Here is a 271,491-nt window from a genome sequence, read left to right on the forward strand (position 1 = left end):
CCGCCCTCACTGGTTCGCCACAGCGCATACTGTACCGCCCCGTTCGACTGCGCCTGCGTTTGACGAGTGGGGCGGCACGTGCCGCCATCTTGCTTTGCTATTGCGCCTGCGCCACTTCCCGCGCGCTCCTCTTCTGCGCATGCCCCAGAGGAGGGCTTCCCGTTCCCTCACTTTTTTTAAGGCGCATGCGCCAACTTCTGAGGTGCGAAGCAGCCTTCACCCCGCCACCTAGCGGCGGGGCACGCGACCGCAACGACGTGCGCGCGCATCACCAACCGCCCCCGCGCCCGTTCCAACCGCCGTTCCCGCCAAAACAGCCCCCCCAGTCCTTCCCCCCCAGTGACATCCAGGGGCCCCCCACAGGGCCCCCAGCCCCGCCCCCCGGGCCCTCCCCCCACTGGGGTCCCCCGCCCCCCCAGAGACCCAGGGGCCCCCCACCAGGGCCCCCAGCCCTGTCCCCCAGAGCCCCCCTCTTGGGCCCGTGCCCCAGGGCCGGCTCTAGCATTTTTGCCGCCCCAAGCTAAAAAACCAACCCTCTGCCGCTTCCTGCGGCAATTGGGCGGCAGAGGGAGTGACGGCCCCGCCGCCCAATTGCCGCCGAAGGGCCAGCCGTGCCGCCCCCTCTTCGTTGGCCTCCCCACGCCCCTGCTTGCTGGGCTGGTGCCTGGAGCCGGCCCTGCCTAGTCCCCCCCCCCCCCCCCCCGGGGCCCCCACTGGGGCTTCCAGCCCCTCCCCCCAGAGACCCAACAGCTCCCAGCCATGTCCCCCAGAGCCACCCCACTGGGGCATGCAGCCCCTCCTCCCTAGAGATCCAGGGCCCCCAGCCATGTCCCCCAGAGCCACCCCACTGGGGCATGCAGCCCCTCCTCCCTAGAGATCCAGGGCCCCCAGCCATGTCCCCCAGAGCCACCCCACTGGGGCATGCAGCCCCTCCCCCCAGAGACCCAGCAGCTCCCAGCCCTGCCCCCCAGAGCCAGCCCACTGGGGCATGCAGCCCCTCCTCCCTAGAGATCCAGGGCCCCCAGCCCTGCCCCCCAGGTCCCCCCCAGCGGGACCCAGGCCCGGTGCTGGATGCGTTTGCGACAGTGCTGGGAAGCCTGGCCTGTGTCCCCCGTCGCGCTCGGAGCAGTACGGAGACGTAAGTTGTCTGGAGCGATGCTCCGCAGACTGATTTCACACCTGGAGCTCCTGGATCCTTCGCTTTCTGCCCCCAATCAACTGCTGTAGAGGGTTGTAGGTTTATAACACACAGCCAGACTTCTGCCTCCCCCCAGAGGTGGCTGCACGCTAGCACTGTCCATCTACAAACAGCTGTTGTAGGGTGACCAGACAGCAAGTGTGAAAAATCGGGACGGGGTGGGGGGGTAATAGGAGCCTATATAAAAAAAAGTCCCCAAAATCGAGACAGTCCCTATAACATTGGGAAATCTGGTCACTCTAGTTGTACCTCACCCCAGAGGCCGCCGCACCTCAGCACTAGGCGACGGATCCCTGTATAAACCGCCTCCCCATCCCAGAGACAGTTGCATCTCAGCACGAATGAAGGGATCTCCATATAACCAGCTGCCCTGCCCCAGAGGCGGGTGCATCTCTCGTATCGATGTATAACCAGCCCTCTCTCCCCGCCCCACCCCACCCCCGGGTTGGTGCTTTATCTCAGCACAGGGCAAGGGGTCCTTATTTATAAAGCATCTCTGGGCTTGTTTTTCAATCCAAACCTGCCTTAGAAGTGTAAGAGATTCGTTGGGAAAACCACAATCAGCCCTGCAGTTTTCTTTGGAGGCGGAAAGACACCAAGGCGGACTGAACACTTCACACGTTTGCGGCGTTAGATCTTGCAGCCCCAAATTTGCAAGGGGGTGGAGTAGGCGTGGTGGAAACATGCGAACCCTGCTAATGAGCCTGTTTGAAGGGGATTCTTGCCAAAAGTGTGCCCGCTCCTTGTTTCACTCGCTTGCTGTCATTCTGGGCTCCAGTCCCATCTGGGATATTGCGTCCTGCTCTGGGCAAAAGCAATGGACACTTCTGGAGTCCAGAGAAGAAGAAGAAGAAGCAATGATTACAGTCAGTGACTGGTTGGTTAATTAATGCTCCCATTTATAGCCTTGGGCCCGGTGTGCAGATTAGCCTGACGCGAGTACCTCAGTTCCCAGAGCAGTGGAAAGATCAAGCCTACAATCAGTGTCAGCCAAAGGGGGGTGGTGCAGGGAAACTGAGGTGGGATGGAAGGGATCCCCCCAGTTTGTTCTGCCTGAGCCAGCCACCGTGGGTCCTCCAGTGCGCTGTCCTCACCCATTTACATGTGTATCTGTCTCCCCACCCCCACGCGTCTGATTGAAATTCATCGCCAGGCTGCCGCGGAGGAAGGAGCTAGTCCACCTCTCTCCAGGCAGTGTTCTTGGGAAAATGAGGCGTTCTGGGGAGTGAGGGAAGGCGTGTGATTGAAACACGCTGGGCTGGTGGCGTGTTGGAGGGACATCCCCGTGAAAGCGTGACTTCCCCGTGAACGGCACTCATGTCATAGCACAAGAGCTGCCCTGGGCTCCGCTCCCGTGCACGCCTGCAGCCCTTGCTCACGTGCAGCAGTGCTGTTAACCCCAGCTGCTTGGGCCGAGGTGAACTATCCTGCGCCTAAGACACACAGCGATCACGCTGTTAAAAGCGCACCTTCTTCTGCAGGGAAGACCAAACCTATATAACTGGACAGGCCTAACAGTCCCCAGAACTGGAGAGATGGATACTAGAATACTGTACTTGGTTCTGGTGTCCCTGTTTTAAATAGGATGTTAAAAACTCAGAGTGCGTGGTAGAAACAAGCCACCAAAAAGTTATTCAAGATCAGGAGGAAATGCCTTCGACCCAAGGAGCTCGACCTGTTTAGCTTATCAAAAAGAATGAGAAGTGACTGTGGTGTCTAGCAACTACACACCACACCACAGAAACACCAACCCAGGAACCAATCCCTGTAGCAAGCCTCGTTGCCTTCTCTGTCCCCATATCTACTCTGGCGACACCATCAGAGGACTCAACCACAACAGCCACACCATCAAGGGCTCATTCACCTGCATGTCTACTAATGTGATATGTGCCAGCAATGCCCCTCTGGCCAAACCGGACAGTCCCTACGTAAAAGAATAAATGGACACAAATCCGACATCAGGAATGGTAACATACAGAAGCCAGTAAGTGAACACTTCAATCTCCCTGGACATTCTATAACAGTTTTAAAACTAACTTCAGAAACAGACTTTGAAGAGAAACTGCAGAACTAAAATTCATTTGCAAATGTAACACCGTTAATTTGGGTTTGAATAGGGACTGGGAGTGGCTGGCTCATTACAAAAGCAGCTTTACCTCTCCTCTTCATGTGTCAGTATCTAATGCCTGCAGCTGTAACTTTCACTCTATGCATCCGAAGAAGTGAGGTTTTTACCCACGAAAGCTTATGCCCAAATAAATCTGTTAGTCTTTAAGGTGCCACTGGATTCCTTGTTGTGTTTGTGGATACAGACTAACAGGGCTACCCCCGATACTTGTGGTGGATACGGATTCGTCTCCCCATACAGTGATCAGATCCAGTACCTCCCGTACGGTCCATGCTGGAGCTCTTTTTCGATTCTGGGACTGCATGGTCACCTGTGCTGATCAGCGCTCCACGCTGGGCAAACAGAAAACGAAATTCAAAAGTTCGCGGGGCTTTTCCTGTCTACCTGGCCAGTGCATCCGAGTTCAGATTGCTGTCCAGAGCGGTCACAATGGTGCACTGTGGGATAGCTCCCGGAGGCCAATACCGTCGAATTGCATCCATGCTAACCCTAATTTGAACCGGCAATGTCGATTTCAGCGCTACTCCCCTCGTTGGGGAGGAGTACAGAAATCAATTTTAAGAGTCCTTTATGTCGACAAAAATGGCTTCGTTGTGTGAATGGGTGCAGGGTTAATTCAATTTAATGCTGCTAAATTCGACCTAAACTCGTAGTGTAGACCAGGCCTAAGTATCTTCATGGGGAGAAAATACCAGGTGCTAACAAGCTGTTCAGTCTAGTGGAGAAGGACAGAACAAGACCCAGTGGCTGGGAGTTCAAGCCAGACATGTTCCAGTGAGAGACGAGGCACCCGTTTTTAACAATGGACCAAACCCCCCAGGGGGGCAGCAGGGGAATCACCATCTCTGGATGGCTTCCCATCCAGACTGGAGCTTTTCTGGAAGATGCTTTAGTCCGGCAGGAGTGACTGAGCTGAATCCAGGGTGAAGTGGAGCCAGGGTAGGTGATCGGATAGAGGAACTAATGTTGGCTGAGACAGATTTGGGAAGGACACACACTCACTCACTCTCTCACTCTCTCACTCTCTCTCTCTCAAAGATGCTGATTCATGAATTCGACGGCTTTGGAACGAACCTCCTGTCTGGATTTTTAAATCGCCAGTGACGGGAAAACATTACAAACCCTAAACTTTATTTCCCCAATACTACTTTCTCCCTGTTACTCACACCTTCTTGTCAACTGTCTGTAATGGGCCACTCTCTTACCACTTCAAAAGTTATTTCTCCTCCCTTGGTATCCTGCTGTTAATTGATTTATCTCATTAGACGACCTCACACTTGGTAAAGCAACCCCCAGCCTTTCATGTATTTATACCTGCTCCTGTATCTTTTACTTCATACATCTGATGAATTGGGTTCTAGCCCACAAAAGCTTATGCCCAAATAAATTTGTTAGTCTCTAAGACAGGTTTCAGGGTAGCAGCCGCGTTAGTCTGTATCCTCAAAAAGAACAGGAGTACTTGTGGCACCTTAGAGACTAACAAATTTATTAGAGCATAAGCTTTCGTGGGCTATATATGCATATATGCATCCGAAGAAGTGGGTTGTAGCCCACGAAAGCTTATGCTCTAATAAATTTGTTAGTCTCTAAGGTGCCACAAGTACTCCTGTTCTTCTTTAGTCTCTAAGGTGCCACAAGGACTCCTCAGTATTTTTGCTGATACAGACTGTCACGGAGTATTGGGGAACTCAGGGCCCTGCACCCCCAGCTTCCTGCGATTCACTGCGACTCTCAGCCAGCCAGTAAAGCAGAAGGTTTATTTGGATGACAGGAATACAGTCCAAGACAGGTCTTGCAGGCACAGACAACAGGGACCCCCTCAGTTAGGTCCATCTTGGGGTCCCAGGGCATCCCAGCCCAGCCCCCCTTGGGAGGTCAGAGCCATCTCTGCCTCCCAGCCATCTCTCCAGCCTGCTTCCCACCCTCCCCTGTCAGCATTCACAGACCACAGTGAGAACAGGCCCAGTTCGTCACACAGACTAACACAGCGACCACTGAAACTGGGAAACCCTCTGCAGCTCCTGGGAAGTTGTTCCCGCGGGTCGTTCCTCGCCCTGGTAAAAACATGCATGTCTTTTCTGGTCTGAATTTGGTCCGCCTTGGCGCCCTCAGAAAGACGCTGGATCCCGAAATCAGAGCGGTTGTGTTTCCAGTGGGAGAGAAGGAAGTGCAGAGGGCTGAAGTATTCAAATGCTTGCCCTCAACCTGCGGCCCCTTTGCCAAAGTGCAGCACAAGCCAGGCTGCCTCTGGGGGCTTCTTTTCTCTCTCCCGCTTTCAGCGCTGATTACCATCAAAGCCAGCCCTCCATTCAGCTCAGCAGGGCTCTGGCTGGGGACATACCTTGTGCTGAGTAGGCATATATGGAAATGAGCGGGTTATTAGGAAGGGGTGGGGCTCGCATGGCTCTTTGTTTAGGTGGCCTGGGTGAAACGGGCAAAGCATTGCCTGGCTGGGTTGCTAAACGCCTTCAGATCCTACCCTGGGAGTCTAGTCAGATTTCAGCTCCAGACTGGAGCCTGCAGCGCACGTTTTACCCCAGCACATGGGACTGGGCTCAAAACTGGATGATTTCATGGGCCCCTCCGGCCTTAGGCGCTAGGAATCCCCCGGGGAAAGGAACACACACACTAATCAAAGCCATAGCCAGGCCTGGGGCCCAGGCAGGAGTCTACCTCTGCCTGGCTTCCAGGGGCCAGCGGGGTAAGCACGGTGACCAGATGTCCCGTTTTTAAAGGGACAGTCCTGTTTTGGGGGACTTTTTCTTATAGAGGAGCCTGTGTCACGTACTCACAGATCGTGCCCACTCTTGGCCCCGTGCGGTCCATGGGGGGTGCCCCTTTCAGTGCGACAGCCCTTCTCAGGGGTCCACTCTCTCTCGAGGTCAGGCCCCTCCACCTCCTGGAGCTGCACCTCTCTGAGCCTTAGCACGTCTGTCTCTGCCATGGGCCTCCTCAGGGAGTCCACTTGCTCTGGACCCCCCGGGGCCTCCACCCCCAAAGGGGTTGATGCCACCCTGTTCTCTAGCCCGGAGTGACTCTCAGCCAGCGTAAAACAGGAGGGTTTATTGAGAGTTGAACACAGCACTGGAAACTCTCAGGGCCTCAGGCCTGGCCTCCCTCACCACAGCACATCCCAGTCTCTCTGCATCCAGGTGGGCTCTGCCTGCTCCCCCTCTCCAGCCCCGAGCCCCCCTGCTTCCCAGCTGGGCATCTGAGATCCCCGGCCCCAGGCCCTGCCTCTGTCCATTGTCTTCTCTCCAGGGAAACAGGGTCGTAAACCGGGGCCTCCGCTCCTGCTTCTGTCCTCTGGCTGGAACCGGCTGGTTAGGTCACTGGGTCCTGACTCTGCAGCCCATTGTCCGCCCACTGACCAGAACCGGCTGCGTCTCCTCAGCTGGGCCTCCAAGTCACCAGGTTGCCGGTCGCTGGGGTATCCATCCTCCCGGCCAGCGGCTGGGTCCCCACGTCCTCTCTCCAGTCCTCTGCAAAACACACTCCCTCTCCCCTCACCTCGTTAAACCAGTAACACCCAGGGAAACTGAGTCCCACCCCTCCGCATGCAAACCATTGAACCTCCGCAGAGAACAAGAAAACCCCCCACTTTGTCACAGGTGTTACCCCTCACCCCCTGTCCCGTTTTTTCACAGTTGCTATCTGGTAACAGGAGCCGAAAACGAGACGATCACAAGTTAAAGTGACTCAGAGCTGCGCCAAGCAATGGTCGCATGAGCAGCCTGGCCAGTGCTCCAAGGGGCAGGCTCCCCCCCAACCTGTGCTCCTCCTTCCCCCGACATTCAGGGTGTGAAACTGCCCCCCCCATATCTCTCCCAGGAGACAGTGTAAGCCTTTCGAATACGCTGGTTCCTCTAATTTGCCTGCTTGGATCAGAGTTGAGCTAGCTAATGGTGCTAACTGTCACGGAGTATTGGGGAACTCAGGGCCCTGCACCCCCGGCTTCCTGCGATTCACCATGACTCTCAGCCAGCCAGTAAAGCAGAAGGTTTATTTGGATGACAGGAATACAGTCCAAGACAGGTCTTGCAGGCACAGACAACAGGGACCCCCTCAGTTAGGTCCATCTTGGGGTCCCCGGGCATCCCAGCCCAGCCCCCCTTGGGAGGTCAGAGCCATCTCTGCCCCCCAGCCCTCTCTCCCGCCTGCTTCCAGCACACTGCCTTCAGCGACCCCTCCCACAGCCTTTGTTCAGTTTCCCGGGCTAAGGAGTCACCTCACCTTCAACCCCTTCCTGGGTTCTCATGTTACACACTCAGGTATGCGCCCTCGGGCAGATCCCATCCTCCAATGCAGACTATCCCAGCACACTCCCCTGTCAGCATTCACAGACCACAGTGAGAATAGGCCCAGTTCGTCACACTAACCCAATTGTAAGTTTCAGCGCGAGGGTCCCGTCGAAACACTGAAAGGATCGTTGTTAGACTTCAGAGTCAACTGGCCACTGAGATGGCTGGGGTCTCTCTGGGCCGGTAGGAGGGGAAAGATGCTGTAAGCCACTTACACGCCACTTCTCATGTTCCCCTGTGGGGGACACAGAATTTCTGCCCACCTTGCAGAGTGCAGGCATGGCTGCGTCAGTCACACTGCGGGCAGCTCCCTCCTCTCAGACAGATGAGCTCAGGCTCTCTGCACATTCAGGCAGCATCACTTAGTCAGTTACGCTCAGGGCAGCCCCACATGTGTTGCTCAGGACTGGCTCGGGGTTCCGCCCTGGCCCAGCCCATCAGCCTCCCTGCCTTGAATGAAAGAAACGCCAGTCCACATCCAGAGAGGCTAGTTCGCTGCTTTCTCTTTTAATAGTGCACAGAATCACTTTACAAAAGAAATCCCCCTTCCCAAAAAATAAAGAATCCTAAATACAGAGGCAGTTCAACACTTGGGATCTTGGTTTTTTGGCAACACGTTTGTGTGTTTGTTTTTGGAGTGACCCTACTTTAAATCCATTGTCCTTGTCCTTTGTTCTACAGCCCCGGGAGCTCCCTCAGCAGAGACCATGCCCTGGCCCGGTGGCAAAGCGACTTGCCTTGACTGGCTGGAAAGAAAGGTAATTTGAGGAACAATCCTTCACTTGTCTCTGGATCCCAAAGCGCCGTAGGGACAGCCGTCCAGCCTCGCCATTGCTGCGATGCGGCGAGAGGGGAAACCAAGGCACCAAGAGATGAAGCGACCTGCTGGGGGTTGCACAGTGGAGCAGGGGTGGAGCTGGGATAGAACCAAGGAGTCCTGACTCCCCGTCTCCATTGCTGTAAGCACCAGACCATACTTCTCACCCCACCCCAGAGCTGGGGACAAAACCCAGGAATCCCAACTCCGAGCACCCCCTGATCTAACCACTAGTTATCACTTCCCTCCCAGAGTTAGGGATAGAACCTAGGAGTCCAGAGTATGACCCCCTCCCCCGCCCCGGCTCCCAAAATGCAAAAAGAAACTAAGAAGCCACCTCTCCACAAAGCTGCCAAAATAACCTCCAACTCGATTGGCTTTTGTTTGTGTAGCTGCCTGCATGTGGCGAGATAAGGAGTCCCTCCATCTTAATAGAGGATGTAACACTCCTGTGTGGGGCAGAGGGTTATGGTACCACAAATCCTCGCCTTGTCCTTTGGGATAGGAATGGAGTGAGGGCAGACTAGGGTGACCAGATGTCCTGCTTTTATAGGGACAGTCCCGATTTTTGGGGTCTTTTTCTTATATAGGCTCCTAGTACCCCCCCCACCTCCTGTCCCCATTTTCCACATTTGCTGTCTGGTCGCCCTAGGGCAGACATAAGGCCCCGAGGCAGAATTTTCGTTCTGTGGGAAATGTGGTCATTTTGAAATCCCTTTTCCTTCCAGATCAGAATGAAAAGCAAAGACTTTCTAACTTCCCTGCTAAGTGAAGCTTGAGGAAATCATTGCATTATGCTAAATGTTTGTTTCAATTTTGACTTTTGATTTTTTTCACATTATAATTTACGCCATAGAAGAATAAAACATCTCTAATTACAATTTAGATCATCGAAGATGAAACATTTCATTTCAACCTGACAGTTTCAGAGTTAGATAATTTCTAAGATAATCATGATGCTGGTATTTATGATATACACTGGACCCTCGCTAGAACGCGCGTCTATATAGCGTGAATTCGCATATAACGCAGTCGCGGCCATGGATCCCAAATTTAATTAATTGCAATTCATTTTAATGCAGTCCCCACTATAACGCGGTACCACACATGGATCCCAAATCCCGCGTTGTAGCCAGGGTCCCGTGTATTTGTAATCAGTCTAAAATTGAAAAAAGCCAGAATGTATCATAAATAATAGTATTTTAGAATGGAAATTGATAGTTCAATCTCAAATTGAAAAAAGTCTGATTGAAAACATGTTTGTTTAAGATTTGCTCATAAATTATATGTAGGATTGGGAGAATTTGTTAATAATTTTGACAGATAATATCTTTATTTTTAGGCATTTTTATATATTATTGGTTTAAATGTTCACAATTGCACAAAATTATGGATTTTTTTTTCAATTTTTATTGCTCTAAATTTTCACAGTTGCGAGAAATTATGGAGGGTCAGACAATAATTAATGACAGTAGAGGCTGAGATTCAAAAAGTTAAAGCTTTATAACTGTTAAAACGTAAATTGTCAACATCACGTGAAAATATACAAAGTAAATACCCTTCAACTCAAATAAGTTCTCAAGTCACATTTTTCTCACTTTGTCTATCTGTAAACGTTGACTATCATTGATGGAAATATTTTTTCCTTGGTTTGTTTGTGGCTGGTGAAATCCATATTGACCAACATTTACCAATAAATATCAAATCCTTATTTATAATACCTATTATAATCTAAAATTAAAAAAAATTGTGTTTGAAGTTTGGCCTTTTTGTTTAAATATTATAATTTATAGTATATCATAAATAGCATTATCATACTCTGTATGAGCTAAAAATTTGATTGAAACAAGTTTCTAATGATCTGATGGTTATATGTAAACACAAAAAGTCAAAATTGAAACAGTGTTCTTATTTTAGCTGAAGAATTTAAAAAAAATGTGGTTATATTTTTATTTATAATATATAATAATCATATCTGTCTAGTTACTAATATCATCTACATTTTTAAAAATCTGTCTAGCTAAAGTAGAAACATTGATTTTGAGTTTATTTTGACAGATGATGATCATGTATAATCTAAGCTGAAATAAAACAATTTGAAGTGAAAACTCCAAAGGTTGCGCTGAAAAGAAATGTCGGCCAACCAGACGCCTGCTTATGGGAAGTTGCCATTTGCACCAAACAGCATTTTTGGATGGAAAAAACAGTCCCTTGGGCAACCGCTGTGCAGGTCGGCCAGGAAGGGGCGTGGAGCAGCCCCGGAGCTAGATTTTTTTGGTGCCTACCTGCTATGCTAGGAAACAAGGTGAGTGCTCTGGTGTGTGGGGAGGTGGCTGTTTGTGTATTTCACATGTGTTAGCAGCTCAAACCCCAATCCCAAGACTCCGTCCCGGGCCCGGATGACTGCTAGCACATGTTCTGCGTTCGGAGCCACCCATGTGTTCAGAACACCGCCTCCTAGTGAAAACGCGGCCAGAGTGTGAAGCGCCTCATGGGCTGGGAGGATCAATGGGGCCAGCCTCCATGTCCTGCTGTCTGCGTGTGTCAAAGCGAAGCCGCGTGCACCTGTTGGCTACCGGGGCTAGCGAAGAGTGCTGCCCCGTGTGCCGAACGGGCGGAGAGCGGGAGATCTGGCCATGCGGGCCTTGCAACCAGAGCGTCATGGCTGAGGCCTGTCTGGGGGAAGCGGAGGCACAGAGGGGTGAGAGTGGCTTGCCTGAGGTCACACACTGCGTCAGGGACAAAGCTGGGCATAGAACCCAGGAGTCCTAGCTCCTAGCCCCCCTGCTCTAACCCACCAGACCCCATTGCCTTTCCAGAGCCGGAGAGAGAACCCAGGAGTCCTGGCTCCCAGCCCCCTTGCTCTAACCCAACAGACCCGCCTGCCCTCCCAGAGCCGGGGAGAGAACCCAGGAGTCCTGGCTCCCAGCCTCCCCTGCTCTAACTCACCAGCCCCCACTCCCCTCCCAGAGCCGGGGAGAGAACCCAGGAGTCCTGGTTCCCAGCCTCCCCTGCTGTAACCACCTCCCAGCCGTCCACTACAGAGCAGTGAATCCAGCTGCATTTAAAATAACCCTCTGCTTTCCATCTTCTCTGAAACCGCGTCTGGAAGAGAGACCAACCCCGTTCTAAACCGACGAACCCCGAATTGAATCCGGAACCTCTCCCCCCCCGCCCCTCCCAGGAGAATCGTTTGCCTTTGAAATAGATCAGGGCAGAAAGGAAGGGGCAGAGGCTGCTTTATGCTTTATTTCTCTATATAAATTACCCCCCCAAGCCCCGCCCCAGCATAAATATTTTGCAAAGCAGTTTCATCATCTCCTTACACTTGAGACAGCCTCCCATCCCCTGGTGAGTTAATTAAATACGTCAAGGGGGCGGGAGAACCAGGCATCCTGGCGGTTGGGGTCCGGAGAGCGCGCCAGCATCCCAAGTCGGTCCTGCCGTCTGTCTAAAAACACTAATGGGACTTGGCGGCTGAGGAGAAGGACTGTACCCACTGTGGGGCCAGAGGGGAGACATTGGGGAGTCAGTGGGGCAGCCGGGGGGGGGGTCAGTTTTGTTCTGTAACCCCCCCATCTGTCAAACCTGGCCACCCCAGTCTTGTCCCTCTTCCCTCCAGAAAGGCAGCGGTGTGGGTGCGCCTGGCACCGGTAACACCTTGTTGTGACCCCCACCCTAGATCCGGTCCAGGGGCAGCGGAAAGGGGGCGATGGTCCATCACCGCTGGGCATCCTCCCCCCTTTACCTCCGATCCAGGCCTCGCTCGCAGTCCGGCATCCCTGGCCCAGCCGACCGGCTCTTTCCAGCTGTGGGCGCCGTGGGATGGCCCCCACGGAAGACCGGAGGGGTCAAAGGCCAGCAATTCACCCCCTCCGCCCCACCCCGGCCGCAGGGGCCTGCTGTCCCCGGCTGGCCCAAGGCAGTACGGCCGTGGCCCCGGCGTCAGATGGCCGTGTCCCACAGCACCGTGTGCTGGCGCCGGCAGGGCGGCGTGCCCGCCTTGCGGGTGTCCGTGGTGCGGCGCCAGCTGGGGAGGATGGGCATGCTCTCCTGCTTGCAGAGGCTGCGCTCGGGCCGGTGCCGGGCCTTGATCTCCTTGCAGACGCAGCGCTTCCGCTCGATCACCTCCAGCAGCTTCCCGTCCCGCTCCTGGGCACCCGGCGCTACCCCAGGCAGGGGCAGCAGGCCCTGCCCGCCGGAGGGGAGAGTGAGAAGGGTCGCAGAGCGCGGCCTGAGCCCCTGCTCGCCCCCACGCACAGCGTCCCAGCCCGGGGATCCCCGCAGCTCCCCCAGTGACTCACAGCCCCTGCTCTCCAGCCCGGGGATCCCTACGGCTCCCCCAGTGACCCACAGCCCCTGCTCTCCTGGCCTGGGGATCCCTGACCCCCATACCTAACCCACAGCCCCTGGTCTCCCATCCCGGGGATCCCTGCAACTCCCCCAGTGTCCCACAGCCCCTGGTCTCCCAGCCCGGGGATCCCCGTGGCTCCCCCAGTGACCCACAGCCCCTGGTCTCCCAGCCCGGGGATCCCTGCAACTCCCCCAGTGTCCCACAGCCCCTGGTCTCCCAGCCCAGGGATCCCTGCAACTCCCCCAGTGTCCCACAGCCCCTGGTCTCCCAGCCCGGGGATCCCCATGGCTCCCCCAGTGACCCACAGCCCCTGCCAGCCCGGCCCTGCCCCCCCCCAGCTCTGCCGGTGCCCCTCACTCCCGACCCGCAGCCCCTGCCAGCCCGGCCCTGCCCCCCCCCCAGCTCTGCCAGTGCCCCTCACTCCCGACCCGCAGCCCCTGCCAGCCCAGGCCTGGCCTCCTCCCCCCAGCCTGTCTCCCTGGGTGCTGGACATCTTACCAGGCTGGCTGCGTCTTTGGGGTGGCTGCACGGCCTCTGTGTGTGAATCACGGTGTGTCGCACCCCAGAGGTGGAAGCCGACCGGCCCAGGCGGTAACCTCCGGTGAGGTCTGGAGAGTGGGAAGCCAGCTGTGAGATGGATCACCCTGCCACATGGCGCCCCCTGCCCTGCCCTGCCCCCCACGGCACAGGACCCCCCACTGATCCCCCTGCCCAGCCCCCCACCGCCCTTCAGCCCAGCATCCCGTGTCACCCCACTGGGATCAGCTCTGAGCCAGAGGTGAGTGCTGGCTCCCCCTCCCTTCCCCGCGGAGCTCACCTCCCCCAGTCCTTGCCAAATCCCCCACCCCGGGGCAGCCCCCTGTCCCGCTTCCCCCCAGCGCCCGGGGGTACCTCCGTTGCGGTGGCAGGCAGGGAAGGTCTGGCATGGCACAGGCAGCCCCGTTCGGCAGCCCGGCATCTTGGGCACCATTCCCTCGGGTCCCGGGGCCCGCACAGGGATCCCCGACAGCAAGGTCCCCGCCAGGGCTTTCTCCTCCCTGTCCGGCTTCAACTGCGCCTCGCCGCTGCCGCTCCAGACCCGGGCGCCCTCGGCGGGCTCTGCTGGAGCAAAGGACAGGGTCAGAGGGGAACACGTTCGAATCCTCCATCCCCTGAGCCAGCCAGCGCCTGCCCTGGGGCCGGGTGGGAGCCAGTGCCCCCTAGAGGGGACAGGCCCCTGCCCCATTCCTCCACCCCCCTAAGCCAGCCAGTGCCTGCCCTGGGGCTGGCTGGGAGCCAGCGCCCCCTAGAGAGGACAGCCCCCTGCCCCATTCCCAATACTCACTCTCTGGCTCCTTGCCTTTCCGGTTGGCGTAGAGACCCTTCCGCTGCAGCGCCCACCCCACGCCCAGCGTCTCCTCGTCGGCGCCAGCCACCACGTGGGAGCAGGCGATGCTGGCGAAGGCCCCGCGGTCCTGCAGCTGGAACTTCACCACGGGCGCTGCCGCCGCCTTGGCCCCGGCCCCTTTGACGCTCTCGTAGGCCGGCGGGCGCTTCATTCCCCCGCAGGGGGCCGGGTAAGTCCACAGCATGCCCAGGGGCGGCACGGGGCGCGGGGCCGGCTTGCCCACGGGCACGGTGGCCGGCCGGGCACACAGCATGCCGTGCAGCACCGAGATCTCCTTCTCCGTCTTCTGCTCGGCCGGCAGCCCCGAGTGGGTGGTGACTTTGACGGCTGAGTACACCATGGTGTAGGACACCGCCGGCTTGTCCTTGGCCGGCTGCGGCACGGGCAGCATGGAGGGCAGTGGCTTGGACGGGGGGCAGATCATGCTGTGGGAACTGGGCAGCTCCTTCTCCGCCTTCTGCTGCCCAGCCTGCTGCGGGGGTAGCGGGGTGGAGTGGCTGCGGGCGCGGCCGGAGGGCACCAGGGCTGGGTGCCCCGGTGGCTGGGGCACAGCGGGCGCCTCCTTGGCGTGGCAGGGCACGGGAAGCTTGGAGGCCTCCTGGGTGCCCGCTTTGTACCCTTTGTGCCCTGTGCCCTGGGGGAAGGCCAGCAGGGGCGGGCGGTGCTGGAGCAGGTTGGGGAAAGGTGGGGGGATGTCGCAGGGGGAGGCCTTGCCCTTGTCCAGCTTGGCCTGGCGCGGGCGGGGGGTGGCGGGCACACCGTTGGCCTCCTCAGGCAGCGGGTACTTCATCTCCTCATAGATCGCCTCACTCTCGTCGGAGTCCTCCTCCCCCGCCGGGGGCCCCCCAGCGCCCCGCAAAACGTCCCCCACCATCTCGATATAGACGGGCTCCTCGTCCTCGGGGTCCGAGCCCTTGGTGTGGCCGTGGGAGAAGGCCCGGCCGAACCGTGGCGGTGGCCCCCCGCCCGTGGGGGTCGCCAGGGGGCGGCTGGAGTAGGTCTCGTCGAAGGAGACCGAGAGCTGGGTGTTGGGGCTGCGCTTAGGTTTCTGGGGGGGCACCTTGCGCCCCAGCTCTCGGCTCTCGGAGCATGACTTCTGGGGGCCTGGGAGAGGGAGAAAGTAGAGCTGAGATGCGGCCACCTCTGGGGGGGGTGGCTGGTTAAGCGGGGACCCCTCGCCCGGCGCTGAGATGTAGCCACCTCTGGGGTGGGGCGGCTGGTTATCCAGGGACCCCTCACCTGGAGCTGAGATGCGCCCACCTCTGGGGCAGGGCGGCTGGTTACGTGGGGACCCCTCGCCCGGTGCTGAGATGCAGCCACCTCTGGGGTGAGGCACGGCGGCTCACCTGTTTAGGACTGGAAAGGAATGCCGGGTTTGACTGAGGTGGCGGGGGGGGGCGCGTTGAAGGAAGCTGGCCAATCGCTGGAGCTGAGGTTCGACCAGGGCATTGGGGCTGGCTCTGCCTGTCAGGGGAGGGCGCCCCCTACTGAGCGCCCCTCCCTGCTCCCTGCAGTACAGCACCCCCTAATGGCACACAGGAGAATGCCAAACACACACACACAGCTCCACCAGTCCTAAGGCCTCACCGGTTTTCTTGCTGCCGGCCGGCTCTGCCGCCTGCCCCTCGCTTGCCATGCTGAGCTTGGTGCTGGGGTGGCGCTTGGGCTTGGCCGGGGGCTTCTTGGTGCCGGCGGCCCCCTCGCCGTTCTCCACGCTGCCCACCGAGTGGCAGGAGAGGGAGCGGGGCGCCATGCCGCTGGCGCAGGGGTGGGGCGCATGCTCCTGCGAGGCCGGCATGGTCATGAAACCCATCCGGAAGTGGCGGCGGAAGGAGGCCACATCCCGGATCTTCCCCGCTCCCGGGTCCTTGGCTGAGCTGTGGGGACACAAAGAGCAGGAGGTGAGGGGGCACAGGATGCCTGGGTACTCGCGGCGGCTGCCAGGAATTGCCACAAGGTGGGCTAGGTGGGTAGAACCGCATCTGCAAGACCAGGGCAGGTGCCGCGTATACCAGTAGTTGCAACAGTGTGGCACGGCCAGACAGTAAACAGCGATTGCCACTACGGGTGGCTATGCAGAGGCGGTTTACAAGTTTGGGGGGCCCTGGGCCAGATCATGTGGGGGCCCCCCCTGCCCCTTCCACCGGCAATCCCGCTGCCTGCCGCCCCAGCACGCCTGCCGGGGAAATGCGGTCGGGGGGTGGGCTGGCGGGGCGTGCGATTGCCCATCTTTCCGGGGGCCCCGTGGCTGATCCACCTCTGTGTCTATGGCGTCCGGTGCTGCACCTTGCACCCAAGCAGCCTTCTTGGGCAAATCCCAGCATGCATTGCATCGATCCGACGCTGTCGCAACGGCTGTTCTATCCTGTATCCGAACCGCCTCGCTGCTGCGGCTGAATCTGGGCCACGTTACTGCATGACATTAAGCCACTGTGGGCCTCGTTCTGCCATGCACTGGAACCTCATTGTGACAGCGAGTGGTCTCCATCCGACCCCCAGCGCCTCGGGCGAGGGGTCCCTGTGTAACTGGCCGCCCCACCCCAGAGGTGGGCGCATCTCAGAGCCGGGCGAGGGGTCCTCGCGTAACCAGCCGCCCTGCCCCAGAGGTGGGCGCATCTCAGAGCTGGGCGAGGGGTCCCCGTGTCACCAGCCGCCCCGCCCCAGAGGTGGCCGCATCTCAGTATCAGGGGAGGGGTACCTGGATAACCAGCCCCCACTCCCCTCGCCCAGAGAACCCAGGAGTCCTGACCCCCGCGCACCCCTTTTTGGGCTCCTCGTCCTTGTGCTGTCGGCACTCCAGCTTGGCCTTGCGGTAGAGCAGGTTCATGTCGTGGCGCAGCGGCTGGCGGGTCTGGCTCAGCGCCCCGTAGGCCCGGCTGCCCCGCTCCTCGATGAACTGCAGGAAGGCAGAGATCAGCGCCTCCTGGGGGCTAGTGCTCATCTTCCCTCGGCCCAGGTCCGGGGGCGCGAGGGGAGCCCACCAGGGGGCGCTGCTGGGGGGCAGAGACAGAGAGTTAGAGAGGGAGGGCGCCACCGGGGCAGGAAAGGGGATGGGGCCCTTTCCCCGCTGGGAGGTAGTGGTGAGCGGGGGAACCAGGATGCCTGGGTTCTCTCCCCAACCAGACACAGACAAGCCAGACCCACCATTCTGATCCCCGCGGACTCCTGGGTTCTGTGCCCCTACACCCGCAGGCCAGAACCACCCTGGCCCCCTGGTTCTATGTCCCCTACACCCGCAGGCCACAACCCCCCGGACTCCTGGGTTCTATGCCCCCTACACCTGCAGGACAGAACCCCCCGGACTCCTGGGTTCTATGCCTCCTACACCCACAGGCCAGAATCCCCCCGGTCCCCTGGGTTCTATGCCCCCTACACCCGCAGGCCAGAACCCCCCTGGTCCCCTGGGTTCTATGCCCCCTACACCTGCAGGCCAGAATCCCCCGGACTCCTGGGTTCTATGCCCCCTACACCCGCAGGCCAGAACCCCCCGGACTCCTAGGTTCTATCCCCCCTACACCCGCAGGCCAGAACCCCCCGGACTCCTGGGTTCTATTCCCCCTACTCCTGCAGGCCAGAACCCCCCTGGCCTCCTGGGTTCTATGCCCCCTACACCCGCAGGCCAGAACCCCCCGGACTCCTGGGTTCTATCTCCCCTACACCCGCAGGCCAGAACCCCCCGGACGCCTGGGTTCTATCCCCCCTACACCCGCAGGCCAGAACCTCCCGGACTCCTGGGTTCTATCCCCCCCGCACCCGCAAGCCAACCCCCCCCGGACGCCTGGGTTCTATCCCCCCTACACCTGCAGGCCAGAACCCCCTGGCCTCCTGGGTTCTATGCCCCCTACACTCGCAGGCCAGAACCCCCTGGACTCCTGGGTTCTATCCCCCCTTCACCCGCAGGCCAGAACCCCCCGGACTCCTGGGTTCTATTCCCCCTACACCCGCAGGCCAGAACCCCCCGGACTCCTGGGTTCTATGCCCCCTACACCCGCAGGCCAGAACCCTCCTGGCCTCCTGGGTTCTGTGCCCCCCACACCTGCAGGCCAACCCCCCCTGGCCTCCTGGGTTCTATGCCCCCTACCACCCGCAGGCCAGAACCCCCCGGACTCCTAGGTTCTATCCCCCCTACACCCGCAGGCCAGAACCCCCCCGACTCCTGGGTTCTATGCCCCCTACACCCGCAGGCCAGAACCCCCCGGACTCCTGGGTTCTATCTCCCCTACACCCGCAGGCCAGAACCCCCCGGACTCCTGGGTTCTATCCCCCCTACACCCGCAGGCCAGAACTCCCCCCCCGGACTCCTGGGTTCTATGCCCCCTACACCCGCAGGCCAGAACCCTCCTGGCCTCCTGGGTTCTGTGCCCCCCACACCCGCAGGCCAACCCCCCCTGGACGCCTGGGTTCTATCCCCCCTACACCCGCAGGCCAGAACTCCCCGGCCTCCTGGGTTCTATGCCCCCTACACCCGCAGGCCAGAACCCCCCGGACTCCTGGGTTCTATGCCCCCTACACCGGCAGGCCAGAACCCCCCGGACTCCTGGGTTCTATCCCCCCTACACCCGCAGGCCAGAACCCTCCTGGCCTCCTGGGTTCTATCCCCCCCACACCCGCAGGCCAACCCCCCCTGGCCTCCTGGGTTCTATGCCCCCTACACCCGCAGGCCAGAACCCCCCGGACTCCTGGGTTCTATCTCCCCTACACCCGCAGGCCAGAACCCCCTGGACTCCTGGGTTCTATCCCCCCTTCACCCGCAGGCCAGAACCCCCCGGACTCCTGGGTTCTATTCCCCCTACTCCTGCAGGCCAGAACCCCCCTGGCCTCCTGGGTTCTATGCCCCCTACACCCGCAGGCCAGAACGCCCCGGACTCCTGGGTTCTATCTCCCCTACACCCGCAGGCCAGAACCCCCCGGACGCCTGGGTTCTATCCCCCCTACACCAGCAGGCCAGAACCTCCCGGACTCCTGGGTTCTATCCCCCCCGCACCCGCAAGCCAACCCCCCCCGGACGCCTGGGTTCTATCCCCCCTACACCTGCAGGCCAGAACCCCCTGGCCTCCTGGGTTCTATGCCCCCTACACTCGCAGGCCAGAACCCCCTGGACTCCTGGGTTCTATCCCCCCTTCACCCGCAGGCCAGAACCCCCCGGACTCCTGGGTTCTATTCCCCCTACTCCTGCAGGCCAGAACCCCCCTGGCCTCCTGGGTTCTATGCCCCCTACACCCGCAGGCCAGAACCCCCCGGACTCCTGGGTTCTATCTCCCCTACACCCGCAGGCCAGAACCCCCCGGACGCCTGGGTTCTATCCCCCCTACACCCGCAGGCCAGAACCTCCTGGACTCCTGGGTTCTATCCCCCCCGCACCCGCAAGCCAACCCCCCCCCGGACGCCTGGGTTCTATCCCCCCTACACCTGCAGGCCAGAACCCCCCGGACTCCTGGGTTCTATCTCCCCTACACCCGCAGGCCAGAACCCCCCGGACTCCTGGGTTCTATCCCCCCTACACCCGCAGGCCAGAACCCCCCGGATTCCTGGGTTCTATGCCCCCTACACCCGCAGGCCAGAACCCCCCCCCCGGACTCCTGGGTTCTATCCCCCCCTGCATCTGCAGGCCAGAACCCCCCGGACTCCTGGGTTCTATGCCCCCTATACCCGCAGGCCAGAACCCCCCTGGACTCCTGGGTTCTATCCCCCCTACACCCGCAGGCCAGAACCCCCCGGACTCCTGGGTTCTATGCCCCCTACACCCGCAGGCCAGAACCCTCCTGGCCTCCTGGGTTCTGTGCCCCCCACACCCGCAGGCCAACCCCCCCTGGCCTCCTGGGTTCTATGCCCCCTACACCCGCAGGCCAGAACCCCCCGGACTCCTGGGTTCTATCTCCGCTACACCCGCAGGCCAGAACCCCCCGGACTCCTGGGTTCTATCCCCCCTGCACCCGCAGGCCAGAACCCTCCTGGCCTCCTGGGTTCTGTGCCCCCCACACCCGCAGGCCAACCCCCCCTGGCCTCCTGGGTTCTATGCCCCCTACACCCGCAGGCCAGAACCCCCCGGACTCCTGGGTTCTATCTCCGCTACACCCGCAGGCCAGAACCCCCCGGACTCCTGGGTTCTATCCCCCCTGCACCCGCAGGCCAGAACCCCCCGGACTCCTGGGTTCTATTCCCCCTACTCCTGCAGGCCAGAACCCCCCTGGCCTCCTGGGTTCTATGCCCCCTACACCCGCAGGCCAGAACCCCCCGGACTCCTGGGTTCTATCTCCCCTACACCCGCAGGCCAGAATCCCCCGGACGCCTGGGTTCTATCCCCCCTACACCCGCAGGCCAGAACCTCCCGGACTCCTGGGTTCTATCCCCCCCGCACCCGCAAGCCAACCCCCCCCGGACGCCTGGGTTCTATCCCCCCTACACCTGCAGGCCAGAACCCCCCGGACTCCTGGGTTCTATCTCCCCTACACCCGCAGGCCAGAACCCCCCGGACTCCTGGGTTCTATCCCCCCTACACCCGCAGGCCAGAACCCCCCGGATTCCTGGGTTCTATGCCCCCTACACCCGCAGGCCAGAACCCCCCCCTGGACTCCTGGGTTCTATCCCCCCCTGCACCTGCAGGCCAGAACCCCCCGGACTCCTGGGTTCTATGCCCCCTACACCCGCAGGCCAGAACCCTCCTGGCCTCCTGGGTTCTGTGCCCCCCACACCCGCAGGCCAACCCCCCCTGGCCTCCTGGGTTCTATGCCCCCTACACCCGCAGGCCAGAACCCCCCGGACTCCTGGGTTCTATCTCCCCTACACCCGCAGGCCAGAACCCCCCGGACTCCTGGGTTCTATCTCCCCTACACCTGCAGGCCAGAACCCCCCTGGACTCCTGGGTTCTATCCCCCCTACACCCGCAGGCCAGAACCCCCCGGACTCCTGGGTTCTATCCCCCCCCCCACCCGCAGGCCAGAACCTCCCCACCCCGGACTCCTGGGTTCTATCCCCCCACACCCGCAGGCCAGAACCTCCCGGACTCCTGGGTTCTATCCCCCCTACACCCGCAGGCCAGAACCCCCCCCCCCCCGGACTCCTGGGTTCTATCCCCCCCTGCACCTGCAGGCCAGAACCCCCCGGACTCCTGGGTTCTATGCCCCCTATACCCGCAGGCCAGAACCCCCCTGGACTCCTGGGTTCTATCCCCCCTACACCCGCAGGCCAGAACCCTCCTGGCCTCCTGGGTTCTGTGCCCCCCACACCAGCAGGCCAACCCCCCCTGGCCTCCTGGGTTCTATGCCCCCTACACCCGCAGGCCAGAACCCCCCGGACTCCTGGGTTCTATCTCCCCTACACCCGCAGGCCAGAACCCCCTGGACTCCTGGGTTCTATCTCCCCTACACCTGCAGGCCAGAACCCCCCTGGACTCCTGGGTTCTATCCCCCCTACACCCGCAGGCCAGAACCCCCCGGACTCCTGGGTTCTATCCCCCCCCCCACCCACAGGCCAGAACCTCCCTGCCCCGGACTCCTGGGTTCTATCCCCCCACACCCGCAGGCCAGAACCCCCCGGCCTCCTGGGTTCTATCCCCCCTACACCCGCAGGCCAGGACCCCCCGGACTCCTGGGTTCTATCCCTCCCTACACCCGCAGGCCAGAACCCCCCTGGCTTCCTGGGTTCTATCCCCCCTACACCCGCAGGCCAGAACCCCCCCCCCGGCCTCCTGGGTTCTATGCCCCCCACACCCACAGGCCAACCCCCCCGGACTCCTGGGTTCTATACCGCTTACACCCACACGCCAGAGCTCCACCCCGGACTCCTGGGTTCTATCCCCCCCTACACCCGCAGGCCAGACCCCCCCGGCCCCCTGGGTTCTATCCCCCCCGACACCCGCAGGCCAGAACCCCCCGGACTCCTGGGTTCTATGCCCACCACACCCGCAGGCCAGAACCCCTGTCTGAACTGTCGGACTCCTGCTACCCCTGGCGGGGGGTGGTGGATTTGGGGTGATGTGGAGGGCGGAGGGGTTGGTGTGGGTTGGCAGAATGTGACAGGGAGCGGAGGGGGGAGACCCATGGCACCTGGGGCGAGCGTGGCTCCTGCGCGGCCCGGGGACGAGTTATCCGGGGGGGCAGGAGTGGGGGGTGGGGGACATGTCTGGCCGGTGCCGATGGGGGTCCCCCGGCGCTGCTCTGGGCTGAGCTCAGGGGGGTCTCCGGTCCATGCTCGGCGCTGGGTGCTGCCCCGGCAGATCAGGGATCCTCTATGGGCCTGGGGGAGAGAGGGGGGTCACAGGGGCCTGGGGTCCCATCCCCTGCCCCATGGCCCCCAACAATCACCCCATCCCCCTCAGTGACCCCCATCCCCTGCCCCACAGCCCCCAACAATCACCACGTGCCCCTCGGTGACCCCCAGTGCCCCATCCCCTGACCCACAGCCCCCAACAATTGCCCCATGTCCCTCAGTTACCCCCAGTGCCCCATCACCTGCCCCACAGCCCCCAACAATCACCCCCTGCACCTCAGCACCTGCCCCACAGCCCCCAACAATCGCCCCATGCCCCTCGGTGACCCCCATCCCCTGGCCCACAGCCCCCAACAATCACCCCGTGCCCATCGGTGACCCCCAGCACCTGCCCCATGGCGCCCAACAATCGCCCCGTGCCCCTCGGTGACCCCCAGTGCCCCATCTCCTGCCCCACAGCCCCCAACAATCAACCACAGCGCCCCATCCCCTGCCCCACAGCCCCCAACAATCGCCCCGTGCCCCTCAGTGACCCCCAGTGCCCCATCACCTGCCCCACAGCCCCCAACAATTGCCCCGTGCCTCTCAGTGACCCCATCCTCTGCCCCACAGCCCCCAACAATTGCCCCGTGTCCCTCAGTTACCCCCAGTGCCCTATCACCTGCCCCACAGCTCCCAACAATCCCCCCTGCACCCCAGCACCTGCCCCACAGCCCCCCAACAATCGCCCCATGCCCCTCGGTGACCCCCATCCTCTGCCTCACAGCCCCCAACAATCACCCCGTGACCCCCAGTGCCCCATCCCCTGCTCCACAGCCCCCAACAATCGCCCCATGCCCCTCGGTGACCCCCATCCCCTGCCCCACAGCCCCCAACAATCGCCCCATGCCCCTCAGTGACCCCCATCCCCTGCCCCACAGCCCCCAACAATCACCCTGTGCCCCTCGGTGACCCCCAGCATCCTATCCCCTGCCCCACAGCCCCCAACAATCACCCCGTGCCCATTGGTGACCCCCATCCCCTGCCCCACGGCCCCCAACAATCGCCCTGTGTCCCTCAGTGACCCCCAGTGCCCCATCCCCTGCTCCACAGCCCCCAACAATCGCCCTGTGCCCCTCGGTGACCCCATCCCCTGCCCCACAGCCCCCAACAATCACCCTGTGCCCCTCGGTGACCCCCATCCCCTGCTCCACAGCCCCCAACAATCACCGTGTGCCCCTCGGTGACCCCCAGCATCCCATCCCCTGCCCCACAGTCCCCAACAATCGCCCTGTGTCCCTCAGTGACCCCCAGCACTCCATCACGTGCCCCACAACCCCCAACAATCGCCCCGTGCTCCTCAGTGCCCCAAAGTGCCCCAGCACCTGCCCAACAGCCCCCAACAATCGCCCTGTGTCCCTCAGTGACCCCCATCCCCTGCCCCACAGCCCCCAACAATCACCCCGTACCCCTCGGTGACCCCCAGCGCCCCATCCCCTGCCCCACAGCCCCCCAAAATCACCCCGTGCCCCTCAGTGACCCCCAGCGCCCCATCCCCTGCCCCACAACCCTGCCCCCATCCCCGTGATCATGGCTGGAGCCCCTTGCTGGAGCCCAGTGCGCACCCCCAGCCCCACAGTTTCCCCTCCCTCCCAATCTCCCCCTCCCTATCTACCCCTTTGCAACCCCCCACATCCGCCACCCCACCCCTCCCAGGCCGCATCCATCCCAAACGTCCCCTTCCCCTCTCCTCCCAACCCCTCCCCGCATCCCTCCATCCCTCCATCCCTCCCCTTCCCAGCCCCATCCCTCCCAGCCCCCCACATCCTCCCATCCCTCCCCTCCCAACTCCTCCCCGCATCCCTCCATCCCTCCCCTTACCAGACCCAGCGCTCCCAGCCCCCCACATCCTCCCATCCCTCACCTCCCAACCCCTCCCCGCATCCCTCCATCCATCCTTCCCTCCATCCCTCCCCTTCCCAGCCCCCCAGGCCCCCCTTCCCAGCCCCAGCACTCCCAGCCCCCCACATCCTCCCATCCCTCCCCTCCAAACCCCTCCCCACATCCCTCCATCCATCCTTCCCTCCATCCCTGCCCTTCCCAGACCCCCAGGTCCCCCTTCCCAGCCCCAGCGCTCCCAGCCCCCCACATCCTCCCCTCCCAGCCCCCCACATCCTCCCATCCCTCCCCTCTGAACCCCTCCCCGCATCCCTCCATCCCTCCCCTTCCCAGCCACCCAGACTCCCCTTCCCAGCCCCAGCGCTCCCAGCCCCCCACATCCTTCCCTCCCAGCCCCCCACATCCTCCCATCCCTCCCCTCCCAGCCCTCCACATCCAGACCCCCAGACCCCCTTCCCCACCCCAGTCCTCCCAACTCCCCACATCCTCCCATCCCTCCCCTCCCAGCCCCCCACATCCATCCCTCCCCTCCCCCCCACATCCTCCCAGACCTCCCTTCCCAGACCTCCACATCCAGCCCCCCGACCTCCCTTTCCAGCCCAGCACTCCCAACCCCCCACATCCACCCTGCCCTCCCCTCCCAACCGCCCACATCCAGCCCCCCAGGCGCCCACATCCTCCCATCCCTCCCCTCCCAACCCCCCTCATTCAGCCCGCCAGCGCCCCGTTTCCATCGCTCCCGCCTCACCCCCCCGCAGGTCCCCCCGGCCCCGCCCGCCCCCCGGTACCTGCCCGGCCCGGCTCCCCCGGCTCCGCTAGCCCCATCCCGCTGCCGCTGACGCAGCGTCCAAGACACGCGGCGCCTCCCCCCGAGCCGAGCCGAGCAGCCGGGGATGGAGAAACGGGGGGGGGGGGGAGACAGCGGCGCCTCTCACCCCTCATATACAGCCCCCCCCCCCGCCGGTGCCCCTCACTCCCGATCTGCAACCCCCCCCCGCACCGTGTAGGTTCCTCTCACTCCTGTCCTGCAGCCCCCCCACACCCTGCCGGTGCCCCTCACTCCCGACCTGCAACACCCCCCCCCCGCACCGTGCAGGTTCCTCTCACTCCTGTCCTGCAGCCCCCCCACACCCTGCCGGTGCCCCTCACTCCCGATCTGCAACACCCCGCCCTGCCCTGCCGGTGCCCCTCACTCCTGACCCACCACCCCCTGCTAGCCCAGCCCTCGGCTCTCCCCACAGCTCTGCCGGTGCCCCTCAATCTTCCCCCCACCATGGGCTGCTGGCTGAACTGTATTCGAACCCCGCCCAGCGATCTCCTGAGCCTGTAAAGTGCCGGGGGGGGGGGGGCGGGGGGGAACATGTGTCCTTAGTGCCTGGAACATGGAAAGGGCATTTCCCGACCCATGGACTAAGCAGGGCTGGAGCCAGCATCTGAGACTGCTGTCAGAGCTCATACATCACCCAGCACCGGGCGCAGATGTGGCCACCTCTGGGGCGGGGCGGCTGGTTACCCGGGGACCCTCGCCCGGCGCTGAGATGCAGCCACCTCTGGGGCGGGGCGGCCGGTTACACAGGGACCTCTCACCCGGCGCGGAGATGCAGCCACCTTTGGGGCGGAGCGGCCAGTTACCCAGGGACCCCTCGCCCGGCGCGGAGATGCAGCCACCTTTGGGGCGGAGCGGCCGGTTACACGGGGACCCCTCGCCCGGCGCGGAGATGCAGCCACCTCTGAGGCGGGGCGGCCGGTTACACGGGGACCCCTTGCCCGGCGCGGAGATGCGCCCACCTCTGGGGAGGGCGGCTGGTTATATGAGGATCCCTCGCTCAGCACTGAGATGCAGCCACCTCTGGGGCGGGGCGGCCGGTTACCCAGGGACCCCTCGCCCGGCGCGGAGATGCAGCCACCTCTGGGGCGGGGCGGCCGGTTACCCAGGGACCCCTCGCCCGGCGCGGAGATGCAGCCACCTCTGGGGCGGGGCAGCCGGTTACCCGGGGACCCCTCGCCCGTGTTGCGGAGTGTGGGGGAGTCAGGGCCCTGCACCCCTCTTCCCGAGATTCACTGTGACTCTCAACCAGCCAGTAAAGCAGAAGGTTTATTTAAGGACAGGAACACCGTCTCAAGCAGAGCGTGTAGGTACGACCAGACCCCCTCAATTAGGTCCCTCTGGGAGGTTCAGGGAGCTTAGACCCCAGCTTGGGGTTCCCTGCGTTGCACCACCCAGCCCAAAACGAAACCAAACTCCCAACTCCTCCCGCTGCTCCTCTCCTTTGTTCCGTCTCCCGGGCAGAAGGTGTTAATTCTCCCCACCCCCGTTCCTGGCTCAGGTTACAGCTCAGGTAGCTTCCTTCAAGGGAAGTCCCCCCTCCTCACTGCAACCCCCCTGCAACATTCCCAGGTCAAATCTGCCCTGCTCCCTGCTCCGTCACAGCCGGCGCTGAGATGCGCCCACCTCTGGGGCGGGGCAGCCGGTTACCCAGGGACCCCTCACCCGGCGCGGAGATGCAGCCACCTCTGGGGCGGGGCAGCTGGTTATCTAGCTCAATGCCTGAGCAACCCATGCCAGTCTCCCTCCCTATCCCCAGATACCCCCGTTACCTCTGCTGGGCCCTGGGCTGCCTTGAGTGTCAGCCATGGGGCCACCCAGCTTATGTCCCCAGGAGGGAATTTCTGAAGAGGGTGAAGTGAGCAGCTCATAAGCCCCTCCCTTGTCGGGGCTGGCAGCCCGGGGGCATGGTGGGGAGCTGCCTCCAGTCTGTGCCCTCCCCCCATGAAGTGCAGGATGGGCCCCTCTGGTCTGTGTTTCCGACCCCCATGGAGGGCAGGATGGGCCCCTCCGGTCTGTGTCCCCCCCCCATGGAGGGCAGGATGGACCCCTCTGCTCTCTGCCTGCCCCGCCCCCTCTGCCCCCCGGTTCAGCCTGAGAATCTCCATTTTCCAACCCCCCCCCCCCCGAACCCTCCGTGTGGTGATTCCCGTGCCCGGCCGCAGGGGCTGAGCTGGGGTAGATCAGCCTGTCTCCCCAGGGCACCCCGAGTGACAGGCAGCTCCAGCCCCCACTGGCCTCCGGGGGGCGCCTGTCCGTGGTGCAGCATGGGGCTGGTTCGAGCCAATGGGGGTGGGTGGGGGTGAAAAGAAGAACAGGAGTACTTGTGGCACCTTAGAGACTAACACATTTATTAGAGCAGAAGCTTTCATGGGCTACAGCCTGGGCTGCCCCCTGGTGGCGTGTGTGTGTGTCTGTGTACTGACCCCCGCTGGTGCCCTCAGGTTACCCCCTCACAACCCAGCCTCTTTACCCCCCGGCTGACCATGGCAGCCAGAAAACCTAACCCCCTCCCCAAGAGATGGGTCAGGAGCATTGGGTCATTTGGCACCAAAGTAATCAAGCCATTGATGAAAGATCTCGCTTCTGGGTTGGTGAGCTGCAGCGGGGAAGGGGTTAATGGGACGTGAGTGGGGGCAGGGTGGCAAAGAAGGGGTTAACTGGGCGGGAGTGGAGGCGAGGAGGAGGGGAAGGGGTTAACGGGGTGGGGGCGTTGCGGCGGGGAAGGGGTTAACGGGGTGGGGGCGTTGCGGCGGGGAAGGGGTTAACGGGGCGGGAGTGGAGGCGAGGAGGAGGGGAAGGAGCTAATGTGGCAGGGCGTTGCGGCGGGGAAGGGGTTAACGGGGTGGGGGCGTTGCGGCGGGGAAGGGGTTAACGAGCATTCGGGCGGGGGGAGGAGCTGGCAGCTGGGCGCGAGGGGGCGGGGCGGCGCTGGGGGCGGGGCCGGGGCGGGGTTTGGGGGGAGCTGTCAGCTGGTCGAGGCGGGGGTTGGACTTCCTGGAGCGGGGACTTGTCAACAGGCGGTGGGTCTGGCCCGAGTCGAGTCGGGGCGGGCGCCCCCAGGGCAGAGAAGAGAGAACCCAGCCCCACCCGAGACGTACCCCCCCTTCCCCTGGATCTTGCCCCTTGGGGCACTTCCCCACCCTGCCCCCAACTTCAGGGAACTTTCCAGTCCTGTCCCCTCTGTGGTGGGCGGCCGGGATGCCCGGAGCCCCCCAGTACTGCCCCGTGACCTTTGACCTGCCCTGTGACCTTTGATCTGAAGGTGAGCTACAATCAGGGGGGCACCGTAGGCCTCCATTTGCCACGCCACCTGCGGGGATGTCGCCGCCCCCGCCTCTGTGTCTGGCCGGAGACCCCGGCATGGGCCCGGTGTGGCCCCGGCCCCGGTGAGCCGGTGCAGGGACCATGAGTGGCGCCCGGAAGAAAAGCAGCTTCCAGATCACCAGCATCACCAGCGAGTTCGAGCCGCCGGCGGCGCCGCCCGCCCTGGAGCCGCCCGAGGACACGGCCGCGCCGCGCAACGGGCCGCCCGGTGCTGCCTCCCGCTTCCGCCTGGTGAAGCTGGACCAGGGCCCGGGCGAGCCCTTCAAACGGGGCCGCTGGACCTGCCTGGAGTTCTACGACCATGACCCTGAGCACCAGGCTGTGGGGCGGATCCTGGGCGCCCCCCGGTACCCACAGTCCCTCGACTCCCGCCTAGAGCTGGCTGGGCTGCTGCCCAAGCCCCACGGCTACTTCAGCCCCCCGCCGCCGCTGCGTGGGCACGGCCACTCCCAGGGCACGGCCCATCCCAGCGAGCACTTGCCCCACTCGCTGGGGGGCGGGGAGAGGACGCCTGGGGGCAGAGCTCACAGCCATGGGGCTGCCGCGGAGCCGAGCCTGGGGGTCGAAGAGCTGCTGCTACCCCACAGCCTCGCCCAGCGCATCCGGAGGGAGATGGAGGAGAGGCACAAGGTAAGTGGGCCCGGACACCTGGGTTCCGTCGGGGACGGGAGCTCCATGGAGTAACCCCACTAGCCGGGGTTGGAGGTGACCACAGGGGGGATGGCGAGTGGCTGGGGAGGGAGGGGGTGACTGTGGTGGGGCAGCCGCTTGGGAGCCATCTCACCCCTCTTCCAAAGACCTGCTCGGGGTAGCGTTGGCCTGCGGAACTCCCTGCCACTGGATGCTGGCAGGGCTGAGGTTTATTGGGGGTGGGTGGGTGAGGACCACCCTCTCCTGTGCCATAATGTGGTGAGGTGCATTGTGGGAATTTCTGAGCCCTGACCCCCACCTCCCCAGCTGCTAACTCTCCCCCTCCGTGTCCCCATCTCACCCCATAGCCAGACAGTGCCCCACCCTGGAGGGGACAGGCCACATCTCTAACTCTGGCTCTTCTCCCCAGGTGCCACCCCGAGGCTCCCGCCCCTCATCCCCAGCTCCCCCGTTCTTCCGGGAAGGGAGCCCTGTCCGGAGGGGGTCAGACCCCTTTGGAGGCCTGGCCCGCTCCATGTTCGCTATGGGGGGCCACCAGGACAGCGATGATGAAAGGTGAGGCGGGATTTCCTGTCCGCTGCGCCTGGTGGAGGGTGGGACTTCCTGGTTTGCCGAGGAGTGGGTTTTGGGGCGGGGGGAGGGGGCTGCAGTGCTGAGGCCGACGGGGAGCAGGCCGGGGGGGCAGCCGTGCTCAGTGGAAGAGGAAGGAAGCCGAGGGGGGGAAGTTGCATTTGAACGGCTGGCAGCGGATGTGACTCAGTAGTGCCTCACGGATCCGGGGTGGGGGGAAATCGGGGAGGGATCCCGGCAGCAGAGGAGGGGGGCGCAAGGTGGGGGTAGGGAAGCAAATCAGGGAGACCCTACAACAACAAACCTCTTCACGGGTTACGCCTTCCTTTTGGTAAACCCTACAATAACGAGCGAGTGCTCCCAAAACCCCCTGACACCACCAAGGCGGTCTGTACAGTCCTGCAGCCTCTGAGAGACCCTACAATAACAGACTGCCCCCAGTGCTTCCGGCAGAACCCGGGAGTGAGGGGCACTGGCAGAGCTGTGGGGGGGCTGGGCTAGCAGGGGCTGCGGGTCGGGAGTGAGGGGCACCGGCAGGGCTGGGGGGGGGACAGGGCAGGGCTAGCAGGGGCTGCGGGTCGGGAGTGAGGGGCACCGGCAGAGCTGGGCTAGCAGGGGCTGCGGGTCGGGAGTGAGGGGCACCGGCAGAGCTGGGGGGGCAGGGCTGGGCTGGCAGGGGCTGCGGGTCGGGAGTGAGGGGCACTGGCAGAGCTGGGGGGGCAGGGCTGGGCTGGCAGGGGCTGCGGGTCGGGAGTGAGGGGCACTGGCAGAGCTGGGGGGGCAGGGCTGGGCTGGCAGGGGCTGCGGGTCGGGAGTGAGGGGCACCGGCAGAGCTGGGGGGGGCAGGGCTGGGCTGGCAGGGGCTGCGGGTCGGGAGTGAGGGGCACCGGCAGAGCTGGGGGGGGCAGGGCTGGGCTGGCAGGGGCTGCGGGTCGGGAGTGAGGGGCACCGGCAGAGCTGGGCTAGCAGGGGCTGCGGGTCGGGAGTGAGGGGCACCGGCAGAGCTGGGGGGGGGCAGGGCCGGTGGCAGAGGCTGTGGGTCGGGAGTGAGGGGCACTGGCAGAGCTGTGGGGGGCAGGGCTGGGCTGGCAGGGGCTGCGGGTCGGGAGTGAGGGGCACCGGCAGAGCTGGGGGGGGCAGGGCTGGGCTGGCAGGGGGCTGCGGGTCGGGAGTGACGGGCACCGGCAGAGCTGGGGGGGGGCAGGGCTGGGCTGGCAGGGGCTGCGGGTCGGGAGTGAGGGGCACTGGCAGAGCTGGGGGGGGCAGGGCTGGGCTGGCAGGGGCTGCGGGTCAGGGGTGAGGGGCACTGGCAGAGCTTGGGGGGGGCAGGGCTGGGCTGGCAGGGGCTACGGGTCAGGAGTGAAGGGCACCAGCGGAGCTGGGGGGGGGAGCTATATCACCACTCGCCACTAGGTGGCAACAGATCCTTAAACTATCTAACTGGAGGGAATTAAAGTCGTGGGGGGGGGGGAGGGCAGGACTCCTGGGTTCTCTCACTGGCTCTGGGAGGGAAGTGGGGGCTGGTGGTTAGAGCAGGGGGGTTGGGAGCCAGGACTCCTGGGTTCTCTCACTGGCTCTGGGAGGGGAGTGGGGGCTGGTGGTTAGAGCAGGGGGGGCTGGGAGCCAGGACTCCTGGGATCTCTCACTGGCTCTGGGAGGGGAGTGGGGGCTGGTGGTTAGAGCAGGGGGGCTTTCTCGACAGCTAGCTGGGCATGGTGCACATGCCCCATGTGGGCAGTCCCCCCACCTCCAGGAAAGGGGGGCGGTGCCTGGCCAATGGGAGTGAATGACCGGGGGCTGGGCACTGCTGGCTGGCAGAACAGCTGGGTGGTGGTGCCACAGCAGAGCTAGGCACCTCGGCGTCTGCCTCCCTTACAAGCCAGGGTCCCTTCGCCATAACCCCCAGGGGTTCTGCCCCCCCAGCCGGGATCCCGGTGGCTCAGGGAATCAGGCTCTGGAGGGTCCCAAGGGAGTCGGGCCCCGATGGCGCTGGAGCTGCCGGGCATCTCGGTCAAGTCCCGGGTGAGCTCCTTCGAGGCGCAGCGGGAGCCCCGCAGCTGCGGGTGCTGCTCCCTCCCGGACACCGGGGACCCCACCCGCTCCCGGCGCCGGGGCTGTGCCTCCCCGGCCCCCTCCCGGGGCACATCCCCCGCCCGGGCCAAGCCGGGGTCCCAGAGCCGGGGGCGGCCAGGCGCCGGGCGCCGAGACATTGACAAAACGCTGCTCTCCCTGCTGCTCATCTTCCACAGGTACCGGAGGGGCAGGGGCATGGCCGGGCTGCGCCTGTGGGGGGGCAGGATCCGAGGGGCTGTGTCTCAGGGGGGCAGCCAGGGGTTGATGGGTGGGGAGTGGGCTCAGGCTGTATGTGGGGGGTTGAGTTGGACAAGGTTCGGGGGCTCAGGGTGAGTTTTGGGGGGGCTCAGGATGACTCTGGCATGAGGTTTAGGGGCGCAGTGTCGGGGCATCCTGGCCCAGGTGTTGGGGTGACTTTGGGGTCCTTTAGGGCAGAGTTTGGGGAGCTCTGGGGGGGGGCAGGGCACCATTGAAGGCAAAAAACCCAATTTGGGGAGCTGGTTCCCCGTGATATAAAGTGCCGGGAGTGAGGGGCACCGGCGGGGCTGCAGGTCAGGAGGGAGGGACACTGGCAGGGCTGTGGGTCAGGAGGGAGGGGCACCGGCCAGGCGGGGGGGGGCTGTGGGTCAGGAGGGAGGGGCACCGGCCAGGCGGGGGGGCTGTGGGTCAGGCCCTGCCCAGGCGGGGGGGCTGTGGGTCAGGAGGGCGGGGCACCGGCCAGGCGGGGGGCCGTGGGTCCGGAGGGAGGGGCACCGGCCAGGCGGGGGGCTGTGGGTCCGGAGGGAGGGGCACCAAGCCCTGTAGTTCTTCTCTCAGTTCCCGTCTGTCTCTGCCCCCCCAGTGGCTCGGGCAGCAGCATGATTGCCATCGACAACAAGATCGAACAAGCCATGGTGAGTGATGGGGCAGGGGGGGCTGGGAGGGAGGTGGGGGGGCGGGTTAGAGCAGGGGGGGCTGGGAGCCAGGACTCCTGGGTTCTCTCCCTGGCTCTGGGAGGGGAGTGGGGTCTAGTGGTTAGAGCAGGGGGGGCTGGGAGCCAGGACTCCTGGGTTCTCTCCCTGGCTCTGGGAGGGGAGTGGGGGTTGGGGGGGTTAGAGCAGGGGGGGCTGGGAGCCCGGACTCCTGGGTTCTCTCCCTGGCTCTGGGAGGGGAGTGGGGGCTGGTGGGTTAGAGCAGGGGGGCTGGGAGCCAGGACTCCTGGGTTCTCCCCCGGCTCTGGGAGAGGAGTGGCTCTGGGCGCTGACCCCCGTCCCTGCCCCCCAGGACCTGGTGAAGAGCCACCTGATGTTCGCGGTGCGGGAGGAGGTGGAGGTGCTGCGGGAGCAGATCAAGGAGCTGGCCGAGCGCAACGCGGCCCTGGAGTGGGAGAACGGGCTCCTGCGCTCCCTGGCCAGCCCTGAGCAGCTGGCCCAGCTCCGCCGCCCCACGGCCTGACCACCACCGGGGCAACCACAAGCTATGATCCCGCACATGTGAAGGGAGCTGCAGGGGCCTCACCGGACTAGGGGTGGCTACTAACACAGCACGTGCCTTGGGGGACAGGATGGAGCCAGGACTCCTGGGTTCTCTCCCCGGCTCTGGGAGGGGAGTGGGGTTCGGTGGGTCAGAGCAGGGGGGGCTGGGAGCCAGGACTCCTGGGTTCTCTCCCCGGCTCTGGGAGGGGAGTGGGGTCCAGTGGGTCAGAGCAGGGGGCTGTGGGCACTAGGATTCCTGGCTCTGGGTGGGGGGCAGCTTCTCAGGGTGAGGGCTTTAATTCAGCAGGGGTGGGCATGGTTCTGCCCAAAGCAGAGGGACTGGAGTGGCCAGGGCAGGGGCAGCCCCCCAGGACTAGCTGGGGAGGCTGTTGGCCACGTGGGCGAAGGGGCCTGGGCTGTGTGTGTGGGGGGGCAGAGAGCCTCCGAGGCGCGGGGGGGGACGGGACGGTGGTGGCAATAGTAATAATTTGTAATAAAGAAACTTTTCTAGTATTTCAGGTTATTAAAATAGCAGCAGCAGCCGAGCCTGCGTCTGTGTGTGGGCGCTGGGGGGCGCTGCGCTGGGGGGCCGGGGGGGCCGGGCGGGGACCCAGCAGGGGGCTCTGGTGCCATCTGACATTCCAGCTCTGATCCCTTTGCTGGGAAAAGGTCCCCACCCAACCCATGGGGTGCGAAGACCCTAAATCCAAGTTCGGGTGGCCCCGTCCTGCCCGCTGCGTCCCCGACCATGTTAGCTGGAGAGAGAGAATCCAGCAGAGCCCCTGGGTCACGGCTCCACTCCACTTCCTGTCCTAAACTGCTGTGCAGGTAACTGGCCGCCCCTCCCCAGAGGTGGCTGCGTCTCAGCGCCGGGCGAGGGGTCCCCGGGGAACCGGCCGCCCCCCCCCAGAGGTGGCTGCGTCTCAGCGCCGGGCGAGGGGTCCCCGGGGAACCGGCCGCCCCTCCCCAGAGGTGGGCGCGTCTCAGCGCCGGGCGAGGGGTCCCTGGGGAACCGGCCGCCCCTCCCCAGAGGTGGGCGCGTCTCAGCGCCGGGCGAGGGGTCCCTGGGTACCAGCTGCGGCGGGACAGTTGGTGTTGCCGTTTGAAGCCGGGGGAACAAAGACGTTTGTTCTATTCCCGGTCCCCCCCTTCCTCCTCCCTCCCCCATGGACACCCTGTTCCAGCCGAGGCAGGACAATGGGGACTGACCATCAGCCGCCCCGGGGTGGGGGAGGCAGCGGATAAAGAACATCTTGTTCGTGGGGCTGGGGACCGGCCAGGGCATCAGCTGGACGCCCACGTGATGGTGGGGGGCAGGGGATGGACCCCCCTTTACTAAGCATCTTTGGGGCAACATGAAGCAGGGGGGTGGAGGAGGGACGTTGCAGAGGTTCCTCCTGCTGGAGGGCTCAGCCTGGACCCCGTGTCCTCCCCCATGCACATGGAAACGCTGACCCCACATCCCCTCTCTGGGGCGGGGAGCTGGGGGGCTGTGAGTCGGGAGGGAGAGAGGGGCACCGAGAGATTTGGAAAATGTAACAGGAAAAGGGTGACCAGCCAGTGCAGCCCGCCCCCGACTCCTGCTCTGACCCACCAGCCCCCGCTCCCTTCCCCTCCCCTCCCAGAGCCAGGGAGAGAACCCAGGCGTCCGGGCTCCCAGCCCCCACTCCCTGCCCAGAGCCAGGGAGAGAATCCAGGCGTCTTGGCTCCCAGTCCCCCCTGCTCTAACCCACTGGCCCCCACTCCTCTCCCAGCACCGGCTCTGCCGGTGCTCCTCATTCCCGACCCGCAGCCCCCTTGGGTTGCAGGGTTGCTGCCCCGCCTCACAATGGGGCCGGAGCGCTAGAACCCCTGGGCTCGGTGCCGCGGAGCCAGGCCGCCATGTGGATGCAGGGGGTGCTGGTGGTTCTGCTCTCCGGGCTGTCGGCACCGGGCCAGGCCCAGCCCCCGCGCTGCCGAGTGGGGGAGCAGCTGCCGGTGCCCGGCCCGGGCGCGGCGCCTGCCCCGCCGCCCCGGAGCCGTTGTCTCTGCGTCCCGCTGCACTGGGTGCGTCTGGCCGCGGCGGGGGCCGGCCTGGCTCTGGGCCTGCTTTGGGTCCAGTGCAGGAGGGTGAGTCCCTCCCTGCCCCCACCTGGGATCCGTCCCAGAATCCCCTGGGGCCATGCCCCCTGCCCTCACCCCGTCTCTCTCTCTCCGCCCAGGCCAGCGCCCCCCAGGACCTGGGACCCCCCGAGGCCGCCCTGCTGCGCGACGTCTCTGGCCTCTTGCGCTTCATCCGTGCCCAGCTGCGGCAGCTCGCCAGGACGGAGAGGGGAGGCGCCCCCCTGCTGCCCCCCAGGGGCCCCCCTGCCCCACGCCGCCTGCTAGCTGGCCTGGAGATTGGCCTCTGCTCGCAGTCCCAGGACCCTCAGCCCATGGCATTGTTGGAGGGAGTTTCGGGGGGTGTCACCCAACCCCCCCGTACCACGGCACATCTGTCTGTCCGGCCCCCAGGGGTGCGGGAATAAACACAGCTGGGAACCTTTGGAGGAGATGTCGTTCGCCTTGGTGTAGGGGGGGCTCCCCTCCCTGGCCCCCCTGCAACCCAGTCCCCTGATTCCCCTCCCCCAGCCAGCCCCCCAGTGCTCCCCTCGCTGGCCCTGCAGCAACCCAGCCCCCCAGCAGTCCCCTCCCCAGCCCCCCAGTCCTCCTGATTCCCCTCCCCCAGCTGGCCCCCCAGCTCCCCTGCCACCCCGATTCCCCTCCCCCAGCCAACCCCTAGCGCTCCCCTCCCTGCCCCACTGTAACCCTGCCCTCCCGATTCCCCTCCCCCAGCCAGCCCCCCCCAGCGCTCCCCTCCCCAGCCCCCCTGCAACCCAGCCCTCTCGATTCCCCAAACCCAGCCAGCCCCTCTTCAACCTAGCCCTCCTCCAGCTGGCCCCCCGGCCACCCAGCTCCCCAATTCCCCTCCCCCAGCCAACCCCTAGTGCTCCCCTGCCTGGCCCCCTTGCAACCCAGCCCCCCCCCGATTCCCCTCCCCCAGCCAGACCCCCAGATACCCTTCTCCTCCCCCAGCACTTCCCTACCACCCAGCGCCCCCCCCCGGCCCAGGTCAGAGGTCAAGGGTCAGGATGCAGAGAGGGTATGAAGGGGAGGTCAGAGGTCATGGGATTTCTGAGGGAAGGGGGGAACGAGGGAACTACATCTCCCACAATGCCAAGGGGGGAGGGAGCGGCGGGAACTACATTTCCCGCAATGCTCTGGGGGAGAGCGGGTTGGGGGGGCTGGGAGCCCGGACTCCTGGGTTCTCTCCCCAGCTCTGGAAGGGAGGGGTTGGGGGTTGGAGCAGGGGCTGGTTTCTGCCCGACCCCAGGGGGAGGTTGGGGTCCGCCGGGGGCAGGGCCGGGGCTCGAACCCCGCACTTGGTACAGCTCGCTCGGCCCCATTCACAATGGCCGCCATGCTGGGGCGAGAACGAGGCTGCAGCTGGCGTACACGGCCCCCCCCCCACGGGCGCCGCCATCTTGTTCTCAGAAGGAGGCCTCTGGTCGCCGCCATCTTGGAGTGAGAACGAGGCCGGCCGGAGGGGGGAGGGGCCGAGCCGAAGCCCCGCCCCCACCCCGGGGCAGCTGCCGCAACTGTCGGGCGGCTGCGCGCGGGAGCCGTTGCGAGGCCGGGCCACGCTGGCGCCCCCCGGTGATGACGCGGCCCCCGCGGCCGGGCCCCCCCCCGCCCCGCTCCGGCCCGGGGCCCCGCCCCCCTGCGCGCTGCCCGCCCTGGACCTGTCGCTCAGCCCCGCGCGCGCCGGGGGCGGGATCCTGCGGCGGCGGCGCGGGGCGCGGGGGCGCGCGGGGAACCGCCAGGTGGGGGGGGACTGTGCCCCGGGGGCTCACGGGAATGTCGGGGTCAGTGCCCCGGGGGCTCATGGGAGCGGGGGGAGCGCTGTGCCCCGGGGGCTCATGGGAATGTCGGGGTGGAGGGGGTCAGTGCCCCGGGGGCTCATGGGAATGTTGGGGGAGGGGAGGGGTGGGGTACACTGTGCCTCAGGGGCTCCTGGGAGCAGGGCGGGGGTCAGTGCCCCGGGGGCTCATGGGAATGTTGGGGGAGGGGTGGGGTACACTGTGCCTCAGGGGCTCCTGGGAGCAGGGGGAGGGGTGGGGGGCCCTGTGCCCCAGGGGCTCATGGGAGCAGGGGGAGGGGGGGGGCTATTTGTCCCAGGGGCTGAGGGGGAGGAGGTGTCTGTGCCCCAGGGGATTCTGGGATAGCACAGGCCCCCACCCCAGGCTCACCCTTGCTCTCCCCCAGGTCCGTTTCCTGCTGGGCTCTGCCCCGGACGAGGCGCCCCCCAGCCCGGAGCCCCCGGCCCCCCGGACCCCCCCCGACACCGGCGTGGTGGAGGCTGGGCGGGTGACAACGGGGTTCAGGGAGGCAGCGGGGGACCTGGCCACCCCTGAGTTGCACACCAGCCTGGCCCTGGGCGAGGAGGTTCGGGTGGCCACCCACCAGGGCTTCGACGCCCACCGGGCCGCCCAGGAGCTGCTGGTCACATCCTTCCTCGCCCGCTGCAGTGTGGAGGCCAAGGCGGCCGCAGGTGAGAGATGGGGCAACCCCCAGTCCCCCACTGTCTCCCCAGCACTGCCGGTGCCCCTCACTCCCAAACTACAGCCCCTGCCCCCCCCCCCCAGTTCTGCCGGAGCCCCTCTCTCCCAACCCGCAGCCCCTGCCAGCCCAGCCTTGCTCCCCCACAGCTCTGCCGGTGCCCCTCACTCCCGACCCGCAGCCCCTGCCAGCCCAGCCTTGCTCCCCCACAGCTCTGCCAGTGCCCCTCACTCCCGACCCGCAGCCCCTGCTAGCCCAGCCCTGCCCCCCCAAGCTCTGCCGGTGCCCCTCACTCCCAGCCTCTCTGTGCTCGCCCAGGTATGAACATCCCCCGGGAGCAGCAGCTGTACCAGGGGCTCGTGAGCCTGCAGGTGCCCGCAGAGGAGGTGCTGAGCTGCGCCCTGCAGGAGAAACTGTCACTCGTCCGATCGCAGCCTGAACCCCGCAGGGTGAGTAACCCTCAGTGTGGGGACTGGCTGGCTCAGGGGGGCAGGGAATGGGGCGGGGCCTGTTCCCTTTAGGGGGCACCAGCTCCCACCCAGCCCCAGGACTGGGACTGGCTGGCTTAGGGGGGCAGGGAATGGGGCAGGCGCCGGCTCCCACCCGGCCCCAGGACGGGGACTGGCTGGCTTAGGGGGGCAGGGAATGGGGCAGGCACCGGCTCCCACCCGGCCCCAGGACGGGGACTGGCTGGCTTAGGGGGGCAGGGAATGGGGCAGGCACCGGCTCCCACCCGGCCCCAGGGCGGGGACTGGCCAGTGGGGGGCTCGGGGCAGCTCTAGTTCTCACCAGTGGGGTGTCTCCCCCCCTTCCCAGGAGCCCGTCCCCGAAGGCCCGGACCTGCTGATGTTCTACGAGCCCCAGGAGCTGGTCGTGGAGACCCCGTACCTGGGCGTGGAGGGGCTGCCCCCCCTGCGGCTCCAGCCCCAGATCCGACCCCCAGCCTCCACCTTCCTCATGTTCCGCAAGCTCCAGCAGTGGGAGGCCTAGCAGGGCCGGGATGCAGCTGCCCCCAGAGAGAGAGACTGGTTCTGGGGGGGGGCAGGGTCCTCACCCCTCCCTGACCCGTGTGGTTCTCACCCTTTGTACCCCGCCCCCCAATAAACCCCCCTCTGGGCTCAGCTGCGGTGCCTGAACATTGGGGGCGCCCCACGTGGGCTGTGGCTCTCCCACTGGCAGGGGTGGTGGATTGTGTTTCCCAGCATTCCTCGGGGCGGGGGGAGACAGCCCATAATTCCTGGGCTCCAGGGAGCAGGGCTCTGCACGTGGTGGGGGGGAGGGGGAAAAGCGCCAATATGTCCCAGTCGCCCTTGCGCGACGGGACTCCATTTCCCAGGAGGCCCAGCGGCGGCCAAGCCCCTTTTCCCGTCGTGCCCCGCGGGCAGGGATGGCGGGCGCGAGCGGGCCGCGGCTGTCGGCGGCGGAATTCGAACGGGCGAAGCTGAGTTACCTGGACACCATCACCCAGGTAACGGGCCGGACCATGGGGCGCAGCGGGGGCTCCCCGGGGCCTGGCTTTGGTTCTCATCCCTCTCGGTTCTCCCAGGAGCTGCAGGAGGCGGCCGGGCTGATGGGGCAGCTGGACCGGAACCTGAGCGCCTGGGCCCGGCGGGCGGGACAGCCGGAGGCGCTCGCCCAGGTAACACCGCCGCCCCCCCCCGAGTGGTCTGTCCCGTGTGTTCCCCCCCCTCTCCCCAATGGTGCGTGCCACCTGCTGTTGTCCCCCAGTCCTAATGGTATAGCCCGTGTGTCCCTGCCACTGTTTTCTGCCCACTGACTCCGCACCATCCCCATGGCCTCGCCCACTTCCCCCCTCCCGGTTTGGTTTTAATGGTCTGGCCCACGTGTTTCCCCCACCCCCCGCTCAGCTGGCTGCTCCCCCCATTCTAATGGTCTGGTCTGTGTTCCTCCCCACCGTGGTCTGGTGCACATGCCCCCACTTCTCAACCACTGTCCCTCCACGTCTGGTCCGGGTGCCCCCCCTGCCCAGCCCCCACTGCGGTGTGGTCCATGCGCCCCCCTTTTCAGCCCACTGCACCCCCACATCTGGGCCATGGGCTCCCCCCACTCTCAGCCTGCTGTTCTCCCCGCAGGTGTGGCACCGCTTCCAGGCCCAGCTGGCTTCTGCATGTGCCACCCCAGGCTCCTACGGCCCGGCCCTGACCCACCGCTGGAGGGAGATGGGAGCCCCTGCTGCCCCCCCCCAATAAACGCTGCCTCCGGCCTTGCTCCGCAGCCTGTCTCGCTCCTTCTCGCCACCCCAGGCGCCACGCGGGGGCAATAATTGGTAGCTTTTATTTATATATAATAGAATCAACATCTGTAAAGATAGAACTCCACGTCACACGCAGGGGGGGGGCCCCACAACCCCCCCCCCCAGCTTCAGGAGGGAACCAGCCCAGGGATCCGCCCACCCTCGGAAAGCAGGGCAGCGCTGCCCCCCTTTGACAGCAGAAGGGAAACTAAGGCAGCTGCTGCCTTGGTTGCTCTCCCCCCTCTAACAACAGATGCAAAGGGCCCCTCCCCTCCCTGCTGCAGAGAGATGAGCTGTTTGAGGGGGGGAAGCTTGTACAGCTGCCCCCTTCCCCCCCGACAGCTGTACAAGCTCCGACTGGAGACAGTGGGGGTGCTGTGTATTCAGCACACGGCAGCTGTAGCACCCCCCCATGCAGATCTCCTCCAGGCTGCAGCGCGAAGCAGTGTCCAGCAGGGGGCAGCCCCTCTCACGCGGCGGATTCGCTGAGCGCAAACCCTGCGGGCCAGGCCGGGCCGGGCCGTCTGCCCATAGGCACCTGGGGCTGGGGGGGGCACCCGGCGGCCAGTCCTGCCTGCCCCCAGTCCGACGGGCTCAGCCCAACTGTCCTCCAATGCAAAGAAAAAAACGGGGGGGCTCCGGGCCCGAGCGTCGGCCGCTTCTCCCTCAGTGGGTGGCAGGGTGGCCTTTGTGAAGGAGATAGATGGGGCGCTGGAAGCCTGCAGGGGGACAGGGGCAGTGGGTTAGTACAGGCCCTGCTCCCCCCCTCCGGAGCCTCCCTCCCAAATCAGCTAACATGTTGACTCGTTACGTGGCCACGGAGCTGCTGATCGGGACTGTGAGCAACACCCCGAGAGACCTCCAGCTTTGCCCCCCTGCCCCCGAGGAGCTGGGGAATCGGTCTGCGTCCCGACTATGAAGCCTACTCGTTACTGGAGGCTCGTTAGGTTGGTCTGTGTCAGCAGGGTCAGCTGCTGGCAGGTGGAGGTTTAGGGACCCCCGGCGCATGGGGGGGTCTAGTAACCACTGAGGGCCCTGTCTGCCGTGAACTCAGCAAATTCTTTTTTGACCCTTCGTAACATCCGCTAGCAAGGAGTTCCACCGGTTAACTGTGCGGCAAAAGGCTGGCTTGGCACAAGCCAAATGTTTCAAGGGGAAGTGTCGATTTGGACAGTATTTGATGGAAACATTTGGAAACTAGCTGAAATCCGATGAAGCATTTGGTTTTGCCTTTGTGACTGATAAATATCAAATGTCCGTGTAATAATACAAATAGATAAGTTGCTCTATGGTAATTAGGCCTGACAGATTAGATGGGTCAGCAAATGTCTTTCACCATATCCACAAACCAACCAAGAAATCTTTCCACAGCGAACGGACATTTCCGGCTAAGCAAAGGAAGGGGAATCCTACCTGAGAGCACAGTGCAGTAAGACAGCCAGTGACTTGGGAATTAGCCTCATTACAAATGCACTAGCCAACGCACACTAAACGCAGACTGGATTTGTTGATTTAAGGACGCTGACGTTGTGTATTTCAACAGAGGGCCTTGACCAGTTGTTTCAACTGTTTATAAATCTTTAACTTTTTGACTCAACATCTACGGTCACTAAATCCTTCTCCCAAAATTTCACACACCCGTGAACAGGTAAAAAGAGATGAAAACCGAAAAGAATGCTTAAAAAGAAACCTCACTGTCCCCTGAAATCAAATTCTGCCAAGTCTGATATTACAAATATGAAAGGAACATGTTACTTCTTGTATTATCAAAACTAAATTAACACTGCAACACCACATTCAATAGTTTAGCTTTGATAACACAAAACACGCAACGTTTCTCAGTCTTTTGGAATTTTTTCCTTTACAGATTGGACTTTTTGACCCCAATTTGGGACAAAACCAAATTTTGCGGAGTTTCCGTACAGGTCAGAAAAGCTCAGTTCTCCCGACGGCAGTCGTCCGCCATCGGCTTATTTGGCCTGGCGGCAGTTTGCCAGCAGGCCGGCCTGACAGATGAGTTATCCGCCCAGCCGCCCAAGTGGGTCCCCCTCTCACCTCTGGAGCTGTTGTAGGGCCTGGCCACCAGCTCGCAGCTGGAGAAGCCCACCTCCGGGGAGGTCAGGTAGGAGGGGAACTGCTCCGGTTTCAGCTTGATGCGGTAGTAGTTTCTGTAGATGGTTTCCTGGGGAGGGGAGACAGGCATCAGGCTCCCAGCTCCCGCCACCAGGGGACTCCCCCCGCCCGCCCGCCGCTCACCGTCAGGTTCTTGCGCTTGCCATAGGAGGACCAGGGCTGGGGCTCCAGCAGCAGGAGGCCGCCGGGCCGCAGGTGGCGGAAGATGCGCTTGAAGAGCCGCTTCAGCCCGTCGTCCCCCCAGTTGAGGTGCACCCACTTGGTGAGGCTGAGGCACAGCACCATGTCGAACTCGGCGCCCTGCGTCTCCAGCAGCTCGTCCCGCTCCAGCACGTAGTTCCCCTGCGGGCACAGGGCAGAGTGACGGGCGGGGCCAGGGAGCCAGCCAGTCCCAGCAAGTGCTGGGAGACCCTGGGCTCCCAGCCCCCATCGCCCTCCCAGAGCCGGGGAGAGAACCCAGGAGTCCTGGCTCCCAGCCCCCGCTGCTCTAACCCCCCATCCCCCACTGCTCTCCCAGAGCCGGGGAGAGAACCTAGGTGTCCTGGCTCCCCCTGCTCTAACCCATGAGCCTCCACTCCCCTCCCAGAGCCGGGGGAGAACCCAGGAGTCCTGGCTCCCAGCACGCCCTGCTCTAACCCACCAGCCCCCACTCCCCTCCCAGAGCCGGGAAGAGAACCCAGGAGTCCTGGCTCCCAGCCTCCTCTGCTCCAATCACCAGCCCCCACTCCCCTCCCAGAGCCAGGGAGAGAACCCAGGAGTCCTGGCTCCTAGCCCTAAGGGGGATGTTTGATTTCCATGGCACCCCCCCAGATATCAGCCCCCCCCCTCCAGACAGATTGGGGGCCCTCCCACACAGCCTCCACCCCCAGATCAGGGCCCTCTGTAGCCTCCCAGACCCCTCCTGCCACTGCTCCAGGGCCCACACCACTCAGCTCCCCTCAGCTATCTGGAATTCCCCCAACGCCACACAGCCCCCAGAGCTCAATGGGCCCTCTCCGTCCCCTGTCTGTCCCCAAAAAGGTCAAGATCAGGACACCCCCCCCCTTTCATGCCCAACTCAGACACACCCTCCCCACAAAACCTTCTGATCCAAGAATGGGAGGGGAAACTGAGGCAGGGAGACCCACCTTGCCACACAGCAGGATCAGAGCCAGGGAAGGAACCCAGGCGTCCGAGTCCCAAACCCCAGACTAGTGGCCAGAATCTCCATTCTTAGAGGTTTCTAAGGCCTGGCTTGGGATTGGTCCTGCTTTGAGCAGGGGGCTGCACTAGATACCTCCTGACGTCCTTCCAACCCTGATATTGTATGACAGCTGGGATTGGACCTCGGTTCGGGGCAGTGGGGAGCAGAGGGGCTGCCAGCCTCCATGCTGGGGGCATCTACACGAATCTCCCCCCTCCCCCCCCAAGGAGTTCAGTCCGTGACCCATTTCTCTCTCTAGACGCTTGGCTGCATTAATCAACCATCTACTGGGTGATCCCAGTCACTTCCCCGCTGTGCCTCAGTTTCACCTCCCATCCTGTGGGGATTTAGATGGGCGGCTCCTCAGGGCAGACGCTGTCTGGTGGTGGGTCTGGGCAGTGGCTGGCACAAAAGAGGTCGGGGTCTGGGTGAGGGAGGGAGATCTGGTGGCACAAAGGGGGTCCCCGATCGTGGTCAGGGTGGTGTCTGGGAAGCCCTGATCTCAGTTGGGGGTTGGTGATTCCAGATATGGGACTCCCTAAAGATTTCTATTCTTACACCTCCAGCTGCTGGCGTCTCTAAGTCAGAGTCTGGACCCAGCACAGAAATTCACCCACCCGCAAGCTCCCTGCCTGAGCCTCAGGCGCTGGAAGGGGTCAGGCATCTTTACCACAAGCCTTCTGGGTGAGGTGACGCTATGGGTTCCAGCATGCCTTGCTGGCCGCACGGCCTGCTGGGACTCGTAGTCCCATGCCAGGCCAGTGTGGGAATGGATGCTCGGCTCTGGCTGATTTGCGAGCACCAGGCCGATAGACGGGAGGCTCAGGGCGATTGGAGGCTTTCTGCTCACTTTCCGTCCAGGCACCAGAAGAGAACCCAAGAGTCCTGACTCCCCTCCCTCCAGCTGTTAGCCAATGCGCCTGCCTTCAGAGAACCGTGGGCGGCCACCTCAACGTCCCTCAGCTATGCCAAGCGTCCCTCAGCCCCCAGCGCCGCCTCGCAGAGCTGCGGGGCGTCTTTATACTCCTGTTCCACGGGGGAGGCGTGCCCTGCTTTGGGATTTCCTAGGGAGCTCTGCCGGGGACAGGCTGCCCTGCCCTGCAGGACCATTTGCCAGCGTATAGATTATCCCCGAGATGAGAACCTGCTTCCCCGCCATACTGTCACGGGCTAGATCTAGGTGATCGCAGCTTCGCAGCTGTTACACGGCCCGGGAAACATTTCTCTGCATACCGGCCGCTGGATTTCTCTCGGCCCTGCGCATAGAATCCCCCCCCGACGCGTCTTGTTCTCCGCCCATTCGGCGGCAGATCTCAAAGCACATGGGCGGAGGCTTGGTAAGGATCATTAGGGGAATTCCAGTCCTCGGAGATAGGCTCCTTAACTCCTGTGAGCCTCACGCAAGGCTCAGCATTGGACAGTGGGGAAACTGAGGCACAGGGTCAAGAGGAGAGCGGAGAATAGGAACCATATAGAAGCCAGAAACGCCACCCCGGGAAACTGACCCAACCCAGCTACCCTCCCGGCCAGATCTCTGGCCGGCCCATTTCAGGTAAACCGAGGCAGACGTAAACCAAACTGGCCAAGGTCACAGGCACCCCCCCCCACCACCACCACACACAGTTCTGTTCTCTCCTGCTTCCGGTGGGGAATTCTGACTCTGTGAGGGGATGGACGGACAACCCGGCTGCCCCTCGCCCGAGGGGCTCTGCTGAAACAAGCCAGGAGTCCTCCAGGCAAGCCTCACGGAGCTATTTAACCGGTCCCTACCCAGTGGCACCATCTTGGTAGTTGCATTGGTCTCCTGAGCGCAGGGGAATCCTGGCCCCCCGCGTGCACCCCCGCCCCCCAGTAAGATGGAGTCTCTCACCCTGAATAGCCTGCGTTAGCAGCCCAAGAAGCTATTCCACCCACCCCCCTCACCCGAACACAGCCCCCCCAGGAAAGGCCTGCGTGACCTATCAGCCCATAAGCCACTGGCCGGCCTAGGAGATGAGGTATTTACCGCCCTCTCGTATGGGATGGGAGGGCTCCTCCTACCAACCACCAGTCCCTCCCACCCCTGGATTTTAGGCGGCGTGTCTCCAGGCTGTTGTGTGACCTCCCACTGAGAGCCGCTGAGTGGGCGGCTGCTACCCCCACCTGCAGCACCCCGAAAAGGTGGGGCCGCCCCCCCCCCCACATCCTAGGCCTCTTACCCGCACAAAGATCACGTTGTCGGGGAAGTCGGCGGCACCGGCCCCGTCCTGGGGCACCCGGGGGGCAGCAATGGGCCCCCTGCTGGCTGCCAGCGAGGCGGGGAAGCAGCCCCTCCGCCTTTTGGAGCCAGCTCCCTCCGGCGCCTCCTCATCGTCCTCCTGCCGCTGCTGGATCTCCTCGGACAGGTAGTGGCGGATGTTCTGGCGGGCCGAGTGGATCAGGGCCCCGTCTATGTCCAGCCCCACCACCCGGGCGGGTTTCCACTTCTTGGCCACGCTCAGGGTAAGGTGCCCCACGTTGCAGCCCAGGTCCAGCACCTCTTTGCCCTGGAACCACTCAGGTTTCATGACACGCAGCCGGGCGTCCTCGCAGTTAGGGTTCCGGTAGCCGTAGTATTTGCAGTAGTTGCCGTATTGGAACTTCCTCTGTTGACGCCTCCGCTTGGCCGTGGGCAACTGTTGGTGCCGCCCGGCCCCTTTGCCCTTTTCCGGGCTACTCTTGCCCGGCTGGCCCCCGCCTTTGCCCCCACCTGGGGTGGGGGGAGGCGGCGGCAGCTTGGCCCCCCCGGCCGCCTCCGATTTGCTGCAAGTCCGGCGCCTTTTGCGGTGGTGGCGGCTGCTGGAGGAGGAGGCGCAAGAGGGCGTGATGCAGCCCGCACCCTCGACGGCCAGGGGAAGCAGCGGGGAGACCACCTCGTCCCTGCAGTTGATGGCCGTGTTGAGTTCGTAGGGCTGTGGGGTGGGGCAGGCAGCGGGCTTACAGTCCCCGGCCCCGCCACCGCTGCCCCGCTGCTGCCCCCGGTGGCGGTGGCGCTTGCGGCCCGTCTTGAAGGGCGAGGCCAGCACCAGGGCCGCGTCGCCGTCCTGGGCGTTGAGGCTGAGCGGGTCCGTGATGTCCTTGGGGATGAGGATCTCCACCGGGTCCCGGCCCTTGGCCGGCAGCGGCGACGACTTGGGGGTCTCAGCATTGAGGGCCTGGTTCACCTCCTCGTCCAGGAGGCTGTTGAGGTTGAGGGGGTCGAAGATGTTGCCCCCCAGCAGGAACTCGGAGGGCAGCACCGGGTCGCACTCGGAGTTGACCCGGCGCCGGCGCTTGGAGGCCGGGTGCTTGAAGCCCACGTTGCAGCTGTTCCGCCGCTTGCCCCCGGCCGGCCGGTGGGTCTGGAAGCCATTGCGAGGCCGCTGCAGCTCGCCCACGCTGTCTTCCTCCTTGGGGCCGGCCCCCTGGTGCAGGGCGGCCTCCTGGTGCGGCCGCCCCGGGGGGCCGTTTCCGCCCCGGCGCTGGCCCAGCGGGGCGGCCTCCTCGTGCAGCTGCACGAGGGGGCCGCCTCCGCGCCTGCCGCCTTCCCCGCGCGGCGGCCCGCCCCCTTCCCGACGCTGATTGGCCAAGGCGGCCTCCTCGTGCAGCTCCGTCGAGGCGGCCTCCTCGTGCAGCTGCACCAGGGGGCCGCCCCCTCCCCCCCCCGTCGCGGGCGGGGGCTTGAGGGGCGGCGGCGGGGCCGGGACCAGGAACGTCTCCTTGTCAGCCGCCATCTCGATCATCTCCTGCATGGGGGCGGGCGGCCGCGCTCCGGATCCGGCCGCCTCCCTCCCCCCGCGCGCCGCTAACTCGCTCAACTGCCGCACCCGCCCCTCACGGGCTCCGCCTGCGCATGCGCCTCCGGCAGGCGGCGCAGCCGCACTCGCTTTCCTCCGCGGCCTTCGCCCCTCCGGGGGCCCCAACGCGCATGCGCTCCGCCCCTCCCCGCGACGACGCACCGTCCCCGCCTCTGGGTGGCGCATGCGCGGCCCAGCCGCCCGCGCGAGGCCCAAGAGGAGACAGCCGCAGTTCGCGTCTCCCAGCTCAGACGCGATGGCAATGCGGCCCCCCCGCCCGCGGTAGATATAGTCGGGGGGCGGGCACGCTGCGAGCCACGCCCCCTCCCGCGGCCGCGAGCCAATCAGAGCGCCGTGTTTTCCCTTCCCACGTGGAATGGCGGCCAATGCGCTCGACGGACGCCCCCTTCGCTAACGTTGCCCCTGCGCGTTACAAGCCCCGCCCCCGCCTCCCTTCCTCCCGCCCCGCCGCCGCGGCCTAAGCCAATCAGGGAGCACAAGGAAAACTCCGTGAGCCAATCGAAGCGCTCGACTCTCATCCGGCCTAGCTCCCATGGGCCGTGCGGCGGGGTCCTCCGAGCTCGGAGCTATCCACCCAAAGTGCCTGTTGGGGGATTCCCCCCCACCCTATTAAACAGTGTCTAGCCGGGCTTCGGTGGCAGGAACCGGGTTAAAAAACGTGGTGTGTGGAAACGGATTTGACACCCGACGCCGGTTCAGGCACTGACGTGGACACCTCTCCGTCCAGCTCAGTCCGCCGCCTGTTGGGGGAGGGGCTGGGGGGTCTGGGCTGCTTTCCCCCCCGGGGCCATCCCGCCTGGCGCCGGGTGGGTGTAAACCCCACGCCGCGCGCCGTGTGGACGGTGAATTCAGAGCCCGCTCGTTGTTTTTCACCTCAAATATCAAGCCCCCGCCCAGAGGCGGTGGACAAGGGTCACGTGCGCGGGAGGCGCAAGGCATCTTGGGAGTTGTAGTTTTTCCCCCGCCGTGGTGGCTCTGCGCCTGCGCAGAACGAATTTCCCCGCCAGGCTGTAAATATATGCGCCCCTCCTCCCTCTTTGTAGGGGTGGGAAAGAGGAGGTGGGGGCATCACCTGGCCTCCCCCAGGAGTGGGCAGGTGGGTAGCTCCCTCTCCCCCCGACCTTTCACCCCGATTGGAGAACGGTGACCTCTGACCCCTCAGAAGGTGGGGGTCACCTGCCCTGCCTTGGCCGAGTGAACTGCGACCTCTGACCCTGCCCCTTCACCCCAGGGAGGTCACCTGGCTTTTCACATGAAGGGAAGGAGCCTGATCTCTGACCCCTGCTCCCCCTCCAGCCTCTGACCTCTGACCTTTGCAATTTCCCCAACAGCCGCATCTCCCCATTCACAACCTTCCTTCCACCTCTGGCCCAGGGCGGGATGGGGGATTCCTGACCCATTCGACCTCTCACCTCTGACCCCAGGAGCGGTCCTGGTACCTCTCACACCCTGATCCCAGCCCTCCTAGTGAAGGGGGGCCGGCTGGAAGATGAACACATTATTGGAGGCACCTGCCTAGAGTGGCCACTCACACATCACGGTCCCACTTGCCCCAGCTGGTGTGACCCTGCTCCCGCCCGCATGACCTCAGACGCATGTTGCATGGAAGATCATGCCACTTGGGGCAGGACTTCTTAAAGACAGACACCCCCTCCATCCAATATCAGAGAAAAACAGATATGGTTTTGTCTGAGTACTGGATAGGGAACACACCCTAGAAAAGCAGGACTGTCCAGTTTAATACCAGACAAGGGGTCTGTCTGCTTACACCTGCCTGGTCTGAGACTACAGGTCCCAGGATGCATATAGTGAGAGACATCCCCTGTCCCAAAGGTTTTACAGTCTAAATAGATAAGACAGGCAAGGGGTGAGAGGGAAAACGGAGCAGGCAGAGGGAGGTTGCCTTAGGTTATATACAAATCTGTAACTCTCTAAGTAATACAATGCTAAGGGCAGCATGGGTAAGACTGAATACATGCTTTGCAATTCCTTGATGTAACTGCTGGGTGTATCACATTGAATTAATCAATAGCTGCACACATTAGAGTTTTGTGTATTAAATATCACATTTAACATCAGCTATAAAACTGCTGTAAGATCAAGCTGTGTTACAAAGGGTTTTACGGGCCAGATATCAGTGGGGCAATGTGTACACAATGGCTGAATCAGGGTCTCATAAAGCGTGGGGGGGGGGGGCAGTTATCCCGCTCCTGAGATAAGAGGAGTGAGAACAGCTGAGGGAAGCTGGCAGAGTAGCGGACCACAGGTGTGGCCAGCTCAATCAGGGCCCAGCTGGCCTTGATAAGAGGGCTGTGAGGGAGTGGCTGGGTTAGAGTCTCACTCCAGCCTTGAGGTGGGAAAGACCAAGCTGCCTGAGAGTACAGGGTACTGGAACAAGAGCAGTAGGAGCTGGGGAGCTCCAGCCTGCCATCTCCCCAGGCTGAGGCCTGTGGAGGTGCAGCTCAGGGGATAGACAAAGAGGTGGCAGATCCAACCCCCTTGTCAGTGATAAGTAGCCATGACAGACTGCAGTCTGCCCCAGTGAGCGGGGGTTAGATGATGACTGGCAGTAGCTACTGAGGCAACGGGGGGTTCGCATGGGAGGGGAGACCCAGAGTGTGAGGGTACTGCTGTGGGCAGAACCCCAAGGTAGAGGGCACTAGGGTCTGGGAGGGACATGGGGGGCCTGAGGCAGAAGAGACACCAGCCAGCAGGAGGCGCTCCGAGTGCTGGGATCGAGCTAATTCCTGGATGATCAGCAAGAGGTGCCACAGTGGTGAGTTAGCAACCATGGCTGAATGCGCTCGATGTTCTATAAAGCGTAACGTAATGAAAGGCTTATTTGGTTTTAAAATAAAATATATATTATTAGGGTTAAGTAAATTATTTCAGGGTAGGGATGGTTAAATTGCCCCATACTATACTGGTCAGACCATATAGGGACCCTCAAACATTCATATACACAGATCTATAATATATAAATCCATTGGACCTCACATATAGGGGGGAGGAGTCCCTTTTTCAGGCCCATAAGGTCTAAGGACCTATATAGATCCATGGGGGTGCATAATATAAATGTATATGCATGCCCATGAAGTCCATATTATAGATCCATCTGCAGGCTCCATATCTCAGCCCACATATAGCCATGAAGGGTCCATATAGGGAGCCAGCCGCTTCAGAGATCCACACACACAAAGACCCATAACATAAAGCTGTTTAAAATCCATAATCTATGGGCCTGCTCCATATCACAGACTAGCAGGGCTGGAAGGGATCTCAGGAGGTATCTAGTCCCACCCCCTGCTCAAAGCAGGACCAATCCCCAACTAAATCATCCCAGCCAGGGCTTTGTCAAGCCGGGCCTTAAACACCTCCAAGGAAGGAGATTCCACCACCTCCCTAGGGAACCCATTCCAGTGCTTCACCACCCTCCTAGTGAACATTTTATATATATATACACACACACACTGAGCCATAGGGTCCATAATCCTCCCATATACAGACCCACAGGGAGATATAACTTCCATAAAGTCCATAATCTAGAGCTCTAGTCCATATACAGATCTATAGGGTTATATGTAACAAATAATAATATAGCCCCCCTATAGGGTCCATAATCTATAGGGTCAGTGCACAGTGAAACCACGTGGTCATCAGTGTGGTTTAGTTCCCCTTGAGGCAATGCGCAGGCGCCATCCCACACCCCGCCTTTGCCAAGACGAGCGTGCGCAGTGAGTTCGACCAACGCGCGCGTCTTTTTCCCCGCCCCCTGCTGATGGCCGCGCATGCGCATGGAGCCGGCCTCAAAGCAAGCGTCGTCGCCGCGGAGATAGAGCGGCGGCCGGGCTGAGAGGTTGCGCATGCGCACTGGAGTCTCCCGCGCCCCGCGGGGCAGTTAGGAGCGCGTGAGGCTCGAGGGCGCTTTGAGGAGGTGCGCGCGCGGCGGCGGGGGGAGGGAGCGCGCCGCGGAGGGCGCTGAAGGAAAAAAGGCGCCAAAGCTGTCCCCACCCGTTGAAGCTAATAGGGAGATCCTAGCTTGGGTCAAACACGCCCCATTTAGGTACCCCTGGCTTCCCCACGCCTGGTTTACCTCATGAAAAGGCTCGGTCGCCCCTCCCCTTGCATGGCCTGCCTTCCTGGGTCAATATGGCACCAGGGATCTACGCCAACATAGCGTTGCCAGAGGGCCAATAAACCAAGAGAACCGTGTCTGTTTTACCTCACGAAAAGTTGGCTCGGTCGCCCTTGGGTTGGCAATACCTCCTGTGTCAATATGGCGCCAGGAACCTACACCAACATGGCATTGCTGGAAGGCCAATAAACCAAGAGAACCGTGTCTGTTTTACCTCACGAAAAGTTGGTCCAGTCGCCCCCGGCTTGGTGATGCCTCCTGTGTCACTATGGTGCTCCTGTACACAAAACGGGCCAATGTAATCTCACCGGAAGGCCAAAAAAAACCTTTATAACTATGTCTATTTTACCCCATAAAAGTGTCAAAAGGGGGCCCCTGTTTGGTGTTGCTTCCTGTACTAATATGGCGCCCGGATGCTCCTATACTAAAAAGTCCCAACGTGTAGACATTGGAGGGCCAAATGCCCATGTCTATTTTACCTCATGAAAGGTGTGGATATAGGGCCTGGTTGCCCCCCTTGCCTGTTGTATCAATATGGCATCCAGCCCCCGCACCAAAACCACACCAATATCATGTCGCACACCGAAGGGACCAAACCCCCAAATGACCACCTCTCTTCTCTCATGAAAGGTGTCGCCACGGGGCCATGGCATTGCCTCTTGCGTCAGTATGACGCCTTAGACTACCATGGCTGCACCAAAAATGTGCCTATTTGCCACCCCCATCCTGGCCAGAAAAGCACCAAGATGGTAATGCTGATGGGGCAAAAAGGCTAAAAAATCATGTCTCTTCTACCTCATAAAAGGTGCCAATGTGGACCTTGGTCGCCCTTGGTTGCCCAAAATACTCAAAACTCCCTAGTCGTCGTCTCATGGGAGATGCGTACTTAGGAGGCGAGAAAATGATGGTAGCTAGATAGATATGACACCCCTATTCTTATTAGGGTGTTCAGTGGAAATGGAGTTGAACATGGGTATGGTTTTCACCCTGTTTTGCACAACACAACAGCCACGGGATGCCCTGTTGATCCCACCTTTCCACACATCCGGGCCCAATTCTGTTTTTGCTCACACTGGTGTACATCTGGAGTCACTCCACTAGAATCAACCGAGGTATACTGATGTAAAGCAGAGGCCCAGTGTGAGAGGAGAATTGGGCCGAGCAGGCCGTATTAACGCCCATCCCAAACTGAGGATCTGGCCCACAGGGTTTGGCAAATGTTCCGTAAGAGGCATGTAAACATTTCATCCTCACAACATTCCTGTGTGCTAGAGATTGTTAAACATTTAACTCGCTCGCTATCAATCAGGGCAAACTTTGCGCCAATGTCAGTAGCCATGTCTGTCCACCCAAGTATATAAACACGTCTTTAATTCCCATTAACTTCACCAGGGTTTAAGGACATCTTAAGTGTTTTGCTGAATTAGGGCCTTAGATTATGAGCTCTTTGAAACAGATGCCATCTTTTTGTTACGTGTGTACAGCTATAACAATGAAAAGAACGCACAGTAATGTACTCCCATGTAAATCCGAAGTAATTCCAGTAAGTTGGCTACACCTCTTTGTATTTACACCGACATAAGTGTAATAACAGTAGCAATAATTTGTAGGGCAGAGGTCTTTGGACCAGGTGGACTCTGGATTCTAGCAACCAAAGGAACTCTTGAGCCTGCTTCTCATTTATACAAAGTTTCTAGAAGTATAAAGAGACCTTATAGTAGACCTGAGATTTGGGCCCATTGGCTTTAATTAACATATGATCATTAATTCACTTGGCAACTTTGTGCCACCAGAAAACTGGGAAATAGTTACATGATGGAAAAGAAAAGAAGGCATTTCTCACACAAAACCTGCTTCAATTTAGAAATCAATTCATTTCTTAGATTCATAGATATTAAGTCCAGAACAGATCATTTTTCATGTAAAGATCGCAAGCAATAGAGGAGGTAGTTAAATGGGTGTATGCTTGTCTGGATGCAACCTAAATCTATATGGCCCTTGTAAATCAATTTAAGATTCTGCACTCAAGGGACAGACAAACAGGTGTAACTTTTATGTGTCCACAAGATCAGAGTTTCAGCGTCAAGTGTGTGTGTGGGGGTGCTGCATTGTGTTTCTTTCTTGCTTTAATTTCAGCACTTGGGAAGATGATGAAGAAAACGTTTGCCCCTCCGGTGGCAAAACCCCATGTCCTTTCTTTGAGGGAAGGCCCTGAGCATCATGGGAAGAAGGAGGATGCGAGGGCAAAAGAGGCCATTACCTACCTGCTGAGCCAAGGGTCGAGCGACTCGATCAAAACAAAACTGAAAGAGGGCCATCCAGACACTGATGTGCAGCAGTGGAAGAAATCTAGGGTAGCAAAGGAAGAGGATACAGGCCACGTGAAAGATCCAGCAACACCCCGAGATGTAGAAAAGAGACCCAAAAGGAACTCAAGCAACGCGTCAGCTAAGGTGTTTTAACGTCAGAATCTAATAACATGAATAAAAATTTCCTTTCATTAGTTCCTATATAGTTGCATCTCTAAAAACTGGCATATAAAATCTCCCTACACACTTTGTGTGTTAAGTGTTAGATGGATATGCTTAGCTATTTACAAAAAAATACTATTTGCAATATATTTGAATCCCATCCTATCAACAAACCATTGCCCCTTGGGCCCAAGCACTAGCCTGTTTTGGGGGCTTCCTGGGGTTGTTTGCATTAGGATGAGAAATCAGTGCTATGAGACGGGTATGTTTGTTTTGTAATCTGCTGTTACCCCTTTTTGACCCAAGTGATTAGCCAAATTTCAGTATCTATTGGTTTGCTTCCTTTAGGAGGAGCACGTGATGCTGGAGTTGTTGTTTTTCTAATGATGCAATCCTGTTTATTTACAAAGAACGTACGAAGTCCTGTATCCACCTGTTTTCTCACAGTTTCAAGCCTCTTTTCAACCAGTACTCTGCCTCAAAAGCTCCCTCTCCCTCGGCTTTTACCCCGGGGTTGTGCTGATGGTGCTTTTTCTGCTTTCTCCTTGCCTTCGCTCACAATTCTCTGGTGTTCTCTCTCTTACACACACAGCTTCCCCCTGCTTAATCAATTAAGGTGGGCTATTATCAGCAGGAGAAAAAAAACTTTTGTAGTGATAATCAGGATGGCCCATTTCAAACAGTTGACAAGAAGGCATGAGTAACAGTAGGGGGGAAAATTAGCATGGGGAAATAGTTTTTACTTTGTGTAATGACCCATCCACTCCCAGTCTTTATTCAAGTCTAATATAATGGTGTCCAGTTTGCAAATTAATTCCAATTCTGCAGTTTCTCATTGGAGTCTGTTTTTGAAGTTTTTTTGTTAGAGAATTGCGACTTTTAGGTCTGTAATTGAGTGACCAGGGAGGTTGAAGTGTTCTTTGACTTGTTTTTGAATGTTATAATTCGGGGTTCCATTCCTGCTTTTGGGTGGTGAGTGAAGACGAGAGCAGTGGTTCTCAAGCAGGGGTACGTGTACCCCTAAGGGTACGCAGAGGTCCTCCAGGGGGTACATCAACTCATCTTGAGCTTTGCCTTGTTTTACAAGTCTCCTAACAGGAGGAGTGGGGGCCAAACAACCTAACTGTTTTGAACATGGAGCTTGATACCTTCAAGAATAGGATGATGCGATGGGGTTGCCTGTGACAGCAGGATGTTCCCCGCACTCCTGTGTTCCTATGTCCCTATAAAACTGTCCCTTCCAAGGCTTTAAACACCAACAATACTTCCAGCCCGAGCCTTGGTTTTTGTTCCCTTCTGTGCACTCTTTATTTTCATGTGCTATGAAAGACCGAGGCAGACAAAGGCAGAAGAAGATTGAGAAGTCGACGATCAAATATCGCTCATGGGCTCTTCAACCTAGCAGACAAAAGTCTAACAAGATCCAGTGGTTGGAAGTTGAAGCTAGGCAAATCCAGACTGGAAATACGGCACAGCATTTTAACGGGGAGGGAAAGTAACTGTTGGAGCCGTTGAGGTAGGGACATGGTGGATTCTCCATTGCCTGAAGAATCAGGACTTTCTGTGATGATGATTATTTATATTTCCAAAAGATATACTCTAGCTCAGTGGTCTCCAACCTTTTTACACCCAAGATCACTTTTTGAATTTAAGGACAACCCAGGATCAGCCCCGCCCTGCTCTCACCATTTCCCCTCCCCCCCCCCCCCCCAATCACTCGCTCTCCCCGACACTCACTCACTTTCACGGGGCAGGGGGTTGGGGTTCGGGAGGGGGTGCGGGCTCTGGGCTGGGGCCGAGGGGTTCGCAGTGTGGGAGGGGGTTCTGGGCTGAGCCTGGGGCAGGGGGTTGAGGTGCAGCCTCCCGCCAGGCGGCACTTACCACAGGCAGCTCCCAATCGGTGGCGCAACGAGGTTAAGGGATGGAGGGCACGTGGCTCTGTGCGCTGCCCCTCTCTGCAGGCATCGTCCCCAAAGCTCCCATTGGCCACAGTTTCCTGTTCCCGGCCAATGGGAGCTGCGGGGGCAGTGCTTGCAGGCAGGAGCAGCACGCTGAGACCCCTGCCCTCCCCCCACGGGGCCATGCTGGCCGCTTGCGGGTGCGGCGTGGGTCCGGGGCAGGTACCAGCAGCCCCGCTGCACTGCCAGAGATCGCGATCGACTGGAAAAGTCTCTAGGATTGACCAGTCAATCACGGTCGACCGGTTGGTGATCACTGCTCTAGCTCACTTCCTCTGGCCTGTATGATGCAAGAGGTCAGACTAGAGGAGAGGATCTCTACGAATCCGCGAATCATTTGCTAAAAAGATCATGACAAGAGGAGAGATGGGCTGCCAATAGCCAGCTCTTCTCTCCAGGTCAGGGAAATGTGGAGGGCCAGGGGACCCAATCATGCCTGGATAAGGAAGAGTCCTGGAGAGAGAAGGGTTCACAGGTGGATGTTGGCAGATGCCTGCAGATACTGACCCCTGAGTTGAGGAAGCCAGATGAGACACTGACGTGGAAGGAGGCCTGCGGAGAAGGCCAGGACAGGAAGGAGCAAGAAGACAGACCTCAGATGCACTCAGTGTGAGACTGGGGTGGAAGTGACGTTTGAGTTTGTTTTATGTGACTAAACCTGACCCAAGAAGTGGGGTTGTTGCTGGACACGAGCCCTTGTATTTTTATGTCTGATTCTGTAAGCGCGTCGTTTTAAAATGAGGCGTAACTTGGGGGTACGCAAGACAAATCAGACTCCCGAAAGGGGTACAGTAGTCTGGAAAGGTTGAGAGCCACTGATCTAGTGGTCCCCTTTTGGGGCCTTAAACTCTCTAACTCCGACGTGGCCATTTTCAGTTCGACAAGACTTTTATTGGCCCGAAAAGCATTTCCAAAGTGTGAAGAAAACCCAGACCCTATCAGGTGTCTGTCGTGGGCCAGGATGGGCTTACACATTGCATTTCGGGATTTGATCCCCTGCGCCCATTTGACATTCCCGTTCGTTCCTGAGCCTAGATTCTGCAGCCAAAAGAGACCTTTTGCCTAATGCAGGCCATAGAATTTCACCCGCTTCTGCTGTATTGGGCCCAATTGCTTGTGTTGGATTAAAGCATCTTCCAGAAAGGCTCCAGTCTGGATTGGAAGGCTTCCAGAAATGGAGTCTCCACCCCTGCACTTGGGAGTTTATCTGCACTGTTTAAAAAATATTGTGCCTCATTTCTCATTTGAATGTGTTTGACTTTCAATTCCAGCTGCTGCCTTTCTCCAGTAGATTAAAGAGCCCTTTAGTTTCTGGAATTTTCTCCCCGTTAAAGTACTGATACACCGTGATCAAGTCATCTCTTGACTCTTTGACAACTGTAACATACTGAGCGTTTTATGTCAGTGTGGGACCCTAGGCTCACAGTCGGGGTCCACCCTAAGACAAATAACCTACCTTGCAAGGGGTGTTCTGAGGATTAAAGCATGCAAAGTGCTTCCGGTAGGAAAAGTACTAAGTCGTCGCATTAAATATTAATAATGTTATTTCCCAGGATTTGGAGTGTCTCTCTGACAGCGCCATTAATAATAACGTCCCGGCTTGAGACTGAAAGCAAATAGTAGCAAAGGATGGTGTTATGTAGCCCTAAAAGCAATCTCAGAAGCCCCCACATCATGGAAACTTCTCAGAGGGCAGAGGTGTCCAGGAACTTAATCCTGAACAGAAGCCCCGTGTAGCAGCTCTAAATTTGCTACATTAAAAGAACCCTTATTGGACCTCTGTTAGAGTTAAGTCCAGCTGGTATGGGGGATGCCATTTGTCACTCACTCTGCCCTGCCTGTGCCTCTGTTCCTAGGAGATGTGTCACCTCACTGACTTGCAGTTCGAGGAAATTGTCCAGAGTGTGCTGCAGAAGTCCTTGCAAGAGTGCATGGGTAAGTCTTCAGGGCCTCTTGAGCAACTCCAAGACAGCTCATCACAGGAAACCTCAAATGAGAACATTTAAATTGGTGCCCCATGAAGTATTTATTTGGATGAGCCACACATTTTGTAGATATGAATTGTTTCCTGTCCCTTTTAACAGGCTAAAATATGTCCTCAACGTGCCTGAAAGCTAGAATTTTAGCTTCTTCAGCGGTTTAAAAACATCATGAGTCCTGATCGTGAGCTGGACTAAATTGACATCACTTCTTTGACGGCTCTAGGCTTTGTTATGCCAGCTGAGGATCTGGCCCGGGGCCCAGTTAAGACAATCTTATTCCCTTGGCATGTCAAAACAAAGGCCACCATGCCCGAATCACCATGCCATGGCTTTTGTCTCGGGCTGTCCACGTGCTGGGGGCATCTCGGCCTGCCAAAGCACATAAAGTTTCATGCAAATTAAGTGGACCCTCCCCTCACTTTATGTTGACTCTGAGGAATCATTTCCATCAGAAACAAGGCATCATGAAATTGAGGTTATAAAAAGTGAATTGTCCCCATCCCACAGCATGTTAAATTTCCTGCTTAAATATTTTGTGTGTGTGTTTTCAATTTTAGGTCCGCCTTGTGCCTTTAGAGGTATAAAGAAGTAAACACCCCTGTATTGCAGGCTAACTTTGAGTGACGCCAGTCCTGATCTGTGCTAGCAAAAATCGCTGGTTATCAGCAGCACATAACTTTCCTAGTTTAGACTTGGCCCGACTTTCTGCAGGAGAATCACTTGGTAGGAATTCACAGCTTGTGTTAGGCACAAGATCAGGCTGGATCATCATAATGCTCCCTTCTGGCCTTAAAGCAAATAAATCCTCTTAAAGACTCAAGCGGGTGCTTAACCTGGGGCCTGTGAAAACTTAACGGCAGCGTGGCCTAGTGCATAGAGCACCGTCTCAGGACTAGGAGACGTGGCCTGCTGGGTGACCGTGGGCAAATTGCTTCCCTGCGCTGTGCCTCATTTTCACCACCTGTAAAATGGGAATAATGATACTGACCTTCTTTGTAAAGCACTTTGAGCTCTCTTCTGATGAGCGCTATAGAAGAGCTAGATATTATTGATTTGTTTTATTATTTAACGGGGCGACGCAGTGAGTCACTTTGCAGGATTGCAGCCTGTCTAGCTGAAACGACAGCGTGCAGAAAATCTGTCGGACCCTGGAAATGCATTTCCCTCCGTAATCCAATTATTACCTCGATAGACATCCAGCCTTTCAATGTGTGACGTGTCATGAGATTATGACCATCTAGGCACAAATTGAAATGATAAAATGTGTGAACTCTAATCTCAATTTGCAGAAGAGTCCAAGAGGACATTTCACCAGGCAGAAGCTACCGCAGCGGCAGAACCACAAGGTTTAAAGAAGTGAGTGTATATCAGTTCCTGGGCAATCAATCCCCATTATCCTGCAGTATATTGGATTATACCTTGCGTTAAAATTGTAGGGCCAGTTACCCTGAGAAATACGTCCTTCAGCCAAAGGGCGAGTTCCCCGCCTTGCGTAAACCGGTGTAACTCCATTGAATCAGATCGCTACCATTGGGGGATCTGGCCCAAATTTCATAAGTCCCAGCATAAAGTCTATCTACGAGGTGTGTGAACCAAGGTTACACAATAGGCTCTTCTCCTCCTTCTAGCTAGTTGTTTCCAAATAGCGCTAGCTGGGCAAACATAGGGGTGGCATCCCTTATCTGTAGCCATGGAAACAGAGGGAAAAGAACCCATGAGAAAGAGTGCCAGTGGTGTGAACAGTCAGGGGAGCAGGGAAGAGAAGACCAGGCAGGGAGGGATGGAGAGACAGGGGGCCTGTTACCTAAAAGAGAGTCTGGGAAAACCACAGCAGCCAGGAACTTTAACAACTGAAGTTAAAACGGAAGGAATCCAAAAGCAAACAGTGGACTTTCTGTCCTGTGGCAGTTCTCTTCTGTTCTGTCCAGGGTCTTATCCCACCTTCATCACCCTCGTATAAAGATAAGGAAAACGGCTCTCCTTTGTAAAGCGTGCGGAGATCTACTGATGAAAAGCGCTGCATAAGAGCTAGGTGTGGTTATATTAGTAAGCGACGTGACTAACGCTGGTCTCGAGTGCTGTGTTCTCTCATCCTCTCCCCAGGGGCAGGATCCCACGTGTGCTGGAGGGTCTTGTTTTGGTAGGGTTGTGCAATACTTCCACCCACTGCTCTGTGTTTCTTTCCAAGAAGGGAGGGACGGCGGAGCAGTGCTCCCGGGGTTGGGATGGTCCTGACTTCCTATGGCTGGCTCTGAGAAGACCGGTTGCCCACAGTTCCTGTCCCGCATATCCTGGTCCCAGACTGTGAAGCAGAAAAGGGACGCGCCCTCAAATTGGACTCAGTCAGCTCATGAAATCCTGATATTTCGACACGCACGTTCCTCCCGAATTGGGGGAAAGGGTCAACATTTTGAGCCGGTGTTCTGCAAAATCGTTATTCAGATCTACATAGAAACGGGGATGTGAAATGGAGACGCGTCAGGTTGACACCAGCTGCCACAGGGTTTCTTGGGAATTGTACACGCTTTTGGGGGCAGGGACTGTCTCTCTCATGGTGTGTCCATGCTGTGCCTGGCACATGGGGGCCCGTGGGTCCTGCCACCTTAGATGTAATCAATAGGAATAATCCATATTTCCATTCGTTCTCGTGAATCAGAGCAGCGGTGGGGCTGGGAGGCAGGAGTCCTGGGTTTTATTGCCCAGCTGTTTAGGGGAAGCAGGGGGGAGTTGGGATCAGGATCCCTGGGTTTTATTCAGAGTTCTGGTAGGGGAGAGTGTGATGTAGCAGGGAATGCTGTGAGACTTCAATGAAAATGTCCCAAGTGTCTTGCAATCACCAGATGTGTATCGCTGCCATTCCTACGGAGCATGAAGCTGCTACCATTCCCATGCGTTGTGTACAAATAAGCCAGCCTCCTCATGTTTGTTTAGCTTATCGACTGGGACCTTTTGCCTTTTTTAACTTCATTTTTTGCAGGGGAAGCGGGAAGGGGAATGCACCTGCTTTAGAAGTGTAAGATACGGTCTGGCCTCTAGGTGGTGCATGTTCTCTGTCAAAATATTATCCACCCAAAAGGAACTGCTTGAGAATGCTGGAAAAAAACGAAAAGCAGGATATTCAAAGGGGTGCAGAGACCCGATCCCCCACTCACCCCCTGGGCAAAACCGATGTGAAATGAGAACTGTTGTCATTCCACACCTTTTTTGCACCATGTAACTGACTAATGTGATGTATCTATATCTCCATACCCTCTCTCTCTCATTGGTGTAGGCAGGTGTACTGTCATCTTTATGATACTCAGGTTCATCTCCTGTGAACAGTGAGTCGAGGGGTCGTCTTTTTGTTGTGAGTTTGTACAGCTCCAGCACGTAATCCACACGATAAATAACGATCATGAATTGATCCTTGCCAATGTTTGTTTTAGGGAGACTTTCGAAACATCCCTACCTGCAGGGAATTTGGTCCAGCACAGCGATGAGCCAAAAGGAACAGCCTCTGCCGTGGACCTAAAAGAGCCTCTGCCCAAAGCAAAGAAACGCAATAAGCTTTCTTTAAACAAGATGAGAAAGAAAATGCGTAAGTCTCTTGTGTGGGCAAATGCAGATAGGGCCAATGTTCGGGGCCTTGCCGGGTGAGGAGGAGAAACTGATGATCCAAGTCAGGTGTTTCTTTGGTGTGATCCTGCTTACTTACAAAGATTGTCCACAAAGTCTTGTTTCCTTGAACACAGTAGAAACAAGGCAGTTTCTTTAAGCCGGGGCTGAAGTAGGATTTTAAGTGCTGCATAGGCCTTTGTCCTCCTAGCCCTCTGCACTGGAGTGCGTTTCCCTGGATGGAAGCAGAGATGTGTAGGAGTTTAGGTTTGGGAGTCGCCCATGACTTTGACCTGCCATGTGGGAAGACTTCTGCCTTAGCTCTTCAAGGGGGATGCAGGAATAAGAGGGGGAAGAGTAGCTGCTGGAAGGTGATATCCCCCCCACCCCCCACTGGGATCAGTGACTGAAACTGGAGCCCCCATCAAGACAAACAATAACTCCACCGCCTGCTGTGTCCCCACCCACCCCTGTCTGTTTTTAAGTCTTGTGTTTTCTTTTTGTTGCTAGCAGATGAGAGCACGGAAGCAAACAAAGAAAGGCATAAGCGTCACCGGAAAGGAGAGCCGAAGAAAATAGTTCAGGGCTACACCCTGATCGCTGACCAAGAGGAAACGGAGGAAGGAGGAGAAAGCACTTTCAGTGAGCTCAGGCCTTTGTTTCTGAAAGTTTAATGCGGGGAGAGGAGGGGCCAAGAGGGAAACCTGGGTGTAAATTGAAGAAACGTGGCGACTTTCAGCACTGGCCCCACGCCTTCCAAAACCGTGGTGAGGCCTTGTCTACACTCAAGAAAATTAATCTGGATTAATTAAAGGTGTGAAATTAAACCGGATGATGTAGGAATGTTCCCGTTCAGCATAAAAATGGCCTTCGTTGTTTAATAACCCCGAGTTTAGAAATCAGTAGCTCTCAAAGCACATCACGCTCTTTGCTGTGTTTATCCTCACAGCCACTCTGGGGGGTAGGTTATCCCCATGGTACAGGTGGGAAACTGAGGCACGGAGCGGAAGCTTGTGGCACTGCAGGAAACTGACAGGTTTTGTAGGTTCCAAGGCCAGAAATTAGCGATGCCTGTAAATCACCCTGTGTAGTGACAGCTTCACAAACAGTGAGATTAACTACATTTCGTCGGGTTCCTTGTCTTTGACATCCGATTCCGGAGCCTCCAGTTTGTGCAGGGCGCCAGTAGCGGGCCCCTGCAGCTGCTGTGTGTTTGTGTTGCTGTGCCGTAGATCAGTGCGTGGCGTGGGTCCAATGTTCTTATCCCGGCTGTGAGAAATGGCGGCGTCTTAGCAGCGATACGGATCCCTCCGTTCTTCCCGAAGACTGGACGTGCAGCCAAAACACAGGTAAACAGGAGAGCGGCCTGTGACGAACTGGGCCTGTTCTTGCTGGGGTGTGTGAATGCTGACAGGGGAGTGTGACTAGGATGGTCTGCATCGGGGGATAGGAGTCTGCCCAAGGGAACATACCTGAGCTTGTAACATGAGAACCCAGGAAGGGGTTGGAGGCAGGTGACTCCGGGGCCCGGGAAACTGAACAAAGGCTGTGGGAGGGGTCGCTAAAGGCAGAGTGTGGGGGAAGCAGGCTGGAGAGATGGCTGTGAGGCAGAGATGGCTCTGACCTCCCAAGGGGGGCTGGGCTGGGATGGCCGGGGACCCCCAGATGGACCTAACTGAGGGGGTCCCTGTTGTCTGTGCCTGCAAGACCTGTCTTGGACTGTATTCCTGTCATCCAAATAAACCTTCTGCTTTACTGGCTGGCTGAGAGTCGCAGTGAATCGCAGGAAGCCGGGGGTGCAGGGCCCTGAGTCCCCCGATACTCCGTGACAACTGGTGGCAGCGGCGGGATCTACTGCACCCCGTGGACGGCGCTTCCTGCAGTAAGTGACTGGGGAGCAGTAAAACGAAGGGGGATTGACGGGGACCAGGCGTGTTGAAGAGTGAGAGAGAGACGGTTATTACCCCTGGGAGTGTGTGACCAGCGAGAAGGACATTTGCAGTAACAGGGTCCCCCGGGGGGATCGCAGCGAGTGGTCCCAGGGGCGGAGGAGTCTGCAGCTCGACCCTGGCAGAGAGGTGGTGACCTCGAGAAGGGCTGGCACACTAGGGGGCCCCCTGGGAACTGTGGGGAGCGGTGAGCACACAGGCCGGTGAGTGGCCAGCAGGAAGATGTATGCCAAGCGGCTTAAGAGCGACCTGGTGGAGCTGTGCAAGCAGAGGGGGCTGCGCATTGGGAGGCTCACCAAAGAACAGCTCATTGCCCGGCTGGAGGCGGAAGATCGCGCGAATGAACTGATCCCTGTGCCTCAGGGAAGCAGCCGGGCAAATGCAGCGCAGGCACCAGTGTCTGTCCCAGCTGGGAGTGGTCAGCCGGCTGCTGAGGGCTTCCCGAGACCCCTCCTTCCTATGCCTAGGGGAAGGGTGGGGAGGAGCCCAGCAAATACCGAAGGCGCCGTGACCCCCCCAGCCAGCAGGGGACCATCCCGGCGAAGCTCGCCGGCCAGCAGAGGATCCTCCCAGCGACGTTCGGCATCCGTGGAGCGGAATTGGCTGGAATGGGAGAAAGAGCTAAAACTGAGAGAGCTGGAGGATCGTGAACAACAGAGACAGCATGAACGGGAGGAGAAAGAGAGACAGCATCAGCGTGAAGAGAGACAGCGTCAGCATGAACGGGAGGAGAAAGAGAGACAGAGACAGGAGAATGAGAGACAGCGTCAGCATGAAGAGAGACAGAGACAGGAGAATGAGAGACAGCGTCAGCATGACCTGGAACTGGCGAGATTGAAGGGCAGCGAACCCCCGGCTGCGGTGAGTGAGGGGGGACCCAGGACTGCACGGAGCTTTGATAAGTGCATCCTGGCCCCACGCAAGGAGGGGGAGGACATGGATGACTTCCTGGAGGCCTTTGAGACGGCCTGCGAGCTGCACCGGGTTGATCCCGCGGACAGACTCCGGGTCCTTACCCCCTTACTGGACCCCAAAGCCGTGGCATTGTACCGCCAACTGGGAGAGGCAGAGAAAGGGGACTACGAACTATTCAAAAAGGCCCTGCTACGTGAGTTTGGGCTGACTCCTGAAATGTACCGGGAAAGGTTCCAGAGTCAAGATAAAACCCCTGAGATCTCATATCTGCAACTAGCCGCCCGCATGGAAAGATACGCCAGCAAGTGGGCTGGTGGGGCCCAGACGAAGGAGGACCTGATTAAACTGCTGGTACTGGAGCAACTGTATGAGCGGTGCCCATCCGACCTGAGGCTGTGGTTGGTGGACAGAAAGCCAGAGAACCCGCGACACGCAGGGCAGCTGGCCGATGAGTTTGTAAAGAGCCGGTCAGGAGATAGAAGGGAGGAGCCCCAAAGGAACAGTCCCACCACAACGCAGAGAGAGAGTCACCATGGGACCTCCCCGTGGGAAAATACAGAAAAACCCCATCAGAGGGGAACATCCGGCGTCAGGACCATCCGACCCACCCGGGGGGACCCATGGGACATGGGCTGCTACCATTGTGGCCAAAAGGGCCACATACGGGCCCAGTGCCCTAGGCTCAGGGACAGACTGAGCAGACCGAACCCACAGAGGGTTGACTGGGTAGAGACCCAGCCCGGCGAAAGGCAGCATTCCCAGGGAAGGGGGGCTGGCAGAGTACCACCTGCTAAGGAGGGAGGAGAGCTCCAGGCCAGCTCCTCTAGGGGGCTGGATGCTCCAGATTCAGGGTTTTTGGTTTATATGGTAGGCGCGGGGCTGTCCCTCCGGAGAGAGTACCTTGTTCCCCTGGAGGTGGATGGGAGGAAGGTCAATGGATACTGGGATACGGGCGCAGAGGTGACGCTGGCCCGGCCCGAGGTGGTGGCCCCAGATCAGGTGGTGCCCAACACCTACCTGACCCTGACGGGGGTGGGCGGAACACCAGTCAAAGTGCCCGTGGCAAGGGTACACCTGAAGTGGGGGGCCAAGGAGGGCCCCAAGGATGTGGGGGTACACCCGTATTTGCCCACTGAGGTATTGATGGGGGGGGACCTGGAGAACTGGCCAAGCAACCCCCAAAAGGCACTGGTTGTGACCCGCAGTCAGAGCCAGCGAGGGGCACTGCGCCCTGGCCTTGGGGGGGGTGCCTTGCCTGAGGCACAGGACCCTAACCTGGTGGGGAGGGAACGCCCAGGGACACGGCTCAGGGAGGCTGCAGCTTCAGGCCCAGCGGGCGAGGAAGAGCAGGTGGCCATCCCTGTCCCAGCTGCTGAGTTCCAGGCCGAGTTACAGAGAGACCCCTCCTTGCGGAAGATAAGGGACCTGGCCGACCTCAATGCGGTACAGACCATGGGACGAGGTGGCCGGAAAAGGTTCCTGTGGGAGAAGGGGTTCCTGTACCGAGAATGGGCTCCCCCAGGGGAAATGGAGTCAGGGGGGATCAGGAGGCAGCTGGTGGTACCCCAGAAGTATCGCCGCCAGCTGCTGTGCCGGGCCCAGGACATTCCCCTCGCAGGGCACCAGGGAACCTGGCGTACCCAGCAGAGGCTGCTACGGAGCTTTTACTGGCCTGGGGTCTTTGTTACTGTCCGACAGTACTGCGGATCCTGTGACCCCTGTCAGAGGGGGAGGAAGGCCTGGGACAAGGGGAAAACAGCTTTAGGACCCTTGCCCAGCATAGAGGAGCCTTTCCGGAGGGTGGCCAAGGTTAAAAGGGCGGCTCTAAACCAAGAGAGCCCAAAGCACAGACCTCCAGACTGGAGCGCTGGGAGAAGACCACAGCCCAGTTGGAGCCCCAGAGGTATGGGGGTGGGAAAAGGGCACAGGCCGCATAAACCTTCCCACATGCGAACTGCGAGTGCCATCAAGCACCCCCGACCTAAGGGGGGGCATGAAACTGGAGGGGCCTGGTGTAATTCTCACCAAGGAATGGGAGGGATGCGGGGGCATCCATGGGAACGGGGGTAGGTTCGAACTTCCCCGGGTCACTGGCTAAAGTGACCCTGCTCAGTTCGGTCTCGAAGGGGGGAGAGATGTGACGAACTGGGCCTGTTCTCACTGTGGTCTGTGAATGCTGACAGGGGAGTGTGACTCGGATGGTCTGCATCGGGGGATGTGAGTCTGCCCAAGGGAACATACCTGAGCTTGTAACATGAGAACCCAGGAAGGGGTTGGAGGCAGGTGACTCCGGGGCCCGGGAAACTGAACAAAGGCTGTGGGAGGGGTCGCTAAAGGCAGAGTGTGGGGGAAGCAGGCTGGAGAGATGGCTGGGAGGCAGAGATGGCTCTGACCTCCCAAGGGGGGCTGGGCTGGGATGGCTGGGGACCCCAAGATGGACCTAACTGAGGGGGTCCCTGTTGTCTGTGCCTGCAAGACCTGTCTTGGACTGTATTCCTGTCATCCAAATAAACCTTCTGCTTTACTGGCTGGCTGAGAGTCGCAGTGAATCGCAGGAAGCCGGGGGTGCAGGGCCCTGAGTCCCCCGATACTCCGTGACACGGCCTCTAGGTCACCAGCTCAAATCTAGCCCAAGCTGCTAGTGATTATTTGATTGGTTGTCGGGGGGGAACAAGTTTGTTAGCTTCAGTCTAAATTCTAAAGCACAAGTGTCCTTGTCACAAAAATCCTCCACAGTAGGGCCTAGAAAGCATCTTTTCCACGCCATTCTCCTCCCATTTAGTCACACAAACAAGGGACGTTTAGGGCTGGATTTCCCACAAAAGCTCTCCTTCCCGCTGGCCTGAGAGCTTTGGAAACCCTTTGTAAATGGGTTTCGCTCTCTTTTGAAAACCCAGTCCTGGTTGCAAGCGCCGAGAAGTCTTGAAATTTGTCCTGGTTGGTGCTGAGGCTGTAGATCCAATCCGATTGCAATTCTAAGGCAAAAATCACCTTTCCGTTGTTCCTGCTCCGACAGGCCAGGAGCATTTCTCCTCTAGGTGTCCTGACATTCAGAATTAGCAAATCATTCATTGGCTTCAGTGCAACCAGCAATGCCGATTTCCACTAGCTGAGGATAAACAGATCCTTAGACTTTTTAGGGGCCATTCTGAGCACATAGTCTGACTTCCTGTGTAGCACAAGGTGAAGAATTTCACCAAGGATTCCTGCATAACTTCCGTTTGAGCTATAGCAGGTCTTTGAGAAAGACAGCCAGTCTTCATTTAAAGCCTCCGAATGATGGAAAATCCACATGTCTGCTAGATTAAAAAAGCTGTCTAGTATTAGAAACCTTTTTCCCCATGCAGGTACTTATAGACTCTGATGAAGTCAAGTCTTAACCTGCTCCTTGAACTAAACGGATTGAGTTTCTTTAGTCTCTCATTGCAAGGCAGGTTTCATTTCGACAAGGTTGAATGCTTCGTTCTGGTGTTACGTGTTTGACTTTTGTATTATGTTATATTACATTATATTATATTAGATGAATCAAAACAATAAAGTCAAAACAAAACGATACGGTAAGGTTGAAATGAAATATTTCATTTCACGAAAAATTCTGATGTTTCTACTTCGCGCCCCGATGCGAGATTAAACAAAATGTTGCAGTTCTCAGAGTTTCCCGTGGGAGGCTATTTCCTGCTCAGCTGTGACGGTTGATGTGGTTTGTTTATTGCAGACCTGCAGTACAAAAGCTGCGATGTACCCGAGGAGATGTGGTTGGGATCTGAAAACGAGGTCGTCTATGCTACCTACGTGCCTGGGTCAATCATATGGGCCAAACAGTTTGGCTATCCATGGTAGGTGTCAATACTGCTGGTAAAATGTTAAGCCACTTAACTATAAACAGAGGTAGAAGCTTTTGAAAACAGACTGCACAGTGCACTTGTAAAACATACAGTGTGGCCCATTTGGGATAGAGCCCTGGATTGGCACTGCAGAGACCTGGGATCTATTCCTGGCTGCCAAGTGACAATGGCAAAATTACGTCACCGCCCCGTGTCTCAGTTTCTCCTCCCAACCTTTGTCTAGTTAGATAGTCAGCTCTTGGGTTAGTGACTGTCTCTCACGCTGAGCCTGGCACAATGGGAGCCCTGATCTCAGTTTAGGCCTCTTGCTGTTCCTCTCATGTAAATAATTTAAAATAACACAATAGCACTATTGGAGATCGGGGCCAGGTGCTGCACAAGCAGGTAGTGAGAGACAGGCTAAATAAATAAGACAAGCACAACAGGGTTATTTTTCTGAACGGGGAAGAGCTGGGGCCTAGAGACATTGGGGCTACGTCTTCAGTGCACAGATAACCTGGGCTCTTACTCGGGTGTTTGCCCTATCCCGGCTCCCGTCCACACACAAAATCCTCTGCCCCGAGTTTAGTGGTGCTTTTGAATCTGGCCTGGCTGTGTGCTCAGAAGGACAGACAGGTTCGCGTTCACCCACAATTCACTGGGGAGAAATCATAGAGTGGCTCAGCTTACTGCCGTGTTAAGGACCAGGAGATGCGCCCCTGAAGCCCTGGCAACACACGGGGCATCTCAGCACCGGGGAGAACTCAGCACCCTCGGATGTGGCTCTGCAGAGTGGCTGCTTGCGCCTGGGCTAGGCTAGACAGACAGAGACTGAGGCAGAGCTGTGAATCAATGGGTGAGTCCCACTGCAGTACCTTTCCAAATCCCTCCCACCCACGGCCTCTGCTGTTACACAGGGAAATACTGGTGCCGTGGGCCTCTGAGTCAGACATAAAACCAAAGATCACATCTACCCTTCACAAGTAAAATTCCCACTGCTCATTCCATTTTGCTTCCCCAAATTGTAGAACTGATGAATGAAATTGTTTTTAATTGTTTACTTTATTAATGTAACTTCATAAGTAAAGTTTTATGAATGAAACAATATTCATTCATAAAACCGGTTACCCCAATAACTGGCTAATTAACAGTTAAGATGCTTGTTAAGAGCCATAGCTGTTCAGTCAGCTGTCTTTGTAAGTTTCACTATCAATCCAATTCCTGCTTAAATCACTGAGACTTGCACTGTTTCAGTATTGTAACTTCTGTTCACCATTTCATAGAATCATAGAATATCAGGGTTGGAAGGGACCTCAGGAGGTCATCTAGTCCAACCCCCTGCTCAAAGCAGGACCAATCCCCAACTAAATCATCCCAGACAGGGCTTTGTCAAGCCGGACCTTAAAAACCTCTAAGGAAGGAGATTCCACCACCTCCCAAGGTAACCCATTCCAGTGCTTCACCACCCTTCTAGTGAAAAAGTTTTTCCTAATATCCAACCTAAAACTCCCCCACTGTAACTTGAGACCACTGCTCCTTGTTCTGTCATCAGGTACCACTGAGAACAGTCTAGATCCATCCTCTTTGGAACCCCCTTTCAGGTAGTTGAAAGCAGCTATCAAATCCCCCCTCATTCTTCTCTTCTGCAGACTAAACAATCCCAGTTCCCACAGCCTCTCCTCATAACTCATGTGCTCCAAACCCCTAATCATTTTTGTTGCCCTCCGCTGGACTCTTTCCAATTTTTCCACATCCTTCTTGTAGTCTGGGGCCCAAAACTGGACACAGTACTCCAGATGAGGCCTCAGTAATGTCGAATAGAGGGGAACGATCACGTCCCTCGATGTGCTGGCAATGCCCCTACTTATACAGCCCAAAATGCCGTTAGCCTTCTTGCCAAAAAGGGCACACTGTTGACTCATATCCAGCTTCTTTTCCACTGTGACCCCTAGGTCCTTTTCTGCAGAACTGCTGCCTAGCCACTCGGTCCCTAGTCTGTAGCAGTGCATGGGATTCTTCCATCCTAAGTGCAGGACTCTGCACTTGTCCTTGTTGAACCTCATCAGGTTTCTTTTGGCCCAATCCCCTAATTTGTCTAGGTCCCTCTGTATCCTATCCCTATCCTCCAGCGTCTCTACCACTCCTCCCAGTTTAGAGTCATCTGCAAACTTGCTGAGGGTGCAGTCCACACCATCCTCCAGATCATTAATGAAGATATTGAACAAAACCGGCCCCAGGACCGACCCTTGAGGCACTCCGCTTGAAACCGGCTGCCAACTAGACATGGAGCCGTTGATCACTACCCGTTGAGCCAGATGATCTAGCCAGCTTTCTATCCACCTTACAGTCCATTCATCCAGCCCATACTTCTTTAACATGCTGGGGGGTGGGGTGCCCATGGGAAGGAGGGGAGGGACCCCACGCGGGGGTGTCCCTGAGGGGAGGCAGTGGGAAGATGACCCTGGGGGGGAGGGGGTCCCAGGGGGTGGGGTGCCTGTGGGAAGGAGGGGATGGGTCCCAGGTGGGGGTGTCCCGGAGGGGAGCAGTTGGAAGATGACCCTGGGGGGAGGGGATCCCGGTGGGAGGGGCCCCAGGCGGGGGTGTCCCAGAGGGGAGGGGGTCCCAGGGGGAGGGGTCCCAGGCGGGGGTGTCCCAGAGGGGGGCAGTGGGAAGATGACCCTGGGGGGAGGGGATCCCAGGGGGAGGGGCCCCAGGCGGGGGTGTCCCAGAGGGGAGGGGATCCCGGGGGGAGGGGCCCCAGGTGGGGGTGCCCGGGGAGGAGGGGGTTGGAAGATGACCCTGGGGGGAGGGGATCCTGGTGGGAGGGGCCCCAGGTGGGGGTGTCCCAGAGGGGGGCGGTGGGAAGATGACCCTGGGGGGAGGGGATCCCGGTGGGAGGGGCCCCAGGTGGGGGTGTCCCAGAGGGGGGCAGTGGGAAGATGACCCTGGGGGGAGGGGATCCCGGGGGGGGGCAGGCGGGGGTGTCCCGGAGGGGGGCGGTGGGAAGATGACCCTGGGGGGAGGGGATCCCGGGGGGAGGGGTCCCAGGCGGGGGTGTCCCAGAGGGGGGCGGTGGGAAGATGACCCTGGGGGGAGGGGATCCCGGTGGGAGGGGCCCCAGGTGGGGGTGTCCCAGAGGGGGGCGGTGGGAAGATGACCCTGGGGGGAGGGGATCCCGGTGGGAGGGGCCCCAGGCGGGGGTGTCCCAGAGGGGGGCAGTGGGAAGATGACCCTGGGGGGAGGGGATTCCAGGGGGAGGGGCCCCAGGCGGGGGTGTCCCAGAGGGGAGGGGATCCCGGGGGGAGGGGCCCCAGGTGGGGGTGTCCCGGGGAGGAGGGGGTTGGAAGATGACCCTGGGGGGAGGGGATCCTGGTGGGAGGGGCCCCAGGTGGGGGTGTCCCAGAGGGGGGCGGTGGGAAGATGACCCTGGGGGGAGGGGATCCCGGTGGGAGGGGCCCCAGGTGGGGGTGTCCCAGAGGGGGGCAGTGGGAAGATGACCCTGGGGGGAGGGGATCCCGGGGGGGGCAGGGCCATTTATTACACTTGCCTACAGTGTAACTTCTGTTCACTGTTTGCCATCCATTATACTTGTCTATATTGTAACTTCTGTTCACTGTTTGCCATATTGTAATTCAAACCCCATTTTAAAACGCTTACTCCATTTTGTAAGGGCTTGCTGCAACCTTCATTTTTGCAAACCCTGCTGTAATCTTATTAGTTTAGTTTAGATGTGTGAATGAGGTATGTATGGATGATGGAATCAACCTCCAGCGCCAGCCTGTCCTGATTAAATAGAGTTCAAACACCAACGGCTGAAGATGCAGACAAGAGCCCTAACAAAGTAAGAAGAATCCACCCTAAAAAGAAAAAAGTACAATAGAAGGAAGATCAAAGCCCGGTCCCAGGCTGAAAGTCATGTCTGCAATTGACGGGTGATCAATCACCAAACCCAGAGGCAGCGTGACACAGCAAGACCTATAGACTCTGGATTCAAACTAAAGCCTACAAAAAAGGATGGGTGAGATGGAAAACTTTGGAGGAGGGTAACATTCTGCTGCCAACATGGAAGGGCATCGGTGCACCCGACAGAGACCCAGCTTGTCCGTGTGCCCGGCTTTCCTGGCCAGTTACCGCCACAAGCTACGAACCCAAGCTGCAAACTCAAGCCACAGACTCAAGCAGGACTGGTAACTATGCAGCAGCTGCAGAACACCTGATGGATGTGTGTGTGTGTGTGTGTGTGTGTGTAGGTATTAGGTATAATGTGTGTGTGTATTAGGATTAAAATATTAGTTATTGGTCATAAATCAAATTATCATAATAAATGTGGCATCTTTATCTTGTCCCCTTTAATAAGATCCTGCTAGTTTTTATTGGTATAACAAAATTCCCCCTTCCAGTTTCAATGGGCTATGAAAATCTTTCTTCATCTCCCACCCCAAAGTGCTAAGCAGTGTTACTGTGCACCGTTTATCTGTTGCTGTGCACCACCTCAGAGGTGGCTGCGTCTCAGCACTTGGTGAGGGATACCTATATAAGAAGCCATCCTACCCAGAAGCAGTTGCATCTCAGGACTGGATGAGGGTTCCCTGTATAGCCTTTCTGACCGAGAGGCGGCTGCATCTCAGTGCCTGTATAAACAGCTGCCCCACCCCAGAGGTGGCTGCATCTCAGTGAAGGATCCCTGTATAAACAGCTGCCTCATTCCACCCCAGAGGTGGCTGAATCTCAACAGTGGGGGAAGTGATACCCATGTAATATGTGTATATCGGTGTTTCAGATGTCCTGTGATCTTCACAGGGTGAAAGAGACTAGAAATGCCGGCAGATATCAGTTGTGTGGCAGCACGGTGTGCTCACACCCCCTTTTGGGACGTGCTCATTAGCCCACGCCCGCTTGGGGAGCCAGAGGCTGGGAGTACAAGCTGCAGTGCAGAAGGCCTGGCCTGCCTCCCATATGATCTTGTTTTATTCCACGCCGGTGGGATCAAAGAGATGCCAGCAAAAAAAAACTCCAGTTGAGACTGGCTTGCTGCAGTCTTTACAACAGCTGACTGCTGGAATCCCTCGCCCTTTCTGGGCACTCTGCAGCCGCAGCTGCTGTCTTCAGCTGAAAAACACAGACAGCGGGCTCTTCCCCTGACAGGAAGCTGGCAAATCTCAGTTGCTCAGCGTAGGCTCCCCCAGGCGCTTTGCCCCTGCAGGGAGATGCATGCTGGGAGACCCATGCACGGGCGGGCGTTTGCCTGAAATTTAAGGGCGCTGGGCTTAAAAGACAATCGATTCTTACTCTCTAGGACTACGCCGTCTAGAACGGGAACAGCTCCCAGTTCCTCTCCCGTTGCTGTTAGCGGGAGTTTTGCCAGGCCCGTGAATTTAAAGGTTTTATGATGGCAGACAGCTATTAAAACCTCAGGACCTGAGCAACAAAAAGGTCGAGGCTATACTTACATTTTTCCAGCACAGGGATGTCGGTTAGGGGTGTGATTTTTTATTTTATTTTATTTTATTTTATTTTATTTTATTTTTTTTTTTTTAACCGACTGAGCTATGCCAGGGAAGGGCCTGGGCTATATTGAAAAGTTATGTCAGCATGGCTGCTTTGGTCAGGGGTGTGAAAAAGCCTAGCATAGACGCAGCTGTGACTGTTAAGGTAGGCCTGATCTACACTAGAAAATTAGGTCAGCTTAACTTTTTTTGTTGTGCATGCAGGTGGCCTGCCATGGTGGAGTGTGACCCTGACATCGGGGAGTATTTCCTCTTTTCATCCCGGTTGGATTCTCTTCCTGTAAGCAGTATTGTATTTTACACAAAGGGGTCACACACTTTGTGAACTCATTACACCCACCAGAGGGCGCCATTCCTCCCACAAGTCCCCTGTGTGCCACCCTCCCATCCCCTTCTATGTTGGGGACTCCCTACAGCTCCCCATCCCCATGCCAGTGGCTGTGTGTGCCCCCCATTCTCCTTACCCCTGTTCCCACCTCTCCTCCCCATGGCAGGGCTCTGTGTATACCCCTCTGTCATGGAGTCACTGGGCAATGCTCTGGAACTACTCCATATGAAGCCAGTCAGGACTCTGGGGGAGCCTCCTCTCTCAGAGCAGACTGTCTCCAGGGCAAGAAGCTTACACAGCTTCGGCCTTCCTGGGTCTGACCTCAGAGCATTCAGCATCCCCTGCCCCACCGTGCGCTTTCTGCAGCGAGTCCGCCCAGGCGGGGTCCTGGGGAAGCCAGAGGGTCCTGCACCCCAACTTTGCAGTCAGACACGACTCTCAGCCAGCCGGTAAAACAGAAGGTTTATTAGACGACAGGAACATAGTCCAGAACAGAGCTTGTAGGTACAGAAACAGGACCCCTCAGTCAGGTGCATCTTGGGGCCAGAGCCCCATCTGACCCCCCTCCATTTCCCCAGCCAGCTCCAAACTGAAACTCTTCAGCCCCTCCTCTGGCCTTTGTCTCTGTCCTGGGCCAGGAGGTCACCTGATCTCTTTGTTCTCCAACACCTTCAGTTGGCACCTTTGCAAAGGAGGGGCCCAGGCCATCAGTTGCCAGTAGACAGAGTGTCGGCCATTCTCTGTGCAGATAGCATCAAACTAACCAAGGCTCTGCAACAATCACACCCCCTTATCCCACCACCTAGATACTTAAGAAATGCATAGGGGAAACAGAGGCGCACACACAGTATTCAGAGAAAACATTAAGAACATTCCCACTTCGTCACACCCTCCATACCTTTCTCCCTCCCCCATTATAACAGACTTCCCCATCTCCTCATATTACCGGTGTGGTTGACACAGCTTCTGCTGAGTCCATATTCACCTTGTCTGGTCATTTATCAGCCTCACAGAACAAAGGTTGCTGTCTCTGCAATCCCATGCCAACCAAACCTTTCATCCCACTGAAAGGGTTATCTCACTGAGGACATCAACCAGACACCATGGATTTAGCAGGGACACCTCACACACCTTGTCTGTCTCTAGGAGTTAATGTAACAACCTGACACAAAGTTAATTCAGTCCTGTCCATTTCTCTTTTCAGTCCAAGTACCATGTGACGTTTTTCGGCGAATCTGTCAGCCGCGCCTGGATCTCTGCGCCCATGCTGAGGAACTTCCATGCGTTTTCCACAGAGAGCCTGGGTTTGGTAAATAGCGGGTTCCCCCAAGGATCTGCCCCGGGACCAGGGCTGTTCAACACATTTGTAAATGATCTGGAAAAGGGGGTGAACAGTGAGGTGGCAAAATTTGCAGATGATACAAAATTACTGAAAATAGTTAAGTCCAAAGTAGACTGCAAAGAGTTACAAAGGGGTCTCATTAAACTGGGTGACTGGGCAACAAAATGGCAGATGAAATTCAATGTTGATAAGTACAAATTAATGCACATTGGAAAAAATAATCCCAAAAGGATGGGGTCTAAATCAGGTTGTTAACACTCAAGAAAGGGATCTTGTAGTCATTGTGGATCGTTCTCTGAAAACATCTGCTCAATGGGCAGCGGCAGTCGAAAAAGCTAACAATGTTAGGAACCATTAGGAAAGGGATAGATAACAAGACAGAAGATTTCGTAATGCCATTATATAAATCTATGATACACCCATATCTTGAATACTGCGTGCAGATCTGGTCACCCCATCTCAAAAAAGATATCTTAGAATTGGAAAAGATGCAGAGAAGGGCCACAAAAATGATTAGGGGTATGGAACAGCTTCCGTATGAGGAGAGATTAAAAAGCCTGGGACTCTAGAAAAGAGACGACCAAGAATAGATGTGATAGAGGTCTATAAAATCATGAATGGTGTGGAGAAAATGAATAGGGAAGTGTTATTTTCCTCTTTGCATAACACAAGAACTAGAAGCGACCCAATGAAATTAATAGGCAGCAGATTTAAAGCAACCAAAAGGAAGTATTTCTTCACATGATACACAGTCAACCTGTGGAACTGCTTGCCAGGGGCTGTTGTGAAGGCCAAAAGTATAACTGGCTTAAAAAAAAAAAATAGATAAGTCCCTGGAGGATAGGTCCATCAATGGCTGTTAGCCAAGATGATGAGGGACACAACCCCATGCTCTGGGCGTCTGTAAACCTCCTCCAGAAGCTGGGGCTGGATGACAGGGGTTGGATCACTTGAAATTCCAGTCCCATATCCAAGGCCAGACGGCCCAGATTCTCACAACACCACAGCGATGTTTTAAGGTGGTGCCAGGTCCAGGAGGCAGTCGATTATGGAACTGGTGTATCTAAATGGATTAACGGATCATCTGACCAGATCCTTCAGTTTAGACCAGGCTTGGTCTCTCAACACAAACATTCTGGCCTGAGTGTTTCACGTAGGAGGTTTTCCATCCGTGGACCTATCAGCAACTTGACAGAACAGGTGATGTCCCTGTGACGGTTCTAGGCTACCCAGGACTGTGAGTTGCTGTCTTCCCCCCCAGCTCCAGCAAGAGGGAGACTGGGTGACCTCTCCCTGACATATCCGGTCTGTTAGCTGCCCAGCAGTGTCCTCTTCCTTTTCCTTTGCCTTGCAGGTTAACAATACCGGTAGGTGCACTCCCGTCCCCAGGCCCCTTCGAAGCATTCTGCTGTAGTGTCCAGCCTTCACACTCCCCAAAACACCAGCTTGTTTGAGTCAACTCAGGCTTGCCTTGTAAATAACGCAGCACTGAGATATATTTATAGTGAAACCAATCGTAAGTGTGTTATCAAAGATCAAGATTTAAGAGATAGCGAGCGAGGATAATGGAAACAGAAGGGTTACATCTAAAATAAAACCGTAACATGGTTCTTAGAGACTAAACAGGCTAAATCAGTTTATCTTGCCCAAATAGCCTTTGCAGCATTGCAACCAAGCCTGGCTGAGATCCCATTTTCATGAATGTAATCGCACTGCCTGATCACATCCTCGGTGTAGAATAAAGTGGTGTCTCCCTTAGCTTCTCCTTATATTCTCCAAAGCTCATTGTTAGTACCTCAGAGTTGGGATGATCTCCAGTGTGCTGCCTACCGGCCGCATTCACATGCCCCCACTGACTTCATGTGTAAATGGCTCCTCATCATGTTAACTTATAATGCTTATTTTACATGGGGACTGACAGAGACAGGGAGAATAAACATCCTTTGTCAGGAGAAACCTGCCTTAACACGGACTTTGGGAACTCATTTTTAGCATACATTCATACATAACTCCTTACATCATATTTGTACGTGCATTTCACATTGATGTAGATGACCCTGCCTTGCATTTAAGACCTTACATGACCTTGGCTTGCATTTAAGACCTTACGTGCTATTCTTTGGTGACTCAGAATGTACGGACTAGCATCAGGATATTCTTGTTACCTCCTTGCCAGTTGGGTCATAGTCATAGTCCCCATTCCTGCTCCAGAACATCTCACAGCCCTGGATCGTTATCGGACACTTTCCTATTTCTGTGGGACAAGGACCTCCTGTGTGTTTTCTCACCAGTACTCCCCATGGTCATTATCAAACTCAAGCAAGAGCACAGCCAAATAATCCGTATAGCTCCTGCTTGGTGGAGACAGACATGGTATCAGACCTCAGCAATCTGTCCATACTGTCACCAGCGGCCAAAGATCTCCTGACGCAGAACCATGGACGAGTGTTGCAGATCTTCAGCTGTTGCACGTCACAGCATGGTTCATCAGCGGTTGTGTGTAGAGTAAACCCATTTCTCAGCAGCTGGAGGAAACCTTCCATGGGAACTACCTACGAAGCGTTTCTCTATTTGGATGGCTCTCCATCATGTGTCTCCAACTCAGGCTAACGTTCACACAACCCTGGACCATCTTTTGCAAATTAAGTAGTCGGGTTTAACGCTCAACTCTGTTAATGTGCGTCTAGCGACCATTTTGGCTGGTCGTCCTTGAATAGATGCCAAGGCTGTTTTTTCCTCACCTGTTCGCAATCAGATCCTTGAAAGGTCTCGATAGATTATTCCCGGCGGTCAGAGAACCAACACCATCTTGGAACTTGACTTTGGTCTTGTCTGCTCTTACGGACCCTCCTTCTACGCACTGTGCTCTTTTCTGCACCTATCAGCAAAGGTCACATTTTTAGTGGCCAATAGACTAGATGCGATGGTCACAGATCCACCGTACACAGTTTTCTACAAGGACAGGGTCCAGCTTAGGCCGCACCCTAAATTCCTCTCCAAGGTAGCCTCTGACTTGCACATAAACCAATCTGTCCACCTTCCAAGTCTTTCCAAAGCCGCATATCACCAAGGATAAGAGAAGACCCTCCCAGACTCAGTGTTCGTCGCACGTTGGCTTTCTACCTGGACAGGACAAAGCCTTCCTGGCATTTTCCCATCTCTTCGTGTCACATGTGGAACGCATGAGGGACGTCATCTGATAACTCAGAGATTGTCCATGTGGATCCCCAGCTGCATTACCGTGTGAGTAACGCCTCCTGATAGACTCACGGTGCCCTCCAACAGAGCAGCCGCAGCCTCGGCAGCCTTTCTGGCACACCTCTCAATTGTGGACGTTTGTCAATCCACACTTTCGCTGTCGGCCGCTTCGAGGCAAATGTGGACAAGGCAGTCCTGCTGTCCCTCTTCTGATGAGACTCCAAGTCCCTCTTCCTGGCGTATCAGATCGAGAATCAGCTACAGTGTCATGGACTCAGAGAAATAAAAATGGCTACCTACCTTCTGATGACTGTTGCTTCTTTGGGCTGGATTGTATACGTCCATTGCACGACTCACCTTCCTTAGCGTAGCATCTGCTACTGAGTTCTGGTGTGAAGGAACTGGAGGAGGGATGGGGCATCTCTGCAGTTTATACCCTCACGCACAGCTTAAGTAGTTGGCATTGGGTGGGGCTGCCCCTACGGGCACCCCTAGGGAAGACTCTCCGGCACTGATGCACAAGGCCCACGCACACCCGCAGCCATGGAGGTCAGGTCATGAGCAGGGAGATCTAGTTCCTGCCGCTCTGTATCACACGCAAGATTCTTTTCTGCCCCTTTTCCCCCTCCATTTTTTACGGCTTTGCTCTATTTTTTCAGTCCCTTTAAAAACCAGCTGGTGCGTAGCCGTTTAGGAAATGTGCTTCCTCTTGATTTCTAGATAAGGCGAGCGTGTCTGTTTGCAGTCCTGTGATTCATTGTACCCATGGCCTTTGGGTCAGCAGGACTTGCTGACGCTGTGGGTTCAATTCTTTGTTTGTCTAGAGGGTACACGCTTTGGCACAGGGACTGTTTCTCGCTCTCTGAGCCGGGCACAGCACACTGGAGCCACAATCTCTGACTGGGCCTTCTGGGTGCTAAGTTAGTGCAAGGAAAGGGTCACACGTGTAGTGTCCTGAGTAGTGAGCTCCTCGGATGCCTCTATTCTCCCTCAGGGGTTCTAGGTGTGCCACCCTGCCGTCTGCCTCTGTTTCAGGGACTTTGGGCCTCATATTGGGGGGCTTTGTGTGTCCCTCATTCCTCTTCCCCCCATACCTAGTGTCCCCCAATTTCCCCACATGGGGGACGGACCAGGACCCAATTGTTCTAGACAGTTGAACAAACATCTGGTGCTGTTCCTCTCCTCAGGGGTCAGTTTTTCCCCTGGCAAGGAGCCGGTGGTACCAGAAAGATTTATGCCCTGCCCTGTCTTTCTTATTGTCACTGGCCCTGGTGGGGGAGTGACAGAGAGAAAGTTTTGGCGCGTTTTAGGCGCTGTGGGAAGACCAGCCGTCTTGCTCTTTCAGAAGACGCTCAGGAGCAAAGATTCCCGCCAGAAACTGGACTCTGCTGTGAGGATGGCGAAGGAAGCCGAGCGGATCAGCATTCAGGTATGAACCCTGCCGGGCTGCTGAGGTCAGACCAATCAGCATCCACCCAGCATCTTTGCAGGTTTCCCTGTGGGCCCCCGCGGGTGCTGGATGAGGGGGAACGCTTGCTTGCCCTTTGGATCTGGGATCAGATAGGCTTCATCTTCACAGCATGGTTAACTCGTATTAGGTCGATCAAGTGCTCCTGTTAACTTAGGGTGACCAGATGAGAGGAAGAAAATATCAGGACACAATGGGGAGGTGGAGGAAAAAAAACCAAACACCGGAGTGCCACTGGCGGATCAAAGAGTGGAAAAAAAAAAACAAAAAACAAAACTCCACCGGAGTGCTGCCGACAGAGCGCGCACACACACACCCACACACACAAGAAAAAGCAGAGTGCTGCAAAATATCAGGCCAAATCGCGTCGGGACGTGGGACAAACACCTAAATATCGGGACAGTCCTGATTTTATCGGGACGTCTGGTCGCCCTATGTTAACTCGACCCCATCCACACACATCACTCGTCTTCTGTCATGCTAGTAACTTGAGCTTGCTGGGATACAGGCTAAAGCCTGAATGAGGGGGAGCTTGGAATAAGGACTCCTGGGTTCTATCCCCAGCTCTGGTTGGGGAGTGGACTCTAGTGGTTAGAAAAAAAGGGGGGCGGGGAGTCAGGACTCCTGGGTTCTCCTCCCCTGTTGTTTCTCCTTGGGCAAGCATCTGGTGATTTAGTTTCCCTCGGAGGGGTATCGTGAAGGTTAATCATACAACGGTTGTAAGATGCTTTGAGATGAGGAGGCGTGGGCTTGTCTACACAAGGAATTATTCCTGAGTCACTGAGCCTGATTAACTCCCTGTGTAGATGCTTTTGGTTCTGGAAGAAGAGGGCCTTATTCAGAATGCGGTAGTGGTTCTTTATGGCTATGGGGCCGTTTCCTGGTCCCTTGTCCACACACTGTCCTCTAAACACCTAGACGCCATCTCGGAGCAGTGGGTCTTGTCTGGAGTTCTCTGTCTGCAGTCTCTCATGTTGACCCTACGACCTTTGCCCCATTTGTGCTTTTGAAGTTAAGTCCTTTGTTAAATCAAGGGGCAGTCAGTGGACTCCGCTAACCGCTCCCAGGATTTCAGCAAATGTCTCTTTTTTTCTTCCCCTCCCTCAGGAGAGAGTGATGAGATTTGGGTTCATCAGTCAATCCGGTGAGGGAGGATTGCTAGAAGCTCACGAGGACTCGGAAGGTATCGTGCTGTAGCCTGGAGCTTTCCCCCTCAATATTCTCCAGGTCAAATTGCAAATTGTTGAAGAATTTCACCCAGGTCCCGCTGTATTGACCCCACTAACTTGTGCAGGACAAAAGGATCTTCCAGTCTGGATCGGAAGAGAGGAAGCGGTGGGGAATCCACTGCTGCCCTGGGAAGTTAATCACCCACACGGGGAAAAAATCGGTGCCTTGTTTGTGAGTTGAACGTGTCTGTCTTTAGCTTCCAGACGCTGTTTTTTTTCCACCTTTCTCTGCTAGATTAAAGAGCCCTTTAGTACCCCGTCTTTTCTCCCTACATCGCGATCAAGTCACCTCTCCATTTTCTTTTCATAAGCTAAATAGAGCACGCTTCTTTACGTCTCTCACTCTCCGGCATTTTTTCCAGCCCTCCAATCCTTTTGGTAGGTCTTCTCTGCCCCCTCACCAGTCTTTCAACATCCTTCTGATGATGATCTTGTCTGACCTCCTGTATGATAGAGGCCGCAGAACCTCATGTCATTCTTTGTTTATTTAGACTGTAAACTGTTTCAGGCAGGGACCGCCAGTGCTATTGTAAAGCAAATCATTTCAAAATAATGGTAATTCTGGTCATTGGTGTCTATCTAGCAGTGGGTCAGGATTGCATTCAGCACTCCCGTCTCAGAGGGGCTAAAGAGGCAGATGTAATGAAAATCCCAGCCTTCAGTGGCTAGAGTCCCTGCTAAGTCTTGTGTGGTGTCGTCCTGTAGCATGATTTTCACTCAAAGGAAACATTAAAGGCCTGTGTTTTAAAGGAGGTCTGATTACAGGATTGTGGTGGTCCCATCTGGCCTTAGAATTTATGAATCACTCCCATTTTTAAATGGGGAAACCGAGGCACGGAGAGAAGTATGTGATCTGCCTGAGGTTCCACACAAAGTTTGTGGCATGGCAAGGAACTGAATGAGGGCGAGATCGGTAGCAGGAGCTACCGGTGCGGCCCTGTGGCCAAAAGTAGCAGCAGGGTAGTTTTAGTCCCGCTGTATTAAATCGCCCGGGCGGTGGAGCAATTGCCTCCTTTGCCCCTCCCCCGGGCTTGCTGCCGCCAGTGGCGCTCCCTTTTGGAATAACGATACATCTGCTAGGATTTGACGCTAGAACCAGGAACGCTGGTTCAAATCTTCAGTAAGTTTGTCGTAAGATTTTAAAACGTGCTCTGGAGAGTGAGTTACTGTTCTTGTCTTCTAGAGCTATTCAACGTGGCTAGTGAGGAGAAGCAGCCCTGCGATGGAAATGAGAATATGGTACGTCAATCCGGAGATGGGAAAAGATGGTTTAGAGGAAGGGGGTTTGTTCTCTTGTCTCTCCATTGATTCCGTCTCACCCCCCCACCCACCCTAACAAAAATGCCATATAGTAAATGTGCCACCGATGCTTTCAGCTACAGCCGTGCCCATAAAGATTATTGGACTGTTAGCCCCTAGGGGAATGCTCAGTTTGTTTAGTTTATACAAGCGAATAAGAGAAGATCTCGCAGACAAAAGCAGAAGGAGTTCCAAGGGCTGGCTGCTGTAGCGTCTTTAAATTGAGGAACTTCAAAAGACCTTCAAAGAAGACTGGATTTCTTCCTAAAAGATACTGGGATTTGTGCAACCCACTGTGACGGAGCAGGGAGCGGGACAGATTTGACCTGGGAATGTTGCAGGGGGGTTGCAGTGGGGATGTGGGACTTCCCTTGAAGGAAGCTACCTGAGCTGTAACCTGAGCCAGGAGGGGCTGGGGAGAATTAACACCTTCTGCCCGGGGAGACTGAACAAAGGAGAGGAGGAGCTGGGGGGAGGGGGAAGAGAGGAGCTGCAGGAGGAGTTTTGGTTTGGTTTCAGTTTTGGGCTGGGTGGTGCAACGCAGGGAACCCCAAGCTGGGGTCTAAGCTCCCTGAACCTCCCAGAGGGACCTAATTGAGGGGGTCTGGTCGTACCTCCATGCTCTGCTTGAGACTGTGTTCCTGTCTTTAAATAAACCTTCTGCTTTACTGGCTGGTTGAGAGTCACAGTGAATCTCAGGAAGAGGGGTGCAGGGCCCTGACTCCCCCACACTCCGCGACACCCACGTTCGATTCACTCGCTCTGTGACTTTGCATAAGACACTTACATCCTTGTCTACACGAACAATTAGTTTGCAGCATGCTGGGGTGTGAATCTGGCATGAGCTAATTGTCCACGTGGACCCTGCTAATTTGTATTAACAATTAATTAATTTGCTTTGAGCTAATCAGTGAGGACTACATCAAGCCGCATCAAGGAACTGTACGATTCATTCATTTCTTTTTAAGATTTGTGTTTCAGTTAACTGCCCTAACAGAGAGAAAATGAGCTTACAGTGTAACAATGATTTAAACATGTCACGTGTTGGCACATCTACCACATCCCTGGGTCAGTAGTATTTCCAGGGGTTAATTACTCTTCCTGTTAAAAATGTACCCCATAGTTCCAGCCTGCATGTGTCGTGCATTGGGTCTTGCTCTGCTTTTATATGTTGGACTAAAGAGCCCTTTTCAGAGATCTTCTTTCAGAGATCAGCTATTCATAGACTGGGATCATATCATCTCAGATAAGCTAGATAGACCACGTCCTTACTATGTTGCTACAAGGCGCCTTTTCCAGCCCTCAAATTGATCATAGATTATCATGCCAGAGGAGACCATCTAGTCTGACCCCCGGCATAACCGAGGCCATGGGGCTGAATTAATCCTCATCGCTCTTTTCTGAACCTACACTTCTACCCCGATATAACGCTGTCCTCGGGAGCCAAAAAATCTCACCGGGTTATAGGTGAAACCGCGTTATATCGAACTTGCTTTGATCCGCTGGAGTGCGCAGCCCCGCCCCCCCGGAGTGCTGCTTTACCGCGTTATATCTGAATTTGTGTTATATCGGGTCGCATTATATCGGGGTAGAGGTGTATTTCCAATTGGTCAACACCCACTTAAAGTGTGGGCATTGGAGTTGGACCCAGCATGGCAGAATAATATATATATAATATTCTCTTTCATGTCTGACTAACCAATACTTGGGTTCTAGGTTGCGACTTCAGATTTCAAGGAGAAAACCTTTCTGAAAGGTTAGTGATACAACCCAGCTACTCCTGCAGTGGCTTTCAACGCCAAGTAAGGTAAAGTAACAAATTAAGAAAGGTTGGGGTGTGATACTTAAACTAGAATTGCTCGCTCTCCTACTATCCTGGCTTTTACGGGGAAGGAGGAATTGGGAAGTTTACTTTCAGTTGCCTTAAATTCATGTATACTTGTCCAAATCAGCCAGGATGAAATTCGTATCCGCTTCAGACAGCTGACCGTTCCTTCCCGAACAGCACCATCACTTGTTGTTTTTGAGGGAGGCATGGTCTACTGGTTAGTATTGTTATAATTACTTCTAGTGCATTGTGCCAGGCTCTGTACAAACACAGAACACAAAGACAGTCCCTGCCCCAAAGGGATTACAGTCTAAGTATAAGACAAGAGATAGAGACAGACAGAAGGATGAATACAAGCAGACAATGAGGCAATGTGGGTTAGCATGGACGGCAGATGTCTTAGCATACGGTAAAGGAGAGTTTTGAGGTGGAATCTGTAGGTGGATAAATCTGGTTGCGTCCAATTGGAAACAGAGTGCTTTTAGTCTCAGTTCAATTCCCTCCCGTCACGGCTGGCACCAGCTGGCCTCCTGTCTAGCAACTTCAGCCATGAGGCCAAGGATTGAATGGACCCAGAGATCAGAATCCCCTCCAGCCACCACGGGGAGCAGTGTAAGCACGCTGGAGTAGGAGTGCAAATCAGAAAAGCTGGTAGTGGACGATAGGGGATGGATCACTCGATGATTCCCTGTTCTGTTCGTTCCCTCTGAAGCGCCTGGCATTGGCCACTGTCGGAAGAAAGGATACTGGGCTAGATGGATCATTGGTCTGACCCAGTATGGCTGTTCTTATGTAGTAATGGAGCCTTTAATGGATTTATCTCCGCATTCTGTCCCCGTGCCATAGGGACCTTGTGGGAAAAGTTTGGAGAATCCTGATCTATGAGGCTACGTTGACGCATCACTTGATTTCCCAGTGGGAGAGGAGGGGAGGGTTTGTGGATCTCCGATATGATTAATTCTTCCTTTTCCCTGTTGGATTCTGAGGATTGCGTTGGTCTCTCTTCTTTGCAGGCCTTAAGAAGAAGTTCACCGTTCCGGGAAGCAACAGCTCAGGATCCAGCCAGCCCAAACCGCCAGCAAGAGGCAACAGAGTTAACCTGACGCTGTCCTGTCAAGACAGCTTGAAGCTGGAGCTGGTGAAGATGTTACAGGTGAAAGACAATACCACCAGGAGCCACCCACGGTCAAGTAGCAGTGATGAGATCTTTGAGGAATTCCAGGAAGTGGGGGAGCTGGAGAAGGCCAAGGAAGCACGTGGGAGCCAGGAAGCGGAGAAAAACGAATCGTCGGAAGAGTGTTCCCTGGTCTTGTTTGAAGAATAGCCATTGAAATAACAAACCTGCCACGGGGCACCAGAGCTACCTCCCTGAAGGTTGTGGGGATTAGAGAAAAATTAGAAAGCGCTCCAGAAAAGTGGCCGCTAGGAAATTCAATCTAGTTTAAACTTGATTTATGTTTGATGAAGATCTGAGACCATTGGGACAGCAGACATGGATTTTAACATCCAGCTCTGGCTGTAAAGGTTTCCCTCTCCTCCTTCTCAAATATTCATCTGTAAAGATGGGGGGGAAAATCCACAATAAGTGATTTGACCTCCTTTCTTAAAACTTAGGGTGCTGGATCTTGTTTAATTCTTCCAGCCTCGTGTAGTGTGTCATTTCCTTAGATTCCATTGGCAATGAATGATTTTTAAAAACAAAACAAAACAGTTTTTGATCACTCAAGGAATTGGTTGATGGGGGTTGGTTGACGGGGTCAGATCTTCAGCTGGCGTACAGCGTCGTCAATGGAATTACACGGATTTACATCAGCTATAGATAGACCCCTGTGTATACATTGTTGCATTTATGTGTAAAAGTGGTACATTAAGGCTGAGATTTCCAAAGTTGCCTGATGAATATGGATGGTAAAATTGACAGGAACTGGGTATCCAGATCTGAAAGCATTTGGCATCATCAGAGTCCTTGATCTAGATTCCCATGTTACTGTTCTATAATCTGTTATGTTCTAACTCCAGTGATACCTGGACTTCCTAGTTGCTACTGTTGAGTTTAACTAGTTACTGGATTTGTGGTTTTATGTTTATCTGTTACAGACTTGTAAAAAAGACTGGCTTGTATTCATCCACTAGGGTGAAATTTGCCCTGTAGAGAGAACCAACCCATAAATTAGACATAAATAGACTTTATCCACAGAGATAAATTACACTCAGAGTTTAGCCCAAATTAAGGGTTGAATAAAGGTGGCAGAACTAGGACTAAGGAGTTTATGTCTGTGACCACCATCAGGTTAAACACTCGTTTACATGTTAATAAAATCCTGCAGTCAGGCTGGGTTCTTGTTACCTGGATGTAGATAAGCTAAAGTGTGATTAAAAATCCAGTTCTTGGTTCATTACAGTGTCTTTAACTCCATTGTTTTTAATGTTGCGTCACAACCTTGGTTTTCCACACCAATCAGAGTAGCTTGACTAAGTAATGACTTAGACATGACATAATCATCTACAGATATTTGAAAGGAGCAAGGGGAGTCACAGGGGTCTGGGAAACAGAATGTAGGGAATCTAGAATCGTTCCTAGGATGTAGCAGATGTGATTCAGCAAAAGGTTCTCTGATTATTCTTTAAATCTCGACACACTTAGTTAGGTTCCTAGTACAACAAAGCTTTGATTGCCTTGCTTTTTTTGTAAGTGTGAATTTTATACTGGGCCTCTTAGTTTTAAGGTAGCAGAATATTGAAGAACTGAACAGTGTTTTACTCTAGCCAGCCAAGATGATAATAAATCCATAGGAGCGGATACCCAGCTAGTGTAAATTGATGTCCGACTAGAGATCATTTGATAAAAGACCACTGCCCATCATGCTGACCAACATTATGGCATTGTTTCCTTGTGTCTGTCTCTTGCCACTTGTCCTAGACTTAGACTGTCAGCTCGCTGGTGCAGGGATCATCTTTTATATTTTCTAGACTCTAGCACATGGAGTCATTTCTTAGCTAGTCATACAAACAAAGAAGACTAGGGTTGGAAGGGACCTCAGGACATCATCTAGTCCAACCCCCTGCTCAAAGCAGGACCAATCCCCAACTAAATCATCCCAGCCAGGGCTTTGTCAAGCCTGACCTTAAAAACCTCTAAGGATGGAGATTCCACCACCTTCCTAGGGAACCCATTCCAGTGCTTCACCACCCTCCTAGTGAAATAGTGTTCCCTAATTTAGGAAACACTATTTCACTAGGAGGGTGGTGAAGCACTGGAATGGGTTCTCTTGGGAGGTGGTGGAATCTCCTTCCTTAGAGGTTTTTAAGGCCTGGCTTGACAAAGCCCTGGCTGGGATGATTTAGTTGGGGATTGGTCCTGCTTTGAGCAGGGGTTTGGACTAGATGATGTCCTGAGGTCCCTTCCAACCCTGATATTCTATTATTCTAATATCCAACCTAGACCTTCCCCCACTGCAACTTGAGACCATTACTCCTTGTTCTGTCATCTGCCACCACCGAGAACAGCCGAGCTCCATCCTCTTTGGAACCCCCCTTCAGGTAGTTGAAAGCTTCTGTCGAATCGCCCTTCACTCTTCTCTTCTGCAGACTAAATAAGCCCAGTTCCCTCAGCCTCTCCTCATAAGTCATGTGCCCCAGCTCCCTAATAATTTTCGTTGCCCTCTGTTGGACTCTCTCCAATTTGTCCACATCCCTTCTGTAGTGGGGGGACCAAAACTGGACGCAATACTCCAGATGTGGCCTCACCAGTGCCGAATAGAAGGGAATAATCACTTCCCTCAATCTGCTGGCAATGCTCCTACTAATACAGCCCAATATGCCGTTAGCCTTCTTGGCAACAAGAGCACACTGCTGACTCATATCCAGCTTCTCATCCACTGTAACCCCTAGATCCTTTTCTGCAGAACTGCCGCTTAGCCAGTCGGTCCCCAGGAGATCATCTCTCCTCCGTCTATCTTGGCTGGCACGTCGTCAGTTCTGATGGTGTGGTTTTCTCAACATTTTGCCTAGTTTTAAATGTCTCAAGCAATGAGAATTGAACCAGTTCTTTGTGGAGAACATTCCTGAGTCTAAAGGCGTGACACTTTATCTCGGACTGTCAACAATTCATTACATCTCACCATTACGTCTCGGTGGGGTAGGTATTTATTGTATTGTTATGATTTAGTATGACTGTAACAATCAGAGCCCAACCAGAATCAGGGGCCCTATTGTGCCAGGCGCTGCATAGACCCTCTTACTGAAATCACTTCTTTGTTCGAGATCAGTGCCCCCCTCATGCCGGGTGCTTCCCCCACCCAAGGTCAGGGCCTCCCATTGTGCCAGGCATTTTTCCACATGAACTCACAGTCTTGACTAGACAGAGGGGCAGAGAAAGGAAATGACTTGCCCAAAGTCACACCGCAAGCTTAGTGGCAGAGCCTGGGGGTAGCACAAAAGAACCCAATTTCACCCCTCCGTTGCAAAAGCCAGACACCGCTCCTTCCAAGTGTTCAAAACGCTGCGCCAAGCCAACATTAATCCCCACTGCTCAAAAGCGTCACCATCCTGTCTCTCCTCTTCACGCTCACTGCCCTCGCTCATCCACCGCTGCAGGTACAGTAACTCAGTTGCCTGCTCTCAGGCGCTCAGCCTAACTGCTTTTAAAATGCTAGCGCCGTACAATGCTGGCATTGTTGTCATGCCAGGAGTCAGTCCTAGCAGCTACATCATGCAGCAGCTGTGTTTAAAAAAAAAAGGGCACCCCCCCCCCCAAAAACCAACAACAACGTATAGGCGTTTTTCTTGAAAGTTTTCAAAAGCAGAAAACCGGGATTGAGATCAGATTCCTGAGCAGAAAAGCTGAAGCCATACTGTAGATTATCCCCAACAGCTCGGGGAAGGTTAGGGTTTACTTGCCAATGGCCTTGTGGCCTGTGAATTTTGTTGCGTGTATTGGGTTTTAAGTGAGCAGTGGTCAAAATTCATGAGGTCATTAATCGCCCACCCTGTTGCAAATGTGCTTTATTTCGTATTTGAATTAGTTTGGCTTTAACTCCTGTGGCCACTGGTTCTTCATGAGTCTAATTCTCAGTCACGCTATCGGATGCATAAAGGGGGGCCTCAGGTGTCTGGATCAAGGTTGTCAGGCTCAATTTGGGGCAGAGGGCCAGATTCCATGATAAATTTAGGTCACTGCTCTCTCTCCTTTGCATCCTTTCTTTCCCCATCCCTCTTTTCTCTGCTTCTCTCCTTCCCCGTCTGTCTCTCTTCTGTTCTTCCCTCTGCATTTTTTACCCCACCACAGCAGCTCCCAATTTCCAGCCCACTCCCACCTACTGTCGCCCCCATTCCACCTGCTAAAACTATCCTCTCTGAAACATGCCACATCAGCACCGAAAATCGCTGAATTTTAGAGCTGACATAGCATGGAGAGTGACAGCGTTTCAGGCTCTCTGCAGACTCAGGCAGCATTGTGTCAGTTACGCTAGGGGCGGTTCTCTCCTTTCAGACCGTTTGTCTCCGGCTGTCACTGTGTCAGTTACACTCAGGGCTTTTCTACCTCTCGTTGCAATTGGTTCAGGCTCTCTGTAGACTCAGGCAGAGTGCCCCCTGTTCTTTCAGACACTGTACGCATTCATAGAAAGAGCCCCTGTCCCAAAAAAATTAGTTTAAATAGAGGGGAAACTGAGGCACGTAGCACAGATGAGACCTGGCAGCAAAGTGGAAATAAGACTCAGGCCTCCTGACTTGCAATTTAATGTCTTATCCACGACACTTCTTATACCATGAAGAAAAGTGACGGGAATTTCCTAATTGACCAAAGCCACGGAAGATCAAAATTTAGGCCGGCGTTGTGATCCTGTATCCCATCCCAAAATTCGCTGTCAGGGGGTCACAGATGTATGAGTGTGCAGAACTGATGCGTTATGCTTAATGCCAGGGAAATCCTCATGGCTAAAGTATTTGGCCCCTGGCTGTCGAAGTAAATTCCCAGGCAAGGTCTGAATCCACCCCCACCCCCCCTTTCCTTCTGTCATTTGCTAAATATTTAGACCCCGTTGTATCATGTTGTGCTGGTTTATTTACATCTCCCAGATTCTGTGCGGTTTCCTCTCAGATAAATCACGGCGCGTGATTTGTAAAAGTTTTTTTTGCTTTTAAAGAAAGACCTGGGCTCTGGGAAAATATGTTTCTCTTGAGGTGCAGGAAGCCTCTCCATGATGCATCAATCACAACCTTCCTTAGCAGCTACTGCTGAACTGGCAAGTTGGTTGCGTTAAGATTGCCTGAGTCCTCTCTCTCGCATTGCAGATGTACGAGGCTCGGTTTGTTTAGCTTGTGGAAGAGAAGGTGAAGAAGTGAATCCATCCCCTGTGCGAGGAGAAGATCTCTTAATCTAGCAGCGGCCGGAAGCTGACAAATTCAGACTGGAAATAAGGTGCACATTTTTAACCGGGAAGGGAATTAACCATTAGAATTGGGTTCTCCATCGCTTGGAGTCTGTTAATCAGGACTGAGTCACGCTTTCTAAAAGAGACACTCTAGATCAAGCAGAAGTCAACCTGTGGAACTTCTTGCCGGGGACGTTATGAAGGTCAAGATTAGAACAGGGTTCTAAAAAGAACTAGAGAAGTTCATGGAGGATAGGTCCATCAATGGGCGGGGATGGTGTCCCTAGCCTCTGTTTGCCAGAAGCTGGGGATGAGCAACAGGGGATGGATCACTTGATGATTCCCTGTCTGTTCATTCCCCCGGGACACCTGGCACTGGCCACTATCAGAAGACAGGATACTGGGCTAGGTGGATCTTTGGTCTGACCCAGTCTGGCCATTCCTATGTTCTTATGTTACGTTAACGCATCAGGCAGTATGGTTTAGGTGCTGGGCTGGGAAGACAGGACACCTGGGTTCTATTCCTGACCTTCTCTGTGACCTCAGCCAAATCCTTTCCCCTCTATGCCTTATTTTCTCCTCCCCACCACTTTGTTTGCATAAGAGCGGCCAGACTGGGTCAGAGCAATGGCCCATCGTCCTGTCTCTGGCAGCGGCTGGTGCCAGATGGTTCAGAGGGAATGAACAGAACTGAGCGATTATCGCGTGATCCATCCCGTTGTCAACTCCGAAGCGTCTGGCAGTCAGAGGTTCAGGGACACCCGGAGCATGGGGTTGCATCCGTGACCATCGTGGCTGATAGCCATTGATGGACCTATCCTCCATGAACTTGTCTAATTCTTTTTAGAACCCTGTTATAGTCTTGGCCTTTACAACATCCCCTGGCAAGGAGTTCCACAGGTTGACTGTGTATTGTGTGAAGAAATACTTCCTTGTGTTTGTTTTAAACCTGCTGCCTATTAATTTCATTGGGTGATCCCTAGTTCTTGTGTTATGAGAAGAAGTAAACAACACTTCCTTATCTACTTTCTCTACACCTGTCATGACTTTATAGACCTCTATCCCTGTGACGAACTGGGACTGTTCTTAATGTAGCCTTTGAATGCTGAGTGAGGAGTGTTGGTCTGGGAAGGTCGCAGGGGAGTGTGGCTAGGACGGTCTGCATTGGGGGATGGGAGACTGACTGACGGAGAATACCTGAGCATGTAACAGGAAAACCCAGGAAGGGGTTAGAGGCCAGGTCACACCTCAGCCCGGAAACTGGACAAAGGCTGGGGGAGGAGACGCTGGAGGGAGTTGGAGTTTCAGGAGCTGGCTGGTAATGGAGGGGAGCCTGGATGGGGCTCTGACCCCCCCCAACGGGGCTGTGGTTCCCCTGGGACCCCAAGATGGACCTAACTGAGGGAGTCCTGTTGTCTGTGTTTGCAAGACCTGTCTTGCACTGTGTCATAGAGTGTGGGGGGGACACAAGGCCCCGCACCCCCGGCTTCCTGCCATTCACCATGACTCTCAGCCAGCCAGTAAAGCAGAAGGTTTATTTAGACGACAGGAACACAGTCCAAGACAGGTCTTGCAGGCACAGACAACAGGACCCCCTCAGATAGGTCCATCTTGGGGTCCCAGGGCCCCACAGCCCCCTTGGGGGTCAGAGCCCCGTCTGCCTCCCAGCCCTTCCACCAGCCAGCTCTGAAACTCTCTCCCCAGCCTTTGTTCAGTTTCCCTGGCAGAGGTGTCACCTGGCCTCTAACCCCTTCCTGGGTTCTCAGGTTACATGCTCAGGTATTCTCCCTCGGTCAGTCTCCCATCCCCCAATGCAGACCGTCCTAGCCACACTCCCCTGCGACCTTCCCAGCCAACACTCCCCACTCAGCATTCACAGACCACATTAAGAACAATCCCAGTTCGTCACGGACTGTGTTCCTGTCGTCTAAATAAACCTTCTGCTTTACTGCCTGGCTGAGAGTCATGGTGAATCGCAGGAAGCAGGGGGTGCAGGGCCTTGTGTCCCCCCACACTCCATGACAATCCCATCTCCTGTTAGTCGTCTCTTTCCCAAGCTGAAAAGTCCCAGTCTTATTAATCTCTCCTCATACAGAAGCTGTCCCATGCCCCTCATCATTTTTGTTGCCCTTCTCTGCATCTTTTCCAATTCCAGTATATCTTTTCCGAGATGGGGAGACCACATCTGAACACAGTATTCAAGATGAGTTGGTAAGACAACTCCCACCTGTTCATGCTCTCTGTATGTGTGTATATATATCTCCTCAATATTTATTTCACTCTATATGCATCCGAAGAAGTGGGCTGTAGTCCATGAAAGCTTATGCTCTAATAAATGTGTTAGTCTCTAAGGTGCCACAAGTACTCCTGTTCTTTTTGCGGATACAGACTAACACGGCTGCTACTCTGAAAAATATTCAAGATGTGGGTGTACCGTGGATTTATATAGAGGCAACATGATATTTTCTGTCTTACTCTCTATCCCTTTCTTAATGATTCCCAACTTTCTGTTCGCTTTTTCGACTGCCGCTGCACATTGAGTGGATGTTTTCAGAGAACGATCCACGATGATGCCAAGATCTCTTTCTTGAGTGGTAACAGCTCATTTAGACCCCATTGGTTTGTATGTATAGTTGGGTTTATTTTTTTCCAAGGTGCGTTACTTTGCACTTATCAACACTGAATTTCATCTGTCATTTTGGTAAGCCGTTCCTCACAGGGACTGTCGCTCACTCTGTGTCTGCAGTACCTAGCACAATGGGGCCCTCATCTCAGCAGGAGCTAGTAGCAGTAGAATACTATATTACTCATAAATTTGGCAACTGGAAATCAAAATACAGTGGCCAGTTTTGAAGCTGTGCCTTGCCGCAGGCCAGCCAGCGAAGGCAGGGGTAAATCTCCGATCTCTTACACACGGCCAGCCCATGCTCCTCCATCATAACCAAACCACATGAATTAAGATGCTTCTGTTTGAAGATTCATTGCATCTTCGGAGGGGTGAGCCGCGGGATGCAGGTTTTTAAGCAGTAGCTATCTCACAGAGGATTTTGAAAGACGCTTCTTTAATGAACAAATGTGGAGCAATTTCCCATATCAGATGTTTCCCAACAAAATCGGTTTAACACCAGAGCTGGTAAAAAAAAAAGGAAATTCCTAGGCAAAAAAATTTGTTAAAGGAAAACCTTCCAACTGCAAAGAAAATGCAATTTATCATGCTCTCCCTGACGTTGGGGCATGTCGTTGTCAACCCCCCAAATCATACTTCCTCTGAAGACTACTGTGTGTCGGTTACCAGCCGTTTGTTCTCGGCCGGAAAATTTGTGAATCCAGTCCCATGGAGCCAAGTCCTGCCACCACATAAACCAGGGGAGTCCAGTTGAATCAGTTGGGTCAACTCAACCAGTGTCTCCAAGCTCTAAACCCAACCCCCTGTCCAAATTCTCTAGATTGGTCTGGGTTCAAAATCCCTGAGAAAGAGAGAGATCTGTCGTACACCGTCCTGACGGCCAGCTGAGCCTCTGTTCCTGCAAAAGCTTCCATACCTATTTAACTTTCTGCACGCGAGTCGTCTGACCACTGGGAAATGCTCAACCGCATGCGTCCGTCTTGGCCGGGCTGGGGCCGTAGACCTTAAAGAACAAGGTTCTGGGATCTTCATCTGAGTCTCTGGACTCAAGACGCCCTCTGGGCCCACGGCCTCAGGGTTATATGCGGGTCAATGATAGATGGAGAGCTGTGATCAAGGGGCGGGCACGGCTGTCTATTGCTGTGGTGTCTGCATTGTGGGACAGTTGATGTCATCATGGCAGGAGCAACACATTTTCAGAGGGTGTGTTATTTACCTGTCTATTGCCCATCACTCCTTTGTAGCAGTTCATCCATCTCCCATGTTCACTCTTCTCCAGCCATCCATCCTCTTACACACCTCTCTATCCATCCTCTTATGTACTCTTCTCTGTCTATCCATCCCCACACACCCCCTTTCTATCCATCAATCCATCCCTGTAGCAGGGCGGCTACCCCACCCCTGGAGAACAGGGGTTAAAAGCAGCCAAGCGAGGCTGATTGGGGAGGCAGCCACTGGTATGGCCAGCTCAATTAGGGCCCAGCTGGCCCTGATAAGAGGGCTGGGGGCCAGGAGCTGTAGGAGTCCCACTTTAGCCCTGGAGTGGGAAGGGCCCGGCTGGGCTGCCGTGGAGCTCGGGTTACCTGAAGCGGAGCTGTGCTGGGGAAGGGCAAAGGGAGCTGGTAACTCCCCAGGCTGAGGCCTTGTTAAAGGCCCCAAAAGGTGCACCCGGGGATAGGCAAAGGCAGCAGCTCCTACCCCTTTGCCGATGATGAGTGGCCAATACAGAGTTGTCTGCCCCAGGGAGCGGGGGCTGGATGACGACTGGCAGTAGCCACTGAGGCAAGGTGGGTTTAGAGGGTTGGGGGTTCACCTGGGAGGGGAGACCCAGAGTGTGGGGGTACTGCTGGGGGCAGGGGCGGTTCCAGGGTTTTGGCCGCCCCAAGTAGCCACAAAAAAAAAAAAAAAAAAAAACAGCCACGATCGCGATCTGCAGCGGCAATTCGGCAGAAGGTCCTTCGCTCCTAGCGGGAGTGAGGGACCATCCGCCGAATTGCCGCCGAATAGCTGGACCTGCCGCCCCTGGAGCCGGCCCTGGCTGGGGGCAGAGCCCCGAGGTAAAGGGGCACTGCTGTCCAGGAGGGACAGAGGGCGCTCTGGACTGGACAAGAGATAATTCCCAAGATGACCAGCAGGAGGCGCCGCACCCCCCACACCCCTCCATCCATCCCCCCCACACCCCTCCATCCACCCATCCACCCATCCACCCATCCATCCCCATACACACCCTTCTGTCCACCCATCCCTATACACACCCCTCTATCCATCAATCCATCCCCATACACCCCCCCTCTATTCACGCATCCATCCATTCCCATATGCACCCCTCTGTCCATCCATCCATTCCCATATGCACCCCTCTGTCCATCCATCCCCATACACACCCCTCTATCCATCCCTCCATCCCCATACACACCCCTCTATCCACCCATCCATCCCCATACACACCCCTGTATCCACCCATCCCCATACACACCCCTCTGTCCATCCATCCATGCATCCCTCCATCCCCATACACACCCCTCTGTCCATCCATCCATCCACCCATCCCCATACACACCCCTCTGTCCACCCATCCATCCACCCATCCCTATACACACCCCTCTGTCCACCCATCCATCCACCCATCCCCATACACACCCCTCTATCCACTCATCCATCCATCCCTATACACACCCCTCTGTCCACCCATCCATCCCTCCATCCCCATACACACCCCTCTGTCCACCCATCCATCCACCCATCCCTATACACACCCCTCTGTCCACCCATCCATCCCCATACACAGCCTTCTGTCCACCCATCCCCATACACACCCCTCTATCCATCCATTCATCCCCATACACCCCCCCTCTATTCACGCATCCATCCATTCCTATACACACCCCTCTGTCCATCCATTCATCCCCATACACACACCCTCTATCCACCCACCCATCCATCCATCCATCCCTATACACACCCCTCTATCCATCCATCCATCCATCCCCATACACACCCTTCTGTCCATCCATCCCCATACACACCCCTCTATCCATCCATCCATCCATCCCCATACACACCCCTCTGTCCATCCATCCATCCCCATACACACCCTTCTGTCCATCCATCCCCATACACACCCCTCTGTCCATCCATCCCCATACACACCCCTCTATCCGTCCATCCATCCCCATACACACCCCTCTGTCCACCCATCCATTCATCCCTATACACACCCCTCTGTCCACCCATCCATCCATCCATTCCCATACACACCTGTGACAAAGTGGGGGATTTTCTTGTTTTCAGTGGGGTTTCAATGGTTTGCATGCAGAGGGGGTGGGACTCAGTTTCCCTGGGTGTTACTGGTTTAACGAGGGGAGGGGAGAGGGAGTGTGTTTTGCAGAGGACCGGAGAGAGGACTTGGGGACCCAGCCGCTGGCTGGGAGGATGGATACCCCAGTGACCGGTGACCTGGCGACCTGGTGACCCGGAGGCCCAGCTGAGGAGACGCAGCCGGTTCTGGTCAGTGGGAGGACAATGGGCTGCAGAGTGAGGACCCAGTGACCTAACCAGCCGGTTCCAGCCAGAGGACAGAAGCGAGGAGAGGAGGCCCCGGTTTACGACCCTGTTTACCTGGAGAGAAGACAATGGACAGAGGGGGGGCTGGGGCCGGGGATCTCAGATGCCCAGCTGGGAGCAGGGGGGCTCTGGGCTGGAGAGGGGGAGCAGGCAGAGCCCACCTGGATGCAGAGAGACTGGGATGTGCTGGGCTGAGGGAGGCCAGGCCTGAGGCAGGAGAGTTTCCTGTGCTGGGTTCAACTCTCAATAAACCCTCCTGTTTCATGTTGGCTGAGAGTCACTCTGGTCTAGAGAACAGGGTTAAATTAATGGAGATGTCCTATCTCCTAGAACTGGAAGGGACCTAGAAAGGTCATCAAGTCCAGCCCCCTGCCTTCACTAGCAGGACCAAGTACTAATTTTGCCCCAGATCCCTAAGTGGCCCCCTCAAGGATTGAACTCACAATCCTGGGTTTAGCAGACCAATGCTCAAACCACTGAGCTATCCCTCCCCCCTTCGGGGGTGGAGGCCCCGGGGGTCCAGAGCGAGTGGACTCTCTGAGGGGGCCCATGGCAGAGACAGACGTGCTAAGGCTCCGAGAGGTGCAGCTCCAGGAGGTGGAGGGGCCTGACCCTGAGAGAGAGTGGACCCCCAAGAAGGGCTGTCTCACTGAAAGGGGCACCCCTCACGGACCGCACGGGGCCAAGAGTGGGCACGATCTGTGAGTCCGTGACAACACCCCTCTATCCACCCACCCATCCATCCCTATACACACCCCTCTATCCACCCATCCATCCATCCCCATACACACCCCTCTGTCCATCCATCCATCCCCATACACACCCCTCTATCCATCCATCCATCCATCCATCCCCATACACACCCCTCTATCCATCCATCCATCCATCCCCATACACACCCCTCTGTCCATCCATCCCCATACACACCCCTCTATCCATCCATCCATCCATCCCCATACACACCCCTCTGTCCATCCATCCCCATACACACCCCTCTATCCATCCATCCATCCATCCCCATACACACCCCTCTGTCCATCCATCCCCATACACACCCCTCTGTCCATCCATCCATCCCCATACACACCCCTCTGTCCATCCATCCCCATACACACCCCTCTGTCCATCCATCCACCCATCCCCATACACACCCCTCTGTCCACCCATCCCCATACACACCCCTCTGTCCATCCATCCATCCATCCCCATACACACCCCTCTATCCGTCCATCCATCCCTTCCCATACACACCCCTCTATCCGTCCATCCATCCATCCCTTCCCATACACACCCCTCTATCCGTCCATCCATCCATCCCTCCCCATACACACCCCTGTATCCACCCATCCCCATACACACTCTTCCATCCATCCATCCATCCATCCCCACACACCCCCTCTATCTATCCATCCATCCATCCATCCATCCCTATACACAGCTATCTATCCACCCATCCCCATACACACCCTTCCATCCATCCATCCATCCCCAAACACAGCCGTCCATCCACACATCCCTGTATCCATAGAACATAAGAACGGCCAGACTGGGTCAGACCAAAGGTATAAATTGCCCAGTGTCCTGTCTGCCGACAGTGGCCAGTGCCAGGTGCCCCAGAGGGAATGAACAGAACAGGGAATCATCCAGCGACCCATCCCCTGTCGCCCATTCCCAGCTTCTGTCAAACAGAGGCTACGGACACCATCCCTGTCCAGCCTGGCTAATAGCCACTGATGGACCCGTCCTCCATGAACTTCTCCAGTTCTTTTGTGAACCCCGTTATAGTCTTGGCCTTCGCAACGTCCTCTGGCAAAGAGTTCCACAGGTTGACTGTGTGTTGTGTGAAAAAATACTTCCTTGTGTTTGTTTTAAACCTGCTGCCTATTAATTTAATTTCTTCCATCCCCATCCACTCCCCCATCCATCTCCAGCCACACCCTTCCATCTATCCAACCATCCATTGCCATATCCGCTCATCTTGCCATCCGTCCATCCCCATATCCATTCCTCTCCCTTCCTCAATCTGTCCCCCATAGACGCCTCTCCTTCCATCTCCCAATACACCCCTTTCTCCATCCACCACTGCCCACACACACCTGTATATCTCTCTCTCTCTCTCTCTCTCTCACCTTTAACTCCAGTTTAATGCTTTTTTTTTTTTTGGCCTGGGAACTTCCTCTCTTTCAGAAAAACAACAACTTGTTTCTCCTCTATCTAAACTATATTGTTCTCTTTTTCATTTGTCGAAATCTTAACCCACGTGTAATGAAGATTTTAGTCAGGGAATTTCTTTATTTTTAAAATTTTTTTCTGAAATGAATCGCCCTCAATTGGCATCGATCCATCCATCCATCCTCCTCACCTTCACGCCGGTCTATTTATCCACCTATCCTTATATACACTCCTGTTTTGATTCATCCATCCCGTACAACATCCCCTGTGTGGCCAGCCACCTATTCTGCAATGTTCTCAGGATTTTCCCACTTCAGTTATCCACCTTCGTTAAGATTGCCACCTAGAATGTCCTGAGTTCAATTGTTTTTATGAAGCACGTTCTAGATCCATAGGTGTCCCTATACACATACACCTCTACCTTGATCTAACGCTGTCCTCGAAAGCCAAAAAATCTTACCGCGTTATATCAAACTTGCTTTGAGCCGCTGGAGTGCGCAGGCCCGCCCGCCCCCGCCCCCCGGAGCACTGCTTTACCGTATTATATCGGGGTAGAGGTGTATCTATCCCCTTATATTTTTCTCTAGCTAATCAACCTATCTTTCCCCAGACATGCCTCTGTATCTAACCGATCAATCAAATTATCTAGCTTTAGCTCCCGTCACATCCTCTCTCTATCTTTCTCTGTACCCTTACATAGTGAGTCTTAGGCATATCTCTCCTCTGCCCCCTCCCGATCCTCATACAGATTTGCCACCCTGACCCTAGCCCCCCGGCCCCAGGCCTGGCTGTATCTTTCTGGCTGTAGAGTGGTCTGATATGATGGTGCCATTTTTCAGTGAGCTCTCCTCAGCTGTGTGAGTGAATCTAGCGGAAATTCCTGCCTTCCCATGCCCGGATACAGCCTGCAAAAGCTTTTCCCACTCTGAGCAGAGAGCGGCAGGGGAGGAAACGTGTAGGGGGAAGCCAAACGGATCTGGCACAGAGCAATGTCTCTCTGTCTTCTCTCCTCCTGGCTCTAGCTGCTGGGGGGTGCGGATGGTTTGGCGTTGGGGGCTTGAATTGTTCAGTTCAGGGACTAAAAATCCTGTTTTGTTTTTGTTTCTCCCCCTTCTGGCTGTGGAGTCGGTCAGTGTCGCAAGAGAAAACCCACTAAAGGCACAGAGCATGTAAGTAGCCGGGGTCCCCCCTCTCTGGGGTGGGGTGGCGGGGGGGGAGAAAAGCCCTCAGGAACTTCTAGGGAGATCAGAAAGACAGGCTCCCCCCTCCCCACTTTTTCCTGTGCTCCCTGAGCAGAACGAAACAAAACGCAGGTCAGCGGGGGAAGAAAAGGTGGGGGGAGATTTGTGGGCTCAATCCAGTGCAGGCTGGCGTGGGGTTTCCTCCTTCCAGTGCTGGGAGCTGGTTTCGAAGGGGGCAGGGGATGCAGGGAGGCCAGGATGCTATCACCTGGGAGCTGCTGACAGATAAGAAGGGCCTGGGCTCATTGGGATTCAAAAAGTATTGGTTCCCCCCCCCCCCGCCCCACCACCATGCCTCCTCCTCCTCCGCCACTGAGCTGTCGGGGTGACCTTGGGCATGTCTCTTTGCCCCCCCAACCCCTTTTGTGCTGAGCTCACAGGGGTGGGGACTCTAGGTGTCCACCCAGCACACCAGGGGCCCTGATCTGAATCAGCCGGTGGGGGGGGGGGTCTGCAGCGGCCGAGCACAACGGGGGGCCCTGATCTCAGTTGGGAACGGGGCCAGGGGTGTGTGTCTCAAGCAGCAATTTTCATCGTCTGTCTCTCTCCGGTCATTCGTACTTCCTGCTTCTCTCCGGCTTTTGGGTCTCCGACAAGGGCAGAGGAATTCAGACACCTCTCAGCACTGCCGACAGGCCCGGAGGCAGACTGGGGACCTCCCCTCCCCCTTGTGTTGGGTGCTACAAAGATTCCCCCCCAACCTAGATTAGGGGCCCCCCATTGTGCCCCATGCTGCAGAGACACCGAGAGAGAGGCCCTGCCCAGTCCGCCCAGAGAAAGGTGCGATTACGCCCATTTTACTGCTGGGGGAAACTGAGGCAGGAGTCAGCAGGAATGACCCCGCAGCGGTTCCTGGGCGTGATCCCGCCGGAAGGGTTGGTAGGCTCCGGGGATGCGAAGGGTTAACCAGAAGGGGTTTGGAGGGGGTGGCATTTATACAATAAAAGGGGCGGTCTGGGGAATTTGTCTCCTCTTGGATGGATCTTGCCGCTTGCCGGGAAGTTTCAGCTTCTCTGCTCCGAGTGCCCGGCACAACAGGGCCCTGATCCCAGCTGGGGCAGGGTCTGTCTCTCGCCGTGTGTCTGGGCAGCACCTGGCACGACGGGCCCTGATCTCAGCTGGGGCAGGGCCTGTCTCTCGCCGTGTGTCTGGGCAGCACCTGGCACGACGGGCCCTGATCCCAGCTGGGGCAGGGCCTGTCTCTCGCCGTGTGTCTGGGCAGCGCCTGGCACGACGGGCCCTGATCCCAGCTGGGGCAGGGCCTGTCTCTTGCCGTGTGTCTGGGCAGCGCCTGGCACAACAGGGCCCTGATCTCAGCTGGGGCAGGGCCTGTCTCTCGCCGTGTGTCTGGGCAGCGTCTGGCACGACGGGGCCCTGATCTCAGCTGGGGCAGGGCCTGTCTCTCGCAGTGTGTCTGGGCAGCGCCTGGCACGACGGGGCCCTGATCCCAGCTGGGGCAGGGCCTGTCTCTCGCCGTGTGTCTGGGCAGCGTCTGGCACGACGGGGCCCTGATCCCAGCTGGGGCAGGGTCTGTCTCTCGCCGTGTGTCTGGGCAGCGCCTGGCACAACAGGGCCCTGATCTCAGCTGGGGCAGGGTCTGTCTCTCGCCGTGTGTCTGGGCAGCGTCTGGCACGACGGGCCCTGATCCCAGCTGGGGCAGGGCCTGTCTCTCGCCGTGTGTCTGGGCAGCGCCTGGCACGACGGGCCCTGATCCCAGCTGGGGCAGGGTCTGTCTCTCGCCGTGTGTCTGGGCAGCGCCTGGCACAACAGGGCCCTGATCTCAGCTGGGGCAGGGTCTGTCTCTCGCCGTGTGTCTGGGCAGCGTCTGGCACGACGGGCCCTGATCCCAGCTGGGGCAGGGCCTGTCTCTCGCCGTGTGTCTGGGCAGCGCCTGGCACGACGGGCCCTGATCCCAGCTGGGGCAGGGTCTGTCTCTCGCCGTGTGTCTGGGCAGCGCCTGGCACAACAGGGCCCTGATCTCAGCTGGGGCAGGGCCTGTCTCTTGCCGTGTGTTTGGGCAGCGCCTGGCACAACAGGGCCCTGATCTCAGCTGGGGCAGGGCCTGTCTCTTGCCGTGTGTCTGGGCAGCGCCCGGCACAACAGGGCCCTGATCTCAGCTGGGGCAGGGCCTGTCTCTTGCCGTGTGTCTGGGCAGCGCCTGGCACAACAGGGCCCTGATCCCAGCTGGGGCAGGGTCTGTCTCTCGCCGTGTGTCTGGGCAGCGCCTGGCACGATGGGCCCTGATCCCAGCTGGGGCAGGGTCTGTCTCTCGCAGTGTGTCTGGGCAGCGCCTGGCACGACGGGCCCTGATCCCAGCTGGGGCAGGGCCTGTCTCTCGCCGTGTGTCTGGGCAGCGCCTGGCACGACGGGCCCTGATCTCAGCTGGGGCAGGGCCTGTCTCTCGCCGTGTGTCTGGGCAGCGCCTGGCACGACGGGCCCTGATCTCAGCTGGGGCAGGGCCTGTCTCTCGCCGTGTGTCTGGGCAGCGCCTGGCACGACGGGCCCTGATCTCAGCTGGGGCAGGGCCTGTCTCTCGCCGTGTGTCTGGGCAGCACCTGGCACAACAGGGCCCTGATCTCAGCTGGGGCAGGGCCTGTCTCTTGCCGTGTGTCTGGGCAGCGTCTGGCACGACGGGGCCCTGATCTCAGCTGGGGCAGGGCCTGTCTCTCGCCGTGTGTCTGGGCAGCGCCTGGCACAACAGGGCCCTGATCTCAGCTGGGGCAGGGTCTGTCTCTCGCCGTGTGTCTGGGCAGCGCCTGGCACGACGGGCCCTGATCCCAGCTGGGGCAGGGCCTGTGTCTCGCCGTGTGTCTGGGCAGCGCCTGGCACGACGGGCCCTGATCCCAGCTGGGGCAGGGCCTGTGTCTCGCCGTGTGTCTGGGCAGCGCCTGGCACAACAGGGCCCTGATCTCAGCTGGGGCAGGGCCTGTCTCTTGCCGTGTGTCTGGGCAGCGTCTGGCATGATGGGGCCTGATCCCAGCTGGGGCAGGGTCTGTCTCTCATCATGTCAGGATTGAGGGGAATCAGGAGAGCTGGCAGGGGGAACACAGGCCTGGGGGCTGCGGGTCGGGAGTGATCTGCACCGGTGGAGCTGGTGGGGCTGCAGGTCGGGAGTGAGGGGCGCCGGCGGGGCTGGGGGCGGAGTGAGGGGCGCCGGCAGGGCTGGGGGGGCTGCGGGGCGGGAGCGAGGGGCGCCGGCGGGGTTGGGGGGGGCTGCGGGTCGGGAGTGAGGGGCGCCGGCAGGGCTGGGGGGGCTGCGGGTCGGGAGTGAGGGGCGCCGGCGGGGCTGGGGGGGCTGCGGGGCGGGAGTGAGGGGCGCCGGCGGGGTTGGGGGGGCTGCGGGTCAGGAGTGAGGGGCAGCGGCTGGGCTGGGGGGGGCTGCGGGGCGGGAGTGAGGGGCGCTGGGGGGGTTGCGGGGCGGGAGCGAGGGGCGCCGGCGGGGCTGGGGGGGCGCTGCGGGGCGGGAGCGAGGGGCGCCGGCGGGGCTGGGGGGGCTGCGGGGCGGGAGTGAGGGTCGCCGGCGGGGCTGGGGGGGCTGCGGGGCGGTAGTGAGGGGCATGTCCGCTCTCGCCGCAGGTGGCCCGGACGCCTGACTGCCGGGCTGGATGTCTAGCAGGGCCAGGGGTCCCCCGGCGCAGCCATGCCCCCGCGGCCGTCGTCCGGGGAGCTGTGGGGGCTGCACCTCATGCCCCCCCGGATCATGGTGGATTGTTGCCTCCCCAACGGCATCCTGGTCACCCTGGAGTGTCTGCGGGAGGCTGCGCTGCTGGGCATCAAACACGAGCTCTTCCGAGAGGCCCGGAAATACCCCCTCTTCCATCTGCTGCAGGTCAGCCGGACTCCTGGGTTCCAATCCTGGAGGGGGGGCGGGGTCTGAGCAGGGGGGCTGGGTTCTCTCCCCGGCTCTGGGAGGGGAGTGGGGGCTGGTGGTTAGAGCAGGGGGGGCTGGGAGCCAGGACTCCTGGGTTCTCTCCCAGGCTCTGGATGGGGGGAGTCGGGGCTGGTGGGTTAGAGCAGGGGGGGCTGGGGGGTTAGAACGGGGGGGTAGAGCCAGGACTCCGGGGTTCTCTCCCCGGCTCTGGGAGGGGAGTGGGGGCTGGTGGGTTAGAGCAGGGGGGGCTGGGAGCCAGGACTCCTAGGTTCTCTCCCTGGCTCTGGGAGGGCAGCGGGGGCTGGTGGTTAGAGCAGAGGGGCTGGGAGCCAGGACTCCTGGGTTCTCTCCCCGGCTCTGGGAGGGGAGTGGGGGCTAGTGGTTAGAGCAGGGGGGCTGGGAGCCAGGACTCCGGGGTTCTCTCCCCGGCTCTGGGAGGGGAGTGGGGGCTGGTGGCTAGAGCAGGGGGGGCTGGGAGCCAGGACTCCTGGGTTCTCCCCCGGCTCTGGGAGGGGGCTGACCCGTGGGGGTTCGGATCGCAGCGTCTGTGCCCTCCCCGCCCCAGGACGAATCCTCCTACATCTTCGTGGGGGTGACCCAGGAGGCCGAGCGCGAGGAGTTTTTCGACGAGTCCCGGCGGCTCTGCGACCTGCGGCTCTTCCAGCCCATCCTCAAGGTCATCGAGCCGGTTGGGAACCGGGAAGAGAAAATCCTCAACCGGGAGATCGGTGAGCGGGGCCGGGCCTAGATCTGGAGTGGGGGGCGGAGGGGGACTCCATCTGGTCTCAGCCCCCTCCTCCTGCCCTTCCAGGCTTCGCCATCGGGATGCCCATCTGCGAGTTCGAGCTGGTGAAGGACCCCGAGGTGCAGGACTTCCGCCGCTCCATCCTGGCCGTGTGCCGTGAGGCCATGGAGATGCGGGAGGCTGGCGGGCCCCACAGCCAGGCCCTCTACGTCTACCCCCCGAATGTGGAGTCCAGCCCCGAGCTGCCCAAACACGTCTACAACAAGCTGGACAAGGGTGAGGTGCTCCCTGGGGGTCTGCGCGCCGTGGGGCGGGGGAAAGGGGTCCCATGCTCCCTGTGGGTCTGCATGCCGTGGGGAAGAGGTCCTGTGCTCCCTGGGGGTCTGTGCGCTGTGGGGAGGGGGGAAGGAGTCCCGTGCTTTCCTGGGGGTCTCCGCGCCGTGGGGCGGGGGGAAGGAGTCCCGTGCTGCCCTGGGGGTCTGCGCGCCGTGGGGCGGGGGAAAGGGGTCCCATGCTCCCTGTGGGTCTGCATGCCGTGGGGAAGAGGTCCTGTGCTCCCTGGGGGTCTGTGCGCTGTGGGGAGGGGGGAAGGAGTCCCGTGCTGCCCTGGGGATCTGTGTGCCGTGGGGCGGCAGGAGGAGGGCTGTGTGATCTGAGTGCCATGGGCAGAGGCAAGTGGGAGGTGTGGGCAGTGGGGCAGGGGCCAGGGGCAGTCCCAGGGTGGGGGCAGTGTCTGGATCCCATGGAGTGGAGGAGGTGGGTCTGGGGCGAGGGGCATAGGGCGACCCCCCAAGTTTCGCTGTCCCCCCCCCCAGGCCGGCTGATGGTGGCCGTGTGGGTGATCGTGGCCCCACACCTGGACAAGCAGAAGTACACGCTGCAGGTGCCGCACGACGCACTGCCCGCGCAGCTCATCGCCGACGCCATCCGCAAGCGGAGCCGCAGCATGCACCTGGCGCCCGCGCAGCTCCAGCGCTGCCTACAGGAGTACCGGGGCCAGTACCTGCTCAAGGTGTGCGGCGCCGACGAGTACCTGCTGCACGAGTGCCCGCTCAGCCAGTACAAGGTGAGGGGCCCGGGGCCCCCACTCCGCCCTGCGACCCCCCGGCTCCGCCCTGTGACCCCCGGCCCGCTCAGCCAGTACAAGGTGAGGGGCCCGGGGCCCCCACTCCGCCCTGCGACCCCCCCGGCTCCACCCTGCGACCCCCCCGGCTCCGCCCTGTGACCCCCGGCCCACTCAGCCAGTACAAGGTGAGGGGCCCGGGCCCCCCCCCGGCTCCGCCCTGCGACCCCCCCGGCTCCGCCCTGCCCTGCGACCCCCCCGGCTCCGCCCTGTGACCCCCCCCGGCTCCGCCCTGTGACCCCCAGCCCGCTCAGCCAGTACAAGGTGAGGGGCCCGGGGCCCCCACTCCGCCCTGCCCTGCGACCCCCCCGGCTCCGCCCTGCGACCCCCCCCGGCTCCGCCCTGTGACCCCCCCCGGCTCCGCCCTGCCCTGCGACCCCCCCCGGCTCCGCCCTGTGACCCCCGGCCCACTCAGCCAGTACAAGGTGAGGGGCCCGGGCCCCCCCCGGCTCCACCCTGTGACCCCCCCCGGCTCCGCCCTGTGACCCCCCCGGCTCCGCCCCGCCCTGCGACCCCCCGGCTCCGCCCTGCGACCCCCCCCGGCTCCGCCCTGTGACCCCCCCGGCTCCGCCCTGTCCTGTGACCCCCCCCGGCTCCGCCCTGTGACTCCCCCCGGCTCCGCCCTGTGACCCCCGGCCCGCTCAGCCAGTACAAGGTGAGGGGCCCTGGGACCCCCACCCTCGGCATGGGATCCCCAGCTGGGCTCTGCGCCCCCGGCCTGGCCCCGGGTCCCTGTGGAAACGCTCTCTCTCTCTCCCCGCCCCAGTACATGAGGAACTGCATCGCCGTGGGGCGCCTGCCCCACCTCATGCTCATGTCCAAGGAGAGTCTGTACAGCCAGCTGCCGGCCAACGTCTTCCTGCTGCCCTCCTACGCCCGCCGGGCCGGGCCCTGCACCCACGCCAACGGGGACCCGCCCGCCAAGTCCCTCTGGTCCGTGCCCAGCCTGCTGCACATCCGCGTGCTGTGTGCCACCTACGTCAACGTCAACATCCGCGACATCGACAAGGCGAGGCCAGGGCCCGGACGCCTGGGTTCTCGCCTGGCTCTGGGAGGGGAGTGGGGGCTGGGGGGTTAGAGCGGGGGGGCTGGGAGCCAGGACTCCTGGGTTCTCTCCCCAGCTCTGGGAGGGGGGTGGGGGCTGGTGGTTAGAGCAGGGGGGCTGGGAGCCAGGACTCCTGGGTTCTCTCCGTGGCTCTTGGAGGGGAGTGGGGGCTGGTGGGTCAGAGCAGAGGGGGGCTGGGAGCCCGGACGCCTGGGTTCCCTGGCATGATGGCTTTCTCTCCCCTTTCCCAGATCTACGTGCGGACGGGGATTTACCACGGTGGGGAGCCCCTCTGCGACAACGTCAACACTCAGCGCGTTCCCTGCTCCAACCCCAGGTAGCGGGTGGGGCGGGGACTCAGCGGGGGGCACTCTCCCTCTGCACTCTGCCTTGGCCCCAGCGCCCTGCTGCAGGGCCGCCGGGAGCAGGCTGGGGGGCTCCCCCTGCCCTGCCCGCCGCCTGAGACCCCAACCTGTGTCCCTCTCCCCCAGGTGGAACGAATGGCTCTCCTACGACATGTACCTCGCAGACCTGCCCCGCGCCGCCCGCCTCTGCCTCTCCATCTGCTCCGTCAAGGGCCGCAAGGGGACCAAAGAGGTCGGGGAACTGGCTGGCTCCGGGGGGCGGGGAATGGGGTAGGGGCCTGTCCCCTCTGGGGGGCATTGGCTCCCACCCGGCCCCAGGGCATGGACTGGCTGGCTCAGGGGGGCGGGGAATGGGGCAGGGACCTGTCCCCTCTAGGGGGCGCTGGCTCCCACCCGGCCCCAGGGCATGGACTGGCTGGCTCAGGGGGGCAGGGAATGGGGGGCAGGCTGGCTGTGACCCCCCCATGGTCTCTGTCATCCCGTCCCCCCCCCGGCAGGAGCACTGCCCCCTGGCGTGGGGGAACGTCAATCTCTTTGATTACAAAGATACCTTGGTGGCTGGGAAGATGGCGCTCAACCTGTGGCCAGTGCCCCACGGCCTGGAGGACTTACTGAACCCCATCGGTGTGGGGGGCTCGAACCCCAACAAGGTGAGTGTTTTCCTGCTTCCCCCCAGCTCTGCCGGTGCCCCTCACTCCCAACCTGCAGCCCCTGCCCCCGCCCAGCCCTGCCCCCCCAGCTCTGCCGGTGCCCCTCACTCCCAACCCGCAGGCCCTGCTACCCCAGCCACGGGTCCCCTCTCTGTCCATCCCGTACCCCAGTGGGGTATCAGGCTATGAACCCCCTCCTCGCCTCTCGGCAGCCATAAGCCCCTCTCATGGTATTGCAGCCGACTTCTCCCCCTCCCCCACCTGGAGGTGGCAGCTGGCTGTTAGGGTAGGGCCTACTCAAAATGCACTAGGCCAAAAAGATCAACCTAAGTGCTTAGTGTGACGGAGCAGGGAGCAGGGCAGATTTGACCTGGGAATGTTGCAGGGGGATTGCAGTGGGGATGTGGGACTTCCCTTGAAGGAAGCTACCTGAGCTGTAACCTGAGCCAGGAACGGGGGTGGGGAGAATTAACACCTTCTGCCCGGGAGACTGAACAAAGGAGAGGAGCAGCTGGAGGAGTTTTGGTTTGGTTTCAGTTTTGGGCTGGGTGGTGCAACGCAGGGAACCCCAAGCTGGGGTCTAAGCTCCCTGAACCTCCCAGAGGGACCTAATTGAGGGGGTCTGGTCGTACCTACACGCTCTGCTTGAGACGGTGTTCCTGTCCTTAAATAAACCTTCTGCTTTACTGGCTGGTTGAGAGTCGCAGTGAATCTCGGGAAGAGGGGTGCAGGGCCCTGACTCCCCCACACTCCGCAACAACTGGTGGCAGCGGCGGGATCTACTGCACCCCGTGGACGGCGCTTCCTGCAGTAAGTGACTGGGGAGCAGTAAAACGAAGGGGGATTGACGGGGACCAGGCCGGCTGAAGAGTGGGAGAGAGACGGTTATTACCCCTGGGAGTGTGTGACCAGCGAGAAGGACTTTTGCAGTAACAGGGTCCCCCGGGGGGATCGCAGCGAGTGGTCCCAGGGGCGGAGGAGTCTGCCGCTCGACCCTGGCAGAGAGGCGGTGACCTCGAGAAGGGCTGGCACACTAGGGGTCCCCCTGGGAACTGTGGGGAGCTGTGAGCACACAGGCCGGTGAGTGGCCAGCAGGAAGATATATGCCAAGCGGCTTAAGAGCGACCTGGTGGAGCTGTGCAAGCAGAGGTGGCTGCGCATTGGGAGGCTCACCAAAGAACAGCTCATTGCCCAGCTGGAGGCGGAAGATCGAGCGAATGAACTGATCCCTGTGTCTCAGGGAAGCAGCCTGGCAAATGCAGCGCAGGCACCAGTGTCTGTCCCAGCTGGGAGTGGTCAGCCGTCTGCTGAGGGCTTCCCGAGACCCCTCCTTCCTATGCCTAGGGGAAGGGGGGGGAGGAGCCCAGCAAATACCGAAGGCGCCGTGGCCCCCCCGGCCAGCAGGGGACCCTCCCGGCGAAGCTCGCCGGCCAGCAGAGGATCCTCCCGGCGACGTTCGGCATCCGTGGAGCGAAATTGGCTGGAATGGGAGAAAGAGCTAAAACTGAGAGAGCTGGAGGATCGTGAACAACAGAGACAGCATGAACGGGAGGAGAAAGAGAGACAGAGACAGGAGAATGAGAGACAGAGACAGCATGAAGAGAGACAGAGACAGCATGAAGAGAGACAGCGTCAGCATGACCTGGAACTGGCGAGATTGAAGGGCAGTGAACCCCCGGCTGCGGTGAGTGAGGGGGGACCCAGGACTGCACGGAGCTTTGATAAGTGCATCCTGCCCCCACGCAAGGAGGGGGAGGACATGGATGACTTCCTGGAGGCCTTTGAGACGGCCTGCGAGCTGCACCGGGTTGATCCCGCGGACAGACTCCGGGTCCTTACCCCCTTACTGGACCCCAAAGCCGTGGCATTGTACCGCCAACTGGGAGAGGCAGAGAAAGGGGACTACGAACTATTCAAAAAGGCCCTGCTACGTGAGTTTGGGCTGACTCCTGAGATGTACCGGGAAAGGTTCCGGAGTCAAGATAAAACCCCTGAGATCTCATATCTGCAACTAGCCGTCCGCATGGAAAGATACGCCAGCAAGTGGGCTGGTGGGGCCCAGACGAAGGAGGACCTGATTAAACTGCTGGTACTGGAGCAACTGTATGAGCGGTGCCCATCTGACCTGAGGCTGTGGTTGGTGGACAGAAAGCCAGAGAACCCGCGACACGCCGGGCAGCTGGCTGATGAGTTTGTAAAGAGCCGGTCAGGGGGTGGCAGGGAGGAGCCCCAAAGGAACAGGCCCGCCGCGATGCAGAGAGAGAGTCACCCTGGGACCTCCCAAAGGGGGAATATGGGGAATCCCCTCCCACGGGTAATGGCCAGCATCAGGGACAACCGACCGGCTCGAGGGGACCCACGGGACCTGAGCTGCTATTACTGCGGCCGAAGAGGCCACGTTCGGGCCCAGTGCCCCAAGCTCAAGGACAGACTGAACAGACCGAACCCGCACCGGGTTAACTTGGTAGAGGCCCAGACGGACGAGGGGCAGGCTTCCCACGCAAGAGGGGCTGGCAGCTTATCAACTGCTCAAGAGAGAGAAGGGCCCCCGGCCAGCTTCTCTGGGGGGCCAGATGCTCCGGATTCAAAGTTCTCCGTTTACAGGGTTGGCGCGGGGCTGTCCCTGCGGAGCGAGTGCCTTGTTCCCCTGGAGGTGGATGGGAAGAAAGTTTATGGATACTGGGACACGGGCGCAGAGGTGACACTGGCCCGGCCCGAGGTGGTGGCCCCAGATCGGGTGGTGCCCAACACCTTCCTGACCCTGACCGGGGTGGGCGGGACCCCATTCAAGGTTCCCATAGCGAGGGTACATCTGAAATGGGGGGCCAAGGAGGGCCCCAAGGACGTGGGAGTGCACCACCATTTGCCCACTGAGGTGTTGATGGGGGGGAACCTAGAGGACTGGCCAAGCAGCCCCCAGACCGCCTTAGTCGTGACCCGTAGCCAGAGCCGGCGAGGGGCACTACGCCCTGACCTTGGGAAGGATGTCCCACCGGAGGCATCGAACCCTTCCCGGGTGGGGAGGGAACACCCAAGGACAGGCCACGGGGTGGCTGGGGCTTCCGACCCAGCCGATGACAGGGAGCAGGTCCCCATCCCTTCCCCAGCCGCCGAGTTCCAGGCCGAGTTGCAGAAGGACCCCTCCCTGCGGAAGCTAAGGGGCCTGGCTGACCTCAGTGTGGTACAGACCATGAGGAGAGGATGCAAGGAGAGGTTCCTGTGGGAGAAGGGGTTCCTGTACCGAGAGTGGGCTCCCCCGGGGGAAGTGGAGTCGTGGGGGATCAGGAGGCAGCTGGTGGTTCCCCAGAAGTTTCGCCACAAGCTACTGTACCTGGCCCATGACATCCCTCTCGCAGGGCACCAGGGGATCCGGCGCACCAGGCAGAGGCTGCTACAGAACTTTTACTGGCCCGGGGTCTTCACCAACGTCCGGCAGTACTGCCGATCCTGTGACCCCTGCCAGAGGGTGGGGAAGGCCCGGGACAAGGGGAAGGCAGCATTGAGACCTTTGCCCATCATAGAGGAGCCTTTCCAGAAGGTGGCCATGGACATAGTGGGACCTCTCAGCAAGACGACCCGGTCTGGGAAGAAATACATCCTGGTGGTGGTAGATTTCGCCACCCGCTACCCCGAGGCAGTGCCCTTATCGTCCATTGAAGCAGACACTGTGGCGGATGCGCTGCTGACCATTTTCAGCCGAGTGGGGTTCCCCAAGGAAGTCTTGACGGACCAAGGGTCCAACTTCATGTCGGCCCTACTCCGGTGCTTGTGGGAGAGATGTGGGGTCCGGCACAACTGGGCCTCAGCATATCACCCCCAATCCAACGGGCTGGTGGAGAGGTTCAATGGGACGCTAAAAATGATGCTGAAAACATTTATGAATCAGCACCCGCAGGACTGGGACAAGTACTTACCTCACCTGCTGTTTGCGTACAGGGAGGTACCCCAGGAGTCTACCGGGTTTTCGCCTTTCGAACTGCTATATGGAAGGCGGGTAAGGGGGCCCCTGGACCTGATGAGAGACGAATGGGAGGGGAAGGCCACTCCTGACGGAGAGTCGGTGATGGAGTATGTCCTGACCTTCAGGGAACGACTTGCCGAGCTCATGGGCCTGGCCAGGGAGAATCTGGTCAGAGCCCAGAGGAAGCAAAAGGTCTGGTATGACCGCACAGCACGGGCCCGCGCCTTCGCCACTGGGGATCAGGTGATGGTCCTCATCCCCGTGAGGAAAAACAAACTCCAGGCCGCCTGGGAAGGGCCCTTCAAGGTTGTCAAGCAACTAAACGAGGTAAACTATGTGGTGGAGCTGTCGAACCGGGCACACCACCACCGGGTGTACCATGTGAATATGATGAAGCCATATTATGACAGGGGGAATATGGTGTTGGCCGTGTGTGGACAGTGGGAGGGGCAGGGAGATGACCCTTTAGTAGATCTATTCCCTGGGACAAGAGTTGGCTTCCCCCTGGAAGCAATTCCCCTCTCTGATCGGCTAACCCCTGCCCAGCGAGCTGAGATCGGAGGGGTGCTGCATCTGTACCAGCAGCTGTTTTCCAACCAGCCTGGACGCACTAATCTGACTGTCCACCGGGTGCAGACAGGATCGCACCCGCCTATAAAATGCTCCCCCTTCCGAGCCACAGGGAAAACTGCTCAGGACCTGGAAAGAGAGGTCAATGACATGCTGGCTTTGGGGGTGATCCAGCCGTCTTCCAGCCCTTGGGCCTCGCCGGTGGTGCTGGTCCCCAAAAAGGACGGGTCGATCCGGTTCGGAAGCTCAATGCCATCACTGTAGCCGATGCCTACCCCATGCCCAGGCCGGACGAGCTCCTAGACAAGCTGGGAGGTGCTCGGTACCTTACCACCATGGATCTTACAAAGGGCTATTGGCAAGTGCCGCTGGATGCAGATGCCAGGCTGAAATCGGCCTTTGTCACCCCTCTGGGGCTCTATGAGTTCCTGACCCTGCCCTTCGGCCTCAAGGGAGCGCCGGCCACCTTCCAGCGCCTGGTGCATCAGCTACTGAGGGGGATGGAGAGTTTTGCCGTGGCGTATATCGATGACATCTGTGTCTTTAGCCAGACCTGGGAGGACCACATATCCCAGGTTAGACAAGTGCTGGACCGACTCCAGAAGGCTGGGCTGACCGTAAAACCGGAGAAGTGCAAGGTGGGGATGGCTGAGGTATCCTACCTAGGCCACCGGGTGGGAAGCGGCTGCCTAAAGCCGGAACCAGCCAAAGTGGAGGTGATCAGAGACTGGCCCGCTCCTCAAACCAAAAAGCAGGTCCAAGCCTTTATTGGGATGGCAGGGTACTATCGGAGGTTCGTGCCCCACTTTAGCGCCATAGCCGCCCCCATCACTGAGCTGTGCAAGAAGGGGAAGCCAGACAAAGTGGTCTGGACCGAGGAGTGCCAGGAGGCTCTCCGGGCGCTGAAGGAGGCTCTGGTCAGTGGCCCAGTTCTGGCAAACCCAGACTTTGACAAGCCCTTTATGGTGTTCACCGACGCCTCAGACACAGGACTGGGGGCGGTGTTAATGCAGGAGGATGAAAAGGGGGAGAGACACCCCATCGTGTACCTGAGCAAGAAGTTGCTACCCCGGGAGCAGAACTACGCGGCCATCGAGAAGGAATGCCTGGCCATGGTGTGGGCCCTCAAGAAACTAGAGCCATATCTCTTTGGGCGTCACTTCACCGTGCACACCGACCACTCTCCCCTGACCTGGCTGCACCAGAAGAAAGGAGCCAACGCCAAGCTCCTGAGATGGAGCCTGCTCCTGCAGGATTATGACATGGACGTGGTCCATGTGAAGGGACGTGACAACCTGATAGCGGACGCATTGTCCCAGAGAGGGAGCCCTGAACTTCCCCAGGTCACTGGTCAGAGTGACCCCGCTCAGTTCAGTCTCGAAGGGGGGAGAGATGTGACGGAGCAGGGAGCAGGGCAGATTTGACCTGGGAATGTTGCAGGGGGGTTGCAGTGGGGATGTGGGACTTCCCTTGAAGGAAGCTACCTGAGCTGTAACCTGAGCCAGGAACGGGGGTGGGGAGAATTAACACCTTCTGCCCGGGAGACTGAACAAAGGAGAGGAGCAGCGGGAGGAGTTTTGTGTTTAGTTTCGGTTGGGGCTGGGTGGTGCAACGCAGGGAACCCCAAGCTGGGGTCTAAGCTCCCTGAACCTCCCGGAGGGACCTAATTGAGGGGGTCTGGTCGTACCTACACGCTCTGCTTGAGACGGTGTTCCTGTCCTTAAATAAACCTTCTGCTTTACTGGCTGGTTGAGAGTTGCAGTGAATCTCGGGAAGAGGGGTGCAGGGCCCTGACTCCCCCACACTCCGCAACACTTAGAAACATCTGCTGTGAAACCGTAAACTCGCCTCAGTGGTGCGGTCTCCCAGACATCACAGTAGGGCCTACGTAAATACACAGGGTCTGCATGATCTGGCTATTAAAGTAGGGCCTACGTAAAAACACAGGGCCGGCATGATCTATGACATAAAGCTATGTAATAAGTGCTACAGTAATAGATCCACATGGCCCTCTTGCGTGTTATTGTAGGGCCTACATAAATTGGAAGGGTCTGAGCACATGGTTTTTGTGGTGCTTTGCTGGGGGCCGGGAGTCCCCTTTAGATGGGGTTGGGGGTGCCTAGGGTTCTGACCCCCTTTTCACTCCCCACCTCCCCCCACCAGGAGACCCCCTGCCTGGAGCTTGAATTCACCTGGTTCAGCCACGCGGTGAAATTCGCCGATGAGGCACAAATTGAGGATCACGCGAACCGGAGCATGTCACGGGAGCTGGGCCTCAACTGCTGCCTCACGGGGCTGGTAAGGGGGGGGTCCTCCCCCTCTGGGGGGCGCTGGCTCCACCCGGCCCCAGGGCGGGGACTGGCTGGCTCAGGGGGGCGGGAATGGGGCAGGGGCCTGTCCCCTCTAGGGGGCGCTGGCTCCACCCGGCCCCAGGGCGGGGACTGGCTGGCTCAGGGGGGCGGGAATGGGGCAGGGGCCTGTCCCCTCTAGGGGGCGCCGGCTCCCACCCGGCCCCAGGGCGGGCACTGGCTGGCTCAGGGGGGTGGGGAATGGGGCAGGGGCCTGTCCCCTCTAGGGGGCGCTGGCTCCCACCCGGCCCCAGGACGGGGACTGAGGACACTGGGTGTTTTGGGGGACCCCCCCCCCGTTTCCCTGCAGAGCAACCGCCTGGCCCGGGACAGCAGCCTGCAGGAGAACGAACTGGAGCAGCTTCGGAGCATCTGCCACCGCGACCCCCTGTCGGAGATCACCGAGCAGGAGAAAGACTTCCTCTGGAGGCATCGGTAGGCAGCCCGGAAGCCTGGGTTCTCTCCCCGGCTCTGGGAGGGGCGTGGGGGCTGGTGGTTAGAGCAGGGGGGTGGGCGGGGAGCCAGGACTCCTGGGTTCTCTCCCCGGCTCTGGGAGGGGAGTGGGGGCTGGTGGTTAGAGCAGGGGGGTGAGCTGGGAGCCAGGACTCCTGGGTTCTCTCCCGGCTCTGGGAGGGGAGTGGGGGCTGGTGGTTAGAGCAGGGGGGTGGGCGGGGAGCCAGGACTCCTGGGTTCTCTCCCCGGCTCTGGGAGGGGAGTGGGGGCTGGTGGTTAGAGCAGGGGGGGCTGGGAGCCAGGACTCCTGGGTTCTCTCCCCGGCTCTGGGAGGGGAGTGGGGGCTGGTGGTTAGAGCAGGGGGGTGAGTGGGGGCTGGTGGGTCAGAGCAGGGGGGGCTGGGAGCCAGGACTCCTGGGTTCTCTCCCCCATGTGGTGGGGGTTGAGCAGGGGGTTGGGGCACACCTCAGATGCCCCCCCCAACTCTCGTTGCAGCCATTACTGCGTCAACATCCCAGAGACGCTGCCCAAGCTGCTGCTGTCCGTCAAGTGGAATTCGCGGGACGAGGTGGCTCAGGTACCTGGGACCCCCCCGGTGCTCCCCCTCTAGCCGGATCCGAACCCCGGGGGTTGGCGGGAGCAGTTTGGCGCTCTCTGCGCCCAGTGGCCGGGAGTTCTGCCAGCCCCGCCAGCCTGTGTCTCTCCCGCCCCCCAGATGTACTGCCTGCTGCGGGAGTGGCCCCTCATCGCGCCGGAGCTGTCCATGGAGCTGCTGGACTGCAACTTCCCTGACCCCCGCGTGCGGGACTTCGCCCTCAAGTGCCTGGCGCAGGGGCTGACGGACGACAAGCTGAGCCAATACCTCATCCAGCTGGTGCAGGTCCCGCCGCGCCGCCCCGGCAACGCCGCCCTGCCCTCGGCAACGCCCGGCAATCCCTGTCCTACCCCCGGCAACCCCCAGCAACCCCCGTCCTGCCCCCGGCAACGCCCGCCCTGCCCCCGCGCCCCCCGGCAACCCCCGCACAGCCCCTGACAACGCCCACCCTGCCCCTGGCAACGCCCGGCAACCCCCGTCCTGCCCCCAGCAACACCCGTCCTGCCCTCGGCAACGCCTGGCAATCCCCGTCCTAGCCCCGGCAACCCCCGTCCTACCCCCGGCAACGCCCGGCAACCCCCGTCCTACCTCCAGCAATGCCTGGCAACCCCCGTCCTGCCCCCGGTAACGCCCATCCAGCCCCCGGCAACGCCCGTCCTACCCTCGGCAACGCCCGTCCTGCCCCCGTCAACGCCTGCTCTGCCCCGTCAACGCCCGACAACCCCCGTCCTGCCCCCGGCAACGCCCGCCCTGCCCCCGCACCACCCCGGCAACCCCCGTCCTGCCCCCGGCAATGCCTGTCCAGCCCCAAGCAACCCGGGTCCTACCCCCGGCAACCCCCGTCCAGCCTCCGGCAACCCCCGCCCTGCCCCCGCGCCACCCCGCCCTGCCCCCAGCAACGCCTGTCCTGCCCCCGCGCCGCCCCGGCAACCCCCGTCCAGCCCCAAGCAACCCGCGTCCTGCCCCCGGCAACCCCCGTCCAGCCCCTGGCAACGCCCGGCAACGCCCATCCAGCCCCTAGCAACGCCCGTCCTGCCCCCGGCAACCCCGTCCTGCCCCCGGCAACGCCCAGCAACCCCCGGCAACGCCCGGCAACCCTCGTCTTCCCCCGGCAACGCCCGTCCTGCCCCCGTGCCGCCCCGGCAACACCCATCCTGCCCCCGGCAACCCCCGTCCAGCCTCTGGCAACCCCCGTCCTGCCCCCGGCAACGCCCGGCAACCCCCATCCTGCCCCCGGCAACCCCCGTCCTACCCCTGGCAACACCCGGCAATGCCCGTCCTGCCCCCGGCAACGCCCGTCCTGTCCCCGGCAACCCCCGTCCTACCTCCAGCAATGCCCGGCAACCCCTGTCCTGCCCCCGGCAACCCCCGTCCTGTCCCCGGCAACCCCCATCCTCCCCCGCCAACCCCCGTCCTGTCCCCCGCGCCACCCCAGCAACCCCCGTCCTGTCCCCGGCAACCCCCGTCCAGCCCCCAGCAACCCCTGTCCTGCCCCCAGCAACCCCCGTCCTGCCCTCGGCAACGCCCGGCAATCCCTGTCCTACCCCCGGCAACCCCCGGCAACCCCCGCCCTGCCCCCGGCAACCCCCGTCCTGCCCCCGTGCCGCCCCGGCAACCTCCGTCCTGACCCCGGCACCGCCTGTCCAGCCCCAAACAACCTGGGTCCTGCCCCCGGCAACCCCCGTCCAGCCTCCGGCAACCCCCGTCCTACCCCTGGCAACGCCCGGCAACGCCCGTCCAGCCCCCAGCAACCCCCGCCCTGCCACCCCGGCAACCCCTGTCCTGCCCCCGCGCCACCCCGGCAACCCCCGTCCAGCCCCTGGCAACCCCCGTCCTGCCCCCGGCAACCCCCGTCCTGCCCCCAGCAACGCCCGCTCTGCCCCGGCAACGCCCGCCCTGCCCCAGCAACCCCAGTCCTGCCCCCAGCAACCCCCGTCCTGCCCCCGCGCCGCCCCGGCAACACCCGTCCAGCCCCAAGCAACCCCGTCCTGCCCCCAGCAACCCCCGTCCAGCCTCCGACAACCCCGTCCTGCCCCCGTCCTACTCCCGGCAACCCCCGTCCTGCCCCCGGCAACCCCAGTCCTGCCCCCGGTAACGCCCAGCAACCCCCGTCCTCCCCCCGGCAACGCCCGGCAACCCTCGTTCTCCCCCGGCAAAGCCCGTCCTGCTCCTGCGCCGCCCCGGCAACACCCATCCTGCCCCCGGCAACCTCTGTCCTGCCCCCGCGCCGCCCCGGCAACGCCCGTCCTGCCCCCGGCAACGCCCGTCCTGCCCCCGGCAAGCCCCGGCCAGCCCCCGGCAACGCCCGCCCTGCCCCTGGCTACGCCCGGCAACCCCCATCCTGCCCTCGGCAACGCCCGGCAATCCCCGTCCTACCCCCGGGAACCCCCGTCCTACCCCCGGGAACGCCCGGCAACCCCCGTCCTACCTCCAGCAATGCCCGGCAACCCCCGTCCTGCCCCCGGCAACGCCCATCCAGCCCCCGGCAACCCCCGTCCTTCCCCCGGCAACGCCCGGCAACCCCCGTCCTGCCCCCGGAAACCCCCGTCCTGCCCCCGGCAACGCCCATCCAGCCCCCGGCAACCCGCGTCCTGCCCCCGGCAACGCCCGGCAACCCCCGTCCTGCCCCCGGAAACCCCCGTCCTACCCCCGCGCCGCCCTGGCAACCCCTGTCCTGCCCCCGCGCCGCCCCGGCAACCCCCGTCCAGCCCCAAGCAACCCCTGTCCTGCCCCCGGCAACTCCCGTCCTGCCCCCGGCAACGCCCGTTCTGTCCCCGCGCCGCTCCGGCAACGCCCATCCTGCCCCCGGCAACCTCTGTCCTGCCCCCACGCCGCCACGGCAACCCCCGTCCTGCCCCCGGCAACACCCGCCCTGCCCCCGGGAACTCCCGGCAACCCCCGTCCTACCTCCAGCAATGCCCGGCAACCCCCGTCCTGCCCCCAGCAACGCCCATCCAGCCCCCGGCAACCCGCGTCCTGCCCCCGGCAACGCCCGGCAACCCCCGTCCTGCCCCCGGCAACCCCCGTCCTACCCCAGTCTTGCCCCCGCGCCGCCCCGGCAACCCCTGTCCTGTCCCCGGCAACGCCCATCCAGCCCCAAGCAACCCCCGTCCTGCCCCCGGCAACCCCCGTCCAGCCTCCGGCAACCCCCGTCCTGCCCCCGGCAACGCCCGTCCTGCCCCCACGCCGCCCCGGCAACCCCCGTCCTGCCCCCGGCAACCCCCACACCGCCCCCGCCCCGCCCCGGCAACGCCCGTCCAGCCCCAAGCAACCCCCGTCCTGCCCCCGGCAACCACCGTCCTGCCCCCGGCAACCCTCGTCCTCCCCCGGCAACCCCCGTCCTGTCCCCGGCAACCCCCACGCCGCCCCCGCCCCGCCCCGGCAACCCCCGTCCTGTCCCCGGCAACCTCCGTCCTGCCCCCTGCGACTCCCGGCAACCCCCGTCCTGCCCCCGCGTCGCCCCGGGAACCCCCGTCCTGCCCCCGGCAAGCCCCGTCCTGCCCCCCGTGGTCCCTGGCAAGCCCCGGCCGCGCCCCACCTTGTCCCCTGTGGCCCAGTGCCCCCCGCAGGCCGGGAGGGGTCCGTGCGGCTGAGCCTGGCTGTCTGTCTCCCCGGCAGGTACTGAAGTACGAGCAATACCTTGACAACCCGCTGGCCCGGTTCCTGCTCCGCAAGGCTCTGACCAACCAGCGCATCGGCCACTTCTACTTCTGGCACCTCAAGTGAGGGGCTGCGGGTCGGGAGTGAGGGGCACCGGCTGGGCTGGAGGGGCTGCGGGTCGGGAGTGAGGGGCACCGGCCGGGTGGGGGGCTGCGGGTCGGGAGTGAGGGGCACTGGCGGGGCTGGGGGCTGCGGGTCGGGAGTGAGGGGCACTGGCCGGGTGGGGGCTGCGGGTCAGGAGTGAGGGGTGCCGGCCGGGTGGGGGCTGCGGGGCGGGAGTGAGGGGTGCCGGCCGGGTGGGGGGCTGCGGGTCGGGAGTGAGGGGCACTGGCAGGGCTGGGGGGGCTGCGGGTCGGGAGTGAGGGGCACCGGCAGGGCTGGGGGCTGCGGGTCGGGAGTGAGGGGCGCCGGCCGGGCGGGGGGCTGCGGTTCGGGAGTGAGGGTGCCGGCCGGGTGGGGGCTGCGGGTCGGGAGTGAGGGGCACTGGCAGGGCTGGGGGCTGCGGGTCGGGAGTGAGGGGCGCCGGCCGGGTGGGGGGCTGCGGGTCGGGAGTGAGGGCGCCGGCCGGGTGGGGGCTGCGGGTCGGGAGTGAGGGGCGCCGGCCGGGTGGGGGGCTGCGGGTCGGGAGTGAGGGCGCCGGCCGGGTGGGGGCTGCGGGTCGGGAGTGAGGGGCGCCGGCCGGGTGGGGGGCTGCGGGTCGGGAGTGAGGGGCGCCGGCCGGGTGGGGGGCTGCGGGTCGGGAGTGAGGGCGCCGGCCGGGTGGGGGGCTGCGGGTCGGGAGTGAGGGCGCCGGCCGGGTGGGGGGCTGCGGGTCGGGAGTGAGGGCGCCGGCCGGGTGGGGGGCTGCGGGTCGGGAGTGAGGGCGCCGGCTGGGTGGGGGGCTGCGGGTCGGGAGTGAGGGGTCACGTGCCTGTGGCGCCCCCCGCAGGTCTGAGATGCACAGCAGGACAGTGAGCCGGCGGTTCGGGCTGATGCTGGAGGCGTTCTGCCGGGGCTGCGGGATGTACCTGAAACACCTCAACCGGCAGGTGGAGGCGATGGAGAAACTCATCAACCTGACGGACACCCTGCGGCAGGAGAAGAGAGACGACACCCCGAAGGTACCGCCCGGCCGGCGCCCCTCACTCCCGACCCACAAACCCCCCGGTGCCCCTCACTCCTGACCCGCAGTGTGATGATGGTCCCCGTGGGTCACTCAATCAGGGTGACCTGCAAACAGAATGGGGCAGACAAACCCCAAACGCTGGGGGATTTTCCAATACTGAGATTTACCAGCACAGCCTCTGTATTACCTCCCTGGTTACTCAGACACCCAAACAACGCAGTTCCCTTAAAGTGCCCGGCCTCCGTCCAGACACATGTCAGATATGATGATTGTCACGGAGTCCCCGGGCGATGCTCTGGAACTGCTCCCCACAAAACCAGTCAGGACTCTGGGGAGCCTCCTCTCCCTCGGAGCAGACTGTCTTCGGGGCAAGAACCTCACACGGCTTCACCTCCTGGGTCTCTCCTGGGAGCATTCAGCATCTGCCCCTCCGTGCGCTTCCCACAGCGAGTCCGCCCAGGCGGGGTCCTGGGGAAGCCAGAGGGCCCTGCACCCCCACTTCGCAGTCAGTCGTGACTCTCAGCCAGCCAGTAAAACAGAGGTTTATTAGATGACAGGAACACGGTCTAAAACAGAGCTTGTAGGTCCAGCGAACGGGACCCCTTGGCCGGGTCCATTCTGGGGCGCAGCGAGGCAAACCCACGTCCGCCCTCACTCCCCGTCCCCAGCTAGCCCCAAACTCCCACCTCCATCCAGCCCCTCCTTCTCTGGGCTTTGTCTCTTTCCCGGGCCAGGAGGTCACCTGATCCCTTTGTCTCCAACACCTTCACTTGGCACCTTTGCAGAGGAGGGGCCCAGGCCATCAGTTGCCAGGAGACAGAGTGTCGGGCATTTATGTACCCTGGCCCTTTGCTCTGCAGCAACCAGACACCCTGATCCCACCCCCTAGATACTTGAGAACTGCATAGGGGAAACTGAGGAAAACATTAAGAACATTCCCACTTTGTCACATCTCTCCCCCCTTCGAGACCGAACTGAGCAGGGCACTGCAGCCAGTGACCCAGGGAAGTTCGAACCCACCAACGTTCCCATGGATGCCCCAACATCTCTCCCATTCCTTGGTGGGAGTTACACCAGGCTTGTCCAGTTTCGTTCCCTCCCTTAGTTCGAGTGCGCTTGATGGCTCTCGCAGGCCGCATGTGGGAAGGTGTATGCGGCCCGTGCCCTTTTCCCACCCCAATACCCCTGGGGTTCAAATGGGACTGGGTCTTCTCCCAGCACTTTGGTCTGGAGGCTGTGATTCGGGCTCTCTTGGTTAAGAGCCCCTATCTTGACCTTGGCCAGCTCTGGGCTGGGGCAGCCGCTCCCCACCTTGTGGCCCAGATACAACACCTCTGTCATCCCCACCTTACACTTTCCAGCTTTTACCGTCAGTCCTGCCTCTTTGAGGCAGCCCAGCCCCCTCTTCACCTGGGACACATGTGTCACGGAGTATTGGGGGACTCAGGGCCCTGCACCCCCGGCTTCCTGCGATTCACCATGACTCTCAGCCAGCCAGTAAAGCAGAAGGTTTATTTGGATGACAGGAATACAGTCCAAGACAGGTCTTGCAGGCACAGACAACAGGGCCCCCCTCAGTTAGGTCCAGCTTGGGGTCCCAGGGCATGCCAGCCCACCCCCCTTTGGGGGGTCAGAGCCATCTCTGCCTCCCAGCCATCTCTCCAGCCTCCCTCCAGCCTGCTTCCAGCCCTCTGCTTTCCACGACCCTTCCCACAGCCTTTGTTCAGTTTCCCGGGCTAAGGAGTCGCCTCGCCTTCAACCCCTTCCTGGGTTCTCATGTTACACACTCAGGTATGCGCCCTCGGGCAGATCCCATCCTACAATGCAGACTATCCCAGCACACTCCCCTGTCAGCATTCACAGACCACAGTGAGAACAGGCCCAGTTCGTCACATCTCTCCCCCCTTCGAGACCGAACTGAGCAGGGTCACTTTAGCCAGTGACCCGGGGAAGTTCGAACCTACCCCCGTTCCCATGGATGCCCCCGCATCCCTCCCATTCCTTGGTGAGAATTACACCAGGCCCCTCCAGTTTCACGCCCCCCCTTAGGTCGGGGTGCTTGATGGCACTCGCAGTTCGCATGTGGGAAGGTTTATGCGGCCTGTGCCCTTTTCCCACCCCCATACCTCTGGGGCTCCAACTGGGCTGTGGTCTTCTCCCAGCGCTCCAGTCTGGAGGTCTGTGCTTTGGGCTCTCTTGGTTTAGAGCCGCCCTTTTAACCTTGGCCACCCTCCGAAAAGGCTCCTCTATGCTGGGCAAGGGTCCTAAAGCCATTTTCCCCTTGTCCCGGGCCTTCCTCCCCCTCTGACAGGGGTCACAGGATCCGCAGTACTGTCGGACAGTAACAAAGACCCCAGGCCAGTAAAAGCTCCGTAGCAGCCTCTGCTGGGTACGCCAGGTTCCCTGGTGCCCTGAGAGGGGAATGTCATGGGCCCGGCACAGCAGCTGGCGGCGATACTTCTGGGGTACCACCAGCTGCCTCCTGATCCCCCCTGACTCCATTTTCCCTGGGGGAGCCCATTCTCGGTACAGGAACCCCTTCTCCCACAGGAACCTTTTCCGGCCACCTCGTCCCATGGTCTGTACCGCATTGAGGTCGGCCAGGTCCCTTATCTTCCGCAAGGAGGGATCTCTCTGTAACTCGGCCTGGAACTCAGCAGCTGGGACGGGGATGGCCACCTGCTCTTTCTCGCTCGCTGGGTCCGAAGCTGCAGCCTCCCTGAGCCGTGTCCCTGGGCGTTCCCTCCCCACCAGGTTAGGGTCCCGCGCCTCAGGCAAGGCACCCCCGCCCAAGGCCAGGGCGCAGTGCCCCTCGCCGGCTCTGACCGCGGGTCACAACTAAGGCGGTCTGGGGGCTGCTGGGCCAGTCCTCTAGGTCCCCCCCCATCAACACCTCAGTGGGCAAATGGTGGTGCACTCCCACGTCCTTGGAGCCCTCCTTGGCCCCCCATTTCAGGTGTACCCTCGCTACGGGAACCTGGAATGGGGTCCCGCCCACCCCGGTCAGGGTCAGGAAGGTGTTGGGCACCACCCGATCTGGGGCCACCACCTCGGGCCGGGCCAGTGTCACCTCTGCGCCCGTGTCCCAGTAACCATAAACTTCCTTCCCATCCACCTCCAGGGGAACAAGGCACTCGCTCCGCAGGGACAGCCCCGCGCCAACCCTGTAAACGGAGAACTTTGAATCCGGAGCATCTGGTCCCCCAGAGAAGCTAGCCTGGGGCTCTCCTCCCTCCTTAGCAGGTGGTACCCTGCCAGCCCCCCTTCCCTGGGAATGCTGCCTCTCGCCGGGCTGGGTCTCTACCCAGTCAACCCTCTGTGGGTTCGGCCTGCTCCGTCTGTCCCTGAGCCTGGGGCACTGGGCCCGTATGTGGCCCTTTTGGCCACAGTGGTAGCAGCCCATGTCCCATGGGTCCCCTTGAGTGGGTCGGATGGTCCTGATGCCGGATGTTCCCCTCTGATGGGGTTTTTCTGTATTTTCCCACGGGGAGGTCCCATGGTGACTCTCTCTCTGCGTTGTGGTGGGATTGCTCCTTTGGGACTCCTCCCTTTTATCTCCTGACCGGCTCTTTACGAACTCATCGGCCAGCCGGCCTGCCTGTCGCGGGTTCTCTGGCTTTCTGTCCACCAACCACAGCCTCAGGTCAGATGGGCACCGCTCATACAGTTGCTCCAGTACCAGCAGTTTGACCAGGTCCTCCTTCGTCTGGGCCCCATCAGCCCACTTGCTGGCGTATCCTTCCATGCGGGCGGCTAGTTGTAGATATGAGATCTCAGGGGTTTTATCCTGACTCCGGAACCTTTCCCGGTACATCTCAGGAGTCAGCCCAAACTCTCGTAGCAGGGCCTTTTTGAATAGTTCGTAGTCCCCTTTCTCTGCCTCTTCCAGTTGGCGGTACAATGCCACGGATTTGGGGTCCAGTAAGGGGGTAAGGACCCGGAGTCTGTCCGCGGGATCAACCCGGTGCAGCTCGCAGGCCGTCTCAAAGGCCTCCAGGAAGTCATCCATGTCCTCCCCCTCCTTGTATGGGGCCATGATGCACTTATCAAAGCTCCGTGCAGTCCTGGGTCCCCCCTCACTCACCGCAGCCGGGGGTTCGCTGCCCTTCAATCTCGCCAGTTCCAGTTCATGCTGACGCTGTCTCTCATTCTCCTGTCTCTGTCTCTCTTCATGCTGACGCTGTCTCTCATTCTCCTGTCTCTGTCTCTCTTTCTCCTCCCGTTCATGCTGTCTCTGTTGTTCACGATCCTCCAGCTCTCTCAGTTTTAGCTCTTTCTCCCATTCCAGCCAATTCCGCTCCACGGATGCCGAACGTCGCCGGGAGGATCCTCTGCTGGCCGGCGAGCTTCGCCGGGAGGGTCCCTTGCTGGCCGGGGGGGTCACGGCGCCTTCGGTATTTGCTGGGCTCCTCCCCACCCTTCCCCTAGGCATAGGAAGGAGGGGTCTCGGGAAGCCCTCAGCAGCCGGCTGACCACTCCCAGCTGGGACAGACACTGGTGCCTGCGCTGCATTTGCCAGGCTGCTTCCCTGAGACACAGGGATCAGTTCATTCGCGCGATCTTCCGCCTCCAGCCGGGCAATGAGCTGTTCTTTGGTGAGCCTCCCAATGCACAGCCCCCTCTGCTTGCACAGCTCCACCAGGTCGCTCTTAAGCCGCTTGGCATACATCTTCCTGCTGGCCACTCACCGGCCTGTGTGCTCACAGCTCCCCACAGTTCCCAGGGGGCCCCCTAGTGTGCCAGCCCTTCTCGAGGTCACCACCTCTCTGCCAGGGTCGAGCTGCAGACTCCTCCGCCCCTGGGACCACCCGCTGCGATCCCCCCGGGGGACCCTGTTACTGCAAAAGTCCTTCTCGCTGGTCACACACTCCCAGGGGTAATAACCGTCTCTCTCCCACTCTTCAGCCGGCCTGGTCCCCGTCAATCCCCCTTCGTTTTACTGTTCCCCAGTCACATACTGCAGGAAGCGCCGTCCACGGGGTGCAGTAGATCCCACCTCTGCCACCAGTTGTCGCGGAGTATCGGGGGACTCTGGGCCCTGCATCCCCGGCTTCCTGCGATTCACCATGACTCTCAGCCAGCCAGTAAAGCAGAAGGTTTATTTGGATGACAGGAATACAGTCCAAGATAGGTCTTGCAGGCACAGACAACAGGGCCCCCCTCAGTTAGGTCCATCTGGGGGTCCCAGGCATCCCAGCCCCCCTTGGGAGGTCAGAGCAATCCCTCCTCCCAGCCATCTCTCCAGCCCGCTTCCAGCACTCTCCCTTCAGCGACCCCTCCCACAGCCTTTGTTCAGTTTCCCCGGCCAAGGAGTCCCCTGGCCTCCAACCCCTTCCTGGGCTCCCATGCTACACGCCCAGGTATTCGCCCTCGGGCAGACTCAGACTCCCATCCCCCAATGCAGACTATCCAGCCACACTCCCCTGTCAGCATTCACACACCCCAGCAAGAACAGTCCCAGTTCATCACACGGGGATGCCTGGCTACTGCTCCAGCTGCTCCCAGATCCTCTTGTAGCCCCGTCTGGGTCAGGATTCTGCTCCTTAGAGCGGTCCTCGTCCTCCAGCTGCACGATTCACTGGGCCTTGGTGAACTTCCCAATGCGTAACCCTCTCTTTGCACAGGATCACAATGTCCTTCTTATGGAGATGGTGATAGGCCATCACTCCGCTGTTCCCAAGTTGCTTTGGACTCACAGCCCCATGTGCTCTCAGCTCCCCCTGGTTTCCAGGAAGAACCCCTAGTGTGCCAGCCCTTCTCGTGATATCACCTCTTTGCCAGGGTCGAGCTGCAGACTCCTCCGCCCCTGAGACCGCTCGCTGCAATCCCCAGGGGAACCCTGTTACTGCAAACGTCCTTCTCGCTGGCCCCCTGAAACCGTCCCTCTCTGAGCTTCAGCACGCCTGGTTCTCGGTATCCCCCCTTCGTTTTACTGCTTCCCAGTCACTTACTGCAAGAAGCGCCATTCACGGGGTGCCGTACATCCCACCTCTGCCACCAGTTGTCACTGAGTCCCCGGGCGATGCTCTGGAACTGCTCCCCACAAAGCGGGTCAGGACTTTGGGGAGCCTCCTCTCCCTCGGAGCAGACTGTCTTCAGGGCAAGACGCTCACACGGCTTCACCTCCTGGGTCTCTCCTGGGAGCATTCAGCATCTGCCCCTCCGTGCGCTTCCCACAGCGAGTCCGCCCAGGCTGGGTCCTGGGAAAGCCAAAGGGTTCTGTACCCCCCACTTCGCAGTCAGACGTGACTCTCGGCCAGCCGGTAACACAGAGGTTTATTAGATGACAGGAACACGGTCTAAAACAGAGCTTGTAGGTCCAGCGAACGGGACCCCTCGGCCGGGTCCATTCTGAGGCGCAGCGAGGCAAACCCACGTCCGCCCTCACTCCCCGTCCCCAGCTAGCCCCAAACTCCCACCTCCATCCAGCCCCTCCTTCTCTGGGCTTTGTCTCTTTCCCGGGCCAGGAGGTCACCTGACCCCTTTGTCTCCAACACCTTCAGTTGGCACCTTTGCAGAGGAGGGTCCCAGGCCATCAGTTGCCAGGAGACAGAGTGTCGGGCATTTATGTACCCTGGCCCTTTGCTCTGCAGCAATCGTACACCCTGATCCCACCCCCTAGATACTTGAGAACTGCATAGGGGAAACTGAGGAAAACATTAAGAACAGTCCCACTTTGTCATAATGATGATTCCTGAAAATCTGATCTCATCATATACAAGAAAAGGATCTTCCGATCCCAAAGGAGCAGCCACACCCCCAGATCCAATGATAACTTAGATCTTACCCCAAATCCACACTTAGAGCCAATAATTGTCAAGTAAACTCACATGTATTAAAAAAGAGAAGAGAGAGTTGGTTAAAAGATCCATCTCCAGACAGACGTGAATTCAGTTCTTGATGTCCAGATACGTTGCGGAGATTAATTTATAGTTGCCAAAAGTCCTTTTAGAAACAGTCCAGAGGTTACAGTCCAATGTCCATGTTCAGGGCGACTCCAGTCAGAGACTGGGGATCTCAATCCTTGTGGCTCAGGGTTTCCCCCCTCTTGAAACCCGAAGCCGATCGGAGATATGGGGGTGGGGGGTAATCAGAGCCTATATAAGAAAAAGCCCCAAATATCGGGATGATCCCTATAAAACCGGGACATCTGGTCACCCTACTTAGAGATGAAGCAGGATCGTGTCCCGGGGTTTTTACACATTTCCAGCAGCGTCTCGGCCTGAGCGAATAAGTTTCATCTTCTGTCTCCCAACCGTCCTGGCAATTAGCATGAGGTAATGAGTCCATTAGCAGTGCAGATCCCAGTTACCGCTGTCACGGACTGTCACGGACTCACAGATCGGGCCCACTCTTGGCCCCGTGCGGTCCGTGGGGGGTGCCCCTTTCAGTGAGACAGCCCTTCTTGGGAGTCCACAATCTCCACCTCCTGGAGCCGCACCTCTCTGAGCCTCAGCACGTCTGTCTCTGCCGTGGGCCCCCTCAGGGAGTCCCCTCGCTCTGGACCCCCGGGGCCTCCACTCCCCCTGTTCTCTAGCCCGGAGCGACTCTCAGCCAGCGTAACACAGGAGGGTTTATTGAGCGACTGAACCCAGCCCAGGAAACTCTCCGGCCTCAGGCCTGGCCTCCCTCAGCCCAGCACACCCCAGTCTCTCTGCATCCAGGTGGGCTCTGCCTGCTCCCCCTCTCCAGCCCCGAGCCCCCCTGCTTCCCAGCTGGGCATCTGAGATCCCCGGCCCCAGACCCCTCCTCTGTCCATTGTCTTCTCTCCAGATGAACAGGGTCATAAACAGGGTTGCCGGGGCCTCCTCTCCTCGCTTCTGTCCCCTGGCCCCTCTGCTCCAGTCACCGGGGTCCTCTCCCCGCAGCCCATTGTCCTCCCACTGGCCAGAACCGGCTGCGACTCCTGAGCGGGGTCGACGGGTCGAGGTATCCGTCCTCCAGGCCACTGGCTGGGGTCCCAAGTTCCCTCTCTGGTCCTCTGTACCAACAATCTCCCTCTCCCCTCCCTCGTTAAACCCGTAACACCCGGGGAAACTGAGTCCCACCCCCACTGCATGCAACCCACTGGAAAACACGGAAAAACAAGACCGCCCCCTCCCACTTTGGCACACCCACAACCTCCAAAGAGACTGTAACGCTCGTTCACGCCAGTATCACCATCAATCGTGATATTCCTTTTTCGAGCTTTGCATCCCAGCCACAGTAATCACCAAGACCATCCCAAGCCCGGCACAAACCGCTCCCCTTCTGTCTCCGACGCCGGCTGCATTTCCAAGCTCCGTCCGTTTACAGATCTTCCTAATGAGGTTTTCAAGTCCGGCGCTGGCTCAGCGTTAATTAACTCTTCCGATGAGATATTGTATCACCCTCATCACGTCCCATGGTGCCCCTCGCTCCCGCCACCGCCCCGTGTCTGCCTCCCTGCCCCTCTCCCCCGGACACATCTGTGACCCCCCCCAGCAGGATCCTGGAGCTCCCCTCTGCCCCAGAGTGCGGGAGGAGTGGGGCTATGCCCTGGGTTCTTACCCGCCCCCCAGTAATCGCCCCCCCATCTCCCCCAGATGCAGATGAAGTTCCTGGTGGAGCAGATGAAACGCCCGGATTACATGGAAGCTCTGCAGGGCTTCATCTGCCCCCTGAACCCTGTCCACCAGCTGGGCAACATCCGGTGAGGCCCACAGGACGCCTGGGTCCCATGCCCAGCTCTGGGAGGGGCGTGGGGGCTGGTGGTTAGAGCAGGGGGGCTGGGAGCCAGGACTCCTGGGTTCTCCCCTGGCTCTGGGAGGGAGGTGGGGGTTGGTGAGGTAGAGCAGGGGGGCTGGGAGCCAGGACTCCTGGGATCTCTCCCCGGCTCTGGGAGGGGTGTGGGGGCTGGTGGGTTAGAGCAGGGGGGGCTGGGAGCCCGGACGCCTGGGTTGTCTCCCTGACAGGTCTCCCCACCTCGCAGGCTGGACGAATGCAGGATCATGTCGTCGGCCAAGCGGCCGCTCTGGCTGAACTGGGAGAATCCAGACATCATGTCGGAGCTGCTCTTCACCAACCATGAGATCATCTTCAAAAACGGGGATGGTGAGGGGGGCTGCGGGTCGGGAGTGAGGGGCACCGGCAGGGCTGGGGGGGACAGGGCCGGTGGCAGGGGCTGCGGGTCGGGAGTGAGGGGCACCGGCAGGGCTGGGGGGGCAGGGCTGGGCTGGCAGGGGGTTGCGGGTCGGGAGTGAGGGGCACCGGCAGGGCTGGGCTGGCAGGGGCTGTGGGTTGGGAGTGAGGGGCACCGGCAGAGCTGGGGGGGGCAGAGCCGGTGGCAGGGGGCTGCGGGTCGGGAGTGGGGGGCACTGGCAGGGCTGTGGGGGCAGGGCCGGTGGCAGGGGGCTGCGGGTCGGGAGTGAGGGGCACCGGCAGGGCTGGTCTGGCAGGGGGCTGTGGGTCGGGAGTGGGGGGCACCGGCAGGGCTGGGGGGGCAGGGCTGGGCTGGCAGGGGGCTGTGGGTCGGGAGTGAGGGGCACCGGCAGGACTGGGGGGGGCAGGGCCGGTGGCAGGGGCTGCGGGTCGGGAGTGAGGGGCACAGGCAGAGCTGGGGGGTTCAGGGCTGGGCTGGCAGGGGCTGAGGGTCGGGAGTGAGGGGCACCGGCAGAGCTGGGGGGGTCAGGGCTGGGCTGGCAGGGGCTGTGGGTCGGGAGTGAGGGGCACCGGCAGAGCTGGGGGGGTCAGGGCTGGGCTGGCAGGGGCTGCGGGTCGGGAGTGAGGGCACCGGCAGAGCTGGGGGGGCAGGGCCGGGCTAGCAGGGGCTTAGGGTCGGGAGTGAGGGGCACCGGCAGAGCTGGGGGGGGGCAGGGTTGGGCTGGCAGGGGCTGTGGGTCGGGAGTGAGGGGCACAGGCAGAGCTGGGGGGGCAGGGCTGGGCTGGCAGGGGCTGTGGGTCGGGAGTGAGGGGCACCGGCAGGGCTGGGGGGGCAGGGGCTGCGGGTCGGGAGTGAGGGGCACCGGCAGGGCTGGGGGGGGCGGGGCTGGGCTGGCAGGGGCTGAGGGTCGGGAGTGAGGGGCACCGGCAGAGCTGGGGGGGCAGGGCTGGGCTAGCAGGGGCTTAGGGTCGGGAGTGAGGGGCACCAGCAGAGCTGGGGGGGGCAGGGTTGGGCTGGCAGGGGCTGCGGGTCGGGAGTGAGGGGCACAGGCAGAGCTGGGGGGGGGGCAGGGCCGGGCTGGCAGGGGCTGCGGGTCGGGAGTGAGGGGCACAGGCAGAGCTGGGGGGGCAGGGCTGGGCTGTCAGGGGGATGTGGTTTGGGAGTGAGGGGCACCGGCAGGGCTGTGGGGGCAGGGCCGGGCTGGCAGGGGGCTGTGGGTCGGGAGTGGGGGGCACCGGCAGGGCTGGGGGGGCAGGGCCGGGCTGGCAGGGGGCTGTGGGTCGGGAGTGGGGGGCACCGGCAGAGCTGGGGGGGCAGGGCTGGGCTGGCAGGGGCTGTGGGTCGGGAGTGGGGGGCACTGGCAGGGCTGTGGGGGCAGGGCCGGTGGCAGGGGGCTGCGGGTCGGGAGTGAGGGGCACCGGCAGGGCTGGGCTGGCAGGGGGCTGCGGGTCGGGAGTGGGGGGCACCGGCAGAGCTGGTGGGGGAGGGCCGGTGGCAGGGGCTGTGGGTCGGGAGTGGGGGGCACCGGCAGGGCTGTGGGGGCAGGGCCGGTGGCAGGGGCTGTGGGTCGGGAGTGGGGGGCACCGGCAGGGCTGTGGGGGCAGGGCCGGGCTGGCAGGGGCTTAGGGTCGGGAGTGAGGGGCACCAGCAGAGCTGGGGGGGGCAGGGTTGGGCTGGCAGGGGCTGCGGGTCGGGAGTGAGGGGCACAGGCAGAGCTGGGGGGGGGGCAGGGCCGGGCTGGCAGGGGCTGCGGGTCGGGAGTGAGGGGCACAGGCAGAGCTGGGGGGGCAGGGCTGGGCTGTCAGGGGGATGTGGTTTGGGAGTGAGGGGCACCGGCAGGGCTGTGGGGGCAGGGCCGGGCTGGCAGGGGGCTGTGGGTCGGGAGTGGGGGGCACCGGCAGGGCTGGGGGGGCAGGGCCGGGCTGGCAGGGGGCTGTGGGTCGGGAGTGGGGGGCACCGGCAGAGCTGGGGGGGCAGGGCTGGGCTGGCAGGGGCTGTGGGTCGGGAGTGGGGGGCACTGGCAGGGCTGTGGGGGCAGGGCCGGTGGCAGGGGGCTGCGGGTCGGGAGTGAGGGGCACCGGCAGGGCTGGGCTGGCAGGGGGCTGCGGGTCGGGAGTGGGGGGCACCGGCAGAGCTGGTGGGGGAGGGCCGGTGGCAGGGGCTGTGGGTCGGGAGTGGGGGGCACCGGCAGGGCTGTGGGGGCAGGGCCGGTGGCAGGGGCTGTGGGTCGGGAGTGGGGGGCACCGGCAGGGCTGTGGGGGCAGGGCCGGGCTGGCAGGGGCTGTGGGTCGGGAGTGGGGGGCACCGGCAGGGCTGGGGGGGGCAGGGCCGGTGGCAGGGGCTGTGGGTCGGGAGTGGGGGGCACCGGCAGGGCTGGGGGGGGGGGGCAGGGCCGGTGGCAGGGGCTGTGGGTCGGGAGTGGGGGGCACCGGCAGGGCTGGGGGGCAGTGCCAGTGGCAGGGGGCTGCGGGTCAGGAGTGAGCGGCACCGGCAGGGCTGGGGGGGCAGTGCCGGTGGCAGGGGGCTGTGGGTCGGGAGTGGGGGGCACCGGCAGAGCTGGGGGGGCAGTGCCGGTGGCAGGGGGCTGCGGGTCGGGAGTGAGGGGCACCGGCAGGGCTGGGGGGGCAGTGCCGGTGGCAGGGGGCTGTGGGTCGGGAGTGGGGGGCACCGGCAGAGCTGGGGGGGCAGTGCCGGTGGCAGGGGGCTGCGGGTCGGGAGTGAGGGGCACCGGCAGGGCTGGGGGGGCAGTGCCGGTGGCAGGGGGCTGCGGGTCGGGAGTGGGGGGCACTGCTGACGTGTGTCTGTCTGTCTCTGGCTGTAGATCTCCGGCAGGATATGCTGACGCTGCAAATTATCCGGATCATGGAGAACATGTGGCAGAACCAAGGACTGGACCTTCGGTACCGGGGGGGTGGGGGGAGAACCTGCGTCACTGCTCTGCTGGGGGGGGATGGGATTTGCGGGGGGGTCACTGGGAGAGGTGGACGAGGGGTCCCTGCCTAATCCTCCCTCCTGTGCCCCCAGGATGCTGCCCTACGGCTGCCTGTCCATCGGGGACTGCGTGGGGCTGATCGAGGCGGTGAGGAGCTCCCACACCATCATGCAGATCCAGTGCAGGGGCGGCCTGAAGGGGGCGCTGCAGTTTAACAGCCACACCCTGCACCACTGGCTGAAGGAGAGGAACAAGGGGGCCAGGTCAGGCGGGTCTGCGGGCTCGGGGTGCCGGCCTGGGGGGCAGGATGGGGGGCTGTGTTGTACTTAAAGTCCTGCCCAGGATCTTTTCAGGGGGAATAAGGCAAAACGCCACATTTATTAGTAATACATGTATTCATTAACACTGTATTATATGCATATAATATATTACACTTACACACACACACACACACAAACACACTCCCTCTTGTTGTTACCAACTAGCTGCTCCCCTTAACTTCACTGGCCAGGTGAGTTAGATGGGGGAGGGGGTGGAGCCGGGCTTCTGCCAATCCGGATCGATGCTCCCATGTTGACAAGACGAGACCCGGGGTCCTCTGCAAGACACCTCACTTTTATAGCAGCTTCCCTCTTATGCAAATCTAGACCAGATTCAAACTCTGTGTCTGTGTCCATTGGTCCTTTGTGCTGCTTTCTTTTGAGTGTTGTCCCAATGCTGCAAAGAGGGTGTTTCCAAAAAAAGGTGCTCGCTTCTAACCCCCGAGGCTGTCAGTATGTCTGCTTGTCTTTAATGAGCCCACTTGACACGTTTTATTGTCCTTGGGTCTGGCTCCCAGCCCCTCTCCAACAGTTGAGGCTGTCTGGAGGTGCTGCCTTCCATGCCTTGCTCATCCACACCTCATTCATTCAACAGGGCAATTGATTAAGAGTGTGTGGGGGGGGAGAGCTCTTGTTCTACTGCTAGCAAAAAGAAATGTTTCTTCTATCTTATTCTATCCTTAGGGGCTATAATATTATACCAAGGGCAATGCAAAGTTTCTAAATGAGGCTTTGATACAAAGTCCCATGAAAACAGAGGTCACACGTAGGTAGACCCACCACAAGGTTATATGAAGAGGCACAATGTAAAGTCATATGAAAATTATCAGAGATTGATCTACATTGTCCCCCTTTTGACCTCTCAAGAACAATTCTTGAGTGGTCACCATATAAATCTTTTGTATTTGTTGCAAACAAACCAAACAATTATAACCAGGTGACTATAACTAAAACCATTACAATTGACTAAACACCAGATATAACATAAACACAAATGCAAACAATTATCATTATAATAATTGGAAATACAACAAAACCATTACCATTCCAATAATTGGGTACATTGACAAACAAAATGAGGCCCAAGTTTGATGCTGCAATAGCCATCAAACAATAAAAGTCACTGAGGTCAGGACCTTCTTAAGCACACACAACAAATAAGATTTTGTAGGAGTACCACAGTTGTCATGCAAGGTTAAGCTGATTTGGACTTAAACTAACATTGAGTTGCTAAAATGTTGTAGAATTTCCTATTTTTAACAGTTGTTTTCAGAGGTTTCTGGGGACGTGAAAGATGGGGCCATACAATTATGGGCCAAGGTCTTACAGGTTATGGGGGCCCAAGAACTACCCTTCAGGGCTTGGGGAAATAGAACCAGAGTGCATAGAGGAAAGTGTGGAATGAATAATAATACAAGCAAATGTAACTAACAATACAAATGTATCAAGAACAAAAATCAACAACAAAATGATTATTAGAGAACCTGACAAAACAAAACAACCCTGATGCACTGGGGACCAAAGTCTTTTGGAGACAAGGGGTGATTTATAAGTTGGATGGAGATGGGGGAAGTAGAGAGAGGAAAAGACATTTGCCCTGTCTAGTGTAGATGTGACATCGCGGTCCTCACACACGCCTTCCGCCTCCTGACTTGCCCGGACGCCACGGTAAAGAACGTTGCAACGACCGCCCTGCACGCCGCCACCGAGAAACGAATCGGCAGACCTCCCTCCGACCGAGATGTGGCCACCTTCTTGAGCGGCTCCCTGGACGGCGACTTCGCCCGGGACAGGGGAGACTTCGCCTCGCTGTGGACCCGCGCCCGCAATGCCACGCGCCGGCTGGGAAAGCACCTGGGCTGCCGCTGGGAATGGAACGAGGAACGGCGGGAGCTGGGAGTCCTGATACCGCGGATCGGAACGGAGGACAACATCATCGTCACCCCCGGAGCCAGAGGCGTGCTGGAGAGATCCCTGAAGGCCGCCGTCCACGCGCTCTACGTGGACGCCTTGAAGAAAAAGCCGGACCAGGGTAAAGTCTTCGAAGTAACCAGCAAGTGGGACTCCAGCAACCACTTCCTCCCCACAGGCAGCTTCACCCGGTTCGCCGACTGGCGGTTCATTCACCGCGCCCGGCTGAATTGCGTCCCTCTCAACGGTGCCATCCGCCACGGGAACCGGGATAAACGCTGCAGGAAGTGCGGGTACGTCAACGAAACCCTGCCCCACGTCCTGTGCTGCTGCAAGCCCCACGCCAGAGCCTGGCAGCTACGCCACAACGCCGTCCAGGACCGTCTAGTGAAGGCCATCAACCCGCGTCTGGGAGAGATCGCTGTCAACCGCACCGTCCCCGGCACCGACAGCCCGCTGCGCCCGGACATCGTCGTCACGGACGAGGTGGGGAAAAAGATCATCCTGGTCGACGTAGCGATTCCGTTCGAGAACAGGACCCCGGCCTTCCGCGAAGCCCGAGCCCGCAAGCTCGAAAAATACGCCCCCCTGGCTGACACCCTGCGGACTAAGGGTTACGAGGTGCACGTCGACGCTCTGCTCGTTGGGGCCCTGGGTGCCTGGGACCCGTGTAACGAACGCGTGCTGAGGACCTGTGGGGTGGGCCGTCATTACGCGCGGCTCATGAGACGCCTAATGGTCTCGGACACTATCCGTTGGTCCCGGGACATTTACACCGAGCACATCACCGGCCACCGCCAATACCAAGAGTGAGCCAGGGAGACCTCGTGCACCCACACACACCCCCTGCTGGACCCTATCCCCTGAGCCCTAAACCCACCAAACCTAGCTGAATCCCGCCACGTGAGGGTCACCCCATCCCCATTATCCAGCCCGCTTGCTTATACCCATGACTGTCCCTGCCTCCCGTATGGATGGTGGACCCTCACCGTTTATCGACTGTCTCCTGACCCCGCCCACCGGTTACCCACCCCTCATTGGGGACATTGCAGTGTGTATATACTATGTGTGCTGCCCAGCCCCAAAACACCAACATACCCCCTTACTCTGCATGTTACCCCCAATGACCAATGACTAACGCTTCACATTTTCTGTATCGTTTATTCCTTTAAATTTCCTCTTTTTCTGGACCCAATGCTAACACAGGACACCACTAGAGACAGACACAGAACATGCAACACAGACTTTGTCGTGACACTATAACCATGGTATTTTATAACTCTTCAGCTGGTACCAGCTCTCCTGATGTTCTGGTTCGGAGCCTGAAAGATAGAAGCTTGGAAACAAATTAGCACAGTGCTTTCACCCTGGCAGAACCTGCTTAGTCCCTGCCACAGTGTGTTTGGTACTTGGGGCTGCACAAATGCTAATTAAGTGGTGCATTTTTTGTGAGTGTAAATCCTCCCTTTCTCTCAGTAAAAGGGCGTTAACACTCCATTTAGAAAAAAATTTCTGTTTTAAAATCTCCAGCCATTTTGCCATGGCCTGGAGATCTGAGGCAGAAGCAGGGACTGTTGTTAACTGTTTCAATGGCATTTTGGCCCTGGGAGGAGGAATTTACCCAAATATTTCAAATATCCCCCTTCCCAATCTCCAGAGGGGTCCCAAAGGTCTGCCCCCTTCTGGGGTTTTAAATGTTTCTTCTCCTGATGTTCCTGCTGCTGTAAGATTTGAGAGTGCTGTTTTAACTCTCTGTACCCAACCTGTTTTCAGTTTCTCTATCTGTTGCTTGCCTGGGCCCGATCCTGCTTTTTCCAATAAACAGTTCCTTTCCATGGGCACAAGCCTTTTTCCACTACCAATTTAGCAAGGAGGGTGGGCTTTCCAACTAGCCCCCACCCTTCCTGGTCCCATTCCTTAAACATTTTCTTCAAAATTGTGAAATTACCACAATATTACTTACAAAAAAACCAAACAAACATAAACCACAATACACTGCCCAAACTCCTATATCCTTCAGAGTTTGGTTTAACAGAACAAGATCTGTATCTTATGTTTTTAACCCACTCTGGGCCAGAGGGAGAGACGCTAAGCTTCCCTCTGTATTACTCGGTCTGCTACCACCGAGGGTTTATACACCAATTATACAAATCCTTCCCCGGATTAGATCCTTCCCCGGATCAGAGTGAGAAACACTAAGTTCTCCTCTTTAGCTCAGTCTTGCTACGGCTGAGGGTGTATGTACCTCTACAACACAATTGAAACCTAAACTCCTATATCCTTCAGAGTTTGGTTAATCCTTCCCCGGATCACAGTGAGAAACACAATTTAAACCTAAACTCCTATATCCTTCAGAGTTTGGTTAATTAACTGAAAGTTTACGCTCTTTTTCCTGTAGTGCCAGGCTTGCTAAAGCTGGCGGTGTGCACACCAGTTTGATAATAACTGTGGGTTCTATGCTTGCTCCCCCTTTCACATTCTCCACCAAAATGTTGTACTTAAAGTCCTGCCCAGGATCTTTTCAGGGGGAATAAGACAAAACGCCACATTTATTAGTAATACATGTATTCATTAACACTGTATTATATGCATATAATATATTACACTCACACACACACACAAACACACTCCGTCTTGTTGTTACCAACTAGCTGCTCCCCTTAACTTCACTGGCCAGGTGAGTTAGATGGGGGAGGGGGTGGAGCCGGGCTTCTGCCGATCCGGATCGATGCTCCCATGTTGACAAGACGAGACCCGGGGTCCTCTGCAAGACACCTCACTTTTATAGCAGCTTTTCTCTTATGCAAATCTAGACCAGATTCAAACTCTGTGTCTGTGTCCATTGGTCCTTTGTGCTGCTTTCTTTTGAGTTTCAGAGTAACAGCCGTGTTAGTCTGTATCCGCAAAAAGAAGAACAGGAGTACTTGTGGCACCTTAGAGACTAACAAATTTATTAGAGCATAAGCTTTCGTGGACTACAGCCCACTTCTTCGGATGCATAGAATGGAACATATATTGAGGAGATATATATACACACATACAGAGAGCATAAACAGGTGGGAGTTGTCTTACTAACTCTGAGAGGCCAATTAATTAAGAGAAAAAAAAAAAAAAAAAAAAAAAAAAAAAAAAAAAAAAACTTTTGAAGTGATAATCAAGCTAGCCGAGTACAGACAGTGTGATAAGAAGTGTGAGAATACTTACAAGGGGAGATAGTCAACGTTTGTAATGGCTCAGCCATTCCCAGTCCTTATTCAAACCGGAGTTGATTGTGTCTAGTTTGCATATCAATTCTAGCTCTGCAGTCTCTCTTTGGAGTCTGTTTTTGAAGTTTTTCTGTTGTAATATAGCCACCCGCAGGTCTGTCACTGAATGACCAGACAGGTTAAAGTGTTCTCCCACTGGTTTTTGAGTATTTTGATTCCTGATGTCAGATTTGTGTTGTCCCAATGCTGCAAAGAGGGTGTTTCCAAAAGAAGGTGCTTGCTTCTAACCCCTGAGGCCCTCGGTATGTCTGCTTGTCTTTAATGAGCCCACTTGACACGTTTTATTGTCCTTGGGTCTGGCTCCCAGCCCCTCTCCAACAGTTGAGGCTGTCTGGAGGTGCTGCCTTCCATGCCTTGCTCATCCACACCTCATTCATTCAACAGGGCAATTGATTAAGAGTGTGGGGGGGGAGAGCTCTTGTTCTACTGCTAGCAAAAAGAAATGTTTCTTCTATCTTATTCTATCCTTAGGGGCTATAATATGATACCAAGGGCAATGCAAAGTTTCTAAATGAGGCTTTGATACAAAGTCCCATGAAAACAGAGGTCACACGTGGGTAGACCCACCACAAGGTTATACGAAGAGGCACAATGTAAAGTTATATGAAAATTATCAGAGATTGATCTACAGCTGTGGGGTGGGAGCTGGGTAGAGGCGGGTCCGGGGAGGTGATTCACGCCACGTGCTCTGATTCAGTTACGACAACGCCATCGACCTGTTCACCCGCTCGTGCGCTGGGTACTGCGTGGCCACCTTCATCCTGGGCATCGGCGACCGGCACAACAGCAACATCATGGTGAAGGACGACGGGCAGGTGAGACCCCCCACCCCAGTCCCTGCCCTGTGGCCGGGTGGGAGCCGGCGCCCCCTAGAGGCGACAAGCCCCATGTCCCGTTCATCGTCCAACCCCCCCTTCTCCCAGCTCTTCCACATCGACTTCGGCCACTTCCTGGACCACAAGAAGAAGAAATTTGGCTACAAGCGGGAGCGGGTTCCCTTCGTCCTCACGCAGGACTTCCTGCTCGTCATCAGCAAAGGGGTGCAGGAGAGCACCAAGACCAAGGAGTTCGAGAGGTGAGGCCCCTCCTCCTCCCCTCCCAGAGCCGGGGAGAGAACCCAGGAGTCCTGGCTCCCAGCCCCACCTGCTCTAACCCACCAGCCCCCGCTCCCCTCCCAGAGCCAGGGAGAGAACCCAGGAGTCCTGGCTCCCAGCCCCCGTGCTCTGACCCACCAGCCCCCGCTCCCCTCCCAGAGCCGGGGAGAGAACCCAGGAGTCCTGGCTCCCAGCCCCCGTGCTCTGACCCACCAGCCCCCGCTCCCCTCCCAGAGCCGGGGAGAGAACCCAGGAGTCCTGGCTCCCAGCCCCCCCTGCTCTAACCACCAGCCCCCACTGCCCTCCCAGAGCCGGGGAGAGAACCCAGGAGTCCTGGCTCCCAGCCCCCCTGCTCTGACCCACCAGCCCCCCATCCCCTCCCAGCGCCGGGGAGAGAACCCAGGAGTCCTGGGTTGGGGCCCCGGGGTGCTGACCCCGCGCTGCGCCGGCAGGTTCCAGGAGATGTGCTACGCGGCGTACCTCGCCATCCGGCAACACGCCAACCTGCTGATCAGCCTGTTCTCCCTGATGCTGAGTTCGGGGCTGCCAGAGTTGCAGTCGTTCGACGACATCGCCTACCTGCGCAAGACGCTGGCGCTCGACAAGGCCGAGCCAGAGGCGCTCGAGTACTTCACGAAGCAGATGAACGAGGCTCACCACGGCGGCTGGACCACCAAGATGGACTGGATCTTCCACACCATCCGCCACATGCCCCTGAGCGAGGCCGGGCACGACTGAGGGGCCCCGCCCACCGCTCTAGGCCCCGCCCTTTCCTCCTGGTCAGTGTGGCTGAAACAGTGTCCGTAAGCTCCTCCCATCCCGGAGGGGGCTGGACCATGAGCGACACGGGGGTGGGGGGCGGGGTCTCTCCCCCTTGGGGGGCGTGTCCCAGGAGCACAGGCCCTGCCCTCCTTGCTCGGGCTCTTGTTCCTCCCCCTAAGCCCCGCCCCCTTGGGAAGAACCCCCTCTCATCCTGGGGCGGGGGGTGGCCGTAGAGTCACAGGCCTGTGACACACAGAGGGTGTGGCCAAGCATTGAAGTCCCTCCCCCTTGGGCGGGGCCTGAGAGAGGGGAGCTGGGACATGTGCCCCTCCCCTTCTGGGTGCGTCCAGGTGAGGGCGGGGGTGGGGGGCCCCTTCCAGCTCCATCCTTTTCATAGGAGGAAGTGAGGCGGGGGGGTGTCAAATCCATTATGCCCCTCCCCTTGGGGGAAGGGCAGAAGTTAGAGAGCCTTAAGCCCCTCCCCCTGTGGGGCGGGGACTGCACTGAGAGGGGCGGAGCCAGCACACTTAGGCTCCTCCTCAGGGACCCCCGCCCAGAGATACCTGCTGTTTGGGAGGGGGAGTGTCCGGTCCCTTTGACCTCTGACTCCCTTGGGAATCGGGGGGGGGCAATAAAGGGCATTTAGCCCCCGTTTTTGAGGGGGCAACAACTCGCCCCCCCTCCTGAAATCTTCCAATTCACCTGAGCATCCAGCCCCCCTCATCTGATACTTGAATCCTGCCCCTCCCCCCAATCTGCCAGCCAGGGGGGGGCAGATACTTGACATTTTTTGCCTGGAGAATTTTTTTGTTGTTCGTGCAAAAATACAATTTTTAAAGAAGCCCGAAGTAGCCCCGAAGTGTGGGGAGTGGAGGGGGGGCCAACATGCGGGGGCCCCTGCCCCAGAGAGCTCTGCACATGGGGGCTGGTACCAGAGGGGACAGGCCCCTGCCCCATTCCCTGCCCCCCTGAGCCAGCCAGTCCCTGCCCTGGGGCCGGGTGGGAGCCGGCGCCCCCTAGAGGGGACAGGCCCCTGCCCCATTCCCCGCCCCCCTGAGCCAAGGAAACCTGGGGGCTGGGGGCCCCTGGAAATAGACAAACGCAGCTGCAGCATCCATTTTTATTGAGCTTTCAGGCTCTGGGGGGGGACCTGCCCGGCTGGCCCTGGCCCGAGGGGACCCCCCCCTACATTAGGGCAGGGGGAAATAAGGTGCAGAGATAGACGAGGTAGAGTAGGAACCCAGGCGTCCAGGCTCCCAGCCCCCCCTGCTCTAACCACCAGCCCCCGCTCCCCTCCCAGAGCCGGGGAGAGAACCCAGGAGTCCTGGCTCCCAGCCCCCCTGTTCTAACCCACCAGCCCCACTCCCCTCCCAAAGCCGGGGAGAGAACCCAGGAGTCCTGGCTCCCAGCCCCCCCGCTCTAACCCACCAGCCCCCATTCCCCTCCCAGAGCCAGGGAGAGAACCCAGGAGTCCTGGCTCCCAGACCCCCCTGCTTTAACCACCAGCCCCCACTCCCCTCCCAGAGCCGGGGAGAGAACCCAGGAGTCCTGGTGCCCGAGGCTGCAGCTGGTGATGGATTTTTTGGGGGTACTGGGGGTGGGGCAGGACCGTGTTGGGGAGCCGGCCTGTGATTGGTTCCCGGTGATGCTGCCTGTCCATTGGTCACGGGGGGTGGGGCTATAGAAGCTGGTGCTTCCGACAAAGGGTTAAATTAAATCTATCGCCTAGCAATAAACGAAACCATTTATAGTGGGCGCTGCCACTGATAAATTAATGGGGGGGGCAGCGGGAATGGGGGGGCAGGGAAAGGGGTGCCCCTTGGGTGCTTGTCTGGGGGCCTAGGAGAAACACAGGGTCCCTCTGGGGGGGGAGATGGAGACAAGGAAGGGGGATGCAGGAGAGGGGGGGCAGAGATTTGGGGGAAGGGCTGCACAGGGGGGATATTTGGGGGTTCAGTGGGGTGAGGCCCTGGAGGGAGGCTGGACGGGGTGATCCAGGGGATGGGGGGAGGGAAGCCATCGGGGGCACCCAGGGGAGTGGGGCGCTGGGGCGGAGGGCTCAGAAGTTGATGTCGACGTCCCAGACCTCCCCGCTCAGAGCGTTGGCCGCCCCCTGCAGGGTCCAGGTGGCCAGGGCCAGCTGGCGCCGGAACCGCCCCTCGTCAAAGCGCTCGGGGGCCTCCCGCAGCAGCCGCAGGTGCTCCAGCAACGCCTGCAGCGTGTGGGGCCCCCGCCCGAGCAGCACGTGCCGGAAGGGGGTCTCCGTAGCCGCTGCGTAGGGGGACAGGAAATAGAACTCCACCTGGGGGGGGAAGAAGGAGGGGTGCTTAGCAGAGTCTGACCCCCCAGAAATGCAGCAGGGGATGCAGGCAAGAGGCAGCAGGCGGGCATGCGCCGACGCGGGCCAGGCCCGATGCATGCGCTGACCTGGGCCCGGTCCGATGCATGCGCCGACGCGGGCCAGGTCCGATGTATGCGCTGACCTGGGCCAGGTCCGATGCACGCGCCGACGCGGGCCAGGTCCGATGCATGCGCCGACCGGGGCCCGGTCCGATGCACGTGCCGACACGGGCCAGGCCCGATGCACGCGCCGACCTGGGCCCGGTCCGATGCATGCGCCGACCGGGGCCCGGTCCGATGCATGCGCCGACGCGGGGCAGGCCCGATGCATGCGCCGACCGGGGCCCGGTCCGATGCACGCGCCGACACGGGCCAGGCCCGATGCACGCGCCGACCTGGGCCCGGTCCGATGCACGCGCCGACCTGGGCCCGGTCCGATGCACGCTCCGACACGGGCCAGGCCCGATGCACGCGCCGACACGGGCCCGGTCCGATGCACGCGCCGACCTGGGCCCGGTCCGATGCACGCGCCGACACGGGCCAGGCCCGATGCACGCGCCGACCTGGGCCCGGTCCGATGCATGCGCCGACGCGGGCCCGGCCCGATGCATGCGCCAATGCATGCGGCAGCTAATTGCATGCATCCGCGCAGCTCAAAGGCGCATGCTCCCGGCTGACAGCAGGCAGCGGGGCTGGGGAGGTGCATGCAAGAGGGGGGGAGCTGCGGGATGATGCAGAACCCCCCAGCCCCCCCCAGCCCCCCCAGCTCACCCTCATGATGCGGACGTTGTGCATGCGGTTGAGCCGCTCGTTCTTCTCCTCCGAGCTGTAGATGTCCTGGCGCAGCTTCTCGGCCGCCCGCGTGTAGTCGCCCCGGGCCGAGTACAGCCACTGCAGGGTCAGGCCGCGGCTCTGTGGGGCGGGGGGGGGATCAATGGGGGGAGGAACGCAACCCAGCCCCCATCCCTCCATGGGGCCTTCCAACCCCCCAACTTCCACGCTCCTGGATCTGTGTCCCCACACCCCTCCCAGAGCCGGGGGGAGAACCCAGGAGTCCTGGCTCCCAGGCCCCCCTGCTCTGACCCACCAGCCCCCACTCCCCTCCCAGAGCCGGGGAGAGAACCCAGGAGTCCTGGCTCCCAGCCCCCCCTGCTCTAACCCACCAGCCCCCACTCCCCTCCCAGAGCCGGGGAGAGAACCCAGGAGTCCTGGCTCCCAGCCCCCCTGCTCTAACCCACCAGCCCCCACTCCCCTCCCAGAGCCAGGGAGAGAACCCAGGAGTCCTGGCTCCCAGCCCCCCTGCTCTAACCACCAGCCCCCACTCCCCTCCCAGAGCCGGGGAGAGAACCCAGGAGTCCTGGCTCCCAACCCCCCTGCTCTAACCTACCAGTCCCCACTCCCCTCCCAGAGCCAGGGAGAGAACCCAGGAGTCCTGGCTCCCAGCTCCCCTGCTCTAACCACCAGCCCCCACTCCCCTCCCAGAGCCGGGGAGAGAACCCAGGAGTCCTGGCTCCCAACCCCCCTGCTGTAACCTACCAGTCCCCACTCCCGTCCCAGAGCCAGGGAGAGAACCCAGGAGTCCTGGCTCCCAGCCCCCCTGCTCTAACCACCAGCCCCCACTCCCCTCCCAGAGCCGGGGAGATCAGTGGAACCCTGGATCCCCCTCAGGGTGGCTGTGGGGCTGGATCCCCCCCCCCCCAGCCCCCTACCTTGAGCTCGCTGCTGTAGGGGTTGAACTCCGCAATCCGCTGCAGCAGGACGTCTCCGTAGGCACCGAAGTCCAGCGGCACCAGGTGGTCGTGGGTCAGGCGGATCAGCAGCTGCCCCACGATCTCGGCCACCGACTTGGCCACGGCCGGCAGCCGCCCGAAGAGCATCCCGTTCAGATTCTCGTAGGTATCGTCCTGGGTGTGCAGGAACGGGTAGGGGCGGGCGTCCTGCGGGGAAAGGGTAAACCGGGGGGGGCTGCGGGTTGGGAGTGAGGGGCACCGGCAGAGCTGGGGGGGGCAGGGCTGGCAGGGGCTGCGGGTCGGGAGTGAGGGGCACCGGCAGAGCTGGGGGGGGCAGGGCTGGGCTGGCAGGGGCTGCGGGTTGGGAGTGAGGGGCACCGGCAGAGCTGGGGGGCAGGGCCGGGCTGGCAGGGGCTGTGGGTCGGAGTGAGGGGCACCGGCAGAGCTGGGGGGGGCAGGGCCGGGCTAGCAGGGGCTGTGGGTCGGAGTGAGGGGCGCTGACCCGGCTGGGGGGGCAGGGCCGGGCTAACAGGGGCTGTGGGTCGGAGTGAGGGGCGCTGACCCGGCTGGGGGGGCAGGGCCGGGCTAGCAGGGGCTGTGGGTCGGAGTGAGGGGTGCTGACCCGGCTGGGGGGCACCCTGCCAGGGTCTCTCACCTCGACGAAGGAGAACTCCACGGCCGGGACCCCCGCGAAGGCAGTGAAGGGGTAGGCGCTGCTGTCCATGGAGAGGGGCCGGATCCTGGGGCGGGCAGGAGGCAGGATCAGAGTCAGGGAGAAGGCGGGGTGCTGAGATTGGGCGTTCCCCCATTGTCCCACCCAGGCCTGCCCCCCCAAAACCTTCCCCAGAGCTCGTTAGGGGCCAGACGGACGGGGACAGCCCGGCTAGAGGGAGCGGCCCAGCAGGGGAGGCGGACGGCACCCAGGGAGCAGCGTGGGGCAGGCGCAGGTGGGGCTTTGTCTTCCACCCCCGGCCCCATTTTGCACCCTTGCTGCCTGGTCCCTGGCCATCGCGCAAGACACGACCCCCAGGGGGCGCCCCGGAGCCTGACTGAGCCAATCCCCAGAGCGACCAGCGGGGTGAGTCCTGCGCCGTTACAGGGGCACAGGCTCCGGGGCGGCTCCGGCACGTGGGCGGGGTCAGCGTGAAAAGGGGGTGGGACCAGAGTCAAAGGTGAGGGGTCAGCAAAGGTAGAGAGTATTTAAGGTCAGAGGTGAAGGGTCACCACTGGGGAGGGGCAACACAGAAAGGGCAGGGGTCAAAGGAGAAGGGTCATCGCTGGGTACGGGCAGGGGTCGGAGGTGACAGGTCAGAGGTGAAGGGTCGCCGTTGCCCCGCGGGCTGTGCCCCACTTACACCTCGCTGGCCCAGCGCCGATCCGGGAACGTCACCTGCTCGTAGAGGGTCTGGCCGCTGCGGTTCGGACTGTCGACCTGCCGGGGGGGGAGGAGTCACAGGTGACCTTTGAACTCAAACCCACGACCTTCCACCCTCAGAGGGGTCAATATGGCCTGATGACCTTTGACACCTGCTCTGACACACACACCCCGGCCCTCACTCACCTCCCAGAGCCGGGGAGAGAACCCAGAAGTCCTGGCTCCCAACCCCCCTGGTCTAACCCACCAGCCCCCACTCCCCTCCCAGAGCTGGGGAGCGAACCCAGGCATCCGGGGCCACCCCTCACCTGTTTGAGAACGCTCTCTATGAGGCTGATCAGCAAGGGGCTGGTCTTGGCGTAGAATTTGTCATCGCCTGAGGTTCAGCGGAGGGGAGAGAAACCCATCAGGGTGGGGGTGGTGGGGGTCCAGTAATAGAACCTTGATTCCCCCCAATTTGGGGGGGCTGACATGCCCTTCCCCCATCCACTGAGGGCTGAGCCCCAAGCTTAGAGTGACCCCCTCCCACGGACCTTCATAGAGTTAGGTTTATAATAGAGAGGGGGAAACTGAGGCAGACAGTACCTCCTCTAACCCACCAGGCCCCACTCCCCTCCCAGAGCTGGGGAGAGAACCCAGGTGTCCGGGCACCCAGCCCCGCCTGCTCTAACCCACCAGCTCCCACTCCCCTCCCAGAGCCGGGGAGAGAACCCAGGTGTCCGGGCACCCAGCCCCGCCTGCTCTAACCCACCAGCTCCCACTCCCCTCCCAGAGCTGGGGAGAGAACCCAGGTGTCCGGGCTCCCAGCCCCCCTGCGCTAACCCACCAGCTCCCACTCCCCTCCCACAGCCGGGGAGAGAACCCAGGCGTCCGGGCCCCCAGTCACGTACCTAGCACAGCGTTGTCCAGACTGATGTAGGCCACGGCTTTGAGGTGCAGCATGCTGAGATACCCCTGGTCAGGATGGGAGGTTTGTGGGCAGGGGGGTAAGTTGTGGGGGGTCCAAAGTAAGCAGCCCCCCATCTCATCAATGACGGTAGCTGCTATTCCCCCCTCTTACCACCAGGGGGAGCCCAGAGCCTCCTGACCGCCAGGGAGAGAACCCAGGAGTCCTGGCTCCCAGGCCCCCCCTGCTCTAACCCACCAGCCCCCACTCCCCTCCCAGAGCCGGGGAGAGACCCCAGGAGTCCTGGCTCCCAGCCCTCCCTGCTTTGACCCCCCAGCCCCCACTCCCCTCCCAGAGCCGGGGAGAGAACCCAGGAGTCCTGGCTCCCAGCCCTCCCTGCTCTGACCCCCCAGCCCCCACTCCCCTCCCAGAGCCGGGGAGAGAACCCAGGAGTCCTGGCTTCCAGCCCCCCCGCTCTAACCCCCCCCCATTCCCCTCCTAGCGCTCTTGGCTGGGGGAGGGGACGGGACTGGTGGGCCCCTGTAGGTAGAACCCCCTCCCCCCCACAGCCCCGCAGCGGGGACCCAGGCATCCGGGTTACCTCTAGCCATTCGGTGGAGCCGACCCGGCCAAAGTCTTCCGCGTCCCAGCTAGCGAAGAGCAGGGTGCGGCGGAGCTGGAAGCCTGGGAAGGGAAATGGACGGATGTGGGACGGGGGGGGAGGGGCAGCTCCCGCCCCCTCCAGTCCCGAGAACCCAGGAGTCCTGAGGTCCCTGGGGAACTTTGATCTCACCCCTTTAAGGAGGCCATCTTTTTCGACAGGCTGATGAATATTCCCCTCTCTGCTCTTGGTGGGAGCGAGGTCCCCACCCAGTGGCCACTGAGGGAATGACAGGGGAGGGGTGTTCCAGGGAGGGACTGGCCCCACCCCCTGCCCCAGCTGGTGCCAGCCGCGCTCCCTGCCCCATCTGGTGGCAGCCCCGCCCCCTTACCGTTGCGCACCATGGCAGAGAAGGTCCAGGCTAACTCGAGCAGCAGGGCCGTGCCCACGCCCGAGCCGGCCGCCCCCGGGCCCAGAGAGTCCCGCTGAGCACCGATGATCACATAGTGATCTGTGGGGCAGGAGAGAGGAGTCAAGGTTAGGGGGAAAGGAGACCCTCCCCTTGACAGCCCCATCCCCCCATCCCACACGCCTCCCCCTCAGTTCCCACACAGCTCCCCCAGGCCCACAAGCCCCACCTCTCGCTCTGCCCCACTGCCCCCACCCGATCCCCCCACCTCTCTGTGGCCCCCCATTCCCAGGCGCCCACCCCACTACAACCCACACACCCAACCCCCCAGCCCAGCCCCCTTCCTGTCCCCCCCAAATCAATTCTCCCCCCGCCCGCTCTCCAACCCCCCCTCTCGCCCCGTCCCCTCTCCCAGCCTCACCTGGTTCAAATCGCCCCTCGATGCAGCCGAAGACGTTACTGATCATGGTCGGAGTCTTCACGTTGTTCACCTGGAGATGCACCCGGACGCCTGGGTCCCCGGGCCCAAGGTGATACGGGACGTCTGCCAGGCGGCCCTTCCAGTCCCGTGGGGCGGCCAGCCCTGTCAGCTTACTGGTGAGGGGGAGAGGGGGTCAGACCCTCCCAGAGCCGGGGAGAGAACCCAGGCGTCCTGGCTCCCCCACTTACCTGAGGAGGCGGGCAGCCGTGCTGGCGCTGATGGGGTGGGCCGGGATGCGGGGCAGCCCCGAGGACTGGATTGGGGGGAACTGGGTGTGGTTGAAGGAGGGGAAGCCAGGGGTGTAGGGGTCGCCGGTCCCCATGTGAACCTGTCGGGGGGCAGAGACAGCGGGTGTGGGACGGAGGCCGGGCCTGCCCCATCTGCTCCCTGCCCCACTGAGCTCGATTCCTTTGCTTCCAGGTCGTGGAGAGAGACGGGGAAGACGCGCCCCCCAGGAACCGACCCCCCACCCGCCGCAGAGCGCGCCCGGCTCCAGGTACGTCTGGAGATCTATCAGCTAGCCAGTTTTGAAGCCCTTTCGTTTGGTTGAAGCCCGGGTTAATGTTCGAGCTCCCCGGGGCGGGACCGATTTGCACGCAGGCGGGAGTCCGAGGCCCGTGAATGGTGGCCCGGTCAGCTCGTTAGAGAGAGAGCTTGTTAGCGTGAAGGGATCCCTGTGGCGCAAAGGCCGGGACGGGCCTGAATTACATGAAACACCCTTTCAATTCATTATTAATCGGGGCCTGAATCAGTTGCTCCGTTAGCTTAACGGGGATCCATGTCCCAGGGCAAGCGGCCCCCCCATCCCCTCACCCACCAGGTCCCATGCAGATCCCCCCTCGCCTTCCCCCCCGCGCCGGCACTCACGTGTCCATAAACCGCCCGGTTCTGGGACAGCCCCGCTTTCCGCGGATCCTGGGGGATGTCCCAGGGGTCAGGGTAGATCAGCACCCCCCGGGCCTGGGCAGCGTCTGCGTTCGCCACCTGGAGGAAAGGAGAAGACCCAGGAGTCCTGGCTCCCAGCCCCCCCTGCTCTAACCCACCAGCCCCCACTTCCCTCCCAGAGCTGGGGAGAGAACCCAGGCGTCCGGGCTCACCTTCTCCGCATAGCTGATCTCTCCTACCCTGATGATGACGAGGTGGCCCCGGGGGTTCACTCCCTGCTGTCCCAGGACATCGAAATCCTCCTGGCGCCCGTAGTTGGCGTAGACCAGCCCCCCCTGGGGAGACAGATAGGTGGGGGGAGCGTGGGCGAGGGCGGACACCCCCCAAAAGCAACACCCCCAGGAGCAGGGAGAGGGCTGGGGAGGCTCCAAAGTGGGGATGGGGGGCAGGATGGGAGGAGGGGGCGCGGCGGCATTACCGTGGTGTTGCCGGGGAGCGTTATCATGGCGTTGCCAGGGGGCTGTAGGGGCATGACCTGGGGGAGGCGGGGCGTTGCCGGGGGGCGTTACCGTGGCGTTGCCAGGGGGGCTGTAGGGGCAGAACCCGGGGGCGTTACCGTGGCGTTGCTGGGAGTGCTGTAGGGGCAGGACCCGGGGGAGGCGGGGCATTGCTGGGGGCGTTACCCTGGCGTTGCCAGGAGCACAGTAGGGGCAGGACCCGGGGGAGGCGGGGCGTTGCCAGGGGGTGTTACCGTGGCGTTGCCAGGGGCGCTGTAGGGACAGGACCCGAGGGAGGCGGGGTGTTGCCGGGGGGTGTTACCGTGGCATTGCCGGGGGCGCTGTAGGGGCAGGACCCAGGGGCGTTACCATGGTGTTGCCGGGGGGTGTTACCATGGCGTTGCCGGGGGCACTGTAGGGACAGGACCTGGGGGAGGCGGGGCATTGCCAGGGGTGTTACCATGGCGTTGCCGGCGGCGCCGTAGGGGTAGGACCCGGGGGAGGCGGGGCATTGCTGGGGGTGTTACCGTGGCGTTGCCGGGGGCGCTGTAGGGGCAGGTCCTGGGGGAGGCGGGGTGTTGCCGGGGGCGTTACCGTGGCGTTGCCGGGGGCGCTGTAGGGGCAGTATATCTCGGGGTCCTCCAGGGGCAGTTTCTCCAGGACCCCGCCTTGCAGGTCCAGCTGATGCAGGAAGTTGGGGTTCAGCCTGGGGGCGAGGGGGGGGTCAGAGCTCAGCCAGCCCGGCCCCACCTTTGCCCCTGGGTGCCTCCTCCCTCCTCCTCCCCCCCATCTCCCCCTCCGACCTCCCGGTCAGACCTGTCCGGACGCTGCAGCCCCACGTAGTGGGTGTCGGTCCAGGCCCGGTCCAGCCCGTAGGACGTGAAACTCTCCAGCACCCTGTGGGTCAGGGCGTCCATGCGGGGCGAGCCGGGGCGGTGGGGGCCCTCGCTCACCCACCTGGGCGGGAAGAGCAGAGGGGAGGGGGTCAGGCGGCAGCTGGGGCCACACGACCCCCCCCTGGAACCTCCACCCCTCTAGCCGTGCTGGGCGAACTGGGGAGGGGGGTCCCCGGTGTTTTTGAAGGGGGGGGTCTCTGAGGAGGGATGGCAGATGTGGGGGGCTAGGATGGCAGAGGGGGATTTGGGGTCTCTGTTGGGGGCTCAGAGAGGGGAGGACCCTGTGATGGGTGGGGGTGAAGGGTGGTTCTGGGTGTTGGGGGGGAAATCTGTGGGGCGGGCTTCTTGATGGGGTGTGGGGGGAGCCCCGTGGGGCAGGGGGGTCCCTGTAGGAAGGAGGATCTCTGGGGGACAGGAGGATCTGAGAGACCGGGGGGCTCTCAGCTGAGCTCTGGGGGGCCAGGGGGCTCTCGGGGGGCTCTGGGTGGGCCGGGGGGGCTCCAGGGGGCTGGGGGTTCTCTGGGGGGCTCTTGGGGGGGCTGGGGTCTCCGTGAGGAGGGGGATCTCTGGGGGACTCTGGGAGGGGCCGGGGGTGTGTGTGGGGCTCTCTGGAGGCTCTGGGGTGCTCTCGGGGGGCTCAAGGGCTCGGGGGGCTGGGGAGCTCTGGGGGTTCTCGGGGGGGGGGGCCGGGGGGCTCACCGGAGGGTGCTCTCGATGCTCTCCTCCCGTAGGTATTTCTGGAACATTTCCTTCAGGTCGCCCCAGTAGAGGGGGGGCCCCGGGCCCGGTGACTCCTCGGCCACCCCCTCGTCACTCACCACGGCCAGCAGGTCGCCCCGTAGCCCCGCACACGATGGGCAGCTGCCCCGCAGGGCCACGTAGCCCAGCAAGAATGCTGCACGGGGGGAGACAGGCGTGGGCATGTCAGGGGGGCATGGGCACGGGGGAGGGGGCGGGGCTAGCGGGCAGTAGGCGGGGCCTGTCCGGGAGACAGCGCTGTGAGCCCAAGGGTCGGGGCCATCAGTCCAGAGGGCGGGGCTCTGGCCCAGAGGGCAGGGCTGTCAGGCCAGGGGGCGGAGCTGTCTGTCCAGAGGGCAGGACTGTCAGGCCAGGGGGCGGAGCTGTCTGTCCAGAGGGCAGGGCTGTCAGGCCAGGGGCGGGGCTCTGAGTCAGGGGGTGGGGCTATCGGGCCGGGGGAGGAGCTTACCCACAGTGAAGATGAGCAGGGCACTGAGCACCACATAGGTCAGGGCCTTGGTCCGGTCCCGCGGGCCGGGGGTCACCAAGGCGGCCATGTCCCCGGCCAGCGTCTGCTCCTCCCCCTCGGCCACCTTCAGCTCCAGGCCTCCGGCTCCCTCCCCGCCCGGTCCCTCCATGTTCCGGTAGATGGTGTAGGAGCGTCGGCCAGGCCGCTCGCCGCCCTGCGGGGGAGACGGGGGTCACGGCGAGGGGGCTGCGGGTCGGGAGTGAGGGGCACCGGCAGAGCTGGGGGGGTCAGGGCTGGGCTGGCAGGGGCTGCGGGTCGGGAGTGAGGGGCACCGGTAGAGCTGGGGGGGTCAGGGCTGGGCTGGCAGGGGCTGCGGGTCGGGAGTGAGGGGCACCGGCAGAGCTGGGGGGGGCAGGGCAGGGCTAGCAGGGGCTGCGGGTCGGGAGTGAGGGGCACTGGCAGGGCGGGGGGGGGCAGGGCTGGGCTGGCAGGGGCTGCGGGTCGGGAGTGAGGGGCACTGGCAGGGCGGGGGGGGCAGGGCTGGGCTGGCAGGGGCTGCGGGTCGGGAGTGAGGGGCACTGGCAGGGCGGGGGGGGCAGGGCTGGGCTGGCAGGGGCTGCGGGTCGGGAGTGAGGGGCACTGGCAGAGCTGGGAGGGGGCAGGGCTGGGCTAGCGGGGGCTGCGGGTTGGGAGTGAGGGGTGCTGGGGGGTGTGGACGGTTGGGGAGGATTCAAAGCCCGGCCTTACCGCACGGCGGAGCAGGGATCTCAGCGTGTCCATTGCAGCCTCCTCGCGTCCTGGGGAGAGAGATGGGCCCCGGAGGCCGGTCAGGGAGGAGCCAGGAGGGTTCCCCTTTATCTGCCCCCCCCCCAGAACAGCAGGGGCTGCGGGTCGGGAGTGAGGGGCACCGGCAGAGCTGGGGGAGCCCAGGGCTGGGCTGGGGGGGCTGCGTGTCGGGAGTGAGGGGCACCGGCAGGGCTGGGGGGGCAGGGCTGGGCTGGGGGGGCTGCGTGTCGGGAGTGAGGGGCACCGGCAGAGCTGGGGGGGGGGCAGGGCCGGTGGCAGAGGCTGCGGGTCGGGAGTGAGGGGCACCGGTAGAGCTGGGGGGGGCAGGGCCGGTGGCAGAGGCTGCGGGTCGGGAGTGAGGGGCACCGGCAGAGCTGGGGGGGAGCCCAGGGCTGGGCTGGCAGGGGCTGCGGGTCGGGAGTGAGGGGCACCGGCAGAGCTGGAGGGGGCAGGGCCAGGCTGGCAGGGGCTGCGGGTCGGGAGTGAGGGGCACCGGCAGAGCTGGGGGGGGCAGGGCTGGGCTGGCAGGGGCTGCGGGTCGGGAGTGAGGGGCACCGGCAGAGCTGGGGGGGGCAGGGCCGGGCTGGCAGGGGCTGCGGGTCGGGAGTGAGGGGCACCGGCAGAGCTGGGGGGGCAGGGCTGGGCTGGCAGGGGCTGCGGGTCGGGAGTGAGGGGCACCGGCAGGGCTGGGGGGCGGGGGGGGGGGTAGTGGTTACCAAATGTTTGTCCCGGCGGCCCGGGGGCAAAGGCTGCTGGGACGTATTGATTTGCCTGCCTGGCGCCGGGCTGCCGGGGTCACTAAGGAGCAGAGCGGGGGCCGGGCCCCATGGCCAGGGGGCAGAGCCCCTCGGCTGAGCCCCGTCCGCCCCCACACCCAGATCACACAAGCTGAGATATTGCGGGGGGACTCAGGAGGGGCTGGGGGGGGAGCTTGGGGGCGATTGGGTGGGGAGGGCACCTGGAATTGGGGGGGGGGGAATCCACAACCTCTGTCCCCTCAGGGGAGCGCGGGGGGGGAGGGAGAAGCTGGACCAGGAGGCCCCAGGTCCTGGCTGCTGGCTGGGGGGGGCCCGGGCCTGGGATGGGCCGGAGCCTGGCTGGGGTGATAAGGGCTGGGTGGGGTGGGGCTGGGAGCTGATACCACGTCCCCCAGAGTCACGTACACACCGGCCCCCCCTGGCCACGCCAGGGTCCCTCACTCCCGACCTGCAGCCCCTGCCACTGGCCCTGCCCGCCCCCCAGCTCTGCCTGTGCCCCTCACTCCCGACCCGCAGCCCCGCCCTGCCCCCCCAGCTCTGCCTGTGCCCCTCACTCCCGACCCGCAGCCCCTGCCAGCCCAGCCCTGCCCCCCCAGCTCTGCCAGTGCCCCTCACTCCCGACCCGCAGCCCCTGCCAGCCCAGCCCTGCCCCCCCCCAGCTCTGCCGGTGCCCCTCACTCCCGACCCGCAGCCCCTGCCAGCCCAGCCCTGCCCCCCCCAGCTCTGCCGGTGCCCCTCACTCCCGACCCGCAGCCCCTGCCAGCCCAGCCCTGCCCCCCCCGCTCTGCTGGTGCCCCTCACTCCCGACCCGCAGCCCCCCCCCAGTCCCACCGGGGCCCCTCACTCTCAACCCACAGCCCATTGAAAAACATAAGTCCCCCTGGCTGGGCTAGGACTGGCCGCTGTGGGGGGTTTATGGGGTTCTCACAGGCCCCCCGTCCCCCTCCCCCCAGGGACACTCACGGAGCCGGCGCCGGGTGCTGGGAGCTGACAAGCTGCTGTTTGTGTCTGATACAAACCCTGGGCTCCCACCCACCCGCCGGTGAAACCCAGCCCCCCTCCCCCGCCAGGACCCACGTCCAGCGCCCCCGCCCTGCCTGGGCCCCGCCAGGGTGACGCCAGGGGGCCCTGTGATGCCGGGAATGGGGTGGGGATCTCCCCTCACAGCCCTAAATCTCACCAGGCTTAGGGGGTGCTGTGGCCCCAACAGCTGTCCAGCTCAGGGGGGTGGGGAATGGGGCAGGGGCCTGTCCCCTCTGGGGGGCGCTGGCTCCCACCCGGCCCCAGGGCGGGGACTGGCTGGCTCAGGGGGGCGGGGAATGGGGCAGGGGCCTGTCCCCTCCAGGGCGCATCAGGCAGGGACTGGCTGGCTGGGGGGTACTTTTGGGGCTCCGTGCTGTGGGAAAAGGAGAAGGACGAAGGAAGTTTCCGGCTGTCGCTCTCTATGTTCCAGTCCGTGGCCTGTAGAGGGCATCGGAGCATGGAATAAAATCCCATGGCTGAGATACGCCCACCTCTGGGGCGGGGCGGCAGGTGACACGGGGACCCCTCGCCCGGCGCAGAGACGCAGCCACCTCTGGGGCGGGGCAGCCGGTTACCCAGGGACCCCTCGCCCGGCGCTGAGATTCAGCCACCTCTGGGGCGGGGCGGCCGGTTACCCGGGGTCCCCTCGCCCGGCGCAGAGATACGGCCACCTCTGGGGTGTGTATGTGGGGGGAGCAGTTTTTATTAATCCCCCCTTAGGACTCGTACTTTGCCCTCTCCGATTGTCACTGCTCAGGCAGGGGGCTCAGGCAGGGAAGGGTTAAGAGGGGCGGGGCCTGAGACAAGGGTGAGGGTTTCCTGGCAGACCCTCCCCCCCCCTACCCCCGCCAGGTGCCACCAAGTCTGGGGTCTTATCAAGGCTCTGCCTTGTGAAAAACAAACAGGGCCTGGATCCGGGCCTGATGCGGCACTAGGGGGCGCTGTGGGGCACGGAGCGGGGCGTGGGGGGGCTCTGCAGGGGGCGCTCACCCCTGGCAGGCGGGGCTGGTCCAAGGGCGGCGCTAGGGGGCGCTGTGGGGCAGGGAGCGGGGCGGGGGCTCAGCAGGGGGCGCTCTCCCCTGGCAGGCGGGGCTGGTCCCAGGGCGGCGCTAGGGGGTGCTGTGGGGCAGGGAGCGGGGTGGGGGGCTCTGCAGGGGGCGCTCTCCCCTGGCAGGCAGGGCTGGCCCCAGGGTGGCGCTAGGGGGCGCTGTGGGGCAGGGGCCTGTGTTTCGGAGACAGCCCCAGTTTTCATTCCTTGCCCCGAATTACCCCTCCCTAGCTTGGGGATGCGGGGAGGGGAGGGCCGCCGCCCCAAGGTCTCCCGCCCCATTAACACTCCCTCCCCTGTGTTGTTCATGGTCCAGGGTCTCGGCAGTTTAGCCACCCCCCAAAATCCTACCGCCATCCCAAGGTCTTAGCTTTGATCCTATGTGTATGTGGGGGAATTGAAACTGAAACCGTCCCAGTGTCAATACAATGGGTCATACCATGGGACAGAACCCAGGCGTCCTGGTTCCCAGCCCCCTGCTCTGACCCACCAGCCCCCGCTCCCCTCCCAGAGCCAGGGAGAGAACCCAGGAGTCCTGGCTCCGAGGCAGTCCCCACCCTGGGGTCAGGTGGGAGCTGGCGCCCCCTAAGGGGACAGGCCCCTGCCCCATCCTCTCCCTCCTTAGCAGAGACGAGAGAGACACGAAATCGTTTCCACCTTAACTTAATATCAAATATAAACTCTGTGGCCCGGGCCCCCAGCGCGTCGGCCGCCTCCAAGTCTCTGGCCGCGTCGCCCTTTCAAACAGTGCAGCGGAGATTTGCATCCGGGGGTTCGTCAGCTCTCAGCGATGCCTGCCTGCAAGTCCAGTCCCCCTGGTCCCCTCGCCTGGTGCTGAGACGCAGCCACCTCTGGGGCGGGGCGGCCGGTTACCCGGGGACCCCTCGTCCGGCGCTGAGATGCAGCCACCTCTGGGGCGGAGCGGCCAGTTACCCAGTGACCCCTCGCCCGGCGCTGAGATGCAGCCACCTCTGGGGCGGGGCGGCCGGTTACCCAGGGACCCCTCTCCCGGCACTGAGATGCGCCCACCTCTGGGGCGGAGCGGCCGGTTACACGGGGACCCCTCGCCCGGCCCTGAGACGCGCCCTCCTCTGGGGCGGGGTGGCCGGTTACTCGGGGACCCCTCGCCTGGCGCTGAGATGCAGCCACCTCTGGGGCGGGGCGGCCGGTTACCCAGGGACCCCTCACCCGGCGCTGAGATGCAGCCACCTCTGGGGCGGGGCGGCCGGTTACCCAGTGACCCCTCGCCCGGCGCTGAGATGCAGCCACCTCTGGGGCGGGGCGGCCGGTTACCCAGGGACCCCTCTCCCGGCGCTGAGATGCGCCCACCTCTGGGGCGGAGCGGCCGGTTACACGGGGACCCCTCGCCCGGCGCTGAGATGCGCCCACCTCTGGGGCGGAGCGGCCGGTTACATGGGGACCCCTCGCCTGGCGCTGAGATGCGGCCACCTCTGGGGCGGAGCGGCCGGTTACACGGGGACCCCTCACCCGGCGCTGGGATGCGCCCACCTCTGGGGCAGAGTGGCCGGTTACCCAGGGACCCCTCGCCCGGCTTTGAGATGCGTGTCTGGAGCGGTAGCGAAGTCTGTGCCAGACTCGGGGCCGGGTGACATGCGTCAATCCATTAGTTCTCTCTCCTCTTCCAGGACAGCTGCTCTGTCTCCCCGCAGTCTAGGATGATTGACAGCTGTCAATCTTCCATTAGCTGCCCTGTGGCAATATTCTCGTCCTCCACCACTTTATTCATGTGGGAGTCCACAAAGCAAATGCAGGATGATTGGCAGCTGTCAATCATCCCCGTATTTCTCCTCTGATGTGCTGGCGACAGTACAGGCATTCTGGCTTGGGGTGACTGACAGCTGTCAATCACCCCAAGAGGAGCAGGTTTTCTTCCATGACTCCAGGATGATTGACAGCTGTCAATCACCAAACGAGGTTTTCCCGAGGCTCCATGTCTGCTGTCCAGTGGGTGGATGATTGGCGGCTGTCCGAGGGGGGAGGGGCGGAGTGCTGTGGCGGTTGGGGCGGGGCAGGAGCCCCTCACCTGGCATTGGGTCGGCAGGCGTCCGTCAGGAACAGCTTGACCCGCCCCCGCAGGAAGTTGGAGTGGACGTTGAGGAGTTTGGCCAGAGTCCGGATGCTGAGGGTGGGGGGCGGGGCAGGGGGCAGGGCCGGCTCCACCTGGGGGAGACAGGGGTGTGTGATGAGAGGGGGGCACTTTTACGGGGGACATTTACCCCTCTGTCCCCCAATCCCCCCACACTGCTCTGTCCCTTTCCACAAATTCGTCTGTTCATCCATCCACCCATCTGTCCATCCATCCGTCTGTCCATCCATCCACCCATCCATCCGTCCCTCCATCTGTCCATCCATCCCTCTATCCATTCCTCCATCCATCCCCATACACAGCTATCTGTCCATCCATCCATCCATCCATCCATCCCCAAACACATCCATCCATCCCCATACACAGCCAGCCAGCCATCCATCCATCCTCAAACACAGCTATCCACCCACCCATCCATCCATCCATCCTCCTACCCACTCATCCATCCATCCATCTGTCCATCCATCCATCCCTGTACACAACTATCCATCCATCCATCCAATAATCCCACCCCATACATCCATCTGCCTATCCGTCCATCCATCTGTCCGTCCCACCCAACGAATCCGTCCATCCATCTGTCCATCCGTCCATCTCTCCATCACCCACAGCATCCATCCGTCATTGTGTCCTCCCCTCCCTTGTCCCATCCCTGCCCCCTGTGCCCCTCACCTGGGCGTTGTGGCTGCGCAGGATCTGGGTGACGCTGCGCAGGTTGCTGTAGGTGCGCCCGAGCTGCTGGTTCAGGGAGGGGTCGGGGACCAGGTCCCGGGCCCGGAGCACCGCGGCCGAGAGGAGGGCCTGCCCCCGCCACACCTCCGCCGCCTGCGTCTGCCTCTGGGGAGGGAGGGCAGGGTCAGACCCCCGGGCTCCCCCAGCCCAGCACCCCCAGGTCAGTCCCCTGGTCCCTCAAAACCAGGTTCCCCCCCAGGTCAGACCCCTGGTCCCTCCCCCACAGCCACCTCCTGGGTCAGACCTCCCCCAGGCCCCGTTCAGACTCACGTCCATTTTCTTCCACTCGTTAAAATTAACCTTCGTGTCGGGCACCGTGAGAACTTCTGATAAGTTGCAAGAATTTGTACAACCTTCCTGTAAAGAGACCAAATCACCCTGGAGCTGGTTCTCTGGGGACCCCTCACCCGGCGCTGAGATGCCCCACCTCTGGGGTGGGGCGGCTGGTTACACAGGGACCCCTCACCCAGCACTGAGACGCAGCCACCTCTGGGGCGGGGCGGCCGGTTCCCCAGGGACCCCTCGCCCGGCGCTGAGATGCAGCCACCTCTGGGGCGGGGCGGCCGGTTACCCAGGGACCCCTCGCCCGGCGCTGAGATGCACCCACCTCTGGGGCGGGGCGGCTGGTTACCCGGGGACCCCTCGCCCGGCGCTGAGATGCACCCACCTCTGCGGCGGGGCGGCCGGTTACCCAGGGACCCCTCGCCCGGCGCTGAGATGCAGCCACCTCTGGGGCGCGGCAGCTGGTTACCCGGGGACCCCTCACCCGGCGGTAGGGGCTGGCGCGGTTGGGGACGTACCACGGCGTTCTCAGTGTCTCTGGCCTCCTTGATGAATTTCTCCATGACACGGGTGTCGCAGATGGGGTGCAGTGGGGAGGGGCGAGTTAGTGCAGCGAGTCCCAGCAGTAACAACAGCAAAGCACACAGCTCTGGGCGGGGGGGAGAGGGTTGTGAGCCAGAGGGACGCCTCCAGCCATCCAGCCATTTCCCCCACACCACCATCCCTCTCCTCCATCCCTACACACCCCTCTATCCATCTCCTCCATCCCTCTGCACTCCCTCCATCCATCCATCCCCCCACCCCACTATCCATCCATCCAGCCATTTCCCCCACACCGCACCACCCCTCTCCTCCATCCCTACACACCCCTCTATCCATCTCCTCCATCCCTCTGCACTCCCTCCCTCCCTCCATCCCCCCACTTCTCTATCCATCCATCCATTTCCCCAACACCGCACCATCCCTCTCCTCCATCCTTCTGCACTCCCTCCATCCAACCATCCCCCCCACTTCTCTATCCATCCATCCATCCATTTCCCCCACCTCACCATCCCTCTCCTCCATCCCTACACACCCCTCTATCTATCTCCTCCATCCCTCTACACTCCTTCCATCCATCCATTCCCCCACTTCTCCATCCCTCTACACTCCCTCCATCCATCCATCCATCCCCCCACCCCACTATCCATCCATCCATCCATTTCCCCCACACACCACCATCCCTCTCCTCCATCCCTACACACGCCTCTATCCATCTCTTCCATCCCTCTGCACTCCTTCCATCCATGCATCCCCCCACCCCACTATCCATCCATCCAGCCATTTCCCCCACACCGCACCACCCCTCTCCTCCATCCCTACACACCCCTCTATCCATCTCCTCCATCCCTCTGCACTCCCTCCCTCCCTCCATCCCCCCACTTCTCTATCCATCCATCCATTTCCCCAACACCGCACCATCCCTCTCCTCCATCCTTCTGCACTCCCTCCATCCAACCATCCCCCCCACTTCTCTATCCATCCATCCATCCATTTCCCCCACCTCACCATCCCTCTCCTCCATCCCTACACACCCCTCTATCTATCTCCTCCATCCCTCTACACTCCTTCCATCCATCCATTCCCCCACTTCTCCATCCCTCTACACTCCCTCCATCCATCCATCCATCCCCCCACCCCACTATCCATCCATCCATCCATTTCCCCCACACACCACCATCCCTCTCCTCCATCCCTACACACGCCTCTATCCATCTCTTCCATCCCTCTGCACTCCTTCCATCCATGCATCCCCCCACCCCACTATCCATCCATCCAGCCATTTTCCCCACACCGCACCACCCCTCTCCTCCATCCCTACACACCCCTCTATCCATCTCCTCCATCCCTCTGCACTCCCTCCATCCATCCATCCCCCCACTTCTCTATATATCCATCCCCTACCCCACTATCCATCCATCCAGCCATTTCCCCCACACCCCAACATCCCTATCCTCCATCCTTACACACTCCCTCCATCCACCCTCCATCCGTCAATCCCACACTCCTCCGTCCCACCCTCCATCCCTACACACACCCTCCTTCCATCCTCCAGCCATCCATCCCCCCACACCCCTCCATCCCTCTACACTCCCTCCCTGTATCCATCCACTCCTCCATCCTTCCATCCATCCACCCTCCCTCTATCCATCCATCCCTCCACACACCCACACACCCCACCATCCATCTCCTCCATCCCTCTACATTTCCTCCCTCCCTCCCTCCATCCATCAACCCCCCACCCCTCTATCCATCCATCCATCCCCCACCCCCCTGTCTATGAGCTCCGCTCCCTCCCGGCAGTGCTGTCTCCTCTCACCGTTCCCTGTAACTCGCCCCATCCGTCTGACTCGCCATCAGCCACCCGCTAATTCTACCAGCCTGCCACGGGCCAGAGGCATTGCCTCTTCCCTGCGGTCACAGTGGAAACTCCAGCATCCTCCCTTCCCAGCTCCTGCTCCCGTGATGCGGGGAGGAGACCTTCAATGGGGCCCCACCGAACCGCCGGCTCGGATATTCCCGAGGAGCCGATCAGTGGCAGTGCCGCGGTTGGGGGAGAGCGAATTCAGACAAACCCGCCCGTGAAACGAACGTAAGGTGAAAATTCTCCACAACTATGAAACACTTGATGTGGAGCAAAATCCATAGCCGGAGCCCATCTCCTTTCATGATGGGCCTGTCTGCTTGTTTTTCAAGTCCTGCACTTATTGTATCTCCCAAGAGGAGGTGTAACTTGTCTCTTCTGTCTCTGAACAAGTTCTCGGTCACCTCCCTCATGCGCTTTCTGCTCCCTGATTCTTCCCATGAGCGGTGGGCTTTTTTGAGGACGCTTTTGGTGCAGGAGCAGATCTTTTCCCGCGGGGTTATGAGCATCAATGGCTCTTGGTGGTAGGATAGACTTGGACAATCCTAGAGAAGACGTCCTTCGCTCTTGATTCAAGCTCAAATGAACCTCGAAGAGGATCTCCGGTAGGTTGGTGAGGGTAGTCCCATAGGCTCTAGTGGCAAAACCTTTAACATCCCTCTTTGCCAACAAAACCGCCCCCACCACGACTGGCTCCTCACTCTGTTTTCTAGATCTTCCATCTCTTCATGGCGCTCATGGTAGGCTTGCCTCTTGTCATCCCCATTTGTCTCGTCACTTGGTTTTTCCGTTGACGTCTTCCACCGTTCTCCCAACGCAACTGATTCCCGCATAAGGGCGGAGATCTAACCTGCATCCTGCTGCTTCCTCTTGGTTGTTGGGTTTGGCTCTCAAAGACAAGACAAATATTAGCCGTAAATGAAGTCCCAAGAGGTCTTCTCGTGATATAGACTTTGGAGAGGGAGAAGTCTTCTACTGTCTTGGGCCATGTCTATGCTACCAAATGAGGTTGACCTAACTTACGTCGACCTACAGCTGTGGCAGTAATTACGTCTCTTCAGCGTGCGTCTACACCATGCTGCTTGCATCGGCGTTGCGGGTCCTCACCAGGAGAGTGCGTGTGGATTGTCAGACCAGCAGGGGGCATTAGGGGACGGCTCCCCGAAAGCCAGTAATAGTTGACAGGAGCATCTGCAAGACACGGCGTCGCCGGGAGCGAAATTGATGGGTCCCCGCTTCCAGAATCGGGATGAGCTCCCTTCTCTGCCTTCTGTCATGTATTTTTCCATCCCAAGCGTCCGCCTCCGTGGTAGGATGAGGTTTATCTCTGATCTGGACGCCAGCTAATTCGGCAGCATAATCAGGGGTGGTGGTTATTGGTGGCTGGTTTGAACCTCCCCGGCATTGCTGGTTGGAGAAGGAACTGCTGAGACCATCAGCTCTGACTTCCTGTATCCCGCAGGTTCTCTGTCTTTGGTCATCGGCCGCAGAAAGACGCCGGATGGACGGAGGAATGCAGGTGCCCCGTAGATCAAAGGAGGCTCTCAGATCCGGCGCTTGGAGCCGGCACACATTGGGGAGCTCGCGGGGAGACCCCTTCCCCGATCTCTCGTCTTCAGCCCAAATCACCTCCTGTTTGGTTTTGACTTAAAGATCTCCGGGACAGGTGGACAAGACCTCTCCTGCGTCAGAGCCCCGCGTCTTCCCGAAATGGCTCGCCTCCCTGCCCATTGCCGAACTCCTCCAGCTACTCCTCCTGGCTCGGATTCCCCAGCCGGCGCTGCCAGTAAAGGGTCCTGCGCCCGCGGCCGGACCAGGTGACGTGTCTGAAATGCTCCTGCATTAGCCGCTTTTCGGAGAGCTTCTGCTCATCAAGTAGCATCAGCCACCAGGCGCCCCCAGCTCTGTGGCTGGACCCCCCCAGGCGGCTACCCGGAGTGGGGCCCTGGCTGTGGGTCGGGGGCGTGGACCCCTGACATTCTCCTATAGCTCTCCACGGTCCGCGTGGCCACCACCTCTTTCCATGCATCCGTCTCCATCCACATCCCTCCAACCCTGCCCCACAGCCCCCTCCCCACCCCGGTACATTGAATCGCACAGATCTACACACAGGGGTATGTAGGGTGAATCAGGACTCCTTGGTTCTTTCCCCAGCTCTGGGAGAGGAGGGGGGCTGGTGGGTTAGAGCAAGGTGGACTGGGAGCCAGGACACCTGGGTTCTCTACCCGGCTCTGGCAGGGGAGTGGGGCCTGGTGGGTTAGAGCAGGGGGGGCTGGGAGCCAGGACTCCTGGGTTCTCTCACCGGCTCTGGGAGGGGAGTGGGAGCTGGTGGGTTAGAGCAGGGGGGCTGGGAGCCAGGATTCCTGGGTTCTCTCCCTGGCTCTGGGAGGGGAGTGGGGGCTGGTGGGTTAGAGCAGGGGGGGCTGGGAGCCAGGACTCCTGGGTTCTCTCCCCGGCTCTGGGAGGGGAGTGGGGGCTGGTGGTTAGAGCAGGGGGGCTGGGAGCCAGGACTCCTGGGTTCTCTCCCCGGCTCTGAGAGGGCAGTGGGGGCTGGTGGGTTAGAGCAGGGGGGGCTGGGAGGCAGGACGCCTGGGTTCTCTCCCCGGCTCTGTATCCCAGTCCCCGACCCCATACATGTTAGTCCTGGCACTCTGCAGCCTGACCCAAAGTGAGTGAGGTTGGCCGGAGGGGAATGGGGCACAGGGCCGGTCCCCTCTAGGGGGCGCTGCCTCCTCTCCAGCCTCAGAACAGGGATCCTGGCTGGCTCAGGGATCTGGGGCCTTTCCCCGTTATCCCTTTTTTGGGGGCGGGGAGGGTGCATCTTTAGTAAACCTCCAGTGAATGAGACCGCCCCCCGCGTCTCCGTCTCCCTCGCTGTGGGGCAGGACCCAGGCGTCCGGGTCACAGTTACTCACCAGATCTCCCCATATCCAGTCCGCATCACCTCACGGCCTAGTGGGGGCCCCGGGCTCCCATCCCGGCGTGAAATCGACGAGGCCGCGGGCCCTGGCCGTCCCAGCTACTCCGGAGGGGGCATCGCCAGCGCGGATCCGGCCCCAGGCCAAGCGCCCCCCGGCCCCTGGCCGGCTCCCGGCCGCTCTGTGTCTCCGCAGGGCCAGGCAGCGCAGCTGGGAGTTAATGTTTCATCCGAACTCTGCGTCCCGAGGTCGCGGGAGCCTGGCCGGCTGCAGGAATGTGCTGGGGGGCCGTGGCCCGAGCCGGGTGCTTTACAGACCGGGCTCGGGGGGGGGAGGGCAGGAAGCCGGGGGGTTTCCTCAGGCCCCCGCCAGAGGCAGCGTCTTCGAGGAAAGCGCCATGCGGGCGGCCGCACGTCGGCTCCTGGCCCGGCGCCACGAGGCAGCGACAGGTTAGAGGCCCGAGGTCGCCTGGCACATGGGGGGGAGGCCAAAGGCCCGACCCATCCCCCGCCCCTGGGCTTGGAGTGACAGCTGTCAGTCCACCCCGCGGGTGTCAGGAGCTAGGGTGTGGTTTGTGAGAGTGGGGGAGAAGCCAGGAGTCCTGGTTCCCCCTGTCCTCTAACCACCATCCCCCACTCCCCTCCCAGAGCCGGGGAGAGAACCCAGGAGTCCTGGCTCCCAGCCCACCCTGCTCTAACCCACCAGCCCCCACTCCCCTCCCAGAGCCGGGGAGAGAACCCAGGAGTCCGGGCTCCCAGCCCTCTGGGCAGGGAGTGGGGGCTGGTGGGTTAGAGCAGGGTGGGCTGGGAGCCCGGACTCCTGGGTTCTCTCCCCGGCTCTGGGAGGGGAGTGGGGGCTGGTGGGTTAGAGCAGGGGGGGCTGGGAGCCAGGACTCCTGGGTTCTCTCCCCGGCTCTGGGAGGGGAGTGGGGGCTGGTGGTTAGAGCAGGGCGGGCTGGGAGCCAGGACTCCTGGGTTCTCTCCCCGGCTCTGGGAGGGGAGTGGGGGCTGGTGGGTTAGAGCAGGGGGCGCTGGGAGCCAGGACTCCTGGGATCTCTCCCCGGCTCTGGGAGGGGAGTGGGGGCTGGTGGGTTAGAGCAGGGCGGGCTGGGAGCCAGGACTCCTGGGTTCTCTCCCCGGCTCTGGGAGGGGAGTGGGGGCTGGTGGTTAGAGCAGGGGGGGGCTGGGAGCCAGGACTCCTGGGTTCTCTCCCCGGCTCTGGGAGGGGAGTGGGGACTGGTGGGTTAGAGCAGGGGGCACGGGAGCCAGGACTCCTGGATTCTCTGCCCCAGTTGGGTGGGGGCGGGGTGGGACCGAGTGCCATGCAGGGTGTGACAGGGCCGAGCTCGGCACATGCCCAGCGGGCTCCCCGCCATCTCTCTGGTGTGGGCGCTTTGTTCCCAGCTCTTGGGCCATGTGAAAACACAACCCCGACGAGCTGCCGAGAAGTCTCTGGAACAAACACCTGTCTGGCTTCTGAGCACTTCCGCTGGGCTGGGCTGGCAGAGGCTGCGGGTTGGGAGTGAGGGGCACCGGCAGAGCTGGGGGGGGCAGGGCTGGGCTGGCAGGGGGCTGCGGGTCGGGAGTGAGGGGCACCGGCAGAGTGGGGGGGGGCAGGGCTGGGCTGGCAGGGGCTGCGGGTCAGGAGTGAGGGGCACCGGCAGAGTGGGGGGGGGCAGCGCCGGGCTGGCAGGGGCTGTGGGTCGGGAGTGAGGGGCACCGGCAGAGTTGGGGGGGCAGGGCCGGGCTGGCAGGGGGCTGTGGGTCGGGAGTGAGGGGCACCGGCAGAGGGGGGGGGGCAGGGCTGGGCTGGCAGGGGCTGCGGGTCGGGAGTGAGGGGCACCGGCAGGGCTGGGGGGGCTGCGGGTCGGGAGTGAGGGGCACCGGCAGAGCTGGGTGGGGGCAGGGATGGGCTGGCAGGGGCTGCGGGTCGGGAGTGAGGGGCAGCTGCAGGGCTGGGGGGGCTGCGGGTCGGGAGTGAGGGGCACCGGCCGAGCTGGGGGGGGCCGGGCCGGACTAGCAAGGGCTGCAGGTCGGGAGTGAGGGGCACCGGCAGAGCTGGGCGGGGGCAGGGCAAGGAATATAGATCTTAAAATCATCGGACTCCTGGGTTCTCTGCCCGGCTCTGGGATGGCAGTGAGGGCTGGTGGGTTAGAGCAGGGGAGCTGGGAGCCAGGACTCCTGGGTTCTCTCCCCGGCTCTGGGATGGCAGTGAGGGCTGGTGGGTTAGAGCAGGGGAGCTGGGAGCCAGGACTCCTGGGTTCTCTCCCCGGCTCTGGGATGGCAGTGAGGGCTGGTGGGTTGGAGCAGGGGAGCTGGGCGCCAGGACTCCTGGGTTCTCTCCCCGGCTCTGGGATGGCAGTGAGGGCTGGTGGGTTGGAGCAGGGGAGCTGGGAGCCAGGACTCCTGGGTTCACTCTCAGGCCCTGGTTCAGATGACCTGGAAGGCTACACGTAGGCCGGGGCTAGGGGTCCCCGCAGGGGCCGATGTGTGTCCGTCCCCGCCCTGGGGAGCGTCTCCGACCAGGGGTTCGGGCTGCAGAGGCGTCGGGCTGCCTGGAGAAACCGCAGGGACCGAGCGCTTCATTTTCCATCATGTCCAGGCGGGAGGAAGCCGCTAACAATGGGGACCTGATTGTCTGTGAGACTCTGACGCTGTCCAGCGGCTCCAGGCGTCTGTCACACCGGCCAGGCGCGTGAGCCCTCGCCCGGCGCTGAGCCGCAGCCACCTCTGGGGCGGGGCGGCCGGTTACCCAGGGACCCCTCGCCCGGCGCTGAGCCGCAGCCACCTCTGGGGCGGGGCAGCCGGTTACCCAGGGACCCCTCGCCCGGCGCTGAGATGCAGCCACCTCTGGGGCGGGGCGACTGGTTACACGGGGACCCCTCGCCCGGCGCTGAGATGCAGCCACCTCTGGGGCGGGGCAGCCAGTTACCCGGGGACCCCTCGCCCGGCGCTGAGACGCAGCCACCTCTGGGGCGGGGCGGCCGGTTACCCGGGGACCCCTTGTCCGGCGCTGAGACGCGGCCACCTCTGGGGCGGGGCGGCCGGTTACCCAGGGACCCCTCGCCCGGCCCTGAGATGCGGCCACCTCTGGCATGGGGCGGCTGGTTATACAGGGCCCCCTTGCCCGGCTCTGAGACGCAGCCACCTCTGGGGCGGGGTGGCTGGTTACACAGAGACCCCTCGCCCGGCACTGAGATAAAGCCACCTCTGGGGCAGGGCGGCTGGTTACACAGAGACCCCTCGCCCGGCACTGAGATGCAGCCACCTCTGGGGCGGGGCGGAGGGCTGGTGGGACAGAGCCGTGCATAACAGCTTAGGAAAGGATGGGAAATTCCCACCGGGATATTTCGAGAGGTGGAACAGAACCTACTAAGTCAGAATGGCACGGATAGGGAGAGCGACCCCTAGAAACGCCCCCCATCCAGCTCCCCACAGCCCCACGTGGGGGTCGCTCTGAGCATTTGGGGAGGCAGGGACCAATCACCGCAGCTTGGATGGTGTAGTACCCCCTGGACACTGCTCCCCCAGCTGGGGGAGAACCCAGGAGTCCTGGCTCCCGGCCCCCCCTGCTCTAACCACCAGCCCCCACTCCCCTCCCAGAGCCTGGGAGAGAACCCAGGAGTCCTGGCTCCCAGCCCACCCTGCACTGACCCACCAGCCCCCACTCCCCTCCCAGAATCGGGGAGAGAACCCAGGAGTCCTGGCTGGGCTGAGCCCCCGTGAAGCTTGTCTCAGGCGTGGGGTGGGGGCTGGGGGAGGCCATGGCAGGACCCCCCCAGTGGCTGCAGGCGCTGTCCCGCGCTGGGCCCGGGCCAAGGATAACAGCGGGGGATACGTGCCGGGCTGCAGGGAGCGAGGCCGCGGGGCTGCCAGGGCCATCGACCCCGGAGCTGTCGGCAAACAGAGCCAGGCCCCGGCGCCAGGGCCAGTCATTCATCAACCGGGGGGCAGCAGGGCAAAGGGCAGAGAGGGCAAGCGCCGGCCCTGCCTGGGCCCCCCCAGCCCAGCCCCCCTGATCCCCGCTCTGCCAACGACCCGGCACCAGACAGGGAGCCCACGGCCCCACATGGGCCTGGAGAGATGGGCAGAGCCCGCGCCAGGTGTGACTGGCACGCGCAGCCAGCGCCCGGGGGGGGTCAGGCTGGGAGCCAGGACGCCTGGGTTCTCTCCCCGGCTCTGGGAGGGGAGGCTGGTGGGTTAGAGCAGGGTGGGGCTGTGAGCCAGGACTCCTGGGTTCTCTCCCCAGCTCTGGGAGGGGAGAGGGGGCTAGTGGGTCAGAGCAGGGGTCTGGGAGCCAGGACTCCTGGGTTCTGTGCTCAGATCTGTCCCTGTATCTAGATTGTTACTCTGGGAATTTCTACCTCATTGCCCGAGTCTTGGGGGTCTTACACAAGGACCCCTCGCTCGGTGCTGAGATGCGCCCACCTCTGGGCAGGGCGGCTGATTGGAGGGAGCTGCTGGCAGGACACCCCGCTTTATGCCCCGCCACGGGGGCTGTGGGTTCAGAGGCTCATTTCATGTGGTTAGGAAGGGCCCGGCCCGGGCCGGCCCTCGGGCAATTCCTAGAGCCTCCAACCTCTAGGAGGGACAGGTCCCTGCCCCAGTCCCTGCCCCATTCCCCGCCCCACTGAGCCAGCCAGTCCCCACCCTGGGGCCGGGGGGAGCCAGTGCCCCCCAGAGGGGACAGGCCCCTGCCCCATTCCCCGCCCCCCTGAGCCAGCCAGTGCCCCCCAAGTGATGTCACACGGGGGCCCATGTGGCAAGTCCATGCTGACCAAGTCACTGGTCACTTTTATTGTTTAATCCAACAGATGGAGGCCATGAGCCAGGTCCTGGCAAGGATGGGGGGGTCCCTTTCCCCAGCCCCCCCATCACCCCAAAGTCAGAATCCCACCCCCCTATCTGCATCCCCTCGGGCTCCAGCGTCCAATTCGGGGAGGTGTTCAGTCTTCGCTGGGTGTGGGGAGGAGAGGAGCGGATGGGTGGGCAGTGGTCCAGAAAGGGGTTAAAGGTCAAGCCCCCCCCCTTATAAACATAGCCAGACAGGTGTGCTTGGGGGTGGCTCTGTGCCAGTGGAGGGGATCGGGGGGTCGGCTCCCTTCCAGTGGGGGCAGGCTCCGGGGCAGTCTACGTGCCACGGCTCTGTCCTGGGGTGCCAAAGCAGGCTCCGTGCCAGGGGGCTAGGGCCCAGGGACTGGCTCCGTGCTCGGGGACCGGCTCCGTGCCGGGACAGGGGTGTCCGCGGCCAGGCTCCGTGCCAGGGGGCTAGGGTCCAGGGACTGGCTCCGTGCTCGGGGACCGGCTCCGCGCCGGGACAGGGGTGTCCGGGGCCAGGCTCCGTGCCAGGGGGCTAGGGTCCAGGGACTGGCTCCGTGCTTGGGGACTGGCTCCGCGCCGGGACAGGGGTGTCCGGGGCCAGGGGTGTCCGGGGCCAGGCTCCGTGCCAGGGGGCTAGGGTCCAGGGACTCGCTCCGTGCTCGGGGACCGGCTCCGCGCCGGGACAGGGGTGTCCGGGGCCAAGCTCCGCGCCGGGGGGGCCCGCCCCCGCCCTCAGGGCGGGGGCACAGCCCGGCACACCCGGATGTGGATGGCAGAGTTGTTGCGGGCCCGGGCGAGGGGCGGGCGCCCGTCCTCGTCGCCCTGGGGCTCCAGCCCGTCGGCCAGCGGCACGGTGGAGGTGTTGGCGGCCAGCCGCAGGGCGCCGGCGCCGCCCGCCTGGAGCTGCAGGGCGATGTTGATGGCCCGGTTGATGGCCAGGCCCAGCCCGTGGATGCAGATCTCGGCACAGCCGCCGCCGGGGCCCAGCAGCTTCTGACACCGGCTCAGCTGCGCCTTGAAATCCGTCTGCATGTTGACGTAGACGTCGCCCGGGCGCCGCGGCAGGCGGGGGGGCAGGCGGCGCCGCAGGGCCAGCTCGGCCGCGGGGGGCGCCGGATCCGCCATGGGTCTGGGGGGGAGGGAGAGGGGGGAGTCCAGGGCCGCCAGCCCCCCACGGTCCCCCGAATCCGGCCTCCCGGGCGCCTGAGCCACCGCCCCTCTCAACTGCCCCCACCTCCCCCTGCTCCGGACGTCCCCCAGCCCCCCGGAACATCACCAGCCCCCCCAAAACCTCCCTCCAGCCCCCTGTCCACCAGCGACCCCAAACCCCCCTCCAGCCCCCCCATACCTCCCCCAGCCCCCCCCAGAACCCCCCTCCAGCCCCCCAGAACATCACCAGCCCCCCCGGACCTCCCTCTAGCCCCCCAGAACATCACCAGCCCCCCCAGACCTCCCTCCAGCCCCCTGTCCACCAGCCCCCCAGAACCCCCCTCCAGCCCCCCAGAACATCACCAGCCCCCCCCAACCTCCCTCCAGACCCCTGTCCACCAGCCCCCCCTGGACCTCCCTCCAGCCCCCCAGAACATCACCAGCCCCCCCGGACCTCCCTCCAGCCTCCTGTCCACCAGCCCCCCAGAACCCCCCTCCAGCCTCCTGTCCACCAGCCCCCCAGAACCCCCCTCCAGCCTCCTGTCCACCAGCCCCCCAGAACCCCCCTCCAGTCCCCCGGAACATCACCAGCCCCCCCGGGCCTCCCTCCAGCCCCCTGTCCACCAGCCCCCCAGAACATCACCAGCCCCCCCCAAACCTCCCTCCATCCCCCCAGAACATCACCAGCCCCCCCGGACCTCCCTCCAGCCTCCGTCCACCAGCCCCCCCCGAACCTCCCTCCAGCCCCCGTCCACCAGCCCCCCCCAGAACATCACCAGCCCCCCCCGGACTCCCCTCCAGCCCCCTGTCCACTAGCCCCCCCCCGAATCCCCCTCCAGCCCTCCCAGAACATCACCAGCCCCCCCACCCAACCCCTGCCCCCCACTCACTCACCCCCACCCAGAGTCCCCTCCCTTAGCCCCACGAGGCTCCCCTCCCTCTTCCGCTCCCCTCCTGCCCCCAATTCCCCCCCTTACCCCACAGCGCTCCGAAGGACACCCCGCCCCCACCGAGGATCCCCTTGTGACCCCGCTCCCTGGCCCCCTACTCACCTCCCCGTGTCCTCAGCTCAGGCCCAGCCGCCGCTTCCGCTTCCGACTCCGCCCCCGCCCGGAGCGCGCATAGAACGTTCATACAACCCGCCGAGAGCGCGCGTGGACCGTTCATACAACCCCCCCGCCCCGCCCGGAGCGCGCGTGGAACGTCCATACAACTCCCCCCGCCCCTCCCGGAGCGCGCGTGGAACGTCCGTACAACCCGCCGAGAGCGCGCGTGGACCGTTCATACAACCCCCCCGCCCCGCCCGGAGCGCGCGTGGAACGTCCGTATAACCCGCCGAGAGCGCGCGTGGAATGTTCATACAACCCCCCGCCCCGCCCGGAGCGCGCGTGGATGGGTTATGGGGACGGGGCCCCACGGGAGGGTTAGGCAAGATGGGGGTCCCCGGAGGAAGGAGGAGCTAAGGGGAGAATGTGCGGAGGGGGGGAGCCTGGGGGTTAGGGAGGGATGGGGGGCCCTGGAGGCAGTAGGGTGAGCTAAAGGGAGAGATGGGGCCCTGGGGGGTTACAGGAGAATGGGGGAGACTGGGGGGTTAGAGGGAGAGGGGGGCAAAGGAGGTTAGGGGGAGAAGCCTGGGGAAATTGCAGGCTACTGGGAAGAGGGGGGCCCAGAAGGAGGGGAGCCCCAGGGGTTGGGGGCCCAGCAGGTTGAGGGGAGATGGGCCACAGGGGAATTGGGGGGCAGGGGGAGGGGGAAATGGGCTGGGGGGCAGGAGAAAGGGGTCCTGGGGGAATAGGTCAGTAAGGGAACGAAGCCCCCGCCCCACGGGTCCCTCCCTGGACTATTCCAGCCCCCAGCCCCAGGCAGTATCTGTCTGTTCCCCCCCACCCCGAATTCCAGGGCTGAGGAGGGGCCTTGACATTCTTTCCATCCTATAGAGTGTGTGTGTGTGTGTGAGGGGGGGGCACTTTCCAGTTTCCACACTCCCGCAAGGACAGAGCCACCTGGAAGTTTCATGCCCAGTTTATTTTTCCACCTGTTGAGGATGCCTTCGCTCCTGGGAGTCAAAGTTCGTGTTGGACCCAGCCCAGCCCTTCACCTACCCCCCCCTCCCATGTTAATCCATAACCCAGAGCCAGGGAGAGAACCCAGGCGTCCTGGCTCCCAGCCCCCCCGCTCTAACCCACCAGCCCCCACTCCCCTCCCAGAGCCGGGGAGAGAACCCAGGAGTCCTGGCTCCCAGCCCCCCCGCTCTAACCCACCAGCCCCCACTCCCCTCCCAGAGCCGGGGAGAGAACCCAGGAGTCCTGGCTCCCAGCCCCGCCTGGTATCTGGTGCCCCAGGGAGAGGTGTCTCCCACAGGCTCTGGACATCTGGGGGCCCTTCCCCTGGGTTTGTTGTCACAACAGCAGGGTGGGACTGGGGAGGGGGACGCCCTGAAGCTTTGCAAAGCCCAGGCACCAGCCCCTAACTCCCCCACCCCACCTCGCTCCCCGGAGCAGAGCCGCCAGTGCCCGGCCCTCGGGCCAGATCGGAGCCGGTGGCCTTGGCAGAGAATCTGCCTCTGTCTCTCCGTCCCCAGGCCAACAGACATTGGTCCAGGAAAAGATCTTCCCTCACCCCGGGACCCACCTGGCTACAGTGACACTGCACGCCCGTAGACACAGGTGTCTAGCCATCCATTGCCACCCCCATCCCGCGATCTATCCGTCCCCATCCACCCCCAATATCTATCTATCTATCTATCTATCTATCCCCATCCACCCCCTCTATCTATCTATCTATCTATCTATCCCTATCCACCCCCTCTATCTATCTATCCCCATCCACCTCCTCTATCTATCTATCCCCATCCACCCCATCTATCTATCTATCTATCTATCTATCTATCTATCTATCTATCTATCTATCCCCATCCACCCCCTCTATCTATCTATCTATCTATCTATCTATCTATCTATCTATCTATCCCCATCCACCCCCTCTATCTATCTATCTATCTATCTATCTATCTCTCTCTCTATCTATCCCCATCCACCCCCTCTATCTATCTATCTATCTATCTATCTATCTATCTATCCCCATCCACCCCCTCTATCTATCTATCCCCATCCACCCCCTCTATCTATCTATCCCCATCCCTGGTCCCCCCACTCTCCCCCCACACCCATCCCCCATCTATCTACCTGTCTATCTGTCTGTCTGGCCTCACACCCACCCTCTAATCTCCCCACACTCTCTCTTTCTGCCTGCCCCCGCCCCTGCCTGTCTTTGCCTGGCCCAGACCGGTGTCCCTGGCTCCAGGCAGCTGGTTCCGCTCCCCCCAGGGTGGGGCAGGGCTGATGGGGCTATAAACCCTAGGGAGAGGGGATGGGGGCTAGCCAGTGGAGCCAGGCAGGGCCATGGGACTGTGCAACTCAAGGAAGGGGGAGCCCAAGGAGGGGGTTGGGGGGCCGGAGCCCCAGGGGCAGCAGCTGGACAGTGAACTGCTCGGGGAGACGTACCAGAAGCTGTTTGGCAGGGACCAGCGGCCGAGGGGGCGCAAGGCTGTGCAAAGAGTGATACAGGCGCTGAAACGTAAGGGGGCTGTGGGTCGGGAGTGAGGGGCAGCGGCGGAGCTGGGGGGAGCTGGGGGGGCAGAGGCTGTGGGTCGGGAATGAGGGGCAGCGGCGGAGCTGGGAGGAGCTGGGGGGGGCAGAGGCTGTGGGTCGGGAGTGAGGGGCAGCGGCAGAGCTGGGGGGGCGGCAGGGCTGGGCTAGCAGGGTCTGCGGGTCGGGAGTGAGGGGCACCGGCAGAGCTCGGGGGGGCAGGCCTGGGCTAGCAGGGGCTGCGGGTCGGGAGTGAGGGGCACCGGCAGAGCTGGGGGGGCAGGGCTGGGATAGCAGGGGCTGCGGGTTGGGAGTGAGGGGCACCGGCAGAGCTGGGGGGGGCAGGGCGGGGCTAGCAGGGGCTGCGGGTCGGGAGTGAGGGGCACCGGCAGAGCTGGGGGGGCAGGGCTGGGCTGGCAGGGGCTGCGGGTCGGGAGTGAGGGGCACCGGCAGAGCTGGGGGGGCAGGGCTGGGCTGGCAGGGGCTGCGGGTCGGGAGTGAGGGGCAGCGGCAGAGCTGGGGGGGGCAGGGCTGGGCTGGCAGGGGCTGCGGGTCGGGAGTGAGGGGCACCGGCAGAGCTGGGGGGTGGGGTCTGGGCTAGCAGGGGCTGCGGGTCGGGAGTGAGGGGCACCGGCAGAGCTGGGGGGGCAGGGCTGGGCTGGCAGGGGCTGCGGGTCGGGAGTGAGGGGCACCGGCAGAGCTGGAGGGGGCTGGGGGGGGCAGAGGCTGTGGGTCGGGAGTGAGGGGCACCGGCAGAGCTGGGGGGGCAGGGCTGGGCTAGCAGGGGCTGCGGGTCGGGAGTGAGGGGCACCGGCAGAGCTGGGGGGGCAGGGCTGGGCTGGCAGGGGCTGCGGGTCGGGAGTGAGGGTCACCGGCAGAGCTGGGGGGGGCGGGGCTGGGCTGGCAGGGGCTGCGGGTCGGGAGTGAGGGCACCGGCAGAGCTGGGGGGGGCGGGGCTGGGCTAGCAGGGGCTGCGGGTCGGGAGTGAGGGGCACCGGCAGAGCTGGGGGGGGCAGGGCTGGGCTAGCAGGGGCTGCGGGTCGGGAGTGAGGGGCACCGGCAGAGCTGGGGGGGGCAGGGCTGGGCTAGCAGGGGCTGCGGGTCGGGAGTGAGGGGCACCGGCAGGGCTGGGGGGGGGCAGGGCTGGGCTAGCAGGGGCTGCGGGTCGGGAGTGAGGGGCACCGGCAGAGCTGGGGGGGGGGCAGGGCTGGGCTAGCAGGGGCTGCGGGTCGGGAGTGAGGGGCACCGGCAGAGCTGGGGGGGGGCAGGGCTGGGCTAGCAGGGGCTGCGGGTCGCGAGTGAGGGGCACCAGCAGGGCTGGGGGAAGGGGGAGCCCAGGGCTCCGGGCCGGAAGGGAATCACATTGTTACAGTCTGTGTTTGGGGTATAAACAGGGCTGGTTGTTCATGGACAGGGCCTGGGATTCAGGCTGGGGCCGGTTGGGGTTTGGGTTCCCTTCACCTCCCCCCCACCCCCGGTCCTCTCATCACACGGTGAGTGTGTGACACGAACACAGATTGGCCCCGGGGTCAAGGACAGCAGCTGCCTCAAGGATTTTCCGCACCTGGACATGACTGGGGGGCCAGGGAGAGGGAGGGGATCCCGCAGGAAGTCGGTTGCGGGTCGGGAGTGAGGGGCACCGGCAGAGCTGGAGGGGGGGGCAGGGCTGGGTTAGCAGGGGCTGCGGGTCGGGAGTGAGGGGCACCGGGAGAGCTGGGGGGGCTGGGTGGCAGGGGCTGCGGGTCGGGAGTGAGGGGCACCGGCAGAGCTGGAGGGGGGGCAGGGCTGGGTTAGCAGGGGCTGCGGGTCGGGAGTGAGGGGCACCGGGAGAGCTGGGGGGGCTGGGTGGCAGGGGCTGCGGGTCGGGAGTGAGGGGCACCCTCTGTCCGTCTCTCTTGCAGCGCTGGGTCTGTCCGTCCGCTCCCAGATCCTGAAGCTGGGCGAGGATTGGATCTTCCTCTTCCTCTTGGGGATCTGCATGGCGACCATCAGCTTCGGCCTCGACGTCATCATCTCCAAGTTCCAGCGAGGTGCCCCCCCCAACCCCTCCCCCCAGGGTCCCAGAGCCGTGGGAATTGCTGGCAGGGGCAGCCCAAGGGAGACAGGATTTGAGGTCCCTTGTGAGATGCTGACCCCCCCCTGCGTTTGCCCCCCTCAGTCGCGCCCCTCCACCCCAGATCCCCAGCCCTCCATAGAACCCCACGTACGGCGCCGGTCCAAGGGGGGACGCAGGGGGTGGGATCCCTGCCCTAACCCCCCCCTGTCGCCCCCCAGCCAACCTGTGGGTGTACGACGCGCTGGAGGGGTACCGGGCCCTGCAGTACTTCTCCTGGGTCCTCTACCACACGGGGCTCATGATGGTCTCGGCCGGAGTGGCCAAATACATCTCGCCGCAGGCTGCAGGTAGGGCCCGGGCCCCCCTACCCCGCCACAGCCCCGAGAACCTGGGGGAGGGGGGATTTGGGGGGTTGTGAACGTGGGATCCCCCATCTCCGGGGCTGTGGGGGGCTGGGAACATGGGGTCCCCAATCCCCAGGGCCGTGGAGGGATGTAAACACGGGGTCCCCCATCCCCGGGCCGTGGGGGGCTGGGAACTCAGGGTCCTTGGGGCCGTGGGGGGTGTGACTGCGGGGTCCCCCATCCCAGGGCCGTGGGGGGCTCTCACGCGTCCCCCCCCCCCCAGGCTCCGGGATCCCCGAGCTGAAGGTGACGCTCCGGGGAGTCGTGCTGAGCGAGTTCTTCACCCTGCGAACTGGCCTGGCCAAGCTGGTCGGGGTGATCTGCACCCTGGGGGCCGGCAGCACCATCTTCCTAGGCAAAGTGGTGAGTGGGAGGGTCCTTGGGAGGGGCTGGGGGTCAGAGGCTGGGGGGAGTTGGGGGGATTAGGTCTCTGGGGATGGGGGATTGAGGGGGCGGAGATCTGGGAGGTGGGTGTTTTAGGGGGATCTGGGGGATGGGGAGTGTGCATGGAACTGGTGGGCTGGGGTCCCTGGGGGTCAGAGTCTGGGGGTATTTGTGGGGCTGGGGTTTCTGGGGTGAGGGATTGGGGGGGTAGGGATCTGGGAGGTGGGGGCTGGGTGTGTTAGGAGGATCTGGGGGGCTGGAGACTGGGCGATCTGGGGCGATCGGGGGGGCTGGCGATTGGGGGGATCTGGGGGAAATTGGGGGGACTGGGGATTGGGGGGATCGGGGGGATCTGGGGTGGCTGCGGTGACCCCGGCTCTCTTCCCAGGGCCCCTTCGTTCACATGGCCACGATCCTGGCCACCCAGCTCGGCCGCGTGATGGTTAGAGTCGCTGGGACCAAGGAGGTGAGTCTGGGGGTGTCCCCAGCCCCCACAACTTTCCCTGGCCCCTCCCGCTCTCCGGCCCCGCCCCTACCCCCGAGCTGCCCCGGCCCCCCCCGAACTTCCCCTGGCCCCTCCCCCACTCCCGAGCTGCCCCGCCCCCCTGAACTTCCCCTGGCCCCTCCCCCACCTCCGAGCTGCCCCCGGCCCCCCCCCCCCAAACTTCCCCTGGCCCCTCCCCCTCCCCGGCCCCTCCCCCACTCCCGAGCGGCCCCCTCTTCCTCTCCCAGCCCCCAAACTGTCCCAACCACCACCCCAGCCCCCAGCAGCCCCCCACCTCTCACCCCCCCATTTCTGTGCCCCAGAACCCGGCCCGCAAGTACGAGATGTTGGTGGCTGGGGCGGCCGTGGGGGTGGCCTGCTGCTTCGTGGCCCCCGTGGGGGGTGAGTGACCCCAAAGCACTCGTGGGGCCTGGGGGAGGGGCAGAGAAAGGGGGGTGGGGAGGGAGACGGTTTGGGGGGGACCACGGGGTGCTGTTCTGCCCACAGATGACTGGGGGGAGATGGTGGTTGGGGGGCACGGGGGGAGGTCTGGGGGTGCATGGGGGGACCCAGGGGATGGGGGGAGATCTGGGGTGCATGGGGGGACCCAGGGGATCGGGGGAGGTCTGGGGGTGCATGGGAGGACCGGGGGGTGCGGGGGGAGGTCTGGGGGTGCACGGGGAGACCCGGGGGCATGGGGGGAGGACTGCAGGTGCATGGGAGGGACCTGGGGGTGCATGATGGGCCCGTGGGTGGTCGGCACGCGGGGGACTCAGGGGAGGGGGCCCGAGGAGGGCGTGTGGGGGGCTTGCAGGGGGCCCGGTTCCCGGCTGACCCCCCCGCCCCCCAGGGGTGCTGTTCTCCGTGGAGGCGACCGGGACGCACTTCGCGCTGCGCGATTACTGGCGCGGCTTCTTCTCCGCGACCTGCGCCGCCCTCACCTTCCGGCTGCTGCCCCTGCTCCACGGCGAGAGCGGTATGGGGGCCGGGAGAGCTGGGGGGAGAGGGCTGGGGGGCTGGGGAAATGGGGGATGGGGGAAGGGGAGATCTGGGGTCAGAGGGTTTTGGGGAACTTGGGAAATGGGGTGTAGGGGAGGGGCAGTGGGGGGAGGTCTGGGGTCACAGGGTTGTGGGGGGGCTGGAGAAATGGGGGATGGGGAGGGGGTGATCTGGAGTGAGAAGGTTGTGGGGTAGAGATATGGGGGGCAGGGGAGGGGGCAGCGGGGAGATCTGGGGTGAGAGGGTTGTGGGGGGGCTGGGGAAATGGGGTACAGGGGAGGGCAGTGGGGGGAGATCTGGAGTGAGAGGGTTTTGGGGGGCTGGGGAAATTGGGTGATGGAGAGGGGGAGTTCTGGGGTCACAGGGTTGTGGGGGGCTGGAGAAATGGGGGATGGGGAGGGGGAGATCTGGAGTGAGAGGGTTGGGGGGGCTGGAGAAATGGGGTGCAGGGGCGGGGCAGTGGGGGGAGACCTGGGGTCAGAGGATTGTGGGGGGCTGGAGAAATGGGAAACAGGGCAGGGGGCCCACATCGCAGGGCTTTAGGGGCTGAGGGCCAGGCGGGGAAGATGGGGGACCTGGCCCCCCACACTAACTGTCCCCCCTGGTGCCTCCCAGAGACGGTGGCCGTTCTCTTCAGCACCAGCTGGCGCGTCGAGTTCCCCTTCGACCTGCCCGAGCTGCTCTCGTTCGCCCTGCTGGGGTGAGTGGGGGGGATAGGCAGAGGGCTGGGAGCCAGGACTCCTGGGTTCTCTCCCTGGCTCTGGGAGGGGGATGTCGTGGGTGGGGGCAGGGCCAGGACTCCTGGGTTCTCTCCCGGCTCTGGGAGGGGGGTGTTGTGGGTGGGGGTGGGGCCCGGACGCCTGGGTTTGCCTGACGCTATCCCCGCAGGGCGCTGTGTGGGGCTCTCTGCTGCGTCTACCTCTTCTGCCACCGTAACCTGCTGCTGGCCCTGCAGAACCGGCCACTGCCCCAGCGCCTGCTGGGCCGCAAGTGAGTGACCCCCCCGGGATCCCCAAACCCTCCCCTGGCTCCTGCCCCCCGGGACCGCCCCGGCACCTTCCACTGGGGTGCCCAGAGCCGGCAGACTGGCCTCAACCCTCAGAGACCCCTGCCCCACCAGCGGGGGGCACCCCCTAGATCCCCCCACGGCACCCCCTAGATCCCCCCCAGATCCCCACGCTCCAGCCTCCTGAATCCCAGAGCTCCCCTCTGTCCCCCACCCAGCTCCCTAGTCAGACCTGCTGGGCCCCCGCCCCTTACAGACCCACTGGCTCGACCCCCACCCCTGGCTCCCTCTGGCTCACCCCCCAGCCCCCCCAGAGCCCCCTCAGAGCCCCCACCTCCCCCAGCCCCCATCTCCCCCAGAGCCCCCCCAGAACCCCCCGCCTCCCCCAGCTGCCCACCTCCGCCATAGCCCCCCGAGTCCCCCGCCTCCCCCAGCCCCCCCAGAGTCCCCCGGCTCCCCCAGCCCCCTATCTCCCCCTCAGAGTCCCCCTGCCTCCCCCAGCCCCCATCTCTGCCACAGCCCCCCCGGGTCCCCCGCCTCCCTCAGCGCCCCATCTCCCCCCAGCCCCCCCAGAGCCCTCCGCCTCCCCCAGCCCCCCCAGAGTCCCCCGGCTCCCCCAGCCCCCATCTCCCCCTCAGAGTCCCTCTGCCTCCCCAGCCCCCATCTCTGCCACAGCCCCCCCGAGTCCCCCACCTCCCCCAGCCCCCCATCTCCCCCCCAGCCCCTCCAGAGCCAGGCCCCCCATCTCACCCCTGTCTCCCCCAGAGCCCTCCCTCCCACAGCACCCCCATCTCCCAGTGCCAGGCCCCTCCCCAGCCCCCCATCTCTCCTCACTCCCCCTTCGCCCCCCCTTCAGTGACCATCACCCCCGTTTTCTCCCCCTCCCACAGCAAAATCCTCCATGCGGGGCTGGTCTCCCTGGTGCTGGCGAGCGTTACCTTCCCCCACGGGCTGGGGCAGTACCTGGGGGCGCGGGTAAGTCCCCCCTCCCCTCCCCCACCCCCCGGCCAGGATTCCCCCCTCCCCTCCCCCACCCCCTGGCCAGGATCCCCCCCACTTCCCCATCTCATCCCCCCTTCCCTCCCCCACCCCCTGGCCGGGATCCCCCCCCACTTCCCTCCCCTCCCCCGGCCAGGACCCCCCTTCCCCTCCCCCACCTCCTGGCTGGGATCCCCCATCCGGGATCCTCCCTCCTCTCCCCCGCCCCCTGTCCGGGATCCCCCCCCACTTCCCCATCTCACCCCTCCTGCCTCCTGGCCCGGGATCCCCCCTCCCCTCCCCTCCCCTCCCCGTACTGTGCAGGATCTATTCCGGGGGAATAAGGCAAAACGCCACATTTATTAGTAATACGTGTATTCGTTAACACTGTATTATATGCATATGATCTCTATATATAGTGTGTACACACACACACACACACACACACACACACACACACACACACACACACACAGTCTTGTTGTTACCAACTAGCTGCTCCCCTTAACTGCACTGGCCAGGTGAGTTAGATGGGGGAGGGGGTGGAGCTGGGCTTCTGCCGATCCGGATCGATGCTCCCATGTTGACAAGACGAGACCCGGGGTCCTGTGCAAGACACCTCACTTTTATAGCCGCTTCCCTCTCGTGCAAATGTACAGATTCAAACTCCGTGTCTGTGTCCGTTGGTCCTTTGTGCTGCTTGTCTCTGGGGGTTGTCCCACTGCTGTTCAAAGAGGGTGTTTTCCAAAAGAAGGTGCTGGCTCCTAGCCCCCGAGGCCATCAATATGTCTGCTTGTCTTTATGCATCAGAGGGGTAGCCGTGTTAGTCTGGATCGGTAAAAGCAGCAGGGTCCTGTGGCACCTTTGAGACTAACAGAAGTATTGGGAGCGTAAGCTTTCGTGGGTAAGAACCTCACTTCTTCAGATGCAAGTAATGGAAATCTCCAGAGGCAGGTATAAATCAGTCTGGAGATAACGAGGTCAGTTCAATCAGGGAGGGTGAGGTGCTCTGCTAGCAGTTGAGGTGTGAACACCAAGGGAGGAGAAACTGCTTCTGTAGTTGGAAAGCCATTCACAGTCTTTGTTTAATCCTGATCTGATGGTGTCAAATTTGCAGATGAACTGGAGCTCAGCAGTTTCTCTTTGGAGTCTGGTCCTGAAGTTTTTTTGCTGTAAGATGGCTACCTTTACATCTGCTATTGTGTGGCCAGGGAGGTTGAAGTGTTCTCCTACAGGTTTTTATATTGCCATTCCTGATATCTGACTCGTGTCCATTTATCCTTTTGCGTAGTGACTGTCCAGTTTGGCCAATGTACATAGCAGAGGGGCATTGCTGGCATATGATGGCATATATAACATTGGTGGACGTGCAGGTGAATGAGCTGGTGATGTTGTAGCTGATCTGGTTAGGTCCTGTGATGGTGTTGCTGGTGTAGATATGTGGGCAGAGTTGGCATCGAGGTTTGTTGCATGGGTTGGTTCCTGAGTTAGAGTTGTTATGGTGCGGTGCGTGGTTGCTGGGGAGAATATGCTTAAGGTTGGCGGGTTGTCTGTGGGCGAGGACTGGCCTGCCTCCTAAGGTCTGTGAAAGTGAGGGATCATTGTCCAGGATGGGTTGTAGATCACTGATGATGCGTTGGAGAGGTTTAAGCTGAGGACTGTAGGTGATGGCCAGTGGAGTTCTGTTGGTTTCTCTTCTGGGCCTGTCTTGTAGCAGGAGGCTTCTGGGTACACGTCTGGCTCTGTTGATTTGTTTCTTTATTTCCTTGTGTGGGTATCGTAGTTTTGAGAATGCTTGGTCAAGATCTTGTAGGTGTTGGTCTCTGTCTGAGGGGTTGGAGCAGATGCGATTGTACCTCAGTGCTTGGCTGTAGACGATGGATTGTGTGGTGTGACCGGGGTGGAAGCGGGAGGCATGAAGGTAGGTGTAGCGGTCGGTGGGTTTTCGGTATAGGGTGGTGTTAATGTGGCCATCGCTTATTTGTACAGTGGTGTCTAGGAAGTGGACCTCCCGTGTAGATTGGTCCAGGCTGAGGTTGATGGTGGGGTGGAAGCTGTTGAAATCATCTTGGAATTCTTCCAGGGTCTCCTTCCCGTGGGTCCAGATGATGAAGATGTCATCAATATAGCGTAGGTAGAGAAGGGGCATGAGTGGACGAGAGCTGAGGAAGCATTGTTCCAGGTCAGCCATAAAAATGTTGGCATATTGTGGGGCCATGCGGGTGCCCATAGCGGTGCCACTGGTCTGGAGGTATATATTGTCACCAAATTTGAAATAATTGTGCGTGAGGATAAAGTCACAGAGCTCAGCAACAAGTTGTGCTGTGTCATCATCAGGGATACTGTTCCTGACAGCTTGTATTCCATCTGTGTGTGGGATGTTTGTGTAGAGAGCCTCTACATCCATGGTGGCTAGGATGGTGTTTTCTGGGAGGTCACCAATGCATTGTAGTTTTCTCAGGAAATCTGTGGTGTCACGGAGATAGCTGGGAGTGCTGGTGGCGTAGGGTCTGAGTAGGGAGTCCACATATCCAGACAGTCCTTCAGTGAGAGTGCCAATGCCCGAGCTGATGGGGCGTCCAGGATTTCCAGGTTTGTGGATCTTAGGAAGTAGATAGAATAATCCCGGTCGGGGCTCTAAGGGTATGTTGATTTGTTCCTGTGTTAGCGTAGGGAGTGTCCTGAGTAGATGGTGCAGTTTCTTAGTGTATTCCTCAGTGGGATCTGAGGAAAGTGGCCTGTAGAATTTGGTATTGGAGAGTTGTCTGGCAGCCTCCTTCTGGTAGTCAGACCTGTTCATGATGACAACAGCACCTCCTTTATCAGCCTCTTTGATGATAATGTCAGGGTGGTTTCTGAGGCTGTGGATGGCATTGCGTTCTGCACGACTTAGGTTATGAGGCAAGCGATGTTGTTTTTCCACAATTTCTGCCTGTGCACGTCGGCGGAAGCATTCTATGTATAGGTCCAGACTGTCATTTCGACCCTCAGGAGGAGTCCATGTGGAGTTCTTCTTCCTGTGTTGTTGGTGGGAGGGTATCTGTGTATCAGTGCGCTGTTCAGTGTTATCTTGAAAGTATTCTTTGAGTTGGAGGCGGCGAAAGTAGGCTTCCAGATCACCACAGAACTGTATCATGTTCGTGGGGGTGCTGGGGCAAAAGGAGAGTCCCCGAGATAGGACAGACTCTTCTGCCGGGTTGAGTGTGTAGCTGGATAAATTGACGATATTGCTGGGTGAGTTCGGGGTACCCTGTTGTGGCCCCATGTGGCAGGTAGGATTTTAGACAGCTTACGGTCCTTTTTCCTTTGTAGAGCGGTGAGGTGTGTACCGCAGATCTCCGGTCTGGCTGTAGCGAAGTCCGGTTGTGTGGAGGGCTGGTTGTGAGAGGTGCCAGGTTGGAGGGCTCTTTTCTGATGTTTTCCTGGTGGCTGTCTAGGATGCTGATCAGGTGGTTCCTCAGTTTCTTTGATAGAGGCAGCCCACTTGACACGTTTGATCGGCCTTGGGGCTGGCTCCCAGCCCCCCCCGCACCGGCTGAGGCTGTCTGGAGGTGCTGCCTTCCCCGCCTGGCTCATCCACCCCTCGGTCATTCAACCCGGCAAGTGATTGAGAGTGGGGGGAACTCGTGTTTCTACTCCCAGCAAAAAGACATCTTTCTTCTCTCTTATTCTGTCCTTAGGGGGCTATAACATTCTACCAAGGGGCCGTGCAAAGTGCCCACGTGAGGCTTTGGTACAAAGTCCCATGAAAACACAGGTTTTTACAAGGTTATGTGATGAGGCACAATGTAAAGTCATATGAAAATTATCAGAGATTTATCTACACCTCCCCTCCCCCTCCCCCGGCCGGGATACCCCCCTCCCCTCCCCCGCCTCCCTCTGGCCGGGATCCCCCCCACTTCCCCCGTCTCACCCCCCCTCTCCCCTCCCCTCCCTCCCCTCCCCCGCCCGGGATACCCCCTCCCCTCCCCCGCCTCCCTCTGGCCGGGGATCCCCCCCCACTTCCCCGTCTCCCCCCCCCCGGCCAGGATCCCCCCCACTCCCCCGTCTCACCCCCCCCCGGCCGGGATCCCCCCCACTCCCCCGTCTCACCCCCCCCCGGCCGGGATCCCCCCCACTCCCCGTCTCACCCCCCCACGGTCGGGATCCCCCCCACTTCCCCGTCTCACCCCCCCCCGGCCGGGATCCCCCCCACTTTCCCCGTCTCACCCCCCTCTCCCCTCCCCTCCCCCAGCCGTGATAACCCCCTCCCCGCCCCTCCCCCCACCTCCCTCTGGCCGGGATCCCCCCACTTCCCCCATCTCACCCCCGCCCTCTCCCCCTGCCATCCCTCCCCTCCCCCGCCCGGATACCCCCCTCCCCTACCCCCTCTCCCCGCCTCCCTCTGGCCGGGATCCTCCCCACTTCCCTGTCTCACCCCCCCTCTCCCCTCCCCCCCGGCGGGATCCCCCCCCCACTTCCTGTCTCACCCCCCTCTCCCCTCCCCTCCCCCGCCCGGGATACCCCCTCCCCTTCCCTTCCTCCCCCACCTCCCTCTGGCCGGGATCCCCCCCCACTTCGCCGTCTCACCCCCTCCTCCCCTCCCCTCCCCTCCCCCCGGCCTGGGATCCCCCCCACTTCCCCCACCTCATCCCCTAACCCCCCGAGCCGGGATCCCCCCCCCACTTCCCCGTCTCACCCCCCTCCTCTCCCCTCCCCTCCCCCGCCCGGGATACCCCCTTCCCTTCCCTCCCCCACCTCCCTCTGGCCGGGATCCCCCCCCACTTCGCCGTCTCACCCCCTCTCCCCCTCCCCTCCCCTCCCCCAGCTGGGATCCCCCCCACTTCCCCACCTCAGCCCCCAACCCCCCCCGTCTGGGATTCCCCCCCACTCCCCTGTCTCACCCCCCCCCGGCCGGGATCCCCCCCCCCACTCCCCTGTCTCACCCCCCCCTCTCTCCCCTCCCCCGGCTGGGATCCCTCCCCCACTTCCCCACCTCATCCCCCAACCCCCCCCGTCTGGGATCCCCCCCACTCCCCTGTCTCACCCCCTACCCTGTCCGGATCCCCCTTGCTCTGTGTTCCCCTCCCCCCCCCCGGCCGGGATCCCCCCCCACTTCCCCATCTCACCCCCCCCCCGGCCGGGATCCCCCCCCACTCCCCCGTCTCACCCCCCCTTGCTCTGTGTCCCCCCCAAGCTGACCATGAAGGAGCTGCTGGAGACTTTCTTCAACAACTGCACCTGGGGACGGGCGGAGCTGGGGGGGGCTGAACGCCACCCCGCCAGCCCCCCCACCCCTCCTACGCGGACCCCTGGCTCCAGTGGACCCACCCCCGGCTCTCCTCCCTCGAGATGCTCAGCTTCTTCCTGCTCGCCAAGGTGGGGGGACCCCGCTGCTGGCTGCCGGTCGCTGGGGGGGACCAGGTGTCGGGGAGGTGAGGGGGGGCCGGAGAGAGGGGGGCTGTTTCATTCGCTCATCCCTCCTCCCCAGTTCTTCATGCTGCTCCCTCGCCACCACCATGGTCGTCCCCGCCGGCTACTTCCTGCCCGTCTTCGTCTACGGTGAGAACCCAGGCGTCCGGGCTCCCAGTCCCCCTCCTGCTCTAACCCACCAGCCCCCGCTCCCCTCCCAGAGTCAGGAGAGACCCAGGAGTCCTGGCTCCCAGCCCCCCCTGCTCTAACCCACCAGCCCCCACGCCCCTCCCAGAGCCGGGGAGAGAACCCAGGCGTCTGGGCTCCCAGCCCCCCCTGCTCTAACCCACCAGCCCCCACGCCCCTCCCAGAGCCGGGGAGAGAACCCAGGCGTCTGGGCTCCCAGCGCCCCCTGCTCTAACCCACCAGCCCCCACTTCCCTGCTAAAGCCGGGGAGAGAACCCAGGAGTCCTGGCTCCCAGCCCCTGGCCATATCCCGGGATTGGCTCAGGACGTCTGGCTGGGGTCTTCGTCTAACCTGGGGGGGGGGCTCTCTGCCCACAGGTGCGGGGCTGGGCGGCTCTATGGGGAGATCATGGCCAAGGTTTTTCCCGAGGGGATCGTCTCCGATGGGATCCGTATCGCCATCGGCCCCGCGGCCTACGCCCTGGCCGGTACGAGCCGCTGCGAGGGGCACTGGGGGGCTTGGCGGGGGGGTGACGAAGTGGGCCTGTCTGCTCTCAGCTCCCCACGGTTTCCCGGAGGAACCCCTGTCACGGAGTATCGGGGGACTCAGGGCCCTGCACCCCCGGCTTCCTGCGATTCACCATGACTCTCAGCCAGCCAGTAAAGCAGAAGGTTTATTTGGATGACAGGAATACAGTCCAAGACAGGTCTTGCAGGCACAGACAACAGGGACCCCCTCAGTTAGGTCCATCTTGGGGTCCCCGGGCATCCAAGCCCAGCCCCCCTTGGGAGGTCAGAGCCATCTATGCCCCCCAGCCCTCTCTCCCTGCCTGCTTCCAGCACACTGCTTTCAGCGACCCCTCCCACAGCCTTTGTTCAGTTTCCCGGGCTAAGGAGTCGCCTCCCCTTCAACCCCTTCCTGGGTTCTCATGTTACACACTCAGGTATGCGCCCTCGGGCAGATCCCATCCTGCAATGCAGACTATCCCAGAACACTCCCCTGTCAGCATTCACAGACCACCGTGAGAACAGGCCCAGTTCGTCACAACCCCGACCGTGCAGTTTTATCCCACTGCTCCCACCAGTTGTCACAGGGTGTTGCGGAGTGTGGGGGAGTTAGGGCCCTGCACCCCTCTTCCCGAGATTCACTGCGACTCTCAACCAGGCAGTAAAGCAGAAGGTTTATTTAAGGACAGGAACACCGTCTCAAGCAGAGCGTGTAGGTACGACCAGACCCCCTCAATTAGGTCCCTCTGGGAGGTTCAGGGAGCTTAGACCCCAGCTTGGGGTTCCCTGCGTTGCACCACCCAGCCCCAACCGAAACTCAACTCCAAGCCCCTCCCGCTGCTCCTCTCCTTTGTCCAGTCTCCCGGGCAGAAGGTGTTAATTCTCCCCACCCCCGTTCCTGGCTCAGGTTACAGCTCAGGTAGCTTCCTTCAAGGGAAGTCCCACATTCCCACTGCAACCCCCCTGCAACATTCCCAGGTCAAATCTGCCCTGCTCCCTGCTCCGTCACACAGGGTCCCCAAGGAGATGCTCCGGAACTGCTGTCTGCAAAGCCAGTCAGGACTCGGGGGCATTTCCACTTCGTCGTGGGGGGCCGGGGGGCTCGGCGGGGGGTGTTACGGCTCCGAGGGGCTCACCCCCCCGTCCCTTCCCCCCAGGCGCGGCGGCCTACTCGGGCGCGGTGACCCACACGCTGTCGACGGCGCTGCTGGTGTTCGAGCTGACCGGGCAGATGTCCCACGTCCTGCCCGTGCTCATCGCGGTGCTGGTGGCCAACGGACTGAGCCAGCGGCTCCAGGCCTCCTTCTTTGACGGCATCATCATCGCCAAGCAGCTGCCCTACCTCCCCAAGCTGGGCGTGGGGCAGAGCGGGTGCGCCCGGACGCCGGGGTCCCGCCCGAGGCGGGGTGGGGTGGGGTGGCGGGAAGCCAGGATGCCTGGGTTCTCTCCCTGGCTCTGGGAAGGGAGTGGGGGCTGGTGGGTTAGAGCAGGGGGGGCTGGGAGCCAGGACTCCTGGGTTCTCTCCCTGGCTCTGGGAGGGGAGTGGGGGCTGGTGGGTTAGAGCAGGGCGGGCAAGGAGCCAGGACTCCTGGGTTCTCTCCCCGGCTCTGGGAGGGGAGTGGGGGCTGCTGGTTAGAGCAGGGGGGGCTGAGAGCCAGGACTCCTGGGTTCTCTCCCCGGCTCTGCGAGGGGAGTGAGGGCTGGTGGGTTAGAGCAGGGGGGGCTGAGAGCCAGGACTCCTGGCTTCTCTCCCCGGCTTGGGGAGGGGAGAGGGGGTTGGTGGGTTAAATTGGGGGGGCTGGGAGCCAGGACTCCTGGGTTCTCTCTCCGGCTTTAACCCTCCCCCCGGCCTCACACCAGGGCCCACGACATCTACGCGGAGGATTTCATGGTCACGGACCTCAAATACCTCCCCCAGGGCTGCAGGTTCAAGGACATACGGGGTCTGCTGAAGGCTTCCAGCCTCAAACAGTTCCCCCTGGTGGACTCCCAAGGTCAGTGTGGCCCCCCTGAGCCCCTCCCGAGCCAGCCAGTCCCCGCCCTGTGGCCGGGGGGGGGGGGGGGAGCCGGCGCCCCCCAGAGGGGACAGGCCCCTGCCCCATTCCCCACCCCCCGAGCCAGCCAGTGCCTGCCCTGGGGCTGGGTGGGAGCCGGCGCCCCCTAGAGGGGACAGGCCCCTGCCCCATTCCCCGCCCCCCTGAGCCAGCCAATCCCTGCCCTGGGGCTGGGTGGGAGCCGGCGCCCCCTAGAGGGGACAGGTCCCTGCCCCATTCCCCACCCCCCGAGCCAGCCAATCCCTGCCCTGGGGCTGGGTGGGAGCCGGCGCCCCCTAGAGGGGACAGGCCCCTGCCCCATTCCCCACCCCCCTGAGCCAGCCAGTCCCCGCTCTGGGGCCGGGTGGGAGCCGGCGCCCCCTAGAGGGGACAGGCCCCTGCCCCATTCCCCGCCTCCCTGAGCCAGCCAGTCCCCGCCCTGGGGCCGGGTGGGAGCCGGCGCCCCCTAGAGGGGACAGGCCCCTGCCCCATTCCCCGCCCCCCTGAGCCAGCCAGTCCCTGCCCTGGGGCCGGGTGGGAGCCAGCGCCCCCTAGAGGGGACAGGCCCCTGCTCCATTCCCCCCTGTCTTGTTTGCAGAGTGCCGGATCTTGCTGGGCTCTATCCGGAGGAAGCATCTGGCCAAGCTGCTGTCTGAGCAGCTGAGCACGGAGAAGCGATTCCAGTATCTGCTCAGCCAGTCCGAGGTGAACAGCCCCACCCAGCCCGAGTCTCATCTGCCGCCTGCCCCAGAGGTGGCCGCGTCTCAGCGCCGGGCGAGGGGTCCCTGGGGAACCGGCCGCCCCGCCCCAGAGGTGGCTGCGTCTCAGCGCCGGGCGAGGGGTCACTGGGTAACCGGCCGCCCCGCCCCAGAGGTGGCTGCATCTCCGGGCCGGGCGAGGGGTCACTGGGTAACCGGCCGCCCCGCCCCAGAGGTGGCTCATCTCAGCAGCGCTAGGCAAGGGGCTGGGGGTTGACTCAGTGACTTTCCCTTGCAGCTGCTGGGGGCAGACGGAGCTCCGGGGACCCCAGAGGAGAAGCCAGGTGAGCAGGATGGGGGCGTTATGGAGTGGGGGGCACATGGAGTCTGGGGGGGACGGTCTGGGATGGCAGGGGAGCGTCAGAGGCTGGGGGGGTGGCGTGATCTGACTTGCTCCCACCCCGTGTGTCTCTCTCTTTCCCAGAAGCGCCGAAGGTTTCTACTGAGCCGGGCGACTGGGAGACATCCAAGGAGGAGGTGCCGGGGGCCAGGGTGGCGGGGAGGGGGCCCCCGTTTGGGAGGGTGCAGTGGGGCTGGGAGGATGCATTGATGGGGGCCTGGAGGGGAGCAGGGGGACCCATTGGTGGAGGCATGTGGCTGGGAGTGGGGGTCAGGGAAGGGGAGGCCCATGGATTGTGGCAGGGGAGGGCTGGGGGACCCCCCAATGGTGATGCTGCGGGAGCTGATCTGTGCCCCCCCCCATTCCCCAGGAGCGAGGCACCCAGCTGTCTGTCAAGATGAAGGACGTCTGTCACTTGGTATGTCGGGGGCAGGGCTGCGTGTCCGTGGGGACCCCCCCCGGTACCCGGGTGCGGGGACCGTGACCCCCCCAGCCATCCCCCAGTCTGCAGGGCGATTGAAGGGGCCGGGGGTGTCTCCAATCTCCCCCATATGGGGGGCGGCGGCCCCAGACTATCGGGGGTCAGACTGGGAGGCAGCTTCTCATCCCATGTCCTTATTGGGGTGTTCCCAGAATGCTTTGCGCCAGCTGTTTGGCATGAGCTGATGCAAAGGACTCTGGGAGGAACCCTGAGGGCGGGAGCTAGGGTTACCATTCGTCCGGATTTACCCGGACATGTCCTCCTTTTTGTGCTAAAAATAGCGTCCGGGGGGGAATTTGTAAAGCACTCACAATGTCCGGGATTTCCCCCCTCCCCCGGCAGAGCGAGTGGCTGGGAGGGCTGCAGGAAAGTCCCGGGCTGGACTCCGGAGCAGCTGGAGAGGAGCTCCGCCCTGCATTCTGAGCAAGTGTCTCAGCACAAAGTGCAGCCCTCCCCTTTTGCAACTGGGAGCGGTTTCTGCCATGCAGCGTAGCAAAACGGGAGCGAGAGCACTTTGTGCTGATACAAGGGCAGCTCTCCCCTGCAACCCGGTCCGGCCGGCAGCACTGTGCAGGGCCAGGAACCGGGTTTTGTTGTGCAGGGCCAGGGACCGGGTTTTGTTGTGCTGGGGAGCTCAGCCACGTGTCTGGCTGACACAGAGCCCAACACCCTGTTCTGAGCAGCAGGGTAAGGGGGGGCAGGAGAAGGGGCAGGGAGGTTCTGGAGGGGGCAGTCAAGAAACGGGGGGGGCTTTTGGGGGGAGTGGAGAAAGTTTTGGGCAGTCAGGGTACAGGTAGGGGGTAGGGTCCTGGTGGGCAGTTGGGGGGGGGTCTTAGGAGGGGGCAGTTAGGGGACAAGGAACAGGGAGTCTTAGGTAGGGGGTGGGGTTCTGGAGGGCAGTTAGGAGCAGGGGTCCCAGGAGGGGGCAGTCAGGGGACAAGGAGCAGGGGGGTAGGGGGCTGGGAGTTCTGGGGGGGAGCTGTCAGGGGGCAGGAGTGGGGAGAGGGATCGGAGCAGTCAGGGGACAGGGAGCAGAGGGGTTTAGATGGGTTGGGAGTTCTGGGGGGGGCTGTCAGGGGGTGGGGAGTGGTTGGATGGGGCATGGGAGTCCCAGGGGTCTGTCTGGGGGTGGGGGTGTGGATAAAGTTTGGGGCAGTCAGGGGACAAGAGGCAGGGAGGCTTAGATAGGGAGTGGAGTCCTGGGGGGCAGTTAGGGGCAGGGGTCCCAGGAGGGGGTAGTCAGGGGACAAGGAACGGGGGGAGGGTTGGGAGGTCAGGGGGGGCGGGAAGTGGGAGGGGCAGGGGCGGGGCTCCTCCCGTCCTCTTTTTTGCTCGCTGAAATATGGTAACCCTACGGGAGCAGAGCAGGGCGGATATTTCCCAGGATGCTTTGCGCCTGCTGCCTGGCAGGGGCTGGCGCCGATGACTCTGGGAGGACCCCAGCCAGGCGGATCTTTCCCAGGATGCTTTGCTCCGGCTGCAGGTGGAGGACTGGGAGTGCCAGCAGCTGCAGGAGCCAGTCCGGCTGGAGGAGCTGCCCATCGACCCGGCCCCCTACCGCCTGCTGGAGAAGGAGACCCTCTACCAGGTGGGTGCCTTGGGGCGCGGGGGGTCCCCCCATATCGCCCGCTCGCCCTTTGCTCTGCCTTCCCAGTATGCTTTGCCTGCCGGCGGCAGGCACAAAGGATGCTGGGAGGCGGCTGCAGGGGAGCCTCTTCCCAGCATGCTTTGCAGCCACCGCAGGGCCGGAGGTGGCGCAAGGGATTCTGGGACTCGGGAATCTCCTGCCAGGACTCGAGTCTGGGTGCCACCTCCGGACTGGCTGGGCGGGCTTGAGCAGACCTCCGATTGGTATGAATTTGCATATGCAAATAGGGCCATCGCTGGCATCGGCAGCACACTTGGGGCAGAGCAATTAGGTAAAATGATGTCTGCAAATGTGCCAGCCGCTCATTTGCATTCGCTTGGGGGTAATTCCTTCTACATGTTGATAGAGATTTGCATATACAATTAAGGTGGGCGGAGTTTGGGTGAATTTGCATGGGCAATTAGAGTGCAAGGCGTTGGCACATCAATTTGCATGTGCAATTAGGGGCAGAGGGGCTGGTAGGATAATTTGCATATTTAATTAGTGCGGGAGGAGTTGCAGATGAATTTGAATACGCAATTAGCCCGACTTGTTCATTTGCATGCATTTGCATATGCAATGTGTGAACAAGACCTTTGCACCTCAATTAGCGGCTGCAATGGGGTGGGGCTCATTTGCATACCATTATGTCCCCCCCCCGGGTCCAGCTAATGCCCCCCCCCCCACTCCTGGGTGCCCTCCATAGCCATGTCCCGACCCCTGAGCCCCAACCCTGATTCTGAGCCGCTCCCCCCAATATCTGCCCCCCTTGGTTTGACGTCTGCCCCCCCATTTCTCTGCACCCCCCGCTACAGTGCTATGACCTTTTCAACTTGCTGGGCCTCCGGACCGCCTATGTCACCAATGTGGGCCGGCTGGTCGGGGTGGTGAGCCTCCGAGAGGTAGGGTGGGGGGGAGATGGGGCGCGTGGGGGGGGCGTGGGATGGGGTGCACAGGTCGTCAAGCAGATCAGAGGGGTCACGGGGGTCGGGGGGCAGGGAGCTCGGGGGGTCATGCCGGGGATCGGGGGGGGGTCAGGGAATACATGGGGGTCACAGTGGCGTCAGAGAAGGCATGTGGGGAGATCGTGGGGGATCTGGGGTCAGGGATGATGTAGGGGTCACAGGGGGAGCATTGGGGTTCAGGGAAGTTGTGGAAGGAGGTGGGGGCAGCAGGTGGGGGTCGTGGATCAAATTGGGGACGGGCGGGCTCAGAGATTTGGGGGTGGGGGTGTTCCTCACGCGCTATCTCTGCCTAACCCCCACAGCTCAAAGCCGCGGTGGAGGGGTCGGTCAAGGGCACCTTCGTCAGGGGGCGGCCCCACAACGGGGGGCAACGTGAGGGGGACCCGGACCCCAATGGAGCCTCGGCCTAGCAGGGATCGGAGCATCCGGCCTCCCCCCAAACCCGGATCGTGAGGGGGGGCAGGGGAGAGAAAGCCCCCCCCAGCGCCCCGTCTTTTCTCCTTCGCCCCCCCCGCGTCCCACCTCCAATACCCCCCCAGTAACCCCTAAATTATTAACCCCCTGTTTTCTGGAGCTGCCCCCCCGAACCCTCCCAATCACCCAGTAAAAAACGGGTTACATTTTGTGTCTGTGGTTTTTATTCCCCTCCCATTTTTCTAGGGGGCTGGTGGGTTAGAGCAGTGGGGGCTAGGAGCCAGGATGCCTGGGTTCTCTCCTGGCTCTGGAAGGGGAGTGGGGGCTGGTGGGTTAGAGCAGGGGGGGCTGGGAGTCAGGATGCCTGGGTTCTCTCCTGGCTCTGGAAGGGGAGTGGGGGCTGGTGGGTTAGAGCAGGGGGGGCTGGGAGTCAGGACTCCTGGGTTCTCTCCCCGGCTCTGGGAGGGGAGTGGGGGCTAGTGCTTAGAGCAGGGGAGGGGCTGGGAGCCAGGACTCCTGGGTTCTCTCCCCGGCTCTGGGAGGGGAGGGGGGCTGGTGGGTTAGAGCAGGGGGGCTGGGAGCCAGGACTCCTGGGTTCTCTCCCCGGCTCTGGGAGGGGAGTGGGGGCTGGTGGGTTAGAGCAGGGGGGGCTGGGAGTCAGGACTCCTGGGTTCTCTCCCCGGCTCTGGGAGGGGAGTGGGGGCTAGTGCTTAGAGCAGGGGAGGGGCTGGGAGCCAGGACTCCTGGGTTCTCTCCCCGGCTCTGGGAGGGGAGTGGGGGCTGGTGGTTAGAGCAGGGGAGGGGCTGGGAGCCAGGACTCCTGGGTTCTCTCCCCGGCTCTGGGAGGGGAGTGGGGGCTGGTGGGTTAGAGCAGGGGAGCTGGGAGCCCGGACTCCTGGGTTCTCTCCCCAGCGCTGGGAGGGGAGTGGGCTGTTGCGGGAGGAGGTGAACGTGGAGCTGTGATGGCAGGAGCCGGTTCCCCTCCACCAGCAGGCGAGGCCGCAGCGTCGTGGTGAAGCACGTGGTCATCACGGTGCCCGAATGTATGATGATGACATCCTTGCGTGATATGCCAAGTCCCCGGTGACATCATAGGGCACCCAGTCATGCTGTGGGCTGGGGCCATGACCTCCCAGCACAGCGCGGTGGACATCACAGCCTATTGCTGTCCTGCTGGGGGCTGTCCCTGCTCAGAAGGGGGCTGGTGACGTCATTTTGTGTTGCAATGACATCGCTGCTGCATGTGGTGACATGGCAGAAGAGGTAAGGCTGTGAGGAGATCATGTCGTCGCGCCGGCCTCCGGGGGGCGGTGGGGGCTGGAGGACCAGCTCCGCGCCCGGACAGGATGGAGTGACATTGTGACATCACGGGGCCGGATGGCGACATCATCCGCTGCTGCAATGGCCTTGCAGCGGGACACGGTGACATCACAGGGCCAGGCGGTGACGTCACAGTGTGCCTGGCATTACCGGGCGAGGCGGTGACGTCACCCGTATGGGGCGATGACGTCGCGGTCTCCCGCAGCACAGGAGGCGGGAATCACCAGTTTGTCGGGGGCGGGGGATGTCACGTGACCCGAGTCCCGCAGTGAGGGGCCGGCGGGCGGGGGGGGGGCTCTCGCGGGAGGGCGAAGGCCGTTCCCCGTCACGTGGTCCTGGCGGGGCGGGGACGCCTCACGCGGAAGGGCGCACGCGCGTGACAGGCGGCGGTTGGGGGTGTGTGTGAGGGCGGCCCCGCCCCCCGTCCTGCCGCAGCCTCGCTTTGGAGACGCGCGCGCGTGCGTCACGCGAGCCGAGCGGCCGTTTCTCCCCCGTCACGTGACCCCTCCGCCGTGGCCTCCCCCCTCGCGGTCCCCGGGCTCCCCCGTCACGTGACGCGGCGCAGCGCCGCCATCTTGGTACAAACACAAACAAGCGGCGAGAGGAGGCGGCGGCGGCGGCGGAAGCGGCGAGAGACCCGGAGCCCCCCCCGCGGCCAGGGCCCCCCGGCCCCGCCCCCCGCCAGGCCCCGCCCCCCCGAGCCGGGCGCCGCGGTGAGACCCCCCCGCGAGCCGGGCCCCTCCCCCCCGCGGGCCCCCCTCGCCCCTCCCCCACCCCCGCGCGCCGGGCCCGGCGCCCCGTTGCCATGGAGACGTCGCGGGGGGGAGGGGCGCCCCGTAGGCCCCACAGCCCCTCCCTCTCCCTGCCCCCCCTTTGCCCCCCGGGGCGTCCCCAGCTTCTCCCCCTCCCGCCACAGAAAAGCCTCCCCGCGGGGGTGGGGGGCTCTGCCCACATGGGGGTTTCTGGGGGGCCCCTGAGGCAGACTCGGGGTCTGGGGGGGTCCCCGTGCTGGGGAGGCCCCTGGAAGAGGGGGGGTGGCTTTTTTGGGGGTGACCCCCCACCACACACTGAATCCTCCCTGGGCCCCCCACAAGACCCTGCAGCTGGGGAGCAGGGTGTGACTCCCGGGGTGGGGCTGTTCGGGCACATGCAGCCCCCCCCCCCGGGGAAATGCCCCTTGGAAGTGGGGGTGTGGGGGGGGGTTGCTCTGCCCAGGAACCTGCTTTTCTGCACCCCCTGGTGAGCTGCGGGGACCCCCCTTCCCCGCGTCCCTGTCGATGTGCGGTGGTCCCCCAGATCCCCCTCCCCCCGTCCCCGCTTGGGTCCCCCGCCTGGCTTTGTCGGACCTCTCTGGTTACCCCACTTGCCCCAGAACTGGGGGTGGGGGCCAGCTTGGGAGAGGGGCTTGTTGTGGGCGCCTCTGAAGCTCTCTTATTTCTTGCCGTCCAGGCCCCCTTCCCAGGCTGTGTCCGGGGCTTTCTCTTGCTGCCCCCTGGTGGGGGTACACCCCAGTGTGTGTGTGTGGGGGGGATATGGGGGGTGTATGGGAGGTGTGGGGGGGATGTGTGGGGTGTGTATGTGTGGGGAGGTGTATGGGAGGTGTGGGGGGGATGTGTGGGGTGTGTATGTGTGGGGAGGTGTATGGGAGGTGTGGGGGGGATGTGTGGGGTGTGTATGTGTGGGGAGGTGTATGGGAGGTGTGGGGGGGATGTGTGGGGTGTGTATGTGTGGGGAGGTGTATGGGAGGTTTGTGGGCTGGGTTGTCTTGAGCTCTTTCCCTGTCTTGTGCAGCCTCGGCCTTTTTGCCTTGATCTGTGTTGTCTCCTGGATGAATGTCCAGGCCTCCCCCCGCCCCGCTCCTGAGAGTTGCGGGGCGCACTGAAAAAATATGGCAGCGCAAATGGAGTTGAAATAACCCAAGCATCAGAAATCGCCCCCCCCCCCCCCCCCCCGTTGTGCCGGGCGCTGCACAGACCCCCCCCACTGGTGTGGGTGCTGCGGGAGGGAATGAAAGATGGCAAAGAAGCATCTGACTGTGGGTGCAGACGGGCAGGTCGGCGGTGGTTCGTTGGGGGGAAACACGCGTTGGAAATAAGGTGTCAGTTTTTGACAGGGCAGGTAATGAAGTGTTGGGACAGCAGACCCAGGATCGAGGTGGATTCCCCGGCCGGGATAGGGCGGCTTTCCTAAAAGGCTCGCTGTAGGGCTGCCTGCTGGGGCAGTTCTCTGGCCTGGGTGTGCAGGGGCTCTCCCTAGATTTTTGCAGTGGTCCCTCGTGCCCTTGCCATCCGACTACGCCCACCACTCCAGCATCTGGGGCAGGCAGCCTCCCTCCGGGCCACAGCGGTGCTAGGTAACCGTCTGGACACACACGCAGGATGTTGTGTCGGGTGCTGCGTGAGCGCAAAGCGCCGTTCCCTGCCCCATAGAGCTTGGCCTAGATGAAGGATGTGTGTGTGTGTGGCGGGGGGGGAGGAACCGAGGCACGGTGATGGGAAAGCGATCACACAGTTGATGGTGACAGCGGAGCTGGGGAGAGAACCCAGGGGTCCTGACTTCCTCTGTACCGGGCGCTGTACAAACCTGTGCCAGAAGTGTCTTGAGGTCCTGTTGGCTTAAAAAGGAGATGAAGTCCTGGCCGGTGTGAGGTCTTGTGCTCACGCCGCCTCTGCTTTGCTGCCGTAGCGTCTGCCTGTCTCCTAGTAACGCATGGTCAAAGGGGGGGTGTAACCACCAGACCCCCGTGGGGCACCTGAAAGCTGCCAGCCTAAGAGAGTAACTGTGGTCTGCTAGGTCTGTTCCCTCTCTGTACCGCCGGGGGGATCCAGACATGGCCAACAGGAGAATGTCGGGATTACATCTTGGAGCTCAGTCTCCCAGCTCCGGGCGCCGCATTTCAATGTCATCATCTCGCTGCCCTCAGAGAGGCCGGAAATGCAATTTTCAAAACCGAATTGGGGCTGGGTTCGGGGTTATCCAAGAGACGCTTAAGAGGTTCCTTGATCCCGGGCTGTAATGTGGGGCAAGACATTCAGACTCAAAACAAGTTGTGGGTTTGTCCTGGGGCGGGAAATTTAACTCACTGGAACAACTGACCCAGTGACCCACCTCCTGGAGTCTGAATCAGGATCGGGGGTTGTGTGTGTGTCTTTTTAAAAGATACGCTCAGCATCTCAAGTGGAAATGGTGGGTTTGGTGCAGGATTCCTGGGGTGAACGTTCTCTGCTCCGTGCTGGGCGGCCGGTCGGATGAGACGATGTAATGACCCCTCCTGGCTTTCAGGTGCCTGAAAGTTCATGCTCTGTGGAGTTGGCATGAGGCGCGTGTGTTATAACTGCGGCCATGCGTTCATTCTGGTGGTGGAAATTTATGCGGGATGGTGGGGGTGAAAAGGGTCGGGGGCTCTGAGTTAAAGTTGTCAAGAAATTTACCCTCAGTTCATGGAGGTGTAAATTTGAATAGGTCATCGTAATTAGTCTTTATTCAGAGGATCCCGCTCTTGGCCCCGGGTACTCTGCGTGTGGTGCTGTACAAACACCGAGTAGTAGATGGTCCCGACAGACGTAGGCAGAATCAACAAAGTGATGGCTGAAACTGTCACGGTAGTGCCACAGTGAGGTGGGTTTAGTTGCGGGGGAGGGAGCTGGATGGGCAGGTGTGGGGGGAAGCAGAGATGGGATAAAGTGAAGGCTGGGTTTGGAGCACAGATGTGGATATGATGGAGGTCTATATAATCATGACTGGTGTGGAGAAAGTAGATAAGGAAGTGTTATTTACTCCTCATAACACAAGAACTAGGGGTCACCCAATGAAATGAATAGGCAGCAGGTTGAAAACAAACCAAAGCAGTATTTCTTCACGCAACGACCAGTCAACCTGTGGAACTCCTCGCCAGAGGACGTTGCGAAGGCCAAGATTATAACAGGGTTCAAAAAAGAACTAGAGAAGTTCATGGAGGATAGGTCCATCAATGAGTCACTTGATGATTCCCTGTTCTGTTCATTTCCTCTGGGGCATCTGGCATTGGATACTGGCTAGACGGACCTTTGGTCTGACCCACTCTGGCCGTTCTTATGTATGCTTGTGTGAACTGAGTATTTGAATTGGGCGAGGGATATAGGTTGGCGTTAAGGCTGTTTATTTTTTTAAACGTGCCAAGAGGGTCGTGCACTATTATTAAGAGGCTTGGAAGGTTCGATTTCTATTATAAATATCTGTCATTGTCTATTTCACGGGACACACGCAATCCATGGAAAAAATATTTCCCTGGATAGTTGACATTTCCAGACAGGCAAAGTAAGGATAACGCTGCTTGAGAACTTATCCTTAAATCAAACTAAGAAGTTCTCAAGCAGCATTTTTCTTACTTTGTCCATGAATTTCAATTATCCATGGAAATATTTTTTTTCCGCGGATTGGGTGTCTCCTGTGAAATTGACGTTGGTTTTGACCGTGACGTTGACGATGTGTTTTAACGGTTCTAAAGCTTTAACTTTTTGAATATCCCTCTGTGGTAATTAAATGATGACTGACTGGCCCCTCTGAATTTCCTGCCAATGTGAACATTTAAATTGATTAAAACCGCAACTGTGCAATCAAAATAATGCTTAAAAATAAACCATCCATCAAAATTATTTAAAAAAATCCAAACCTGTTTATTAACTATTGGGTATATTTGAATGTGTATCTGCTTTCCTGGAATCTATTCACATCTGTGCTCTTTGTCTGTACTGTTTGGTGTTTGTATAGGCTGAGCAGAATTCAATTTTTACTTTATTTTATAATTTTGATGGATACTATTGATTTTTATATTAGGGCATTTTAAAATATTTTTATTGATTTTTTTTTTTTTTTTTTAAATTCACAGTTGAGGGGAAATTATTAAATTGTTATTTAATGACAGTAGATGTTGAGATTCAAAAAGTTAAAGGTTTCTAACCATTAGAACACATTGTCGACGTCCCGTGTCAAAACAGACAAATTCTAGTAAGTTTTCAAGCAGCGTTTTTCTTCTTTTGCCAGGCTGTACATTTCTGTTATCAGTGGAAATATTTTTTTCCTGGGGTTTGCGTGTGTCTGGTGAAATTGATGTTTACCAGCATTTACTGATAAAAATCCAAGCCTGCGTACATAGAACAAGGAGTCAGGGCTGTTTTTATGGTCCGGTGAATAGATTTGTGCTTTAACTTTACAGAGCTGCCGTTAGCTTCGAGTTTAGGCAGCCTTTAGGTCTTGCTAGACTTGGGATCACTACCTGGTTTGTATTGCTACTTTGGACATTTTTACTAGAGCTCTGCTCAAGCAGAAATTAACTCTCCGGGCAGCGTCACCCAGATGGTCAGACTAAATCAGTGATACTCCGGCTGCCGCTCGTGAGCTGCAAGTGGCTTTATAACGCATCTCCTCTTTGCAGCATGTGACGTGATATAATTATTATCCAATCAGGATGCTTTTTTACTACATTGTTGACCCATGGTAGTTGATAAAATAATAATACTTGGTCAGCTGTTTTGTTGTGGGAATATATGAACATGATTTCCCCATCATACTGTTTAAATATGAATCTATAGCACTGTAGTAAATGAAATGATATATTCGTACCGCTGTGGCTCATTTGGGTAATGTTGATTGCTAATTTGGCTCTCTGAGGACAGGAGAATATGAGGATTACGAATGCCTCAGGGAACCGAGGTTGTTCATAACTCTGAACAAAACGTTCCGGTTGTTCTTAAAAGTTTACAACGGAACATTGCCTTCCTGCGGCTTTGAAACTTTACTGTGCAGAAGAAAAGTGGTGCTTTTAACCATCTTAATTTAAATGAAACCAGTGCAGAAACAATTTCCTACTTTGTCAAATCTGTTCCAAACGAGGTGTGTCGTAACTCCGAGTTTCTCCTGTATCTCCGGACTAGATGATTCCAAAGACCTGGGGGGTGGGATCCTTCATTACTTGGAGCAGAGAAGAGCAACAAAAATGATGAATAGTCTAGAACAGGGGTTGGAAACCTTTCAGAAGCGGTGTGCTGAGTCTTCATTTATTCACTCTAATTTAAGGTTTCGCGTGCTGGTCATACATTTTAATGTTTTTTAGAAGGTCTCTCTCTATAAGTCTATATATTATATAACTAAATTATTGTTGTATTGTAAAATAAACAAGGTTTTCAAAATGTTTAAGAAGCTTCATTTAAAATGAAATTAAAATGTTGATCTTACACCGCTGGCCCGCTCAGCCCACTGCTGGTCTGGGGTTCTGTTCACCTAGGCCGGCAGCGGGCTGAGCAAGGCCTGCAGCCGGGACCCCGGCTGGCAAGGGGCCGGCAGCCAGAACCCCAGACCAGCAGCGGGCTGTGTGGGGCCAGCGGCCAGGACCCCAGACCGGCAGTGGGCTGTGCAGGGCTCAGCGCACTGCCGTTCAGGGGTTCCATCCACCGGCTCCTGTCAGCCAGGATCCTGGCTGCCGGATCCACTCAGCCCACTGCCGGTCTGGGGTCCCGGCCCTCCCCACATACAGTGGGTACCTACCTTCTCCCTGGTTCTGGCCATTCTCTTCCTCTCTCTGCACTGAGCTGAGGGTGGCAGTGCACTGAGCACAGGGCTGGGGGTGAAGGGTTGGGCCAGGAGCTAGAATGAGGGAGGGGGCTCAGGGTTGGGGCAGGAGGTTCGGGTGTGGGGCACTTACCTGGGCAGCTCCCATTTGATGAGAGGGGTGCAGATGGGAATGTGGGGGGGGGGGTGCAGGAGCTCCTGTTTGGTGCTCCGGGTGGGGGTGGGGATGTGGCAGGTGCATGGGGTGTGGGGGGGCTGGGGATGTGGGGCAGTGCAGGTGTCAGGGCAGAGGGGGACTGGGGATGTGTGGGGGTGCCAGAGTCAGGGCTAGGGTTGTGGGGGTGGGATGAAGGAGTCAAGCAGAGGGCTGGGTGTGTATGGGGGAGGTACAGGGCTCAGGGCAGGGGTCTGGGGTGTGTGCGGGCTCAGGGCAGAGGGCAGGGTGTGTGTGTGGGGGGTCAGGGCTCAGGGGAGAGGGCTGGGTGACTGCCCCCCTAAGAACTCCCAATCCCATAGCTCCTTGTCCCCTGACCACCACCTCCAGAGACCCCCCACCCTAACTGCCCCCCCCCAGGACCCTCCTTGCTCCCTGTCCCCTGACTGCCCTGACCCCTATCCACCCCCTGCCCCCTGACAGACCCCAGGACTCCCATGCCCCATCCAATCCACCCTGCTCCCTGACTGCCCCCTCCAGAGACCCCCCCCCCATCCAACCCACCCGTCCCCTGACTGCCCCCACGCCCACCCCTTATCCAACCCCCCCGGCCCTGGACCCCTTACCATGAAGCTCCACGCAGAACCTGATAAGCTGCCCCGCGGGAGCGCGCAGCCTCGGCTCCCAGAGCTCTGTGCACGCGGCGGCAGGTCTCCGGGTGAGCGGGGAGCGTCTTTCCCTCCCCGCGGAGCCAAACACTGCCCCGCGGGAGCACGCAGCCCCTACCCCCAGAGCGCTGCGCGTGCGCGGTGGCAGAGCTCCAGAGGAGGAGAGAAGGCGCGGGAGGGGCCGGCAGCTTGCCGCGCTCCGGCCCAGGAGCGCGGACCCCACGGCTTGCCGTGCTGGGAGAGTGGGGTCATTTGCCCACCCTGTGCGGACCGCTATGCTTCTGCTCCCTGCCCCCGCGGGGGGAGCGGAGGGCAGTGGAGAGCAGGCCGGGCTGGGCAGGATTTTTAATAGCATGCTGGAGTCCCGGCAGGCTCCAGCGTGCCATTAAAAATCGGCTCGCGTGCCGTCTTTGGCACGCGTGCCATAGGTTGCCGACCCCTGGTCTAGAAAACTTGAGCGATGGGGGAAGATTGAAAAACGTGGGTTTGTTTAGTCTGGAGAAGAGAAGCCTGGGAGGGGACATGATCACTGTTTTCAAGTACATAAAAGTTGTTACGAGGAGGAGGGAGAAAAATTGTTCTCCTTAACCTCTGAGGACAGGACAAGAAGCAATGGGTTTAAATTGCAGCAAGGTTGGTTTAGGTTGGATATTAGGAAAAACTTCCTAATTGTCAGGGTGATTAAGCACTGGAATAAATTGCCCAGGGAGGTTGTGGAATCTCCATCATTGGGGATTTTTAAGAGCAGGCTGGACAAACACCTGTGGGGGATGGTCTAGTTAATACCTAGTCCTGCCTTGAGTGCAGGGGACTGGACTGGAGACTTCTCGAGGTCCCTTCCAGTCCTTCGAGTCTATGATCTTTGAAACCAAAACTTGGGTTTCTTTCCAAACCCGCTCTAATTCCGCCCAAAGTTCTGGGTTTGCGGCTGGCTGAAATTCTCTAGTTTGGGGGCGTTCGTTGATTGAGTCAAAGTGAGTGAGACAGCGTCTTTGATTGGACTATCTTTTATCGGACCAACTTTGGGCCGGGAAGGAAACCGGAGCGTCTGAGCTCCATCCGAGTTTTGGGGTAGATTGTTGAGCAAAAGTGGTTAACCCACGTTGCGAGAGACCACTTAAAATGGGATTAAGGTTAGCTGGCGGCCGGGGATGCGAGGAAATTGAGACTTAAAACCAGTGTCTGAGGCGATGGTTTTTAGTGTCAAATTCGTAACTCCACTCAAGCGCCTGGGCATGTCTTCCCAAGGGGACCGAGTGGTCAGACGCGGAGTGACGGCTGGCTGGTGCTGTCCTGTCTCGTGTTTTGCCCTGAGCTCTCTGGAGAGCGTAGTGATTGTCTGGTTTCACCCACGTAGCTGTTATGGGGCATTCGAGGTGCTGGAGGAGGTACACCCCATATTGCGATCTGCGTGGCTAGGACCCGTGACTCTTGACTGGTGTGTGGTGGGGAGTATATTATTCATGGCCTTATAGACTCTATTAAGTCCCCAGTTCTTTCGCATCCTTTTCAAAATGTGGACCCCAGGACGGGACACATTATTGCAGGATTGGTCTCACCACAGCTGTATGCGGGGGCAGAAAAATCTGTCTCCCTACTTCTCTTGGAGCTCAGCCTAGATTATTAGTGTCTCCAAGGCCCGGAGTCCGTTGTCTGTCTGAGGTGTAGCAAAACCATCCCATCTTGATTTAAAAACAGCCAGCGATGGGCATAATGCTTGGGCTTCACCTCTCTGTGAGTTTAACACAGCTGTTACATGTCAGAGTCGCCATGTGGTGATTGTTGGGGGATGAAATTTTTTTGGAAGGGTGTGTGTGTTTCAGACTTGAGACATCGGAAGGGGGGGTGTGAGTTGGATTGAAGGCACTGAGCACTGATCCCTTGAAAATCAGACAAGTCGGGGGGTCCAAAATCGTTGCTCGCTTTTCACAACTTCGGCTGTCTATTTTGTAGCTTGTACCGAGATGGAGAGGGGGCCATACTGGGTTAGGGCGGGGTGGGGAGGCAGGACTCCTGGGTTCTCTCCCCAGCTCTGGGAGAGGAGTGGGGGCTGGTGGGTCAGAGCAGGGGGGGGCTGGGGGCCAGGACTCCTGGGTTCCCTCCCCAGCTCTGGGAGGGGAGTGGGGGCTGGTGGTTGGAGCCGGGGAGGGATGATGCGGGTATCTGTCTTCACGTTTTGTAGAAGGAGCCGGTCCGACCTCTAACTGTGATAAGTTTCTGGTGTCTGTATCACAGCTAATGTCACGGACTGTGGCCCCGATTGTGCCAGGTCCCTGCTCCCAAGAGATTACAATCTGTTTGTTAAACGTGAGTAAAAGTCAGAGGGGGCTTTTGGGGCTGGATGAGAGGGAGCTGAGCATGGGTAACTTCAGCGTGCCTGGGAGAATAGCTTCCTGGAAAGAGTCAGAACACCGCTGGCTTTGGGTTGACAAGTCCGAGGGTACGTCTTCACTACCTGCTGTATCGGCGGGTAGCAATCGATTTATCCGGGATCGATATATCGCGTCTCATTAAGGGCCCCGTTGTGCTGGGCGCAGCCCAGACGCATGGCGAGAGACAGACTCTGCCCCAGCTGGGATCAGGGCCCTGTTGTGCCGGGCGCTGCCCAGACACACGGCGAGAGACAGACCCTGCCCCAGCTGGGATCAGGGCCCGTCGTGCCAGGCGCTGCCCAGACACATGGCGAGAGACAGACCCTGCCCCAGCTGAGATCAGGGCCCGTCGTGCCAGACGCTGCCCAGACACACGGCGAGAGACAGACCCTGCCCCAGCTGAGATCAGGGCCTGTCGTGCCAGGCGCTGCCCAGACACACGGTGAGAGACAGACCCTGCCCCAGCTGAGATCAGGGCCCGTCGTGCCAGGCGCTGCCCAGACACACGGCGAGAGACAGACCCTGCCCCAGCTGGGATCAGGGCCCGTCGTGCCAGGTGCTGCCCAGACACACGGCGAGAGACAGACCCTGCCCCAGCTGAGATCAGGGCCCTGTTGTGCCGGGCGCTGCCCAGACACACGGCGAGAGACAGACCCTGCCCCAAGTCAAAGGAGGCAAAGGCAGGCTTCTTCTCTCTGTTTTGGTCTGGTGGGTCTGCGTGGTGCCTGGAATAATGCAGATCCCTTGCTCTCGGCCGGGGTGGGGCCCCTCGCCGAAGTATCACAAATGCCTGGCTGGGTTACAACCCCCCGGCTGGTAAATCGCCTCCCCAGGCCTGTGGTTGGGAGGGGCGCCCTGGTTCGAAATGATGCGGCAGTTTCCTGTCGGGTTCTCGCTCCGGGGGCTTTGCCTCCGAAAGGCCTTGGCCTAGGGGGTAGGAACCTGATGTTTGTGAGTTGTGGAGCAAAGTGTAGTGGTTAGAGCAGGGCGGGGCTGGGAGCCGGGACTCCTGGGTTCTCTCCCCGGCTCTGCCTAAGCGCCCCACAGTTTGGCATTTGTCCGTTAGCTCTCGGCGGTGGCTCTACCAGAGGATTGGCTGCTTTGCCCTTTGTGGTTTCTCACAATCTTGACATGAGTGTTATGCAACCTTCCCTCCCCTCCCTCCCTCCCCTTCCCCCCCCAGACTGGACTGGCTGGGCCCAGCTGGGTCTCTGACGGCACCGGGGGAGACGGACGTGGCATTCTGGTCCCAAAGAGCCTGTGGAACTCTCAGCACTGCATCAGCATGTGGCAGGGACTCAGGAGTCCTGGCTTCCAGGCCCAGTTCTGGTTTGGGGGCTGGTGGGTTAGAGCAGGGCGGGGCTGGGAGCCAGGACTCCTGGGTTCTCTCTCCAGCCATTGGTGATGATGGGGAAAGTCCCGTTGCCTTACTTCCTGCATAAAGGACAGCACTATGGAAGCTCTATGTTCCTGTGCCCTCCAGTGGCTGGGATGGGAATTGCTCCCCTGTATGTCCTATACCCTATACTGCTGACTGGAGAATCGCCTCCATCCCACATGCTGGGGGCTACGCTCTGCAGGGTACAGCAGTCTGAAGCCAGTTCTCTCCCAATCTGTCACCGTGTGGACTAATGCTCCCCCTCTCTTCCCCCCCAGCAGCTCTTCCCAATGTGAATCCGGCTTCTGACTCCGGCGTGGGGGGAGAAAGGCCCAGCAGCCTCATCAGCATCCGTGCTCAGCTAGCGACCCGGCCAGACGGGCGCCCGCAGATCTCCCCACCCTCGGAAATCCCCCCGCCCCCAGCGTGCTCGGACCCACAAGCCGCTGCTATCTGGGTGAGAAACACTTTGATGGCTGGGGAGAGATCCCAGGAGTCCTGGCTCCCAGCCCCCCTGCTCTAACCCACCAGCCCCCACTCCCCTCCCAGCGCTGGGGAGAGAACCCAGGAGTCCTGGCTCCCAGCCCCCCCGCCCCCTCCATTCGCCTAGACTGTGGAGCTGGTTCCCGGTGAAGGCATATGGAGGATTTGGGGGGTAATGTTGGGGAGTGGGGGGATGGGCTAGAATTATTTATTCCTTAGGTAATGGTAGATGTCTGAAATGAAGCAGTGTTTTGGGGGGCCAATGGGGAGTGGCTGACAGCCCCCCCTACTTTTTCCCCTCCAGCACTCCCCCTCCTGAGCCCCCACCCACAGTTGATCTGCACTGGTAAGGCCTGGGGAGGGGGAGACAGTGGGGGCGGGGGGATAGTCCTTGATCCTAACCCTGCACCCCTCGGGTTCTGTCTCCTGGCTGCAGGTTCAGCACCGTGGGCCGAGCCTCCTACAGTGAGGGACGTGGGGCTGTAGCCAGCAGGTAAGGAACGGGGGTGGGGGGCTGTGAGAGGTCGGGTCAGGGAGCCCAGAGCGACGGGATGGGGGCGCCCCACCTTTCATCACCCGGTTTCCTTCCTCGCCGTCCAGGTCATAGGACAACAGAAGCTAAACCCAACGCACACACAGAGCACGATGGCTGCCGAGACGCTCAATTTTGGACCGGAATGGTGAGCACGGGGAAGTGGGGGGTAGGGCCCAGAGAATGGGGAACCTGGGGGGGGGTGCAGGGAGCTGGGGATCCCTAGAGAGATCCACAAACACCGGTTGGCCCTTAACTTTGGGGCAAAGAAGGTGATAATGAAGCTACTAGACCCCTCTCCCCAAACTGGGAGAGAACCCAGGAGTCCTGGCTCCCAGCCCCTCCCCCCCACTCTAACCCACCAGCCCCCACTCCCTTCCCAGAGCTGGGGAGAGAACCCAGGAGTCCTGGCTCCCAGCCCCCCCCTATTCTAACCCACCAGCCCCCACTCCCCTCCCAGAACCGGGGAGAGAACCCAGGAGTCCTGGCTCCCAGCCCCCCCTGCTCTAACCACCAGCCCCTCCTCCCCTCCCAGAGCCAGGAGAGAACCCAAGAGTCCGGGCTCCCAGCACTCCCTACTCTAGCTTATTCTAACTTAACCCTGAAGCCCCCCTGTCACGGAGTATTGGGGGAGTCAGGGCCCTGCACCCCCGGCTTCCTGCGATTCACCATGACTCTCAGCCAGCCAGTAAAGCAGAAGGTTTATTTGGATGACAGGAATACAGTCCAAGATAGGTCTTGCAGGCACAGACAACAGGACCCCCCTCAGTTAGGTCCAGCTTGGGGTCCCAGGGCATGCCAGCCCACCCCCCTTGGGGGGTCAGAGCCATCTCTGCCTCCCAGCCATCTCTCCAGCCTGCTTCCAGCACTCTGCTTTCAGCGACCCCTCCCACAGCCTTTGTTCAGTTTCCCGGGCCCCGGAGTCACCTGACCTCCAACCCCCTCCTGGGTTCTCATGTTACAAGCTCAGGTATGTTCCCTCGGGCCGACTCCCATCCTCCGATGCAGACCATCCTAGTCACACTCCCCTGTCAGCATTCCCACACCCCAGCAAGAACAGTCCCAGTTCGTCACACCCCCTTGAAGGCTCCTTGCGGCCTCGCTCTGCGTATGTGGCCGTGTGTCTGCAGAGCCTGGCCCCGTCGCTGACTCTGTCTGTCCCGCCCACCCCCAGGCTCCGTGCGCTGTCCAGTGGGGGCAGCGTGGCCTCCCCCCCCACCCTCTCCTGCCATGCCAAAGTACAAGCTCGCGGACTATCGCTACGGCAGAGAAGAGATGCTAGCACTTTATGTCAAAGAGAACAAGGTGCGTGTGTGTCCGTGCCCCGAGGCTTCCCGCACGCCGGGCAACGGGGCGGAGCAAGGCTGCCCAGTGGGGTGCTGCAGAGTATTGCTCCTGAGGGCATTCTGCGCCCAAAAAATTAAAAATTCTGCGCCCCCAGAAATCAAAATCCTGCGCACAATATTTAAAAAGTCTACAAATTTTATTTGGCAAATAAATGTGGAGGCTCCAACTTGACAGTGGGGAGCACAGGCCACTGGCTGCACAGAGGTGGGAGATCCCCCTGCAGCTCCCACGCCCCCTGGGACACGGACTTGGCGGTGAGGCTGCACCCGACCCAGCCACAGCGCAAGGACCAGCCTGGCCCCAGAAACATCCCGGGGCTCTGCCTCTCTGTGTCAGCTGTGGGCAGGCAGGCTCAGCAAGGCAGGATCCAAGTTGGGGGCGGGGGATGCATGGGGGTTCTGTGTGGGGCAGTCTGGGTGCGGGCGGCTCAGTGGGGGTTCTGGATGCACAGGGGCTTGTTAGGGGTTCTGGGTGCAGTGGTAATGGGGCTCTGCAGGGGGGGTTCAGGTGAAGGTGGTTGGGGCTGAGTGGGTGTGGGGGGCTTAGTGGGGGGTCCAGATGCAGAGGGAGTGGGGCTCATCCTGGCGGGGGTTCTAAGTGTAGGGGGGTGATGAGGCTCACCATGAGGATCTGGCTATGAGGGGGTCTGGATGCATGGGGATTGGGCGGATGGGAGAGCAGCTCTCTGTACAGGGATCCCTCCCCCTGCAGTTGAGGAGCGATGGGTGCAGGAAGTGCGGGGGTGGGGAGTTTGCAGAGCTTCCTGCAGCCGGGGGAGAAATCTGAGGTGGGTCTGACCCGGCCCCGGATGCCGTGCAGGGAAAGAGGAAGTCCTGTCCTCCCCAGCCCAGCCAGGACTAGCAGCTGAGATGGCACAGGATAGGAGCCACCAACCAGGTCCCCAGTCCCGCCCCCTGCCCCACAGTGATTTGCCTCTCTGCCACCTGCCCTGGGCACCCGAAACGTACTGCTGGGGTGTGTGTGTGTGTGTGTCACATGACCACTCTTGTGGCATCCCTTTGCTTCCCCGTCAAAGTCATTTTTCTGCGGGGAATCAAAGAAATCTGCGGGGGACATAAATTCTGTGCTTGCACAGGGGTGCAAAATTCCCTCCGGAGTAAAATACGCCAAGGCCCGTGGGATGTCAGGTGACCAGGGGGCGGGGAATGGGTTGGGATGAGGGCGCCTGGTGTGACCCTGGGGTCCACCTTCGAGGTTCGCAGGGGCGTGTGTGCCCCAAGTGAAAGCCCTGTGTCTTGGGAGGGTGAGGGGGTGACCCTGCCGTTGGGGGGGGGAGGGGCAGGGGAAGTTCGCTCCCAGCCGCACCCCCCAGCTGCTCTCTCCGCACCTGCCCAGGTCCCGGAGGAGCTCCAGGATAAGGAATTCGCTGCCATTCTCCAGGAAGAGCCACTGCAGCCGCTGGCCCTGGTCCCATTAACGGAGGAGGAGCAGGTAGTGGGGCGGGGGGGCACCCACTGCTTGTGTCAGGGGCTGCACAAACCCATCCCTCCAACAGAGACAAAGCACCCCCTTATGACTGAGAGCCCCAGGGGCAGTCCTGGGGATGGGACATGGGGTCTTTTCCCTCTAGGGGGCGCTGGCTCCCACCCAGCCCCAGGGCGGGGACTGGCTGGCTCAGGGGGGCGGGGGAATGGGGTAGGGGCCTGTCCCTTCTAGGGGGCGCCGGCTCTCACCCGGCCCCAGGGTGGGGACTGGCTGGGTCAGGGGGGCGGGGAATGGGGCAGGGGCCTGTCCCCTCTAGCGGGCGCCGGCTCTCACCCGGCCCCAGGGCGGGGACTGGCTGGGTCAGGGGGGCGGGGAATGGGGCAGGGGCCTGTCCCCTCTAGGGGGCGCTGGCTCCCACCTGGCCCCAGGGCGGGGACTGGCTGGCTCGGGGGCGGGGCATGGGGGTACCAGCCCCGATCTGGGGCAGGATCTAGTGATGTCTGTGTGCTAACCCGCCCCCCGGCTCTGTTCCAGAGGAATTTCTCCATGTCTGTGAACAGCGTGGCGGTGCTGAGGCTGATGGGAAAAGGAGGTGGAGCTGCTCCCGCTGGAGTCTCCCGGGGGAGGGGCAGTACCCGGAGCCGAGGTATCTAGGGGGAGATTTGGGGGTCCGGGGTCCAAGAACTGGTGGGGTATGGGGACGTGGGGATAATAGGAACCAATAAGGGGGGGCTGTGAATGGGGACTGGTGGGGATGGGGCACAGGTGGGTGAATGGGGACTGCGGGTGGGGGGCTCTTCCTGGCTCTCTCCCCGCCCACCCCACTGGCAGGGGGATCGTGGGTGGGGGGCAGGGAAGCCCCCCATTTTCAGGCCAGGGTCTCAGCGCTCATTTCCCCCAGGCCGGGGCCGAGGTGAGAGTGGGTTTTACCAAAGAAGTCCGGAGGAGCCAGAGGGGGCGTTCGGACGTGGGGCCCGGGAGATCCACCGCAGCCAGAGCTGGGACGACCGGTGAGTGTGGGGGGCGTGGGCTGGGGGGGACCCGTGGGGGACTGGGGGGCCAGGCTCTGACCTCTCCCCTTCTCTCTCCGGCAGGGGCGAGCGGCGGTTCGAAAAGCCGACCCGGCGGGATGGAAGTAAGTGGCTCCTGGTTGCCTGTGGGGAGAGATTTTGGGGGGGGCTGTAAGGGGGACACCCTGGGGGACCCTAGGACTGGAGGAGGAGGGTGTCCCCACAGTCATGCCCAAGAACACCAACACCTTGAGGAAGAGGGGGCTCTGCCCCCCTTTCCCCCCCAGGGAGCTATCCTTCTTCCAGGTGCTCTGCTGGGGGGCGGAGGGGCTCCCCCTTCTCTTAACAGCTGCCCTGTAGGTGGAGCTGACCCCCTGCTGGTTGGATGTGGGGGGAGCGGACACATGACCCGGCCCCCCACTGATTGCCTCTCCCCCGCAGCCCGGGCTCCCTTCGAGGAGGGGGCTCCACTCCCCCGCAAGGACTACGCCCGCTCGGACAGCAACAACTGGCGGACGCTGCGGGAGGAGCAGGAGGAGGAGGAGGAGGGGGGCGGGGGGCACCGGCCCCACCCCCGCCGGGGCGGCCGTGGGGGGCAGCTGGCGGCTGAGTGGGGCCCGGCGCGAGAGTGAGCGCTGGCGGTCGGCCAGCCCAGGTGAGGTCCCCCATGGGCAGAATGTGTGTGGGGGGGACTCTGAGGATTGTGGGCAGGGCCTGTGGGGGACCTCCCTATAATGGGGTGGTAGGTGGGGCAATAGGACAGACTGGGGGCGGGGCTTTTCGGGGGACCCTCCCCATGGTGGGGTGGTAGGCGGGACCATAGGAGAGCAGGCTGGGGGCGGGTCATGGGCAGGTCCTGCCCCCGTTGTGAGTCTGTGGGTGGGGCCGGGAGCACCCCTCGAGGCAGCCCGGCTCCCCCCGGTGGTGGGGCAGCAATGAGGTGCCCCCCCCGCTCAGCGTGTGTGCCCCCCCCAGATGGTGCACCCCGCTCAGCTGGCTGGCGAGAGCACCCCGAGGGCCGGCGCCGCAAGTTCGACTTCGACTTCCGGGAGCGGGAGGAGGAGCGGGGTGGGCGGCGGCACCGGGGCAGCGACAGCTTCGAGGACGACAAGGACGGGCTGCCCGAGTGGTGCATGGACGACGAGGACGAGGAGATGGGCACCTTCGACTCCTCTGGCGCCTTCATGCCCCTCAAGGTACCCGGCTCCCGGCCCCCCCATCCTCCCAGAGCCGGGGAGAGAACCCAGGAGTCCTGGCTCCCAGCCCCCCCTGCTCTAACCACCAGCCCCCACTCCCCTCCCAGAGCCAGGGAGAGAACCCAGGAGTCCTGGCCCCCAGACCCCCCTGCTCTAACCACCAGCCCCCACTCCCCTCCCAGAGCCAGGGAGAGAACCCAGGAGTCCTGGCTCCCAGCCCCCCCTGCTCCAACCACCAGCCCCCACTCCCTCCCAGAGCCAAGGAGAGAGCCCAGGAGTCCTGGCTCCCAGCCCCCCCTGCTCTAACCACCAGCCCCACTCCCCTCCCAGAGTTGGGGAGAGAACCCAGGAGACCTGGCTCCCAGCCCCCCCTGCTCTAACCCACCAGCCCCCACTCCCCTCCCAGAGTTGGGGAGAGAACCCAGGAGACCTGGCTCCCAGTCCTGTCCCCGGGGTAGCTCCTGCTGTCAGCTGGGCGGGTGTGTGGGCAGAACAGTGGGATGCTTCCCCCCCATGTACTTGGGGATCCTGGCTTGACCTCTGACCCCCAAGCCCCTCCTCCTCTCTGACAGAAGAGCCCCAAGGAGCCAATCCCTGAGGAGCATGTGTTCGACTTCCATCCATTGCAGGAAGACGATGAGAGGTCGGAAGGGAAGGAGGATGCCGAGCCCAGCTCGAAGGAGGCCCCCGAGAAAGGTAAGGCGGGCGGGGGGCTTTGGGGGACCCCACTGCACCAGGGTGTGGGAGGGGTGGGGGGGATTGGGGCAACCCCCCCAGATGGTAACCCGTTCTCGTTCTCTCTCTCTCTCCCCAGAGGCCTGGAAGGATCCCTCGATGACCCCGGAGGAGAAGCGATGTTCCCCGCCCGGTGCCCTCTGGCTGTCGGGCCCCCTCTTTGCTGCTACTGTTGCCACTGCCACTAGTGAATGTGAGAGTGCCCCCCTGGGGGGCTCGGACCCCACCGTGCCCCTCGGCACCTGCGACAAGGAGCCGAAGCCTGCTGCGGAAGGTACCAAGCGGGCGGAGCGATGGGGGTGGGCTGGTGGTTGTCTCCTCCATCCCAGAATGCATTGTTCCCTCTGCAATGCTTCTCTGGAGCTGAGCGCTGCCTGAGTCTGCTGAGAGCCTGAAACAATCGCTTCCTGGGTGTCTTCATGAAGGGTGTTCACTCTGAAACCTACTAACGTCTGCCTGACTACCTGTGTCTGCCAAGAGCCTGAAATGACAGCTCCCAGAGCGGTCACGAAGGCTACCAAGGCGGGGGTGGTATTATGGGGGAGGGGGGATCTGAGCTCCGGGGGTTGGGGGAAAGGGGTAACACATTCATGTAGTGACCCCTTCCCTCCTTCCCCAGGGGACCCAGGCGTCCTGGGCCTCCCGTCGCAGCTCAGCACGGGCGCGGTCTCCACCCTCTCCTCCCCTTCCTCCACCACCAATGCTGCTACTGAGTTCTCCATTGGAGACGCCGAGGACGACGATGGGATGAAACATCTTCAGCAGGTGAGCGGAGGAGCCCGTATGCCTGGGTTCTCTACCCGGCTCTGGGAGGGGAGTGGGGGCTGGTGGGTTAGAGCAGGGGGGTTTGTGAGCCAGGACTCCTGGGTTCTCTCCCCAGCTCTGGGAGGGGAGTGGGGGCTGGTGGGTTCGAGCAGAGGGGTTTGTGAGCCAGGACTCCTGGGTTCTCTCCCCGGCTCTGGGAGGGGAGTGGGGGCTGGGAGCCAGGACTCCTGGGTTCTCTCCCCAGCTCTGGGAGGGGAGTGGGGGCTAGTGGGTTAGGGCAGGGGGAGCTGGGAGCCAGGTCTTCTGGGTTCTCTCCCCCCCCACTCCTGGCCTGTGCTCAAGGTGGGAGCAGCACAGACATCAATCCCCCCCCGCCCCCGGCTGTGGCCCCAGATTTGGGGGGCCAGGGCCCGGTCTCACCTTGGTTTCTTCCCCCGCTCCCTGCCCCCCGCCCCCCAGGAAGCAGAGAAGATGGTGGCCTCGCTCCAGGAGAGCTCCATGGACGAGGAGCGCTTCACCCAGGCCATCCAGGAGCCGCGCAACACGGCCGCTGCCCTGCCCCCTCTCCCACGAGGCCGCCATGAAGTGGTTCTACAAGGATCCTCAGGGGGAGATCCAAGGTGTGAGGCCGATTGGGGTGTGGGGGTCAGGGCAGGGAGTCCCTGGGTAACCGGCCACCTCGCCCCAGAGGAGGCCGCATCTCAGCGCGGGGCGAGGAGTCCCTGCGTGAACACCCTTGTTTGTGCCCTCCCCCCCCCCCCCCCCCCCCCCCCCCCCCGCAGGGCCCTTCACCACGCAGGAGATGGCGGAGTGGTTCCAGGCCGGCTATTTCACCATGTCGCTCCTGGTGAAGCGCGGCTGTGACGAGGGCTTCCAGCCGCTGGGCGAGGTGATCAAGATGTGGGGAAGAGTGCCTTTCGCGCCGGGCCCGTCGCCGCCCCCGCTGCTGGTGAGCCGAGCCCCCCGGGACGGGGTGTGCCCCCTCACCCAGCCTGGGGGCCCCCCAGTTCCCCAAAAGCCCAGCCTGCCGCGCTCGGCACTCGCCTGCCCCGAATCCCAGAGCCGCCTCCGGCGACTGCCCGGTGTGTCCAGAACAGGCCAGATCCTGGGAGATCCCGCTCGGCCCAGCCCCGGGGCCTCTCCTTTGTCCCCCCCATATACCTTTCGGGGTGCCCCCACAATCCTTCGGTAGCGTCCGGTGGCCGGAGTCATAGCCCCCCCCCACACCCTCGTTTGTGAAATTGGCGCCCCTCCCCGTGGGGAGCCCCACAGCCTGTCTCTGCCGCTTGCCCCCTAGGGGAACTTGGACCAGGAGCGGCTGAAGAAGCAGCAGGAGCTGGCAGCGGCCGCCCTCTACCAGCAGCTCCAGCATCAGCAGTTCCTGCAGCTCATCAACCGGTACCTGCCGGACAGGTACAGTGCGAGCGCCGCGAGGTCTGACCCCCATCACCTTCCCCCCTTGGGCTGGTCCGACCCCTGTGTCTGGACCGTCGCTTCCCCCCCTTGGGCTGGGCGTGGGGCGCAGGTCTGACCCCCATCACCTTCCCCCCTTGGGCTGGTCCGACCCCTGTGTCTGGACCGTCGCTTCCCCCCCTTGGGCTGGGCGTGGGGCGTGGGGCGCAGGTCTGACCCCCATCACCTTCCCCCCTTGGGCTGGTCCGACCCCTTTGTCTGGACCGTCGCTTCCCCCCCCTTGGGCTGGGCGTGGGGCGTGGGTCTGACCCCCATCACCTTCCCCCCTTGGGCTGGGCGTGGGGCGCGGGTCTGACCCCCATCACCTTCCCCCCTTGGGCTGGTCCGACCCCTGTGTCTGGACCGTCGCTTCCCCCCCTTGGGCTGGGCGTGGGGCGTGGGTCTGACCCCCATCACCTTCCCCCCTTGGGCTGGGCGTGGGGCGCGGGTCTGACCCCCATCACCTTCCCCCCTTGGGCTGGTCCGACCCCTGTGTCTGGACCGTCGCTTCCCCCCCTTGGGCTGGGCGTGGGGCGCAGGTCTGACCCCCATCACCTTCCCCCCTTGGGCTGGTCCGACCCCTGTGTCTGGACCGTCGCTTCCCCCCCTTGGGCTGGGCGTGGGGCGCGGGTCTGACCCCCATCACCTTCCCCCCTTGGGCTGCTCCGACCCCTGTGTCTGGACCGTCGCTTCCCCCCCTTGGGCTGGGCGTGGGTCTGACCCCCATCACCTTCCCCCCTTGGGCTGCTCCGACCCCTGTGTCTGGACCGTCGCTTCCCCCCCTTGGGCTGGGCGTGGGGCGTGGGTCCGACCCCCATCACTTCCCCCTCTTGGGCTGGGCGTGGGGCGTGGGTCTGACCCCCGTCACTTCCCCCTCTTGGGCTGGGCGTGGGGCGTGGGTCTGACCCCCGTCACTTCCCCCCCTTGGGCTGGTCCGACCCCTGTGTCTGGATCGTCGCTTCCCCCTCTTGGGCTGGGTGTGGGGCGTGGGTCTGACCCCCGTCACTTCCCCCCCTTGGGCTGGGCGTGGGTCCGACCCCCATCACTTCCCCCTCTTGGGCTGGGCGTGGGGCGTGGGTCTGACCCCCGTCACTTCCCCCCCTTGGGCTGGGCGTGGAGCCGGCAGTGGGGGTCCCCGGCGGGGGCCCGCAGTGACTACCCAGTGCTCTCCCCGCAGGCCGCAGTTCGCCCAGTGCGCACTGCAGCAGAAGCTGGCGGCCGGGGACCTCACCCAGCAGCAGCTCACGGCTTTCCTGCAGCAGCTGCAGGCTCTGAAACCCAGGTGAGTGACCCCCCTGGCCAGCCCCCCGGACCCCCACAGCCCCCCACTTCCCCGCACTCTGATTCATCCCGCTCTCCTGCTGCCAGCTGGGGTGGAGCAGGGGGCATGCACACGGTCTGACTGGCCAGGACGCCTGGGTTCTCTCCCCGGCTCCGGTAGCTGCCTCATCCTGGGGGTGGCTGCAGCTCTCTCCTCCCCGGGGCGCTGTGGGGGGCGAGCGCAGCGCTGAGCAGGGGACCCCCTTGCCTTGCAGAACCGGGGAGCAGAGCCTGATCCCGGCGATGAACCGATCCATGTCCGTGCCAGACACAGGGTCCCTGTGGGACGCGCATACCTCAGCTTCACAGCCTGCAGGTAAGGGGGGGCAGCGTGGCGCGGGGGGGGGGGCGGTGCAGCTACAGGGGTGTTCCGAGGGGGGTGCCGCGCCGGGCCTGACACTCCAGTCTCTCCCGCAGGCGGTGAGGCCAGTCTATGGGATATACCAATTAATTCTTCAACTCAGGGTCCAATCTTAGAACAACTGCAACTGCAACAGAAAGTAAGTGCCGGGCCCCCGCGGGTCAGAGCCAGGACGCCTGGGTTCTCTCCCCGGCTCTGGGAGGGGAGTGGGGGCTGGGGGGGTTAGAGCAGGGGGGGCTGGGAGCCAGGACTCCTGGGTTCTCTCCCCGGCTCTGGGAGGGGAGTGGGGGCTGGTGGGTTAGAGCAGGGGACGCTGGGAGCCAGGACTCCTGGGTTCTCTCCCCGGCTCTGGGAGGGGAGTGGGGGCTGGTGGTTAGAGCAGGGGACGCTGGGAGCCAGGACTCCTGGGTTCTCTCCCCGGCTCTGGGAGGGGAGTGGGGGCTGGTGGGTTAGAGCAGGGGGGGCTGGGAGCCAGGACACCTGGGTTCTCTCCCCGGCACTGGGAGGGGAGTGGGGCCTGGTGGGTTACAGCAGGGGGCCTGGCTGCCGTTCGGCAGAGGGGCTATGTGGGATCGTGGTGCTGCCGAGTGGGTGGCGGGGGGGGAGCTCTCTGGCAGCCTGGGGCCCTCCCCTCACCCACCCTGCCCCCCTTCCCCCGGTGCCGCAGCTCCAGGAGCGCCGCGACGCGGAACTCAGGGCTAAGAGGGAGGAGGAGGAACGCAAGCGGCGCGAAGAGAAGCGGCGCCAGGAGGAGCAGAAGCGGCGCGAGGAGGAGGAGCTGTATCGGCGGAAACAGGTCAACGCCCCCCTGACCTCCACGGACCCCTTCTCCTGTGGAACCCTGGCCGGAGGTCCAGAGACCCCCACCCCTGCCCTGCCCTGGGTTCTCTCCCCGGCTCTGGGAGGGGAGTGGGGGCTGGTGGGTTAGACTGGGGGGGATGGGAGTCAGGACTCCTGGGTTCTCTCCCCGGCTCTGGGAGGGCAGTGGGGGCTGGTGGTTAGAGCAGGGGGGGCTGGGAGTCAGGACTCCTGGGTTCTTTCTCCTTTAGTGCGCCTCTGGGCGTCAGTTTACCCCTGTGTTTTAGGGGCCCTGGTCTGCTCTCCAGAGGGATTGTGGGGCTCCCATGGAAGGTGGAGACCCTGGCTGTCTGAGGGGGGCCATTGCCCCCTCCTCCAGCGCCCACAGATCCCCACTTGGTGGTCCTGGGGGAAGCCGAGGGTCATGTGGGTGACGTCCCCGGGGCTGGGCTGGCTGCCCCCAGTAACACCCCTGCCCCCGCAGTGCCGGCAGCAGGAGCTGGTGCTGAAGCTGCTGCAGCAGACCCAGGCGCAGAGCGCAGCGCCCTGGGGGGGGCTGGGCAAGCCCCCCGGGGGCATGAAGGCCCTGCTGGAGCTGCAGGAGAGCGAGCGGCAGCTGCACAAGCAGCAGCGGGCGCAGCAGAGAGCGGTGAGTGGCCCCGCCCCCAGGATCTCCCTGGGCCCGGCCTCCAGCCAGGCCCCGCCCCCAGGATCTCCCCGGGCCCGGCCTCCAGCCAGGCCCCGCCCCCAGGATCTCCCCGGGCCCGGCCTCCAGCCAGGCCCCGCCCCCACGATCTCCCTGGGCCCGGCCTCCAGCCAGGCCCCGCCCCTACGATCTCCCCGGGCCCGGCCTCCAGCCAGGCCCCGCCCCTACGATCTCCCTGGCCCCGACCTCCAGCCAGGCCCCGGCCTCCAGCCAGGCCCCGCCCCCAGGATCTCCCCGGGCCCGGCCTCCAGCCAGGCCCCCCCCTACAATCTCCCCGGGCCCGGCCTCCAGCCAGGCCCCGCCCCCAGGATTTCCCCGGGCCTGGCCTCCAGCCAGGCCCCCCCCTACGATCTCCCCGGGCCCGGCCTCCAGCCAGGCCCCGGCCTCCAGCCAGGCCCCGCCCCCAGGATCTCCCCGGGCCCGGCCTCCAGCCAGGCCCCGCCCCCACGATCTCCCCGGGCCCGGCCTCCAGCCAGGCCCCGCCCCTACGATCTCCCCGGGCCCGGCCTCCAGCCAGGCCCCGCCCCCAGGATCTCCCTGGGCCCGGCCTCCAGCCAGGCCCCGCCCCCAGGATCTCCCCGGGCCGGCCCCCAACCTTCCCCCATCACTATGACCTCCTATGTCCTGCCCACAGCCAGGCCGGTCCCCTGCTCCTCCCCATCATCTGGGGAAGTACCTTCCCCGCCCCAGTCACAGTGCTCGCCCCACCCAGGAGTAGTGTCCCTGAGCCGTCCCCTGTGGAACGAGCCGCCCCGCCCCAGAGGTGGCCGTACCTCAGCGCTTTCCCTTCCCAGCACGGGGGCCTCGGCTTGAGCAGCCCCTCGCAGTGGGGCGCCGACTCCAGCGCGCTCTGGAGCAGCCATGAGAAGTGGGACGAGGGCGTCAAGAACCTGAGGAGCCTGGGCCTGAAGAGCAGCCGCAGCAGCCCCTCCCTCGGGTGAGCCCACGGGGGGGGCAGGGGCTGCGGGGCGGGAGTGAGGGGCACCGGCAGAGCTGCGGGGGGGGCAGGGCTGGGCTGGGGGGGCTGCGGGGCGGGAGTGAGGGGCACCGGCGGGGCTGTGGGTCGGGAGTGAGGGGCACCGGCAGGGCTGGGCTGGGGGGGCTGTGGGTCAGGAGTGAGGGGCACCGGCAGGGCTGGGGGGTCTGCGGGTCGGGAGTGAGGGGCACCGGCAGGGCTGGGCTGGGGGGGCTGCGGGTCGGGAGTGAGGGGCACTGGCAGGGCTAGGGGGGACAGGGCTGGGCTGGGGGGGCTGCGGGGCGGGAGTGAGGGGCACGGGCCGGGCTGGGAAGGGCTGCGGGTTGGGAGTGAGGGGCACCGGCAGGGCTGGGGGGGCTGCGGGGCGGGAGCGAGGGGCACCGGCAGGGCTGGGGGGGCTGCGGGGCGGGAGCGAGGGGCACCGGCAGGGCCCGTGGCTCTCTCTGACTCTCCCCACCCCGGCACAGGGACAGCTACGGGGGGCCAAGCCGGCAGAGCCGGAAGAAGACGGACGAGGAGGAGAAGCTGCTCAAACTGCTGCAGGGGATCCACAAACCCCAGGACGGCTTCACGCAGTGGTGTGAGCAGATGCTGCACGTCCTGAACAGCTCCAGCACCCTTGATGGTATGCCTGCGCCCGGACGCCTGGCTTCCGTACGCCCCTGGGGGAGGGGCTGGGAGCCACTGGAGTCCTGGGCTCAGTCCCCGGCTCTTGTTTCCTCCCTTCGGGCCTGTTTTCCGCAGCTGTCAGGCCTTGTTGGTGGGTGGGTTCTTGGGGGGTCGGGGGGCGAAGGGGGCTGGCCCTCCTTGACCCCCCTCACTGCCCTGCAGTCCCCACGGTGGTGGCGTTCTTGAAGGAGATGGAGTCCCCCTACGACGTTCACGACTTCATCCGCTCCTACCTGGGCGACACGGTGGAAGCCAAAGAGTTTGCCAAGCAGTTCCTGGAGCGGCGCGCCAAGCAGAAAGCCAGCCAGCAGCGCCAGCAGCAGCAGGTAGGGGGTGCTCTCCTCTCACCGCCTGGGGGGCGGGGCTTGCCAAGGGGCAGGGCTCCACACTAATCCCTCCCCCCTTCCCACCAGGAAGCCTCGTGGCTCAGCTCCGGCAACCTGCCCTCCCCGTTCCCGGCCAACCACGGCACCAAACAGCCGCCCTTCGAGGGCAGCCAGCCAGTGAAGATCAAGAGGAGACCGATCATGCTGCACGCTGACCCCAGCATCCTGGGTAGGGTGGGGCCCGGACGCCTGGGTTCTCTCCCCGGCGCTGGGAAGGGAACAGGGGCTGGGAGCCAGGACTCCTGGGTTCTCTCCCCAGCTCTGGGAGGGGAGTGGGGGTTGGTGGGGGGCTGGGAACCCGGACGCCTGGGTTCTCTCCCCGGCTCTGGGAGGGGAGTGGGGGCTGGTGGGTTAGAGCAGGGGAGCTGGGAGCCAGGACTCCTGGGTTCTCTCCTGACTCTGGGAGGGGAGTGGGGGCTGGTGGGTTAGAGCAGGGGGGCTGGGAGCCAGGACTCCTGGGTTCTCTCCCCAGTTCTGGGAGGGGCATGGGGGCTGGTGGGTTAGACCAGGAGGGGTCCGTGTAGCCGATTAACCCCTCGTGTCCCGCTCTGCCCCCAGGCTATTCGCTGCATGGTCCAGCTGGCGAGGTGGAAAGCATTGACGACTACTGAAGTCTCGTAGCAATAGGAACTCTGCTGCCTTCTTAACCGATTCAGTCTTACCTGAATGTGCACTGCGAAAGGATGAGGCGGCCGTGCTGGGCCCTCCCCTTTCCTCCGCCCCCCCAGCGAGCAGGGGGCACCGGGGCTGGCGGGGGGGCAGGGTGACGCGCGCGCTCGGATCAGGGGGCGCCGGCGACCCGCCTTCGGAAGAGGAGTATGTGTGAGCACTTCTTTCTCCAACACACGAAGCACCTTAAAATGCAACCCGCTGATGCACTTTATCAAGACTTTTTACAAAGAACTGATTAAAAAAAAAAAGAAAAAAAAAAGTTTTTTTTTTGGTGATTCTGGAGGAAATTTTTATAAAGAAACTTTAAAAAAAAACAAAAAAAATCGCTCTAGGAAACACTGTTATTTTCACACGGGGACGAGGAGAGACGTGAAAATTCGCGAAGGGGAAAAGAGAAGATTTCATAAAAAAACAAAAAAACACAAAAATAGCAAAACTTGAAGAAATGCACTTATCGCCCAGCCCGCTTTCCGCGAGCTGGCCTGGTTCTGCCTCACGCGGTGGAGCCGGATGTAAATATCGCTAGATACAGAGCTCCGCACGGGAGATTTGCTCTCGCCAAGAGGCCATGTCTGTTTTTCTCTTTTTTGGAAGAGACACGTTGCGTGTTGGGTTTTTTTTTGTTGTTGTTTTTGAAAGTTGCACAACCGTGAAACAACCGACTTCCCCTTCCCTGGTGGTGCCCGGCTGCAATGGAGCTGGCCTGGGAGGAGTAACGCTAACCATGGCGGTTGACTCCAGTCGCCGGAGCCGGGCGCTCTTCCCGCCGGTTCCTGTGAGCTCCGGCTACTCACCTGGCTTAGGGAGAGCTTTTAACCTGCAAAGCTCTCCTGGCTTCCTGCCAGTTCCTGTCCCCTAGCCGAGCTCCCCTGTTACTGGCCGATCAGACGCCTCGGAGCTCCCCTGTTACTGGCCGATCAGATGTCTCGGGTGGCTTCCTGCAAGCTTCCAGGCCTTGCAAACTCCCTGCAACAAGCTCCGCCTGCCTGGCTAGATTTCTTCTACAAGCTCCGCCTGCCTGGCTGGATTTTCCCCCACAAGCTCCGCCCTGTGAAGCCAGCCTCCTGTGAATTGTGACGCTGCCCAGCTGAAAGGAAGATGATTTCTTCTGCACATGTTTTTTGGAGGGGGAAGGGGGGGTTGAGAGGCCCCTTTTTTATTTTAAGCTCTCTGGGCATCTCATTCATTTTGCCTTTCCCCCGCCTCGTTAGACGTGTGCCCCCATCCCAATGGCCCTTGTGGGGGGCAGTTGGTTTTTGTTTTTGGACGGAGGAGCATTTTTGTGCGTGCGGCAGGTGGGGGGGGCTTGACCCCACCCCGCACCCATTTATGAATGTATCTTTGGACAAGAATTGGAAAGACGAAATCCGCTGGCCCCTCCCGGCACCCTGGATCCACGTCAATAAAGCTCCAGTCACGCTCTCTCTCTCTCGAGAGAGAGATTTTTGACAAACTGAGACCCAGTTGAATTGTCTGTGACCGATCCCCACCCGCAGAGGTGAGAGATTTCACTCTCTGATACAGCTGTACAGATTTTGGAGGGGAGGGAGAAGTCGTTCGTTTGTTCATTTTCGTTTTTTTTTTAATTTGGGCTTGAATATTTTTTTTTTAATTGCGCGTATGGATCTGTTGTTTCTTTGTTTACAGACCGTCTCTGGGGCGTTGTGTCTCACGGGACGGTAGCCACTACACAGGGTACCTTTCCGAGTCGAAATCTTCCCGAGGAGGAGACGTTTTTATTTTATTCTCCCCCCCCCCCGGCAAGTTATCCCATTGGAAATCAGTGGGCAGGAGGGGAGAAAGTTCTCCCGGCCTTCGCGCGAGATGACACGCAGCTTTTCCCCGGTTGTGGCAAGCCAGGAACCGCGCTGTGAATGCCGTGTGGAAGGCGGCATGCCGAATGGCCGAACTACAGTTTCTTGCGTGTGTTCTTCCTTCCCCCACCCAAGTGTTGTATTTTTTTTTTTCAAACCAGTGCAGCTTTGGGGGTTAACCCGCCCCCCACCCGTTGGGTTTCCGTTTGTTTTTTAAACGTTCGTGGTTTATGAATTTTTCAGTCGACCAAATGGCAAAGACACTTGTTTTGTTTTTAAGATGTATGTCAAAGGTTGGGGTTGTTTTTTGGGGTCAAGGACCTCTTTGGTTTTGGTAGGCCCTACAACAAATACTGTGAGGTTCCATGGTTACTGTGTTAGCGGGGAGAGGGGGGGAGTCTTTCCTCCCTTCACCCAGTCAATGGATCAAAGGACACAGGATTTGGATGTGACCTGATCTGGTTTTTCACCCCCCTCCCCCATCAGTCAGTATTGGCCTGTAGTGGCCTCCGCGCGGCCAGCGTGCAATAGGCCGCCGAAGGATTTACTCCCCACCTGTTTGCTGTGTCACGGAAACCCCACCCGCGGGCAAGGGTCCGGCGTCTCGGGCCAGCGAACCAATGAGCTGACGGCTTCCTGCATCTGGCTGGGAGCCCCCCCGCCCCCTTGGGATTCTCGGCGCAGCGGGGGACAATCCGGCGCCCCGGGATCTGCAGCAGCCGGCTCACCTCAATCCCGGGCTGCCCCCCTGGACTGGGCTCAGGTGGGGGGCGACCAGGAGCCACCGTTCGTGTTTGAATTTGCCACAAGAATGTATTCGGTGATTCGTCGCTCTCGGACCGTTCTAGCTAAGGGCTGTCTCCCCGGTTCGCTTCTCTCCCCCGCCCCCCCGCTATCGACTGGGGCGGGGAGGGCGTTTACACCCAGCCCCCCCCCCGGAGTGCTCGGACTCTACAGGGGGCCGGGCCGAACCAAAGTCTCCTCTGGCCCACGGTGGAGCCTAGCCACTGGACAGACGTTTATTATCCACCGCGGGGGCGTTTCCTGCAAAATTTGCCTTATCTTCGTATTGGTTGTTTTCCCCCCTCCCACGCCCCTCCGAAGAAAAGGGAAACAGACCTCGCGGCCGGGGCAGTATTAGCCCGGTGGCCGGCTAGCCGCCGGGCCAGGCCGGACGTGGGGTTTCTATCTAGCAATAACGAACTGGAAGCGGTGCGGCCCCAGCCCATGCCAACGTGTGTCCCGCGCTGGACTCGGGCGCTTTCTCATGCCGCCCAGCGGGGTTGAGCCAGGGCAAGGACCCCCCACCCCATTTTTTGTGTGTGCGCGTCTCGCCCGCGTGGAATTAAAGTTTGTAGATATTTCCTGCCCCCATCCGAGCGAGAGCCGGTCTCTTTGTCCTGCCATCTCTCCGCCGGTTCCGGGTGGGGGGGGAGGGGTGTTTAACCCCCCCACAAAAAAGGCAGGTGCCCAGTGGGTGGAGTGAGGGGGACCCACCACCCTAAGCATGGGGCTGCCAGCATCAAGTACTCCTGTTCTTCCTGTGGAATCTCTACACTGCACCAACCGTACTGGGCTTCCCCTCACATTGGGAAAGGGGGGCCTGCCTCAGTTTCCCCAGGTGCTAAAGGGGATTACCACAACATCTGCCTCCTTTGCGAAGTAGTAGTAGGAGGGGCTTTCCCCAGCCCCTGGCTGACTCCTAGGACTGGAGTTTCCGCTGGTGGGTGGGGGGACCCTTGGGGGGCACAGAGCAGCCACACACACAACCGCCCCCCCACTGGCCGATCCTTGAACGTGCTTTGGCCACAGGGGAGTGGCTGGACTTACCTGGGGAGGTGAGGGGGAGGGTGGAGTCAGGACGCCTGGGTTCATTCCCTGCCCCCCACCAGCTGGCCAAGGACACCAGGCGCTGGCGACCCGGACTCCGGGGTTCTTTCCCAAGAGGCTGGGCTGGGGGGGAGGTGAGCCCCCCCCCCAAATCCAGATGCTTGTGGATCTTCGGGGGGGGGGGGGCTGCCCTTGTCCCATCCCCCCCAATGGGGGCACCCCAGGTCCAGAAGCGGCTCCTCGAGCTGGTGCTGCGGCTCAGCGTGCCCCCCAGGGGCAGAGGCCAGTTACTGCAGCTGACTGGACATGGAGTGTGTCCAGGCTGCTGTACCGCCTAGACCCCCACCCCATGAAATAATCCCCCAGGACCTCCCATGGAGGGGGGCTTCCCTTACACACTTACAAAAAGGGAGGGGTGTTGGGAGTTACATCACCCACCCCTTTCAGGGAGGGGGCACTTTCCCCAGCAGTAGGTGGTGGGGCCACTCCCAGCCCCCCCTGCTCTAACCCCCCCCCCCAGTAACAACAGGGAGGCAGGGTGTTGGTTTTGGTCATTTATGGTTTGATGTGGTGCCAGGAGCCGGTTACAAACACCCCAGCGAAGAAACAGCCCCCCCCAGCAAACACGATGACCCCCGGCAAGGGGTGGGAGAGAAGCCCCTGGTGGGGGGGGGTGTGGAGGAAGGGGTCAGGACAGGAGCGCCCCCATGTTTGGCGTTGCCCCTCCTTTGCCTCAGAGTGAGGGGCCCATCTACCCCGGTATCCCACCTCCCCTCAGGGGCCCCCCCAACTAACCTGATCTCCCTCCAGCCCCACTCAGGCACATGGGAGGGGCAACGGGAGCCTGGGGTGCACCCCCCCTCCTGGAGGAGGAGCCACACATAGTGGGTGGGACCAATTAGCCACTCCTCCCCAAGAGAACCTTGGGGAGGGGGTACTGGGGACAGGAAAATTGGGGTGTAAGCCTCCCTCCCCTGTACTAGAGTAGAGAAGACCCTGCCCCAGCTGTCAATCACCTCATGCCCCACCCCCGGTCAAAGGTCACTGCTAGGCACAGGCCCCGCCCCCACAGCAGGCTATTTTTCCTTCTTTTCAGTCAGGAGAAGAAAAACAAAAATAATTCAAAAAAATTAAAGGGGGGGCCACCAAAGAAGGGCTAAAGCCACGCCCTCTCCCTGCTGAGGGTGGGGCCAGTGGCAGCCACACCCCCAGGGTGTGGGGCAGAAGGGGGGCTAGTTCCAGATTTTCAGGAAGCTGTCCCAGGAGCCGGTGGCTACTGCCATCCCGTCGTCCGTCACCCCCAGGCAGCTCACGCGGTTGTCGTGGCCGGCCAGGACCCCTGCAGGAGGAGACAGGTGAGCTCAGCCTGAGAGAACCCAGGCGTCCTAGCTCCACCCCCCGCTCTAACCACCAGCCCCCACTCCCCTCCCAGAGCCAGGGAGAGAACCCAGGAATCCTGGCTCCCAGCCCCCCTGCTCTGACCCACCAGCCCCCACTCCCCTCCCAGAGATGGGAAGAGAACCCAGGAGTCCTGGCTCCCAGCCCCCCCTGCTCTAACCCACCAGCCCCCACTCCCCTCCCCGAGACGGGGAAAGTACCCAGGCGTCCTGGCTCCCAGCCCCCCCTGCTCCACCCCACAAGCCCCCACTCCCCTCCCAGAGCTGGGAAGAGAACCCAGGCGTCCGGGCTGACCTGCGCGGTCGCCCTTCATGGCATCCCAGATGTTGCAGTTGAAGTCGTCGTAGCCGGCCAGCAGGAGGCGCCCGCTCTTGGAGAACGCCACCGATGTGATGCCGCAGATGATGTTGTCATGCGAATACATCATGAGCTCCTGGTCGGCGCGCAGGTCGAATAGCCGGCACGTGGCGTCGTCCGAGCCCGTGGTGAAGGCGTTCCCGTTGGGGAAGAACTGGGCAGGGAGGAGGGTGTCAGGGAACCCAGGCGTCCGGGCTCTCGGCCTCCCCCCCCGCTCTAACCCACCAGCCCCCGCTCCCCTCTCAGAGCCAGTGGGAGAACCCAGGAGTCCTGGTATCCAGCCCCTCCCAGAGATTGGTAGGATTTGTGTAAGTTGTGGGTCAGGCTGCTGTGGGGAGGGGGGCTGTGCCCCATGAGGGGCACTGAGGGTGGGTTATGTTAAGCTCGGGGCATACAGGGAGGGTGCGGGGGGCAGGAGTCATGGTCACACACACACTTGTTCCCAGGGAAGGTCAAGGGGATATTGGGGGTCCGGGGGGGGGGGGGGGGGGAATTGATGTCCAACTCATGCCTGGTTAAGGTTTGTGGGTGGGTTTTGTGAGGGGGATTGGGGGTCTCGGTTGGTTTCGCGGGGGGGAGGGGAAATCAGGGGTCCGGGCACACACATACACAGTGTTGATGTCTGACTCGTGCCCAGCGAACGTCTGTGTTTATGGGGGGATTTGGGAGGTCCCAGGGGCATCCCGTGACACACACACACGGCGTTGATGTCCGACTGGTGCCTGGTGAACCTCCGTCTGGGGGAGAGGGGGATCGGGGGTTTCAGGGGGCCCGGGGCACTCACACACACGGCGTTGATGTCCGACTCGTGCCCAGTAAACGTCTGCCGGCACATACTGTCCCGCACATCCCACAGCTTGATGGAGGCGTCGCAGGCGCCAGACACGAAGCTCCGGGCGTCAGGGGCCAGCGAGAGGCTCATCACGTCCCCGCTGTGGCCCCCAAACGTCGTCGTCTGCTGCCCCGTCTCAATGTCCCACAGTGCGCTGGGGGGGCGGAGAGGCTGGGACACCCACTGGCTCCGCCCCCAGACATCTGGCTCCTCCCCTGTCTGCCAACTCCACCCTCCAGGCCCACACCCGCCCTCTGGCTCCACCCCCAGCCACCCCACCTGATGGCTCCACCCCCAGCCCCGCCCACTGGCTCCACCCCCCCCCCGTCCCACCCATGCCCTGTGCCCCCTGGTCCCCTCCAACCTCTGCCCCTTTCCCGCCCACTGGCTCTGCCCTATAGCCCCTGCTCCTGGCTCCACCCACCTCCATCCCGCTGGCCCTACACACTAGCCCTGCCCCCACCCCAAGGGCCCTCCCTGCTAGCCCCACCCACCAGCCCACAACCCTGCTGGCCTCCCATACCGGCTCCACCCTTCCCTGCCCCCCATGTGTTTCTGGGAAGCAGATCCCAGAGCGCAGGGCCCCGAGGTGGGGGGGGAGGGGGCTCACCAGGTGGTGTCCCCGGAGCTGGTGATGATCTGATTGTCATCGAGGAAGCGGCAGCAGGACAGGTAACCTGGTGGGGGGGGGGGGGGGGGCACGATGCTGATTAGCTGGGGTCCGGGGAGAGAACCCAGGTGTCCAGGCTTCCCCCCTCCCCACTGTACCCACCAGCCCCCTGTCCCGAGGCAAGCGCTCACCCGTGTGGCCCGGCAGCTCCCGGCTCACGCGCACGTTCCCCTCCCGGGTTTTCAGGCTGTAGATGGAGCAGATGTTGTCCAGGCCTCCGCAGGCCACGTAGTTCCCCGATGGGGCGTAGGCGCAGGTCATCACCCAGGAGGAGCGCAGCGGGATGGCGTGGACCTGGGGGAGGGAAAGGTGGGTCCATCTGCCCCCGTATCCCATCTGCCGCCTCCCCCCAGGCCCATCTGCCCTGGTATCCAGTCTCCCCCTGGGCCTCTCTACCCTGGTATCCAGCCTCCTGCCTCCCCCTGGGCCCCTCTGCCCCAGTATCCCACCTCCTGCCAGCCCCTGGGCCCATCTGCCTCAGTATCCAGCCTCCTGCCGCCCCCCCGGGGCCCATCTGCCCCGGTATCCAGCCTCCCCCCGGGCCCATCTGCCCTGGTATCCAGCCTCCCCCCGGGCCCATCTGCCCAGCCTCCTGCCGCCCCCCCGGGGCCCATCTGCCCCGGTATCCAGCCTCCTGCCGCCCCCCCGGGGCCCATCTGCCCCGGTATCCAGCCTCCTGCCGCCCCCCCCGGGCCCATCTGCCCCGGTATCCAGCCTCCTGCCGCCTCCCCCGGGGCCATCTGCCTCGGTATCCAGCCTCCTGCTGCCCCCCCCCGGGGCCCATCTGCCCCAGTATCCAGCCTCCTGCCGCCCCCCCCGGGGCCCATCTGCCCCGGTATCCAGCCTCCCCCCGGGCCCATCTGCCCCGGTCTCCTGCCTCCCCCCGGGCCCATCTGCCCCGGTGTAGTGGGCAGTTACCGCGCTCCGGTGGAGGAAGGCCGGGCTGATTGGGGGAAGCAATCAGGCCATGCCCAGCCCTGCTATAAGGACCCAGGGAGGAGCTGGTCTGCCCCCCTTGCCAGTGATAAGTTGAGAGCGGGGTCTGGATGGCAACTGGCTGCAGCCGCTGAGGCGAAGGGGGTTCCCCTGGGAGGGGAGACCCAGAGGGTGAGGGGACTGCTGGGGGCAGAACCCCAAGGTAGGGGGCACTGGGGTCTGGGAGGGACATGGGGGGCCTGAGGCAGGAGAGACACCAGCCAGCAGGAGGCGCTCCGAGTGCTGGGATCGAGCTAATTCCTGGATGACCAGCAGGAGGCGCCACAGCAGTGAGTGAACAAGCGGCTACACCTGGTCTCCCGCCTGCCGCCGCCTCCCCCCAGGCCCCTCTGCCCCGGTCTGCCGGCCCCCCCCCCGCCTCCCCTCCCCTCCCCCCGGGCCCCTCTGCCCCGGTCTGCCGCCTCCCCCCGCCTCCCCTCCCCTCCCCCCGGGCCCCTCTGCCCCGGTCTGCCGCCTCCCCTCCCCTCCCCTCCCCCCGGGCCCCTCTGCCCCGGTCTGCCGCCTCCCCCCGCCTCCCCTCCCCTCCCCCCGGGCCCCTCTGCCCCGGTCTGCCGCCTCCCCCCGCCTCCCCTCCCCTCCCCCCGGTCTGCCACCCCCCCCCCGCCTCGCCTCCCCTCCACCCCAGGCCCCTCTGCCCCGGTCTGCCGCCTCCCCCTCCCCCTCCATCCCGGGCCCCTCTGCCCCGGTCTGCCGCCTCCCCCTCTCCCTCCCCCCCTCCATCCCGGGCCCCTCTGCCCCGGTCTGCCGCCTCCCCCTCCCCCCCTCCATCCCGGGCCCCTCTGCCCCGGTCTGCCGCCTCCCCCTCCCCCCCTCCATCCCGGGCCCCTCTGCCCCGGTCTGCCGCCTCCCCCCGCCTCCCCTCCACCCCGGGCCCCTCTGCCCCGGTCTGCCGCCTCCCCCCGCCTCCCCTCCACCCCAGGCCCCTCTGCCCCGGTCTGCCTCCCCCCGGGCCCCTCTGCCCCGGTCTGCCCCCCCGCCTCCCCTCCCCCCGGGCCCCTCTGCCCCGGTCTGCCGCCTCCCCCCCGCCTCCCCTCCGTCTGCCGCCACCCCCCCCCGCCTCGCCTCCCCTCCACCCCAGGCCCCTCTGCCCCGGTCTGCCGCCCCCCCCCGCCTCGCCTCCCCTCCATCCCGGGCCCCTCTGCCCCGGTCTGCCGCCTCCCCCTCCCCCCCTCCATCCCGGGCCCCTCTGCCCCGGTCTGCCGCCTCTCCCCGCCTCCCCTCCACCCCAGGCCCCTCTGCCCCGGTCTGCCGCCCCCCCCGCCTCGCCTCCCCTCCACCCCAGGCCCCTCTGCCCCGGTCTGCCGCCCCCCCCCCCGCCTCGCCTCCCCTCCACCCCAGGCCCCTCTGCCCCGGTCTGCCGCCCCCCCCCCGCCTCGCCTCCCCTCCACCCCAGGCCCCTCTGCCCCGGTCTGCCGCCCCCCCCCGCCTCGCCTCCCCTCCACCCCAGGCCCCTCTGCCCCGGTCTGCCGCCTCCCCCCCGCCTCGCCTCCCCTCCACCCCAGGCCCCTCTGTCCCGGTCTGCCGCCTCCCCTCCCCTCCACCCCAGGCCCCTCTGCCCCGGTCTGCTGCCTCCCCCCCGCAGCCTCACCTCCCCTCCACCCCAGGCCCCTCTGCCCCGGTCTCCTGCCCACCCCCCTCACCTTATTCGTGGTGTAACTGTCCCAGATGATGAGTTTACCGTCCTGCGAGGCGCTGACCAGCAGCCTGGGGGGAGAGAGCCCATGTGAGCGCAGCTGGGCCAAGGGGCTGCCCCCCGTAGGCAGCCTGTCCCCACTGCTCCAGGCTGGTGCTAGGGGGCACTGTGCTGTGGGGCGGGGGCTCAGCGAGGGTGCTCTTCTTCCACCCCCCCCAGAGGCAGGGCTGGCCCCACTGAGCAGATATAAAGCCAGATGCTTGTAATTTAGAAGCTTGGCCTGAGAACCTGCCCCAGGAATGGGACAGGAACCCCGGAGTCCTGGCCAATCAAAGCCAAAGCAGCTCCACGGCCAATGGGATAAAAGATCCTCCATTAGTTCTGGGCCTGAAACCTGCCCCAGAGATGGGTGTATCTCCACGCCGGGCGAGGGGTCCCTGGGTAACCGGCCGCCCCGCCCCAGAGGTGGCTGCATCTCAGCGCCGGGCGAGGGGTCCCTGGGTAACCGGCCGCCCCGCCCCAGAGGTGGCTGCATCTCCGCGCCGGGCGAGGGGTCCCTGGGTAACCGTCCGCCCCGCCCCAGAGGTGGCTGCGTCTCAGCGCCGGGCGAGGGGTCGCTGGGTAACCGGCCGCCCCGACCCAGAGATGGGCGCGTCTCAGCGCCGGGCGAGGGGTCCCCGGGTAACCGGCCGCCCCGCCCCAGAGGTGGCTGCGTCTCAGCGCCGGGCGAGGGGTCCCCGGGTAACCGGCCGCCCCGCCCCAGAGGTGGCTGCGTCTCAGCGCCAGGCGAGGGGTCCCCGGGTAACCGGCCGCCCCGCCCCAGAGGTGGCTGCGTCTCAGCGCCAGGCGAGGGGTCCCCGGGTAACCGGCCGCCCCGCCCCAGAGGTGGCTGCGTCTCAGCGCCGGGCGAGGGGTCCCCGGGGAACCGGCCGCCCCGCCCCAGAGGTGGCTGCGGCTCAGCGCCGGGCGAGGGGTCCCTGGGGAACCGGCCGCCCCGCCCCAGAGGTGGCTGCGTCTCAGCGCCGGGCGAGGGGTCCCCGGGGAACCGGCCGCCCCGCCCCAGAGGTGGCTGCGGCTCAGCGCCGGGCGAGCTCTCACCTGGAGTCAGTGCCCCAGTGCATGGCGTAGATTTTCGCCAGGTGGCCTCGCAGGGTGCGTCGCGTCCGCATCTGGATCCGCCCCACGGGGTCCATCCCAGCGGTGATCTGGGGGAGAGGCAGAGCGGTGAGGGATGGAGGGGCGGGAGAGGGGGGGACCCCAGCAAGGGGGCAGGGCCAAGATCCAGCATAGCTCACCTGGCTCAGGGTGGAGTCGCCGCATGACTTCCGAGCGTCCTGGAGGGGAGACAGGGGGAAAATCTGAACAGCCCAAACCCCCTCCCAGAGCCGGGAGAGAACCCAGGAGTCCGGGCTCCCCACGCTGCGGGGGGGGGGGGGGGGAGGAGGAGGGCGGAGATGCCCGGACGCCTGGGTTCCGCGCTGCGGGGGGAGGGGAGGGGGAAGGGGGGGTGCCCGGACGCCTGGGTTCCGCGCTGCGGGGGGAGGGGGGGGAAGGGGGGGTGCCCGGACGCCTGGGTTCCGCGCTGCGGGGGGAGGGGAGGGGGAAGGGGGGGTGCCCGGACGCCTGGGTTCCGCGCTGCGGGGGGAGGGGAGGAGGAAGGGGGGGTGCCCGGACGCCTGGGTTCCGCGCTGCGGGGGGAGGGGAGGGGGGGTGCCCGGACGCCTGGGTTCCGCGCTGCGGGGGGAGGGGAGGGGGGGGTGCCCGGACGCCTGGGTTCCGCGCTGCGGGGGGGGGGAAAGGGGGGGTGCCCGGACGCCTGGGTTCCGCCCACTCACCCGGATCTGGGTGCGAAGCTGCTCCGCCTCCTGCCGCAGCTGCTCCAGTTCGCTCATGGCCGCGCCGGGACCTGCGGGGGGGGGGGGAGGGATCAGCACGAGCCCGGGACCCCCCAGGGGAGGGAACCCAGGCGTCCGGGCTCCCCCCCACCTCCCAGCGGGGGCTGCAGGTCGGGAGTGCGGGGCACCGGCCGGGGGGGGTTGCGCTCTGCCCCTCCCCCCCTTACCTGGCGCAGCCTCGTTCCGGGGGCGGGGGACTCGTTTCCGGGCCGCTCCCCTGGGCGGAAGGATCCGCTCTGGCCTGGGCCGGTTGCGCGCGGCCGGGACTCAGCGGCGGAGGGATCCGCCCCCCCTCGGCCCGTTCGCCGCCTGCCCGCCCCGGTGATGCGGCTGCCGGCGACCGCGCCCAGAGCTCGGCATAGACCAAGTGCGCGGCTTACGCGGGGGGAACTCACTGTGTGGGCGGGACCACCTCACTTCCTGGGGGGCTAGGGTGATACCATCTGGGCCTTGCGCTGGGCGAGACCAAGTCACTTCCTCGAAGGCCGACCCAGACCTGCGACCCAGGGTTCCGATGGGAGATACCAACGCACGGGCGGGGGAGAGGGTTACACCATCTACCATATGGGGTGGAGCTTGCCATGGGAGATACCAACTGACTTCCTGATAGGGAGGGGGAGATCATCTACCATAGCTCAGTGACCAGAGGGAGAGAGCTTCTTGTGGGAGATACCAACTCACTTCTTACGGTGAGGGAGGCTTGCAATGGGACATACCAACTCACTTCCTGGGAAGGGGTGCTGACCTCTATGTAATTAAGGGGCGGGGCGAGCGATGGTAGCAACCATCTCGTTTCCCGGGAGGAGGGGGAGACCATTTACCATGAGGGGGGTGCCTGGGAATAGGAGAAACCAACTGAATTCCTAGGGGTGCAGGGTGATACCAATGCCCAAATTGGGGAATGTAGAGAATGGCAGATACCAACTCTCTGGGGGAACAGGGTGAGATTTCCCAGATAGGGCGGTGTGGGCGGGGGGGAACGAGGGACGGGAGATACCAACTCGCTTTCGGGGGGGCAGGGCAGGATTACCTCACACACGGGTGGGGACTAATGCATGGAGACGTCTCTTTTCCTGGGATGAAGGGAGAGACCATCTTGCAGACGTGCGAGGGGGAAGAAGTAGACATGGGAGATATCAATTCACTTCCGGGGTGGGCAGGGTAATACCAACTCCCAAAAGCGGAGGGGTAGGGATGGGAAATACCAACCCTTACACATACTAAAGTGGGTTGTACCACTTGCGAAGGGGGAGAGGTGGGCTCCGGTTAAACCGGCAGGGGGAGCTGGGCTGTACCAAGTACCTGAAATGTGCACATCCCAGCCACACACAGAGGCCCCTTTTCCACTCCCTGCCCAGAGCCGGGGAGAGATCCCAGGAGTCCGGGCTCCCAGCCCCCCTGCTCTGACCCACCAGCCCCCCTCCCCTCCCAGAGCCGGGGAGAGAACCCAGGAGTCCTGGCTCCCAGCCCCCCTGCTCTAACCCACCAGCCCCCACTCCCCACCCAGAGCCCGGGAGAGAACCCAGGAGTCCTGGCTCCCAGCCCCCCCTGCTCTGACCCACCAGCCCCCACTCCCCACCCAGAGCCCGGGAGAGAACCCAGGAGTCCTGGCTCCCAGCCCCCCCTGCTCTAACCCACCAGCCCCCCGCTCCTCTCCCAGAGCCGGGGAGAGAACCCAGGAGTCCTGGCTCCCAGGACCCCCTGCTCTAACCCACCAGCCCCCACTCCCCTCCCAGAGCCGGGGAGAGATCCCAGGAGTCCTGGCTCCCAGCCCCCCCTGCTCTAACCACTAGACCCCACTCCCCTCCCAGAGCCGGGGAGAGAACCCAGGAGTCCTGGCTCCCAGCCCCTCCTGCTCTAACCACCAGCCCCCACTCCCCTCCCAGAGCCAGGGAGAGAACCCAGGAGTCCTGGCTCCCAGCCCCCCCTGCTCTAACCCACCAGCCCCCACTCCCCTCCCAGAGCCGGGGAGAGAACCCAGGAGTCCTGGCTCCCAACCCCCCTGCTCTAACCACCAGCCCCCACTCCCCTCCCAGAGCCGGGGAGAGAACCCAGGAGTCCGGGCTCCCAGCCCCCCCTGCTCTAACCCACCAGCCCCCACTCCCCTCCCAGAGCCGGGGAGAGAACCCAGGAGTCCTGGCTCCCAGCCCCCCCTGCTCTGACCCACCAGCCCCCACTCCCCTCCCAGAGCCGGGGAGAAAACCCAGGAGTCCTGGCTCCCAGCCCCCCCTGCTCTAACCACCAGCCCCCACTCCCCTCCCAGAGCCGGGGAGAGAACCCAGGAGTCCTGGGCTCCCAGCCCTCCACCCACCCGCCCCCATCAGAACATCTTACATCTGTCTCCCCAGAAGAGAGGGGAAGGGTTACCTGGCTAGGTTCCCCCCCCACTGGGGGACCTCGGGGGGGGGGGGGTTGCAGCAATTCCAGCTGGCCGGGGGAGAAGCCCCGCTCCAGGGTTAATCCCCAGGCGGTGGCAGGGCGGGGGGTGGGCGGAGGAGGGAATGGGGGGACCCCTCCCCTGCCCATCCATCATCAGCTGCTGCTGCTACCAAATGTGGGGGGGGCATGTTCCCGGTCAATTTCCCGCACATACACCCCCCCCCCCACAGGGACTGACACTGACAGTGCAAGCCACAGGGACAGATCCAGAGAGACCCCAGGAGTCCTGGCTCCCAGCCCCCCTGCTCTAACCACCAGCCCCCACTCCCCTCCCAGAGCCGGGGAGAGAACCCAGGAGTCCTGGCTCCCAGCCCCCCTGCTCTAACCACCAGCCCCCGCTCCCCTCCCAGAGCCGGGAGAGAACCCAGGAGTCCTGGCTCCCAGCCCCCCCTGCTCTAACCACCAGCCCCCACTCCCCTCCCAGAGCCGGGGAGAGAACCCAGGAGTCCTGGCTCCCAGTCCCCCTGCTCTAACCACCAGCCCCCACTCCCCTCCCAGAGCCGGGGAGAGAACCCAGGAGTCCTGGCTCCCAGCCCCCCCTGCTCTAACCACCAGCCCCCACTCCCCTCCCAGAGCCGGGGAGAGAACCCAGGAGTCCTGGCTCCCAGCCCCCCTGCTCTAACCACCAGCCCCCACTCCCCTCCCAGAGCCGGGGAGAGAACCCAGGAGTCCTGGCTCCCAGCCCCCCTGCTCTAACCACCAGCCCCCACTCCCCTCCCAGAGCCGGGGAGAGAACCCAGGAGTCCTGGCTCCCAGCCCCCCTGCTCTAACCACCAGCCCCCACTCCCCCCCCCCAGAGCTGGGGAGAGAACCCAGGAGTCCTGGCTCCCAGCCCCGCCCTGCTTTAACCCACCAGCCCCCACTCCCCTCCCAGAGATGGGGAGAGAACCCAGGAGTCCTGGCTCCCAGCCCCCCCATCTCTAACCACCAGCCCCCACTCCCCTCCCAGAGCCAAGGAGAGAACCCAGGAGTCCTGGCTCCCGCTGTTAAATTCCTACACATACCAGCTCCGTATCTGCCCCCAGTCTAGGGGGATTTCGGGTTTTTCTGGTTTGAAACAATCCAGGACATAGAATTGGGGGGTGGGACTGAATAGGGAGACAAGTATGAAGCGGGGGGGATAAGGGGCTCTGGAGATAGATAGTCAGGGTGTGGGGGAAGGGATGGGCAGATAGAGGGGGTGCGGGGAGGGATGTTTAGATATTGTTATTTTGAGTGGTAGCCCGAATAACAGTTAATGAATAGATGGTGGGGGCTGGTGGGTTAGAGCAGGGTGGGCTGGGAGCCAGGACTCCTGGGTTCTCTCCCCGGCTCTGGGAGGGGAGTGGGGGCTGGTGGGTTAGAGCAGGGGGGGCTGGGAGCCAGGACTCCTGCGTTCTCTCCCCGGCTCTGGGAGGGGAGTGGGGGCTGGTGGGTTAGAGCAGGGGCGGCTGGGAGCCAGGACTCCTGGGTTCTCTCCCCGGCTCTGGGAAGGGAGTGGGGGCTGGTGGTTAGAGCAGGGGGGGCTGGGAGCCAGGACTCCTGGGTTCTCTCCCTGGCTCTGGGAGGGGAGTGGGGGCTGGTGGTTAGAGCAGGGGGGCTGGGAGCCAGGACTCCTGGGTTCTCTCCCTGGCTCTGGGAGGGGAGTGGGGGCTGGTGGGTCAGAGCAGGGGGGGCTGGGAGCCAGGACTCCTGGGTTCTCTCCCCGGCTCTGAGAGCGGAGTGGGGGCTGGTGGGTTAGAGCAGGGGCGGCTGGGAGCCAGGACTCCTGGGTTCTCACCCGGCTCTGGGAGGAGAAGGGTGAACCCATGGGAAGGGGGAGATTGTTGCCTGAGCACCGGCCCCGCCCTAAAAAATTCCCTCCCCCGACACTAATTCCCCCCTCCCACCGTCCTTCCCTGCCCCTTTAAGGAAGCCCCAGATTGTCACTTATTGTCTGGGCGATTGACCAATCAGAGGCTGCCTGGGGAGGGGGGTGCAGCCTCTGATTGGCGGAGATGAAAGCGCCTCACCCCACCCACTCTCTCTCCAGATCCCCCCTCCCATCCTCGGTCGCTGTCCAGCCGCCTGGGTGCTGAATCGCCCCTCCCCCCCCAGCCGCCCCTACACCCGGGACCCTCCCCCCGCAGGAGCCGCTCGGGGCAGGGGGCGCAGCGGAGCCAGGATGAGTGGGGGGGTCTATGGAGGAGGTAAGGGGCCCGCTTTAATGTCCCCCCAGGCATCACAGCAGAAGTGCAGCCTCCAGGGGGCGCCCTGCTGCGGGGAGGGGGGGTCAGCAGGGGGCGCTCTGCCCCGGTTCTCGGAGCGTGAAACCAGGCGTCCGGGCCACGTCCCCTCCCCCCAGCGCCAGGTCTTGTCAGCCTGAGCTGGGATTCTCTTTCCAGCCGCCCCACCCCAGAGGTGGGCACATCTCAACGCCGGGCGAGGGGTCCCTGGGTAACCGGCCGCCCCACCCCAGAGGTGGGCGCATCTCAGTGCCGGGCGAGGGGTCCCTGTGTCACCAGCCGCCCCACCCCAGAGGTGGGCACATCTCAACGCCGGGCAAGGGGTCCCTGGGTAACCGGCCGCCCCACCCCAGAGGTGGGCGCATCTCAGTGCCGGGCGAGGGGTCCCTGGGTAACTGGCTGCCCTGCCCCAGAAGTGGGCGCATCGGTGGTGGGTGCTGAGTGTTTCTCTCTTTCTCTGTCCCAGATGAGGTGGGGGCGCTCGTCTTTGACATCGGCTCGTTCTCAGTCCGAGCCGGCTACGCCGGAGAAGACTGCCCCAAGGTATGTCCAGAGCCTCCCCGTTGGAGTCTCTGGAACCCCGCCATAACCTGCCTTTTGGCCGGGGGGGAGCCGACGCCCCCTAGAGGGGACAGGACCCTGCCCCATTCCCTGCCCCCCTGAGCCAGCCAGTCCCCGCTCTGGGGCCGGGTGGGAGCCGGCGCCCCCTAGAGGGGACAGGCCCCTGCCCCATTCCCCGCCCCCCTGAGCCAGCCAGTCCCCACCCTGGGGCCGGGTGGGAGCCGGCGCCCCCTAGAGGGGACAGGCCCCTGCCCCATTCCCCGCCCCCCTGAGCCAGCCAGTCCCCGCCCTGGGGCCGGGTGGGAGCCGGCGCCCCCCAGAGGGGACAGGCCCCAGAGCTCATCCCCCACCCCCCGTTACAGGCGGATTTCCCCACCACGGTGGGGCTGCTGGCCCCCGAGGAGGCGGTGCTGGAGCTGGACGGGGAGAAGGAGAAGAAGCCGGGGAAGGTTTATTACATCGACACCAACTCGCTGCATGTCCCGCGGGAGAACACGGAGGTCCTGTCACCCCTCAAGAACGGCATGAGTGAGGGTTTGGCCCCCGGGGCCCCGCCACAGGCTCCCCCTGCCATGGGCCCCCCCCGCCATGGGACCCAACTACCCCCCTGCCATGGGCCCCCGCTATCTCCCTGTCACAGCCCCCCCACCACGGGCCCCTGCTACCCCCCGTCATGCCCCCCCGCCATGAGCCCGCGCTACCCCCCGCCACGGGTCCCCGCTATCCGCCTGCCACGACTCCCCCTGCCATGGGACACAACTACCCCCCTGCCACAGGCCCCCCCGCTGTCCCCGTGCCGTGGCCCCTGCTGCCACGGGTCCCCTGCCACGGGCCCCCCGTTACTCCCCACCACAGAACCCCCAACCACAGCTCCCCACTTCCTTCCCTGCCTCCCCCTGCCCCTCCAAGGGTTCTGTACCCCCTGCCCGGGGCACCCCCCAGTGGCTTCCCCACCCCCACGGGTGACCCCACGTGGTGCAGGGGGGCTGGGGGAAGTGGGATGATGCCACCTTAACGGAGCCCCCCCCGTATCTCTCCCTCCCCCCCGTGTCATTCCCTCGCCCCCCCCCCCACGCCGCTGTCCCCGCAGTCGAGGACTGGGACTGTTTCCAGGCCATTCTGGATCACACGTACGGGAAACACGTCAAGTCGGAGCCCGGCCTGCACCCCGTGCTCATGTCCGAGGCACCGGTAGGTCCCCCCGTGCTCCCTACGTCGTGTCACCCCTGCACCCAGACATCCCCCCGATCCACCCCAACATCACCTCACTCCCCTGCACCCCGACACCCCCTGATCCACCCCCCTGCACCCCGTGCTCATGTCCGAGGCGCCGGTAGGTCCCCCCGTGCCCCCTACGTCGCGTCACCCCCTGCGTCCCCCCGATCCACCCCAACATCACCTCACTCCCCTGCACCCCGACACCCCCCGATCCACCCCCCTGGACCCCGACATCCCCCGATCCACCCCAACATCACCTCACTCCCCTGCACCCCGACACCCCCGATCCACCCCCTGCACCCCAACATCACCTCACTCCCCTGCACCCCGACATCCCTCCGATCCACCCCGTGCCCCCTATGTAGCATCCCCCCCTGCACCCTGACATCCCCCCGATCCACCCCCTGCACCCCGACACCCCCCGATCCACCCCCTGCACCCCAACATCACCTCACTCCCCTGCACCCCGACATCCCTCCGATCCACCCCATGCCCCCTACGTAGCATCCCCCCTGCACCCCGACATCCCCCCAATCCACCCCCTGCACCCCAACATCCCCCCGATCCACTCCCCTGCACCCCGTGCTCATGTCCGAGGCGCCGGTAGGTCCCCCCATACCCCCTACGTCGTGTCACCCCCCTGCGTCCTGACACCCCCCAATCCACCCCCCTGCACCCCTACGTCGCATCACCCCCCCCACATCCCGACACCCCCCGATCCATCCTCTGCAACCCAACATCACGTCACCCCCTGCACCCAGACACCCCCCAATCCACCCCCTGCACCCTGACATCACATCACTCCCCCTGCACTTCGACATGCCCCCGATCCACCCCCTGCACCCCATCACCTCACCCCCGTGCCATCACATCCTCCTGATCTGCCCCCAACATCACCTCACCCCCTGCACTCCGACATCCCCCCTGATCTGCGCCATGTTCCCCGACATGCCCCGATCCACCCCCTTCCTCCCGACATCACCTCACCCCCATGCCGTCACATCCCCCTGATCCACCCCTGCACCCCGACATTACCTCACACACCCCCGCACTGCCACATCCCCCCTGTACCCCATCCCCCCGATCCGCCCCAACATCACCTCGCCCCCCTGCACCGTCACATCCCCTAATCCACCCCCAGCACCCCGACATCCCGGCTTGGCCCCCCACGGCCGCTCTCTCTCTCCACAGTGGAACACCCGCGCCAAGCGGGAGAAGCTGACCGAGCTGATGTTCGAGCATTACGCCATCCCGGCCTTCTTCCTCTGCAAGACTGCCGTGCTCACCGCGTATCCCGGAGGGGCTGGGGGGCAGGGAGCCAGATCTGGGGGGCTGGAGGACTGGAGAGGACGTGTGGGGGGGCTGGGGAGGGATTGGGGGCTGCACAGGGGGGCTGAGAAGTATCTGGGGGGCTGGAGGGGGGACGGCTGGCAAGGTGGGGGACTGGGATGGGGCTGGCAGGCTGGAGAGGACGTGGGGGGCTGCGATGCGGAGAGCTGGGCAGGGACTGGGGGGCTATAGGGGAGATCTGGGGGGCCAGGAGGAAAATGGGGGGGACCCTGGCATGGGGTCCAGCAGCGGGCACCTTGGGCACTGTGGGGGGCACGTGTAGAGCACAGAGAGGGGCACCGAGAGCAGCTACGAGGTGGGCGCCCGGTCCAGTGACAGGGAGTTCCCCCGACCCCAAGAACCGTCTTGCCCCCTTGACCTCCCCACGCCCCCCAGCTTTGCCAATGGGCGCAGCACGGGGCTGGTGCTCGACAGCGGTGCCACCCACACCACAGCCATCCCCGTGCACGACGGCTACATCCTGCAGCAAGGTGGGCACTGCCCGGATGCCTGGGTTCTCGCCCCCGCTCTGGGAGGGGAGTGGGGGCTGGTGGGTCAGATCGGGGGGGCTGGGAGCCAGGACTCCTGAGTTCTCTCCCTGGCTCTGGGAGGGGAGCGGGGGCTGGTGGGTCAGATCGGGGGTCTTGGAGCCAGGACTCCTGGGTTCTCTCCCCGGCTCTGGGAGGGGAGTGGGGGCTGGTGGGTCAGATCGGGGGGGGCTGGGAGCCAGGACTCCTGGGTTCATGCCCGACTCTGGGGGATTCCAGGCATCGTGAAGTCGCCGCTGGCCGGGGATTTCATCTCCATGCAGTGCCGGGAGCTCTTCCAGGAGATGAACATTGAGATCGTGCCCCCCTACATGATCGCTGCCAAGGTGCGGGGTGGGGGGGTCCCTCATGGGGGGGCAGGAAGGGACCCGGGGAGCGGCCAGGCTGGGGGAAAACAGGAATCCAGGAAGTGGGAGAGATGAGGTGGAGAAGGGGGTTGATGGGGGTGAGGGTCTGGGGGGGTCTGGGAGGGGAATGGTTCACGGCTCCCCCCTGCCCCATCTTTCTGCACCCCCCAGGACCCTGTGCGTGAGGGGGCCCCCCCCAACTGGAAGAAGAAGGAGAAGCTGCCCCAGGTCTCCAAATCCTGGCACAACTACACCTGCAATGTGAGCTGGGAGGGGGCCGGACGCCTGGGTTCTCTCCCCAGCTCTGGGAGGGGAGTGGGGGCTGGTGGGTTAGAGCCGGGGGGGGGGGCTGGGTTCTCTCCCCCAGTCGGTGACCCCCACATACTCTCCCACCCCCCGCAGGAGGTGATCCAGGATTTCCAGGCCTCAGTGCTACAGGTCTCCGACTCGCCATATGATGAGCAGTGAGTGCTGGGGGGGGGGCACCGAGGGGAGGAGGAAGGGGGGGCCCTGGGACTTGGCCACAGGGGGGGCTGGGCACTTAGCTTGGGGGGTGGGGTCTGTCGGGATGGGGCAGTCGGGGGAAGGTGCGGGGCACTGCCCCCTCTCTGCCCCCTCCCCACAGGGTGGCCGCCCAGATGCCCACCGTGCACTACGAGATGCCCAATGGCTACAACACGGACTACGGGGCCGAGCGGCTGCGCATTCCCGAAGGGCTGTTTGACCCCTCCAATGTCAAGGTGAGCCCCCTCCCCCAGAGCCAGGGAGAGAACCCAGGAGTCCTGGCTCCCAGCCCCCCTGCTCTAATCTACCAGCACCCACTCCCCTCCCAGAGCCGGGGAGAGAACCCAGGAGTCCTGGCTCCCAGCCCCCTCTGCTGTAACCCACCAGCCCCCTCTCCCCTCCCAGAGCCAGGGAGAGAACCCAGGAGTCCTGGCTCCCAGCCCCCACTGCTCTAACCCACCAGCCCCCACTCCCCTACCAGAGCCGGGGAGAGAACCCAGGAGTCCTGGCTCCCAGCCCCCCCTGCTCTAACCCACCAGCCCCCACTCCCCTCCCAGAGCTGGGGACAGAACCCAGGCGTCCTGGCTCCCAGCCCCCCGCTCTAACCACCACCCCTCCATCCCCAAAACCCCTGCCTTTCTTAATTGCTCCCTGCCTCAGTTTCCCCAGGGGGGCACCTTGTCCAGGGCTGGGCTGGGAGTTGGGGGGAGATGGTGGTGGGATATTGAGGAAGAGGGAGTCCGGGGGGAGGGCAGAAGGCCCCCCCCCCATTAACGACCCCCCCGATTCTCTCCCCTTCTCCAGGGTCTCTCTGGGAACACCATGCTGGGCGTCGGCCACGTGGTCACCACCAGCATTGGCATGTGTGATATCGACATCAGGCCGGTGCGTGACCCCCCCTCGCTCCCCCCTGGCCTGGGGGGTGTGGGGCTGGGCCCCCAGGCCCTGTGGGACCCCCCGCAACTGGAGTCACGTGGCTGGGCCTGTGGGGAGGGGCACCTGGTCAGCAGGCGGGATGCCGGGGTAGATGGGCCCTTGGGAGATGGGCTTGTGGGGGAGATGCTGGGGGGAGATGGGGCTGGGGGGCACCGGGGGACGGGGACCCAGGGGTGAGGTGGGCCCGGGACTAACCGTCTCCCCGTGACTCCCAGGGTCTCTATGGCAGTGTCATTGTGACCGGGGGCAACACGCTGCTCCAGGGCTTCACCGACCGTCTGAACCGCGAGCTGTCGCAGAAAACGCCCCCCGTGAGTGTGTGTGTGTGCATTGAAGGGTTGTTGGGGGTTGTGGTGTTGGGGGTTGTGGGGTGTGTGTGCGTAGAGGGGTTGCTATGGGGGTTTGTGGGGTGTGTCTGTGTGCGTAGAGGGGTTGCTGTGGGGTCTATGCATAGAGCGGTTGTTGGGGGCTGTGTGTGTGTCGAGGGGTTGTTGTGTGGGGTGTGTGTGTGCGTAGAGGGGTTGCTGTGGGGTCTATGCATAGAGCGGTTGTTGGGGGCTGTGTGTGTGTCGAGGGGTTGTTGTGTGGGGTGTGTGTGTGCGTAGAGGGGTTGCTGTGGGGTCTATGCATAGAGGGGTTGTTGAGGGTTGGGGTGTGTCTGTGTGCGTAGAGGGGTGGCTGTGGGGTCTATGCATAGAGCGGTTGTTGGGGGCTGTGTGTGTGTCGAGGGGTTGTTGTGTGGGGTGTGTGTGTGCGTAGAGGGGTTGCTGTGGGGGTTTGTGGGGTGTGTCTCTGTGTGTGTGCGTAGAGGGGTTGCTGTGGGGTCTATGCATAGAGGGGTTGTTGGGGGTTGGGGTGTGTGTGTGTGCGTAGAGGGGTTGCTGTGGGGGTTTGTGGGGTGTGTCTGTGTGCGTAGAGCGGTTGTTGGGGGCTGTGTGTGTGTCGAGGGGTTGTTGTGTGGGGTGTGTGTGTGCGTAGAGGGGTGGCTGTGGGGTCTATGCATAGAGCGGTTGTTGGGGGCTGTGTGTGTGTCGAGGGGTTGTTGTGTGGGGTGTGTGTGTGCGTAGAGGGGTTGCTGTGGGGTCTATGCATAGAGGGGTTGTTGAGGGTTGGGGTGTGTGTGTGTGCGTAGAGGGGTTGCTGTGGGGGTTTGTGGGGTGTGTCTGTGTGTGTGTGCGTAGAGGGGTTGCTGTGGGTTGTGTCTATCTGTGTGTGCGGCGCTGCCCCCTGCTGGCCGGTCCCGCAGGTGTGCTCGGTGCTGGCAAGTCGGGGGCCTCTCCCCACCCTCCCTGTGTTCCCCCAGAGCATGCGCCTCAAACTCATCGCCAGCAACAGCACCATGGAGCGGAGATTCAGCCCCTGGATTGGGGGGTCCATCCTTGCCTCGCTGGTGAGTGCCCCGGGGGGGCCAGACGCCTGGGTTCTCTCCCGGCGCTGGAAGGGGAGTGGGGCTGGTGGATCAGAGCAGGGGGACGGGGGCTGGGAGCCAGGACTCCTGGGTTCTCTCCCCAGCTCTGGGAGGGGAGTGGAGGCTGGGGGGTTAGAGCAGGGGGGGCTGGGAGCCAGGACTCCTGGGTTCTCTCCCCAGCTCTGGGAGGGGAGCGGGGGCTGGTGGGTCAGAGCACGGGGGCTGGGAGCCAGGACTCCTGGGTTCTCTCCCCGGCTCTGGGAGGGGAGTGGGGGATGGTGGGTCGGAGCAGGGGGGTCTGGGAGCCAGGACTCCTGGGTTCTCTCCTGGTCTCTTCTCCCCAGGGCACTTTCCAGCAGATGTGGATCTCCAAGCAGGAGTACGAAGAGGGCGGGAAGCAGTGTGTGGAGCGGAAGTGCCCCTGAGGCGGCCGGCGCCCCTGGCGGTGGGGCTGGGGGTCCCCCTCCCCACCCCTCTCCGTCCAGTCCCCAAGCTGTGTTTCTCACCGTTATGCTCACAACACCTTTGGCGGGGGAGGGTCCAATGGGAAACAGTCCAAAACAGAGCCCCCCCAATTCTTTCCCTACTCCCCCCCGTCACAGCCCCCCTTGGGCTGTGCCGTTCCCCTCCCCCCAGTGCCCCTCGCTAGCTCGTTATGTGGTTCGTTAATTGGGTCGGTTCATTTTCACGGGGGCGAATGTGGCGTCTGGACAACGGCCCCCAATAAACGTCCAGAAAGAAAACCGTCCAGTGGTGTCTTCGTAATGTCGCCTAGATGTGAAAGGAACCCAGGTGTCCGGGCTCCCAGCCCCCCTGCTCTAGCCCCCCTCCCCTCCCCTCCCCTCCCCTCCCAGAGCTGGGGAGAGAACCCAGGCGTCCGAGCTCCCTGCCCCTCCTGCACTAACCCACCAGCCCCCCCTCCTCCCCTCCCAGAGCCAGGGAGAGAACCCAGGAGTCCTGGCTCCCAGCCCCCCGCATTCTAACCCACCAGCCCCCACTCCCCTCCCACAGCCGGGGAGAGAACCCAATTGGGCCCCAGGGTGGGGGCCTGGCTTGCTTGGGGGTGGGGAAGGACTGCTGGCATTTTCCCTTCTTGGGGGCGCGGGCCTCGATGGGGGCGGGTGGGGGGTTGCTAGGCGCTGGGTTGTTTGCATTTCCGGCCCCGTGGGTGGCTCTGACCTTTGGGTCTGGGTGGGGCGGGTTCGCCCTGCCTGGCTTCCCCCCATCCCCACCCCCCTTATCTCCTCCCGTGGGATCCCTGGACATTCACCCTTCAGGGCTGACGCATTCGCCTGCCTCACCCCGGCGGGGGGCAATTAACCTGCCTGCCCTGTCCCAGGGGTTCACCTCCCCCGCACCCGCCCCGTGGGAGACTCTCCGAGCTGGGGAACAGGGGTTGGGCTGCTTGCTCCATGACCCACACACAGCCCCTCCCCCCCGGGGTAGCCCCCCAAGCCATGGCACTGGATGTCAGCTATCGCTGAGCGACCGGCTCAGACTCTCTGCAGACTCCAGCAGTGTCACTGCCTCGGTGACACCCAGGGCGGTTCACACCTCTCCGAGCGTCCGGCTCAGGCTCTCTGCAGACTCCGGCAGTGTCACCGCCTCGGTGACACCCAGGGCGGTTCACACCTCTCCGAGCGTCCGGCTCACGCTCTCTGCAGACTCCAGCAGGGTCGCCGCGTTGGTGACACCCAGGGCGGTTCACACCTCTCCGAGCATCCGGCTCAGGCTCTCTGCAGACTCCGGCAGTGTCACCGCCTCGGTGACACCCAGGGCGGTTCACACCTCTCCGAGCGTCCAGCTCACGCTCTCTGCAGACTCTGGCAGGGTCGCCGCGTTGGTGACACCCAGGGCGGTTCACACCTCTCCGAGCGACCGGCTCACGCTCTCTGCAGACTCTGGCAGTGTCACCGCCTCGGTGACACCCAGGGCGGTTCACACCTCTCCGAGCGACCGGCTCAGGCTCTCTGCAGACTCCGGCAGTGTCACCGCCTCGGTGACACCCAGGGCGGTTCACACCTCTCCGAGCGTCCGGCTCACGCTCTCTGCAGACTCCGGCAGTGTCACCGCCTCGGTGACACCCAGGGCGGTTCACACCTCTCCGAGCGACCGGCTCAGGCTCTCTGCAGACTCCGGCAGTGTCACCGCCTCGGTGACACCCAGGGCGGTTCACACCTCTCCGAGCATCTGGCTCAGGCTCTCTGCAGGCTCCGGCAGTGTCACCGCCTCGGTGACACCCAGGGCGGTTCACACCTCTACGAGCATCCGGCTCACGCTCTCTGCAGGCTCCAGCAGTGTCACCGCCTCGGTGACACCCAGGGCGGTTCACACCTCTCCGAGCGTCCGGCTCACACTCTCTGCAGGCTCCGGCAGTGTCACCGCCTCGGTGACACCCAGGGCGGTTCACACCTCTCCGAGCGTCCGGCTCAGGCTCTCTGCAAGCTCCGGCAGTGTCACCGCCTCGGTGACACCCAGGGCGGTTCACACCTCTCCGAGCGTCCGGCTCAGGCTCTCTGCAGACTCCGGCAGCGGCACCGTGCTGGTGACACCCAGGGCGGTTCATGTCACGGAGTCCCCAGGCGATGCTCTGGAACTGCTCCCCACAAAGCCAGTCAGGACTTTGGGGAGCCTTCTCTCCCTCGGAGCAGACCGTCTTCAGGGCAAGAAGCTCACACGGCTTCACCTCCTGGGTCTCTCCTGGGAGCATTCAGCATCTGCCCCTCCGTGCGCTTCCCACAGCGAGTCCGCCCCGGCGGGGTCCTGGGGAAGCCAAAGAGTTCTGCACCCCCACTTCGCAGTCAGACGTGACTCTCCGCCAGCCAGTAACACAGAGGTTTATTAGACGACAGGAACATGGTCTAAAACAGAGCTTGTAGGTCCAGCGAACGGGACCCCTCGGCCGGGTCCATTATGGGGTTCAGAGAGCCAGACACCCCCGTCTGCCCTCACTCCTAGTCCCCAGGTAGCTCCAACTCTCCAACCCCCTCCAGCCCCTCCTTCTCCGGGCTTTGTCTCTTTCCTGGGCCAGGAGGTCACCTGATCTCTTTGTTCACCTTTAGCTATTTCCTTGCAGGGGGGGAAGGGGCCCGGCCATTTGTTGCCAGGGAGACAGAGTGTCAGTGATTTATGCGCACTGGCCTTTCCCCACCACGTAGAGACTTAAGAAATGCATAGGGGAAACTGAGGCACCCACACAGTATTCAGAGGAAACATTAAGAACAGTCCCACTTGGTCACATCTCTCCCCCCTTCGAGACTGAACTGAGCAGGGCACTTTAGCCAGTGACCCGGGGAAGTTCGAACCCACCAACGTTCCCGTGGATGCTCCAGCATCTCTCCCATTCCTTGGTGGGAGTTACACCAGGACGTTCCAGTTTCAGGCCCTCCCGTGGGTCTGTTGTGCTTGATGGCGCTTGCAGGCTGCATGTGGGAAGGTTTATGCGGCCTGTACCCTTTTGCCACCCCAGTACCCCTGGGGTCTAAACTGAGATTGGGTCTTTTCCCAGCGCTCCAGTTTGGAGGGCTGCAATTCGAGCTCTCGGTTAAGAGCCCCCATCTTGACCTTGGCCACCCTCTGACCAGGTGTCTCTGTCCCCAGCAGCTCGGCCTCGGCCCCTTGCACGTGACGCCGCCCAAACAGACACAGCTGCAGCTTTCTAAGGGCCTGCCCCATGGCCGGGCATTTCCTCTCTGAGGCCGCACAGTTCTGCTCCCAGGGCAGCAGTTTCTTGCTCAGGTACCCGGTGGGGTGTCTCCCACCCTCAGCATCGGCTTGCATCAGCACCGTGCCCAGCCCTGCGTCTGAGGCGTGGGTGAACACTGCAAAGGGCTTGGCAAAGTCTGGGTTTACCAGATTTACCGGGCCCTGGATTAGAGCCTCCTTCAGTATACAGAGAGCCCTCTGGCCCTGCTCGGTCCAGACCCCCTCGTCTGGCTTACCCCTCTCACCTAGCTCGGGGTGGGGGCAGCTAGGGATCTAACGTGGGGTACAAACCTCCGGTAGCACCCCGCCATCCTGATAAAGGCCTGGACTTGTCTCTTGGTCTGGGAATGGGCCAATCTCTGATCATCTCCACTTTGCACTTCTCGGCTTTTACCGTCAGTCCTGCCTCCTTGAGGCAGCCCAGCCCCCTCTTCACCTGGGACACCTGTTCCTCCCCGGTCTGGCTAAAGACACACGTCATCGACGTACGCCAGGGCCAAGTTCTCCACCCCCTCAGCTTGTCTAGACTCTCCCCAGGCCTAGGCGTGGGGCAGGAATCGCACACGGTGATGGCTTTAAGCTTCCGATAGTCCCCGTAGAACCAGATCATCCTGTCTCCCTTGGGGACCAGCCCCACGGGTGAGGCCCAGGGGCTGTTGAACGGCTGGATCACATCTAAAGCCAGTATGTCCTTGACCTCTCTCTCCAGCTTCTGGGCTGCTTTCCCAGTGACTCTGAACGGGAAACACCTGATGGGGAGATTGGCTCCCACCTCAGGGAAGAGATCCACCAGGGGTCTTCCCCCTTCTCCTCCCAATCCTCCGCTTCCAGGTCCAGGGGTCCCCTCACTCTCCTCCCTACAGCAGCTCGAACGGGAAGAACCCTGTGGATTCCTGGGGCACCACCAGCTGCCTCCCAATTCCCCCCAGTTCTACTTCCCCTTGGGGAGCCCATTCCCGGTACAGGAATCCCTTCTCCCACAGGACTCTGTCCCTGCAGCCTTCCCCAAGGGGGTTTGCAGCGCTGTGGCCAGCAAGTCCCCTCAGCTTCTCCAAGGAGGGATCCTTCCACAGCTCGGTCTGGAAATCAGCTGCTGGGGAAGGGAGTGGGACCTGCTTCCTCTCGCTGGCTGGGCCTGGGGTCACAGCCCCCCGAGCCCTGTCCCTGGTAGCTCCCTCCCTGCTGTGTAATCACTTCCCAGCAGCACGTCTGGACCAGACAAACCTGGTTGGCAGCCGTCCTGCCCTGCCTGTGTCCCCCCACTCAGCTGGGGTCTCAGCTCCCACCATACTCAGTGCTGTCCTTGCTGTCCCAGTGGGGGCAGGCAGCAAGCTCCCTGCTCTGGTCACAGCATCAGAGCCAGCGTGAGCCCCTCTCCGGTGTGCAGGGGGGTGGGGAGCATCTCTCCCCCCCACTCCACCCCAGGGGTCTGGTCACAGGCAGGCAGGTACCCTGAGCCCAGCAGCCCCTCCCTCCTGCCAGCCAGGTCATTTGCATTGTCACTGACCATTTCCCTCTTAGCCAATTGGTTCCCGGGATTCAAATTCAAATCCTCGGCCCTTACAGGGGCAGGGCCTGGATCCTGTCCCAAAGAGACACAGTCACCCCCCAACAGGACCTCACAGCCGAGATCCTGGAGAACCCCAATGGCCAGCCAGCCCGACCCCTCCTGGGTCTGCACAGGGATCCGGGCCATAGACAGGGCGAGGGGCTTCGTCCCGGGGACCTTCCCCCAGGTCTCACAGCCCCTCAGCATCTGCGGCTGCACCGCCCGGGGCCCGACAACAGTGCTCTGTGTCCCAGGGTCTCGCCACCCCAGGGATGTCCCCCCATTGACCCCCACCTTCCGCTCCCACTGGGGGTCCGAGGGGCCTGAGCCCAGGAGACTCCACACAGACATATAGGGCTGGGCCAGGAGTGGGAGCCTGTCCACCACCCCACCCTCTGGCTGACAACGTCTATGGCCTTGGGACCCAGCAAGGGGGCTAGATAGCGGGGCTTTTCCGCAGGGTCCCCCTGGTTCAAATCACCCGCCTGCGTGAAGGCCGTGTGGTGGGCATCCACATCTCCTCCCTTCTTACCCAGGGGCAGCAATTTAGTGTCGAGGTTCCCTGCGGAACTGGCAGCCCGGGGTCTATCCCCACTCACCCCTGGGGAGCCCCCTAGGCCTCTCCGCTCCACCAGCGCCAGTCCATGCTGCCGCTGCTTCTCCTGCCGCTTTTCCTCGGGCTCTCGCTCTCTCTCACGGTCCTCTCGCTCTCTCGGACTCAGCTCCAGTCCCATCCATCTCCGACCCCCTGATGGGGAACCCGACCGTGAAGACCCCGTCCGGTTGGGGACCAGACTCTCGGGGATGCCTGGTTACTGCTCCAGCTGCTCCCAGATCCTCTTGTAGCCCCGTCTGGGTCAGGATTCTGCTCCTTAGAGCGGTCCTCGTCCTCCAGCTGCACGATTCACTGGGCCTTGGTGAACTTCCCAATGCGTAACCCTCTCTTTGCACAGGATCACAATGTCCTTCTTGAGGAGATGGTGATAGGCCATCACTCCGCTGTTCCCAAGTTGCTTTGGACTCACAGGCCCGTGTGCTCTCAGCTCCCCCTGGTTTCCAGGAAGAACCCCTAGTGTGCCAGCCCTTCTCGTGGTATCACCTCTTTGCCAGGGTCGAGCTTCCGACTCCTCCGCCCCTGAGACTACTCGCTGCAGTCCTCAGGGGGACACCGTTACTCCAACAGTCCTTCGCGCTGGTCACACACTCCTGGGGTTAATCGCCCCCTGAAACTGTCTCTCTCTGAGCCTCCAGCATGCCTGGTTCTCAGTATCCCCGCTTCATTTTACTGCTCCCCAGTCACTTACTGCAAGAAGCACCATTCACCGGGTGCCGTACCTCCCACCGCTGACACCAGTTGTCATGGAGTCTGTGACGAACTGGGACTGTTCTTGCTGGGGTGTGTGAATGCTGACAGGGGAGTGTGACTAGGATGGTCTGCATCGGGGGATGGGAGTCTGCCCGAGGGAACATACCTGAGCTTGTAACATGAGAACCCAGGAAGGGGTTGAAGGCCAGGTGACTCCGGAGCCCGGGAAACTGAACAAAGGCTGTGGGAGGGGTCGCTGAAGGCAGAGTGCTGGAAGCGGGCTGGAGAGATGGCTGGGAGGCAGAGATTGCTCTGACCTCCCAAGGGGGGCTGGGCTGGGATGCCCTGGGACCCCAAGATGGACCTAACGGAGGGGGTCCCTGTTGTCTGTGCCTGCAAGACCTGTCTTGGACTGTATTCCTGTCATCCAAATAAACCTTCTGCTTTACTAGTTGGCTGAAAGTGATGACTGTGACGAACTGGGCCTGTTCTCACGGTGGTCTGTGAATGCTGACAGGGGAGTGTGCTGGGATAGTCTGCATTGCAGGATGGGATCTGCCCGAGGGCGCATACCTGAGTGTGTAACATGAGAACCCAGGAAGGGGTTGAAGGTGAGGTGACTCCTTAGCCCGGGAAACTGAACAAAGGCTGTGGGAGGGGTCGCAAAAGGAGAGTGCTGGAAGCAGGGAGAAGGAGGCTGGAGAGATGGCTGGGAGGCAGAGATGGCTCTGACCCCCCAAAGGGGGGTGGGCTGGCATGCCCTGGGACCCCAAGCTGGACCTAACTGAGGGGGGCCCTGTTGTCTGTGCCTGCAAGACCTGTCTTGGACTGTATTCCTGTCATCCAAATAAACCTTCTGCTTTACTGGCTGGCTGAGAGTCATGGTGAATCGCAGGAAGCCGGGGGTGCAGGGCCCTGAGTCCCCCAATACTCCGCGACAATGACGAATTGCAGGAAGCCGGGGGTGCAGGGCCCAGAGTCCCCCGATACTCCGCGACAACTGGTGGCAGCGGTGGGATCTACTGCACCCCGTGGACGGCGCTTCCTGCAGTAAGTGACTGGGGAGCAGTAAAACGAAGGGGGATTGACAGGGACCAGGCGTGCTGAAGAGTGAGAGAGAGACGGTTATTACCCCTGGGAGTGTGTGACCAGCGAGAAGGACTTTTGCAGTAACAGGGTCCCCCGGGGGGATCGCAGCGAGTGGTCCCAGGGGCGGAGGAGTCTGCAGCTCGACCCTGGCAGAGAGGCGGTGACCTCGAGAAGGGCTGGCACACTAGGGGTCTCCCTGGGAACTGTGGGGAGCTGTGAGCACACAGGCCGGTGAGTGGCCAGCAGGAAGATGTATGCCAAGCGGCTTAAGAGCGACCTGGTGGAGCTGTGCAAGCAGAGGGGGCTGTGCATTGGGAGGCTCACCAAAGAACAGCTCATTGCCCGGCTGGAGGCGGAAGATCGCGCGAATGAACTGATCCCTGTGTCTCAGGGAAGCAGCCTGGCAAATGCAGCGCAGGCACCAGTGTCTGTCCCAGCTGGGAGTGGTCAGCCGTCTGCTGAGGGCTTCCCGAGACCCCTCCTTCCTATGCCTAGGGGAAGGGTGGGGAGGAGCCCAGCAAATACCGAAGGCGCTGTGGCCCCCCCGGCCAGCAGGGGACCCTCCCGGCGAAGCTCGCCGGCCAGCAGAGGATCCTCCCGGTGACGTTCGGCATCCGTGGAGCGGAATTGGCTGGAATGGGAGAAAGAGCTAAAACTGAGAGAGCTGGAGGATCGTGAACGACAGAGACAGCATGAAGAGAGACAGCATCAGCATGAAGAGAGACAGCGTCAGCATGAACGGGAGGAGAATGAGAGACAGAGACAGGAGAATGAGAGACAGCATCAGCGTGAAGAGAGACAGAGTCAGCATGAACTGGAACTGGCGAGATTGAAGGGCAGCGAACCCCCGGCTGCGGTGAGTGAGGGGGGACCCAGGACTGCACGGAGCTTTGATAAGTGCATCATGGCCCCATACAAGGAGGGGGAGGACATGGATGACTTCCTGGAGGCCTTTGAGACGGCCTGCGAGCTGCACCGGGTTGATCCCGCGGACAGACTCCGGGTCCTTACCCCCTTACTGGACCCCAAAGCCGTGGCATTGTACCGCCAACTGGAAGAGGCAGAGAAAGGGGACTACGAACTATTCAAAAAGGCCCTGCTACGTGAGTTTGGGCTGACTCCTGAGATGTACCGGGAAAGGTTCCGGAGTCAGGATAAAACCCCTGAGATCTCATATCTGCAACTAGCCGTCCGCATGGAAAGATACGCCAGCAAGTGGGCTGATGGGGCCCAGACGAAGGAGGACCTGGACAAACTGCTGGTACTGGAGCAACTGTATGAGCGGTGCCCATCCGACCTGAGGCTGTGGTTGGTGGACAGAAAGCCAGAGAACCCGCGACACGCCGGGCAGCTGGCTGATGAGTTTGTAAAGAGTCGGTCAGGAGATAGAAGGGAGGAGTCCCAAAGGAACAGTCCCACCACAGCGCAGAGAGAGAGTCACCATGGGACATCCCCGTGGGAAAATACAGAAAAACCATTTAAGAGGGGAACATCCGGCGTCAGGACCATCCGACCCACCCGGGGGGACCCATGGGACATGGGCTTCTACCACTGTGGCCAAAAAGGCCACATACGGGCCCAGTGCCCCAGGCTCAGGGACAGACTGAGCAGACCGAACTCGCACAGGGTTAACTTGGTAGAGGCCCAGATGGACGAGGGGCAGGCTTCTCACGCAAGAGGGGCTGGCAGCTTATCAACTGCTCAAGAGAGAGAAGGGCCCCAGGCCAGCTCCTCTAGGGGGCTGGATGCCCCAGACTCAGGGTTTTTGGTTTATACGGTGGGCGCGGGGCTGTCCCTCCGGAGAGAGTACCTTGTTCCCCTGGAGGTGGATAGGAGGAAGGTCGATGGATACTGGGATACGGGCGCAGAGGTGACGCTGGCCCGGCCCGAGGTGGTGGCCCCAGATCAGGTGGTGCCCAACACCTACCTGACCCTGACGGGGGTGGGCGGAACACCAGTCAAAGTGCCCGTGGCAAGGGTACACCTGAAGTGGGGGGCCAAAAAGGGCCCCAAGGATGTGGGGGTACACCCGTATTTGCCCACTGAGGTATTGATGGGGGGGGACCTGGAGAACTGGCCAAGCAACCCCCAAAGGGCACTGGTTGTGACCCGCAGTCAGAGCCGGCGAGGGGCACTGCGCCCTGGCCTTGGGGGGGGTGCCTTGCCTGAGGCGCAGGACCCTGACCTGGTGGGGAGGGAACGCCCAGGGACACAGCTCAGGGAGGCTGCAGCTTCAGACCCAGCGGGCGAGGAAGAGCAGGTGGCCATCCCTGTCCCAGCTGCTAAGTTCCAGGCCGAGTTGCAGAGAGATCCCTCCTTGCGGAAGATAAGGGACCTGGCCGACCTCAATGCGGTACAGACCATGGGACGAGGTGGCCGGAAAAGGTTCCTGTGGGAGAAGGGGTTCCTGTACCGAGAATGGGCTCCCCCAGGGAAAATGGAGTCAGGGGGGATCAGGAGGCAGCTGGTGGTACCCCAGAAGTATCGCCGCCAGCTGCTGTGCCGGGCCCATGACATTCCCCTCTCAGGGCACCGGGGAACCTGGCGTACCCAGCAGAGGCTGCTACGGGGCTTTTACTGGCCTGGGGTCTTTGTTACTGTCCGACAGTACTGCGGATCCTGTGACCCCTGTCAGAGGGGGAGGAAGGCCTGGGACAAGGGGAAAATGGCTTTAGGACCCTTGCCCGGCATAGAGGAGCCTTTTCGGAGGGTGGCCAAGGTAAAAAGGGCGGCTCTAAACCAAGAGAGCCCAAAGCACAGACCTCCAGACTGGAGCGCTGGGAGAAGACCACAGCCCAGTTGGAGCCCCAGAGGTATGGGGGTGGGAAAAGGGCACAGGCCGCATAAACCTTCCCACATGCGAACTGCGAGTGCCATCAAGCACCCCCAACCTAAGGGGGGGGCGTGAAACTGGAGGGGCCTGGTGTAATTCCCACCAAGGAATGGGAGGGATGCGGGGGCAACCATGGGAACGGGGGTAGGTTCGAACTTCCCCGGGTCACTGGCTAAAGTGACCCTGCTCAGTTCGGTCTCGAAGTGGGGAGAGATGTAACGAACTGGGACTGTTCTTGCTGGGGTGTGGGAATGCTGACAGGGGAGTGTGACTAGGATGGTCTGCATCGGGGGATGGGAGTCTGCCCAAGGGAACATACCTGAGCTTGTAACATGAGAACCCAGGAAGGGGTTGGAGGCAGGTGACTCCGGGGCCCGGGAAACTGAACAAAGGCTGTGGGAGGGGTCGCTGAAGGAGAGGGCTGGAAGCAGGCTGGAGAGATGGCTGGGAGGCAGAGATGGCTCTGACCCCCCAAAGGGGGGTGGGCTGGGATGCCCTGGGACCCCAAGATGGACCTAACTGAGGGGGTCCCTGTTGTCTGTGCCTGCAAGACCTGTCTTGGACTGTATTCCTGTCATCCAAATAAACCTTCTGCTTTACTGGCTGGCTGAGAGTCATGGCGAATTGCAGGAAGCCGGGGGTGCAGGGCCCTGAGTCCCCCAATACTCCGTGACAGAGTCCCCGGGCGATGCTCTGGAACTGCTCCCCACAAAGCCAGTCAGGACTCTGGGGAGCCTCCTCTCCCTCGGAGCAGACCGTCTTCAGGGCAAGAACCTCACACGGCTTCACCTCCTGGGTCTCTCCTGGGAGCATTCAGCATATGCCCCTCCGTGCGCTTCCCACAGCGAGTCCGCCCCGGCGGGGTCCTGGGGAAGCCAAAGGGTTCTGCACCCCCCACTTCGCAGTCAGTCGTGACTCTCAGCCAGCCAGTAACACAGAGGTTTATTAGATGACAGGAACACGGTCTAAAACAGAGCTTGTAGGCACAGCGGCAAACGGGACCCCTCGGCTGGGTCCATTCTGGGGTTCAGAGAGCCAGACACACACGTCTGCCCTCACTCCTAGTCCCCAAGTTGCTCCAACTCTCCAACCCCCTCCAGCCCCTCCTTCTCCCGGCTTTGTCTCTTTCCTGGGCCAGGAGGTCACCTGATCGCTTTGTTCACCTTTAGCTATTTCCTTGCAGGGGGGAAAGGGCCCTGGCCATTTGTTGCCAGGGAGACAGAGTGTCAGTGATTTATGCACACTGGCCTTTCCCCACCACCTAGAGACTTAAGAAATGCATAGGGGAAACTGAGGCACCCACACAGTATTCAGAGGAAACATTAAGAACAGTCCCACTTCGTCACAGTTCACACCTCTCCGAGCGACCGGCTCAGGCTCTCTGCAGACTCCGGCAGGGTCGCCGCGTTGGTGGCACCGAGGGCGGTTCACACCTCTCCGAGCGACCGGCTCAGGCTCTCTGCAGACTCCGGCAGCATCGCCGTGTTGGTGGCACCGAGGGCGGTTCACACCTCTCCGAGCGACCGGCTCAGGCTCTCTGCCGACTCCGGCAGCGTCGCCGCGTTGGTGGCACCCAGGGCAGTTCACACCTCTCCGAGCGACCGGCTCAGGCTCTCTGCAGACTCTGGCAGCGTCGCCGCTCAGCTTGGGCCAGGGCTGCAGCTCGCTTTATGGCCCAGCTCCTCAGCTCGTTATTGGCTTTGTTTGACGCCAGCAGCCAGGGCTGCTATGGCGACAGGCTGAAAACACCCGGGTCAGAAGGGCGTTGATGTTCGTGCCATCCCCAGGGCTGGCTCGCCGGTCGCCTGGGTTCCATGACTCAGCTTGACCCCTGTACGATCTGCTCTCCCCGCCCTCCCGTGCTTCAGTTTCCCTGCCTGCCCTCAGGCTATGGCATGGCTGTAGGGCAGGGGCCGTGCACACTGGGGTCCTGGCCTAGCCGGCTGGAAAGGTGACTACAGCACCTGGCCATCAGGGTAATAGAAGTACTGAGACCTCCAGCTTCCAGTGGCAGGGAGTCCCTCAGGCCCCAGGGGGGCAGGAGTGAGTCCTTATCCCATTCGCCCCAGGCACCCAGCCACCCGCCCTGAACTCTGCACACCGTCTCAGCAGTACGGCTCTGGCTGCCGCCCAAGCCCGGGCAAATTCCCCTTCATTAAAAATTAACACCAACGGCTGAATCACATGGGTCAAGAGCCCAGGAGTCCTGGCTCCCGGCCCCTACTGCTCTAACCCACCGGCCCCCACTCCCCTCCCAGAGCCGGGGAGAGAACCCAGGAGTCCTGGCTCCCGGCCCCTACTGCTCTAACCCACCGGCCCCCACTCCCCTCCCAGAGCCGGGGAGAGAACCCAGGAGTCCTGGCTCCCAGCCCCCCCTGCTCTAACCCACCGGCCCCCACTCCCCTCCCAGAGCCGGGGAGAGAACCCAGGAGTCCTGGCTCCCAGACCCCCTTGCTCTAACCCACCGGCCCCCACTCCCCTCCCAGAGCAGGGGAGAGAACCCAGGAGTCCTGGCTCCCAACCTCCCTGCTCTAACCCACCAGCCCCCACTCCCGTCCCAGAGCCAGGGAGAGAACCCAGGAGTCCTGGCTCCCAGCCCCCCTGCTCTAACCCACCAGCCCCCACTCCCCTCCCAGAGCCGGGGAGAGAACCCAGGAGTCCTGGCCCCCAGCTGCCCCTGCTCTAACCACCAGCCCCCACTCCCCTCCCAGAGCCAGGGAGAGAACCCAGGAGTCCTGGCTCCCAGCCCCCCCTGCTCTAACACACCAGCCCCCACTCCCCTCCCAGAGCCGGGGAGAGAACCCAGGAGTCCTGGCTCCCGGCCCCTACTGCTCTAACCCACCGGCCCCCACTCCCCTCCCAGAGCCGGGGAGAGAACCCAGGAGTCCTGGCTCCCAGCCCCCCTTGCTCTAACCCACCGGCCCCCACTCCCCTCCCAGAGCCGGGGAGAGAACCCAGGAGTCCTGGGTCCCAGCCTCCCTTGCTCTAACCCACCGGCCCCCACTCCCCTCCCAGAGCAGGGGAGAGAACCCAGGAGTCCTGGCTCCCAACCTCCCTGCTCTAACCCACCAGCCCCCACTCCCGTCCCAGAGCCAGGGAGAGAACCCAGGAGTCCTGGCCCCCAGCTGCCCCTGCTCTAACCACTAGCCCCCACTCCCCTCCCAGAGCCGGGGAGAGAACCCAGGAGTCCTGGCTCCCAGCCCCCCTGCTCTAACCACCAGCCCCCACTGCCCTCCCAGAGCCGGGGAGAGAACCCAGGAGTCCTGGCTCCCAGCCCCCCTGCTCTAACCCACCAGCCCCCACTCCCCTCCCAGAGCCGGGGAGAGAACCCAGGAGTCCTGGCTCCCAGCCTCCCTGCTCTAACCCAGCAGCCCCCATCCCCTTCCCAGAGCCGGGGAGAGAACCCAGGAGTCCTGGCCCCCAGCTGCCCCTGCTCTAACCACCAGCGCCCACTCCCCTCCCAGAGCCGGGGAGAGAACCCAGGAGTCCTAGGGTGTGGCTCGAGGTGTCAGGGGAGGTACAAGGTCGATCCACGTCTCCAGGGCGTGGAGGGCGGAGGGGGTAATGAAAAGTGGTTGCATCATGAAGATAAGACCATGGGTCCCCTGTAGGGTGGGGTGGGGCGGGGTGGGGCACGTGGCGTGTGGCAGGGGTGGGGCACAGGGTCGGGGGCAGGAGTATATCTGCCCGTGGGAACCACTGGGTCAGCCTAGACGTCCGTGAATTCATCCGCTATGGGCCTGGGGGGCAGGAACTGGCTCTGCCTTCTCCTGGCCCTGGGGGGCACTGCTGCGGCTTGGTGAGTTACTGGTTCTGGGAGCCAGGACTCCTGGGTTCTTTCCCCGGCTCTGGGAGGGGAGTGGGGGCTGGTGGGTTAGAACGGGGGGGAGGAGGGGGGGGCTGGGGGCCAGGACTCCTGGGTTCTTTCCCCGGCTCTGGGAGGGGAGTGGGGGCTGGTGGGTTAGAGCAGGGGGGCTGGGAGCCAGGACTCCTGGGTTTTTTCCCCGGCTCTGGGAGGGGAGTGGGGGCTGGTGGGTTAGAACGGGGGGGGGGGGGGGGCTGGGAGCCAGGACTCCTGGGTTCTCTGCCTGGCTCTGGGAGGGGAGTGGGGGCTGGTGGGTTAGAGTTGGGGGGCTGGGAGCCAGGACTCCTGGGTTCTCTCCCCAGCTCTGGGAGGGGAGTGGGGGCTGGTGGGTTAGAGCAGGGGGGGCTGGGAGCCAGGATGCCTGGGTTCTCTGCCTGGCTCTGGGAGGGGAGTGATACAGTTTGCAGACGACACACAAACTGGTGTGTGTGTGTGTGAGAAGAGGGGGGTCACGTTAGCTCCCCCCATGGTGATCCTCTTCCTGGTTAAGTGATCAATCGACTCTGAAGCCTCTCCCTAGCGACCCCTCGATTGGGGCCGGACATGAGGAGCCGGCCCCTGATAAAGTCGGCGCAGGGCTGGGACTCTGGGCAGACCGGGACCACGAATTCCCACGCGCTCCTTTGACACCTCCATCGGCCCCGGGCTCCGTGCTTGCAGCGGACTTGGGGGAAAAAAAGAACTTTTGCCGTTGGTTTTTGTGTCTTTTCCTAGTTGTTCTGCAATTTCCTTCTGGGCCTCCTGACATGTCCCGCTGAATTTGAGCCGCTGTTTGGGGCGCTTGTTAAACTGCCTGTGACGGCGCTGCCCATGGGAGCCGGCTGAGGTCACTCAATCAGGGTGACCTGCAAACAGAATGGGGCAGACAAACCCCAAACGCTGGGGGATTTTCCAATACTGAGATTTACCAGCACAGCCTCTGTATTACCTCCCTGGTTACTCAGACACCCAAACAACGCAGTTCCCTTAAAGTGCCCGGCCTCCGGCCTCCGGCCACAGGGCCGGCTCTAGGTTTTTTGCTGCCCCAAGCAAAAACATTTTTGGCTGCCCCCTCACACCCCCCCCGTTCTTTTTTGGGGGGGTTTACACATGTTTGCACTTTGCAGTTTTGTTTTGACTTTTTAAAATTAAAAAAAAAAAGAAAACAGAGAATTTGTAGTTAGTGAAATAAAACAATTTCCTACTAGTGTAATTTTAACATTTAATTTTAACAAAAACACAATGACAAACAATTTGAGTTCAACTAGACACTGTAATGAAAAACTTTAGTGTCTTCCAGTTTCTCATAAATTAAAAGAATGTATATGAACTGAATTTTTCTGGTTTTTATACTTGCGTAGTCTTTTAATAAGTCAGTGAAATCTACATTTTTTGCAATAGTACTTTCAATTGAAATTAATGCGAGTCCTGACATACGATTTTGAGACATGGTGGACCTCAAATAATGTTTTAGTAATTTCAGTTTTGAGAAACTGCGCTCACCAGAAGCCACTGATACTGGTAATGTTAAAAGAATGCGTAATGCGATAGCAGTGTTTGGAGTGAAAAACTCATTTCTTGCTATAAATTCTAATACTTTTAGAGGAGAAGTTTTAGGACTTATTAGATCAGATAAAGCTATTCATTCATCATCCAATTCTACTGCATCAATGTCAGCAGCGTTATCAGTACTGAGCGCTAAATGTAGGTCTTGGCACTGCTTCACGAGGTCTTCTTTGGAAAACTGATTTTTAATATTTCCAGTATCGTATAAAAATTCGGAAGTTTCACAATGACCATGCAACTGACAAAATCTTTCTTCAATGGAAGTTGTAGCTACATCCAAAATACAACAGAAACATTCGACTTTAAACCTTTCGTTTGGATTGAGAATAGGATCATTGTGAGCCTCATAACAAAACTGTCTTGTTTTTTTCCGAGGACGAAGGAATTGTTGAGGTGCCAACGTTGGTTCAAAATCAAGATCCTCTGCTATTGTTGTTGCTTCTTTGACAGTTTCTTCAAATCCTTCATCTGAACGGTATTTTTTAAACATTCGGGCGTTTTATTCAAAATCGTCTTTGCCTCGGATATGTCTATGCTTATGTTCTGCATAACTTTGCTGGTCAAACTAATTTGATTTCGAATATTGTGCCAAATAACCATGCAACATGAAAATTGAAACTGCATCATTTTCTGAGCCAATGTTTCAGCTTCATGTCGAAATGAAGGCTCATACGACAAGTCCTGGCTTATTTCGAACAGTGCATCGTAAATCTCTCCCGATGAATATCGGAATGGTCTAATAGCTTCTATCCTGCTTTCCCATCTAGTTTGACTCAGAGGTTTAAGTGTGAGTTTTTGTTCAAGATGCTTCTTCAAGACTGCCCAATGGTGTGTGGAAGCACTGTGGTAAAATATGAAACGGCATCTTTAGATGATTTGGCGGCATCGCTGACAACCAGATTGAGCGAATGCGCATGGCAAGGAATGAAAAACGCTCGATTGTTTAAATTCAATATTCTTTGCTGTACACCTGCATGTCGTCCTCGCATGTTTGAGCCGTTATCGTACCCTTGGCCACGCATATTTTCTAAAGGTATTCCACAGTGTTCCAATCTCTGTAGAATTACATCAGTGAGGACTTTCCCAGTGGTTTCGTTCACTGGTATAAATTCTAGAAACTGTTCACAAATTTTCACTTCTGCATTTTCATCAGTTTTCAGAAATCGTAAAATTATTGACATTTGCTCTGTTTTGCTCAGATCTTGAGTACAATCAACTATAATTGAGTAACATTTGGCATGTTTCAAATTCGATAAAATTTCATTACGCACTCCATTAGAAATTAATTCTATGATCTCATTTTGTGTATTTTTACCCAAATAATGGGTGTGACTCTCTCCATCTTTCACTCTTCGAACATGCTCAGCCATAACATTATCCAATTTTGCCAATAACACAACCAATTTTAAGAAATGTCCATTGTTATTCTCATATAAAATATCCGAGGCTCCACGGAATGCGAGGCACTGTTCGGCTAGGAAATTAATGATTGCCAGTAAACGTTCCAACACTGCTTGCCAACGTAGAATTTCTGAATTCAGTTGACGTTGCTGTACTGCATCGATTGTTGTACCGGTACGTAATCTGTTTAACAGCTCAATCCAATTTGTCAATGAGTGTAAATGATTTTTTGATGTTTCATGTTCTTTCAAATGCTGATGCAAATTTTGCCAGTCATTAAAACCTGCAGTTGCCAGAAAAATGTTCAAGTTACAGAACAGTTTGCAGCAAAAACAAAAAACTACATCTTTGGTCTGTGAATACACTAATCACGATCTATTAATTTGTTCCCCATTTTTCATTTTTTTCTTCATACTGGATGGCATAAATCGACGATTTGACTCATTAAATGGATATTCAAATGTAGGATCTAGTTTTGAAGGACCTTTTTTCACAATAATAATTCGCATTGTATCAGTAATTATTGTCGGCCATGTACTTGGATCCGATCCTATGTCAGTCTCTCCACCTTCCAATAATTGTTCTTCAGTTTTAGATTTGGATAACAGTTCTTCATTTCTGGACTCTTCAGCTGAAGTAGTAAATCTTTGGATGGATTGTGATTGTTCATCTTTATCAGTTAGTGAAGATAATCTTTGGTCAGATTGTTGTTCATCTTTATCAGTTTATAAAGGCAATCTTTGGTTGGATCAGTCTTCATCAGTTGATGAATAATCACCTTCAATGCATTGCTTAGAGCTTTCTCCTTGATTGTCGACTTTTTTAAAATACTTTTTTGAAGTACGAGATAGTTTTTCTAATTCTTTTTGCCGTTTCTCTTTGTTGCCGGTAAGCAGCACCAGAAAGTCGTTTTCGTTTCTGTCCCGGCATTTTAGCCCTATAACCACCGGCACCAACGCGAAATGGAAATTAGCGCGAATGGCGCCGATAGGGCAGCACAGTGCACACACGTAATCGTGATTTGAGTGACCGTGTCACAACGTGACATGATATTTTTCACGTCACACTCCTATTGCACTACTGTACTTGCCGTAGGTAAGGCGCTAGTCACTGGGGCGAGAGAGCTCCCCACGAGCTCGGATACACACTGGACCCAGCCCTGCTGGCGTTTTCCCAGTGCTGCGCCGCCCAGCTGGGAGCCCGAGGGGCATGCAATGGGGAGAGCTCTGTGGCTGGAGGAGCCAAGGAAGAGGTGCTGGGCTTGCTGGACAGATGCTGCCCCTCTCTGCCAGGTCGCTCGCCCCTGCAGGGGGGAGTCAGAAGGAGACTCCAGGCTATGGAGGCTGTGAGGGGCTGGGGAGGGAGGCTGCAGCCTCTGGGGCTTCAGCAGGCAGAAGCTCCCCAGGGGTCCCAGGGACCCTCCTGCCTGGCCCGATTCTTACCTTGCTGCGGATCTGGCCTGAGGTGGAGTCATCTCTGGTCCCCGCCGCTCCCAGGGCCAGGGGTTGGGGCTGCTGCTGGATCCCAACCCTGCTCATCCTTGGGCTTCGCCTTGGCCCTGGCACGAGCTGGGCTCAGCCCGGGCTGCCGCTCCGCTCCCCTCTCCCTGCCCCTGGCAGGAGGCGGCGCAGAGAGGAGGAGGCAGAGGCGGGGACAAGCCGAGGAGGAGTGGACCGCCCGGCGCCATGTTCCCCCATCCTCTGCAGCCGGAGCAGGGCCGCACTACCGGCTCCCGCCGCCCTCCCACTGTCAGGGCCCACCCCCCAGGCGGAGCCGGTAGCGTGGCCCTGCCCCGGCTGCAGAGGATGGGCCGCTCCTCGGCTTGTTCGCGCCGCTCTCCTGCGGGCAGCGGCCACTTCCCCCCCAGGTGGGAGCCGGTAGCTCGGCATTTTGCCGCCCCAGCTGGTGCCTAGAGCTGCCCCTGTCCGGCCAGACACACGTCAGATACGATGATGATTCCTGAAAATCTGATCTCATCATATACAAGAAAAGGGTCTTCCGATCCCAAAGGAAGAACAGGAGGACTTGTGGCACCTTAGAGACTAACAAATTTATTAGAGCATAAGCTTTCGTGGACTACAGCCCACTTCTTCCGATCCCAAAGGGTCAGCCACACACCCAGATCCAATGATAACTTAGATCTTACCCCAAAGCCACACTATCGTCAATTCTTACTAACTAAACTAAAATTTATTACAAAAAGAAAAGAGGGAGAGAGTTGTGTGACGAACTGGGACTGTTCTTGCTGTGGTCTGTGAATGCTGACAGGGGAGTGTGGCTAGGATAGTCTGCACTGGGGGATGGGAGACTGACCGAGGGAGAATACCTGAGCGTGTAACATGAGAACCCAGGAAGGGGTTAGAGGCCAGGTGACACCTCTGCCCAGGAAACTGGACAAAGGCTGGGGGAGAGACGCTGGAGGGAGTTGGAGTTTCAGGAGCTGGCTGGTAATGGCGGGAGCCCAGACGGGGCTCTGACCCCCCACCCCCAGGGGCTGTGGTGCCCCTGGGACCCCAAGATGGACCTATCTGAGGGGATCCTGTTGTCTGTGGCTGCAAGACCTGTCTTGGACTGTGTCCCTGTCGTCTAAATCAACCTTCTGCTTTACTGGCTGGCTGAGAATCACGGTGAATCGCAGGAAGCCGGGGGTGCAGGGCCTTGTGTCTCCCCACACTCCGGGACAAGTTGGTTAAAAGATCAATATACAGACAGACTCGAATTCAATTCTTGAGGTTCAGACACAGCAGAGATGAGTTTGTCGTTGCCAAAAGTCCTTTTAGAAACAGTCCCGAGGTTATAGTCCAATGTCCATATTCAGGGTGGCTCCAGTCAGTGACTGGGGATCTCAATCCTTGTGGCTTAAGGTTTCCCCCTCTTGAACCCCAAAGCAGATCTGAGATGAAGCAGGATCGTGTCCCAGGTTCTTATACATTTCCAGCAGCCTTTCGGCTTGAGAAAACAATAGGCTTAATTCTCCTTCTCCCAAACATCCTGGCAATTAGCACAGGGTAATTTATCCATTACACAGTTCAGATACAGGTTCCCACAACCTTCAAAGAGACATAGAGACAATAATATGATTTCCCTCAAGTATCATCATAAATGTTAATATTCCTTTTTTGATCTTTGAATTTAAAACTATAGCAATAGACAAGACTTGTTTGCTTACATCACAAGCCCTGAGCAAACATCTACCCTTTTACCTCTAACAATGCAGACTTGCATTTCAAAGCTCTAGTCATTTACATGTCTTCCTAACCAGTTTCTACAGTTCACCCCTGGGTCAGGTCAGTCTGAGTTAAGTAACTCTTTCTGGCCCTGTCACCTTTCAATGAAATATTATTTTATACTCATAACATCACACCGCCGCCTTGCAGTTTGCAGGCATTTCACTCCTGTGGCTTTCAATTGCCATTTGGCGGTTGCCTCTTTTTCCCGCCGCTTCCCATTCTTTTCGTCCTTCGATGCGACCATGGCAAGCTCTTCTGGGGGTGTTTTTTTGTGCCCCGCAAGGGTGGTCTGGCCGTATTCGCCTCTCGGCCAAGCTAGAAACGTTCTCTCTGTCCCAGTCAATGTGGGGAGGGTTAAAATCCCCCCATTATTATCGGGGCCTGGGCCAGGAGTGGGGGCTGGTTGGTTAGAGGAGCAGGGCTGGGAGCCAGGACTCCTGGGTTCTCTCCCCGGCTCTGGGAGGGGAGTGGGGGCTGGTGGTTAGAGCAGGGGGGGCTGGAAGCCAGGACTCCTGGGTTCTCTCCCCGGCTCTGGGAGGCAAGTAGGTGCTGGTGGGTTAGAGCAGGGGGGGCTGGGAGCCAGGACTCTTGGGTTCTCTCCCCAGGTCTGGGATGGGGGGGTCAGAGCAGGGGGGGCTGGGAGCCAGGACTCTTGGGTTCTCCCCCTGGCTCTGGGGTTAGCAGGGCCTGGCTCTGTGCTCCATTCCCATGCATTTTCTGCAGGGTGGATTCGTCCCATGGCCCGAGGGACCCTCCAGGTGGAGTTGGTGAGTGTCAAGCCCCCGTGACCCCGATCCAGCCTGGTCCCACCCCCCCAGCTGTCTGTCCATCCATCCATCATCCCCCTAAGCCCCTCCCACTGGGATAGTTAAAGGATCACTGCCCTTGAACCCATAACCTCTGGCTTTTAGCCTCCCTCTGTCCATAAGGTGTGAGGGTGGGGGAGGGGTGGAGGCTAAGTTGGGGAAGGGAAGGAGGGGGTGGGGAAGGGGGCGGGGGCTGGGTGGGGAAGGAGAAGGTTGGGGTGGGGGCTGGGGGTGGGGAGGGGTGGAGGCTGGGTGGGGGAAAGGAAGGTCGGGGGGAGGGGAAGGTCAGGGTGGGGCTGGGGGTGGGGGCTGGGGCCTGGGTGGGGGAAGGGAAGGTGGGGGTGGGGAAGGGGGCGGGGGCTGGGGGGGAAGGGGAAGGTTGGGGTGGGGGCCGGGGGTGGGGAGGGGTGGAGGCTGGTGGGGGAAGGAAAGGTGGGGGTGGGGGTTGGGGGGGAGCGGAGGGGAAGGTCAGGGTGGGGGCTGGGGCCTGGGTGGGGGAAGGGAAGATGGGGGTGGGGGCTGGGTGGCAGAGGCAGGCTGGGGGTCCGTGTTGGTCTCACGCCCCTCTCCTCCCCCTCGGCCAGGTGAGCTGACCCAGTGCGACTTCGACGACGATGAGCATCCGTTTTGCCGCTGGACCCAGCCCAATGCCGGAGATTGGATCAGAGCCCAGGGCCTGGCTCCAGGGGAGAGATCTGGGCCCCCGGGAGGGACCACTGAGAGAGGTAAGAAAGGTGGGGCTGTTGGGAGGCCTGGAAAACCGGCTGCCCCACCCCAGAGGTGGCTGCATCTCCGAGCCGGGCGAGGGGTCCCTGGTAACGGGCGGGTCTCTCCTCTCCCCAGCGGGGTTTTACATCGCCCCGGCGGCCCGGGCCCCGGGCACGGTGGAGCTGCTCAGTCCGGAGCTGGAGGGGGCCTCAGCCGTCTGCCTGGAGTTCCTCTACTACATGTACGGGGTGGGCGAGAGGTCCTGGCTCGCGGTGCTACCCCAGGGCCCCACCGGCTATGGCGCCCCCCAGTGGAACCGGACGGGAGTGCAGAGCTCGGCCTGGCTGCGGGGGGCCGTGACTCTGAGCGCCCCCACCGAGCACCTCTTTAAGGTGAGGGGTGTGTGGGGGGGATATTCCACCCACCACCTGACCCTGATGCACATAGTCGGGGCGGGGGGAGATGCTGCAGGGGGGAAGGGGGGCTGGGTGGGGGAGGGGAAGGAGAAGGGGGCAGGTGCTGGGGGAGAGGGGTGTGAGGGTGGGGATGGGGTGGGGGAGGGGTGGAGGCTGAGTTGGGGAAGGGAAGGAGGGGGTTGGGAAGGGGGCGGGGGCTGGATGGGGAAGAGGAAGGTTGGGGTGGGGGCTGGGGGTGGGGAGGGGTGTAGGCTGGGTGGGGGAAAGGAAGGTGGGGGTGGGGGCTGGGGGGGAGGGGAAGGTCAGGGTGGGGCTGGGGGCGGGGGCTGGGGGGGAGGGGAAGGAGAAGGGGGCAGGTGCTGGGGGAGAGGGGTGTGAGGGTGGGGATGGGGTGGGGGAGGGGTGGAGGCTGAGTTGGGGAAGGGAAGGAGGGGGTTGGGAAGGGGGCGGGGGCTGGGTGGGGAAGAGGAAGGTTGGGGTGGGGGCTGGGGGTGGGGAGGGGTGTAGGCTGGGTGGGGGAAAGGAAGGTGGGGGTGGGGGCTGGGGGGGAGGGGAAGGTCAGGGTGGGGCTGGGGGCGGGAGCTGGGGGGGAGGGGAAGGTCAGGGTGGGGGGCGGGGGTGCTTCAGGGACAGTAGAGAGGAAAATGGGGCTGAGGCAGAGGAGGGGCAGAGGGGGATGGTTGGGGGTGTCTGGGGCTCAGAGTGGGGGGCTGGCGGGGGGAGGGGCCGTTTCTGACGCTCCACCTCTGTCTACTCACCCCCCCCCCCACCTGCAGGTCGTTTTCCGAGCCGCCCGCGACCCAGACTTCGACCTGGCCCTGGACTCGGTCTCCATCCGGCTGGGGCCCTGCTCCCGTATGTACAGACGGACACTCGCCTGTCCCCCCGCCCCCCAAATCCCCCCTTTTCCCACTGTGGGTTTTACCTTCCCCGAGTTCTTTGTCTGGGAATTTCCTTGGTTTTTTACGTCCCGTTAATCTCTGGGGTCCCTGGGGGGGGCCCAGCATCTACCCTCCCCGGTGCCCCCGGCTTCCTCCCAGCTCCCGGCCGGCCTGAAGTCGGTCATGACTTTCCCAGGCCCAGCACCCACCGCAAATGAACCGCCCCGGTGAGAGATCCAGCCCTGTTTCTCAGCTGCCCCGACCACTGGGCCGGGTTCAAACCCATTTGGGCCCAACCTCGCCAGCTCAACGCCTGGCAGGCCGGAGCGAGCTGGGTGGGAACACCTCACACGCTCCCCCTGGGGCGCGTAGCCTGGGACCAGTACGTTATGAGTGTCACGAGTTCGTTGGGCCTCAGCAGAGGGGCTGAGAGAGGGGAAGCCAGTGACAGGCGGGGGTTATGGGGAGTATAGGGGGTCAGACAGGGAGCTAGAGGGGTGTGTGGGGATGGATAGATAGATAGAGGGGAGGATGGGGCTAGACAGATGGGTGTGTCAGGGAGGGATGGACGGATAGAAGGATAGACAGGGGGGGCGTCGGGGATGGATGGATGGATAGAAGGACAGCTGGGGGAGTGTTGGGGATGGATGGATAGAAGGAGAGACATGCGGGCGTGTCAGGTATGGTTGGATGGATGGATAGAAGGATAGACAGGGGGGCGTGTCGGGGATGGATGGATAGAAGGACAGACAGGGGGGCGTGTCGGGGATGGATGGAGGGATGGATGGATAGAAGTGTAGTTAGGTGGGTGTGTCGGAGTGGATGGAGGGATGGATAGAAGGGTAGATAGGTGGGCGTGTTGGGGGATGGATGGATGGAAGTGTAGATAGGTGGGCGTGTCGGGGATGGATGGAGGGATGGATAGAAGGGTAGACAGGTGGGTGTGTCAGGGGTGGATGGAGGAATGGATAGTAGAGTAGATAGGTGGGCGTGTCGGGGAGGGATGGACGGATGGATGGATGGATGGATGGATGGATGGATAGAAAGATAGATGGGGGCGTCTCGGGGATGGATGGATGGAGGGATGGATAGAAGGACAGACATGGGGACATGTCGGGGATGGATGGATGGAGGGATGGATAGAAGGATAGACAGGGAGCATGTCGGGGATGGATGGAGGGATGGATGGATAGAAGGACAGACATGGGGGCATGTCGGGGATGGATGGATGGAGGGATGGATAGAAGGATAGACAGGGAGCGTGTCGGGGATGGATGGAGGGATGGATGGATAGAAGGACAGACATGGGGGCATGTCGGGGATGGATGGATAGAAGGATAGATGGGGGCATGTCGGGGATGGATGGATGGAGGGATGGATAGAAGGATAGACAGGGAGCATGTCGGGGATGGATGGAGGGATGGATGGATAGAAGGACAGACATGGGGGCAGGTCAGGGATGGATGGACAGATGGATGGATAGAAGGATAGACGGGGGGCGTTTTGGGGATGGATGGACGGATGTATGGATAGAAGGATAGACAGGGAGCATGTTGGGGAGGAATGGATGGATAGAAGGATAGACAGGGGGGCGTGTCGGGGATGGAAGGATACATCATCTCTCACTCTGGTCTTTCTCTCGCAGCTTGTGTGACCGGCTGTGATTTCGACACCTTGGATGACCTGTGTGGCTGGCAGAACACACCTGGGACGGGCAGCGCCCTCTGGGAGCAGTGGGTCGGGGCCGGGGACCAAGCAGGGGTCGGCCCCCAGGATGATTTCTCAAAGCCTGGAAGTGAGTAGGTGACGATGCCCCAAGGTGCCGCGTTTCCCCACGGGACCCAAACACAGGCCCTGATGCCGCACGGGCTTTACAGATCCCCTGGCAAACCCAGGAGTCCAGGGTCCCTGTATCACCAGACGCCCGCCCCAGAGGTGGCCACATCCCAGCGCTGGGCTAGGGGTCCCCGTGTAACCGGCCGCCCCGCCCCAGAGGTGGCTGCATCTCAGCGCCGGGTGAGGGGTCCCCGTGTAACCAGCCGCCCCGCCCCAGAGGTGGCCGCATCTCAGCGCTGGGTGAGGGGTCCCTGGGTAACCAGCCGCCCTGCCCCAGAGGTGGCCGCATCTCAGCGCCGGGTGAGGGGTCCCTGGGTAACCAGCCGCCCCGCCCCAGAGGTGGCCGCATCTCAGCACTGGGCAAGGGGTCCCCATGTCACCAGCCACTGTGCCCCAGAGGTGGCTGCATCTCAGCTCCGGGTGAAGGGTCCCTGGGTAACCGGCCGCCTAGCCCCAGAGGTGGGCGCATCTCCGCGCCCAGTGGTGACTGACTGACTCCTTGTCCTCTCCTCACAGTCGGATACTACATGCTGATGGAGTTCCTGGAGTCGGAGGCCGGAGGCAGCGCCCTGCTTCGGAGCCCCCCTTACCCGTCCCTGGGGGGCTGCCTGGCCCTGAGTTTCTACTACATCGTCCATGGCAAATCTCCCTCCGCCACCCTCAATGTCTACGCTGCCCCTGCAGGCATGTCTGGGTCTAGCCGGGGCTCTGTCTGTCCCCGTCCTCCCCCGTTAGCCCCTGCTTCTATCCGCGGTTCTTGGCCTGGGTCTCAAATATAGGGCTGGATTAAGCTCCACCCCTCAGGCCACAGCCCCGCCTCTCATGCCAACGCCCCGGCCCCAGGGTATGGCCCCATTCTCATTTGGATTTGCAGGGGTAGGAAGTGCCAGTATCATTTCCTTTCTCAGTGAGACAGTGGTGGCAGAGGTGGGATATTTTGGGGTTGAGCTGATCAGGGATGTCTCTGCTGGCAGGGAGGCCTCCTGCCACACAGACATCCCCCCGCTGGGGTGGGCTTTCCCTGTATAACTAGCAAGCCCACCCCAGAAGTGACCGCATCTGAGCCCTGGGCGAGGGGTCCCTGTATAACCAGCCGCCCCGCCCCAGAGGTGGCTGCATCTCAGTGCTGGGCGAGGGGTCCCTGGATAACCGGCCGCCCCGCCCCAGAGGTGGCTGCATCTCAGTGCTGGGCGAGGGGTTTCCATATATAACCCGTGTTTCTCTTTGCCTGTAGGGGTGACAGGAGCTGATCTGGGGACCCCACTTCTGAGCCTCCGGGGGGACCAGGGAGCTGACTGGCAGTGGGGACTGGTGAATTATACTGGGACCAGCGAGATTCAGGTAAAGGGGGGGCAGGGGGGAGGCCTGGGGGGAGGAACCTAGGGAGGGGAGTGTCCTCCACCTGACCCTGTGGACTCACCCCCCGTCTTTGCGTCTCCCCCACCCCCCAGTTTGTTTTCCAGGGCAGCTATGCCGAGAAGCCGGAGCCCGGGTTGGCGGTGGACAGCGTCCGGGTGTGGCCATGCGAAGGTAACAGCGCTCAGTCTCCGCTGGGTGCAGCCCCGGGGGTGGGGAGCTGGGCGTGATGTGGGAGGGGTCGCGGCCGTTCTGCCCTGACAGGCTCCCCCGCTTCCTGCCCCCTGTAGAGACCTTCACCCAGTGCGACTTCAACAACGCCAGCAACCCGCTGTGCGGCTGGGCCCAGCCCAACGACGATGCCGGCAACTGGATCCGCACCAACCAGCCCACGCCCACCGAGGAGACCGGGCCGCCGGGGGACTATCCCCACGGTGGTAAGGAGATGTGGGGTTAAACCTGCCATCCCCCCCGCCCCCCGCCAGGCCTGCCACCCTGGCTCTCGGTCTGTCAATCCATCCATCCCCCCCACACCCTCTGTCCATCCATCCATCCATCTGTCCTTTCATCCATCCATCCATCCATCCCCAAACACATCCATCCATCCATCCATCCATCCATCCCCAAACACAGCCATCCATCCATCCATCCATCCATCCATCCATCCATCCCCAAACACAGCTATCTGTCCATCCGTCCATCCATCCATCCCCAAACACAGCCATCCATCCATCCATCCATCCCATCCATCCATCCATCCCCAAACACAGCTATCTGTCCATCCGTCCATCCATCCATCCCCAAACACAGCTATCCATCCATCCATCCATCCATCCATCCATCCATCCCCAAACAAACCTATCAATCCATCCATCCATCCCTCCCCTTACACATCCATCCATCCATCCAGCTATCCTCCTCCCCCATCCATCCATCCGTCCATCCCTCCCCTTACACATCCATCCATCCATCCATCCCTCTGTCCATCCATCCCCTTACACATCCATCTATCCCTTTACACATCCATCCATCCATCCATCCTCCTCCCCCATCCATCCATCCGTCCATCCATTCCCTTACACTTCCATCCATACATCTGTCCATCCTTCCCCTTACACATCCATCCATCCATCCATCCATCCCCTTACACATCCATCTATCCATCCATCCATCCCCTTACACATCCATCCATCCATCCGTCCACCCCCAAACACAGCTATCCATCCATCCATTCATCCATCCATCCCCTTACACATCCAACCATCCATCCATCCCCTTACACATCTATCCATCCATCCCCAAACACAGGTATCCATCCATCCATCCATCCATCCATCCATCCATCCATCCAACCCCAAACACAGCTGTCCATCCATTCATCCATCCAACCACTTACACATCCATCCATCCATCCATCCATCCATCCCCATATACAGCTATCTGTCCATCCGTCCATCCATCCATCCCCAAACACAGCTATCCATCCATCCATCCATCCATCCATCCATCCATCCACCCAACCACTTACACATCCATCCATCCATCCACCCATCCATCCCCATACACAGCTATCCGTCCAGCCATCCGTCCAGCCATCCACCTCCAAACACAGCTATCCATCCATTCATCCATCCGTCCACCCCCAAACCCAACTATCCATCCATCCATCCATCCATCCATCCATCCATCCCCTTCATGGAGCAGGTCCTCAAGGAATCAATTATGAAACACTTAGAGGAGAGGAAAGTGATCAGGAACAGTCAGCATGGATTCACCAAGGGGAAGTCGTGCCTGACTAACCTAATTGCCTTCTATGATGAGATAACTGGCTCTGTGGATGAGGGGAAAGCAGTGGATGTGTTATTCCTTGACTTTAGCAAAGCTTTTGATACGTTCTCCCACAGTATTCTTGCCGCCAAGTTAAAGAAGTATGGGCTGGATGAATGGACTGTAAGGTGGATAGAAAGCTGGCTAGATCGTCGGGCTCAACGGGTAGTGATCAATGGTTCCATGTCTAGTTGGCAGCCGGTTTCAAGCGGAGTGCCCCAAGGGTCGGTCCTGGGGCCGGTTTTGTTAAATATCTTTATTAATGATCTGGAGGATGGTGTGGACTGCACTCTCAGCAAGTTTGCAGATGACACTAAACTAGGAGGCGTGGTAGATACACTAGAGGGTAGGGATCGGATACAGAGGGACCTAGACAAATTAGAGGATTGGGCCAAAAAAAACCTGATGAGGTTCAACAAGGACAAGGGCAGAGTCCTGCACTTAGGACGGAAGAATCCCATGCACTGCTACAGACTAGGGACCGAATGGCTAGGTAGCAGTTCTGCAGAAAAGGACCTAGGGGTCACAGTGGACGAGAAGCTGGATATGAGTCAACAGTGTGCCCTTGTTGCCAAGAAGGCTAACGGCATTTTGGGGTGTATAAGTAGGGGCATTGCCAGCAGATCGAGGGACGTGATCGTTCCCCTCTATTCGACATGGGTGAGGCCTCATCTGGAGTACTGTGTCCAGTTTTGGGCCCCACACTACAAGAAGGATGTGGAAAAATTGGAAAGAGTCCAGCGGAGGCCAACAAAAATGATTAGGGGTCTGGAGCACATGAGTTATGAGGAGAGGCTGAGGGAAATGGGATTGTTTAGTCTGCAGAAAAGAAGAGTGAGGGGGGATTTGATAGCAGCCTTCAACTACCTGAAGGGGGATCCAAAGAGGATGGAGCTCGGCTGTTCTCAGTGGTGGCAGATGACAGAACAAGGAGCAATGGTCTCAAGTTGCAGTGGG

General features: G+C 61.4%; 14 protein-coding genes across 22 annotated transcripts; 8 read left to right on the forward strand and 6 right to left on the reverse strand.

Annotated features, from left to right (window-relative positions):
• Window positions 1–8,106: 8,106 nt before the first annotated feature.
• On the reverse strand, window positions 8,107–25,154 carry NYAP1 (neuronal tyrosine phosphorylated phosphoinositide-3-kinase adaptor 1). Of its 4 annotated transcripts, none has more exons than XM_054049490.1 (8): window positions 25,060–25,154; window positions 22,231–22,420; window positions 16,945–17,175; window positions 15,773–16,062; window positions 14,123–15,289; window positions 13,690–13,899; window positions 13,297–13,406; window positions 8,107–12,635 (listed from the first exon to the last, which is right to left on the reverse strand). In XM_054049490.1, the coding sequence occupies exons 3-8, from the start codon at window positions 17,124–17,126 to the stop codon at window positions 12,390–12,392; spliced, it is 2,205 nt and encodes a 734-aa protein (XP_053905465.1). In that variant the 5' UTR covers window positions 17,127–17,175; window positions 22,231–22,420; window positions 25,060–25,154; the 3' UTR covers window positions 8,107–12,389. The 4 variants fall into 4 exon arrangements, with proteins under 4 accessions (XP_053905465.1, XP_053905467.1, XP_053905464.1 ...); XM_054049492.1 differs by having other exon boundaries at window positions 13,690–13,896; window positions 16,945–17,178; XM_054049489.1 differs by having other exon boundaries at window positions 16,945–17,178.
• A 2,936-nt stretch (window positions 25,155–28,090) lies between these two features.
• TSC22D4 (TSC22 domain family member 4) lies at window positions 28,091–35,698 on the forward strand. 2 transcript variants are annotated; one of them, XM_054005548.1, is made up of 4 exons: window positions 28,091–29,054; window positions 29,485–29,630; window positions 32,560–32,611; window positions 35,374–35,698. In XM_054005548.1, the coding sequence occupies exons 1-4, from the start codon at window positions 28,506–28,508 to the stop codon at window positions 35,677–35,679; spliced, it is 1,053 nt and encodes a 350-aa protein (XP_053861523.1). In that variant the 5' UTR covers window positions 28,091–28,505; the 3' UTR covers window positions 35,680–35,698. The 2 variants fall into 2 exon arrangements, with proteins under 2 accessions (XP_053861523.1, XP_053861524.1); XM_054005549.1 differs by lacking the exon at window positions 35,374–35,698 and adding an exon at window positions 32,982–33,717.
• A 904-nt stretch (window positions 35,699–36,602) lies between these two features.
• PPP1R35 (protein phosphatase 1 regulatory subunit 35) lies at window positions 36,603–39,985 on the forward strand. Its single transcript, XM_054005572.1, has 7 exons — window positions 36,603–36,642; window positions 36,686–37,014; window positions 37,457–37,742; window positions 38,069–38,199; window positions 38,567–39,218; window positions 39,297–39,389; window positions 39,844–39,985. Exons 1-5 carry the CDS (start codon window positions 36,603–36,605, stop codon window positions 38,738–38,740), a joined length of 960 nt encoding a protein of 319 aa, XP_053861547.1. The 3' UTR covers window positions 38,741–39,218; window positions 39,297–39,389; window positions 39,844–39,985.
• A 43-nt stretch (window positions 39,986–40,028) lies between these two features.
• MEPCE (methylphosphate capping enzyme) lies at window positions 40,029–47,361 on the reverse strand. The gene is made up of 4 exons (XM_054005276.1): window positions 45,519–47,361; window positions 42,261–42,479; window positions 42,060–42,186; window positions 40,029–40,723 (listed from the first exon to the last, which is right to left on the reverse strand). The coding sequence occupies exons 1-4, from the start codon at window positions 47,298–47,300 to the stop codon at window positions 40,671–40,673; spliced, it is 2,181 nt and encodes a 726-aa protein (XP_053861251.1). The 5' UTR covers window positions 47,301–47,361; the 3' UTR covers window positions 40,029–40,670.
• Window positions 47,362–49,837: 2,476 nt separating this feature from the next.
• Window positions 49,838–86,561, forward strand: ZCWPW1 (zinc finger CW-type and PWWP domain containing 1). Of its 3 annotated transcripts, XM_054005737.1 has the most exons (16): window positions 49,838–49,911; window positions 53,407–53,723; window positions 57,556–57,634; window positions 58,971–59,037; window positions 61,107–61,258; window positions 61,789–61,917; window positions 62,508–62,624; window positions 67,855–67,975; window positions 73,675–73,750; window positions 75,003–75,107; window positions 79,684–79,767; window positions 80,914–80,989; window positions 81,101–81,207; window positions 82,219–82,274; window positions 84,051–84,090; window positions 85,176–85,262. In XM_054005737.1, exons 1-15 carry the CDS (start codon window positions 49,887–49,889, stop codon window positions 84,085–84,087), a joined length of 1,548 nt encoding a protein of 515 aa, XP_053861712.1. In that variant the 5' UTR covers window positions 49,838–49,886; the 3' UTR covers window positions 84,088–84,090; window positions 85,176–85,262. The 3 variants fall into 3 exon arrangements, with proteins under 3 accessions (XP_053861712.1, XP_053861710.1, XP_053861711.1); XM_054005735.1 differs by lacking the exon at window positions 81,101–81,207 and having other exon boundaries at window positions 85,176–86,561; XM_054005736.1 differs by lacking the exons at window positions 49,838–49,911; window positions 81,101–81,207 and adding an exon at window positions 50,941–51,069 and having other exon boundaries at window positions 85,176–86,561.
• Window positions 86,562–99,856: 13,295 nt separating this feature from the next.
• On the forward strand, window positions 99,857–141,053 carry LOC128823230 (phosphatidylinositol 4,5-bisphosphate 3-kinase catalytic subunit alpha isoform-like). Of its 3 annotated transcripts, XM_054005395.1 has the most exons (22): window positions 99,857–100,067; window positions 103,716–103,968; window positions 104,576–104,738; window positions 104,822–105,031; window positions 105,571–105,821; window positions 106,645–106,887; window positions 107,175–107,260; window positions 107,415–107,520; window positions 107,786–107,938; window positions 114,633–114,767; window positions 115,128–115,252; window positions 115,766–115,847; window positions 115,986–116,150; window positions 119,484–119,587; window positions 120,454–120,625; window positions 129,195–129,301; window positions 129,581–129,702; window positions 132,573–132,651; window positions 132,776–132,946; window positions 138,878–138,995; window positions 139,104–139,255; window positions 139,727–141,053. In XM_054005395.1, exons 2-22 carry the CDS (start codon window positions 103,780–103,782, stop codon window positions 140,010–140,012), a joined length of 3,219 nt encoding a protein of 1,072 aa, XP_053861370.1. In that variant the 5' UTR covers window positions 99,857–100,067; window positions 103,716–103,779; the 3' UTR covers window positions 140,013–141,053. The 3 variants fall into 3 exon arrangements, with proteins under 3 accessions (XP_053861370.1, XP_053861369.1, XP_053861371.1); XM_054005394.1 differs by lacking the exons at window positions 138,878–138,995; window positions 139,104–139,255; window positions 139,727–141,053 and adding an exon at window positions 134,614–136,752; XM_054005396.1 differs by lacking the exons at window positions 103,716–103,968; window positions 104,576–104,738; window positions 104,822–105,031; ... (2 more) ...; window positions 139,104–139,255; window positions 139,727–141,053 and adding an exon at window positions 134,614–136,752.
• Window positions 141,054–141,142: 89 nt separating this feature from the next.
• TFR2 (transferrin receptor 2) lies at window positions 141,143–153,906 on the reverse strand. Its single transcript, XM_054005397.1, has 19 exons — window positions 153,851–153,906; window positions 152,091–152,140; window positions 151,344–151,557; window positions 150,836–151,031; window positions 150,057–150,197; window positions 149,835–149,946; window positions 148,956–149,078; window positions 148,726–148,842; window positions 148,047–148,186; window positions 147,799–147,971; window positions 147,360–147,479; window positions 146,969–147,051; window positions 146,372–146,435; window positions 145,790–145,857; window positions 145,462–145,538; window positions 144,762–144,846; window positions 144,086–144,313; window positions 143,148–143,288; window positions 141,143–142,338 (listed from the first exon to the last, which is right to left on the reverse strand). The coding sequence occupies exons 2-19, from the start codon at window positions 152,121–152,123 to the stop codon at window positions 142,096–142,098; spliced, it is 2,358 nt and encodes a 785-aa protein (XP_053861372.1). The 5' UTR covers window positions 152,124–152,140; window positions 153,851–153,906; the 3' UTR covers window positions 141,143–142,095.
• A 3,087-nt stretch (window positions 153,907–156,993) lies between these two features.
• EPO (erythropoietin) lies at window positions 156,994–163,637 on the reverse strand. The gene is made up of 5 exons (XM_054005678.1): window positions 163,399–163,637; window positions 158,598–158,728; window positions 158,068–158,154; window positions 157,738–157,902; window positions 156,994–157,139 (listed from the first exon to the last, which is right to left on the reverse strand). The coding sequence occupies exons 1-5, from the start codon at window positions 163,409–163,411 to the stop codon at window positions 156,999–157,001; spliced, it is 537 nt and encodes a 178-aa protein (XP_053861653.1). The 5' UTR covers window positions 163,412–163,637; the 3' UTR covers window positions 156,994–156,998.
• Window positions 160,605–185,196, forward strand: LOC128823332 (chloride channel protein ClC-Kb-like). Its single transcript, XM_054005573.1, has 15 exons — window positions 160,605–160,711; window positions 161,946–162,002; window positions 163,369–163,850; window positions 174,859–174,987; window positions 175,232–175,360; window positions 175,641–175,780; window positions 176,190–176,267; window positions 176,609–176,687; window positions 177,136–177,261; window positions 177,900–177,984; window positions 178,173–178,274; window positions 179,181–179,265; window positions 184,445–184,626; window positions 184,739–184,809; window positions 185,171–185,196. The coding sequence occupies exons 1-15, from the start codon at window positions 160,605–160,607 to the stop codon at window positions 185,194–185,196; spliced, it is 1,878 nt and encodes a 625-aa protein (XP_053861548.1).
• POP7 (POP7 homolog, ribonuclease P/MRP subunit) lies at window positions 168,163–170,520 on the reverse strand. Its single transcript, XM_054005679.1, has 2 exons — window positions 170,423–170,520; window positions 168,163–169,350 (listed from the first exon to the last, which is right to left on the reverse strand). The coding sequence occupies exon 2, from the start codon at window positions 169,344–169,346 to the stop codon at window positions 168,954–168,956; it is 393 nt and encodes a 130-aa protein (XP_053861654.1). The 5' UTR covers window positions 169,347–169,350; window positions 170,423–170,520; the 3' UTR covers window positions 168,163–168,953.
• A 46-nt stretch (window positions 185,197–185,242) lies between the features above and the next one.
• LOC128823301 (chloride channel protein 1-like) lies at window positions 185,243–192,160 on the forward strand. Its single transcript, XM_054005541.1, has 10 exons — window positions 185,243–185,333; window positions 186,510–186,723; window positions 187,213–187,346; window positions 187,984–188,090; window positions 188,382–188,427; window positions 188,568–188,620; window positions 188,854–188,901; window positions 190,448–190,552; window positions 191,407–191,493; window positions 191,859–192,160. The coding sequence occupies exons 1-10, from the start codon at window positions 185,255–185,257 to the stop codon at window positions 191,964–191,966; spliced, it is 981 nt and encodes a 326-aa protein (XP_053861516.1). The 5' UTR covers window positions 185,243–185,254; the 3' UTR covers window positions 191,967–192,160.
• A 1,801-nt stretch (window positions 192,161–193,961) lies between these two features.
• On the forward strand, window positions 193,962–222,452 carry GIGYF1 (GRB10 interacting GYF protein 1). The gene is given in 30 exon segments (XM_054005329.1): window positions 193,962–194,003; window positions 204,690–204,865; window positions 205,328–205,384; window positions 205,492–205,571; window positions 206,598–206,634; window positions 206,636–206,728; window positions 208,127–208,222; window positions 208,751–208,862; window positions 209,118–209,226; window positions 209,311–209,351; window positions 209,668–209,785; window positions 209,826–209,908; window positions 210,202–210,422; window positions 210,995–211,118; window positions 211,237–211,431; window positions 211,777–211,922; window positions 212,382–212,480; window positions 212,482–212,542; window positions 212,705–212,871; window positions 213,220–213,335; window positions 214,552–214,656; window positions 214,910–215,010; window positions 215,112–215,194; window positions 215,723–215,851; window positions 216,338–216,489; window positions 217,377–217,496; window positions 218,003–218,160; window positions 218,367–218,530; window positions 218,618–218,759; window positions 219,149–222,452. Coding segments are annotated over 27 exon segments (3,060 nt in total). The 5' UTR covers window positions 193,962–194,003; window positions 204,690–204,865; window positions 205,328–205,384; window positions 205,492–205,536; the 3' UTR covers window positions 219,202–222,452.
• Window positions 222,453–224,050: 1,598 nt separating this feature from the next.
• GNB2 (G protein subunit beta 2) lies at window positions 224,051–231,270 on the reverse strand. The gene is made up of 10 exons (XM_054005301.1): window positions 231,083–231,270; window positions 230,628–230,698; window positions 230,088–230,126; window positions 229,891–229,997; window positions 228,800–228,863; window positions 226,295–226,457; window positions 226,104–226,170; window positions 225,446–225,647; window positions 224,599–224,815; window positions 224,051–224,245 (listed from the first exon to the last, which is right to left on the reverse strand). The coding sequence occupies exons 1-10, from the start codon at window positions 231,249–231,251 to the stop codon at window positions 224,139–224,141; spliced, it is 1,206 nt and encodes a 401-aa protein (XP_053861276.1). The 5' UTR covers window positions 231,252–231,270; the 3' UTR covers window positions 224,051–224,138.
• A 3,880-nt stretch (window positions 231,271–235,150) lies between these two features.
• ACTL6B (actin like 6B) lies at window positions 235,151–242,709 on the forward strand. The gene is made up of 14 exons (XM_054005300.1): window positions 235,151–235,294; window positions 235,797–235,873; window positions 236,254–236,419; window positions 236,982–237,082; window positions 238,301–238,398; window positions 238,835–238,929; window positions 239,206–239,312; window positions 239,505–239,594; window positions 239,736–239,797; window positions 239,959–240,073; window positions 240,642–240,722; window positions 240,989–241,084; window positions 242,077–242,163; window positions 242,526–242,709. The coding sequence occupies exons 1-14, from the start codon at window positions 235,270–235,272 to the stop codon at window positions 242,604–242,606; spliced, it is 1,281 nt and encodes a 426-aa protein (XP_053861275.1). The 5' UTR covers window positions 235,151–235,269; the 3' UTR covers window positions 242,607–242,709.
• Window positions 242,710–271,491: the final 28,782 nt, after the last annotated feature.

The sequence above is a fragment of the Malaclemys terrapin genome, chromosome 15 (assembly GCF_027887155.1).
Source record: "Malaclemys terrapin pileata isolate rMalTer1 chromosome 15, rMalTer1.hap1, whole genome shotgun sequence".
In the NCBI taxonomy this organism is placed as follows: Eukaryota; Metazoa; Chordata; order Testudines; family Emydidae; genus Malaclemys; species Malaclemys terrapin.

What these genes read in the sequence shown, in the direction of transcription:
- NYAP1 (XM_054049490.1), bottom strand. Translation starts at nt 17,126, where the DNA reads ATGAGCACTAGCCCCCAGGAGGCGCTGATCTCTGCCTTCCTGCAGTTC. An exon ending in GACGAGGAGCCCAAAAAGGG is followed by an intron (nt 16,063 to 16,944) that starts GTGCGCGGGGGT and finishes GTGTCCCCACAG; the next exon opens with CTCAGCCAAGGACCCGGGAG. An exon ending in TGCCTGCCACCGCAACGGAG is followed by an intron (nt 13,407 to 13,689) that starts GTACCCCCGGGC and finishes CCCACTCTCCAG; the next exon opens with ACCTCACCGGAGGTTACCGC.
- TSC22D4 (XM_054005548.1), top strand. Translation starts at nt 28,506, where the DNA reads ATGAGTGGCGCCCGGAAGAAAAGCAGCTTCCAGATCACCAGCATCACC. An exon ending in AGATGGAGGAGAGGCACAAG is followed by an intron (nt 29,055 to 29,484) that starts GTAAGTGGGCCC and finishes TCTTCTCCCCAG; the next exon opens with GTGCCACCCCGAGGCTCCCG. An exon ending in CAGGACAGCGATGATGAAAG is followed by an intron (nt 29,631 to 32,559) that starts GTGAGGCGGGAT and finishes CTGCCCCCCCAG; the next exon opens with TGGCTCGGGCAGCAGCATGA.
- PPP1R35 (XM_054005572.1), top strand. Translation starts at nt 36,603, where the DNA reads ATGGCCGCCATGCTGGGGCGAGAACGAGGCTGCAGCTGGC. An exon ending in AGAACGAGGCTGCAGCTGGC is followed by an intron (nt 36,643 to 36,685) that starts GTACACGGCCCC and finishes TCTTGTTCTCAG; the next exon opens with AAGGAGGCCTCTGGTCGCCG. An exon ending in CGCAGCCTGAACCCCGCAGG is followed by an intron (nt 38,200 to 38,566) that starts GTGAGTAACCCT and finishes CCCCCTTCCCAG; the next exon opens with GAGCCCGTCCCCGAAGGCCC.
- MEPCE (XM_054005276.1), bottom strand. Translation starts at nt 47,300, where the DNA reads ATGCGCCACCCAGAGGCGGGGACGGTGCGTCGTCGCGGGGAGGGGCGG. An exon ending in ACAACGTGATCTTTGTGCGG is followed by an intron (nt 42,480 to 45,518) that starts GTAAGAGGCCTA and finishes CTGTGCCCGCAG; the next exon opens with GGGAACTACGTGCTGGAGCG. An exon ending in GCCCTACAACAGCTCCAGAG is followed by an intron (nt 40,724 to 42,059) that starts GTGAGAGGGGGA and finishes GTCCCCCTGCAG; the next exon opens with GCTTCCAGCGCCCCATCTAT.
- ZCWPW1 (XM_054005735.1), top strand. Translation starts at nt 49,887, where the DNA reads ATGATCAGCAAGAGGTGCCACAGTG. An exon ending in CCACAGAGAGCCTGGGTTTG is followed by an intron (nt 75,108 to 79,683) that starts GTAAATAGCGGG and finishes TTGCTCTTTCAG; the next exon opens with AAGACGCTCAGGAGCAAAGA. An exon ending in AGCTCACGAGGACTCGGAAG is followed by an intron (nt 80,990 to 82,218) that starts GTATCGTGCTGT and finishes CTTGTCTTCTAG; the next exon opens with AGCTATTCAACGTGGCTAGT.
- LOC128823230 (XM_054005394.1), top strand. Translation starts at nt 103,780, where the DNA reads ATGCCCCCGCGGCCGTCGTCCGGGGAGCTGTGGGGGCTGCACCTCATG. An exon ending in AATCCTCAACCGGGAGATCG is followed by an intron (nt 104,739 to 104,821) that starts GTGAGCGGGGCC and finishes CTGCCCTTCCAG; the next exon opens with GCTTCGCCATCGGGATGCCC. An exon ending in AACCAAGGACTGGACCTTCG is followed by an intron (nt 132,652 to 132,775) that starts GTACCGGGGGGG and finishes CTGTGCCCCCAG; the next exon opens with GATGCTGCCCTACGGCTGCC.
- TFR2 (XM_054005397.1), bottom strand. Translation starts at nt 152,123, where the DNA reads ATGGACACGCTGAGATCCCTGCTCCGCCGTGCG. An exon ending in ACGGCTGCCCGCCTCCTCAG is followed by an intron (nt 147,972 to 148,046) that starts GTAAGTGGGGGA and finishes CCCCCTCACCAG; the next exon opens with TAAGCTGACAGGGCTGGCCG. An exon ending in TGGAGTTCTCCTTCGTCGAG is followed by an intron (nt 144,314 to 144,761) that starts GTGAGAGACCCT and finishes CTTTCCCCGCAG; the next exon opens with GACGCCCGCCCCTACCCGTT.
- LOC128823332 (XM_054005573.1), top strand. Translation starts at nt 160,605, where the DNA reads ATGGGGCCCCACCGAACCGCCGGCTCGGATATTCCCGAGGAGCCGATC. An exon ending in GCGCCACGAGGCAGCGACAG is followed by an intron (nt 163,851 to 174,858) that starts GTTAGAGGCCCG and finishes TCTCTCTTGCAG; the next exon opens with CGCTGGGTCTGTCCGTCCGC. An exon ending in CAGCGCCTGCTGGGCCGCAA is followed by an intron (nt 178,275 to 179,180) that starts GTGAGTGACCCC and finishes CCCCTCCCACAG; the next exon opens with CAAAATCCTCCATGCGGGGC.
- EPO (XM_054005678.1), bottom strand. An exon ending in ACGAGTGGAAGAAAATGGAC is followed by an intron (nt 157,903 to 158,067) that starts GTGAGTCTGAAC and finishes CTCCCTCCCCAG; the next exon opens with AGGCAGACGCAGGCGGCGGA. An exon ending in TGCGCAGCCACAACGCCCAG is followed by an intron (nt 157,140 to 157,737) that starts GTGAGGGGCACA and finishes TGTCTCCCCCAG; the next exon opens with GTGGAGCCGGCCCTGCCCCC.
- POP7 (XM_054005679.1), bottom strand. Translation starts at nt 169,346, where the DNA reads ATGGCGGATCCGGCGCCCCCCGCGGCCGAGCTGGCCCTGCGGCGCCGC.
- LOC128823301 (XM_054005541.1), top strand. Translation starts at nt 185,255, where the DNA reads ATGGCCAAGGTTTTTCCCGAGGGGATCGTCTCCGATGGGATCCGTATC. An exon ending in CGCGGCCTACGCCCTGGCCG is followed by an intron (nt 185,334 to 186,509) that starts GTACGAGCCGCT and finishes CCTTCCCCCCAG; the next exon opens with GCGCGGCGGCCTACTCGGGC. An exon ending in GGGAGACATCCAAGGAGGAG is followed by an intron (nt 188,621 to 188,853) that starts GTGCCGGGGGCC and finishes CCCATTCCCCAG; the next exon opens with GAGCGAGGCACCCAGCTGTC.
- GNB2 (XM_054005301.1), bottom strand. Translation starts at nt 231,251, where the DNA reads ATGGTAGATGGTGTAACCCTCTCCCCCGCCCGTGCGTTGGTATCTCCC. An exon ending in GAGGTGGTCCCGCCCACACA is followed by an intron (nt 230,699 to 231,082) that starts GTGAGTTCCCCC and finishes CCCCCCCCGCAG; the next exon opens with GTCCCGGCGCGGCCATGAGC. An exon ending in CACTGGGGCACTGACTCCAG is followed by an intron (nt 228,864 to 229,890) that starts GTGAGAGCTCGC and finishes CTCTCCCCCCAG; the next exon opens with GCTGCTGGTCAGCGCCTCGC.
- ACTL6B (XM_054005300.1), top strand. Translation starts at nt 235,270, where the DNA reads ATGAGTGGGGGGGTCTATGGAGGAG. An exon ending in GACTCGCCATATGATGAGCA is followed by an intron (nt 239,798 to 239,958) that starts GTGAGTGCTGGG and finishes CCCTCCCCACAG; the next exon opens with GGTGGCCGCCCAGATGCCCA. An exon ending in TGTCGCAGAAAACGCCCCCC is followed by an intron (nt 241,085 to 242,076) that starts GTGAGTGTGTGT and finishes GTGTTCCCCCAG; the next exon opens with AGCATGCGCCTCAAACTCAT.